The following is a 279,296-nucleotide window of genomic DNA, read 5'->3' as shown; positions in this document are numbered from 1 at the left end:
AACCAGCAGCAGGCTGAAACAAGAGAAGTGATGTGAGCTCACTGAAAGCGTCACAGTTTCTCTTCCAGGCAAGACAAAGGCAAGCCTGAAAAAGGTGACCAAAAGAAGCTTTCACTAGGAAGATATTTTGAAACAAAAAGCATGATAAAAATAAACTTTACGTATTTTTGAAATGCTTTGAAAGAATGAGTGCAGTCTTCGTTTGGTATCCAAGGGGGATTAGTTGCAGGACCCCCGCAGATACCTAAATCCATAGAAAATAAGTCCCTCATATAAAACGGCATAATATTTGCATATAACCTACAGCACATGCGCCAGTATACTTTAAATCATCCCTAGATTACTTGTAATACCTAATACAATGTAAATGCTATGTAAATAGTTGTTATACTGTATTATTTAGGGAATAATGACAAGAAAAAAGGCTGTACATGTTCAGTACAGAGTCAACCGTCGTAGGCCTAACTACATAGTACACGTCAGCAACATGTAACATTTTTTTTTAACTTTTATTTATTTTAAGCGTGTTTTTCCGGGACATATTAGCTCTAAGTCAAGTAGTTGTTTGAATACATTTTTTTAAAAATATTTTTGATCCGGGTTGGTTGAATCCATGGATGCAGAGCCCGTGGATACAGAGGGTCAAATGTACTTACTCAGCAGAGAGTAGAAATGTGAATAAATCATTTTTCAATACTGGGTTACTGGCCCTTTAGAATACTATTTAGTCTAGTAAATATGGATATATTTTGTGCCATTTCCACTAAAGACAAAAGTTTATTTTTGAAAAAAGAAGTGACCCTAAAGTTTCCAGCTGAATATCCTTACTGGGTTGAACAGCCAGGACAAGTGAGCAGGGCTTAGGATCGCTTTCTTTATTCCAATAGTATTAGCACATATTGTGAGTAGTCAGGAAGAAGTAGCACATTCATCTTTGGCATGTCCATCTTACTCCTAAGTGAGATGGGATCCAGAGGCCCATGAAGGCCTCACCTGCACTAAAAGATCTCTTCCTGGGCCGGCCTGGTGGCTCAGGTGGTTGGAGTGCCATGCTCCTAACACCGAGGTCGCTAGTTCAATTCCCACATGGGCCAGTGAGCTGCACCCTCTACGGCTAAGACAGAGCTGCTGTGAGCGGCTGACCGACTGGCGACCAACGACTGGCGACCAACGACTGGCGACCAACTGCCTCAGCCGGGGGAGCTAAAGGCTCATAATACCAGCATGGGCCAGGGAGCTGTGTCCCACACAACTAGACTGAGAAACAATGGCTTGAACTGGAGTTGGGGGGTGGGGGAGGCAGAAGAAAGGGGAAAAAGAAAAAAGGAAAAAACAAGTTCTCTTCCAGTCCTTCAGAATGCCAGTGGCGTGCCAAAATGCCTCCCTTAGGGCTTCTCTCTAATGTTCTTTCTTAGGGCTTCTTCTCTACATGTAAAATCCCCTTCCAAAGTTGGGGGAACAATCTGTGCCAGACTGAACAGAAAGTGTAACCACATGATTAAGAGGAAGTTCATGAATGAGCTTCCCCCTCCCCCATCTCCACCCCACTCAGCATGTTCTTTCAGGTTCCTTAGTGAGTGTCTTCCTTTAGGATTTCCAATGGAATTTCCTAAAGCTCGCAACACAGTTTCACTGCAACATTTGAGAGTTGCTGCTCACATTTGTGAAGCAAGGCTGGCCAACTTCTCCCTCTGTGAGGAGTAGCTATCATGAATAAAGTTGTGGTTGCTAGTCGCAGAGCCATCCTATCAGACCTGCAAGAGGGATTACAGTGTAATGAAGCCACAATAATTACAACTGTCATACTGGTGCCAGAAAAGACAAAGACAAACAGAGATAAAAGTCTAGAAACAAACCCAAGCATGAGAATTTAGTATATGATACATGGCTTTTCAGACTAGTAGGAGAAGCTGTGATGTTGGGACATTAACTAACCACTTGGGAAGAAAACTTTGGATCCCTACCTCAAACCATATGCAAGAATATATTCCTAATAAGTCAATATTTAAACGTTTACCATTAAATTTCAAAATAAAACCATTTAATTACCGGAAAATAAAGTTGAACATATACATATTCATATGTATTTATATGAACAAACACAGAGTGAACTTTTGTAAGCATAACACCAAAAACAAAAGGAGCAAAAGCAAAGATAGAAAAATGAATGCAAAAAGGACCATAAAGTAAATGAAAGACAATACATACAAAGTTAAGAAAAATTACCCAAAATGTAGAGATAAGGCAAAAAAATTACTGCCTGCTCTTTTAATACCATAATAAAACATTGTCTAACAAGCCCACCTAAGGGACTTATATTTCTTAGAAAAATGTAGCTTTGCTTGACTTGCCATTTTCTATTGATTAAGGGCCCAGACTCTGTAAAATTAGATGTTAATTTATAATAGACTGATAAGTTGCAAATGGTTTTTGTATAGAAGGGATGCAAATGATTTCCACCTGGTAGAAAAGATATTCCCAAAGGTTATGCTTTTATTGCCCTATAGAACAATAATAAGTTTTATATTTGATTTAGCAATCTAATTTCAGCATTCTCATTCACTTCAGTCTCTTGAGTTCTACATTGAAGTAGCTTTACTATGCTGCTAGTCCCCTCATTAATGAGTTAAATAAATCACTTACATGTCCTCATTATACATATTTGTATATTTTTATCTTTTTAAAAATTATACTTTGCCCTGAAAAAGTTAAGCATAGACTTACCATGTAATCCAGCAATTCCACACCTAGGTAGTATATACCTAAAGGAATTGAAAACAAGGACTCAAATGGATACTTGTACACAAATGTTCATAGCAGCATTATTCCCAAAAGCCAAAATGGGGAAACAAGCCAAGTGTCAACAGATGAATGTACAAATAAAATGTGATATATACATACAATGCAATATTGCTTAGCCATAAAAAAGGGATAAAATTATGATACATTGTACAATATGAATAAACCTTGAAAACGTTATGCTAAGTGCAATAAGTCAGACACAAAAGGATAACTATTGTATGATTCAACATATATGAGATATCCAGAATAAGCAAATTCATAGAACATAGAATAAAGGTTAACATGAACTGTGGGAAGGGGTGAATCCAGAGTTATTTTTTAATGGGTACAAAGTTTCTCTTTGGGATGCTGAAAAAGTTCTGGACATGGAAAATGGTGTGTTTGGACAACATTGTGAATATACTTAATGCCATTCAATTATACACTTAAAATGGTTAAAATGGTAAATTTTATGTTGTTTATTTTATCACAATAAAAAGTTTATTTGACAACTTGGGAAGAAATATTTTTAATATACGTGGCATCAAAGAGGTAACATTCTTGATATATGCTTAGTTGTCAAAAGTCAATCAGAAAAAAATGGACCAAAGGTTGGAAGACAAAGTTCACTAAAGAATAAATACAGGGCCAGCCCGGTGGCTCCGGTGGTTGGAGCGCCCTGCTCCTAAACCTCAAGGTCGCCTGTTCCATTCCTACATGGGCCAGTGAGCTGCTCCCTCTACAGCTCAGATTGTGAACAACAGCTCTCCCTGGAGCTGGGCTGCGGTGAGCAGCCGGAGGTGGCCGAGGGCTGCCGCGGGCTGCCATGGGCTACCATGTGCTGCCGTGAGCGGCCGGTGACCAGCATGAGTGGCCGGCAGCCATTGTGAGCAGCCAGCAGCCGGTGAGAGCTCCCATGAGCTGCTGTGAGGCCGACGGACGACTGGCAACCGACTGCCTCAGCCAGGGGGAGCGCAAAGCTCATAATACCAGCATCGGCCAGGGAGCTGTGTCCTACACAATTAGACTGAGAAACAACAGCTTGAACCGGAGCGGCGGGGGGAGGCGGAAGAAGGGGGAAAAAAAAGAATAAATACAAATAGCAAACATACCATATTCAACCTCACTTGGAATTTTCTTAAATGCTAGTTAAAACAATAATGAAATTCCATTTTTCATACCTTATTGGGGGGGAAAAGAAAACAAATTGCAATACTTGGTACTAACTAAGGTGTAAGGGACATTATGATCTGGTTCAGTCTTTCTAGAAAGCATTTTAGGAAAAGAGTGCATAGGCTGTGACAGTAATTCTACTTCAAGGAATATATCCTTAAAAAACAATGGGCAAAAATGCTTCCCGTGTGTATACGGGAAAGGGAGTATAGAAGATGGTTTCCGGCTCTGCAGCCCTTCAATCTGGCTTTCAAAACCACCAGTCCCACCAGGCCTTATCTGAGTGACTTTCAGCAAGTGGTTTAATAGTCGATAGGCTTCAGCTTCCTCATCTGAAAATGGGGGAAGTAATAGGACCTACCTCATGGATCAATGTGACCATTAAATCAAACAGTTAATAGAAAATGTACGTAGCCTGATATGCAGCAATAACTCAAGAAATGTTAGAGATGATTATTATTGTTGTTGCTCTAATGGGATATTGCGTGAGATTTTCCCCATTTGTCCCAGAATTGGTGGTTGGAACCCATAGGTGAGAACAAAAAAGTGCTAACTAACCCACACCCTTTGGAAAATTGCCAGTAATTGCAGCCAGCCGACTGCCCCAAGAAAGTAGGGAGAAACAGCCGAGGATTTCCAGCCTCCTCCCCACTCCAGCTGCCCTCTAGTCTCTGTAGAAATGGGAGGAGTGAAAGGAAGATGGTAATTTGCTTTGTGGGGAGTGCAGAATTACTTCATGGTGAGAAGAGATTTCCTCCTCCACATAGGAGACGGGTGGGAGGAATACAAGTGAAAAGGGAGGCTCTGAAAAACTGGAGAGAGATGCGTGCAAGGAGGAGAGACCTGTGTTCTATGTTTTAGTTGGCCATCTGCTGAGGCAGTGTGCTTGCCAATTTCCCCCTTTGACAAAGGAGGAACAGATGTGAACAAAGGAGAAGAGAACTGAAGTGAGCTGGCTAATAAGAAAAGACTGAGAGAGGAAAGCAGTCTGATGGGACATGGGAATATATATTTCCCCTGGATCCACTGTACATTACAATAGGTGGCTGAACTTGGACTCTGTCACCCGACCCCACCCAAGAAGGCTGCTGGCTAGGAGAGGGGACCCTGCAACAAGAGGCAGGAGTTGAGAATAAATGGTCAAGCTGGAGCTGGGATCTCCCTCATTGGGGAATTGTGGAGTAGGAGACCCAGAGGGGTTCTCTGAAGACACCTACACTGGACACCTGTCATACCTGTCACACAGTGGGCATTAACATAGAGACCCATCAGCATAGACTAGAGAAATAAGGACGACCAACAAAGAGAGCATTACAGACATACTCAGGCAAGTATGAAACCTCTTGAGATGAGGTTTTCATTACCTACAGCCAAAAGTATCTTAATATGCTTCTTTCTCTGTAAACCAGATTTCTCTCTCCGTAGACTGGCTGTCCCTCAGCCAAGAATGAACATGCTTCAAGCCCAGCCCTACACAGGGATAAAAACTGAAGACCTTTAGTTCCAATATAAAAATCCTATGTAAGAGACCCTAATGGGTCCAGCAGAGCTGGGAATACAGGGCACTAACACCCAGTTTCTGAGGACTGTCATCATGAGCTAGAAAGACAACCCAAAAGATGTCTCCCGGTGTTGATGTAGTGACAGGAAATGTTATGCCCCAAATGCTAAAGAGTTGAGGAATTCAGATAGGTGTGGGTAGGCTTTGAAATAAACATTATGTATGAGGATACACGGGTGTGGGGGTGGGGGGCGGGCATTTACTATACCTCACTTTCCAGAGAGTTTCACAAAGTGATGTGTAAGGACTTGGAGTTTTGGAAGGAACAGAGGGGTCTTGATCTGAGAGGAAGTAAGGGAAGTCACTGATTGCCAGAGAGAGAGAAAGCGTTGTCATGTCGTCTACAATGTGATCGCCTTCCACTGCGGCCCATAAAGCTTCAAGAAAATCATGGGATGGTTGGTGTGATGAGATTTCCACTGGGCACCTGCAAGAGGGATGCAGCTTCATATCTAGGTATGATCTGGGGCAGGAACAGAGACAGAGACGCCTATGAGGAATTCAACTACTAAAAGTGTAGAATTGTCTTTGAATTACCCCAGACCCTGGTATTGGAGCCAAGTTTACCAAAACCTCTAAGTGCACTGAAGCCCCTAGGCCTTAGGTGATATCTGGATTACAATATTAATGGCAAAAAACAAAAGACAAAAAACAAAAAAGGAAACCACAAAGATTTCACCAAAAGCAGCCTGATTAAATAACATGTGATTAAATTAAATCTCACCAACTACAAGTTGGAATCCTGATCCTTCACAGGATGGGGTTTCTGGACTCTGTTTCCTTATCTGCAGCTGTGCCAGTGAAATGGAAAGGTGAGGAGTTTCAAAATTTTTTTTGTTAATTGATGTATAATTGACATACAATATCCTATTGGTTTCAGGTGTAAGGAGTTTCAAAACTCTTAAGTGTTCCATAGACTCTAAGACCTCCAATCCATATTTGCGTCTTTGGGCGCCAGCTGGTCCAAGGAATCAAATTTCCCTGGAACCTGATTATAATGGGCTCTTCTCACCATATTGTTTCATATACCTGAGGCCTTAAAGCGCTTAGGTGGTGGGAACAGGGATTTCTGTGACCACCAGCCCACGTTAAGCCAAAGATGACCTTGAGGTAGAATGGGAAAGTGGCAAGTACCTTGAAAACAAATTGCAAAAAAAAAGAATGCATAATTTGCAATATTGCTAAAACATCTTAACAGTTGCTGTTTCAATTTTATAGCGTTAAGATTGGAAAGTAGGAAAGGCAATTTTTCTGAGGAAACATGGGATATCATGTGGACTCCTTGGACTGTTTAAAGGTCTAGAAAAGGATGCATGGTAATTTATTACGGTAGTATCATTATTACTGTGCCATGGTTTAATTTTGAGCAAAGGTTTGTGTCTTCTGCTTTAAGGAAAAGTTCTCAAATTTATTTCCATTGGAATTAAATTGTGACAGTTTGCCCACTGTGGAATATTTTCTTTAACTGCCCTGTACCCCTTCTCTTCATCATCTCCATCACTCTGACAATAGAAGTGGGCATAATCCAGGCTGAATTATTCACACTACCTCCGCCCCATTGGACCACAAAGACTGAAACACAGATAAGCAGATGAGCATGTGACCAAGCACCGGAGGCTCTTCTCAGAGATGTGTTTCTTGCAGCTGGTGGAGAAATTTATTTCTCCTTTGTCTTAACAATGTTGAACTTTGCCTAAGCCCTGTGTTCTTGGAAAACTGAGATGGTTAAGAAATTCTCCCCAGCTTTTCACGTTCCAGCTTATTACAAAGAATGACTCTTCATCATGTGACTTAGATAAGACTCACAGATGACCCCTTTGTCTACCTATGGCAAAGCCAGACACAGACTCTCCATATTCCATGCAGTGTCTCATAAATGATTATCTGAACTGTCTGTCCCCCTGAAACTAGCCAGACACAAACATTTCCTGTTCAGCTGACTGACTGAGAACTCCCTGATTACAAAAAACAATTCCAGTTATAAAATCACCCCACCTAGAAGCTGTCTACTTCTCCCTATAATGAAAGTCTCCAGATAAAACTACCTGCTGAGAAACAGTGGTCTTCAGATCGGAGGAGCTCTCCCTGTTGCAATAGTTTAAATAAAACCAACTTGCTTATTTGTTTGGTTTTTGTCTTTGACAGGATGTGGATTGTAAGAGTGTGTTCCTAAGGTTCCGTTGGCCACATTCCCAGCCATAGAGATAAGTCTGAGGGAATGAGGCTACTACTCTGAGGGAAAGCAGAGACTAGAATACTCATCTTGGCAAAAGGCATCACATCCGTGTTTCTGGGCCAAGGTGCCTGGAGCTGTCCTGTTCTGGCATCTACTAGTATCCACACCTTAAATCCCTGTTTTTACAAGAGTTACTTTGATTTTGGTGTCTGTCACTTGCAACCTGAGTAGCCCTGACTAATAAATCCACCACATTTTTTTGTGTGTATTTTTCCTTTCTTATTTATTTATTTATTTATTTATTTATTTATTTATTTATTCTTAAATCCACCATATTTAAAACTCAATTTGCCAAGTGCAGTAAGTATCTTCATGTAAAAATGCTGGGGATTAAAATGCCTTTTCAGAATTTATCAGTGATAAAAAGCCCTTCATAGGGATGTTGACTAGACTTACTGTGGTGATCGTTTTGCAATATATACTGTTAACAAACAAAGTTCAACCAAGTAAATTTGAAGCTCTGATATAGTCTGTGATATTTTAAAATGTGTTATAATTAGTTAATATTCAGTCGTAGATATAAGAAATATCTACATTTCCCAAAAGAGAATCTCAAAAATCTCTGTCTGTAGGTAGTGGGAGGTAATATACATTATTTTTTCTTAATCTCTATTTTCATAATGAGACAGGATAGCTATCATGTTGTTAGGTAAACAGGGAAGTCCCTGGTAGAATAAACAAAGGCAGCCATATCTTGGAACTCCACATTCAGAAATGACTCATTCACTCCAGGGTGACAATGTAATAGCACTCTGGGGATAAATGGGTTATTTCATAAACCCCTTCAGGCTGGACAAACAGAGCAAATCTGACAGACAAAATCCATCAGAAGGAGCCAACTTCCTTCCCCAAGCATGCAGGAAAAAGTATAAAAATAACAGCTTTTTGCCTTAGTTAGCAGGCATCCCAGTTCCGGGTACCCCCTCTTGTAAAAGAGCTGTACTTTTGCTTTAATAAAAATCTTTGCTCCTCTATCTCTCCTACCGAGTCTGCGTTCTCATTCTTCGGGTATGTGAGACCAAGATCTCTGGGCACAAGACACCAGAATCCTCTATCAATAATGAAAGTTTTTCCATAATGAAAATGGATTACTTGTGGGCGGGTGTTTGGCTCAGTGGTTGGAGCTGTAGTGCTTATAACACCAAGGTTTTGCAGTTTGGTTCCCACATGGGCCAGTGAGAAACAACAGCTTGAGCTTGGAGCTGAGCCACAGTGGGCAGCCGGTTGTCTCAGCTGGTTAGAACGCAGTGCTCATAACACCAAGGTAGCCAGTTCGAGTCCCACATGGGCCAGTGAGATGTGACCTCCACAACTAGATTGAAAACAATTACTTGACTTGGAACTGAGCAGGGCTCCTCCACCCTCCCCCACCCTGCCACCCACAACTAGATTGAAAAACAAAAACAACGACTTGACATGGAACTGATGGAGGCTGGAAAAATACACTGTTCCCCAATTAAAAAAAAAAAAAGAAAGAAAGAGAGAGAGAGAAAGAAAGAAAGAAAAGAAAGAAAGAAAGGAAGGAAGGAAAATAGATTACTTGTTTTTAAAAGAAAGAAAAGGTGGGGGTTAGGGAGGGTCAATACTATTAAGGTCAAACTGGAATAGTCATTTTAGTCTCAGGACCCATGTCCGAAGGGAAGGTGCAGTGGAGGGGGTGGACAGACAGAGAAGTTTGATGAATGCAGATTTGTCTGGAAGAAATATTACAGCCTCAGTCCGAATTTCACATGAACTTTAATAAAACAATCATCATATATTTAATTGACTTGGCAATTAAAATGTTTGGATCTAGAGCACAGAAGTTTATCATCCTCACCAGAAAAGGGAGACAGGAAGAGAGCTGAAACGGAGGCTTTCATTTCAGCTGGTTTCCTTTGCATTCACTGTAATGGCATTTCTAAAAGTTTGGCTGCTTGCATGCCTTTGCAAAACGCTGTGTTACCTTTCCCCCTGTACCTAGGTGTGACAAATTTATATGGAAAGATCTTGTAGAATGGTCCTATTATGGGACATAATGTACATCTTTTATTTTCATTTCTCCCCATTCATTCCTTGAGGTATTCTTCTAATATTCCTCATTCTGGTGGGCTGTTAATTGTGGGATCCCAAGTTCCTTGTAGGTGTCATTAGCCCCTAAAAAAAGGTGTCAATTTCCCTGTGTCTAGAGGGATGGGCACACGTCCCTAAGAAGCCAAGCGAACTCTTACCAGGGGACTTTGGTGTTGAGATGAGGCACATGGTTCCAGCAGGGATTCACCCTGATCACTGCTGGCAGCAGTAGCCCAAAGGGGTAGCACACAGGATCTCGGGACTAAGATATGCACTTTTCTGGTTCAAGACCTGAAGGCTGGTGTGCAATTCCTCCTTCAGGACTATGAGCTATCCAATAAAGTCTGTGTTTATTTAGGCCAAGTTGTATTTTCTGTCTCTTGCAATTGAATCCTAAATGATAAAAAGTGGTTCTATATTATCTCAAAATAAACAAAACTGGCTGGAGGGGAGGGAGAGGTGTGTGATGGAAAAAGCTCAGGGATGTGGGTCTTGAATAAAATATTTAACAAAGACATCTGAGAGACTTGTAGTAAGGGCTTCAGTGCACTTAGAGAACTAGGTAAACTTGGCTCCAATATCCAGGGTCTGAGTCTCAGTCCCTTCATTTATAAAAGGGGGATAAACCGTACCTTCAAGAATTCTTTGGGGGCAAAAACCAGAAACCCAACTTGAACCATCTTAATCACAAAAGGGATTTACTGAAGGGAAGCTATGATAACCCAAAGAATCCAAGGAGAAAATATCAGGTCTAGGTAGGTTTTTTTTTTCTTTCTTTCTCTGCCTCTCATCTCTGCTTCACTCAGCAGGTCAACTTCCTTCTCTCCTACTGCAGATAAGTTGGTCACCAGAGAGGAAACCAGCAAATTCTGGATTCACAGCTATGTATGTCACAGCAAAGTATTGCATCAAGGCCCAAGGACTCTGAGGAACCCAAGCAGGTGTGTCTGAAGATAAGAGGATGTGACACAGCTTTTGAGTATGCAGTTTTCAAGCCCTTTTGGAAAGTGGCAATAACCAAGGAAGGCAGCTCTCACCCCATTCCAGGGAGCTTCAGGCACCACTTTCACCCCCACGCCCAGAGATGGGTGTAAGAACCATCTTCTTTTCAGAAAACCAGAGCCTTATACCCACAGGTGCCTAAATGCCCTTCCCCCAGTACCGTCTTTACAAAACAAATTGTCTCCCTGCTCTGAACTTCTCCCTTAATGAGCCAAGTCAGTGAAATTTTCTTATCCTACTGGAAGAAAAATAACTATCTTTTTCTTATATGCAAAGGCATATGAAGGGAGAACCCACATTTGATTTTGCACCAGGATTTAAAAAAAAAAGTGGGTTTTTTTGTTTTGTTTTGGTTTGGGAGGTTTTTGACAATAGCTACCAATCTTCAGAGAAAAGACTGATTCTGAATTCTAAGAAAAATGGGAGGATCATTTCTCTTTCCTCTGCTGGTCCTGGTGGAGCAAGTTTTCATTAAGCTCAGTCTCACAGTGTCTTGTAAAAATACATTTACCAACTTCTGGTGCAGGATCAGCTACATAATGTATAGAGCCAGGTGCAAAATTAAAATTCGGGACTTCCTGTTCAAAAGTTTTTAAGAATTTCAACATGGCAGTAGCAGAGAATCAAGCCAAGTGTGGGACTTTTCTAAGGAGAGGCCCTGTGTGCTGTGTAATTTGCGTGCCCACAAAGCAGGCCCTGCTCTGTGCTCAGCTCTAACCACAGGTGCTCATAAACAGGTCAGGGTCAGGGCAGGAAACAACCATCCTGACGAAAAGCAACCCAGTCCAGAGAGATGCAGCTCTCCCTTCATATATGCCTTTTATATCCATCCTTCCCTGAGTTCTTTGAGACATCATACGTACATAACTGGAAGACACTTTGAAGGAGGTTTTCCTAGAACAAAGGAATAGTCTGATTAAAGACCAATAAAGTGTTCACTCTTGCCAGATAGAAGTTACTTGCTGCTTTCCCAAGGGTTTTTAAGTTTTTTTTCAGCTTCTACCCATTCAGGTCTATAAAACCTAGCATCTGGATTTTAGCCTGTGCCTCTGGACAAAGCTGAGGGTCCGTCAAGCCCATGAGCCTCAGTGGGAAACAGCTACAGTGGTTTGGTCTTGCCATTAATAAACAGAGTTATTATTGTATTGTGTGTGTGACTCCTATGTTGAACTCTCTAGAAGTTTTTGATTAATTCTTGTAGGCTTTCCAGGTGTGCAAACAAATCATCGCAAATAATCTCATTTGCTTCCTCCTTTTGATTTGTTATATTTCATATGTGTCTTGCCTTTTCACCTTTGCTATAATGCAATTACTTTTAAAATTAGCTGACTAATAAATCTTAATGTTGTTGCTCTTTTTTTAAAAAGGCCCTCCTGTCCATTTTTTTTTCTTTCTTTTTTTACGGAGGCTGCAGCTCACAGTGGCCCTCGCGGGGATTGAACTGCCAACCTTTGTGTTATTTGTACCACGCTCTAAACAACTAAGTTAACCAGCCACCCCCAAATCTCAATATTGTTTCGTAGAAAACTTGAAAACTTGAGAATAAAGCTCATCCAGTAAAGTAAATGCCTAGGAGTAACAAAAAAATTGAGGGAAAAAGGACTAATTAGGAGGGACTTGCCTTATCAGATATCAAAATGCCCTATAAAACAATGGAAATTCAAACAATGACAAATACTGGCACAAATAGAAATTTGGAAGAAAATATAATATCCAAGCAAACTAAATTTGTGCATATTTAGTATATGAGAAAGTAGCATTTCAAATCAATAAAAAAGTGATAGATTATTTAGTCAATGGTGCTTCAAATACTAAAAATTAGGGTTAAGAATATAATCATAGTTGTAGTTAAAGAATTACAATGAAATACAAGAAAATATTTTAATAATCTTAGGACATAGAAGGCCATTCTAAACATTAGCCAAATCTAGGAACCCATAAAGAAAAAGATTGTTAAAAATGCCCACATAACAACTTAATGCCTATGTAGAGGGTAAATGATCACAAAATGAAAAGAGAACAAATAGGAAAAATGTTTGTAAAAATAAAACAAAGGGTTTGTACGTAAAATATTAAAAGTTTCTATAAGTCAACATTAAAAAGATAAAATCCAATAGAAAAATAGCAGAGAATTTGCTATTTTTTGTGAATTGTCTTTCATGAAAAGATAATTCATGCAAGATAGGTCTTCAATGATCATACGAAAGGTACTTAACCTCATCAGTAATACATCATATTGGCTTATTAGATAGGCAAAAGTTAAAGTTTGACCGTTCTCAGGTCAGATGAGGAAGCAGTTTTGGGTACAGCCTATTTCTAGGGCCTTATGTAAAATCTATCAAAATTAAAAGTGCACATATCCTTTGACCCAGCAATTCTACTTCTAGGAAGTCATCTTACAGAAACACAGGTGAGTGCTTAAACATCTGTTCATTGCATCTCTGTGGTGAATGATCGAATTGTTCACCAATACAGTACTGGTTGCATAAATTGTGGAATAGCCATGTAGTCCATATAACGTAATATATAAAAAGTATGAATTAAATCTGTATGTGCTTATACAGGAAAAGATGTCCATAAGTACACTGAGGAATGAAAAAAGCAAGCTAAAGAACAGAACAGATAGCAAGAGTCTGTATTTTTTTAAGGTTCCATTTTTCAAATAGAAAGATGTACTCAAAAGTCTATCTCCAAATGCTAAATAATTTTTCACCCCCTTACACTCAACTATTTTTCTTTAGAGTATTTATGCTCTACATTGCCTTTGTTTATTGTCTGCAGAAAGTTCCATGTGTACAAGAACTTTATTCATTCAATGCTTTATCCTCAGTTCCTACATGGTAACAGTTAATTGAAAAAAACGGAGACTCAGAAACATACATATAGTTCAAAAAGTTATGTTTCAAAGACTGTGGATTTAAAGTAATAAAATCTCTATGATCTGACACTAAATGCTAAAAATATACTAAATAATTAATAGCATTTGTATAATCTTTTTCATGTTGACAAAGCATCTTTACTTACATATCATTTGGTCCTTGTAACACCCCTATGAAATACACAAATATATAATTAACATGTATTTTCACTTTTTGGTTTGCTAAATTTAGTCTTTCAAATGATGGTTCCAATCCTATTCAATACATTCCTTTTTATTTTGGCTTCCAGACTAAGTCGTTTTCTGAACACTGCAGTTTTCTTCTTTGTGTGTGCATATACATACATATATAACTATATATACCTATCTACACATAAAAACTATGCGTTTACATATAATTATACATATATATATATATACACACACACACATATATATACACAGTTTCCTTGTGAAGAATGTTCTTTCCTGCCTCTCCACGCAAAATACAGTTGACTTGAACAACGCAGTTGGGAGGCCCGGACCCCGGATCCGTGCACAACTTTTGACTCTACAGTAGGCCCTTCACATCTGCAGATCAAAAACAGTATTTTCCATCTGTGTTTGGGAATCGAGGTTGGAAATGCAAAAACAGTTTTTGATTCATGGCTGGTTGAAACCATGGATGTGAAGCCTGTGGATGCTGGTGGATAAGAAAGGCCAAATGTATTTATTGAAAAAAATCGTATCTGAATGGACCCTCACAGTTCAAGCCCGTGTTGTTCAAGGGTTTGAACAACCGTACAAGTACCCAACCTTCAAAACCCTGTTCAGGCCAGACAACGGGCCTCACTCCCTTTCCCCAAACCAGAGACCCACAAGGCAGACACAGTAGCACACGGCCTGCCCCAAAAACAGTCCCAGAAGCCAGCGAGGCAAGACAAGCTCCGCCCACTCCTGCGTCCGTCACCGTTCGAAGTCCCCGCCCACCCCAGGAGTTTCCCAAAACCCAGCGCGGCAGGCCTTAACCGCACTAAGATGGCGACTCCCATGCATCGGCTCATAGCCCGGAGACAAGCGTAAGTGAGGGTCTCGGTCGGGGGGGCGGGCGGGGCGGGGAGAAGCGCGTCAGCCGGCGGGTGAGCGGGCGCCAAGATGCGGGACCAGTGTCGGATTCTCAGTGGGTACCGGCAGAGGGTGGCCGTTTTTCTCACACGTTGCCTGCTCCCGGGGGGCGCGGGCAGTAAGTTTGGTGCCCATGGGCCAGCGATTTCGTAGAAGAGGGCTGCGTAAGATCCACGGGGCGGGACTAGGGGGGTTCTGAAGAGAGCCTCGAGTTTGGTTTCCCGGAAGGGAACCGCAGGAGTTAGTCGCTAAGTAGTTTGTGTCCCTTTGCCCACCTGCCTGCCCGCTCACCCCACGCTTGGCCGGAGGGAGCCTGGAGCCCTGTCCTGACCCCCTACTCTCGCCGACGTCTGCAGACTCTAGCCTAGCTGGCTTTTCGTGCCCCCTTACGATTGCCTTCCCTAGGAACAGCCTGACTACAACGCCAACTTTTCTCCCGAGCGATAGTCTCACTTTTCTGCCATTCATTCTCGTCAATAAATACTGATTTATTCATTACCTACCACTGTGCCAGATTTTGGTATAAAGATGAAGTATTCAAGACAAACCCTGCTTTCAGGGAGCTTACATTCTAGTAGTGGGAAGAGTTGATAAACTAAACATTGTAAGTAAATACAGTTGGTGATAAGCACTTTGAAGGAAATAGGTGATGGAAAAAGAGAAAGGCCCAAGTTATGTTGGTTGGACTGGAAAGGTATTTCTGAAGAGGGGACGTTTGAAGAGACTGAAAGTGTGAGAAAAGAGCCAGTCATGAGAGGATTTAGGGAAAGAGCATTGAGACAGTGGAATAATTGTTTTGATGCAGGAAAGAATTTAGTTTTTCAGAACTGAAAAATGACCATTGTGGTGAATGAGTGAGAGAGAGAGGCACAAAACTTTTGCCGTGGACAGATAGTACAGGAGTTCTTCCAGATTGCCCCTTTCTTGTAAAGCCTTTTTTCTTCTATCAACCCGCACGCCCAAATGTCTGCCACTTTTCTATTCTCTCGGCATTTCATGCCATCACCATTTATACGTCTGTAATATATCACTCACATTCTGCTAGCATATATGTTTATGTATATATTTATATATATATATATATTTATATTTATATTTATATTTATTTATTTATTTATTTTTAATTCTAAGGGCCCTTTTCATTCTCTTCCCTCCATCAGACTGTCTCTCATGCGAGATGAGAAGAGTTCCTTGAGCATAAGGGTATCGATTGAGGGCATCAGTGTATGTAGTATGCTTAGTGGAGGAAGACGGTTTTGAAGTCAGTTCTGAGATCAAGAATGGAGTGATAATGATACTTAATAGGCAGACCAAATGATGTCACCAGGGTCCACTCTCTAACTCTCAGGTGTTATCTTTTGGGTGTCAGTTCCATAGTTGGATATGTTCATTCCTTTGGTCCCAAGATGGCTGCAGTATCTAGGACCCTTTATATCCTCTCAACTTCAAGTTGGTGGCATCTCATTGGTGTAGATTGGGTTACATGCCCAACTCTAGACCATGTCTTTGGGGTGGTGAAACCGATTGACTTAGATCTCATTCTTTTCCCAATACACTTGAATGGATTTCTATAAACCAATCATGAGTGGGGTGGGTAGGTCAGAGCAGGTAATGAATGCTAGATTAGCAAAACCAACCAATGTCCACTCTAAATATGACGTGAAAGTAGGACTTTTAGCGCCTAAACAATATTGCTATTTATTATTTTAGAAATATCAGTAAGTTAAACAAATGTTCTGTTTCTACATGAGCTACACAGAAGTAAAAGACAAATCTTACCTTTAGGAGCTTTTGCTTTTGTTGCTAAGAAAACATATGGTGTATAATAAAAGCTGTCAGGGTATATAGACCGTAAGTCCCCAGGGAGTCAGAGTAGACGGGCTTTTAGTGGCTACAGGCGTCCAGGAGAGTTTGGGGAATATTTTGGGGGGAAAAGCAGAAAAGGAGCCTTTGCTTTTAGTTTTATAGTTATCAAAGAGGTTTAATTTTATTTGTAAAGAGGAAATCTTCTATAATAACAAATTTTAAACTGTTTTTAAGTTAGTCATGAGAAGTGAGAAAGTACTGTTGTCTTTCTTTTAAAAAGTCTTTGGACTTACAGAGGAAAGGGGGGATGTAAAAGGGAAAAAAAAAGGCTAAATTTGAACTCCCCATGCAGCAGATCTTCAGGGACTTAACTTTAAATCAATTGAAATGAGATTATTTTCACTTTGTAAATTGTAATTACATGTACTCATATGTAAGTAGATTGTAGGATCTTAGCACTGTTGGTCATTTCTTCTACTCAACACTCCCCTACATTCCACTACTCTCTTCAGCATCCAGGCTAGTCATCTAACTTTGGCTTCAAGACCTCCAGTTGGACATATTCACCTCCTGCAGTAGCCTGTTATGTTTTTCAAATCTATCAAAAAGTTTATATTGAACTAAAATGAAAATAAGATTTATGAAGCTAAACCCTGCTCCTTTCTAACTTCCCAGCTTTTGACCAATTCTGTGGTTTCAGTCAGTTAAAAACCCTAAGTGTTTTCCATTTGAATTGCCATCAAGTCAAGCTTCCCCTGTCTTGTACTCATATTTATCTTGATTTTCTGGACTTAAATGTTAGACTGACTTTTACCCTTGTTAAATTTCACCTCATCATCGACACAGAGATCCAGCCTGTCAAGACCTTTTTGGCTCCTGATTCTGTCATCGGTCGTATTAGCTGCCCCTCTCAGCTTTGTGTCATCTGCAGGTTTGATAGATGCACTTCTGGGTCCTCATCCCAATCATTTATGAAAATGTTGAATAAGACCAAGCTGAGGACCAAACCCTGCAGACCATCCCTGGATACCTCTCTGTATAACTGACTTCAACCCATTAAACAGTGCTCTTTGTCCATGATGTTCAGCTGACCTACCTGATTGTTCTGTTTTATTCAGAAGGACATTGTGAGAGACTTTCCAAGATGCCTTATTCATGATGTGATATCTAGCAATGATAGCTTTTTTCTCTGAGTGGATTTAATAAATCCAGCCAGAATTTTGCCTGAAATGGATGGATGTAAAGTTCACTGGTCTAGTTTGTGGAAATCTATCCTTCTCCCCACTTCAAAATTCAAAACAGCATTTGCCTACTTCCTGTCTTTCAGCACCACTCCTGTTTGCCAGAGTTCCCCAGATTACCTGTAACAGTACAGCAGTCTCACCTGGAAAATGTCTGGTATGTCCAGGAACAATCACCTGGGCCATGTGACTTAAAACACATTCAGAATGGATAAGGGCTCTACTACCCACTCCTCAAGGATCTTGGGCTTCAGTTTTACTCTTTGTATTTGCATATAATTGTGTTGAGTTCAGACAGAAGCGAGATAAAAATAGTCCTGCTTGTTCTCCTAGCCCATAACATGATATGGTGGCCTGTTTGCCTAGTACCCCAAATAGTAAACCTATTCCTTTTTTGATTATTTATGCTTTAAATATAACATAAAAAATATTTATGCTATAAATAAAACAATTTTGAATGTTCTCGATATTTTTCACTAGTCACAACTCATTTGGACAGGAGTCTTTCAGATATTTCTCTTATAGGCCTTTACCACTCTTGTGTACTCCGTAGTTATATGTTATTTTAAAAGTATACTTCAACATTTGTTTCATGATTTCACATGCAATCTATGTTCGTTGTTGACAAGTTAGAAAATACAGCTAAGAAAAAAAAAAAACTCTACCCCAAAGATAGTCATTGTTTACATTTTAGCGTATAACCTTTTAGGCCATGTTTAGTATTTTAAATGGCCTTATAGTGTTCTTTATGGATGTACAATAACGTTTTGGCCATTTCCTTTGTTGTTGGATAGTTAGGTTTACTCTTATAAACCACATTGTACTTCCAATAGTAAATATTTATGCAACTGAATTTTAGACATTTTTTTAAGTCAAGTTTATTGAGGTTTAATTTACATAGAGCAAAATTCATCCTTTTTAATATACAATTCTGTGAGTTCCGACAAATTCATATAGTCAAGCAACCATCTCCAAAATCAAGAAATAGAACAATTTCAATATACCAGAAGCCCCCAAGGCCTTTTCCCAATCACAACCTCTCTCCTTTCTAAAGGTAACCACTCACCTAAAATTTATGATGATTACTTCCTTGCTTCTCTATACACTTACCGTCTAACTGGAGTTTAGATTTAATGCATTAGAGTTTAATTTTGTGTGTCTTTGAACTTTATACAGAATCAGACAATTTGAATTCTTTTGAGTCTGGCTTCTTATATCTAAGATCTATCTAAGTTATGTTAAGCTGGTTTGTTTATTTTTATTACTATGTAGTATTCCACTGTATTCTATGCCACAAATTATCCATTCTACTTTGATGTTATTTCCAATTTTGAGGATGTTACAAAGCATGCTACTAAGAATATTCTTACAGTTCTCCCTCTTCCTCTTCCCTGCTTGAACAAGTCAATCCTGAAGCCATTAGGTGGCGTAGAGCAGTGTAGGTATCCATACAGAGAGTTGACCTGGCATTGGAGTATTCATGTGAAGTGGGGCAAGGAGGGCATCCACACAGGGCATGAACTGGCCTGCAGTGTCAGCAGAGTGTAAGGGGCATCCAGTGGGGAGAAGGTCCAGTACAGGGTGTCAGATCCCAAGCAGAGAGGGAAGTGTCCACACGGGGGAAATTCAGCTCGAGTTGTTACCCGAGTAAGGAGAATATGTACGGGCTGGCGTGGGGGGGTGTAATTTGGTACAGGGTGTCAGAGCCTAAAGAGGGAGAGAAATATGTCCACATGAGGGGACCTGGCCTGGCAGTGGGAGGCAGCCCCAGCAGAGTGAGGGACATGTCGTATGGAGGGTGGGGAGGACAGCGAAGAGTATCAGATCCCAAGTGAAGTAAAGAGGACATCTGTAGTGCGGAAGGGGCAGCAGTGGCAGCAATGGACAATTGGTTATATGAAAAGAAATAAGTAAATCTAACGGGAGCCAGATTTCTCACTGAAGAAGGAAGTATGGAGAAGGAAAGAATAGAGTAAACCCTGTGAAGGGTTTGGGTTGGAATTAAACATATTGGTATGAATTCATGGTTTTCAAATATGTAATTAAATATAGATGTAAATGTGTATATTTGATAGATGAATAGGGTGTGTGTGTGTGCGTGCGTGCGTGCGTGTGCGTGTTCGCTATCTCTGTCCAGTACCTGGGAGCAGCAATATCCCAATAACAGTGAGCACACACGTGCCCTCATCTTGACTCTAAGTGTCATTAGCGCTCCTTCCATCAGGCTGGTTTCAGGCTGGGGCAGGGAAAGTATAAGATGAGTTGGGAATTTTTGTTTTTGTACCAGAAAGCAAGGAAATGCTCAAAGAATGAAGGAGCCATATCAAAAGAATACAGAATCCAGCTTGAAAGGATTCCCACTTACCAAATCTAGGACAATCTGAGCATCAAAAGAAATCATGGTAATGAATTACAACTCGTTGAATAAAATAGAAAAATATGAGTTCATACTGATAGATGAATAAAGGAATTAAAAATTTGATGAGTAGGATATTTATGTACTGTCAAGTACCAAGTCACAAAGTACATTTACAGGTATTTTTATTTTTTTTTAATTGGAGAAGATTGAGGAACAGTGTGTTTTTCCAGGACCCATCAGCTCCATGTCAAGTCCTTGTTTTTCAATCTAGTTGTGGGGGACAAAGTACGTTTATTAATTATTATATTAGTCATCAATTGTTGTATAACAAATTATCCTAGAACTTAGTGACTTCCAATAGTAAACATTATCTCAGTTTCTGTGGGTCAGGCGTTCAGGTGTGACGTAGCTGAGTGGTTGTGATTCGGCCTCTCCCACATGGTGGGGGTCAGGATTTTGCCAGGGGTTGCAGTCGTCTGAGGCTTGATCAGGACTGGATGATCTACTTCCAGGATGGCTCATTCACAGCGCTCTCGGCAGGAAGCCTCGGTGCCTCATCACATGGGCCTCCCTAGATGCTGCTTGAGCATCTTCATGACAGGGCAGCCACATAACCTGATCTTCAAAGTCACACTCCGTCACTCTGCTTTATTCTGTTAGAAGCCAAGTCACTAAGTCTGAGCCACATGCAAGGGGAGGGGACTTAGGCTCCACCTCTTGAAGTGAGGAGCATTAGACAATTTGTGGACAGAATTTGAAACCACCAAAATTTTTGAAAGGACAGAAAGTAACTTTACAATGCGAAGTCTAGTGACTCTCCTTAACAAAGTCATCAAAGTGAATACCATCAGTAACAAGACAGTGAAGTCCTGTGTCACCTAACAGGAATGCAATGAGAAGAACACAGCACATTTCTCTTATATTCCTGCCAAAGATGCATGGCCTGAATCTAATCATGTAGAGATATCAAATGTGGTTGCCAGCCTCCAGGATGACCCTCCTCCCCCAATATTCCCTGCCTCTTGGTATTCACACTCTTGTGTAGTCTCCTCCCCATTGTACTAGGATTGGTCTTTGGTACTAACAGAATACAGCAAAAGTGGTATATCATTTCCAAGATTAGGTTATAAAAGACTGACTGCTTTCTTGAGTTGTCTTGGTCACTCACTTTGGGGAAAGCTGTGTTGCGAGCAGCCCTATGGAGAGGCCCACATGGCAAGGAACTGAAGCCTCCTGCTAACAGCCACATGAGTGAGCTTGGAAGCAAATTCTCCAACTCAAATTGAAGCACATTCTACAAAATAACTGGCCTGTAATCTTCAAAAAGTGTCAAGGTTATGAAGGCAAGACACAACTGAGAAACTCTTCCAGACAAAAGGAGACTAAAGAGACATGACAACAAGTGCAATATTAATGCTGAACTGGATTTTGCTATAAAGAACATTATTGGGAAATTCAGTGAAGCTTAAGATTAAGTAGTAGGACTGTATCAACACTAATTTCTTGATTATGATGGTGACATTGTTATGTAGGAGAATGTTAATAGACATACACAGGAATCCGGTTGATGAGGCATCAGGTTGGCAACTTATAAATGTTTCAGGAAAAGTAGTTCTTTGAACTGCACTTGCAATTTTTCTGTAAGGTAATTGTTTCAAATTTTTCAAAAGCTACATAAAGGGAAGCAATATTCCTCTACATGTTATATAATATAGTTGTGCATGGGTATCTATTGCATAAATACCTACAATAGAGTGTGTATCTCTTTAATTATAGTGAATTTTTTTCAAAATGGTCCTACCAATTTGCATTGGTACTAACAATGAGAGTTCCTCTTGCTATGTATATCCTTGCTAACATTTGCTGTTGCCAGTTTTTAATTTCAGTCTTTCTGGTGGGTGTCTAGTTCTATCTTATTGGGGTTTTAACTTTCTTTTCTTTAATTAGTAATGAGTACCTTTTCATGTTTATTAATTTGTATTTTCCATTCCCATTTTTATACTTTCTTTACATTTTCCACTTCATCTTATTTTTCTATTATCCATCATTTTCTTGATTTGTAGGAGTTCTTTGTGTACTCTGGAGAAGAGGCCGTTGGTTATATATAGAGGGTACTAAAAAAATGTATACACATGCTAAGAAAGGAAAAAACTATTAAAATTGTAATCCCCAATATATACCAATAACAAAAGATGAATACAAGTCATGTGTATACATTTTTTTTTGGGGGGGGACTCGTGGTATGTTGCAAATATCTACTTTTTGGCTTCCCTTTTAACTCTCTTCATAATACATTTGGATGAACAGAAATTCTTAATTTTAAATTTTAGTATAATTTACTAGTCTTTTCCTTTATGATTAGTGTTGTGTTTTTGTTTCTTACGAATTCTTAACTCAAATATGTCACTTTTTAAACTACTATCTTTTAAAACCTTTATTGGTCTGTAATGAATGTGTGCATATAGTGGAGAGTCGAGATTAAGTCTTATTTTTTCCGTATGCATAACTAGTGTTTCCTGTACCACTTATACTTTTCCCCACTGTCCTTTCCTCCACTGCTCTCAGTGCCGTGCTTGTCATAAATTAAGTTTTCATATATACATTAGTCTATTTCTGGACATTCTGTTATGTTCCATTGGCTTATTTATACATCTTTGCTACAGTCTCACATTATTAATTATTATAGCTTTATCATAAGTCAGTATCTTTTAATCTAAGTCTTCATTTGTTCTTTTACAAGGATATTTTGGCTATCTTTAGTCTTTTGTATTTCCATATACATTTTAGAATAAATTCCAAAACAAATAAACAAAAACCTGTTGCGATTTTTATTAGCATTTGAATCTGTAGATGAGTTTGGAAGAATAGACATTTTTACAATATTGAGTCTTCCAATCTATGAACATAGTATATCCCTCTATTTGTCACTCATTGTATGTCTAATTCTCTCAGTAATGTTTGTTTTCTGCATAAAAGTCTTGCACGTATTTTCTTCGATTTGTTTATAGATGTGCTTGATATTTTTCAGACTATTATAAAGGTCACCTTTTAAAATTTTGTTTTTAACTGTTTCTGTTATATAGAAACACAATTGATTTTTACGTGTTGACCTAATGCAGAGTTCGGCAAGCTGAATCTCGCCTGCTACCTGTTCTTAATAGGCTTGTAAGCTAAGAATGCTATTTACATATGTATATGTAACGGCCTCAATCTAATCATGTAGAGATATCAAATGTGGTTGCCAGCATCCAAGATGACCCCCAATGGTCCCTGCCTACTGATATTCACACTATTGCGTAATCTCCTCCCAGTTGTGCTAGGATTGGTCTTTGTTACCAATACAGCAAAATTTTGTATTTTGAATACAGCAAAAGTTATGGTATGTCAATTTGATGATAGGGAACACTAACTTTGAACCTCAACTGAGTGAAATGTTATCCTCTAGAAAAGAATTTTATTCTTTTAGTAAACCTCGTTTATGTGAAATATTTTTATTAATAAAAATACTTGTGGAAATTTGTTTTCTCTCTTATTATCTAAGGGCCTACATAGTATCCTCAATTTTGCCTCTTGGTCTGCAAAGCCTAAACTATTTACTGATCCTTTACAGACAAAGTTTGCTGACCCCAATCTAAAACCTTGCTAAACTCACTTAATGAATTTTAATTATTTCAAAAATTTTATCTGTAGATTCTTTTGGATTTGCCATGGACATAATACATCATCAGTGTGGAATGAGAGTTTTATTTCTTCCTTTCCAATTCTTTCATCTGTTTTTCTTTGCTTACTGTATCTTAATCCAATTTCCAGAATTAAGATTTTCCTTCGCCTCCTGGATGACTACCAGCAGGGCTGTACTCTACGTACGGCTGTAGCCCTTCAGAGTCCTAACTCTGGATACAAAGTTTGTCTCCTTGCTTGTTGTAAATCACTATTGACCCTCTTAAGTTAAGCAAACACCAATGCAAGAGTTGACTTAACTACAGAGCTGATTACTGTGAATTTCCATCTTCTTCCATATTTTGGCTTGGTTATTTTTTTACTCCCTTGTTCTCCCGAGCAGGTTGTTTAAAATGTTTTGACTGTCTTTTCTAGTTCTGAGCTAAAGAGTTGGTCTGAGTTACCTAGTCTGCCATTACTGGAATGGAATTAAGGAATGAAGATTTTTTTTTAAAACATTTTTTTATTTTATTTTATTGGGGAATATTGGGGGACAGTGTGTTTCTCCAGAGCCCATCAGCTCCAAGTCCAGTCGCCATTTTTCAATCATTAGTTGCAGGGGGCAGAGCCCACCATCCCGTGTGGGAATTGAACTGGCAACCTTGTTGTTTAGAGCTTATGCTCCAACCAACTGAGCTATCCAGGAGCTCAGCAGCAGCTCAGCTCAGGGTGCCGTGTTCAATCTTAGTTGCAGGGGACAGAGCCCACCATCCCTTGCCGGAGTCGAGGAGTCGAACCGGCAACCTTGTGGTTGAGAGCCCACTGGCCCATGTGGGAATCAAACTGGCAGCCTTCAGTGTTAGGAGCACCGAGCTCCAAACACCTGAGCCACCGGGCCGGCCCGAGGAATGAAGATTTTATCTCGATTCTGTTTAACTTCAAGGTCAATGATCTTTATCCCTCACTATACTATGTTGTGATTATATCTAACAAACAATTTAAAGTGAAAAAATGTTTATTTTTAAAAAATAGACATCATTTTACACTTCAGATTGTGCCTTTCAGGGCAGAAAATGTCAAGTGAATATTTTAAGGTTGTATTCTAATTTTTGCTCTGTAGTGAAGCAAATAAGCAACATGTAAGATGTCAGAAATGCTTGGAATTTGGACACTGGACTTATGAATGCACAGGAAAAAGAAAATACCTACACAGACCTTCAAGAACAGCAGAACTAAAGAAAGCTTTAAAAGAAAAAGAAAACAGATTATTACTACAACAAAGGTAAGTTTACATGTGATATCCAAAGGAATATTTTTATTTATGTTTGTGGAATTTATTAAGGATCCAAATGTTTCATGGTGGTTATACAGATTTAGATTAGAATACTATCTAATGTTTAATGAGTGCTTACTATGTGCTAGGCACTGTACTAAGCTCTTTATGAGTATTATCTTATTTAATCATCATATCTGTACCATAAAGTTAAGTACTATTATTAATCCCCATTTTACATATGGAGAAACAGGCATGGAGAGGTTCAGTAACTTGCTCAGTGTCTAGTAAGTAGAAACGGTAAGTGTTAAACTATCAGCCTCTCTTCAGAATCCATGCTCTTAATGATTTTGCTTTATTGGCTAAACTGCCAATGACATGACAACAGAATACTTTGAGGTAGATTATATGAGCTGATATGAAAAGATATCCAAGAGAAGTATCTAAGATACTTATATTAAGTATACAGACCAGGTAGAGAACACTATATATAGTATGCTATCATTTATGTTTAAAAAAGAAGAAAAGGGAATAATGGAATATTTTAGGAAATGTAAAAGATCAATAATAGTAGTTCCTTTCTAAAAGGAGTATTAGGTAGGAAGAAAATTGGAAAATTGTTCTTTACCCTTTTATGTCCTTTAGATAAAGCTTTTTAAATTCCTGTGAAATAAGTTATGTATATATGTTTTAGAGAAACTGAAATAGGAAGATGCCAGGTCAACTTAGTCCTTTAAATGAGAAACGACATCTTCAGGAAGACTGTGAGCTCCATACTAGTGTCTTAAACAGCTGGACTTTCAAGGCAACAGTCTTCCAGCTTGTAGACACGAAAGCTCTTGGGGTATGCAGGAATAGACAAGTCATCAGTTTCTAGGCCATCAACATTCATATATACTTTTTCCAAAAATAAATCTGTATGAGAACTTGCATCCTGGTTCTTCTTTTTCACTTCCCCTTTCCCAACAACCCTTCTTTAATTTCTCAAAGGCATACCTCTCACCTATCTCTGATCTAACCTTGGTGTATTGTCCTCATCTATAAAAACCCAAAGATTTTTCAAAATACTGGTTATTTGTACTGAGAAAGTGAATGGCCCTAATTATTGGGAGTAAATTCTTTTGTAAAATTTTTTTTCCCAACAAAATTGAAGAAGGACCTAATTGAGTTGTCAATTTAAAAGTATATTTTAATGATACATCATTCTGTTACTTGTAGAATATAACACGGGAGGAATTCAAAGAATTGAGTGACATTGCTATAACAAAACTCTTCCTGTTCCCATCTACTATTTAAGTTAACAAAGTTTGTCAGGATTAAATCGATAAAAATTAAATATGGGAATTGAATTGACGTTGAACCTTGTCACTGTCTAGCAATAAGATCCATGGATATATAAACTAGAAAAAAAACCCACATCATTAAGAGATGTATTTCCAATAAAATTATTTTTATGTATAATAGTTATTAAACTATTACTAAACTATAAACTAAAATATTAAACAATATTTTTACATTGTTTTAATTAATTTTGTAGTAATAATGGCAATGGTAACTCAATTCAGAATTTTTAAACACTTTTAAAGCCTTATGATCACAGGTAATTAAAATACACAATTTCAAGTTATGTCTATACTTTTGCTGCAGAGAAGCGTAAGTGATTGGTAAAATTTTCAGGCATAGAAATAACTATTCAGGATACATTCTATGGGGAAAGCAGAATAAAAGTACAAGTTCAGAGGGAAAAAGGACAATGTAAAAGTACCAACTATTAAAGATAAGCTCGTTCATGTATTTTTTTAAGTGTCAAATCGGTGTCAAATCATTGTGACATTTACTTTCCATTGGATAGAGTTATCAAAATGATGTAACAATTTTCTTTTTAAACTATCAATATATAATATGCCAGAGATTATACCCTTTGCAAATATTAAAACTTAGAATAAAAAATGTATGAGGGGAATACATAGTTTTCAAAATTCTTATATTAGGAATGTAAGCAAAAAATTTTTGAAGAGCTCTGTCCTAAACAGTAAAAGAGTTAGGAATAATTTCATCCCAATATTTACTTTTGTTTTTCTAATTGTGTTAACAAGTACCTGGATCTTAAAAGTACATTGAATACCTGAGTTTTAGATACCCCTCTGTTACATAAAAATTGCTGATTTTTTGTTTAACGATAAAATGATGGAAGTATGTGAATTACAGTGATCATGGATTCTTGTGGTGTGGTTTAATAAATGTACTTCCCCCACTTACTTTACCCCAAAATGACAATTCAGTAAGTAACTCCATTGTGTAAAACTTTACATAAATATATATTTATATTTGAAAAACTCAGGAAATAAGGATAGAGGCATTACCTAGGAAATATAAATAAGTCCAGAATATAGAAATGTTAAACTTGCAGGGCAGTGCTACAGTAATAGAGGTAATTCTGTAATTTAAAAACCTGCATGTTGTTTGGCAGGAATATAACAGCAAGCCGTTTGTATATTTCATTCAAAAATCACCAGACTTTGTTCTTTGTAAATAATGTGAGGGAATACATTCTTGAATTATTAAGTCTCTGGTTTTTAAATAGTAAATAACTGAACATTTGGGGGACATTCAGCAAAAGAAATGGTTGTATTAAATTAAAGTTTGCTTTTCTTTTTATATGAAATGGCCATTTATAATATGACTCTGGAAACTCAAATTGTAAATTACAGCTTTTGTTGTGCGATTATTTGCTTTGTTTTGTTGTTTAGGAAATAGTTGATGTAGTCATGTCAACCTAAGTTCAAAACCAAAAAAGAATCAAATTGGTGCATTCAGTCATCTCAACTACTAACTTACCTGGCTTCTAAGATATGGTTGATAGACACCATAAGGGCTGGTTAAATTGACTGCAGGTACCACATACGGCTCACAATAGGAAACTTTCCACTTGGTTAGAACAAAAAGTGCTGGACTCTGAGTACATATTATAAAAGACAGAGTTTTCTTCAATGTAAAACAGTTTGGGGGATAACAAGGGTTTGTCTGAGCTGTGTATAATCACTCTATTAACAGGAGCCTTTTCCCCCCTTGTGTTTATCAGCATTGGAGAAACTAACATAGAAAGAAAGACCAAGAAAAAAAGGTATGTGTGACTTTAGGAATATTGTATAGATAATATATAATATTAGTTTGAGGGAGGGGAAGAGTGACTTTAAAGTGATAGTTATAAGGTTTGGATCTGAAATCGTGTTTGCAATTTATGATTAAATATCATCCTATTTTCTGATATGTTCTTCTCTTTACCTGTCTGGAATTTACTGCCTTCATTTCTCCTTTTTCTACAAATTTCCAGAGTCCTTATACCTGGAAATAGTAAATTTCTTTTGGCTTGGAATAGAAAATGTTATTAGACTGGTAAGAAATTATTGACCAGCTACGTCAGGTCTAAAGTAGTTAAGATTGTGAAACATTTACCACTCTTTGTGAGGTTCAAATAAACCCAGTTGTTGCACTGCAACTTTATTCTAATATTATTTGCTCTGGAGCATAATATATTAGGTACACGTATCTTGAACTCCATCCAAGAGAGTTAAATTGCTGAAGTAAAAGACCTTGCTAAGTTGGGAAGAGAAGAGGTTAAAATAGTTAAGCAATCCCCAAAGCATCAGATCTGGGGATAACATACTGGCAAATCTTCAGTATATACATATACGTATATCGTGTTCATGTGAAATTAACATTCTATTAAGTGTCCGCTTTCCATGCATATAACTGTTGATTATCTACTAGGTCTAAGAGCGTAACCAGTTCCAGTAGCGATAGCAGTGACAGTTCAGCCAGTGACTCTTCATCAGAGAGTGAAGAAACGTCTACCTCATCCTCCTCAGAGGACAGTGACACTGATGAAAGCTCCTCCAGTTCATCATCTTCTGCCTCTTCCACAAGCTCGTCCTCGTCCTCTGATTCAGACTCAGATTCCAGCTCTTCCAGCAGCAGCAGCACCAGCACAGATAGCAGCTCTGAAGATGAACCACCGAAGAAGAAGAAAAAGAAATAGAATTGCTCCATCCATATTGGACTGATGGACTGAAAACATTAATCTGATTCTCAGAAGGGAATTTAGACTATGTTAAAGCCAAATAGGTTAACTGGCCAAAATTTCTAGAAGTTTATAAATGTTTTACATTGTAAGAGCATAAAAGGTATTAATAATAATGGATTATATATATATATACACTTTTTTATTTTAAGGGTGAATCTTGTTTTTCTTTTTTATCTTTAAAATATATCTCTAAAACTTAAAGCTAAAATCCAGTAAATCTGGTTTTGTGATAAAACTTAAGTTTTCTCCCTGTGAAATGAATGCTATACTTTATTATATGTTAGTGTTATGTATCAGACATGTTTTCAGGATAATGCATCAGAGTATCTGGCAGTGTTTTTTCTAATGCTTTTGGCCATGTATCGTAATGTCAGATTTAATACATTGTTATTATAAGCTTACGCCTTTTCCTACCGTTATAAATGTGCTCTATTTTTATGTCTATGTTCAGAAAGTTATTTTGACTCTGTCCTAAATGAAAAGTTCAAGGAACCTGTTAATATATTTATACCTTTCGGATGGTCCAAGTTTCAAGTTACTATGTTGTATTATTCATTTTCTTCTTAGAGATACATTTTTCTGAGGAAAATCATTCTAAAGGAACTTGAAAAGAAACAAAAATTTTGAAACTACTTGGGAGTCTAATCTTGGTGCCTTTTGATAAATTCAGTGTATCAGAAACGAAAGCAGTCATTTATAACGCTGACAAGTAAAAGTGATACAAATATCTTTGTGTGTTAATATGCTATAAAAGGTATCATTCAAAGTGGAAAAGAAGGTAGGAGAAAAGTGATTTTTATCACCTCTTATTAGAGCGATGTTGCTTACCTTTTACTAAGATGTTTTTATGCTTTCATAAAGATTGCCTTTTACCGTTTTCACAATTGTGGAATGACAGTTTATGTGGTAACTGGTCATATACAACAGTCTACTGCATAAATATGAATGACTTGGATTAATTTGGTGTGTTTACATAGCACGTACACAGTTGAAATCTAGCGTGAAGGTGAAAAAAATACTGCATAATATTTCTTAAAAGTAAAATACCCTGCTGTAGTGAGATTATTTGGTTTAACATCACATTATTCTGTGATGTCTTTTAAACTTTTTGGAAAGAGGTATTATTTGTAGAAAAATCTTGATTTGGGTTAAACATAGGTTTTTAAAATTATGAATGTTATCTTTTTTATATTTTTATGAAAAAGTAGTAGAAAATTACTTTTGAAGAAAATGGGCTTCTATTTAAATGTTGAAATACATGTATGTTGTGAGTTGAAGGAGGCGGTAATTACCTGAAGGTTTACAGAACCATCTCCTTTCAGTGATTGTAAATAAACTCTCAAAACATCCTTTCAAAGGCTCCATGCAGAATGTATCAAATGATAGGAAAATTTAATAAATTACTAATTAAACACGTTTTACGATTTTCGTGGTCTCCATAAGGGCAGTTTTAGTGGTTAAAGAACTTGGAGGAGAAGGAAAATGTGTACGAAGCTTGCATCACTTGCAATTAAATAAAACTCATAGTTTGGGCTCGCAAGCTTAAGCTTCTGTTATCGCTGCTGTTTTCCTTAATACCAGTTTTTATTCCTTTTGAGGGTAAGGGCATTTAAACACATTCTAATTATTTTTACTCTTATAACTGTTAAAACATATGCCTGGAGAAGGACAGATAACAAGGAACTATTTTCTAGTCACACAGTTCATTCAAAAAAGCCAAGTCAATGGCAAAGTAGAGACTAACTTCCAAAGAGTTCTCCCATCCTTCCTAAAAGCAAAACTCTGGAAGTTGACTCTCTGGCACATGTAGTAAGTATTATTTCTCAACCACAATCGTTTTAAAAGACATCACTAGATCATAGGTTCTCATTCCTCAAACGTTTCATTAGTGTGACCATACAATGTAGAAATTTTGTCCTGGAATCAAAATATGGCATTAGGCTACAAGTTAGCACTGGAAAGGGAAGAAAGTGCAGAGAAGGTGTACTTCATATCCACAGTTTTATTTATTCTTTTAACTTTTTATTTTGAACTGATGGTAGATTTACAGAAAAGTTGTAAAAATATTACAATTTTCATATATCCCTCACCTAGTTTTCCCTAATGTTAGCATCTTACAATGATCAGAACCAAGAATTTAATATGATAAAACACTATTCATTAAACCAAAAACCTTTTTAATATTTCACCAGTTTCCCCACAAATGTCTTTTTCCTGTTCCAGAATATTAACCGGAATATGCATTTACTTATTTCTAAGTCTGCTACTGTTTAACAATTCTTCAGTCTTTCTTTCCGGCCTTTATCACTTTTGAAGAGTATTGATCAGTTATTTTGTCTAATAGCCCTCAATTTGGGTTTCTTTTTTTCTCGTGATTGAACTGAGATTATGCTTTTGGGAAGAATATTGCAAAAATGAAATTGTGTCTTCAGTCCATCATATCACAGGATTCCTAATGTTGATATGTCTTGTTTATTGTTGGTGACTTTGACCTTGATCACTTGGTTAAGGTGGCTTCTGTTAGATTTCTCCATTTTAAACTTACCGTCTTTCCCTTTTAGTTAATAGATACCTTGGGAGAGATATGTTGAGACTATGCAAATTGTTTCTCCCCACACTCACCCACTAGTTTTAGTGGATCTTGTCTATGACAATTATTGCTGTGATGTTTTGCCAATGGTGATTTTCGGTTTCCTTCTACATTAATTGGAATTCTGTAAGGAAGAGCTGTCTCATCTCCCCCATTTTTTAATCAATTATTTGTAGTATGGACTCAATGGATGTTTATTTTGTTACGTGGGTTGAAATCCAATAGTAATACCTTTATTTTGTTGCTCAAATGGTTTCACCTTTGGCTATTAGAGTTCCTTCAGGTTGGCTCCTTTGTTCTTTCAATAAATTCTAGTAGTAGCAGTAGTAGTAGTATTTTCTTACTTTCTGGGACCACAAGATGTTCCAGGTTCATCTCCTGGAACCAACCATTTCTCCAAGAGACCTGCCCTGATCTTTAACTGGAGAACAGTGTTTAGAATCTAAGATCTGGGTGCTGCCTGAGTATGTTTTTACACATTTTGAATGATAGTGTTCTAAGGTAGTTAGATATGGTGTGGAGCCTTGCCATGAGGTGGAAGAAGAAAGATGTCATCACCTTCAACATTTCTCAGCTTTCTCTGCTTCTCTTTCGTTGAACTCTTCCTCAGGAGCAATGGTTTCATTAACAGATGGAAGAGGCAAAGTATTTAAAAATTGTTGTTAGTTTCCCTTCCCCCACTCTACAATATATGTAAATTCAGACATAGTACAAATATCCATTTTCTGACACCACGCTATGTTCTTGACATAAAATGTGTGTGTGTGTGTGTGTGTGTGTGTGTGTGTGTATATATATATATATATATATAGTGAGAGAGAGCGCCAGACCTTGGATTATGGTTTCTTAATTGAAAGAAGTTGTCCCAAAGCAATGTTTCAAATTGCATTTTTGTATGCTAAACTGCAGGTTTTTATACCCTAGGAAGATTGTGCCATAAATAGATTTAGATGTATGTGTACGTAGTCAAGATTGAGAAAGGCCTTATGAAAGAGGAAGAGACGAAGGAAAGCCAATATAATACCTGGGCTGCAGACTTTCTCAGATGGAGTTTAGGAAGTTGAGAACCTGGAAATTGTCAATGTTCTCGGAAAAGTCCTTATCATGAGTTCTTGTGTGTGGTAGTCAAGGTAATCAAGGTAATCGGTATCAACCACAAACAGTAGAACTCCTATTTGAAAGTTACTATATACCAATGTATAAGTAACAGTTCAACAATGGTTTCCTTGGTATTAATTTACTATCTAGTTGGGGAGACCAGACAAACACAAAAACATAAAGAACAATGAAAAGAGGACTTTCAGTTAAACTTGGCAAATTGAACCCATGTGTTTATTATCATTCCTCCTGAAATCTAATGGAAATGGCAGAAAGGAAACAAAAAGCATAAACTCATAAGGCACAGAAAAAGGGAGGAGATGAAACAGATGAGAAATGACAGCTCTTTTGGAAGCTGGAAAGTTGATGGAATAGTGGATGCCAACTTAACCAAACAAGACCAAAGTGCAAACCTGCAGTGAGGGAAAGTCAGCAGAAAGCAAAGCCAATTTATGCCACGGAACTCTAGAGAAGCTCCAAACTTAATGGCACCATATACTTGTCAGCTAAGATGCATGGAGGGTTTGAAGGCAGGAAGACTGATGGAAAGTTTATGTAAAAAGCTGCACCAATATGCACCCCTCTCCTGTTCATGCCGTCTTAGTGGGTTGATTTTTAAATTATTATTTATCCCTTTACTGTGACATTTTGTGAGTGAGCAGTAGTGAGCGCCTATGTTCAACCTGCCACAATGAGTATTACGTTAATTTAGAAGCAAATAAGACACAATTGAAATTGCCATATGCTAAGAGCCACTAAAGGTACAGACAATAAATGCTATTAGACCACAATGATAAATTCCCAACAGTAGATCTTACTCTCCCAAGAATTCTGGACAAAATCAAGAATGAAGAACCACGGAGCTGCTGGGGAACTTTTTCACATGGACATTGTGCTGTACACTTGATAAAATGTTTCCCCTCCTTAAGTATTCATGAGGGGACTTTGAAAAGATGATTTCTGTACTAGGCAAATCCATAATCAAGTGTAGGGTCACAAAACATGTCCGCCAATATAGCTAGATATTTGTGCAAGGAAAATCATCCCTAACTTGTTAGCTATCTTGAAGGGAATCAGTGAGTATGTGAACAAAAGAGAAAACATTCATACAAAATTTAACAGCTATTACTATATACCTGTCTGTCCTCTGAGGATTCACAGGTTATTAATAAACAATTATAGATATGTCTTAAGTGCTGCAGACAAGTCCCTAGAGAGCTAAGTCTTAAAAAATTGCTGGGAGAGTGTGGTAAAGCTTTCCAAGGGAGGTGGATTTGGCTGAGACAGTTGAGCACAGCTGGAAGCCTGCTTGTATGGGAGACTGATGGGGGATGAGGCTGCAAAGGTGGGAAGAGCATTGATATATTATCAAGGGTATTATATATCAGGCTAAGGAATTGTATTTTATCTCGAAGATGACAGGAGAGCCTCACATTCCAGAAACGTTTAAAATCTTTTTAGGAGTGTCAAGCCTGGAAGCAAATATACCAACGAAGGGACCTGAACTATAAGAAGAAGCCAAGCCCATGGCCATGAAGAATAAAATCGTTTATGACCCAAATTCTATAATCGCCATTTGTCTAAGATGATATGACTGTTTAACTTTTCTTTTGGTAATACTAATGTAATCCAGGAAAAAATCAAAACAATAGCACCAGATCCTTCAGCAAATATCAAAAAAGAATAGCAGGAAAAGGAGGAAGACACAAATATTAATACAGAAATAATGAAGACATTAATAAAACCCGTGATGTTAATGGTGTTTAAAAATATATATGTGTGGGATTAATACTCAGTTATATAAAGTACATAGCTATTTAATGAATTGATCTGCTTGTAATTAAATGCTCAAGAAAAATTTGTTCACATTTTATTAGATTTATTGGTTTAATATCTTTAGCATTAAGATAAAAGAATGAGTGATGATTGCAACTGTCCAGAAGAGAGATGAGGGTCACTCCTGGGGACATTGGTCGTCAGAGTCTCGGACAGTGACTCATCCCCATCCTCTCTGTAGGGCCTGAGGGAACACACTCCTTATGGGAGAGTCTATGTTGTGTGATTTGGTGGCTCTTGTTTATAATTTATGCAAACCTAACACATTAACAATGAGAGTGGAAAGGAGGTGACAGATCTAAGAGACACTGAGGACATAAAGATGAGAGAACTTAGTGATCAGTTGATTATGGTGGAGAGAGAAGTATACCTCGGAAGGTTTCAAGATCTGTTGTTAGGATGACTGTGTAAATATTGAAATAAAAATACGGATTTATTTCAGTACAATTATAACAATAATGGCAACTACTACCTTGACAAGTATAAACTGACCCTCGCCACAGGAGAAAGGTCAAACTACTTTTATTAACGTAATGGAATACTACTGTGTCTGAAAAATTTCAGATACCACTTGGGAATCGGAAAATGTGTCAACTGAATTTGATAGTGACCAAATTGTTAAAAGGTCTCATATTTAGGTGGCAAGATTATAGGTCACATTTTTTCTTTCCTTACTTTCTGATTTGCTTTTTAAAACTTTATTGAGGTACAGTTGACATACAATAATATGCACATATTTAAAGTGTATAATTTGGTAAGTTTTGACATATGTATATACTCAGGGAAAACACCACAAGCAACATAATCAAACCATTGCCCCCCAAAGCTTCCTTGTGCTCCTTTGTAATCCTTCTCGATCGTTCCTCCCTGTTTACCCTACCCCCTACCAATCCTCAGACAACTACAGTTTCTTTAACTAGAGAATAGTTTGCATTTTAAAAGAAATTTATATAAATAGAATCATATAGTATATACTCTTTTGGGTCTACCTTCTTTCAGCATAATTGTTTTGAGAGTCATTCTTGTTCTTATGTCCATATACAGTTACTTCCTTTTTATTGATGAGCCGTATTCCATTGTGTGGATATACCAGATTTGTTTATCCATTCATGTATTGATGGATATTTAGGTTGTTTCCAGTTTTGGACTATTACAAATAAAGTTGCTATTAACATTCATGTATAAGTCTTTGTATGGTTATATGCTTTCATTTCTCGTGGGGAAAGTCCTAGGGATGATAAACTCTAAAGCAACCAAAAAATAACAAAACAAAGTGTTGTAGGCTAATAACCTAACGAAGGAGATGAATGAAATCCAGAAGAAAAAGAAAGTAAAAGAGGAAAAAGAAGGCCACAAAAATAAAATGAGACAATAGGCAATAAATATCAAGATGATAGTTTTAAACATAACCATGTCAACAATTTCATTACATGTAAAATGGTCTAAACATTCCAACTAAAAGGTAGTGTCTATCAGATTGGATAAAAAAGTAAGACATGCTGCCAAACAGAAATGCACTTTAAATATAAACACACAAATAGATATGCTAACACTAATAAAAAGTAAACTAGAGAGGCTTTATTACTATCAGACAAAGTAGATTTCAGAAGAAAGAATATAACCAGGGCTAAAGAAGTTCATTTTGTATGATAATGTGATTAATTTATCAGGAGGCCAGAATAACCCTAAACATTTATATGCCTGATAACAGATCTTGAAACTATATGAAGCAAAACTGATAGAAATAAAATGAGAAATCTGCAATTATGGACAGAGGTTTCAACACCCATACTCAATAACTGATAAAACAAGTAGACAGAAAATCATTTATGGTATAGAAGACTTGAGCGACACAACCAACCAGTTTGACATAAATAACATTTATGAAACACGCCACCAACAATAGCAGAATGATCATTCTTTTCTAAGTGCATCCAACATTTACTAAGGTATATTGACCCAGATTACTGATCATAAAACAGTCTCAATAAATGTAAAAGGATTCAAATCATACAAGGTATATACAAGGTTTACCTGACCACAGTGGAATTAAATTAGGAACCAATAACAGAAACATCTCTGGAAAATTCCCCAATATATGTGAACTGAATTTTATTCCCTGTCGAATTATTCTGTTTAAATTTTATTCCATTTTAGTTTATAAATTTAAATATTTATAAAAAGTACAAAAACGTATTTTTTAAAAATGGAGTTGTCTTGGGGCCAGCCCGGTGGCTCAGGCGGTTGGAGCTCCATGCTCCTAACCCTGAAGGCTGCCGGTTCGATTCCCACATGGGCCAGTGGGCTCTCAACCACAAGGTTGCCTGTTCAACTCCTCGACTCCCACAAGGGATGTGGGCTGCGCCCCCTGCAACTAGCAACGACAACTGGACCTGGAGCTGAGCTGCGCCCTCCACAACTAAGACTGAAAGGACAACAACTTGAAACTGAACAGCACCCTCCACAACTAAGATTGAAGGGACAACAACTTAACTTGGAAAAAGTCCTGGAAGTATACACTGTTCCTCAATAAAGTCCTGTTCCCCTTCCCCAATAAAATCTTGACAGATAGATAGATAGATAGATAGATAGATAGATAGATAGATAGATAGATAGATAATAAAATAGAGCTGTCTTTGTGGAAAGGTTTTTAACTACAAATTCAATTTCTTTATAAACATATGGGTATTCAAGTCATCTGTTTGTTCTTGAGTGAAACTTGTTAGTTTAGCTTTAAAAGAATTTTTCCATTTCATCTAATTTATTAAACATGTAAAGTTTTACTGTTCTCTTGTGTCTTTTTAATATCTGTGGAACGTGTAGTGATTTTGGCAATGTGGTGATATTGGTCATTTGTATCTTCTCTCTTTTCATCCTGAGTAGTCTGGTTACAGGTTTATACATTTTATTAATCTTCTCATAGAACTACCTTTTGGATTCATTGACTTTCTCTGTTGTTTGTCCATTATTCTATCTCATTGATTTCTGCTCTGATCTTTATTATTTCTTTTCTTCTGCTCATCTTGGGATTTATTTGCTCTTCTTTTCCTAGTTTCTTAAGGTTCAGTCTGAAGTTACTGATTTGAGACATTTCTTTTTTTCTGAGTGCTATAAAATTTTCCTATATACTGCTGTAGAGGCATCCCACAAGTAGTAATATGTTTCATTTTCATCTTTGATTAGTTAAAAATGCTTTCTAATTTTCCTTTTGAGTTCTTCTTGACCTGTGGGTTATATAGAAGTGTATTATTTAGTTTCCATATATTGGGAGATTTTCTAGAGATGTTTCTGTTAGTGATTCCTAACTTAATTCTACTGTGGTCAGGTAAACCTTGTCTATACCTTGTATGACTTGAATCTTTTTGCATTTGTTGAGACTTGTTTTATGATCTGGAATATGGGCTACCTTGGTAAATACACCTTAGTAAATATTCTGAGTACACTTTTTAAAAAATGTGTATTCTGCTATTGTTGGGTGGAGTGTTCTATAAATGTTAATGTACACAGATTATGCATGTGGGTAAGGACTGGAATGAAATTGAACCAATATAAAAAAATAGACTGTAGTTTTCATTAGCAGGTTTTTTTCCTGAGTAAGTTGCTTAAAATCTTTACAAATATGAGAGGAAAATTATGGTTTGGATGGTTATTACAGTTATACCACTAGCTTCCATGATGGTTCTCAAGGATCCTCATTTTTTGTTATTTATACCCTTATGTAGTTCCTTCCCACACTGAATCTAGGCTAATCTATGTGACCAGTGACTGTGTGTGACTTCAGAAGATAGGTCATAAAAGGCATTACAGCTTCTGCCTTGTCTCCTGAAACACGCACTCTGGGGTAAACCAGCCTCCACTGCATGAGGATACTCAAGCAGCCTTGTAGAGGCCTCTATGAGGAGGAACTGAGTCCTCCAACCAACAACCAGCAGCAACCTGCCAGTCTTGTCAGGGAACCCCTGGGAAGCTGATCCTCTATCCCCAGTTAAGTCTTCAAATGACTACAGCCTTTCAAGAGACCCCAAGCAGGAACTGCCTAGCAAAGCCACACCTGAATTCCCGACCCACAGAAATTATGAGAGACAATAAATGATTACTGTTGTTTTAAGCCACTCAGTTTTGAGCAATTTGTTACATGATTATTTAAAAAATACTAATGCTCATGTTTTAAAGTAAACCTTTATTAAAAAGCCACATTCAAGTTTCTGCTCAAATTCATCTCTTTTGTGTTTTTTCCTAGACAACCTAGCTAAAATAGCATCTGCACTTATTCTATCTCTTTGCCTTGCTCTTTCCTCTTTATGTTTACACCTGAAAGGGGTGTGCGTGTGTGTGCGTGTGCGTGTGTGTGTTTCTTCTCCACTTAAATGGAAGCCCCATGAGGACAAGGGCTATTTTGTTCACTACTGCTTCTAAGGTCTAGAATGCTAATAATGCTACTTGATACATGGTAGGTACTCTATGGATAATTATTGAAAGAAAGAAAGAAGGAAGGAAAGAAAGAAGGAAGGAAGGAAGGAAGGAAGGAAGGAAGGAAGGAAGGAAGGAAGGATCCAAGTAAAATTGTTAATATTCACATTAGCCTTAATAGTATATTTGGATTTTATTTCAGGGGGGCATATAAACAGTATGAGTCATATGTGATTTTGTACTACTTCTCTTAATGTTTGCATTAGAATCGTTACAACAAAAACTTTTTAAAAGAAATAATAATGTTCACACCTTATTTCTTTTTCTTTTTCTCTTTTCTTTTCTTTTTTGGTTGTTGTTGTTCATTCATTTTTCTTCAAAAAGGCATTGTGGTAGACAGCCTCTAAAATGGCCCCCAATGACTCCTGACTCCTGGTATTCATGTTCTTGTATGGTCCCCACCTGCATTTAATAGGGCTGACTTGTACAGCCAATAAGGGTATTGCAGAAATGGATGTGACTTCTGAGGGTAGATCACACGATACTGACATTTTTAAATGGAATATCTCATTACAGCTGAATTTCTTCACAAAAATGAAAAGGTTTCAAACAAAGTTTCTGAGTTTGCTATCCAAACAAGGAAACCCATTTACGGATGGCTAGTTCATTGAATCATGTTTGATTGTAGCAGCCAAGGAAACATATCCAGAGAAAATTAACTTGTTTAAGATTATTAACCTTTCTGTAAGTTGAAGACATTTAGAGTAACATCAATAGTCAGTTAAAACATTGGGGCAGCTGGATGACTCAGTTGGTTAGAGCGCGAGCTCTGAACAACAGGGTTGCTGGTTAGATTCCCACATGGGCCAGCGAGCTGCGCCCTCCACAACTAGATTGAAGACAACGAGCTGCCACTAAGCTTCCAGAGGGGAGGCCAGAGGGCTCAGTTGGTTAGAGCCAGAGCTCTCAACAACAAGGTTGCCAATTCAATTCCCACATGGGATGGTGGGCTGCGCCCCCTGCAACTAAAGATTGAAAATGGTGACTGGACTTGGAGCTGAGCTGCACCCTCCACAACTAGATTGAAAGACAACGACTTGGAGCTGATGGGTCCTGGAGAAACACACTGTTCCCCAATAAAAGAAAAAAGAAAAAAAAGAGCAGTCAGTTAAAACAAGGTGATATCAACTGGTTTTCTTGACTCTTTTTTATAATAGCTTCTGGAGATATAATTAACACAATACAATTCACCCATTTTAAGTGTACAATTCAGAGTTGTGCAACATTATCAGAATCAATTTTACAACATTTTTATCATCCCCAAAAGAAACCCTACACCCATTAGCAGTAATTATCCATTTCCTCCGCAACCACCCCTCCTTAGGTAACCACTAATCTCTATCTCTATAGATTGGCCTACTGTGGACATTTCATATAAATGTCCTTTGTGACTCACTTCTTGCACTCAGCATAATGTTTTCAAGGTTCACCTATAGTATAATATGTATTAGTATTTCATTTTTTTAATTGCCAAATAATATTTTATTGTATGGACATACGACAGTGTTTATTCATTTATCAGGTGAATATTTGGTTTCTTTTCCATCTTTTGGCTATTATGAATAATGTTGCTATGAACATTTGTATACAAGTTTTTGTGTTGATCCATGTTTTATTTCTCTTGGAATGGAATTTCTGGATCATATGGTAACATTATGTCTAACCTTTGAGGAACTGACAGTTTTCCAAAGCAGCTGTACCATTTTATAGTCCTACCAGCAATCTATATGTTCCAATTTCTTCCGTCTTACCAACACTTGTAATTATCTGTCATTTTGATTATAGCCATCCTAGTGAGAGTAAAGGGCTATTTCATTGTGGTTTTGATTTACATTTCCTTATGGCCAATGATGTTGAGCATCTTTTCGTGTGCTTATTGGCTATTTGTATATCTTCTTCAGAGAGCTGTCTATTCAGATCTGCTCATTTTTAAAAACCTGGGTATTTGTCTTTTCACTTTCTTGATTGCCCTCAAGAGCACAAAAGTTTTTAATTTGAATGAAACACACTTTATTATTATTTTGTTGTTGTTGTTGCTTGCACTTTTGGTGTCATATCTAATAAACAATTGCCTAATTCAGGTATTGAAGTTTTATGTCTATATTTTTAAAAGAGGTTTATAGATTTAGCTCTTATAATTAGGTCTTTGGTTCATTGTGAGTTAATTTTTGTGCATTGTGTAAAGTAGGGGTCCAACTTCGTTCTTTTGCATATGGATAGCCAGTTGTCCCAGCACCTTTGGTTAAAAAGCTTGTTTTACAATTTAATTGTCTTAGAATCTTTGTTAAAAATCAACTGACCATAAATATAAGGGTTTATTTCTAGACTCTCAATTCTATTCCATTAATCTACACGTCCTTGACTCTTGGATGGATGTTACCATTACTGTTCAGTTGTTTTTTCAAGGAATCAGTGTGGCATTCGAAGTTATTGAAAAATTAGCCTCTGAAAATAGTCTGTGTGGGACAACTACATGTGAGAATATTTTCAAAGAAGTTGAGAAAACACTAATTCATTGTAACCTGAAGTTGAGTCCGGTCCGATGTGTTACATTTGATGGTAGTACCAACATGTGTGGAGCAGGAAAAGCTTAGTTGGACTGATTTACAAAGCTTTTGACAATGTAAGGTGTTTAAAGCCTGTAGAAAATATTTGAATTTATTATATGTTATTGAACCAACAATGTGAACAGTGAACTTCATTGTTCTTCTGAAGTTCCAGGAATTTTTTTTCAGAAATAAATTCTAATATCCTGATTTGCTCTACCACACAGCATGGCTTAGTATGGGTAAAGTATTATTGTAATTGTTTAAGCTTAGGGCTGAGATGGAAATTTTAAAAATTGTGGTAAAATACATATAACATAAATTTTAACACCTTAACCATCTTTAAGCATACAGTTCCGTGGTATTAAGTATGTTCATATTGTGTTGTGCAACCATCACCACCATCACCACCATCTATCTCCAAAACTTGTTTCATCTTGCAAAACTGAAACTCTATACCCATTAAACAATAATTCTCCTTCCTCCTCTCTCCCCAGCCCCTACCAACCACCATTGTACTTTCTGTCTATATGAATTTGACTATCCTTTGTACCTTATTAAGTGGAATCATACAGTATTTGTCTCTTTGTGACTGGCGTATTTCACTTAGCATAATATCCCCAGGTTCATCCATATTGTAACATGTGCCAAAATTTTCTTCCTTTTTAGGGTTGAATAATATTCTGTTGTACGAATATACTACATTTTGGTTATCCATTGATCCACTGATGGACATTTGACTTGCTTCCACCTTTTCCCTATAGTGAATAATGTTAAGTTAGACATTTTTGTGAAGGAGAACTTCCCTCAACTACTGTTGAACACTAAATGGTTTGGAATTTAGCTTTTACTAAAGACTCAATAATGCCTCTTAATGAGTTCAAACTAAAATAACAAGGCAAACTTGTTTACATGTGAAACTTTTACTGCAGTAAAGTCATTTCAGCACCAATAACTTTTTTGAATTATAACATCAAATTGCTTTAAATACTTCCTGTACTGTTAAAAGTTACAAGAAGTAAAATGTCCATTACCACACAAATATGCAGCATATATATTTTCTGAGCTCAAACTATACAGTACCTACAGCATTTTTTGGACTTCACTTCAAATGGAAAGAAAATTTTCATATTTCAAAATCCATTTAACAATATAACCGAGGCTCTCTCACTCAATCTTCAACTGGAGGTGATTAATCTGCAGTGTAATGATATGTCCTAAGACATATATCAAGAGAAGAATCTAATAAAATTCTGTAAATTTCTTCAAAGCAATGAATATTTTTTACTAATATCACATGCCAGTGGATTAGTATCAGTGTTTCCCAGTACCTATCTGTGTGAAAAGATGTTTTCAAAAACATTTCATTACAGATCAACATTAACAGAATATTTGAAATCACCCTTTTTTTTCCCTTCAGGTTATTGATTTGATACTTGTGCTTCTTTCTTTCTTTTTTTTAAAAATTTTATTGGGTAACAGTGTGTTTTTTCCGGGACCCATCAGCTCCAAGGCAAATTGTTGTCCTTCAATCTAGTTGTGGAGAGCACAGCTCAGTTCCAAGTCCAGTTGCAGTTTTCAATCTTAGTTGCAGGGGGCACAGCCCACCATCCCACGTAGGAATCGAACCACAACCTTATTGTTAAGAGCTCGCGCTCTAAACAACTGAGCTAACTGGCTGCCCCTCAAAATCACTTTTGAATTCTAGGTAAATGAAATGTTATCCCCATTCTCCATCAAAAAAAGAAAAATTATTATTCTCATTACTAGACTTGAATTACAAAACTTACTTAATTACTGTATTTTGGATTTCACCACAAATTTATGGAAAAAATATAAAATCTATTGTTATGTACCTACATGAAACCCTTGATTTTGCCACTTGTTCTACAAAGACTAAAATATTTACTATCTGGTCTTTACAGAAAAAAACTTTGCCAACCCTGGAGAGAAAGAAAGAAAAAAGCTGAAGACCAAGTCTTAGGACATCTCAATTCAGAAGTCAGGAAAGGGTAAAGGATCTTCTGCAATAGAAACCAGAAAGCAGCAGCCAAGAACGTGGGAGGGAAACTCGGAGAGCTTGGCATCTCAAAAACCAAGAGAAGAAAGTGTTTCAAACAAGAGAGAATGGTCAACTGCATTAAATGCCGCTAAGATAAAAAGATTCAACTTTTGTATTTGGCAGTGTGGGAAATGTTGGTGATCTCGGTGAGTGATTTCAGTGGCATAGTGATAGCTGACAAGACAGAGAGGAAAAGGTTGAAAAGATTAAATAATGCATCTAAAGTGTTTAATGTCGTGCCTGGCACACAGTATGTACAGTAATTATCATTGAAGCAGATGCTATTGGTGCCCCACTCATATCGCATCACTGCTACCATTTCAGTAAAATCAGTCTGACTTCATCTGTGAAGATGTTCCTGATTTTATTTGCCTGAGAGCTTTAGCTTTCTTTGGCTGCTGGAGTCTGCTTTGCTTACATGCAACAGGCTGGAGCTGCTGGGGAATTAACATCCCCAGGAGCAGCCCTCAATAGTGGGCCCTAGACAGTTATCAACAGGAGTAGTAGTATAAATACTCCAGCTCCCTTGCCTCTCAGATGGGGTAACTCTGAAATACGGCTTTGTGTTCTCCGGTTTTCCTCAGAGCTCCCCAGCAGGATTAAGAATGGCAAAACCTGGCACTTAAGCAAGTGGAAACAACTACTCCCTGAAATATGATTCAAAATCATGACACTCCAAGTAACAGTGAAGATTTGGAGTGATCATGGCCCCAGGTGTTAATGGGCTCCAGCTCCTGCTGAAGAAAGACTATAAGGTAGGATACTGAGAATTGAAACCACCTACATCCACAGAGATTACAGTCAACACGAACATAATTTTATTATTTCATTGTCATCTTCCACATAACTACTATTCCAGGAACATTTTGACCAAGAAGAGAAAAATTGTAAGTACCTTTATTATTCACTTCAGGAATTTCTCAAAATCCCATTTAAATGAACACTGAACTACTCAATTTTTCAAAGGCAACTTTAAATGCTGTGTAGTAAGCAGGATAATGCCCCCCTCCACCCAAGAACTCTATGTACTTACTAATCCCTGGGATCTTTAAATATGCTATGTTACATGGCAAAGGGGAATTAAGGTGGCAGATGGAATTAAGGTTGCTAATTTATTTGACCTTAAAATGGGGAGATGATCCTGAATTATCTAAATTGGCACACAGTGATCACAAGGGTCCTCAAGAAGGAGGGAGGCAGAATAGGTCAGAATGATATGATTTAAGAAGGACTCAACCAGACTTTGCTGACTTTGAAGATGAAGGAAGGGCACAGCCAAGGAACATGGGCAGCCTCTAGAACTGGAAAAGGCAAGTTCTAGAGCCTTCAGAAAGGAATAGCCTTGTCAACACCTCCATCTTTATCATGGAGACCTGGTCAGACTTCTGACTTACGGAATTGTAAAGTGATAAATTTGTGTTTTAAGTCCCTAATGGTGCTAATTTGGTATAGCAGCAATAGAAAACTAAGATATTCTCCAAGACTCTTTAAAACCCTTATCTTGCTGTGTCCACTAACCCTACCCTATTATATCATGATTGTTAACCAATCCTAACCAAGTCCCCTGAATTGAGAAGTTCTCTTAAACCAGGCCTGTAAACCTTTTAAATTTCCCAACTTCCCCCTTGGAAACGCCAATGAGATTGTCAAGGTACTGGTCTGTCTTACCAGTAAAATAAGCGTGGTAGCCATCACACTTTGCAGTTCGGTCTCAGAGGGTGTAAGGCCGACAAACATCAAGCAAGGAATTGCGTTCTCTCCAATCACTGACCCTACAAGATTTGGGTATGTCCTTCATATTTGACTGGATTTACAGTGGTTTCAGCAGTGTGCTACAGTTTTTTAAAATTATATAAGAAAACTGGCAAATTGGTATTTCTTGGATTGGATAATGCTGGAAAAACAACATTGCTACACGATGACAGACTTGGACATGTCCCAACGTTACATCCCACCTCAGAAGAACTAACCCTTGCTGGCATGACCTTTACAACTTTCAATCTGGGTGGACGTGTTCAAGCTCGAAGAGTGTGGAAACCCTACCTTTCTGCTATCAATGGCATTGTATTTTTGGTGGATTGTGCAGACCATGAAAGGTTGTTAGAATCAAAAGAACTTGATTCATTAATGACCGATGAAACCATTGCTAATGTTCCTATACTGATTCTTGGGAATAAGATCGACAGACCTGAAGCCATCAGTGAGGAGAGGTTATGAGAGATGTTTGGTTTATATGGTTACACAACAGGAAAGAGCAGTGTATCTCTGAAAGAACCAAATGCCCTGACCTTAGAAGTTTTCATGTGCAGCGTGCTCAAAAGGCAAGGTTACGGAGAAGGCTTCCGCTGGATGACACAGTACATCGATTAACACCAGCCTGTGTCGGGCCCAGGTCTCGCCACTCAGGCCTACTCAGAGATTTGATTGCTGAACATGCATAACTTGAATTCAATAGACTTTTGTTGGCTAGAAAACAGAGGTTTTTTAGATTATTAATATTATATCAACTTATTTTGAGTGAGAATTGAAAAGTGATTCAAGTAACTTTATCACAATGTTAGCTTTCTAATTCCATATAGTTTTTAGTTTATAATCTGACATTACCCCCAGCACCGTTTATGAAGAGCAGCTTTCCAGCAGCGCATTTGAAGCACTTTTTAACAACATGAAACCACAAATATAAACCATAATTGAAAGCTCATCATGTTAAATTTTTATGTTTATTTTTTTGGAACTAATTTTTAAGTTTTAGGTATGTCCACCTATCTTAAGTGTACCGTTCATAGTTTATTGATGATTGCATGATGCCTTACAGTTTTCAATGTTTTTTCTTATGCAAACGTCATGCAATAAAACAAACCCTCATGTTTGGAAAAAAAGGAATTAAAAAAAAGAAAATTATACTTCTATTGATGCCACTGAATTACAAGCTTTTAGGGCTGATAGAAACGTTTTAATATCACATTTCTTATAATAGTTTTTTACAAAGTTCCTCAAAACCCTTGAATTTTATTAAAAGCAATCTTTAACATGTTTGCTTCACAATTAGTAGAAAGTAAAAAAAAAAAAAGTTCAGAAAGCTCCTTCCATAGAAACAAAACAGTAAGAGGCAGTAGATTATGAAGTGTTTCTCAAATGATGAACCAGAGGTAGTATCTCTGGACAATTACTGTACTGGGTTCTATGAGACCTTTGAAAATCCCGTCTAGTCTATAACTATTATTTTTCCTCTCAAATTATAGCTTGCCCTGACTGGCAGGATGGTAAGAGGGGAAGGAAAGTGTTCAAAACAATATCCTGAAGAAAAGGATTAGTGGCAGAAAATGTTTAGATGACGAAGATAAAAAAGGCTGGCTTGGCCTTCTGAGAGAAGCTGAAGCGAGGTTCTCAGCAGCCTCCTGCCGAAAGTCCCCTCAGACGGCCTTTTCCGCCGGACCAGCCGGGGGCCGATGGCCTCTGGGCTTCAGCGTCAGCACCGGAAGCAGGTCTCAGGGGCTTCTGAGGCGTAGACGGCTTGAGCCCTTCACCTGAGCCCCGGAACCGGTAGATCCGGCTCGGCCCGGCGCCGCCCTCGAACCTCGCTAGCGGCTACGCACAGGAGGGTGCGCGCCGGGATGTGCAGGTCCGGTCCTGCCCGGCCCGCCCTCCTGACGCGGCCGCGGGGCCCGGAGCCTCGGGCCTAGGCCACCCCAGCCGGTGATCGGCCCGCCCGGGATCGTCGGACCTGACAACCGCGCACGTCACCACCCCCGGCGTCACCTCCAGGGACTGCAGCTCCTGCGGCCCGGCACCCCCAGCTTTTCTGACAGGGAGGGGCGCGGCGGCGTCACGTGACGCATCGCCCCCGCCCGGTTCTGGTCACATGGGTGGCGCGGCCGCTGCGTCAGTCACAGTCTTGGCTGCGGGAGTCGTTCCGTCGCCGCCGCCGCCGCCGCCAGCGGACGGGGCGGAGATCCGGGTGCCAGGTCTTCGTCAGCCCGCCCCCACCGCCTCAGTCAGCCGTTCCCGGCTGGGCCAGACCGTCATGGAGCGGGGCGGGACCTCCGCCTGTTCCGTGTGAGGTGCGTCGCCGCCGCCGCCGCCGCCTGCGCTTTTCGAGACCTCCCGCGCCCCCGCCGCTGCCCGGAGGCCCTCGTCCTTGGCAAGCCCGTTCGCCTACCTGCTCCCGCCCCCTCCCGGGCGGGCTCGAATGCGCGTCCCGTGAAGGTGCAGGCCCGGCGCTGCCGCTGCCGCTGCCGCAGCCGGGAGATGGTTCGGGCCTAGCGGAGCCGGGACTGGAGGTGAGAGGCTGACGGGCTGACTGAGGGCCGGGCCGCGGGGGTGGGGGTTGGGGGAGGGGGCGAACGGGGCCCGCCCGTGGGCTCGGTGGGATCCTGCGGGCAGGAGCTGCGCAATGCGCCTTCGCCCCTCATCTTCGCGTTCCACCCCCACATAAATAAATAAATAAGCTAACCCAATCCTAACAAAAATTTCCAGAAATCCATTTTCACCGTTTCTCCTTCCCCCTTTCGTTCCTTAATCTACGTCTTCCCCCAGCGATTCCGTTGACTGTCTTGTTACTTTTTAGTACCCAATTTCAAGTTATTTCCAGTTAAAGAGAAAATAGGCCTAGATTCTGGCTATCATTACCCAACTAGTTCTCGCTTTCCTTCTCGCGATCCTGCGCACGGTTACCCCCCGCCCCCCTGAAAAAAAAAAAAAAAAAAAAAGGAAAAATATTCCGCCTTCCACCAGCGAAGGGGGTTAACTAAAAATGGGAATGTGGGGGCGTAATAGTTGAATCCCCCCGGATAACTTCTGAGTCAGCCTATTAACTGATTATCCTGGTAGCTGCTATTTGGACATTGATGTTTAGGCCTTTCCTCCAGCTGCCTGAGCCCGGGGTTAATCTCGTAATTGACGTCAGTGCTTTGTTCCTTCCACTTTGCTGTTCCTTCCACTCTGAGGATGGATCGTGGAATATAGGAGTTCGAGGAGGATTCTTATTGCCGTTTACTTCACAAACGGTATCATTTATAACAAGTTGAAAGGACAAATCTGAAATGCTTGCGTGTGGAGTTCAAACTAAGACGAAGAGTTTGAATTCAGCTTCTTGTAGTCAGTTGCAATTAAGAATTGTGCGATTTCTTTCCTGCTGCCCATATGATTTTAAACTCAGGCCAGTCCCTTTTCCAGTGACTGGCATTTTTCTTGACGGAATCTAAGCGATAGGTGCCTGTATGAATTGGAGGTTTGTAAATGCGACGTTTAAAATGTGTGTTGTTTTTTAGGGCTCAGATGTTAGAACCTCACAGCTTTGTTTCCATATTGATTCTGCAAAGCTTTGTAAAGTGCTTCTTTTATTTAACTGTCCTTTAACTTATCACAATTGAAATATTTATGAGAACTTTCTTAATTTGGCATTTGATAAAGAGCTTTTCTGACTTGTGAATCTGCCTGGAATCATCTTTGGTCATATGTTCATTAAGGAGGGTTGGCAAGTGGCCACTAGGTTTTTAACAAAGCTGGCTTCTTTAAATTTCCCAGGTTTATTTTGTCTTATCACTGCATTTTTCAGTCTCCAAAACTTACAAAAAATTCTTAAGAAGTTGTTTTTAATTATGTTTTAGAGTTAACTAACCTGGAAGTAATCAAATTTATTTCTATTTTTTTAATACCAGGAGTTTCGTTTAGTTTGTAATGGCTTGCAGGCTGATGACTGTTTTTTTGTTAGCTCTACAGGAACAGTGGCAAATTTTACTTTAAAATTTTGTGTCAAATGGGGACAAGATAGGATGTCTGTGAATGATCCAACCTTTATTGTTTGGTTAAAAAAAAAGGGAGCTTAGCTGTGTTAATTGGAAAGTGGTCTACAATTTTGGGGTCTAAAGGTGATTGTAATGCCTTGGTGAAGCTGTGTAATGAAGAGTTATTAAAGATAGGAATATTTTCATTCAGATTCACTTTATACTTGTCAGATGACGTACATTCTCTGCTCTGGAGTTGATACTTTCTGCTTTGTAACAGGTGATGCTTTACTTTGTATTGCAATTTTCGTATAGGTCTGTTGTAGTGTCTTTAGAATGAGAACTGTATTTATACCTCTCTGTATCCTCCCCAGTATCTTGTACAATTATTAGATTGAATTTGAATGTGATACCCAACCTAAGATTTCACAAGAGGGTAATCTAAAGAGGGTTGTATGAGCAAGTGATCAATATTTGAAGAGGAAAAAGTGGCTATCAGCCACAGAAGATGACAGAAGATGAAGCCTTCTAAAAGTTATGTATCTTAACCTTTTTTGAAGAGTTAAGGTAAATGTCATGGTTTTATGAGGAACAAAGAAAACAGGTATTTCTTCTTTTGTGACCATCTACTGGTTTAGAATGGAGTCCAAAATATATGAGACCTTCTCTTTGTATTACTTTTCATAAAATCAAAGAAGCATTTTTAAGTATTGAACACACACCTGGACAATGAGCCAAAAGTGCAGTGTATATTATAAAAACTGATGACTTAGATTTTATTTTTTATTTTAGCTCTATTCCAGAGGTATTTTAACTATAAAAGCTTTCCTACCTAAAGTTTCCCCAGCTTTTGAACCCCCAATCCTTATTATGTTTTGCCCATTTTTTTCTTTCCTTCTGATAAGTTGGAACGATTATGTTTGATTTCTGGGAGGGTGTATGCCAGTCTCAGTTATTGTGAAATAAGGTGTAGTTAGTCAGTGACTAAGGACTTCTTAAAGCTAACCTGACCTGTTACCTTGCTGCTTTTTCCTTTGATTTAAGAAAAGCACCCCTACTTGTAGTAACTCCCTACACCACCTCTTCTTGGTTATTTGCAGTGATACTTTAGTACGTGGAAGAAGGCAGTCATAAACATTCCAGTTACTAAGTTTTGGCTGATCGTGTGCATTCCTATTTGTCTTGATGTTCATTTTCACTGGCATCATATCCTGAGAATTTTAATGACACTGGCACATAGAAGATGTTAGAACCACTGAATTCATTTCCAAAATATTCTAAGAACATTTTAATATTAGGATGACTTATTCTATTTTTGAAGGAAAAATCTTATTTAAAATCTATCTGCTCCATCAGCTACACTTTATTAAAAATTTGTGACCTGAGGAAAGGCATTTCATGTAACTTTATCGTTCTTGCAGCGCCTAATGAACAATTTTGGTGGCTTTTAGGCAGGTAGACAAAGTTTATTAGTGGGTACTGTTTTAAACTATTATTTTTTTAAAAAAAGATTTTATTGGGGAAGGGGAGCAGGACTTTATTGGGGAACTATGTGTACTTCCAGGACTTCTTGTTGGGGAATAGTAGTGTGTTTTCCCGGGGACTCATTAGCTCCATCCAAGTCAAGTTGTTGTCCTTTCAGTCTTAGTTGTGGAGGGTGCAGCTCAGCTCCAGGTCCAGTTGCTGTTGTTAATTGCAGGGGGCGCAGCCCACCATCCCTTGTGGGAATTGAACTGGCAACCTTGTCATTGAGAGCTTGTGCTCCAACCAACTGAGCCATCTGGCCACCCAGGAGCTGAGCAGCAGCTCATTGACTTCATTCTAGTTGCGGAGGGCGCAACTCGCTGGCCCACGTGGGAATCAAACCGGCAACCCCGTTGCCCAGAGCTTGCGCTCTAACCAACTGAGCCACCCGTCCTCCTAAACTAATTATTTTGATCATCATTTCAAAAGAACTTCATGCATTCTTTTCCCCGAAGTGCGTTCGTGCGTGCGTGTGTGCGTGTGTGTGTGTGGTGGGATTCATAATTGATGTGAATAGATTGTCCTAGAAATCCAGTATGGTTTGGCTGCACAGATATTGTCATGATCCGTCCTGGGACGGGGCTGCTTGGGGCCTGAGTGGTCTCCCATGATTTTGTCAATTTGGAGCTGCCTAGTGGATTATGACTTTTCACTTCGTGTTTTCCTTTTCATGTCATCATTAGGGTAAGGAACAGTTTTATGCAGAGGTGAGTACAGGCCAATACTCTGCATAGATGGTCTTGCCAACTCTTTGCAATTGTTATCATTTCTTCCATCAGGAATGTCACTTTTCCTCTCTTGTTCCCTACCTGTTAAATTTTCGCTTAAGTTTCCTCACCCTACTCCAATTGTGACCTCCTTTGAATCCCTGTATCATTATGTATCTCTCTTAATTATTTGTTAGGCAGCTAAATCTGGGACTGTAGACTGCTGGGTGACATGGAGCACAATGTATCAGGGAAGACACACTGGTAACATTAAGATTGTGTTACACTGTTTCACTATGTATCTCTAAAAAATAAGGATTAAAACAAACCAACCTAAAATTTCACTTAAAAAATTAACACTAATTCCTTAATATCATTACATGGCCAGTCAGTGTTCAAATTTACTTGATTACAGTTTTTGCTTTGTTTCAACAGTTTATTTGAATTAGGATCCAAATATGGTCCATAATATTACATTGGGTATGTGTCTCCACCCTCTCCTCCCCACCCCCCACAGGTTGCTGTCTTACCTTTTTTGTTCTTTGTTCCATGTAATTGGTTTGTTAAAGAAACCAGGTCTTTGCCCTATGAGATTTCTCACAGTCTAGATTGTATCCCTGTGGTTTCATGTAATATGTTCCTCTGTCTGCTGTTTTTCCTGTAAATTAGTAGTTACATCTAGAAGCTTGATTCGGTTCAGAATTGAAATTTTTCTAATGGCAAGAGTACTTCATAGATAATGTGCATCTCAGCTGCACACTCTTAAACCTTCAGCCTGGCTTCTCATCCTACCATGCCAGTGAAATTGCTCTTACCAAGGCCACCTGTGATTTCTATATTGCCAAATTGTATAGCCATTGCTTACTTCAACCTCTTTCAATACTTGATACTGCTAACCATTTTCTCCTTGTATTGTTTTCTTCCTTGACTTTGACGACTCTCTCTTTTCTGCCTTTCTTCCTACTAGCTGTTTCTTTGTAGACTCTTAATTCTTGATACTTCCTTGGTATTGATAGTTCTGGATTTTAGCCTTCGCCTTCTCGCTTCACTCTTCTGGGTGATCTCGTCCATTTGCATTGCTTTAGCTGCCATCTCTAAATGTTTTCTGGGTACCAGAACTCTTTCATCCAACTGAATACCCCTCTTGAGATTTAGAAAGTCCCTACTAGACAGTTTCTTTTAGTTGGGGGAGAGAGGGATTTATTGGGAACATACTGGATATCCGGTGAATTCTAAGAGAAAAACCATAGGAAGACAGGTAGAATGCAAGAACTGCTGGATCCAGGGGCTCCAGACATGGTCAGAAATATCTCTTTTTCTCTCATGATATGCTCTTTGTGTCTTCAGCTAGTTCTCTTTTGCTGCAGACCAATTTTAATACTAATTTTCTGAGTTTGAAATCTTATATTTTCTGCCATCAGAGAGAGACTGATCTGAGTCTCAATCCCAAATCTCAGGAAAGGGACTCATTAGGTTGTATGTCCACCTCTAGACCACAACTTTGGCTGGGGGCTACATTATAATATGCTCTAGCTGCCTCATCCCAGAGAGAAGAGTAAAGGACACTCTAAAACGTAGTTGGTCCATTTCATTCATCCCATGGCTATTCAGTACACACATACAGTCCTGCTTTTTCCCCATATATGTTAAATATTTTTAAAACATAAGCTATGTATACCAGCAAACACCTTCAACCTTTCTGTGGAGACAACCAAAATTCATATCTAGCTACCACATACAGAGGTCATTGTTCTCTGAGTACAAATTTTAAAGGTGATATCCTGTGTTAATCAGGCCTAGGTATGCTTTGTCAACATGTCTGAAAATTGTGGGTTAATTTCTGTATTTAACCATCTCTAATGTAACTGATACACAGTGGTGGTGGGGGGGGAACCTAAAACTCTTAGGAGAGGAAGGTATCATTGTTCCCAAACTTACACCATATCTTGCTGGATAGGTACATTATAAGGTAAATGACAGAACCATCAAATTGTATGGGCCTTCATTTCTTGACTTACATATTTGCTGACGGAGTGAGTTTTTGGTCAGCCAAGTGAAGGTTTCCAGTTCTGTCCACTAGGAAGATTTTCATTGTCTGTTGTCTTAGATTAACAGTGAGAGGACATTAGCACGAGTTGGCGAGCTATAGGTATATGCCCAGTGCAGCTTGCTTTTACATGGCCTGTGAGCTAAGAATGGATTTACATTTTTAAATGGTGGGGGGAAAAAATCAAAAGAATATTTTGTGGCATGTGAAAATTATAGAAAACTCAAATTTCAGTGTCCATTAATAAAGTTTTATTGAAACATAGACAACAGCCATTTGTTTATGTATTATCTGTAGCTGCTTTTGCTGCTATAAACGTAGAGTAGTTGTGACTATAGCGTGCAAAGCCTAAAATATTTTCTACATGGCTTTAAAAAAGGTTTCTTGGCTCCTCTTTTAGTAGATCAAATGGGCCTTAGTGGATACTTGGGTCTGAGGATTGCCTCCGGGTTGAGCAGTTAGTTATAAGGTCTCTATTTACTGTGGTGGTTGTCAGCGGGTTTTGTTTGATTGTAGAATATGTGTGTGAACAAGTGGTGTCTGGGCATTGGCCTAGCTGTAGTTAGGGATTCAGACTTCACAGGTCAAGTATACCCTGAAGGTAGGCTCACACTATAGATTACGTTGTAACATGGTTGCTCTTAACTATAACTACCATGTTTCCCTGAAAATAAGACCTAGCCAGACAATCAGCTCCAATGCGTCTTTTGGAGCAAAAATTAATATAAGACCCAGTCTTATTTTACCATAATATAAGACCGGGTCTTTATAATATAATATGGCATGATATGGTATATATATATACACATATATATGTATATATGTGTGTGTGTGTGTGTGTATATATATATATATATATATATATATATATATAAAAGACCGGATCTTATATAATATATAATATAATACCAGGTCTTATGTTAATGTTTGCTCCAAAAGACACATTAGAGCTGATTGTCCGGCTAGGTCTTATTTTCGGGGAAACACGGTATATGAATGGAGAAGAGAATTTCCAGAAAAATCTGGCGGTGAGGTAAGGCTAGAAGTTGATCAGATAGTCCCTATAAGTGTTCATTATGTATGGGTTAACTATTCTACCACTTCGCAATCCCCTCACTCCAATCCTGCTCTTTTCCTTGCGTTTGAGAATGTACCACTTTCATTGCTTTTCCTAGAAACCTGCAAGTTTTCAGGTTCCTCCGTTTTACTTCTCACATCAGGCTGGCTCCAAGATTCGACTTCCTTAACAGCTTTGAATCCAAACCCTCTCTCTACATTATCTATATTCCTATTACTACATTAACCCAGGCTTTCATTTCTCATTTGGATTATTCCAACAGTTTTCTCATTTGTTTCCTTATTGCCAGTCTAATCTACTCCACCCTGTACCAGAATAATTTTTCCCTTTAAACTGCAAATCTGATTTTACTTCTCTTCTTAAAACTTCTAGTAGTGTTCCATTTTTTGTGTGTTTTTCTAACTGGGACATTAATGAGTTTTACGTAACTTCTGAAGGACTACTTTATAGCTAAATACACCCTTGGGAGTTTGTTGCCGTGTTTAGATTTTGTTTATTATTGTGTTTGTGCCAAACTATAATGTATCATACTAATGATGATACTACTGTGTCTCAGACGGGAAGACATAGTGAGTAAAATTGGACCATCTCATAGTATGTGCTCGTATAGGCAGAACCCAAAAGAACCCTGGCATAGGAGGTGGTATCACACATTTTTCACTGTGAGATGTATCTGGAGGATCCCATCTTTGTAATTACCGTGTTTCCCCGAAAGTAAGACCTAGCCGGACCATCAGCTCTAATGTGTCTTTGAAGCAAAAATTAATATACGACCTGGTCTTATATACCCAGTATATCATATCATATATCATATCGTATCATGTCGTATCATATATCATAACATATCATATATCTTATATCATATCAGACCTGGTCTGGTCTGGTCTTATATTAATTTTTGCTCCAAAAGACACATTAGAGCTGATGGTCCGGCTAGGTCTTATTTTCGGGGAAACACGGTAATTAACAAAAATCAGTTTGCTGAATAGGTGTGATGTTCCCAACTTCAGCCATGGTTATACTAGATATACATTTAATGTAGATTTATAAGGGACTAAACCACAGAATGAACAAGGTTGTCAGAGTTGACAAGTGAGGCCTCTTTATAATCAGTATTTAAGGACTGCTGCCTGGTCTGGTAGTATAAGGTTGTATTTCCCTAAACTAGCAAATAAACACAATTATTAAACCCATTTAGTATAACATTTATAAGCATTTTTTGCATTATTATTATTGAAGGCAAGTTACAAAAGTGGTTTAAAAATAGAGAACCAGACCTGAGACTGCATATTTCCAGGATTGAATACGTCATTGGTCTGGTTTCTGTAAAACAAATAATCTATTACATTAATGTTATTTTTTTAAATATTTGTTTTTCAGTTATAGTTGACATATTTGTTTTAGGTGTTACATTAATGTTATTTTAATTTTTTATATTTAATTTTTAAAGTTTTAGTTTTACAGTTACTTAAGAGCTATAAACATAACAAGTTCATACCTAATTTTATATTTATACTATTTTATTAACATAATAAAAAGTCATGACTCAAGATCTGGGAGATAACCATTTTATTTGAAAAGGTATTCTTATGTCTTTCAGATTTGAGAAACAAACCCACAGGTCTAGTCTGATCCCATGTCTTCTCTCTAGTCTTATCTTTTATTCAGCACCCCCCCACCATAACCCTGTTTTCCAACTACATCTGATTCACCTCTATTCCCCGGGTGTGCTGTGCTCTCTTCTGGTCTGTTGCCCATGTTCTCTCTGCTTAGAACCAACCTTCCTCCCTCCCTCTCCTTCCTTCCCTTCCCTCCTTCCCTCCGGTCACTTTTCTCTGGTCAGGCTAGCTGCAACCAAATGTTGGAGATGAGGGATACTTTTATTTTTTTATATTGTCAGTCCTAGTGCAGTGTCTGGCACAGTGTGTGCACTGGTTAAATGGTTGCTGAATGAGCTAGTGTTAACATTGTACCTTCTATAAAGTTTAGGTCCATACTGAAGAGAGAGATTGTAAAATCAGAGTAGTAAAGCCTCCAAAATTCCTTCTGAATTCTGTTTAAATGTTACAGGTCTGAATTAGAAAATATTTTGAAAGTAAATTTACTCTCATCATTCACAAATTGATCTTTCAAAGTAAATATTCTGTGTCATAATAAATAACTTATTTATAATTTATAAGTTTATATTCCAGTGGTTGAAGAGCAATAGCCTTAAATTGTCTTGACCTTCTTAAAGCAATATTCTTGTTCACATTTTCATAGAACCTTATTAACAGAATTCAGAGTAATTAGGATGGGGCTGATTTACCTTCCCAAGGCTTGAGTACTTTCTTCATTCAGTACATTTGCATTTTTCCTCTAACCTTTTTTGTAGTATTTTAAGGAACTAATACATTTCAAGAATTCCGGGTACCTTATTACCACTTGTCTTCTGCATATGCAAATGAAGATGAAATTGAGAAATAATTTAAGGAGCCTTTGCTGTGTAATGCTTTTTAACTTTTGTTTAATTTGCTAAATGCATTTTTAAGTAATAAAATTGCTTTTATTTTGCCATTTGGACTTGCACTATTTTCTGTTGGCTTCCTCGGGTACTACAAATGAAAGAGTCTTGTAGTGCTCTGTTGAGCAGATCATTTCTCTGGATGTTATAGACTGAAACATTTAGTTTTTACACCTCTCAGTTTGCCAAGTATGAGTCTGAGATTTTACAGTCTAGCGCTTATATTTGGTGAACATTTGACAGTACAGTGTTTAAGTAAAAATAGAAGTTGATCATTTCTGTACATGTGTTTTTCTTTTTTTCTTGCACGTGTTGTTTTTCTTTTAGATAAAATCTTTTAGAAGAATTGCTTTAAAAACTATTCATTTAGTGTCAATATTAATACTTTTATTGGATTGATAATATACTGAATGCAGAAAAAAGACATACTCTAGTTGGTCCGAAGGGTGTGGGTTATTGTTAAAAAAAAAAAAAAAAAAAGACATACTCTCACTGTTAGCAAATGTAACTAAAAGTCTTAGGGAAGAAATGGGAGACTCTCTGTGGATAGAAAAAGATGAGTGACATCACCCAACTGAAACCCAACTTTTAGTGAGTAGTCCCACTGACTGGCTCTTGCAGCAGTAACACTACAGTTGTGCCCTTTATAAAATTCAGGTGTTTTGAGTAGCTGTTATATGCTAGCCATTGTGTTAAGCACTGGATGGGAGAGGGGAAGTTAAGTTAGATCTATAGTTTTTACTTTCCAGAGGCTTACAGTATGGAGGTGAGTAAGGAGGGCAGATAGAAGAATAACAGTAAATAATTCCAATGTAAGGCAAGTGTTAAGCCCCACATGAGATACAATGAAATTCTTTTGGGAGTAAGTTATTTTAGTAGCAGAGGAATCTTGGTGGGCTTCTTGGAGGAGGTGGGATATGTGGTAAACTTTGAAATGGATGTATTTAGAAATGGGGAGAAGGAAGGGACTACTAAGTGGAGGGGCCACTTTGAGTAAAGAACTGGATCTGAATGTATGTAGGTTATTTTCAGGCTCAGATAAATCCTGAAGGCTTTATAGAAGTTAGGTAAGAATTGAACTGGAGACAGTTTTAAATCCTGTTATTGGTGACTTTTAAGCAGAAGAATGTCTTAATTAGATCTGGTTTATAAAGGTATAAAAATAATTATCAATATACGCATTATAGAAGTTTCCAGTAAGATGCCTTTGTGGGTTTTGGATATTTGCATGCTTTTAAAGTAAGAAACTGAGTCAAAGGATTGTTTTCTTTATAAAAGGAACTGTAAAATTTGACTTTTAACCATTCTCTCTGCCCATTTATTCATCTTTGAAGATGAAAATAGACTTCTCAGTTTGATTCATTTGTCCATATGCTTTTAGAGTTTGGTAGCAACAATTTTTGAGGAAAGTTTAAGCCAGTTAAATTTGCTTTATACATTTTTCAAATATTAATGAAAGAAGTATAATTTTATTTGGTTTTGGTTCTGAAATAGCTACATGGCATGTAACAGTGCAGGCCTACAGACGGAGGAACATTTCGTATAATTGAGAGAAACATTGTCTAAAGGGAGGCAGCTGGTTACATGTAGCATGAATACTCATTTATTCTCAGATTCATCCTTGTGAGCAAACTTGTGTATGTAATAAACATTTCCTGCCTTCAATTGAGGTTTTAAATTGTCTAGTATTTTAAAAAGAACAAATCAGTTTATCGGTAATGAGTCTCGCAAATACTGTTTCAAATTAGTTATGGAACAATTGAATATCTGCTTAATTATATAATAAGCATTGCTAGTGATATTGTGTGGCCTCTAAGATACCGGAATAAAGTTTTGCTTTATCAGGAAAAGCTTCATGGAGGAAGTGAATTGAGTGATAGTTAAAGGATAACAGTTATATAGCTTTATAGATAAGTAAAGAAATATGTTTCAGTTCTGGTCTACCTGAAATAATTAAATGCAAATGTTAAGAGTGCTGAATTAAAATTTGTTGCAGGATGATGTCTGATTTTTGTGTAATATGAAGTACTAATTTGAACTTTGAAATATTTGTATTTTGTGATATTAGGTAACGAATATCATCTCTGGGCATTATTTCCTAGTAGATGAGGTTCTCTTTGCCAGCCAGGCTGTGAAGTTCATTAGTTTACTCATTCAAGTGAATGTCCACTTGGTTATGTTATAAGTATGCAGTGCTGAGCAAAACAGACGCATTCCCTGATGATTGTCTAGTGGGAGAGAAAGTATTGATGAACATCACAATAAGTATATACTTAATTGTGGTCAAGTACTCTTGAAGGAAAAGGCAATTGTCTACGTGAATTTTCTGGATAGAGCGTCACAAGTTCAAGACGCCCGAAAAAGGCCCCTGGTGGGAACTGGGCGGGGAGGGTAGTAAGATACAAAATGAATCTGATGATAGAAGCAGGAGTCAGATCAAGTAGAAAGTCAGATCATGGCTCTGTAGGCCATTTTAAGGACCTTAAAGTTTATCCTGGTGTAAGAGGAAAGCTTAGTAAAAATTTTTAAGCAGGGGTTGGATGACATGATCTGGTTTGTGTTGTAAAAACATCACTTTGTCTGCTGTATGAAATGTGGAGGAGAGAGAGAGACTAGGGGACCCAGAGTTCAGTTCCCGAGTTCAGTTAGAAGGCTGTAACATTTGTCCATGTTGGAGATAAAATGATGGCTTCTTTCGAACAGTGGCAGTGGAGAAAGAAGTGAACAGATAAATTCAGAAAATGTTTTGGAGGCTGTGGTTACGGGTTGGAGGTGGACAGAGGTCGAAGGGAGGGCTCAGCCAGAGTAGTTGGTTGGTAGCATGAGGCTCACTAGGGCAGAAGTTGGTGGAGGCAGAACCACGTCAAGAAATCAACTTTGAATGTATTGAGATTGAGATTCCTCGTCAAAGGACATGATCAAACAGGTCCCTACACATGTTCTGTATCTCAGAAGAAAAAGCTGTGATGTGGAGCATACTTGGGGGTTCGGATTATAGGTACATAGGTGCTGTTTTAAGCCATGAGGCTATAGGTAGAGAATATAACCTGAACCAGAATAAGACCCAGGGCTGAGCACAGAGAAGCATCAGCTTCTAAGAAGTCTGGTAAATAGAATGGGAGGAACCAGAGGTGCTGGGAAAACTGGGAGGCCTGGGGTTACAGAAACCAAACGTATATTAAGGAACCGTTTGTGGCTGAATGTGTAGAATGAAGGGTAGGTCAACTAAAATAATAGAATGTCTGTTGGATTTAGCAACATGCAAATCACTAGAGATCTTGGCCGAGGAGTGGAGTGTGACAAGTTGGAAACAGTAGAGTGTTGAACAGTGATTGGGCACATTTTGGAAAGCAGTTTGTCTGTATCTACTAAAATTGAAGATGCTTATAACCTGCAGCCTAGCAATTCCACTGGTAGATGTCTATTCTAGAAAAAAAGTTCACTCATTGGTACAGAGAGATATATGTATAAAAATGATCATGATAATATTGTTTATAATGGCAGAAAAAGGGGAAACTACCTAATTATCCTGCAACTGAAGAGTGGAGTAGTAGGTTGTGTGGATACAACCAGTGAAAATAAATGAACATGGATTAACCTCATAACATAATGCTAAGAATTAAAAAGACACTGAGTCGTTAGAGTATACTGTTTTTAAAAGTTGAAAAATATGCAGAACAACTCAACGTCTTGTTTAGGGATACATACATATGTATATAGTAAAAGTATAAAGAAATTTATGGCAATGATAAGCACCAAAATCAGAATGGTGGCTCCCTCTGGAGGGGAAAGGAGCCCAGGAGGTGTGCGGGAAGGGTGCACAGGAGTCTTCCACTATGTTTGCAGTGCTGTATTTTCTGCGGTGGTTTGTGGGTAACTCTATAGTGTCCACTGTATTGTTCCTTACACCTTTTGGGGTAACTTTATAAAACCAATGGTTGCAAAGAAAGTGGAGGATCACTGAGAGTCCTTTTGAGAAGGTTGACCATGAACAAGAATAGAGAAGAGAGTGGTAGCTGGAGAGAAATAAGGGATCAAGGAAGACTTTTTTCTTTTTATAAAAGAAGAATATGTTTGAGTGCTGATGGAAAAGATTCATTCGAAAGGAAGATGTTGAAGTTGCTGGGGAGAAGCCAGTAATTGATAAAGGTCTAGGGAAAGATAGCAAAATGGGCATAATTGTTCTTTGATATTTTTAACCACTGGAAAGAAGAGAATGGATGCAGATGTGGGGTAGTTTCAAAGTTGATGGTGTTGATGAGAAGATTTCGCTCTGATTTTTTTATCTTTTATTTTTAATCTTTGTGTCCAGTAAAACAAGGTCATTTGTAGAATGGAAGGTAGGAGGGGGAGTCATAGACTCCATGAAATACTTGTGAGGAATAGGAAAAATCGTTCATCGGAGAAAGATTGTAAAGTTTCTGGGAAGCTTTGAGGGTCTAGTTGAGAGTGATTTATGAGACATGATTATGAGAAATTGAGATAATATATAAAGATATGCAAAAAAGCAAAAATGATACGAAATTGTCTTTGCTTCCGTGTTTTTCAGTACATCATTTTAAGCCTGAAGGCGAAAGAAGTCCCATGACTAACTTTGGGGCAAAGGTCCTTCTATGCAAAATACTGATGTTTTGTCACTGTTGGCTTTTGATCAGATGTGCACCTTTGTTTCCCTGCCTTGTAGGAGGTGACCTCTTCAGACTCTCATTGGTAGAGAAATCCGCCAAATGACACCAAGAGGGGTTTCTCCACTCTCGAGGTTTTTTGCTTTAACCTAGTACATTGTGATCAAGTTATAGTTTAATAGCAGTTGTAATAAACTGGATTCTAAAGTAATTGAAATTTAGCTCAAGTCTCATTTTGAGTTTTGGAGTTTAAATCATTTAATAATCTGGTATTTGGAGGGCTCCATTTTTCAGTAGGATAGTTGTTCTAAGACACTACTGAAAAAAGAAATTGTAGCAGGTTCTGAACACCAGTTAAAAGGCAGGTTTAAGGTCACATTTTACTCTTTAAACTGTTTTTATTAAAAATTACAAAATTACATAATTTTGTGTTTTTTAAGGAATTCTGTCCATTTCTTCTAGGTTACCTAACTTGTTGGCATACCATTTTTCATTATCTTCTGTTATAACCCTTATTATTTCTATAAGGTTGGTAATGTCCCCTTTTCATTCCTGATTTTAGTAATTTGAGTTCTCTCTCTCTTTTTTTTTTCCCCTTGGTTATTGCAACTAAAGGTTTGTCAATTTTCTTGGTATTTACAGAGATCTAGCTTTTGGTTTTGTTCATTTTCTCTATTATTTTCTTATTCTCTATTTTGTTTGTTTTTACTCTAATCTTTATTATTTCAGATCTTTCTTCTCGTTTAGTATCAGTGGTTATAGTTATAAATTTCCCTTTAAGCACTGCTTTAACTCCATCTGATGAGGTTTTATGTAGGGTTTTGTTTTCATTATCTCAAAGGATTTCCTAGTTTCCCTTGTGATTTCTTCTTTGACTAGTTGGTTATTTAGGAGCACATTGTTTCATTTCCACAGATTTGTGAATTTCCCAATTTTCCTTCTGTTCTTGACTTTTAATTTCATCACATTGTGATCTGAAAACATACTTGGTATGATTTCAGTACTTTTAAATTTATTTAGACTTGTTTTATGGCCTAATATATAATTATCCTGGAGAATGTTCCATGTGAACTTGAGAAGAATGTATACTATACTTACTGTTAGGTCTATTCATTATTATAGTGTTCAAGTTCAGCGTATCATATCCTGAGAGACTGTAATATTTGTTCCATTCATATCCTTTGTCTTTTGAATAACATTAGATTATTTAAATGATGTGAGACTTCAGTTGTTTCCGATAGGGAAACAGGCGGTTTAAGCAGAAGTTGGAAACCTGAATTATTTAAGGGAATGTACTGGTATGAAGCCCATCAATAAGGTCAGGAAGATAGAGGAAGAGTTGACAAATGATAGTAATCAAGGATCCACTCCTCAAGAAATAAGCAAATGACACTAGAATAATTTTTTTTCCTCTGAGATTGGCAGTACAATTTAAAAGGACTCAGAATGCCTAGGATTAAAAGTGGTATGGTTGAAGGGCAGTCTCATACTCTGTTGGTGGGGCTGTCAATTGACGTCATCTTTGGGAAAGCAGTTTAGTTACGTATATTAGATGGTATGTATAGCACGTATCCTTTGGCTCACCAATTCCACATGTAGAAATTGATCTGAAGCTATAATTGTGTGTGTGTGTGTGTGTGTGTGTGTATTCTCTCTCTCTCTCTCTCTCTCTCTCTCTCACTCACTCACTCTCACTGTAATGTTTGTAATACTAAATTCTGAATACAACCCAATTATCTCTCAGGGGCTTTTTGGTTAAATGAATACTATGCGGTCAATAAAAGAATGAAAATGTGTTCATATGTATTGCTGGGGAAGTAGATTGTTAAATGAAATAAGAATTATATGTGTAGTAATTTCTACATGTATGACTATATGTGACTCCTCACAATGTTTTTTATTTCAGGTGAGTGAAATTATTGGTGACTTTTACTTTCTACTTTATATTAACGATGTTAAGAGTTTTTGAGCAAGGATCAAGTATTACTTTTACAATTCGGAAAACAACTATCAAGGTTTATCTCTTGAAAAGTACATAAGTGGAAGAATACTCTTTATTCATATTTACGGAAACAGTCAAAACATTTACTGAGAGGCAAGAAAGAAGGTTTAGCTAAATAAGGAGACATCCTCCATCTTGTATATGAAAACGTGGATGTTTAGATTTTAGTATACTTCTATAGCACTTGAGAACATTAGTTGGCACATTCCGATGTTAATTTAGTTGTATCTAACTCTTATCAATATAGTCAACACCTAACAATTCTACTTCTGAGTTAACCCTAAAAAAATAGAGATCAGTCATGTCATATACATTGTGTTGTATCTACTTTTCTCACATAACAGTTATAGAAATTCCTCCAAGTTAATTGGCAAAGATCTACCTCACTTATTTTAATAAACCATGGTTTAACCATTTACTTACCCATTTCTCTGTTCTTGGTTAAGTTATTTTCAGTTGCTTTACCACTAAAAACAGTACTGCAGTAAATCTCTTTGTAGCTTATGGCCATGCTTTTATTTTTATGAGATACAGTCCTATAAGTGAGGCTGCTGGGATGAAGGATTTGTCTATTGTTTCACGCTGAGTTTGAAATATGGCTTAACTATTTTAATAACTACGTCATCTTAGAAAAGTACTTAGCTCTTAATTATTGTTATTAAGTAAAACATTCTTTTCTCATTGAATTGGATTTGTTAACTATTAAAATCCCATGTTATTTCTGGGTTAATTTTTGGCCTGTTTGTTTTACTGATCAGTTTGTTCATTTCTGTGCACTATCCTGTTTTGATTAATGGTGATGGCTTTATAGTAAGTTTTAGTATCTAGTATGGCAAATTCTTCTTGTTCTCTCCCCAGTGCTAAGTATATATAATAGGTGCTTGTTGCATATTTATTAAGTTAGTAAGTACACTTAATAAACAATAATTGTTACACAAATTTGGGACATCCATTTGCTTTAGGGAAACTGAAGCTTGGCATGTTGATGGTGTCCCCTCCTAGCCAAGAATGGCGTTACACTTTCTAAAGTGTAATAGCGACACAGGAGGAGTTGAGGTGTGTGTATTGGATGATCAGTGTGGATTTGAGATGGGAGAATAGTTTAAACACTAGAGAAGAGACAGTTAGATAGTAAATTCCAAGGTTGAAAAACGCTGGAAAGCACCCATGGTTCTCGAATATCTAAACCATATCACTCTTTTCCTTCCATCTTTTATTTTGAAAAAATTCACAAGAAAAGTGTAATATACTTCCATATACCCTTTACCTACATGTACCAGTTGTTAACATTTTTACTGTAATTGCTGCTGCTGCTGCTCTTTCTTCTCCTCTTGTCTGTCCCTCTCCCTTCCTTCCTTCTCTCTCTCTCTCTCTCTCTCTCCCCCCCCCCCGCGCGCGCACACACACACACACACACACACCTATACATACTAGATATATGTTTAGATGGGTGCTGAACCTTTTGAGGGTTGCAGACATGATAACATTTCACTTGTGTATGCCCTGAGCATCACGGACATTCTCCCACATAACCAAATAGTTGTCACAGTTCAGAAACTTAACATTGATTGATTATCTGAAATACTGTCAATATTCAAATTTTCCCAATAATGTCCTTCACAACAATTTTTTTCTCCCCAGATCTGGGATCTAGGAAATGAAGGATCATATATTGCATTTAGTTGTCTCCTTCAATGTAGAAGTAATCCCCAGCCTCTTTTTATTGGGGATTGGGGTGGGGTGGAATCTCATGATACTGATGGTTTTGAAAAGTCCAGGCCTATTTTGCAGAATGTTTCTTAACTTACATTTGTCTGCTTACTTGTAATTAGATTCAGGTTAAATGTCTTTAGCAGGAAGACTACCTAGGTGGTGATGTGTCTTTAGTACATCACATGGGAAGGCACGTGATGTCAGTTTGTCCCATGATTGATGATCACTTAAGTAAGCGTAGTGTGTACTATGCTTCTCTATTTTAAAGATTTTTTATTTGTAATTAATAGCCTGTGGGGTGATACTGAATATTCCATTCCCACCAAATTTTTCACCCAATGGTTTTAGCATCCATTGATGATTCTTGCCTCAGCTACTACTTTAGTGGTTGCAAAAAGGCCATTTTTTAATTATTTCATTTTTTTCTACATTTATTAGTGGGCATTCTTCTATAAAGAAGGGCATTTGCTTCCTGCTTTATTTCTCTTTTTATTCTTTGCTGTTATTGCTCTGGATTCGGGGATTCTTTTTTTATTCAATTGGTTATCTTCCAGTCTTAGTTTATTTTGATGCTTATGTTTCTAAATCTGACCAGTGAGAGCGAGAGCCCCTTCAGGCTGGTTCCTGTACCCTTTTGATAGGTCTCCATCTGTTTTGGAGCATTTTCTTGCTGTTACAACAAGATGTTGTAGGCTCACTTTGCATTTTAAATCTCTGCAGCATCCTTGGAATTAGCGATTTCACCAAGAAGTCCTGTTTCGTTTTAGTGGAGAGTGATACTGGAAATAAAAATTTGGGTGTGCAAGATGCTTCTTTCTACTGGGATGTCACTGCTCCTAGATTCTTTCAGACAGAGCGAGCGGCCATGTTAGTTTGTTTGTTATACAAGCATGAATTCATAACTATTTCTAATATCAAATCCCCAAAGGTTTTTTCTTACTCCATTCTATTTGTATCTCTTCTTTCTCATAGTAAGATCCTTAATTCCCCAAAAGTCTCAATATAGCTACTCATTTGCTCAGTCTGATAGCAATGAAATTTCTACACCATCATCACTACCAACAACAAACCTAAGTTGAAGATTTCTTTGCATTTCTTTTTGTCTGTAGACTGTTGTTTATAATTGTTTGTAATTAATGTATCAGCTTAAGTATTTGATGGGTGCTTAAAACAATTTACCTTAAATAATTAAAATTTTTAGCTGAATACCATATACATAACCTTCCTGCTTACTTGATAATTTTCTTTTAAAAATTATTTTATCTAGTCCCACAGATTTTTGTTGTGATGTATCATTTGCTAATTTTAACTGAATCCTGTTTCAGTACAATAGTTGCACGTATCCTCAGGGATATGCTATAAAATAGTTTTGCCTGTACAGCAAAGATATACTTCAAATTGACTCATACTGAAATTTCATGTTAATTTTAGGGGAGCTCAGGTTACTGGAATTATTGCTTTTGGGGAAACTTTGTTTTGTCTTAGGCAGAGATATTGATGTTCAAAAACACAGCAAAAATGGAGCCTATATATTACATGCGAAAATAAGTCAGATTAGAAAAATAATAGAGAATAAGAGCTACAACTGTGATATTAGTTCTCATAAGCAATCAGTTAATTTAGTTCTGAGCTTCTTGGCAGCTTTGTTAAAAGAGGAAATATTCTGTCGGATGACTTTCATTGTTTGAATTGTATAATAGGAGGAGTTTTATTGTGGAAATCGTATGGATGCAATATATGTACAAGTGTTTCTTCTGTGATTATTTTAGTACTATTGAATATGTAAATTAAATCATAGTTTAAAGAAGGCGTTTCTGTGGTTTTCTGATCTTTCAGGAATTGAATTTAGGAAATACAGGAAATTGTTAGTTAACATGTCCTTTAGACTCTGTCAGATACGCAAACTTTGTATGTTACCGCACCATAGCTCAAGAGATCTATTTGAAACTTGACTGTTAGTGATATACAGTTATTACTTGCTTCAAGTGAGCTCTGAATACCGAAATGTAGATCTTTTATAGTTTTTCATTTTTCTAAATTTTTTAAATTTAAAAAAAATTTTTTATTGGGGAACAGTGTGCCCCTCTAGGACCCATCAGCTCCAAGTCAAGTCATTGTTTTCAATCTAGTTGTGGAGGGCGCAGCTCACAAGTCCATGTGGGACTAGAACTGGCGACTCGGGTGCTAAGCACTGCACTCTAACCAACTGAGCCAACCAGCCGCCCGTTATAGTATTTATTAAAGAAAGATTCAAACACTTTCTGTGGTTCTGTGTGGTGCTAAGTACTAGGGAGACCAAAGAAAACACACACTATTTCCATACCTCAAAATAGCTTATATTCTTGTCATTAGAAAATTGTACAAATAAGAAACAACATGAATACACATTTGGAACCCTTAGAAAAAATTTTAAAATATTAAATTGCTTTAATATTTAATATTTGCAAGGTACTAATTGTGCAAATCAGGAAGTTTTATCTTTGAATGTTTACTTGCACTGTTTTAACCACTTATAAAAATCCTCAAGAGTATATTGGTTTTGCTCTCCATTCTAATTTTACAACTATAGGTCCCCCAATATTGATAGACTTTAATTTTCTGATTAGATTCTATTTATGAATCGTAAGTCTAGAAATGCTGCACAAGTGTAACCTGATTTTTCCCTTTGGCCTCCAACAGGAGTTTGTTTGTTTGTCTTTAATCAAAACTGGGACAGATGGTTTACTCTATCTCTAGGGAAATGTATTGCAGAGTCCCTGATAATTCCTTGTCCCAGGGTTCGAAAACCTTTTTCATTACTATCTATTTAACCAAAATCCCTGCTGCTGTAAATAAACTTACTTTCCTTAGTTTGTTCTTAGAGAAAATACAACGTACTGTCATGAGTATAGGAATGACACCCTCATTTTTCCCTCCACCCCCAAAAGACTTTTCTTTTGCAACATAATTTCGACTACTGTTACTAACCCAAGTTAATGTTAGATTCTATTGCTGAAAGCCTCACTTTTGCCATTTATTGAGGTGTTAATTGAAATATTAATGTATTTAGAGCAGAAATGTCGTTTTTTAGGGAATCTAGAACAACAGCAAAGCTGAGGTCAAACTGCCATAAGGATGGACACCAAGGAAGCTGTGTTTGGGACAAAAAGAAATCAAGATAAGGTAGATGCAAAGTAGAGAAAAGCACTGGACCCTGGGGGGCGGGGTGGTAGGTGGGAGTGGGTTGTGTGCCGCTACTGGCAAAGAATAGTTAGCTTTCTGCTGAGGAGCCACCAAAGGCTTATAGCACACACTAAGGATTTGGGTTTAAGTACTACCTTCCCTCTGAATGTATCAGTGTTAGCTGACGTTTAGCTAGCAGAATGCGTTAAAAGTTGGTAAGGTTAAGGTTTTAGTGGGTGGATCCTAATATTCTGGGCTGTTGTTGCCTGTCTGCATAGTTGTGGAAGACAGTGTTGGTATTAGCTGATAAAACCATTGCCAGAACCCAACTTCAGCACTAATGCCTGTTATTACTTGGAAGTCAAAAGGGAATCTCCGATTGAAGGATTAAACTGACAAAATCAGTACAGAGCATTCTTTTTTTCTTTTCTTTTGTGATGTAAAGATTGCATTTCTCTCTATAGCAACATGAACCGTGAAGACCGCAATGTGCTGCGTATGAAAGAACGGGAAAGGCGGAATCAGGAAATTCAGCAGGGCGAAGACCCCTTCCCACCCAGCTCTCCTCTCTTTGCTGAGCCATACAAAGTTGTAAGTTGTCCTTGTTTGAATGTTTTTTCCCCAATACCATGACATTTTTTGCTTTAGAAATGTTTAAACTTGAATTTTTATATGAGAAAAGAGTTATTATGTATACATTTTAACATTTTTCCTTTCTTCTAAGTAGAATGTACTTTGTTGGGCTACTTTCCATTGGTGTATAACATGGATGCAGAAAAGTGTACAAATTGTGTTACAGCTGAAAGAATTTTCACAACATGAATAACCTTGTATAATCAGTACCTAGATCAAGAGTATTACTGTCGTCCTCATCCACACCCCCCAATTACTACCCTATACTTTTGGAAGTGTAGTCTGCATTAGCTTAAACACTCATCTCTGGATTCCTGGCTCTACCACTAACTGGGCAGGCATTTCACCTTTCTGAGCCTTGGATTAAATTAAAATTTTGTGAACCAATCTGTATCATCTGATGTTTCCTAGGTTCTTTGGATATAACATCAAAGATGAATATATTTCATAGTCTTTTGTTTTTCCCTATTTTTTTGCCATTTGCAGTGACTTAATAGTATGTTTGCATAAATATACTTTCAGTATCAATCTGGTTCTGTCTCTGTTATCACATACTAAATTCTCTGATTTTCTTTCTAATGTACTTAATGCGTAATTAACAATCAGATTTAAATTAAAGCTCGTTGTCAGAGATGTTCAAAATGAACCCATTGCTATTTTTTATAACTGCTGTTGTGCTTGGTTTGGGATTACATAAAACACTGGATGGTACCACTTCTCATGCCTCTAACGTAGCTGTAATGGCCACAAATGTCTTCCTAATATTTGATTGAGCTTGGATTTCATTTGAACTGCTTTTACATTTTAAACCTTATATGTGTATAATAGCTATAATACTATATATTGCAGCAGTATTGACAATTGTGGGCATATATTATGAGATTGAGAGTTAGCTTTTTTCTGATGAAATATAAACATAACAAATGTCTCCTGAGTTTTTACCATTATAACATTTGGTGTTTGTAGAAACCATCTATGAGATGTATAAAGGCCATTTATTCAGAGCTTTTAAGGATTTTCCAATTAAAAGCAGTTATACTGACATCATTTGTAGGAGTATAACACGAAACCTGAGATTAGGGATTAGGGATTACGAAAAACAGGAGTCCTGTCCAGAATCCTCTAATCATATTACCATTTATTTTGTAATTACATTGTAATGAATTGGATTTTATTTCTAATCTTGATATTGTCTATAAATTGCTGTAAATCGCTGACCTCTCATTTAGTAGAGATCAGACTAATTTTCAAATAATTTAGTCAGTCAAATAATTTAGTCATGAATCAAGTCATTTTTGATTCATGCCAACCTCAAAGTAAATAGTGGTGGCTCAATCTTTTTTTTTTTTTTTTTTTTTTTTAAAGATTTTATTGGGAAAGGGGAACAGGACTTTATTGGGGAACAGTGTGCACTTCCAGGACTTCTTTTTTCCAAGTCAAGTTGTTGAACTTTCAATCTTAGTTGTGGAGGGTGCTGTTCAGCTTCAAGTTGTTGTCCTTCCAGTCTTAGTTGTGGAGGGCGCAGCTCAGCTCCAGGTCCAGTTGCCGTTTTCTAGTTGCAGGGGGCACAGCCCACCATCCCTTGAGGGAGTCGAACCTGCAACCTTGTGGTTGAGAGGACGCGCTCCAACCAACTGAGCCATCCTCCAACCAACTGAGCCATCCGGGAGGTCAGCGGCAGCTCAGCTCAAGGTGCCGTGTTCAATTTTAGTTGCAGGGGGCGCTGCCCACCATCCCTTGCGGGAGTCGAGGAATTGAACTGGCAGCCTTGTGGTTGAGAGCCCACTGGCCCATGTGGGAATCGAACCGGCAGCCTTCGGCGTTAGGAGCACAGAGCTCTAACTGCCTGAGCCACCGGGCCAGCCCAGTGGTGGCTCAATCTTGATTTCCTTTTCAATGTAATTAGTAAACTTTCTCTCATGTATATGAATATGAAAGAGTCCTAAAGCTTGTAGACATCTTGGACCTTCTTATTATCCAAAAATAATTCTTGAAGCTATTGCCTTCAAATGTTGGAGCATTTATTGGTCAGAATTATTAGCCAGGATTTAAAATTTTTATCAATGGATTTTCCATGCTTAATTTGTTGTTAGGACTTTTGTTAACTTGATGAGTCAAAAATGACAAAAGAATTAAAGTAAAACAGTCAATTGGGTATAACTTGTTTCACTAAATTTTTGTTTGTGCTTCTAACTATAACATTGAATTATAAGGGATATAATGTTTTCCCAGACTGTCAGTGTATGAGTATTGGCTAATCTGCTGGCCTCGAACTTAGTTAAATAAAGGCAGATACTTTTCCTGGTCTTCAAAAGATTTTCACTACTGTTCCATTATATTTACTGGTGAAATTGAGATCTTTTTCCTCCTGGAATATTTTTTTTTTCTTGCAATAAGTCTTTATTTTTCATACAAGGTCCTCCTGGAATCTATATATTTCTCAGTATCCTATAGAATGTTTATATTTTAATGTTTTAGCATGAATAGTTTTTACTTTCAGTTCACTTTTTCACCATATATATTATATATTTGGAGTTTTCTTTGAGGTGTTAACCTTAAGATATGAGATAAGGCTTCCCTCTGGAAAGCCCCTTTCCATTTGAAGTTTGGAAAGTCATGTTAGAAGCATCTTTTATTTCCAGTTATGCTAACTGTAAAATTTATTTTACATTTTTTTGTAGACTAGCAAAGAAGATAAGCTATCAAGTCGTATTCAGAGTATGCTTGGAAACTACGATGAAATGAAGGATTTCATAGGAGACAGATCTATACCAAAGCTTGTTGCAATTCCCAAGCCTACAGTACCACCGACAGCAGATGAAAAATCTAACTCAAATTTCTTTGAACAGAGACATGGGAGCTCTCATCAGAGTAGCAAATGGACACCAGTAGGACCCGCACCCAGCACTTCTCAGTCTCAGAAACGGTCCTCAGGCTTACAGAGTGGACACAGTAGCCAGCGGACCAGTGCAGGTGGCAGTGGTGGTACTAGTAGTAGTGGCCAGCGGCATGACCGTGAGTCATATAGCAGTAGTGGGAGCAGCAGCCGGAAAAAAGGCCAGCATGGATCAGAACACTCCAAATCACGCTCTTCCAGCCCTGGCAAACCCCAGGCTGTTTCTTCATTAAGCTCCAGTCATTCCAGGTCTCATGGGAGTGATCACCATAGCAAGGAACATCAGCGTTCCAAATCACCTCGGGACCCCGATGCAAACTGGGATTCTCCTTCCCGTGTACCTTTCTCAAGTGGGCAGCACTCAAATCAGTCTTTCCCACCTTCACTGATGTCAAAGTCCAGTTCAATGTTACAGAAACCCACTGCCTATGTGCGGCCCATGGACGGACAGGAGTCCATGGAACCAAAGCTGTCCTCTGAGCACTATAGCAGCCAATCCCATGGCAACAGCATGGCTGAACTGAAGCCCAGCAGCAAAGCACATCTCACCAAGCTGAAAATACCTTCCCAACCATTGGATGTAAGTCACACAAGTAGAGCTTTTAACATTGTGACTGTGTGAAGCACTTTACCATGAAATTATTATTGAACTTGAACTCTCTTTGTCTTAATAGTAAAGAATGTAAAAGTTTTAAAAAAGACATGATTGACTCCCATGTGGATCATAGAACTGTTAGCTTTCCCTCTTGGGCAGCAGAGAAAATGTCGCTCACTGTTTTCAAATGTTAAAATGAGTCAGTTATAGAATGAAAGCATTAGTGTTGAATACCTTAGATTTCCTCCTTTTGATTTATGGTATAATACATCTTGTGTTCTTTTTTAAAAAAATTTACAATTTCTATTGTCATAGTGACACTCATGAATGAGACGTGGGCCGTGGTTCGTTGTGGTATATGTTGGGACTTTTTCAGGTCCATGGAGATGGGAATGTGTGGTTTAGATGCTATGATCCCTTTCTCTGATTACACTTAAGGTTTGAGGCAGTTGCTCCAGACTCAGTGGTGGTTTGAAATTTACAGTATTTATGACTGTCTACCAAAACATGATATTCAGGATAACCAAAGAAGTGAGCATTCATTATGAAATAGCTAAATTTTTCTTTTAATACAGTTTTTGCAAGAAAGAGAATTTAAAACTAATGTTAGCAGCTGAAAATCATAACTCAGAACTTAAAACAGCGGGGAAGGGGTCAGGTATAGGTAAAATGCTATTTTGAGAACGTTTAAAAATCTTTCCTGTAGCCTTGAGAAACTCGTTGTTCATGGCATTTGTCATCTAATTATTCCTCTCAAGAGAATAGTAAAATGACAATTTGTTCTTTCTCCAAACAATGTGATCCTTAGAATTAATTAGATTTGAGTTCAAACTCCAGTTCTCTAATTCCTGCTTCAGCCTTAGAATAAAGAACTCCCATGATTTGAGAAAGGTTATGTGAAATATTCATCATGTTCCAGACAAGTAAACATTCAGTAATACTGGTTTTATTCTATTTGTTAGATTATGTGAAATGCTGTATCTCAGTGTGGTATATTTTGTATGTCAATTTTTAATTTTTTTGACAAGATGCTCACCTGAAAAATTACACTTAAAAATTATTTCTATGATTTTTAAAAAACCTTAGAAATAATTTTTTTCAAAAACTATTTTTCAAAAAAGTTTTTGAAAAATGTAAAGTTTTTAAGTCATGTACAGTTTGGTGATTAAAATTTTTCAGTTTTTGGAAAATTTATATTTAGAGAAATTAGTGCAAAGATTCTAGTTAGTGTTCTGATTTGGAATAGTGGGATCATAAGTACTTCTTTAAATTGAACTTCATTTTTAATAATGTGTTAAATCTGTGCAACAAATGATAGAAATCTAGTAATAAATTTCAAATCTAATGTGTGTTTCTTTTCCTCTTAAGGCATCTGCTTCTGGTGATGTGAGCTGTGTGGATGAAATTCTTAAAGTAAGTTGTGTGTGTTTTGTTTGTTTGTTTTTTGAGTAGGTTCAGTCTCTCTTATTTAATTATGATGTCCTGCTACTCTCGTGGCCTCTTCCCCCTCTATTTCACAAAGGACCTGAAGCAGTAGATTGCTCACATGTGTGACTTGATTATGTCTGTCAAAAATAATGAGTCTGTTCTGCTTATATTCATTCTTAGATTCTTAATCACTTGGTTTGTTTACTATTTGTCCTCAAAGAGCTGTTTTTTTTGTTCTATTTTTGTTTTTAAGTAAAACAAATTTCAATCTTAACAGCGTCCCTTGAAAAGAGAAAGAAACCAAATAGAACTGTACTTTCTCAGCTTAATCAGTTAGTAATTTGAAGTGCTAAACAACTCAATAGTTATCAGTCACACCATCACATTGAAAATAGCTTGCTTTGTAATTTATCTGTACATACTGGTCAAATCTTACAATGAAAGACCTCCTTTCAGTACTGCAAAAACATTTTGAGTGTTTAATGGAATATGTCTAAAATTGACATGTGACCAAAAAGTACATTCCTCTATTGGGAAAAGACAAAGAGAAAATCCAGTGAATTAATGAGTGACAACGATTGCTTTTGATTCACTAGAGAAAAACCGTCAGTCACATATTGTACTTTTTGCAGAAGATCCTGAATTTTTGTGTCTATACTTGGATTTCATTATGGATACCTTTGAAAGACTGCTTTCATGGGCTGCTTTCATTTTTATTCTTCCTTCCTATGGTCCACTATAATCTCTTACCTTTACCATTCTGCTCTACCTATTCTCTAAGGTCATTACCTTCCCCTTCATCGGGGGCTTCATTTGAGTTCTCTACTCTTTTCCCCTCTTTTCTTCTGGAAACATCATTCTTCTTTCCTTGACTGTTGTTATGCTCCATTGTTTTTATTTCCCATCCACCTTTCTTGTCTCTCATTCTCTGCCTTTTGGGAACCCTTGTGTCTTAACCTCTTAAATATGGGTGCATTTTCTAGTCTTTACTCTTCTTTCTGCTCTTTCCCTTACTTTTTTTTTTTTTTTTTTTTTGGATCCATGTTTTTGGCTTTTATCTATTAGACAGCTCTGCAGTCTTTCTCTTCTGCCTTGGTATCCTTTGGTTTTGCTTTTTAGCTGGGTCTCCATTTAGATTTCTCCCTGTTTCTTCAGGCTCAACATGTCTAAAGCCATGTTTCTCAGACGTCCTTCTATTAGTAGTACTACCATTCCCCCAGGCTTGTAAGTGTAGAATCCTAATTATCTCTTATTTCTCTCTCATGTCCTGTTTAATCACAAACTACATGTAGACTTTGAAAATTCCTTGAAAATATCCATCCCTTTATTTCCATGTCTGCCACCTTGAGCTTCAATAATCTGCCTTTCTGCCTGCTTAGTCTCCCTGCTCATCTGTCTTCTGCATTGCTACCAAATTCTTGGCTTCAATCCCTTATCTTCATAAATTAATAACCTTCTTAGAAGTTTTCAATGGCTCTCTAAGGCCCATAGAAAGAATAGTGTCCAAATTTGATATTCCAGATCTTCCACAAGCCAGTCCTAACCTTCCCCACTACTGATTGACCGCTTTTGCCAAACTGATTTCCCTAATCCATATACTTTCTTGCTTTTTTACCTTTTTAAGAAAAACTTGCATGGAATGTGTTTCTCTTTCCTCTTCAGTTACATATAGATCCTGATTTTTCTTAGAATCCTAATGAAATCCTTCTTCCCCCTGTATTAGACTATCAGAGACCACAGTGATAAACTTTCCTTTGATTCTCATATAGCATTCATTTTTCAGTCACCATGTATACAAAAAGTCTAAGGGAGCATATATCTTTTCCCCAAATCCTCAACAATGCATGGCATTCTAATATCTGGAAGAAATCTTAGATTTTCTTAGATTTAATTATTTATTTCATGTTATTGACAATTTATTCTACATTTTATATATACAGTGTGGCACATGACCTTGGGTGTAATAGGTGCTCAGTCATTTGGTGATGGAGAGTTAAATAGATTTTTCTATTCAGAGTATTTTCTCATTTGAGGTGTGAAATGCCAACACTGGGAAACCTGGGATGTATGATTTTCTGTTTCCTTTCCCCTTCCCTATGTGCAGTGTGCAAAAAATTTCAGGTCCACATTCCCTTCATGTTTTCTTGATATTTGTAGTTATGCTGTTTCTAGGAACCCATCACAGACTTCAGAAAAAAAATTTAATTAAAAGTAATATATGTTTACTGTGGAGGGAAAAAAGATTTGTTAATTCAAGTCTTACTACTTGAACACCTACTGTGTGTCAAGCACTGGGGGTACAATGTAATTATAATGATAATGTTGCACCCTTTGAGCTGACATTCTAGAGCAGGGTGTAAGAAATAGTCAACTATAGAATATTATTTCGTAAAGTGAAATGCTATTAAAAAGTAAAGCATTGTAAGAGGATAAAGAGCAATTGCAGGGTAGGTGGCTATTTTAGAGGTTCAGGTCGTAGTAAAGTCTGTATCTAGTGCCCTTGTCTGTTGTCTCTTCTGTCATTCAATTGCCCAGAGGCAGCCACTTTAACCATCTTCCACAGAGTTTTTCCTACATAAACATTTACTAGGACGTGGACTATGGTTTGTGTTTGTCACTGAATAATATACTTTGGACATCATTTCATATCAGTAGCTAAATTTCTCATTTTACTCTCTGCTTGGTGTTCCATTGTATGGATGTCTGGTAATTTAATTATTCCTGTGTTGAAATTTTAAGTGTGAGCCCCTTGAACATGTATCTTTCTTTACATAACTGTTTGGGTATAAGGTAAATTCGTAAGTTATACCACTTTTAATTTATTATATTTTCTCAGTATACCTGATGGTTCACTTTAAACTAAATGCCAGAAATAACACTGCCTCCTTATTCTAAGTCTGATACCTCTCTCCACCCTGATCCTCTAAAACACAGATTGTGATCTTATCCAAACTTCCACTTGGACACACTTAACATATGATTAGACAGAAGTTATTGAATGAAATCAGACTTATGGTCTTACCGTGTTTCCCCAAAAATAAGACCTACCCCGAAAATAAGCCCGTTAAGATTGTCAGCCAGACGGATGAATTTAGTATGTTACGACGATGTTCCAGAAGAAGATGATGACTGTATTTGAATAAATGTAGATTGTTGTACATGAAAAAATAAGACATCCCCTGAAAATATGCCCTCATGCGTCTTTTGGAGCAAAAATTAATATAAGACCCAGTCTTATTTTGGGGGAAATACGGTGTAAGACCTGGTCTTATTTTCAGGGAAACACAGTAGTTGTCTGTCTTCCTGCTCATGTACTTTCGATATCTCTCTTCTAATTTTCTCCACCTGACCAAAATGTTCTGTCAGTGAATGGGCCCTGTAGCCAGACTTCCTAGGATTAAATTCTGTGTCCATTACTTACTAAGTATGTGACCTTGAATAAATAATCTCTGTTTCAGTTTCATCCTACATAGAGTTAGGATCATAATGGTACCTACCTCATAATGAGCACTCCATGAGTGAGAGACATGTAGAGCATTTAGCACAGCATCTGGCCCATTGCAGGTACCTAGGAAAGGTTAGCTGCTTTTCTTATTAGCATCCTCCTCTTCCCACTCCCACAGTAAGCTCTTCCTTAGTAGCATTTTACTGTGTGCCTTGTATTTGATTACAGGCTGGTTTCTGTAGCTGTTCACAGGTTTCGTCGTCTTAACACTTAAGCTCCTTGAAGCCAGAGTGTATATTATTTATTTTCCTATTATCTACCCCGTAGTTCCGTGCACACAATTGTGCTTAATTAATATTTACTGATTAAATACGTATACTTTTGGAGGAGCAATCATGAAACCAGCATTTATAATACAAATCTGGTTTTTAGCTGTGTAATTTTTATCCTTGACCTGGTTGAAAACAAACTGTAATAATTACATTTCAGGAGATGACGCATTCATGGCCTCCCCCTCTAACGGCTATTCATACACCATGCAAAACAGAACCTTCCAAATTTCCTTTTCCAACTAAGGTAAGTAAATAAAATGTGTCTTTGATACTGTAAGAAAACTCTTAAATGGCTTGACTAAAATCATATGAATTCAAAATTGTCTTGCCATTCCCATTCTAGTGGGAAACAGACAGTAAAGAAGTAAATAAATAGATAAGTTCAGATAGTGATAAGTGCTATGAAGAAAATAAAACAAGATAGTGGAATCGAGAGTAATTTAGACTGAGATGTATTTGAAAAGCTTTGAAGGCAGTATGGGGAAGAGACTTTTAAGTTTCTTGCAAACTGTTACGGTATTCTAAGCCACAGGTGGTAAGGGCTTCTCAAGCTGTTGTCTGAGAAACTCCTTTATTTCACTAGGACATAGCAACCATATTTATGTCATATGGAAAAAGGTTCCTCAGACAAAAGTTCCATACTCATCTGAAATCAGATTTGGAAATTATTTTACATTAATTTATATTTACGGATATTACACAAGAATATATTCTCTTTGTGGAATTTGACCAGGACCTCTAATGATAGATACCCTTCCCCAGTCCAGCCTCCTCCATACTCTTAGAGCTACTTTCATACATACCTTTGCAAGATTTTCCATAAGCATTTAAATGCATATGTATGTAGTCATTACATATAAGCATTTTCTCCTTTATTTAATTTCTTTACAGATATATTGTTCTGTATTTTTAATCAGTGAGCAATAGGTCTTAGAGAACTTTCCATGTTATTATACATATACGTTATACATAGATTACATATAGATAATATATTACATATAGAGGTATTTCATTTCTTCTAATTGCCTGAGTGTATCTTAGTTTATTTTGCCATTTCCCTTTGGTATTTAAGTTGTTGCCAAGTTTTCATTGCTATAAACATTGTTTTAGTGGATATCTTCGTTCATGCCTTCTTGTGTGCACACAAGTTTCTTTTGGATAAAAAGCAAGAAGTAGAATTGCTGAGCATTTAGATTATATACTTAGTATATAATCTCAAATTCCCTCCATAGTGATTGTACCAGTCAGTACTCCCACTTGTATTTCCTGTTATTCTGCATACTACCATTTGCTAATCACCGATCTTTTGGGTGAAAGATGGCATTCCATTTCCTAGATTGCTAGTGAAATTTATCATCTTTACACATTTATCATCCATTTGATTTCTGTGTGGATGAATTTCCTTTGTCCTTTGGGTTGCATCTTTCACCTATGAGTTTTAGGAGGACTTCTTTGTTTTATGTTGTTTTGTTTGACTTCTGGATTTTAATAATTTCTTCTACATGCTATTAATACATCTCCCAGTTAGAGTCCTTTTAAGTTTTATGGTCTAGGAGATTTTCATTTTGATGAGTAAGTATATTTTTCTTATAGCTTTTGCTTAGTAATGTCTTTAGAAGGCTATTCCTTCCCCAGGATAATAAACTTACCCTCTTATTTTTCTTTTAATGTGATTGAAGTTTTGTTTTCTGTATTTATATTTAGCCCAGTTTATTTTTGTGAATGATGTTAGGTAGAGATGTAACTTTCTGCCCATATATGCACTGTACCACTCCTTTAGTTTTTAAATCAGCTTTATTTACACATAAAAAATACACTTGTATTTAATGTACAGTTTGAATTTTGATAGATATATGCATCTTTGTAACCACCACCCTAATAAAGAATTATAACATTTCATCATCCTCACCACTGGCCCTACACAATTACTGATTTGTTTTATGTCACTATAGATAAGTTTTGCTTTTTCTAGAATTCATATAAATGAAATCCATTCAGTGTTTACTTCTTTTGTATATATGGTTACCTTCTTTTGCTTGGCATATACTTTTGGAATTCTTCCGTGTTCCTTTTTATTTTTGTTCTTTTTATTTTTGAGTTCATTTTTATTTCTGTTGTATTTATCCATTCACCTCTTGAACATTTAAGTTATTTCCAGATTTGGGCTCTTAAGAACAAATTATAAACATTCACTTAACAATCTTTGTGTGGATTTATTGTGTTTTCTCATATGACAAAAAGTAGAATTGTTGGGTCATATGCTGAGTGCATATTAAATTAATACTAAACTGAAAATTATTTTCCAAAGTGACTGTATTGCAGTCCTATTTCTCCCCACTCTCATCCCCCAGAAATGTGTGATAGTTTCATTAGTTCTCCATTCTTGCCTACATTTGGTGTTGTCAGTCAATTTAGTTTTAGCCATTTTTCTGGGTGTGTAGTTACCATGTTTCCCCGAAAATAAGACCTAGCCGGACAATCAATTCTAATGCGTCTTTTGGAGCAAACATTAATATAAGACCTGGTCTTACTTAACTAAAGACCCAGTCTTATTTTACTAAATAGATTATATCACATCACATCATATCACATCACATCACACCAGATCTAATATAATGTAATGATGTAATACCCGGTCTTATAGTAAAATAAGACTGGGTCTTATATTAATTTTTGCTCCAAAAGACGCATTAGAGCTGATTGTCTGGCTAGGTCTTATTTTCGGGGAAACATGGTATCTCATTTTGATTTTAATTTGTATTTCTTTGATGACTAATGATGTTGAATATCTTTATAAGCTTATTGGCTGTTCTTCTGAAGTATCAGTTGAAATCTTTTTTTTTTTTTTTTTGTGGGGAGGTGGAAGTGGTGGGGGTGTTGGTTGTTTGTAGTTTTCTTATAATATCTTTGGTTTTGGTATTAGGATAATATTGGCTTCTTAAAAGGAGCAAGGAAGTGTTCCGCTGATAGCTAGTGATGCTGAGAATCTTTTCATGGGCTTATTAGCCTTTCTGCATCTTATTTGGAGATATATCTATTCAGATAGTTTGCTGATTTTTAAATTGCATTGTCTTTTTATCTTGTCAATGTCAACATAAAAGCTTTCTGGAATTTTGATAGAGATTGGGTTGGATCTATGGATCAATTTGGGGAGAATTCATATCTTAACAGTATTAAGTCTTCTGACCCATGAACAATTATCTTCTCTATTTAAGTATAATTTAATTTCTCTCATTGGTAGTTTTCAATGTCTAGGTCTTGCACATCTTTTGTCAGAGTTGTCTCTTTAAGTATTTCATTTTTTATAGCTATTATAAATGGCATTTTATAAAAAAATTTTAGTATCTGACCTTTCCTTGCTCGTTTATAGAGATACATTTGATTTGCAATTTTTACCTTTTATCTTCCAACCTTGATAAATTTTCTTAATTTTAGTAGCATTTTTACAGATATAATAGAATTTTCTAATTAGACAATCACATCATTTGAATAAAGAGTGTTACAACTCTCATTTAAAACTGGATGCCTCATTTCTTATTTTTGCTTTATTGCACTGGCTAGAAACTCTAATACAGTGTTGAATACAAGTGGTGAAAGTAGGCATTCTTGCCTTATTTCTGATCATAGAAGGGAAAATATTCAGTCTTTTACCATTAAGTATGGTGTTAGCTGTGGAATTTTTGTGGATATCATTTATTAAGTTGAGGAAGTTCCCTTCAATACCTATTTGCCTGAGAGTTCTTATCAGAATGAATTTTAGATTTTAAAACATTTTTTTAAATCTATTGATATAATCATAGGAGTATATTATTGATATTGATATAATCATAAGATTTTCCCCTTTTTGGTCTATAAAATGTGAATTATATTGGTTAAATTTTAAATCAATCTTACATTCCTGGTTAAAACAAACTCCACTGATGTATCATCTGCCTTATATAGTTTTGAATTTGATTTTCAAAAACTTTTTTTTTTTTTTAGAGTTTTAGAATCTATGTTTCTAAATGATACTGGTCTGTAATTTTTTTTCTTTTTGTTATCTTTGCCTGGTTTTGGTATCATAGATGGAGTTGAGAAATAACTCCCTCTGCCTCCATTTTCTGGAATAGTTTGTATAGAATTTATTAAATAAGTACTATTTCTTCGTACTTATTTCTTCCTTAAATGTTTGTTAGAATTCACCAGTGAAGTCCTTTGGGTGCTAAGCTTTCTTTGTAGGACAGTTTTTAGGTAAAAATTAAATTTGTCTAATAGATACACGGCTATTCATGTTATCTATTCCTCCTTGAATGTGCTTTAGTAGTAGTTTACGTCTTTCAAGGAATTTGTCCATTTTATCTACTGATTATTAAAGAGGTCAAATTTATTGGTATACAGTTTTTGGTAATCTCTTATTATGCTTTTTTTTATCTGTTATGATGCCACTTCTCTTATTCTTGTTATTGATAATTTGTTTCTTCTCTCTCTTTTTTCTCTGGCTAGAGGTTTGTAAGTTATATAGATCTTTAAAAAAATGGCTTTGTTTTATCTCCGTTGTTTTTCTTTTTTATTGCATTAATTTCCTTTCTGATCTTTATTACTGTTTTATTCTGCTTTCTTTTGGTTTAATTTTTTCTTACAAAAAAACTCTTAGACGTGGAAGCTAAAGACATTGATTTTGAAGTCTTTTTCACTTTTTAATATAGGCTTTTAGTGCTATAAATTTCCCTCTGTTTTATCTGCAACCCACAAATTTTAGTATGTGTTGTGTTATTTTTATTCAGTTCAAAACTTCCTGATTTTTTTGGGGGGAAGTCCTTCATTGTTCTGTGGGTTATTTTGAAGTGTCATTTCGTTTCCAAATATTTGGAGATATTTTACATATTTCCTGTTAACCAATTTGTGTTTTAATTCCACTGTGGTAAATTTTTCATGTACACTTGAAAAAAAGGTGTATTTTGCCTTTGTTGAATGGAGTGTCCTGTAAATGTCAATTATATCAAGTTGATTTATAATAGTATTCAAGTTTTCTACGTTCTTATTCATTTTAATTCTACTTGTTCTATCAATTATTGAGAGTTAATAGTTAATCTCCAGCTATAATTTTGAATTTGTCCTTGCTTGTTCTTTTCTTTGTACTTTTCAAGCTCTGTTTCTAGGTGCACAAACACTTGGGATTGTTATCAGCTCTAGATGAATTTACCCTTTTAAAAACATTATGAAATGATCCCATTTAATCCTGCTAATATTTTTTGCTACAAAATTTACTTTGTCTCATATTAATTTAACCACTCTAGCCTTCCTGTGATTAGTATAAGTATTGTATACCTTTTTCCATAATTTACTTTTAAGCTCTCTGTGATCTTGTATTTCAAATTCATTTCTTGAAGGTAGCATATAATTTTATCTTGCTTTTTAAAAAAGTCCAGTCTGATACTCTCTGCTCTTTTATTGGGGTATTTAGACCATTTACGTTTAATGTGATTATTAATATAGCTGGATTTAAATTTCCCATTTTGCTTTTTGATATCTACTTGTCACATCCGATCTTTTGCTTTGTTTTGGGTTAATTGAGTATTTTTTATTACATTTCATTTTTGGCTTATTAGTTACAACTGTTGTGTTATTTAATGTTTGCTCCAGAGTTTGTAGAATATATTCTTTTCTATTATATAAGAGCCATTCAACAATATGCCTGCATTTCTCCCTTCCCAACATCTATGCTATTATTTTTGTATACATTTTACTTCCATGAAAATTACAAACCTTACAATATTGTTACTGTTTTTCTCTTAAACAGTCTATCTTTTAAAGAGATTTAAATAATAGGGAAAAAAGCCTTTTGTATTTTCTCATAGTTACCATTTCCTCTGTTCTTCATTCCTTTGTATTTATTCAGATTCCTATCTGTGTCATTTTCCTTCTAGCTGCAGGACTTTCTTTAACATTTCTTTTAGTGCTTGTCTGCTGGTGATGAGTGCTTTTAGCTTTTGTATGTATTTCATCTTTTTTTTTAAAAAGGTATTTTTACTGAATTAGAATTGTAGATTGAAGATGTCGCTCCACTGTCTGGTTTATATTGTTTCTGATATGTGTCATTCTTTGCACATAACGTGTCTTTTTTTTTTTCTCTCTCTCTCCTGGCTGCTTTAAAAAACTTCTTTTTTGTGTGTGTGTCTTTTTCACTGATTTTAAGCTGTTCAGGTATGATGTGTCTTGGTGTGGTTCTCTTCATCTTTCTTATGCTTAGGGTTTTTTTCAAGTTCTTGGAACTTTGGGTTTACAGTTTTTCATCACATTTGGGAAAATTTTGCTACAATTTCCTCAGAATATTCTTTTGTACTCCCTTCTCCCCTCTTCTTCAGGGACTTCAATAACATGTATATCAGGCCTCTTGAAGATGTTCCACAACTCAGTAATGCACTGTTCATGTTTTTCAGTCTTTCATCTTTTGTTATTTCATTTTGGTGAGTTTCTATTGCTATAGCTTCGGGTTCAGTAATCATTTGTTCTGCAGTGTCTAATCTGTTGTTAATCCTATTGAACATAATTTTAATCTCAGAATTACGGTTTTTGTCTATAAATTTGATATGTTTATGTATTTGTTTAGTTACTAAACAGATACTTATAAGTTCTTACTGTGTTCCAGGTATTAGATTTGACAATGTATTCTTTATGAATGACATAAACACTTTTAGTTACAAAGTGGAGGGCAAAAAAATGATTGCAGTAGTCTCAAAAGATATTGGAGACAGTGAACAAACATATAAAAGAACATTTTCTTTTGAGGCGTTGTCTATAAAGAGGAGCAGAGAAATGGGTGATGCCAAGAAGTACCCTTGGTGATGTTGTCGGGACCTTTTTTACAAGATAAAGGATATTTTATCATATATGCCGATCATAATGATTTAATAAAAAGGGAAAAATAAATGATACATGGGAAAGAGAGAAGGTAACTTTGGGAAATCTCCACAAGAAGGGTTGAGATTCAGTGCCAAAGTAGAGGATATTAGCATTAGAATAGAGTACAATTAGGTCATTCTCACAGGAGGGAAACAGAGTGAATGGGTGTAGTTGATGGTAGCTTGGTAGATTTTCCGGTGATAGTTTGGAGCATACTGAAGCTTTTGACTGCCCTTGCACATATTCACTGTATGTTTGGAACAACCCCTGGCAGTGTTTTAGGTGCCGCAGATATAGCACTGAACCATTTAGATGTTGCCCTGTCCTAAGATTGGTATTTAAAGAAGCAATTAGAATAGTGTGTGTCAATACCTAGAATAGTTCCTGGCACATAGTAGCTTTTCAGTAAATGTTTGTGAACTCAATTTGGATATATATACTCAGGTAATTCTGTTTAGGTTTTTTGGCATTTCTGAAACACCTCAGCTGCTTACTCATTATTGGTTCATTTGCTTTTAAAGGCCAGGTTTTACTTTTTTATAGCTCATCTCATTCTCTGAATTTTCAGGGAATACAACTTCATGTGTAATACAGTTTAAAGCTTTATACGTAACTTTAATAGGTCCTTACTTTCCTTAGGTACTTACTTGCACTAACCATATGGACTAGGTCCAGTGAGAGGACAGAGAAGGGACAAAGTTTTGCTACTTCGGGAATTTTGAGATAGTATCCTAGAGAAGATGACACCAACTAGGGTTAGAAAGAGAAGTGTGGGAGTGCCAGACACAGCACAGGGGAAGACGAGCACAACAGAGGACTTCACACCCACCCATCAGTAGAAAGAGCAGTTCGCAGGTGGCCAGTGGTGGGTGAGACGTTGAGTTTATGAACATATTTGGAGAGCTAGTTTAGTGAATCCATATCATTCACTTAAACATTCTCGATCTGTCTCATTTAAAAACAACACAACAACAACAACAACAGATCCTTTTATTCCATGTTGTTCTCCAGTCACTCCTCCTCTTTGCTGTTTTAAACTTAGTAAAGAATTGTTCATATTTACTGTCTATTTTTTGTCCACCTATTCCTCAGTGCAATCTGACCGTGCTCCCACCTTGAATACCTTGCCAAAACCATGTTCATCAAAATCACCAATGGCTCATTTTGGCAATTCCAATTAATGTTTTTCATTTTTTTCTCTTCACTGGGCTTTTCACGAGCATTGAATATTGTTTTAACCTATTTCTTTCTTGTCTCCCACTATACTTTGCTCATTGAGATTTGCTTTGTTTCTCTGGCTGTTCCTTTTTCTCCTCTATCTCTACTTCTACCATTAAAAGTAAGTTTTCCGGGCATTGTTCTGGGTGCTGTAAGAGAATACAGAAAAAGAAATATGTTTTGCCTCAGTGTGCCAAACATTGGGTTGTGGAAATGAAAATACTACAGAAGAAAGAAAAAAGAATTACATATTCCTGATTAATGGGATGTGAAGTTGTAAGCACCAAGCTTAGTCCTAAGTTGTCTTCTCTTTGTAGCCTGTTCCTCTTTATCTACATGTTTCATAAATTTTATCTTAATGAAAGTTTTTATCTGAATTGCAGGTACATATATAACTTGACATTTCTTAGATGTTGAGTTTCAAGTGCCTCTGAGACATCTTGCAGGGAGAACTCATGATTCTCCCTGCTAGTTCCCAACCAAAAAGAAACAAAGAGACAAGCATGGGCGTCTTCTCCTATTCCCTGTCTTAGTGACAGTAGAAAAACCATATAGGAGTGATGTTTGGCACTTCCTTCTGCATTGTGCCCCATAGACTATCACCACGTCCTAGTAGTTTTACCTCCTTTAATGTATTTCAGTTCCATTCATTTTTCTCCATCTTTATTGTTACTATCGTGGTAAATCAGTAGACTCCAAACTGGAAAGCATATACCCTAGTGTTACATGCACTAGAGAATTGATGGTGGTGGCAGGGGGGCAGGGATGTGAAAACTTTATTCTTGTTTTTTAGTTCTAAAAAATCTCTATTTACTTTTCAATCTTAAAAAAAAAAAAAAAGAAAAAGAAACATCAAATAAGTATTGCTTCTCTTGATCTTAATGGCAGATGGCCACATTTTATTTCTGAAATGTGAGGTGTCCCAAGAGAAATTTAGGTCTTCTCAATATGGAAAAGTTGATAGAATTGCTCCTACTCACTTGGTCTTCCTAGCTGTGGCATATTGCGATTTTAAGTGAGCTTGGTTAATATGATTTATAAATTATATTAACTGGTTTTAATTCACCTAATCTTCACTAACGCACAGGTGGCTTAAAAAGATAAACATGCAGTGAAACTACTGAATGAAAGTAACATTAAAATGCATTTTTGAGCAAACAAGGAAATGGCAGAGTTGATATTTTCCTTTTCCTCGTATGAGCTCGTTATCTGCCACAGTACAAAGTAGAAACAAGGGTGCTATAATCAGGGAGGAAAAAGATCTAGATTACCAATAATAGTGTGAATATGCATTTATATTATTAACTTCGTTTTTAGTGTAGAATGAGTTTGTAACTAATGGAATTATGAAAGTATCATGATTCATATTCTTATTTTGAGTTATGTGATAGTCAATTCAGTCCTTAAACGTACATAAAAGTATAGTAAAATTTTACTAAAAACCTCTTTTGAGGTTGCTCCCAGTGTGTTCTATACTTTTGTCCAGAAACTTGGTTTTCTTGCTTCTGTGACAATGACTGAAAGCCAGTACAGAGAGAAAACAGAGAACATACTAAAATGCATTCCTTTATCAGGAAACTAGAGAAACAAGCTTACAGAAAATGTGAAGATTCAGAAAACAAATATTGGAATAAATCATGCAGCATACAAAGTCGGCTGTAATGGATGAAAGTATAGGTGCTTCTGGTAGTCTCAGTGTATGATACTAGATTCTTTTTCAGTTATAAATACTTGAAGAGCTACTTTTTTTTTTAATACTTTTTATTTTATTTTATTTTATTTTATTGGGGAATACAGGAGGACAGTGTATCTCCAGTGCCCATCAACTCCAAGTCAAGTCGTCCTTCAATCTGGTTGTGGAGGGCGCAGCTCAGCTCCAAGTCCAGTCGCCATTTTCAGTCTAGTTGCAGGGTGCGCAGCCCATCATCCCATGCGGGAGTCAAATCGGCAACCCTGTTGTTCAGAGCACGCGCTCTAACCAGCTGAGCCATCTGGCCGCCCACTGGCAGCTCAGGGGCAGCTCAGCTCAAGTTGATGTCTTCAATCTAGTTGTGGAGGGCACAGCTCACTGGCCCATGTAGGAATCAAATCAGCAACCTTGTTAAGAGCTGGCGCTCTAACTGGCTGCCCCTAGGAAAACATTTTTAAAATAATGTCATCATTATGTATTTTTTATTGTTTACAAAAACTATGATGACTTCATATGTGCAAACTTTAGTGTTGGAAACGTAATTTTCTAAATTCAGTGGGTTTCGATCCTATTTGCTAAAAGTATTAAAATGTAATCTTTTAATTTATTTTCCTGAAAAACTGATTTATATCAATGAACACTGGAACTCTACTAGCTAAATTTCAGTAGAAACCTTTGCATAAATAAGGTACAGGGTTGAAATTTGGTATCATGATTTAGTAAATATAGCAATTTTTCCATTCGTGTAGCAATATCTTTGTAATATCCAATGAAACCAAACATCAAAATAAGCCAATTTTAGTTTCAGACCTTTGAGGCACTATTTTTTGTGTGTAAGTAAAGTGTTGCCATTAATAAATATAATTTTAAAATTACTCTAAAATATTATTTATTTCACTTTATCTGACCCCTTTAAAATTTCAATATTGGTTATATGCATATTAGCTAAATAATAATGCATAAAATATACATTGACACTTTTATAAGGATTGTTTTCAGTCCACTTATTAAATGAACCCACGCTGTTCAAACCTGTATTATTTAAGGGTCAACTATACATATTTTGGAGATACAAATGCAAACATTTCTTAGTGATGGGGGATGCATGGTCAAAAAAGCTGGACACCAGTTTGTTGAAGCTGTGGTCATCCCCTGCTTGGACCACTGCAGTCTAGCTTTCTCATAGCTAGTCTCTTGAATAGGAAGGGTGATCTTCACAATATGCAGTTCTCCTTGCATAATTCTTCTGCTTAGTAAACTGCATGCACACACAGATCTTTAATATGGTCTGTAAAATCTGCAAGCTATATGATCTAGCTTCTCCGGTCTTGAGTCCCATTTCTCACCACTTTTCCTTCTGTACTATTTCCTCCCATAGGCTGCCTTTAAGTCCTTTATACTAGCTGTGCTCCTATCCTTTTTGGCCTTTATGTTCTTTCTACGTGGTACACTGATCTTTCCCTTCCTTTCCCAGTTTACTTCCTGTAGTCCCTTCAAATCTCAACCTGAGCAGTACTTATTCAGGGAAGCCTTTGCTCATCTTCCTGGCCAGATTTATATTCCTATTCATACTCACATTCTGTCTCATGCACACACACAGGGACAGACAATTACAAGTTCTTACATAATACTGTATATGTAATCGCCCTTTGTTGTACTTACCACAATTGCCATTTTACCTTTATTTGCATGAGTAGCTGCAAAGATAGTCATTGACATTATTCAGGTGGGCGTTAAGCTCCACAAGGACAAGCCCATTGTTTGTTTTTGCTTATCATTCTATTTTTCCAGTTCTTAGATGCATGAGAGAATGTCATACCAAAGGGTTTGTGTTTCATCCCTAGGAAAAACAAAGAGCCATTGGAGGCTCTATGAAAAATATAAGAGGAATGATGACACATACTAAGACCTGGGCTTTGGAAAGGTTAGCTAGAGGCTGTAGTTGAGTGAAGGAGACACTCTGGAGTCAGGAAGCTCCATTAGATGGCTATTGCAGATGAAAAACGAAGAGGACCTAAAATCTTTGCAGTGTGATGGAGAGGAGATAGTGTCTCATTTAGTATAATAGATGTTTTGGGGACAGGATCCAGTAGCACTTGGCGGCTAGCTGACTATTGTCAGGAGTAAGGGAAAGGAGTCCGAAATTACTTGACAGATTGGGCTGTTAACTCTTAGGCCACTTATCCAGTGAATTAGCAATTCAAGGGAATGGAGGATTCTTTTCATGTTTTACCACAATTCATAGGAGTGACCTCTTGGCCGCTGCTTATTTATAGGTTTTTAAAGTAGCCTTATAGAGATATAATTCACATACCATGCAATTCACCCATTTAAAGTATACAATTAAAGGGTTTTCAATATATTTATAGACATGTGCAACTATCACTATAGTCAGTTTTAATACATTTTAATCACCTCAAAAAGAAATTCCCTGCTCTTTAGCTGTTACCTTCATTTCTTCTGTTCCCCTGACAGCCACTAATCTACTCTCTGTCTTAACAGAGTTCCCTTTTCTGGACATTTCATGTAAATGGAATCATAACAGATGTGGTCTTTAGCACCTGGATTCTTTCATTTAGCATAATGTTTTCAAGGTTCTTCCAAGTTGTGGCCTGTATCAGAACTTCATTACTTTTTATGGCCAAATAATATTTCATTGTATGGATATATAGCACGATTTGTTTATACGTCTGTCAGCTGATGGACATGTGGGTTGTTTCAGGCTTTTGGCTGTTGTGAATAATGCTGCTGTAACATTTGTGTTCAAGTTTTGGTGACATATGTTTTCATTTTACTTGCTCCTATTGGTAACTCTATGTTTAATCATTTGAGAAACTGCCAGAATGTTTTTCAAAGAAGATAGCTACACCATTTTACATTCCCACTAGGCTTCCAATATCTCCATATCCTTAACCACACTTCTTATCTGTCTTTGTGATTTTTGTCATCCTAGTGGGTGTGAAATGTTATCTACTTCAAGATGGGTTTGATTTGTATTCCCCGCATGACAAATTATGTCAAACAACATCTTTTCATGTGCTTATTGGCCATTTGTGTATCTTCCTTGGAGAAATGTATATGCAGATCCTTTGCCCTTTTTTATTGGGTTGTCTTTTTAAGAGCTCATTATATAGTATAGATATCAGTCTCTTAATCAGATATATGATTTGCAAATATTTTCTCCCCATTCTGTGGGTTGTCTTTTCACTTTCTTGATGGTGTCCTTTGAACTGCAAAAGTTCTTAATTTTGACGAAGTCTAATTTATCTGTTTGTTTGTTTCTTTTGTGTCTTGTGCGTTTTGTGTCATATGGAAGAATTCTTTGCCAAGGGCAAAGTCATTAAGATTTGGCACTACGTTTTAGTCTAAGAGTTTTGTAGTTTTAACTCTTACATTTAGGTCTTTGGTTCACTTTGATTAACTTTTTTTTTTTTTGTATCCAACTTCATTCTTTTCCATCTGGCTGTTCAGTTGTCCTAGCACCATTTGTTGCAAAGACTATTCTTTCCTTGTTGGATGGTCTTGGCACCCTTATTGAATATCAGTTGACCATAGATGTAGGTTTACAACATTTTGTAACAGCAAAACTTTATTTTAGCTTTCATACTGTTTGGATTTCTCTTTCACAGATAATTCTGTCATTAAAGGAAGATTATGCTTATTTTTAAGCAGGCATTTAGGGATATTTGTGTAATTTTAGTACTACATAGTGTACCACAGACTTAACCTAGAAAAATGGACAATTTGCACATGTGAACACATCTATTCAATATGATCATGAAAATTGAGTTTTGAAACTTGTTTTTTCACAGTACATTTTGGCTTCCTTTTTACTGGTGCTTCCCGAGAACCAGGCATTGTGCTAGTATAGGGCTTAAGAAGAAGTATATGACAGTCTCTTCAAGTTGCTAATTGTTTGTAAGATATTAGGAGTAGGGAGAGAGGAAGGGAGTAAAATCACATGGAATAATACGATGTAGGGTTTTTAGTCCATAAAAGTGGTATATTTTGAGACTATATAGGTTATATAGCTAATTTCACCCTAGTATACAGTTTTTGGTATTACCTTTTAACTGAAAAAAAATTTTTTTTTTTTTTAACATTTTCTTAAGACCAAGAATCTTTAAATAATTTGCTTTTCCAGGACTCTAAATTAGAATATGGATATCATGGATGCTGCTGAAAAGAAATGAATGGTAGACTATTAGATCACTTGAATTCGCTCAGTGTTTTTTCTTTTATGCATTCTTAGGAATTCAACATAATCTTTCATTGAATTAGCTGGAATTAAGTAATTTAATTTGAAGCATTTTTCACTAATGAACCTTTTTTACGTAATGTTACTATGTAATTTTATATCCCTTTGTCTTAGGAATCTCAACAGTCCAACTTTGGCCCTGGAGAACAAAGTGAGTATTTCTTTTTCTCTTGGTTTTCTAATTAAGCTGTTTATTGAGCATTCATTTTTCATGGTCATGTCATGTATTGCTTTAATGATTCTTTTGCATGTCTTATCCCAATTTTTATTATGTTGTGACTAGTAGTTGGTTGAACTGATCTTGATATGTTCATAGAATGAAGAATTATAGATCATTGGATATCAAAATTAACTATTTTTATTAAGTATTTGAAACAATATTTCAAAGTTCATGAATTCAATTTGGTGGGTACCTCATAAACCCAAGAGCCATTCTGTCTTTCCTTCTCCTTCATGAAGATACTTGGTTCTTGATAGTAAAACTCCAGGTAAGAAGAGGTCATTGTAGCTTCCAGTGGTTCTTCTCTTCCTATTTCTGTATTTATTTATTCTTCCTGGGTCTTTTGGTCTGGGAAGACAGTCTGCTGTCTGCTACACAATCCCCTTTTACCTCCACTTTGGGCCTCTCAGAAGAACTTGAGGGGAAGATAGCCTTAGGGAATTCAAGTATGGTCCCAAGACATGATGGCTGTGCGAATTGATAGTGGTAACGTTAGTAGTAAGGCCAGGAACTGTAGCAAATGCCTGGGCTTCACCATATAACTCTGTAACAAAACAAATGTCCTCTTTGCCAAGAGTAGTAACTTCTTATATAAGGTAGATTCATGCTGGTAATAAACTGTTTTAGGAGATAAAAACGTGGAATTTTTTTATCCTTAGCTTGTTGTCTTTAGTAATCTTAAAGATGAAACTAGAAGAATATCCCTTTTAATGTTAACAAACTACGTATATATCAATTTCTTACTTCTGCCTTAAAGCTGTGGTTATAGGAACAGGGACCTGACATTGTGAATATATAGGAAATAACTGTGGACCAGAAAGTTTACATTTTCTCTTAAAATCTTTTAAGAATGTCTCATCCTGACTTCTACCCCTCCCCTCATACTCTCCCCAAAGATAACTATTGGCAAATGGGATCATAAGCAGCACCCCGCTCTTTATTACCTGTGTTTTTCCCTTATTTATTTTAGAGCTGTTTCTGTATCAGTATAAAGCTCTAGCTTATTCTTTTTAACATGAAAATTGTGTTAATGTTGCATGAAAGTACCATAATTTATTTAACTATTCCCCTCTTGATGGACATTTATTTCCAAATTTTGGTGTTACAAACCATACTGTAAAAACCATCTGTGTGTGTGTGTGTGTGTGTGCGCGCGCGCGCGCGCGTGTGTTCCTCCAGGTGTACCTAAAAGGTAAATTCCTCTTGTTATAATTGCTAAGTCAGTGGATATGTGCATTTAACAGTATTGATAAGATATTACCAGATCACCTTCCAGAATGATTGCATGGGTTTATACTTCTACCAACAGCATATGAGCGTGCCTGTTTCCACCAGTACCTAATATTATTGGACTTTAAAGTGTTAGCAATTTGATGAATGAAGAATTATATCTCATTGCTTTGATTTATATTTCCTTGAGGGTATATCAATAGATATTTTACCATCTAAATAGCCCTACGTCAGTTACTGATTTCTGCATTCTTTTTGTTCTAGAAAGATACAATCCTTCTTCTAAAACTTCAAATGGACATCAGTCTAAATCGTAAGTTTATTGCTTAATAAGTTTAATGTTTGTCATTTTTGCTAAAAATCTACCTGTTGTGTCTGGATATTTAGAACAACACTTAGAAATATGTATTTAATCTTTTAAGGCAGGGTAGGCAAAATTTCATGGAAAGGGCCTGATAGTGAAATTATTTTAGGCTTTAGGGGCCATATGATTCCTGTCCCAACTACTCAGCTCTGCCATTGTACATGAAAGCAGCCATAGACCATAGACTATGGCTGCATTCCAGTAAAATTTTCTTTACAAAATAGGTGGTGGTCTGAATTCAGCTTGTGGGCCATAACTTGTGTACCTCTACTCTGAGATTACAGGTTTTTTCATCTCTCAGAGGTGTGTGTGTTTGTATTTGTGTGTGTGTGTTAATTTTGTTTTTAATAAAGAAGACATAAAAAAAGACATGATTCTTCTTAGAAAGCCTTCCATTTAACCATTAAATATAGAATGTTAAAGCAACAGAGTTTGTACTGTCTTTTAAGTTTTCCAGCTTTTATTTTATGGGTAGAACCTGGAGTATACATCAAAATTTAATAGAATAATAGATGATAATACATTCCAGGTTAAAAAATGAACTCAATTCCTGAGACCACAAGTCATCTTAGTGAATAAAACAAAGTTCTAAAAAATACTGGCCACAGTGCTAGCTCTGTGCCATAACCACAGTCTATACTAATAACTTCAGCCTCTTCAGATGACTATAGGGAGACCAGAATGAGAATGAAAATATACGAATACGAGAAGTTCCCTTCGTTGATGAAGAATTCAAATTATATTCCTATTTACCATATTTATTCATATGCAAAGGACTGATGCAAGCCGACCATATATGTGCATGTCACTTTGGTTGCTGAGGGAACAAAAGCAGGCAGGACCTTGAGCATCCTGGTACAAGCTTTCACATAGTCATGTGTAAACAGGTTCACTGAGCTACCATTATTAAATCATAAGGACTGAGAATTCAGAGTAAGTACAATTGCTTACAGGAAATCAGTCATAGAGATGCACTAAGACCTTGTCCAAACGAAAACGCTTCTTCTGTCCCATTTAATTGGCCCAGCCTTAAAACACTTCTAGTTCTATAATCATCTGGTTACTTTGTTTCTAGGTAATCTTTTATGTGATACTCTGAATTTGTGAAACTCAGATTTAGAAACTCATGTTAAGCTTTGAGGGGAAAGTGTAAGTAGTTATTGGAGTGAAAGAGTTCCTTCCCACTGATTGAAGACTGTCATGAAATTTTAAGAAGAAAAGTAATGAACTACTGGTAATGGGAAATTAAACTTTTCCTAGTTGTAGTTCTCACTAAGCTTTGTGTTAATTTTTCCTCTCCTGTAAAAAGGCAAAGAGTGTTTTGTGGTTCGTTATCAGATTTTAATTTTTATTTTATGGCCTTAAAGAAAATTTAGATATCAGCTTATAGTATTTTTATTTATTTATTTCCATTTTTATCAAGGAAGATTTGGAACCGGGAGTTTATTTTTAACTCCATGGTCACTTCTGTTGTATAGCCAAATTTCTTACCCATTATTGTTATTTCTGTAGAGGGTCTTTCATAGCAAGGCATTTATGAACTAGAACTTTGACTTCATGTTCTAGTTTTCATAGTTACCTAATTGTACAAATCTCTTCATGCAACATTGGGGACAGTGAAAGAGAATTGCTGATCCTTTCATTTTATATTCCTTCTTTTTAGAGTTCTCTCTCTCTAGTGGACTGTTGGATATGAGTATGATAATTTGTTTTAATAATGAATGAGTGTGTGTATATGCAATCAGAGAAAAATTAGAGATAACAGAACTGAGTATAAGAGTTTCTAGAAGGTGGTTTTTGTTTAATTAGAAAAGAAAGATGAATATTTTACTCATGGAAAAGTTAGAGTTTTTGAACTTTTAAATTCCTCATTTCTCAATTTTTACTCTGGATGTGAACCAAACTAGACAGAGTAAGACTTACTGCTTCTTTTCTTTGTTTTTCAAATTGAATCTTTGGCTACCACAGTGATTATTTCTAGAATTCTTAGTAGATATTTAATACTCTGGTATGCCATGATAAACTGTTCCAAAAATAACAATCCTTTCTGCCTTTTCCCTCTAGTATGTTAAAAGATGACTTAAAGCTAAGCAGCAGTGAAGACAGTGATGGGGAACAGGTGTGTCTACTACTACATTTCGCCAGTCTCATCCAGTATTTGTTTTCATTGTTTTTTATATGAATTGTAATGGAATAATACATTTATGAGCCAGTTATTTAAAATAAGTTCCTTCCTGCTTTCCAACACTGGAATGTTGTAGTTTTCCACTCTGTCTTTAAAGCTCCATTTTCTTTTGACTTTTAAAAAATTGGCTTTTCCTTAATACTTATCACGGTTCCGAACATACTCATGAAGCACGAGATTGTTGACAAGAAGAACTATTAACCAAGCTTTTCATCTTATCCTAGCAATTAGTTATTTAGGTTAAAACATTATGTTGTAAGTGTTAAGTAAACACTGATGCATAGATTAGAGGAGCCAGTCTTTCTGTTAAGAATTCAGATATTGTTCACATTAAGCAAATAGAGTGCTATTTATTTATTCATTCATGGATTTCCTTTCATGCTTTAATTTTAGGATTGTGACAAGACAATGCCAAGGAGTACACCAGGAAGGTGGGCATTCTTTTACTTTTTATTTTTTTCTGGAGGGGTGGGGTCAGCCTGATAGCACTGTAGTGGTATAATAATTAACCTTATAAAGTAAATATTATCAATTGTGATGGTTGTACAACTCTGTAAATTAACTAAAAATCATTGAATTGTACACTTAAAATATATGAATTTTATGCTACTTTTTAAAAGGTAAGTACTGAGCAGCATATCTGAAACTTTTTACGGAAATATTTCTTTTATAGTGAATTTCTGGATTAATAAAACTGTATGTAAAGCTTAACAATAGTAAACATTTTAAATAAAGTTGGTTGTCAGAATTGGATATTTTCCTGTTGTCATTGTAAAGAAAAGCAACTTTTCATCATTTATATGTTTTATCTCTTTTAGTACCTCTGAACCTTCACACCACAACAGTGAAGGGGCAGAAAACTCACGGGATGACTCCAGCAGCCACAGTGGGTCTGAAAGCAGCTCTGGATCTGACTCAGAGAGTGAAAGTAGTTCCAGTGACAGTGAGGCAAACGAGCCATCCCAGAGTGCATCTCCTGAGGTGAGAGGGAGGTGGGCGTCTTCCACAGGCCCCATCAGGACCCCTGGCCATGGCCAGTTGAGACCTGATTAAAATACAAAAGGTGAAGGAAAGAAGGTTACATATTCTTACAAAAAGAAATTGAATTGTATACCGTGTTTCCCCGAAAATAAGACCTAGCTGGACCATCAGCTCTAATGCGTCTTTTGGAGCAAAAATTAACATAAGACCTGGTATTTATATTATATTATACCCGGTATTATGTTATGTTATATTATATTATACTACATTATATTAGACACGGTCTTATATTACATTAAAATAAGACCGAGTTTTATATTAATTTTTGCTCCAAAAGAACTCATTACAGCTGATGGTCCGGCTAGGTCTTATTTTCAGGGAAACATGGTATCTGGAGGAAACCTAGATACTTCGGTTTCCTCGCACAAACATTTGGTCTAGATTAGGAACTACTTGAGGTCATATTTCAGGTCATGAAAATAATTGGATTTATTTTGTTGGGGCTTTATTTTTGTGTCTTAACATGGTAATTCATATTATGTAGTGATTGTGGGTAAAAAGAGTATAATTTTACTGTTGGCTGACAAAATGTAACTAAAATATCCCTGTTGGTACCTATGTCATTTGTTTACTTTCTGAAATTAAATGTGGTCTTTTAAATTTTTGCCTTTGAAGATAGAATCTTGATAGAAATATTTACTATTTAAAGGACATGTATTTAAATTCAAGTGATTAGATCTAATTCAAGTGATTAGATCTTCTCATTCAAGTGATTAGATCTAATAGTCATTATCTTCTTATTCAAGTGATTAGAGATTAGATGCAATAGTCAATATCCAGCCCTTTGCTTTGGTTCAGTCAGAACTATGAAAAACAGATGTACTTGTGGCATTAGGCATTGTGTTTTTCCTTTTCCTGAGACTAGACTGTAAAGGAGGGAGCTCCACTATTGAAAAAAAGCATACTTATTTCTCTGTCTTTCAGCCCGAACCACCACCTACAAACAAATGGCAACTTGATAATTGGTTGAATAAAGTGAACCCACATAAAGTGTCACCAGCTTCTTCTGTGGACAGTAACATCCCATCATCTCAAGGCTATAAAAAGGAAGGCCGAGAGCAGGGCACTGGGAATAGCTACACTGATCCAGGTGGAGCTAAAGAAACTAGTTCCACTACTCCTGGACGAGATTCCAAAACCGTCCAAAAGGGATCAGAAAGTGGGCGTGGGAGGCAGAAGTCTCCTGCACAGAGTGACAGCACAACACAGAGGAGAACTGTAGGCAAAAAACAACCCAAAAAGGCTGAGAAGGCAGCCGCTGAAGAGCCCCGCGGAGGCTTGAAGATAGAAAGTGAAACCCCTGTAGACATGACTACCAGCATGCCTTCCAGCAGACACAAAGCAGCCACCAAAGGCTCAAGGAAACCCAACATAAAAAAAGAGTCCAAATCTTCCCCTCGACCTTCAGCAGAGAAAAAGAAATACAAGTCAACAAGTAAATCTTCCCAGAAATCAAGGGAAATCATAGAAACAGATACCTCATCCTCAGATTCGGATGAAAGCGAGAGCCTTCCTCCTTCCTCACAAACTCCTAAGTACCCTGAGAGTAATAGGACTCCCGTTAAGCCCTCCTCAGTGGAGGAAGAAGATAGCTTTTTTCGGCAACGTATGTTCTCTCCTATGGAAGAGAAGGAACTTCTTTCACCCCTTAGTGAGCCTGATGACAGGTATCCACTTATTGTGAAGATTGACCTGAATCTCTTGACTAGAATACCAGGAAAGCCTTACAAAGAAACAGAGCCACCCAAGGGGGAAAAGAAAAATGTGCCAGAAAAGCACACAAGAGAGGCTCAGAAACAAGCCTCAGAAAAAGTTTCCAACAAAGGCAAGAGGAAACATAAGGTTTGTAAAGGGTTTTGTTGAAATGCAGTGGACATCTCAGCCAAAAAATAACTAGCTGAGTCATAGCTATGAGGGAAAATAGAGGGTAAGCCCAAGACCTTGCTGAGGCTACAGACAAAACATTCTCCTGAGGACCCTTGGGTTTCTGCCTGTCTCCTTCAGTAAAACCGGATAGTTTCTAATCAAGTCAGAAATGAGCCAGTGCTTCTGTTCAGAGTGTGTGCTGGCTGGTGTAGAGGTCAGAGTGAAGCAGAGGTTGCAAACCAGCCTTCACAGAAAGCATTCTTCAAATTTGGGGTTGAAATGTCTTTAGTTGGGGTATGTACTCTCCAGGTTGTCACCGTCCCTAACGCTTCTCTCATACCCAGACCAAGTCAGACCTTTTAAATGACTAATTCCAGCTAAACAATAATTGACTCACTAATTTTGACACACCCTTAAGAGTTTCACCAATCCACTGTACATATTTGCTCCTCACTTTTTTCCCTTTTTGAACACCCATATCCGCAAGTTCAGAACTTAAAAACATCTGCTGGCACATAGCCAGCTCTCACCCCTAAATACTTCCAAGATAATTTGGATTTAGAGACCAAGCTTGGTATATATATCTAAGGTCAGCTTTTTTAGGCCCAAGAAATGTGAAAACTCACAGATGTCTATGTTGGAGGATACTAGACATAATGAAAAGAGCTGAATAACTTACATATTTAAATGGAGATTCTTTGAAAAGAACAGCTTGATTTTTTTCAGCTATAGTGAGGTTTTTAGAGGAAAGTAAATTTTAATCTATTTTGAAGGATAGTGTAATTTCCCAATACATATATGTGAATATGATTGTAAAAGACTGAAAGCATGAGCAGGTGAGCAGATAGGTACCAGGATGGCTGTACCAGGTGGTCTCGGAACAGAACCCCACTCCCAGTGGACATTGAGAATTTCACATGGGAGAATAGGAAGAATACAACATTTTTCTAAAATGAAGTGGAAGACAGGTTTTTGCTCTCTCTTTTTCTTAAAACCACAGTCTTTATGTGCAAATGATGATGTATATTTGGACAAACTAGAACAATACCTGTCTCTTTTTTGCCTTTTGTATCTTCAAAAGTTGAATATATTTTAAAATTTGAATTTCTAGAAAACTGAAGCTTACTACTTCAGTGCTATTGATAATGAGTTTCCGTTATTGTACTATAGGGATGCTTTAGTTGACTAGTAAGCTGTTTAGGGCTGCTGGCCCCTATAGCCCACAACCTCAGATTGCTGGACGTGGTTATGGGATTTCATTCATAGAATTGCATGAAATAGAGCTTGTATAGGATAGGCTCTGCTGTTTAGGAAACTAAGGGTTTCTTATGGAATTAAAAAAATGGTCCTTTTGTGCTTAACTTGTGCTTAACAAGTATTACATGTTCTTTGATAAGATTTTCAAATTTTTATACTATACAAAGTCCTTTTTACTCTTGTTTAAAATTTTACAATAATATAATTTGTAATAAAAAGTCTCTTTCCTCTAAAAAAGAGTGCCCCATATCTCCTCTCCTACCTCATATCTCTCTGGCATATATTTCTGCCAAGTTTTTTATATCAATACTTGTAAGTCAAATTTTGATTTTATAAAATGTATACCACCAGGAAACTTGATTTTTGAGATTTGTGGCTTTGGTAAAATTGTTGGGTAGTTCCTAAAGATAAAGCAGGTGGTACCAAGAGGCCAAGAGGAGACCCAGCCAAGGGTAATGAAGGATGTAGATTCCTTTTTCTCATGTTTTCACATGTTCATCTTTAATCATTTTGTGTAGGGGAACAGTCTTTTGTTACGGCAGAATGTTTGCAATCTTGTGCCCTGGTACTTAAAGCAAATATCAAATAGGATAATTTAGATTCACCCAGGAAAGTAGCATTGGCAATTTAGATGGGCCCATAGCTTTTGTTTCAGCTTAAAAAAAAGTTTTTCAAAAATCAGGCTTGGCTATAATCAAAAATATGGACTGTAACAAGGGTTGATGAAGACATGGAGGAATTGGAATTATCATACAATGCTGGTGGGAATGTAAAATGATAAAACAGCTTTGAAGAGTGAATTTTAAAGAGTGAATTTTATGGTATGTGAATCATTTTAATTAAAATTTCATTCCCCCCCAAAACATCATTAGTCTGAAAAGATGCCATCCAAAAGACTAGGAAATTTGTTTCAATATTTGGGCTCTGTTTATCTAAAATAGGAGACTTTTTCTGAGCCTTAAAACCTAATTTACTGAACATTGTTTAAATGAATTTTTTTACTTCATGTTTATCTTCTTTCTGAAGTTTATCAGGGATAAACTTTGGGGGTGACTATTCTGAAAACTGAAATTAGATGAATAAAGTTCAAACCTAGCAGCCGCTTCTTCTGTTTTTCATCCAGAATGAAGATGATAACCGAGCCAATGAGAGCAAGAAACCCAAAACAGAGGACAAGACTTCAGCAGGCCACAAGCCGTCCAGCAACAGAGAGTATGTCCCCAAAACATTACAGGCGTGTTAATATATGTACACATGTCATTTGCTGTTGGAATGCTCTTAGAACATACCTTTTAGTAACTATATGTCACGTACATACTTACACCAAATAGTGTGTGTGAGCTTTTGCTTTTAGTTAATACGGATAGAATGCATTTCAGATCCAGTCACTTCTTCCTCTGCTCTTTTTTTAGTGGAGTAGGGGTGAGTATAGGATAAGAATTAAAATAAGGCTTTAATTCTAGCCACTTTCTGGCTAGATGACAGCTTATTTGTAGCTTGCAAGAGACTAATTGCTGTTATGAGCATTAGTATCTTCATTTACCCTTCATCTTCTGGTTCATTTATTCAGCCAGTACTTAGTGAATACTTAGGGTGTGGCAAACCAAGGTTTAGGCACTGGGTATACAACCATGAGCAGGTGGCGGCTGTGGGAACAAGATGCCTGCCCTCATGAAATTTACAGTTCTGTTTTACAGAAATCATGTGTCCTTAGATTACTTCTAATGGGAAAAACAAATTTGTCTTGAAAGCAGACAGAGAGACATGGAAATATCCATCTCCCCTGTATGACTATGTGGAGAAATGAGGGCATTTGTTTGGTTTGGCAGGTCGTCGAAGCAGAGTGCAGCAAAAGAAAAGGATTTGTTGCCTTCTCCTGCTGGGCCTGTTCCTTCAAAAGATCAAAAAACAGAGCATGGCTCTCGGAAGAGGACTATTAGTCAGTCTTCTTCCTTAAAGTCAAGTAATAACAGCAACAAGGAGAACAGTGGGAGCAGCAAAAACAGTTCCTCCACATCAAAGCAGAAGAAAACTGAAGGGAAGACTTCCAGTAGCTCTAAGGAGGTCAAGGTAAGACATTGGGGGCCTGAGTCTTTTGAAAATCAGTTTCGTTGCCATGTGACTTCTCCAAAGTGACACGGTGCTTTGAAAATTTTGTAAACATTAAATTTATAGGCCTGTGCATTTTACTCTCAAAATCTGATGATCTTGATAATAAACTTAGGCAGTGATCTGAGACCATGAAAGCAGCAAGTCAGCTGGCCACATGTATAGTAATTAAGATAGAAACCCATAATTGGAAAAGTTGGTTATGGAAAAACAGTTGATTATGGTCTAATTATAAATAGCTCCAGTTGCTTGTCTGTGGTTTGAAATTGGCTGTGGATTTTTTAGAATTGGATTTTACAAGCAAGGTACTGTATTTTGCCATGTAGAATGCGCACTTTTTTTGCCCAAATTTGTGAGGGAAAAACAAGGATGCACATTTATTCATGGGTAGTACTAATCCCATACCTATATACATGTTTTTAATTATTTTATTTATGCTTATGAGTTAAGTGCAAAAATAAATAAATGCTAAAATTCCTTTATGTATCAAAGGTTTTGGAGTTGAAAAAAACAAGTACCTAAATAGAAACAAAAATTTGAATTAAAAAATTAAAACAAAAGATATTTTTTCCCTGAAAGGTTGGGCCAAAAACGTGGGTGCACATTATACATGGGAGTGCATTATAACCAGCAAAATATGGTATATTAACATAAAGTGACAGAGGAACCATTTGGCTTTGAATTGTAAAGGAAAAAAAAAATTCTTTAGCTGAGCTAACACTGGAATTATTCCTAAAGCTTTCCTAGAGCTCATAACGTAAGGGAATATTCTTAATGTTTGTGGATGGGGAATTGGATCAAAGAAGTTTTTTCAAGGGTGTACTCTCACCCTCCATTTGTTTATCAGGTAATTTGCATTGCTTTCTAAACTGTTCTGATCAGGAACAAATTCCTTGATAAAATTAAGAAAATGCCTAGATTTTAAAGAATATAATTCACTGGATTATTATTTGTAATTTAAGTAAGCAAATGTTTTGGAGTTGAAAAATTAGACTGTTAAAGGCAGTCATGCTTATTAACTGTGGTAAGTAAATCTTTTAAATTGAGGTAGCTTTAATTGTGAACAGTGTCTCATATTGACATATGCAGAAGGCTTTTTCTCCAGCTCGGCACCCTTCTCTAGTAGTTTAGAGAGTTAGTCCTAGTGTCCTTAAGGGACTTGAGTGTCCCATTGGCTTCCTTCACTATCCCAGTTCTCTACTACCTGCTCTCTCTGTTTCCCATCCTTTAACTGTAGGATTCTGAGGCCTGTATATTTATTTCTTGAAACTTATTATCTTTTTTTTTTTTTTTTAAGGAAAGTACTCATTGAATGAGCTCACCTGCTCATTTGGCTTCTGTTATCTCATAGGCAAGACTCACTGCCTATGTCTCTTCCTTATTGGCTTGTCAGCTTCTTAAGAGCAGGGATTTGTATCTTACTTGCTTTGTGTTTTATCCAGTATTTAATTTACTGGGTAATCAGGAAATATTTGCTGGATCAAATGTAGTTATTTGGTACTGTTGTTATCGACAAATTGTAAAATAGAGGCCCAGACCACTTTGATTTCAAGATCTTTTGGCACTTAACAGTTGTTAAAATTATTGCTATTAGTTTTGGCAGTTTCCTATTTAGACAATTATATATGGATTTATTAAAGAAAAATTTATAATTTAGTTAAAAAATAGGCTTTCTTATATCAACTAAATAAAAATGAGATAATGTGGAAAACCAAAATTACACATAATTTTTTATTTTATTTTGTATTTCTAGATATTTGCTTATATTGTCAAATTTTTGAAAATGGCATAAAGTTCATTGTATTGTCTTACTATGCTTTTAATATCTGTAATATCGCTACTCATGTTCCTCTTTTTTTAATATTAGCTTTGTGTGCTATCTCTTTTCCTTGATCAGTCTCATCAGGAGCTTATCATTTTTACTTGTCTTTTCAAAAAACAGCCTTTGTTTTTTGTTGATTCTCTGTAGTTTGTTTTCTATTTCATTAATTTATACTCTTTATAATTCCCTTTCTTATTCTTTTCGTTTTGCTGTTACATTTACTAACTTTTAAAGATGGATACTTCAAATTTAAGTTTTTTGGTTTCTCCGATAGAAACAGTTAAGATTATGTATTTCCCTCTAAATACTGCTTTAGCGCCGTTGCACAAATTTGGTGTATAATATTTTTATAATGCAGTTTAAAAGGTTTTCTAATTTCCATCGTGATTTCATCTTTGAACAAAGAGCTATTTAAAAGTGTATTCCTCAGTTTCCAAACAGGGAAATTTTCTTGTTACCTTTTGGTTAGTGCTTCTACCTTAATTATATTGGGGCTGGAGAGTGGTCTGCATGGTAACAGTCTTTTAAGATTTTTTTAAAGATGTGCTTTATGAGAGTACAGTATATGGTATATTTTTGTAATGTTCTACATTTACTTTAGAAGAATGTGTACTCTATATATCTTGTGGACAGGGATCTGTATGATGCAATTAGATTAATCGTGTTTTCAAACCTGGATGCTGACTGATTATTTGTCAGTTTGTCCTATTGTTCACTGAGAGAAGTATGTTTCACTCTCATGTTATTTCCACAGATATACAGGAGTTGCCTACATCTTCTTGTAGTTCAGCTATTCTTTAAATTGAGATATTCATAATATATAACATATCCATTTCAGGTGTACAACATAATGACTTGATATATGTATATTTTGTGAAATGATCACCACAGTAAGTCTAGTTAATATCCGTCACCACACATATAGTGATTTTATACATCATACACATAATTTTTATATAAAAAAAGTATTGAAATATCTGGAAATTTTTTTTCTTTGTTTTAAGATACTTCAGTCTTCCTCCACTAAATCTAAACTTAGGCATTGTATATCTAAATGCTGTTCTAGTAATGTTACATTGCAACATAAAATTCAGGCAGCTATTTCATAAACATGCAAACTTTACCATAAAGAGCTTAGTATTTTGTCAAATCTCAGGACTTTTATTTTCATTCCTTGAAGTAAGCTTTTATGAGCGGAACTGAAAAGCCCTTATCATAAAAAAAAATTTAAAAAAATGGCTACATGGTTCCTTTTAAATAGACTTTAAGCACAAGTAGTAAAATGGTATATTTTGGGTTTTGTAATGTTGAAACATTCATGCATTTGTAGGATACATTCTACTTATTTATGATGTTTTATTATGGAAAAATGTATATTCATTTTATTAAAGTTAGGGCTGGATGGGGAAGCAGTTGTGAAGACAGAATCATAGCCCTGGCATGAAAGGGCTATGTTGATAAAAGGCAGAATAAACTTTAAGAAAGTGGCTAGGCTTTTGAAATCTGATAGATCTGGACTTAAAACCCAAATTCCTGAGTGCTACTTAAAAGCTGTTTGAACTTGGGCAAGTTACTAAACCTTATTGAGACTGTTTTTTATTCTATCCTAATAGCAGTACATAGTTCATAGGGTTGTTGAAGGATTAATGATTGTACTAAGTACTTAGTTAACTTTGTGCCTGGTAAGTGGTAAGCACATAGTAAATGTTAGATATTATTATTACTATTTTCATTGACCAGTAATTACCAATAAATTTTGTCTTAAGTAGTACTGGTATTTTGATATTAGGTTTGGTGTCCTCCTTGTGTTTTAACAAGTGCCTAGGTCCATGCCTGGCACATAGTAGACCCCTAATATTAGGATGAATATTTTTGGTTTATAAAATGGATTCATTCTGTGAAAAACGATGTTTACATTCTGAAATTAAAAATTTTTATAACAAGGAAATTACGGAAGTCAGTGAATTTTGTTTTCTTTTTACCAGTGGGTCAGGAAATAACTTTTAGTTTAATTTTTATCTCCTCACAATTTTAACATAGTTTATATATTTTTTTGGTCAGGAAAAGGCTTCAAATAGTTCCTCTAACTGTCCTCCATCTACACCAACTCCTGATGCTTCTAAGCCTCGGAGAACAAAGCTTGTCTTTGACGACAGGTAAGATAAATAAGATTTTTTTATGCATTCAAAAAATCGTTCCAGTCAGCATATAAGAAATTCATCTTAATTTCTACCAGTGACTAGAAGAATTTATACTTGTGTTGTGATCTACAGAATATTCAGAACTTAATTTGAAAGGCGCCCACTTAGTCCTAAGTATTGTTCCTTTAACTTAACTCCATAACTTTCATGGGGGATGTGAATGATTTGCTTCCAGTAGAACCTTACTGCTGCTGCTATCACTGTTTAAAATAGGGGGGCTTTCTTAAATCCTTAAGAGCAATGTTGGATTTTTCCTCCATTTTGATAAATTATTTCTCTTACTTTTATTTACTCTAAATCTTTCAAACAACTTGGGTAAGTTAGTATTTAATACTAGGGAGCTTGATTTCTATTTTCCTAAGTAGAAAATTTGCCGTGAGTTGGCCAAAATGATTTATGCTTTTAACCCAGTATAAACATTTATCAGAAAAAACTGAATCGCATGTTTAGTAAATAGCTCATTTTCTTTACTTGAGGACATGAAAACTGAGGGATGCTGGAGACTAAAATGAATTAGTATTATCTTATGAAAATAGTTACCACTTTATTTACAATAAAAATTTACATTGCAGAAATTATTCAGCAGACCATTATTTACAAGAAGCTAAAAAGCTAAAGCACAATGCAGATGCTTTGGTATGTAAATATTCTCTCACATTTATGTATTTAATCAAATTCACTAAACCTTCATTTGTTGCTTGTTCCCATGGGACATCAGTGCAGCTCACATTCCCTTTTTTCTCCTTTCTTCAGTCTGACCGGTTTGAGAAGGCTGTGTACTATCTTGATGCCGTGGTGTCTTTCATTGAATGTGGGAATGCATTAGAGAAAAATGCTCAGGAATCCAAATCCCCATTTCTTATGTATTCAGAGACGGTGGATCTCATCAAGTAAGTGGGAAAATTTGTCACATTATTGGCAATATTATTCTTTGGTGTATCTTGGAAGGGGTTGGCATAACTATACAGTCATGCACTGATTAACGATGTGCAGTCAGTGACATTCTGTACATACGACAATGCTCCCATTAGATTATAATGGAACTGAAAAATTCCTGTCTCCTAGTGTCGTCAGATCCATGGTAATGTCATAGTCCAATGCCTGACGTGTTTGTAGTGATGCTGCTGTAAACAAACCCACTGCACTGCCCGTCATAGAAAAGTGTAGCATATACGGTTATGTACGGAACATACTACTTGATAATTATAAAAACAACTATGTTACTGGTTTATGTCTTTACTATATTTTTTATTGTTTTTAGACTGTGTTCTTTCTACTTATTAAAAAAAGTTTGCTGTAAAAGAGTATGCCCCGTTACGCTGGCAGTAACCTCATACATCTCCTGTTTACAGTGTCTCTTGAGTGCCTCATTTTCTCTTGTGCTTGATTTAATCTCGTGTTGTTTTATACAGTAACACGCTGTACAGGCTTGTAGGCTAGGAGCAGTAGGCTCTGCCGTGTAGCCTAGCTGTGTGGTAGGCTGTGCCATCTAGGTTTGCGTAAGTGCGCTCTGACGTTTGCACAATGACAAAGTCGCCTAACAATAACTGTCATGACTATATACAGTAAAGCTAAAGAGGATGCTTAGGCCTTTATTGTCCTTGGATAAGGAGAACTAGATACTTAAGTGGGCAATTCTGCCTTTATATAAGTTTGATTCTAATGTTTTGAGGACTAAGGAAGTCATAAGATCAAGGTGAAATACTTTGTATCATTTGTTATTTTAACTCACAGATACACTATGAAGCTAAAGAATTACTTAGCACCAGATGCTACAGCAGCAGATAAAAGACTCACAGTACTTTGGTAAGTGTCGCGTGCTCCAGCCTCTGCCAGATGACAGGCAGTTCCATAATAAATTGTGTTGTTTATGCTCTTCTGAAAGTTACCCATGAATCAACATTCCATAACCATTGAGTAGAAAATAACTCAAAATTCCTACTGAAAGATGTTAATAGTTATCAGTTTCTGATCTGTGGCCCTCTTGACAAAAGCCTTGGTGTAGAGTGGGGCTGATATTAGAACTCTCCATTGTCACTTTTCCAGGCTCTTCTTTTGGTATCATCTCTCTATATCTTTTTTGGGGGAGCAAACGTTTAGCTTTCTCAGAATAAAGAATGTGGCTTCTTTGCTGTATTCCAGGAAGATGTATCAGTTCATTTGTTGTAGGTATTTACCTAGCACTGTGTTTAATAGCTAGGAGCGCAGCTGTGGGTAAAACTGACAAAGTCCTATTTGTCATAGCGTCTAGTGTGACAAGACAGAAATTAATCAGATGATCACACAGTATATGAATTTAGTACTTTGAAAGAAAAGTGTATGTAACGATAAGAGTAGTGCATAGGGAGACCTACTCCTTTGGTGGAGGGAACATGTACAATGGCTGGATAGCGGAAAGAAACTGGAAACTAGAGGAACTAAAAGACCAGTGAGAAGTGAAAGTGACTGGAGAGGTAGGCAGTGATGATCACGCAGGCCCTTTGTAAGCCATGTTAAGGTTTGTCTATGTTTCATCAAAGTTGTAATATTCATAGTCGAGTTTTCTACTTTCTGTTGTTTAATTTTATTTACAATTTGATATAGAGAGTCTGCCCCTAAGCTATTTTTTTTTTTAAATGCATATGTTACAATGACCTGTTGGGTTCTGTGGATGAGGTTTTAATTTTTGAATGTCACCAAATAGGCTAGTCCTAAGTCTCTTCCCCTTTCTTCCCCTCCATGGGTTGTGTACCATGATAAGAACACAGCTTTTGGTTTTGCCTGGCCTTATGCCTGGGTCCGCTCCCAGGAGCCAGTCCTGTGCTCTTACACAAGGCAAAAGTTGTCTGTGCAGATGAGGCCAGAGTATGCTGTCCTGTAAATAAGTTGCCCTTTTCCATCGACTAGCCTACGGTGCGAGTCTTTGCTGTACCTGAGGCTATTCAAACTGAAGAAGGAAAATGCTCTGAAGTACTCCAAGACACTGACGGAGCACCTGAAGGTAAGTGCGCCTGAGGGGAGGCCCCTTTCACAGGAGACAAAATTTGTAGTCTCCTATCCCCACCCCAAAAGTGCCCTCATGTTTTACCTGCCATGGCAAGTGGGGAGCTACTGTTTGGGAACTTTCAAATAAGTTTGAGGTTTCTTGATTAGTTTTTAAATGCACATATATTTGATTGTAGAACCTATGTAACCATATTCAGTAGCTCTTAATAACGTTTCACTAGATGTAGGCTATTTTTATCATGAAACCTAATTTATACATTTACAGTGGTCTTTTGTTTTCACTACCAGCTTTCCTTAGACTTATCTTAGTTTTCTAAAATGTCTGTATTTTTTTCATACAGCAACACATAAATCTCCTTAAAATCCTGCCCTAGGAACCCTTCAGAAGCTTACCATTGCTTCAGGGTCAAGTCCCAGTTTCTTACCCAGACTTGCAAGGCCCTCAAGGTCTCTCTCCTGTTCCTAATCTAAACCTCTGCTTGAAGAAAACTTTACAGGTCACATACATTCTCTTTTCTGCGGCCTTTGCATAGTATGATTCACCTCTCTGTGCCCTCTCCCCAACTCTTTATCGGTCTGAGTGTTACTCATTCTTTGTGTCTTCCTTAATCTTCCAGAACGCCCCAGCTCTCAACTGTAACTTCTTTCTGCACATTTACACACAAACACACACATACGCACGCACGCACACACGCAATTTGTGAGTTTTTTAATTTATAAAGCTTCTTAAGATCAGTTCTGGTCCGATGCTTTTGAATATATTTAGTACTTCATAAGTAATGTTTTTTATTTTTATTAAGTACATTTTATTTTCTCCACAGAATTCTTATAATAATTCTCAAGCACCATCACCTGGCTTGGGAAGGTAGGTCAATTTTATTCTATAAAATATTATTTGTGACAAGTTTGTTTTTATGTAAAAGTGGAAGGGTATGATCCAATTTTCAAAAATGGAAAGATAACAACTTTTAAAATAATTAAAACCATCTGTAATAAAATGTTTTTAAGTTATTGTTTTTTCTTTTTTATAAACTGAAATAGGGATAATTGAACATAATCTTAGAAAGATTAGAGAGGGGACATTTCACCTGCAGAAATCATAGTTTTTTTTATAGCATCTTAACTCTTCTCACAGTTTGATTTCTGTAGCTACTTGCGTTTTTATCACAGTGAGCTTATCTTTACTCAAGTTTTGACACTGCCAGAATTTAATAATAGTGGCATGATTGTGGTTTCTCCTCCATCTCCACATCACTTCCATTCTACCTTCCACCAAAAAAAGGAAAAACACCATGAAACCTTTATTTTGTTGGTAAATGTATCTGCTCAATTATTATGTTTATGTTAATTGATATTTTGTCTTTGCCCATACGTATTTTCTTAACCAAATTTATAGTGCTAAAGTGCAGATAAAAACATTCTAACAAATACCTTTTTTCCCCCTAACTTTTGTTTGATTTTCCTTTTTTTTTTTTTTTTTATGGTCTTGGGCATTTCCACAAATTTCAGTACTGCTAAAATGAACCCTGCCAGCTTTGACATGTGTTTTCTAAGAAATATTAATAATTGACAGAAGCTAGAGGTGATTGCAGTTGATTGAGAAAGTTGTACCTCTTTGTCAGCTCTGAATAACTTGGTTAAACTAGGGAAATACTAGAAATTATGGAATTCAGACTAAGATGTTCCCATCTACCACTACAATTTTTGTGTGGTTAGTTGTTGATTCCACCCAACTTTCCACAAAACAATTAGAAAAGTACCTAAATATATGCCCTAATAGATGGAAAGTATGTTGAGCTGGGAGTGAGACGATCTAACCTTTCAACTATTGACATGTGTATGACTTTCTCAGTTTTTTCCCATCTCTGGTTCTGTTGCCATTCATTAAAACAAAGAGTCTAAATAAGATGATAATGCACAGTGGTCTTTAGTGAGTTAAGTACCTTATTTGGGAGAAATTGTTCTTCTCTGGGAACGCTTATAGTTTAAAAGTATCTTTAAATTGTAAAAGCTTTCGTGTAGGGAGAGCCCAGGCATAGTACATTGATGGCATCATGTTTACCATATCCACATGAATAAGCTCCCTGTTTTTCTGTGTGTAGCAAAGCTGTTGGGATGCCTTCCCCTGTTTCTCCAAAGCTGTCGCCAGGCAATTCAGGAAGTTACTCTTCTGGGGCCAGTAGTGCTTCAGCAAGTGGTTCTTCAGTGACCATTCCACACAGGATCCACCACATGGCAGCCAGCTATGTCCAGGTCACATCCAACTTCCTCTATGCCACAGAAATTTGGGACCAAGCTGAGCAGCTTTCCAAAGAGCAAAAAGGTAGGAAGGTCTCTGGAGAAACTATGAGGGATGGAATTGTTAAAGGGAACTTTTATGATCTAGTTAAGTAAGTGTCTGGTCTACATTTTTAGTTTATTATCTAGTTTAGAGTTAATGATAATCAGTTTGCTAATCTCCATTGCTTAGCAGTCATGTTGAATGTACTGTATTTGGTCAAAAAATACCTTTCACTATACTGGTGACACAAACTAAGCTAAAAATCGTTTCTGTTCTGGCACATTCAGCACAGCCCATACTATGAAAGTAATAAAATACATGTTCTATTCTAGGATGAGTAACAGCAAAATTGGCTATAGGCGTGGGATTGCACAGATATCTCATACACGAGATGTTTAATGTGTAAGAAAGCATGTTCATACTGGATTTTTAGGTATATTGGAAGAAACTTATGTTTCTTATGTGATAAAAGAGAACTACAAAGTGAATAGATTTGTAGTATTCTTTAATATTAGATCATTTGAGGCTTTGCACCTTAAGTTTATTATCTCCCAAATTAAGAACAATGAGAATTATAACATATTTAAACACCTTGGGGAAAGTCACGATATAAACACAGTGTTATTTTAGTAGATGTTATTAGCACATATGTGTGTAGCATCTATTTGGGTAGATCCTTTGTAGAGAAACACTACAGTAGCCAATCAAGCAAGTGTCCTTTTGTCACAGAGTACATTTAAATATTTATAGTATGAAAAGATAATCAGATGAAAATGAAAGAGTTCTATACGTAAAGAGGGGTAATAGTGACAGAAAAGTAGAAGGGAAACCCCAACATTTAACATAAAGTTGTGTTTTTTAAAACCTAATTGTTCTGGGGTGCACGGATGGCTCAGTTAATTAGAGTGAGAGCTCTTAACAAGGTTGCCGGTTCAATTCCTACATGGGATGGTGGGCTGCGCCCCCTGCAACTAAGACTGAAAAAAAATGGCGATTGGACTTGGAGCTGAGTTGTGCCCTCCACAACTAGATTGAAGGACATCGACTTGACTTGGAGTTGATGGGCCCTGGAAAAACACACTGCTCCCAGTATTCCCCTATAAAATCTTGAAAAAAAACAAAACCTAATTGTTCCTAAAATTTTAAATATTGTCAGTACTGCTCAGGAAAGGTTAACAAATCTGAAATTCTGCAGTCACCCCTACTTTACTTTCCATTATTCTCCCTAATGCCAGTTTTCTACCCTCTTTTTTGCTTTTCTTTTTTTACGTTTTGTAATTTTCAAACACTGACTAAAGGAAAGAGAATGATACAACGAACCCGTGTTCCTTTCACTCAGCTACTCAGCGTCAGCTTCAACAACACAACATTTTGCCAATTATGTTACCTCCCCTTACGCTCATTCTTTTCCCCTGGACTGTTTTTAAGCAAATACCAAATATCATGACACTGCACCTGAATGCTTTGGTGTGCGTCTTTAAGTGATGCCGACTTTACAATAACATCACCACCTTGCCTTTACCACAGCCACCAAAATTAACAGTACCTCCTTTATGGCATCTTATGTCTAGTCTACCACCACGTTTCCCTGTTATCTCAAATATGCCATTTTTTAACAGTTGGATTTGTTTTAGGCATGATCAAACAGTCATTGATCAGTCTCTTAAGTATCTCCCCCTCCTCACTTTACAATTGATGTCAGGGAGAAAACAGGCCATAGAATGTATCATATCTTGGATTTGACTGATTACTTTCTCATGGCATCATTTAGCTTGCTTTTCTGTCCCTTTTATTTTCTTCATAGTGATAGTTATATCTTGAGGCTTGATTAGATTCCAGGTTATTATTTTAGATAAGAGTGTTTCATGGTTGATGCTCCAGATTTCCTGTTACATCACAGTGGGAGGCATGTAACGCTTATCCCGTTTTTAGAGATAATCAAGATCTGACCATTGATTCATTTAGGTGATGTCAGCCTGACTCAGTTTGACGTAAGATTCCCTACTGAACTTTAACTTATGCTTTTAGCATCCATTGACGATCATTACCTACATTTATTATCCCATTAGGAAATAGAAAATGCATCAGGAATTTACTGTTCTGATATTTCTTCTGCATAAATTAGCTGAATTCTATAAAGAAGATCCTTTACTCCTCAACTGTTTGATTCTTTCTTGCCTGAATTTAAGTAGGCTGAGATCTTCATCATGAGAATGACCCCTTTTTCTGTGCACAGGTATCAACTCTCTTTACTGTCTGAGTCCTGCATCCCTCTATCTTCTCCCAAAATTGCATTGGGATCAAATGTTAGGAGACTGTTGTCCCCTCCTCTCTACACCTGGCCTCACATACATCAGCCTATTATTTGTTCATACAGGAAAATCCTTTCATTTCCATCCTTGACATTTTTAAACTACTGTCTAAAACATGGGATTTAATTTATCAATGTTGCATGGCATAAGGTTATAGCAGAAAGGTTGGATACAGCCTGTCATACCTGTTGAACTTCACAGGGACTCATAAGAATAAGGAAACATGCAAAGACCATCCTCCTTTTTTGTACCATCTGCTGCTTATACAAAAACAGTACACAAAGAATGTTTTGAATAATAATACATTGTGACACTAGGTCTCCATTTTAATAATGTTTATTGCATACTAACAATGTACAATTTCCGGCAGTGGAATTCGGCTTACATGTAAAACACTTTAATTCCTGACTACATAGTTCATTTAAAATGTTTCATGACTTAGGGAAAAATATAACTGGAGAAGACTGGTTTGTTCTAAGACATGGACAGTTATTTTAGTGTAGGAGGGAGTACTTTTTGACTTCGTATGAATTCCATTTCAGTGTGGACTAAAAATTTTAAAGCAGTGATTCAAAGAGTGTACATCATTTAATGAGTGTTTTTGGTTTTCTAGAATTCTTTGCTGAACTGGATAAAGTAATGGGCCCTCTCATCTTTAACGCAAGCATCATGACAGACCTAGTTCGTTACACCCGGCAGGGACTGCACTGGCTTCGCCAGGATGCCAAGTTGATATCGTGAACTGAACACATTCTCGTTGCCTCTGATTTTCTCCACAACACTGTGTTACATCGCGAAGGAAAACTGCCATAACACGCCACCTAGTCGACACTAAGAACGAGGAATGGTTTTCTCCTCCCTGGTTCATGTTTTATTGTTTTGTATACCCCAAAGCCATTGTGTCAGTTGATCCTTCAATATTCCCAATATGAAAAATTATTTAAATGCTTTTAAATCTGCAGCGTATTGATAAGATGGTTTCAGTGATAATTGAAATTCCAGTTGCAATTCATAACTAATCAGTTGAAATTCTATTTATTTTAATTTTTTAAGTTCCCAGATTGGGGCTAGTTTAAAACAGTTATTTCTGCCTATAAATTTATCCTGTTAAGTATTTAGCATAAAGTAGGCATTTTTATTTATATATTTCGGGAGCTTTGTTACCTAATGTCTTTTTGTGGTAGCTCTTCTAAGAGTAAGAGTTGGTTCATCTAAAATATGGACATGTTCTTTCAACACCTACTACCTGATAATATTTCAAATCTTAACTAGAATTTTATTAATGCAGAAATTATACTTAGTATTAAGGATATTCTTCTACATATGAAAAATCAAATAGGAGAAGATAGCATTCTATGTGGATGTAAAATGAAATGTGTCTGATTTGGTATGCATTATTTCAAGAACTGTGAATGTGTGTTAATAACACTATAACAATCACAAGGTGACTATAACTTGCATTTAATGCATTACAAAAGAGGGCAGGCAGACTTTCTAGGAGAAGCATAGCACGTGAAGGGTATCATAAAAGGACAATCTTGAACTTTATGGACTTTATTAAAACCATGTGTTCTTTTTGGTTGCTGATTATTTGACACTTCATTAAAACAGAGCAAGTTACTATTGAACAAAGATGATCCAACTCCTGAGGGTTGCTGCCTATATCTGTTTGATTAATGATGTTTGAAGGGTGAACTCTCTCTTTAGAATTCTTATTTCAAAAAATTTTTTCCACATTAGATTGTGATGCTCTGATACATGCAGTGACGGATGTAGGAATGGGCTGGAGCTTTGGTGTGTGTGCTTTTGCTTTATAACTTAGAGTTCTAATGCCTGATGTAGAGATGATGAATTTCTCCTTTTAAACCTGTTTTGTAATTACTCCCTTTGTATTATGAAGGCCTTTCATCAGTGATGTATCTTTCTGATGGGATCAGAAAATTCACACTAGAAAAGTACCTAACTTGGTTCAATGTGGGCTTTCTTGGGAAGGGTGGGGAGTAGGGGTAGAGCTTAAGAAGCCAGCTCTGTGAGAGTTGTATATCCAAGTACCTTTCCCTGTGAGGTGCATATAGGAGTCGGAGGTGAGAAATAGTCCCTCTATCCTTTGTTTTTAGTGCCCCCTATCATGTCTGGTGTGCCTTAAATCTTACCTTTAAATGAAGACTCTATGGACTGTTTACAGATGAAGTTTTACTCTAGGACCAGATTGCCCATACTGTTGGTCTTCGGTGCGATGTTAAATTCTTCCCTTTTAAATCTTCCTTTAAGGTCACATAAAGAAGAATCCCTTCAGAAGAGCTAATGCTTTGGTACATGACTTAGTCTAACCAGTTGGGTAATGCTGCTTGAAAACGTCGTTTGTCCTTCTCCCCATTCCAAAAAAATGAATCCGTCCAATCAGAAAAAGGGATTGTCCTGTTATTTATAGATGATTGTAAAGGCTTGAAATGGGAAAGAAGGGATAGAAAGTCTCCAAGCCCAGTGGTGCAGTGAATCCTCGGTGTTGTGTCTCTTTTACACTTATTTCTGAAACTAGTGAACTTTCATTGTCCTGTGGCCTCATATTTCTAGAGCTTCTTAACTGTTTTGTACCTCATGTTGTTTTTGCATATCATTGAAGATTGAAATCTACACATTGTGTTGAATTTAAAGTTTTTCCCTTGGAGAAATTACCTCTGATATCTTTCTAACTTAATTTTCGTGTGTTTTAGGAACAGTTTTACTTATGAGGACAACTTCTCAGTGACCATGGTAGTTATTCAGTAAGAAACTTGCCACTGTTGACCCCGTAGACACATGTCCTGGCCTTCTCTGACTCCTCTGGCTCTGATTCCTTCCCTTGCAGTGATGGCTTTAGAAATGGGGAAGTACCCTCTGAGCTTTTAGACACTCAGCAGCAGCGGCTTCTGGGCACCTCTGAGTTCCCGTGTGATCTGGTGTCCCGTGTGTCCTGAAAGGCAGCAGGAGCGCCTCTGGGCTTACACTGATACTATGTTAAAGCACAGCTTCCTGCGTGTTTTAGGGTGCTGCTCTAAGATACTGTGTCAAGTCCTGGAGAATGAATTTTGCAAGCTTTTCACTGTGGAGGGTTTTGCCCACTAGGTGGTAATGGGCAGTGGATCAATATCCTATCCTAAATAGTTGAATTTTCAATGTAATAGTCCGGAAACACCACTCCCTCTCCTCCGAGGCCTTCTCCTCCAGAGTTCTGTCTGTGTCTTCATCTGCTCCAGCACATACTTTGGACTCCTAGACAGGTGACCATTCCTCTTTCCTCAATAGGTAACTTTGGTGTTCTCTAACCATTTAAAACTGAATTTGACAAGTGGCTAAAAACATAACTTAGTCTGAAACTTGTACTTAATATGTAGTTAATTATAGAAATAGCAACTATTTAAAAACTTACTCTGTTGACTGCTCTGTAAAACCACACTTGTATGCCAGGAGGCAGCAGCCTGCAGCATTGGACTCTTTACAGGTAGCCCACGGACAGATTGCGGTGGATGAACTTGTTATATGGTAGTCTTGCCCAGCCTGGGCTGGGCTGTGGGGAGCGCTTCCTCGGGGTGATTTCAAGCTTCTGCAGTCCAGCCCAGGCCCAGTCTGGCTGGGGAGCATTCGGCCCATTTCTTGCCTCCGTGCCACCTTTCTCCGGGCAAGTAGCCAAGAACTGACCTTCTAAGAATGAGTACTTCAATTAAATTTACAGCTGTAGTTGCTGAAGAGTGGAGAAGGTTGCCCACCCCTAATTGAATTCTCCAATGTAGAAGCATCTAGAGTCATGTGTGCACGTGCCCACACATGCCTGTGCTCTGGGGCGCTCGCACTGAGGCATGGGGCTGCACTTTGAATGACACACTTGTGGCTTTATTAGATTTGCTGTTGTCGTCGTTTTTAATTGTTTCCTTCTTTTCATTAAAGCAAGGTTTAATCAGCTAGATCAGACAGCATCATTTTGTGTTCAGTGGCAGACACTTTGGGAAATTACCTTTAATGAATGAGCTTGCATTGTGAAGCAAGTGCCTACAAAAGGCACCTTACTCTAAATGAAAGTTTGGGCCCTGGCGGCCGCCAGCTCTCTGGAGTTTCAGAGCAGCCTGCCAGTGGCCGCCCCAGTCTGCAACGCCTCTTCGTGTAGAGGAGAGCCCGCCGTGCACTCTTCCGGGTGTGAGGGTATGCAACTTTGGATTTTAAAATTACGTACACATACACACTTTATATATATATGTATGTATGTATGTATGTATGTATGAAAACATGAAATTAGTTTGTCAAAATGTGTGTGTGTAGTATTTTAGCTTAGTGCAACTATTTCCACATTATTTATTAAATTGATCTAAGACACTTTCTTGTTGACACCTTGAATATTAATGTTCAAGGGTGCAATGTGTATTCCTTTTAGATCGTTAAAGCTTAATTACTATGATTTGTAGTAAATTAACTTTTAAAATATATTTGAGCCCTTCTGTAGTATAACAGAACTCTTACAGGGTGGGAAGGATTTTAATTTTCCAGTTGCTTATTGAACAAAATGGCCTCACTCTGTATTTTGAATTATAGGAGTTTGTGTCTGGGTCCCAGGAACATCTACTGGGAATAATTGTTTTAGGGAGATTGTGATGATTTTTCTAAAAAAGCGTAAGAAAATTGGGAAAGCATTTTAGATCCATATAGACTCCTATAACTCATTTTCCCTAATTAAGTGGAACACAGATACCATTTCAATTTCATGTATCAATATGTTGGAGAGGCAGACTTTTTCCCAATAATAAAGAATATTGCAGATTTAAGGTTGCTATACAGTAAGATAAATAGAAGCGGTAAATATGGAATATATAGTGTCAGGAGGCCAAAATGGTCATCTTTGTGAGTATACCTTTCACATACTCACTAAAGGGAAATTGAATTTAGACCCCTCGACCCTAGAACCACTCTGGCAAGTGACAGGAAGTAAGTTATTACTAGTTGGTAAAGTGGATGCTGATTCTATTCCATTGAACTCTATAGTTAATTAGAACTGCCTCCAGAAAGACGGATGGAAAGAATACTTAAGTCTCTTCTTTCGATGGAATTTGGCCACAGAAGACGGCGTCAGGGTTGAGTTTAAACCAAGTCATATAGCTCAGTAAGCATCCTAAAATAGCAGCCTAAGTGATCATCACGTAATGAAGTTGACTTTGGGGAATGTCAGCATTGACCTCCCCTTGCCACCATTGCTCAGCTAAGCATAAATTGCCATTCTTAAAAAGAAACAAAAAAGCTCCCTAAATGAGCATGGAAAAAAAAAACTCCCACCCAGAAATTCTAGTAATACTCAGTTTTGACCTCTTCCAGCTTCTACATGGGGTTTCTTTTCAGCTTTGAACCATTGGAATTTTCTACCTGGTGTGCTCCTCTCTGGAAAACTATTTGGAAACGCTGCCTTTCAAGTCAATGCCATGATTATCCATACTGTTGAGTTTGTTGTTGCTGTTAAGAAGTATCCCCATTTTACAACTTTATGCACACACCTGGCAAATCATTGACATGAGTATTCAACAGTACTGGGGTGGGGTGGGGCGGGGCTCACCAACAGAGCTAGCCCAATTGGCAGTGCCTAAAAAGGTACCACCTTTAGCTGTGGGGTTGGTAAGCACGGTTATGAAATTTCTAGCCTCCATTTTGAATGGTTTTAAGAAATTTTGTATATGGAGGATGGAAATGCTTATATATTTATTTTAAATCCTTTTATTTGAAATTAAAATTATTGGGTGAATAAACAGTTTGCTATTTGGGGAGGGTTTTGGAGGGGGAGGTAATGCCGCTAATTAAAAGCCTTGTTGATTCTACAGAGAGGTACTGTTAGTGTCTGATTGGATGCCTTTGTTTTGTACATGATCCACATCTTTGTTTTACATTTCTTTCATCCAAAATATTTAGGCATCTGACATTTTCAACCAAAATTTCAATTATATACTGTGATTTTTATTTGTTGCAATACGTTAAAATTTCAGAGGTACTTTGGGGCTCAAAAACTAGGATTTCTAAGTCAGTATGTGCATTTCACATAATAAAGCTGTTAATGGTGAGCAAAGTATTATATACTAACTAGATTTTTCCACATCTGTATAGTATATTATATGTATTTTGTGGTATTGAGATTATAGAAAGTTTAGAGTGTCAAACATGCGTTTAATGTGTATTTTTAAACAAATTTATGGCAATTAAAATATTTGGAGACAAGGGTATCACATTTCAATTTGTAAAGATCTTTTTAACTCTACTGTGTCATTAAGATGCTTTGTATAATGCCAAACCATAGCTGGAGAAACTAAGTTTAATAAATATCAAATAGATTTTCTGTATTAAAGTTTATAAACACTGTGCTCTTTACACTTCTTCAACTCTTACTCTGCCCTTTTCATGTAATTGCTGTTTTGTGTTTCAGAGTCCAGTGCTGCTCTTCTTTAAAAGTCTGGTCCCGCTAGTGCAGGTCTCATTTTCTGACGACAGAAATTATGCACCTGCTGGCCCCGGGTCCCTTTGCACAGATCAGAATTCACCTTGCTCCATCAGAAACCTCATACAAATCCTCTTTGCTGTTCTTGGTGGCTTGGGCTTTTATTTTATTAAAGTAGATTTTTCTTCCAGTCCTGCCTTCTGTTCAGTCATAGACGAACTTGGGCACATCATCGAGTAGTGAGTGTCACATGCATATTGCCCATCTTGGCACCTCACTGAACAGCTCTTTACAGGGAGCGAAGGGCTAGGATCACAGCTTAGGAACTTGCCCTGCTGGTCATGTAGCTGTTACTAAACTTACACCTTTAGCCTGCCATTGTGTTATTTCTTGAAGAAATGTTAACTCACACTACTTTTGTTACTACTCACTGTTAACTTTACAGATTGAAAAGTAACACATCATTCATTATTAGGTAATGCTGGTTTTTTCTGTAGTGTACAAAGTGAATCCTTCCCCTCAAAGGCTTGAATTACAGACTGCCAAAATTTCAATTTAAGACATTTAATAGTATACGTAGAAAAATAAACTCTAAATTGACAAGTTTATGCTCATCTAAATATCAGCATTCTAAGAAGAAACGGAGACCAAATTAAAGCATACATCTGTCTTTAAATTTTAAAAACACAAGATTGCTTCACTTAAGTGTCTCCAGCCAAAATGCAGTTACTCAATATTCCATAGAACGGAGCATTGTAGGAGAGTGCTGTCCTCTTTGCCTCGTATGTCCATCACTCCTGGGCCACACTTAGGGAACAGCGTCTTTTTCTAAGGGAAAAGGAAAGGTGGTTTTTAGGACAAAGGTAGCAGTGTCCAGAGCCAGCCTGCTGTTTCCTTCCCCTGGTTGATCTATCCAGTCTCGGGAGGACTGAAGAAAGGAAAGGTACCGCTCATGGTACCTGTGAGGGGCTGTTCCTGGCTCTTAGCTCCTGAGGGATTCTCCCGCATGGAGTTCCCAGACTCAGCCTTCCATCCCAGTTTTACTCCTAAAGTCTGTGTGTGCAGACTGATCTCTCCTGTACCCGGATGCCCAGGCCTCTGGCTCAGCCTTGCTCCCGGGGTTGTGGAGTTACCTGCATAGCCTGGTGATACACTCAGAATCGTCCCGGCAAGAGGCTCCAATGGGCCTGAGGGAAACCCCTCTCCAAAATGGGGTCATTCTCCGCAGCCTTCTCTTTGCCGAACTCAGCTCTGGTATTGGAGAGCCATCTACCTGTAGGGCAAAGACAGATTCACCTCAGGTATGGAAGAGTGGACACCCTGCAGCACTCCTTGGAAGAAGGATGGTTCCCAGGATGCTGTAGGCTGAGCAGAGGAACTATTCCTCAGGGCGGTCTGCCTGTCAGATTCTGCTTATGGCCCCACCACCACCACCACCCTCCCCACACGTCCACGTATATATAGTGTCCTCACCTGGCCCAACAGCAACAGACAGATCACAAGCAGTGCAACGAGTTTGAGCTGCCACATCTTGACACAGGGGTGGGGGCGGGATGTTGGAGCCTGTGAAAGCCAGGGACAGTTCCCACTTCCTTTTATAGACTGAAATCTGCCTCTTTTATGGTTGCCAGGTGAGACGGGGCAAAGTTTATTTTTGCAATCAGGGTCGATTTAATAAGTTAATGTCTACCAGAGGAATGTGCTCAAGGCCTGTCTTTGGGGCACGTTGTATTTACTGATATCTGGACTTTGAGTGATTGTGTTGCTGGCGTGGACCCTTTCACCCATTTTAGCAAAAGTCAGCACTACCCCCGCCCCTTTGAAAGCCACGTGAAGCCATTAAGGGAGGCCAGGCACCTCGCCAGATTTTGATTCTAAAATAGCTCAGTGAGATCACTTTAATCAAAATAGAATTCTAATAATGAGGTCTTCAGAAATAGCGTTGACCCATTTCAGCCTTGTCTAGGAAAGAAGCACTGATCTATTGTGTTACAGGCAATTGGATAAGGCCCTTATCTCCCTGCGGTGGGAGGATGCTTCAGCTAGCATGGTCTACAGTGCCCCAGGTCCCCTATTTGTGTAGGTGGACTGTCATCCTAATTATCTGCTTGAGATCATCTCCCTAGAAGAATGGAGACCTGGCTGTGGAAAGTTCAAACTGTGGCCTACCTGCCCCCTCCCAGGGAAAGGACAATCAGAACAGGTGTAGGACTTAACTTGAACCATGGTTGGATTGAATGAACGAGTATAGGTTGATTCTTCTGTTTTTTAAAAAGGTGAATGAGGAGGTAGCAGGGGCTCCTAAATCAGTGGGAGAGCTTGTGTGGTGGTGACAAAACCTTGAATTACGGGCTTTCCTCCCAGTAGGTGACTGGGGCCTTCTAAAGAGCATATCCTCCTAGCAGCCTCATGGAAGCAGGCCCAGGGCTGAGCTATCTCCAAAGCCCCAAACCCACAGGCTTAGCAATTGCTGCAGGCTTTCTACACCTAGACAGGGCATGTACCTAAATCATGAGTAGTTTTGCGTGCTCATTACATGACATGGGCATTTTCATAAACTTGGGGGAAAGGTGTGAATTCTGAGTAAAGAGATTTACAGGACTTGAGATCTTCCTATGACCTGCATTAGCCAACAAGACAAATGCAACAAGATTCTTTTTCTGCCTGACATCGCCATGAAAACTTTGCTGATACCTCTTCCCAAGGCCCTTCTCATCTTCAGAGGTTAGATATATGCTGAGATCCTGCCTGTTCCGCAAGAAAAAGTGGATGAGATGCAGCACAGCTGAAGGTGCTGAATGGTCACCAGTTGTCTTGCCAAGGGGGAAGAGGGTGGTATGGTGAGCCTGAGGCGGGACCGTGAGAGGTGTGACTCCACAGATCTGTCTGTCCCGGCTCGTCCTCTCAGGACCCTGGAGCCAAGCCTGGAGGGAGACACCACTGATTGCACTTTAGGAACATTGAGAAGCACACCTTCGCCAAAGCCACCTAACCAACCCTGCGAGTTCGAGACGGGTTAGCTGCTCCTTCTCTTTACCCTGAGCTTGGATCCTGAATGACCCCAGGTAGGGGCTGAACTAGGAACTTTTGTGGGATGGGGAAGAGGCTATGTGGTGACCCAGTGAACATTGGGTAAGAACACAAATCCGATTAGATAAGCAAAAGACTGCACAACGTGATGTCCCAGAGTCAGTTGGGTCTGTGGCCTCGGTGCCAGCCTCCCCTTACTCAGCCTGGAGTGATGTCCAAATGTGATTTGGAAACTGCTTACTTCTAAATGGGCACTAATCCTCCATTTCTGCCTTCTTGCGCTCCAAGCAAAATCAAGCTAGCCTTCTGTGTTAACTTATAAAGCCAACACCACAGCCAAGGGAGGGTCCCAGGCCCCTGTGCATAGCGGAAAAAAGGACCATTCATCATCATGGGTGTGACAGCCCAGCAGAAGTCTTTGTGGCTCAAGCCTCTATCTTACATGCCACCTCTCCTCCCAAAAGAAAGGAATCATCAGTTACTGCCTATGGAAGGAACCACTGTTAGGGAGAGCATTTCAACATAGGTCTAAACCAGGGGTGTCAAAACTGCGGCCCACGGGTCAACTGCAGTCCGCAATCCATTGTTAATTGTCCTGCAGCAAATTCCAAAAATATATTTAGTTTACTTAAATAAACCAGGTGAGGCAATACGTACTTCGCCTCGATTGAGTGGCCCGGCTGTTTGTGTATTTTACCGCATATGGCCCTTGGTAAAAAACGTTGAAAAAAGTTTGGACACCCCTGGTCTAAACTAACTCTGCTGTTGTTTTAAGTTAAATATGAAAGAAAAATCAAACTTTTAAAAGCAAAGTGGCATCCAGGCCACATTAAGCTGAGGCTACAGCAGTTGTCCACCGCCATCCCATCCCCTTGAGTCATTGTTGAAGGCCTATTCCTGACATTTAAAAAACTAAAAATGTTTAAAAGTCACGGGCTCTCTGCAATCAAGTATTTTGCTGAATAAACGCAACTAAATGCTCCTTCCTCTAGGGAAAGGCCCAAGCAGGCTTTAACAATTTCAGCCATAATGAGAAGAATGCTTGGCTGGGAGGTGGGAGTGGGGGTCTAGGTAGAGTAACTGAGCACAGGCCAGCCCTTCCCCTTGGGCTTTTGTCTCTTGTTCTGTCAGTGAGATGGGAGGTCCCTGAGGCCTCTGACACTGACATTTGGCAGTTCCAATGATTAATTTACAAGATGAAAAGGAGACTGAAGCACGTTTGATAGTTTATAGCTTGGTACCTCTGAGCACAGCTCCCAGGGATTGTCTGCTTCTGAGGTAAGTGGCTGAGGTGACGGAAGAGGGTGTACACCCCAGCAGATGTCTGAAATACATTCCAGGTGGAGAGATCATTAGGGCTTGACAGTAATTGGAAACTATTTTGCTGTCCCTGAGCAGGAGATACCTAATAAAAAATGAAAGACTTTCCTGAAATGGAAAAACTTTTCCAGGTAAAATTTCAACAAAGGGTCAAAGTATATTCGCTCTTTTGCTGGCTGGAGCTGGCACGGACCTGTGGGCTTGTCCTAGGTAGGGCCACATGTTCGCGGCTGTGTTGGCAGACTGGCCAGAGTTCCATTCTGCAGCGGGGAGATAAAGTCCTTATGGGGGAAGGAGCACTGCTGCAGAAAAGCAGGACCAAACAAGCATCAGCTGTGCCCCAGGTGTCAAAGCCACACCCAGGGCTGGAGGATCCAGATGGATGGGTTACAGGCCTTGAGGCTCATAGCAGTGGTCCCTCTTCTTTCCCTTAAGAGACTTCACCCAAGTTTTCCTTTTCTTTAACGATTTCTACAGATAGAATAGTGAGGAAAATTATCGCAGATTTCTTATCATGTACAGGAGCACTGAGCTAAGATAACTCACGACATTCTACCTCACCTCAGCACCCTGCTACACAGAGCTCTGTGCCCCCACGTTTACGGAGGGAAGCCCTTTGGTGAGAGACAGGCTTAAAGCAGCCTTTAACAATTTTATCCCAGAGCAGCTCAGCTTCTATGAGGGCTTCTCAGGAGGGCACTTCTGGGATGAAAGGGATTCAGACCAATGTGCTCAGTGCTGAGAAAGGGATGTTTGATTTTGAGCTGTTATCTCCAAAGGAGTCAGTCACCCTTTTGAAATGAAGTCAAAAGGGTGGGAAAGGGGGCCATCGCCCGTAGGAAGCTTGGGGCTAAAATCAGAGGGAGAAAGTGAGAGATTAAGGAATGACAGTGGTCCTCCCCTGGTGTGTGGACCTGGTAAAACCATGGAAAGTTAAGGATGGGTGCATTTACACCTTCTTCAGGTCCACAGCTCGCATCAGATTCTCAAAAAAGTCCATGACCCAAATGTTGCAGATCAGAGCAAGCCCTGAGAAAAAATTTGGGAAAAGAGCCAAATAGGAAAATTAGACCATGTTTGGTGAGGTCTCATCGTACAGCTATCCTTCAGACTTGCACCACCCTGCCAGACTATTACATATCACTCATTTCACTGTCACTGCAACCCTATGGCTTTGTATAACACATCTGTTTTGTGGACAAGTTCAAAGCTCAGGAATGTGGGTTTCATGCCTGTGTCACACAGGGAGGAAGCAACAGTTAAAGGGTATGGACCCAATGTCACTCAACCATTCCTCCTTCTCCTGCCTCACAATCAATGCAATTTATCTTACTGAATTTTTGTTTTGATTTTAATTTTGGTTTCTAAAAGTCAAGAACAATCATTAGAATATAAGAACATACAACCTGGGCGAGAAGCTGAGCTACACTGTGAAAGTTGCTGCTCTGGACCGACAGGAACTGTCCTTAGGTTTCTAGAAATGAAGCAGGGAAGCAGAAGCATAAAACTGCCAACACCTACCCCAACCATCTCGTAGTGAAATGAAAAAGGTAACTTTTCTATTAAAAAGATAATTCAAAGGCTCTAGAACGAGTAAACTGTTGGGGGCCAAAGTGGTTAAAAACCAGTTAGCAACCTGGTACAACCAGTGTGCGCCCCCAGCTCTAGAGGCCAAGGCGTCACCTCACTCCCTCCTTTTATAGGTGACTTCCCCTCAGGCTAAGGAAGGCCTGCCTTAGGAGGAAAGGCAGTATAGTATACCTTTAAGAGCATAAACTTTAGTGCTAAACTACACTATTCACGAGTTGTGTAATTTAGGGCAAATTACTTAACCTCTCTGTGCCTGTGTCCTCTTCTGCAAAGTGAGCATAACAATGATATTTCAAAGGTAGCTGTGAGGTTTAAAAGAGCTTATTTGTGTAAAGGGTTAAGAAGAGTACCTGACACAGCATAATTACAATATAGTTAGTAAATTTTATTGTTATGACCATGTTTCCCTGAAAATAAGACCAGGTCTTACATTAATTTTTGCTCCAAAAGACGCATTAGGGCTTATGTTCAGGGGATGTCATCCTGAAAAATCATGCTAGGGCTTATTTTCCAGCTAGGTCTTATTTTCGGGGCAACATGGTACGGGAGCAGGGACAGGAACTAAAACGCCCCACCGTCCATGCCACCCACAACTGGTCAGCTTGCAGAAGTAGTTGCAGTTACTTTCTTGTAGATAACAGAACAAGGGGTGAGGCCTGCTCCTTCACCAAACTCCCAGACTAGCCAAAATTGTTCAGGACTCATCTGGGGAGGGGAGTTCATGAACTTGAATGCTAGCAATCACACCAAGGACCGCTCACAAAAATGCAAACTCACAACAGTGCAGCCCATAAGAAGTTTATTGCATCTTCAAGACACTACAATGTCGACTCCTCTCCCAGAGAAGGGTCTTTCAGAGACAGGGAACCATTCTTCGGATGAGTTGCTCATCTGTCATTTTCATAAATAGCTGGATCCTTCCTCTTGGATTTTTCAAACTCCTGGGTCCCCCATGTGTAAAGAAGATAAAACGCCACAAATGCTTTAAAAATCAAAAGTGAGAGTAAGCAGTCAGCATATATAAAATAAAGGGGTCCCGTCCTTCCTGAATCACAACAGATCCTGCCCTCCTGTCTCTAGCTTTCAAAAAACACTTTTAAACCAGAGGATCAAGAACCACTATTTTACACATGCATTTTATAGGTGACCAAGAGATGGGTCTACCCAGGAAATTCTGTCATTGAACCTGCCCAATCTCTCCCCTGTTGCACATTTTAAAACATTTTAATAACGAGATAAAATTAACATAACAAAATCCACCAGTCAACTACTTTTTTGAAGTGTACACTTCTGTGGTTTTTGGCAAATTCACAATGTTGTGCTACTGCACCTTTAACACTAAGCAAGTTCATCCCTAAGAAAGAAGTGGGTAAAAATGACCTCAGAGGAGTCGCTGGAGTCACCCAATTGGCCTTGGGCCAGTCATTAAGTTCTCTGTGACTCAGTTTCCTCATCTGTAGGATGATATGACTAGTTCGAGGGCCTTCAGGAATTTTCAATGAGAAAACGTGTGTATGGCAAGTTGCAGAGCGCCTGCCCGACAGCAAGAGCTCGATGAGGGGCCCCGCAGTTAGCGCTGGTGATGGGAGTCCAGCCCCGACCCGGCCAGGGCACTCACGCGGCGCCGAGCGAAGGATGGAGGCCTGAATGCGGCGCAGCACGTTGGGGATGCCCTTGGTGAAGTAGTGCGGGAAGGCGCGCTGCTCGAAGGGCGACAAGCTGTAGGTGATGACATGCCGTACCCGTGTCAGGTTCCCAAACGCACGGCCCATGGTGGCGGCGGCACCTGCAGGACCGAGGGTGGACCGGCGCTTGGTTCATTCCCGGGACGCTCCGCCCCCAACCCGACAGGGCCTCCCCGGCGCTCCTCATCCTCCCCAGCCCAGGCGGTGCCCCCACCCTCCTAGGGGGCCACCAGGACCACGCCACCGGACCCTATTCCCGTACCGGGGTCACCTCGCCCTCCACAGTCGCGGGATGCACCGGCCTCCGTCCGCCACTTCCGGTAAGTGTCGGAAGCCGCTCTAGCGGCCGTGACGTCACTTCCGGAACATACCATTTTCCTGCTGTCTCCGGGGAAGGAGCCGTTGGCCCCCGTTCCGGAGAGAAGTGCCCTGGCCGGGTGACTCTATGTGTGGGCGGTGCCTGGGCCGGGGGGCGTGGGTCCCCGCTGAGGACTCGGACTGAGGGGTCCGCCCCCCCGGCCCTCACCCTTCTCCTCGGCTCCCCCGCCTTTCGGTGGAGCCACAGGAAGTAGCTGGGTACAGAGGGGGACAAAGAGGTGACGGGAAAGGGGCCAGCCGACCTCGAGGGCCGCGCTGGCCGGGCTCGTCTGCGAGGCCTCCCGCTGTGGAGAGCGCCCCTGAGGCCCGAGGCGGTGCCGCCCCAGGGCAGCGAAGGCGGTGTTTTACACGGTCTTGCGCAGTAGTTACAGCTGGGTTCGGTTCTTTTCGGACCATCAGTGACCCCAGTACCAAAATCAGGGACTCAGATCTGGGGCTCCCCTGGGCCACCGCCGCCTGAGGATCCACTGGCAGGGTGTAGACTCTCCCAGGATAGAACAAAAACGTTTTCTCAAATTCAGCCACAAGAGTCCCCAAATACTTGTCAAGCAATTGGTAAAGGTCTGTTCGTGTTGGTAAGAGGGAAGGAAGAGGCTACTTCCACGGCAGCCAGCTCCCCCCGACCCTGTCCCCAGATAGCTTGGCCTGGGGTGGGTGTGCGGGGTGGGGGGCCGTCGGCCAGGACGCCCACCGTCCCCCCTGTACTTCCCAGGGAGAGGCAAGTAGCGTTACCTGTGCGGCGCTACCGTGTTTTCTGAAAGAGCTTTCTGCTTAAGGATGCTGTTTTCCTGTGCAGCTAGCTGACTGTTCTACTTGCTGTACTGTCTGTAAATGTTTTGCTCCTGGAATTGCTGGACATATGTAATCTAGCACTAAGGTCTCATTCAACAGTTGGGGTGTGTTTTATAACCCTGCTTCTTAGGCACGGGCCAGGGAGGCTTGGCTCGCAAGCAACTTAAAACTTGCAAACATACCTCAGTTTTATCATCCTAAATCCTGTATCTTGTACCACGAGTGTGGGTTGCCTTTCTTCCCGTTCAGTCTCTCCTTAGGGGTGGCACTGGGTATTGCCTCATTTCAGCTATTCATGGTGCACTTTTTTCTCGTTTTTCTACTATGTAATCTCCAACCAGATCTCAGCTCCAAGGCAAGAACATAAATACTTGTAACAGTTAAGAACCCAAATACCCTAGGAAATTCTACCACCATTTGAATGATTAATAAAGAAATAAGTAAGACTTTCATGTGTTTTCTAGCACTTGGAAACACCTCTAAATCTTTCAACTAAATATGTATAGGTGAATGTGCGGACCAAACAAAGTAAAGACATCAACATGTTATACTTAAAAATAAGTCAAGGTTAAAGGTGATGTCCTCTTTCAAACAATAATATTGTATTCCAAGTACAAGTACATATTCTGTACTAAACTACATGGGAGAACTGGGCAACCTAACAGTTCTATGCTCGCTGGAATTTCAATACCAATTGTGACTTTTCTCTCACTCTCCAAATCAACATGCAGTAAATAATTATTCTAAGCAGCTGAAAGTGGGGCAGGTGGTGATGGATGAAGGGAGAGAAAGAGTAAACTCAATACCATAAATTGTGTGACAGCAGATCTGCATGTCATCAGGAATAATTATTTAGATTTTCCATGCTCCTTGGAACATTTTAAGCACCTAAGGAACATTTTAAGAATCCTAATCTCTCTCTAAAAGAAATTTATTTTTTTTTAAAAAAGGTGGTTTTATTTTAAAATCATTCCTCAATTTCTCTTAGCCTTTCAGCTACATAGTAGCTACTGCATTGGTATAATGACAATTTAAGAGGTTTTAAATAAGTGACAGGAAAAAGGAGAGGAAAGATAAATCCATATCTAATGAGGGCAGATTGGAGAAATAGGGTGTCATCAGCTGATAAAAATTACCTTCAGCTAGGCATCCTTGAGGTCTGATTACAGAAGTGACCCTAGCCTACCCACACACCTAACATTTATTTAAGAGATCAACCTGGGCTCTTCCTGGCTTTTAGGAAGAAGACTGGTGTGTTTGCTCCTTGCTAGTTCTTCCAAGCCATGGGGCTTCCCAGCAAATGCTTTTTTGGGTTTTGTTGCTTTTCCTGGCTATGTTTTCTTGCTAACCTTGGTTCTCAGGCTTCTAGGAGAGAAGCTCAGACTGCAGCTAGTGCTGAGTTGGAATCTGAGGTGGAACCTTGGTCCTTGCTGCAGCCTCTAGATGGGAAAGACAAAGCTGGCCTCTTTCCCCCTCTCTTTAAGGTTCTGTATGATGGGCAAGGTGGGGCCCCCAGGCTGCAGCCAGACTCCAGAGATTTGCACTACATGAAGAGGCTCTATAAGGCATATGCTACCAAGGAGGGGATCCCTAAGTCCAACAGAAGTCACCTCTACAACACCATTCGGCTCTTCACCCCCTATATCCAGCGCAAGCGGGTTCCTGCGGACCAGGTGACAGGTATGTAGGAGCAGATTGGTTAATGGATAGAGGGAAGATGAGAGGCCGGGCTGCATTGCAATTTCAGAAAGAAGCTGGGCCTTGCTCCTTGAATTGCATTTTACTTTGCATGATACTTAGTATCCAAATTCAAGCAAATCTGTTACTTGGTTTAAGTGTTTCTTCTAATGCCCTCATGGGTTAAGATGGGCTAATAAGATAGAATTTTAGAGCTAGAAGAGACTTAATGGCTCTAAAGGATGAGGACAGTGCTGCTGGAGAAGGTTAGTATCTTCTCCAAGGTCATAAACTCAAGACTGGAAATCAGGTATTTTGACTTCCAGCTGCTTATTCTTCCCATTCTACCAATGCTGGCCTGAAAATGTGCCTAAAACATCTTACAGCTATGGGTGTGCTTACACAGGTTGTTTTCTCCTGGTTTGCTCCTTTCTGTGAGAGGAAAGCTTAGGTCCCAAAATGGAACAGTAGGTCCTTACAAGAACAAAGTGTTGGTTAATAGTTTGACTCAGTACATTGGTGACTGTGTGTGAAAGGAGCAATGCATTAAAAAAAAAAATCTTTATTCACTTGTTCACGGTTCTAATCCAACAGGTCAGTTGTGGCTGTTTAAAACCCTTCCTCCTTCCTGGTACCCTGTTTTATTATAGTGGTTTTAGACCCTCCATTTGTTGTCAATCTCAAGTGTTCCAAATTAACTTAGACAATTAAGCTTTCTTTATTGACACCATCCATTAGGGCTTAGAATGTCTTAACAAGCCTAGTGTTTTTATTATAGTTTTCCCTCTAGAGACTCTCCAAGAGAAAAATACTACTTTCCTTAGCTTCCTCTATTTTTGGAGCAAATTATTAAGATTGTGAAACTTAAGGATGTAGTAATTCCCTGTTTTAATTCACTACCAAAGCTGTTCCAACTTTCTGGTGACAAAATATCCACCTGTAGTTCTTGGGAATTCATTATGGTACCAATGATTTGCATTTTCTGTATACCCTCTAGGACACCCCCCCCCACACCCCGCTTTTGTTTTGAGGCTTGAGGAAGTGGGAAAAGAGAAGGGAGAAAGCACATTACGAAAAACTAATTCCTTGATTTGACTTCCTATTATGCTCGATTTGTATTCAAGTGCTACTGGTGGATTGTTTTCTCCCCAGGAACCGCTCCGTCCATGGACCTGCTGTTTAACCTGGATCGTGTTACTGCTGTGGAACACTTACTGAAGTCCGTCTTGCTGTACTCCTTCAACAAGTCCGTTTCTTTTCCCTCCGCTGTCAAATGCATGTACAGCCTGGTGATGAACAAGCCGGAGTCGTCTCGTAAGTCTCGCCCTCCAGCTCCACGCTCCTTTACCTTCAACTCACGGTTTGAATTTAGAAAGAAGTACACGTGGGTTGAGGTTGATGTGACCACTCTCCTTCAGCCTCTAGTGGCTTCTGACAAGAGAAGTATTCACATGTCTGTAAATGTTACCTGCGTGAAAGAGAAAGACCAGCTGCGGCATCCTTCAGCCCCAGACAGTCCATTGAAGCTGCCTCTTCTGGTACCCCCCTCACTGCTTTTATATCTGAACGACACAAGTGCTCAGGCATATCACAGGTGGGATTCCCTCCACTATAAAAGGAGACCTTCACAGGCTCCTGGCCAGGAGAGAGGTCTGTCTGCCCATCCCATGGAGGAAGAGGCTGCTAAGGGAGTAAGGTCTTCCCGTCACCGGAGAGGTCAGCAAGCTGTCAGCTCGGAATTGAAGAAGCCTCTGGTTCCAGCTTCTTTCAATCTGAGTGAATACTTCAAACAGTTTCTTTTTCCCCAAAATGAGTGTGAGCTCCATGACTTTAGACTTAGCTTTAGTCAGCTGAAGTGGGACAACTGGATTGTGGCCCCGCATAGATATAACCCTCGCTACTGTAAAGGGGACTGTCCCAGGGCTGTCGGGCATCGGTACGGCTCTCCAGTTCACACCGTCGTGCAGAATGTCATCTGCGAGAAGCAGCTGGACCCCTCAGTACCACGGCCATCATGCGTGCCCGCCAAATACAGCCCTTTGAGTGTGTTGACCATTGAGCCCGATGGCTCAATCGCTTATAAAGAATATGAAGATATGATAGCCACTAAATGCACCTGTCGTTAACACATGGTCCTCTAAAACCTTGAGTCTCTTTGGCAACGTCAATGCTGTGCACCTCTTTATGCCTTTAGGTGAAAGCTTCATGTGTCAAATCTAAATAGAATGCAGCGTGTCTTGTATAAGGAGGAACCTGTGTACATTAGCACATTCAGTGGCATTTATCAGCGTAAGGAGATAACATCTGCCTTTCTTATTTGCACATGTACAATGAATGTAATTATTTTGGAGAGCTTTAAAATTCTTTCCCTGAGCGATTATTCCCCTCTGTAAGTCTTGTTTTTGATGTTAAAAAAAAACTTAATTAGCTTTTATCTTGGATGGAATTGCAGCTCTAAATAGACAGTTCAGAGTGTTATAGTCTTATTTAATGGAAGAATAAATTTCTAGCAGTGGCATAAGTTTTCTGCGTGTGTTTATTAAATAAAGATTGCTTTTATGTGGTCATTTGGGAGGCAGAGGAAGTGTGCCTAAGAGCTAGTGTTGGCTCAACTTTTGATCTCTTTTTCAGAGTAAAAGAGAGGCTAACTTCTTTACCTAAATCCTGATGAAGGGAGGTTCACTAGAACTACAGAGTATGCAACAAAACCCATATCTGTTGTCTTAGTGTGACTGGTACAGAATATACTAACTCTGCTCATGAGCTAGCTTGTATAAATTGATTGATTCACATCAAACAATATAACATTTGTTCCATTTACTTAAAGGAAATTGCCTTGCAGATTTTTCCCAAGAAAATGGCAATATTCAAGATTTTTAAAATGTGTTTTCTCCTTTGTATATTTAAAATCTCTGACCCTATTGAAGGAAATCAAGGAACATTTTTTTCTTTTGTTGTTTTGTTTGTTTTTGCCAGTTTCCCTCAGCTCCCATCACTCCATCCCCACATATATTTTTTCAGGTGGGGTTAGGACTGTTCCCACTAAACCAACTGGCCGTGACTAGGTCTACAGAGTGAGTCTTGTTTGGATATGAGAGCTTATATGTGGGTTGCCAATAAATCTACCTTGAGAGAGCCCTAGGGGCACAGAGTTAGGACTGATGCAGTGATTTCTGTCTCAGATTTCTAAAACCCTGGTCTACAAACCAAAAGTAACTCCTAGATGCAAGAAGTACTTCCATTCCTATAAGTGATCTTTTCTAGTGTTTAGTGTCTAAAGGAGTCAGCTGGGATTTTGGTATGGATTGTGTTGAATCTGTACATCAGTTTGGGGGGTATTGCCACCTTAACAATAACAAGTCTTCAATCCATGAATATGGTATATTTTCCCCTTTATTTAGAGCTTTCATTTCTTTCAACAATGTTTTATAATTTTTTAGTGTAAGTTTTACACTTTATCAATTGTTAAATTTATTTCTAAGAATTTTATTCCTTTTGATGCTATTATGAATAAAATTGTTAATTTCATTTTTGGATTGTTTCCTGGTGCTATCTTGCATACACATTATAAACCTGCACATACTAACATAAATGCTCTGTTCTGCTCATGACTTTTTCATCTCGAAAACGTTTTCAGAAAAATATGACCGAAACAAAGGGAGGCCCAGTTGCCAAGTAACTTTACCATCTTATTGTGTAACTTGAAGGAGTCATTATTCTTTTGTAAATAAAGCTGCAAGTCTAAGAGATAAATGGTGTTTCAATGGTTTTGTATCAACTTCTGTCAACTTTAGGAGTAAAAAATATCTGGAATGGAAAGGGCTTGAGTAATGGTGGCAACGTGCCATTAAATTTATTTGAAAGTAAGTTTCCCTTAAATATGGCTGTTTTCAAATGGACCACATGAAATGTATATCAGCTTAAAGGACTCCTCATATTACCCTAAACTGACTGACTTTTTTTTCTGAAACAGGAATTTGTTTTGTTCTTTGTTTTTATTTTTCTCATGGCCTAGTTCTGTGGCAGAATGTGGAATGTGGTCTGCAATTTAAAGGTTTCAAAAAGAAAAAGAGGGGGTAGTTCTGATGGAAGTTAGGTATCAATGTCGATAACAAAATTAGGAACAGAAAAATAGTTCATCCTTATAGGCAAGTTCTAAAATTGACTTAAAAACATTTTTGTACAGTGTTTTGATGCTGCAGCTGAGTAACGATAGCTTGAACTATATACTTGGCTTTTTTTTCCTTATTTTTTTTTTAGACTTTATTTGTAAATCTAGTTTCACTCACAAGATAGTGTTAATATTCAGGACTGATATATCTACTAAATTTAAACTTCAAAGATTCTCTTCTACACAATTGAGGAGGATGTACTAGGCTCCCCACTGCCTCCTTCATATAAAACCTGTTTTTCTTGGGTTACTCTTATAAAAGCTGCCACTTTAGAAAATAAATGAGAAAAGGACAACAGTGATTTAAATCTGGAAATTCAAGGATGAGGCCACATCTGCCTTAAATAGATGCATTCAGCTTTGGTATTTAGTCCAGATGAGATACGAGGTCACTTAATGTGATGAGTGCCCTAGTGTGCTAGGGAACAATGGGCCATGTCAGGAGCCGGTTTTACCTTCAGCTCTGAATTTCCTGCTCTTTATCTGTTTAAATCAACTCCTGTGTTACGGTGAATACTTTGTGTTTTACTAATCAGCTTCAAGGGCAGCAGCCACTGGGACTTGGTTTAGAGCTCAGTTTAGACAGCCTGTGGGAAAAATAAAGTTGCTCTTTCATGGGGTAAAGGAGGAAGTATTCATGGCTATATAGGTGATAAAAGAAAAATGCTCAGATGGAAAAACTTGGTCTATATCAAAACTTTAAGTGGTCAGTTTTAATTTGTAACTTTGGAGGGATTGCAATGTATAAAATGACAAACGAAGAGAAGTGAAAACATTTAAAATATTCTTTTACAGGATGTCAGTCCCAAAAACATTCCGTAAGTATATAGATTGACTGAATGGATTGATACAATAAAAAAGGATGCTGTTTTATCCATTAACTGTTGTCTAAATAGAAGGAAAGATAAACACAACCAGGGGATCCACACTTCATCCTTTACCGGAATTGACAAGTCAGGTAGGTTCTCTTCTTGCAGTTAACTTCTTCCTAATGCAATTGTCCTTCCCAAACCACAGATTTACTGGTCAGTTTTTGGAAAGGGCCTTGATTTGTTAATAGGACCAGGACTATTTCAGTATGCATTTGAAGAACAGGATTTTACAGATGGCCTGACAGTATTTCTTTGTCCTACCTTACTACGTAATGCAACTTGTATGAGAGAATTGAGTAATTAGATACATATAGATAAGGGTCAGCTGTACACTTTGGGCATCTTGAATGCTTTGTGAATGGTTTATAGAGTCATTTATAGACCTGTCTTTGGTGCTGGGTTCTTTCCATGATGAAACACTCCGACAGGCAGTGTGCTGAGTTCACATCCTGTGCCTGGATGTCGTTATGACTTTCTCAGAAATAGCTCATCGAATAAATATTTATTGAACACTGACTATGGACCAGGGATGTGTGTGGTTAGAACAGTCTAATGTTCTCAGTTCCAGGAAAGATACATCACCTACCAGAAGTGGAAACTTCTTTTCATTACCCAAGTTCCACCAGTGGACATTCGTCACCACAGAACACTCGGTGGAGGAATACATTTTGGGGTTGTACTGCATAACCAGGCTGTATGAATTCTAAATGATCTTATCTTTAGAATTGTTAAACTTGTTCGAAGATAAATGTGGATTCACACGCAATTGTAAGAAATAATAGATCTCAGGTATCCTTTATCTAGTCCCCTCAATGATAACATCTTGCAAAAGCATACTGTCACAGTAGGATATCGACATTGATGCAACAGATGAGAATTTTTCACATTGAAACCCACCTGGGTCAAGGGAAATGTTGATCCTAACAACAAAGTTTTGATGTCTCCTGATGGAATTAATGGTTCAAAAATTTTTCATCATCTACCACTCACTTCTATCCTTGAAACTTGGGCTCAAAGATGGGGCAAAGATATATGAGGTGTGATCAAACAATACGGTGAATGTTTAAATAAAAAAAATTTATCACAGTAAAAGACACATTGCCATTCATCCCCCTCAAAACACTCCCCCTTGCTTCGAACACACTTATCCGATCATTCTTGCCACTTTCTGGAGCAGTTCTTGAAGTTTTCTTTCATGAGCGTCTTTAGTTGCACTGTCATGGCTGCTTTGATGTCCTGAATAGATTCAAACCGTTTACCTTTCATGGTCATTTTGACTTTGGGGAAGAGCCAGAAATTGCACGATGCCAGATCCAGTGAATAAGGTGGTGAGGCCACATCGTGATGTTTTTATTTGACGGAAATTACCATACCAGAAGCGATGTGTGACATGGAGCCTTTCTGTTGTGATCCAAAAATACACTGAATGCTGCTGCCAAGTCCATCCAATGGAAAGGCAGGGATCTTCAATACAGAAGCTGCATGTTGGACCTTCATAACCATGTGTGACAAGTTTCAACTTGTTTGGTGCAGTCAGTCAGGTGTGAGCTACAGTTGAGAGAAGATGTGTTATAAAGTGTGCCATAAATCATCCTACATCATGATAATGCTCTGTGTCACACATCACTTCTGGTACGGCAATTTTTGTCAAATAAAAACAGTATGGTGTGTCCTCATCCACCTTCTTCACCATGTGACTTCTGACTCTTGCCAAAAGTCAAAATAATTCAGGACATCAAGGCAGCCAGGACAGCACAACTAAACACACTCACGAAAGAGAACTTCCAGAACTGCTTCAGAAAGTAGCAAGAATGATGGGATAAGTGTGTTTGAAGTGACGGGGAGTCTTTTGAGGGAGATTAATGGTGATGTGTCTTTTATTGGAATACATTTTTAAAAATGTAAACATTCACCATATTGTTTGATCGCACCTCGTATGCTTATCTGCTGGTGATCTTAGAGCCCTTCAAACTATAATTTTATTTATTCAATAAATATTGGGCACAAAACTACATGTCAGGCACTCTTCTAGATGCTGATGTAGAGCAGTAAAGAAGAAAGCCATGGCACTTGCTCTCGTGGAGCTCATATTACAGTGGGGAGAGACAAACAACGAAACCACATTCGCAGTCATACACAGGAACCTCTAGGCAGAACAAACTGGGTTATAACAAATTTGTGTTCTGAGAACAGAAAGAGCTGGACTGTGATTGGCAAGTGGGAAGGAGCCGGAAGGAGTGGAATGGCAAGTGGGGTGGGAGGAGATGAGGTTGAAGAAGCAGACAGACCAGATGGTACAAGACATTGTTGGCCAGTGCAAGGGGATTGGGTTTTATGCCAAGATCAATAGGAAGCCATTGGGAATATTGAATCAGGGGCCTAGAATGGTTGAATTCTTTTTTGAAAGATCACTCTAAGTGTTCTATGAGAGTTGTGTGGCACAGACTAGCCTGAAGCAGGGAGACCTTTGGTTTTCAGGGTCTATTGTCGTGGTCCAAGAGAGATGATGCTGGCATGGACTACGGCAATGGACGGGGGGGATGCAGAGACGTAAACTTGGAATTGATTCTTGTGGTTCTTCTCTTTGTTATTTGGCCTATCTCTCTGAGGTTGTAGGATGGCAACCTTCTAGTAACAGAAGAAACTTACGTTCTTACCGTGAAAGGAAGGAATAAAATGTATCCCATTCCTTGGTTTCCTATTTCCAACCATACGAGGTGCTTTTTGATCATAATTTTTCTTTGTTCTGTTTGTTTTCTTCTTGCATTATTTCTCATGAGTTTTGCTTTGTTTCTCTTTGGTTGGTCTTTGCCTTTCATGTTGGAAGCTTCTCTCAAATGTATTTTGTTGTCCATCTATAAGTGGAGGGCTCTAGAAAGCCATTGGAAGCTGTGCCTGACAGGGTGAGACGTGTTGATTAACTGGTGTTTCGGTTTGAGGCTTCTATCAGTTTCTATAAGTTTCCCCACAGAAGCTTATTCAGTCTTCTGGTGGGAGGAAAATGGGGCAAAGACATACACTCGTTGCTGCTGGTCTTAGAGCCTAGCAGTGTGGGGGCTATGAGCTTTCACCTAATCCTTTCTTATCCCCGTTCTTCACCTCTTCCCCCGACCTTCACCACATCTGGACTTCACTTGTCTGGAGTCTTTTTGATTCAACTCTTCCACAGAATCAACCCCCAGTCTCCTGCTGGGTGGGGGGAGGGGGGCACCTAGCTGCTTGGGAAGGGAAAGTATGTATTGGGATCCACTGCGGACTCAGCCAATGGTGACAGTCGCTGCCTTCCACAGTACATGGCATCTTCATTTCCTGAGCTTTCCCAGGACTCTGCGGTATGACTCAGCTAGCTTCTCATTGACCGCCCCTCCCCCATCACATTTAGGTTTGCTTTTTTAATTAGCTCTGCTCACTCTTCCAGCCAATTTCCAGCTTCCAAAACTTCTTTACACTCATCTGCTGTGCTCTGCTCACCGTTTTTTTTGCCCTTTGGGTATATTTGATATTCACTTGTTCTAATGTTGGTGGGAGGGAGTAGAGATAAAGTCAAGTGTTCAGCTCTGCGAGTCAAAAGGAGGTACTTCTATAAGCACCACGTAAAGTCTTTGTTCAAACCTCTGCTTAGAGAAGATGGATAAGAAAAGTCTATAGCAAATTGTAATCCGTTTATGACCCACAAAGAACTTTCTACATGTTCTCTATTTGATGGCTTCCTTTAACTTCTCCCTCTCATCCTTGTACAGTCAGTTTGAGGTAAGAAAAGTAGAAGTATTTCTAAGGCAGGCGAACATCCAATATTTGGACTGCAAACCATATTTAACATTAAAAAGTACCTCATTAGGTAGTATAAACTAACAGGGCCAAACTACTTGCCAATAAGTAATCTGAAGTTTTGTAAAATGGGGATAATAATAGTACCTATAGCATAGGTTTGTTGTGAGGATTCAATGAGTTAATATATGCAAAGAGCTTAAAACAGTGTCTAGCAAATAGAGCCTCACTAATTGTTGCTTCTATTATTACCGTAAGTACGGTGTTCTGAAGCTGTGTGGTCCAATATAGCAGTCACGAGCTAGCTACATGTGGCTACTGAGCATTTAAAATGTAGCTAATCAAAACCGAGATGAGCTGTGAATGCAAAATACACACCAGATCTCAAAGACTTCATATGAAAACAAAGAAATGTAAACTATCTCCTTTACTTAAATTGATTACATGTTGAAGTGATAATATTCTGATATATTGGATCTATTCTGATATATCAGATCTATTAAATATATATATATATTTAATATGTATTAAAATCTATTTTACCTGCTTCTTTTTGCTTTTTTAACGTGGCTATTAGATAATTTACAACTACATACATGGCTTATATTTCCATTGGACAGCACAACAGTCCTCCTCATATGATTTCACTCTAAACTCCACCCTGATATTGCCCCCCACCCCATGGTGGCGCTCATAACACTTCTAAAGTATACACGTTCCATATTTATTACTTAATCTGATACTTTCCTCTTCTCCTATGCAAGAGCTTTCTCCTTTGAATAGTGATTCTCCAATGTACTTTTTTCCCAGTATTGAGCTGCCCAAGCATGGTGAATCACAGTTCTCCCTGGTGCAAACAGTCACAATTTGAGGAGCGAGACACAGATGGGGATATATGTGAAACACCCTGTGATTTCCTGCAGCTGCCTTCGGAGTGCAGTTCTTGGGGGCTGTCTGATCACCAGCCCTGTCCAAGTCAAAGAAACTGATAGGACATAGGACTCTGCCCGCTAGGATGACCCTGGACCTAGTTCTGCCAAAGTTCTTCTTCTTTCACAAGACTATATGCACGAAGCTACTACCATGTACAGACATGTGTGGTGTCAGGATTGGGGAATGCCTTGACTCGATAGGTCCTGAGAGTAATTTAAGTATTCTCATTATGATTTCATCAAGTCAGATCAAAATTAGCTAACAGGTAGCACTAAGCTATATACTTTTGAATGGACTCCTTTTGTATTACTGCTAAAGACTCGTATTGCTAAAATAATTAATAGATTTAAATTCCCCTCAATAGTAATTGTTCAAAAGTCATGTGACCTGCATGCACATGAATAGCAGAACAAGTGGCCATAGATAAACCTGAAATCACATGGCTTGCAAGGTGCTGTTTTGGTCTCTGGACAGATGGTGCTCTGAACAAGTAGTTAAATTAGTGTGAGAATACGTGAGCTTTCCTTCTCCATTTAGAAACACACACTTAAACTGTCAGGGTTGTTTAGAGCCCTTGGACCAGGCCATCTTGCTTTGTATATGAAGATCTTGACCGAGAACGGGCCAATGTCAGCGACAACTGTTAACTGTATGTGTTTATGTGTGTATATCCATACATACACATACAGAGAGAGAAGTCCACACCATAAAATGCACCATTTTAAAGTGTACAATTTAGTGATGTTTAGCGTAACTCACAAGGTTGTTCTAATTCTGGAACAGTTCCATCATCTCAAAAGAAACTTCATACCAGTTACTCACTCCTGATCCTCCTCCTCCCAGCCCCTGACAACCACCAACTTGCTTTCTAGCTCTATGGATTTGCCTATTCTGGACATTTCATATAAATAGAATCATACAATATGGGGTATTTTTGTGTGGTTTCTTCCACTTATCATGTTTTCAAGGTTCATCCATGTTATAGCAGCCTGTATCAGTACTTCATTCTTTTTTTTTTTTTTAAAGATTTTATTGGGGAAGGGGGACAGGACTTTTTTGGGGAACAGTGTGTACTTCCAGGACTTTTTCCAAGTCAAGTTGTTGTTCTTTCAGTCTTAGTTGTGGAGGGCACAGCTCAGCTTTATGTCCAGTTGCCGTTGCTAGTTGCAGGGGGCACAGCCCACCATCCCTTGCGGGACTTGAGGAATTGAACCGGCAACCTTGTGGTTGAGAGGAGGTGCTCCAACCAACTGAGCCATCTGGGAGCTCAGCGGCAGCTCAGCTCAAGGTGCCGTGTTCAATCTTAGTTGCAGGGGGCGGAGCCCACCATCCCTTGAGGGACTTGATGAGTTGAACCGGCAACCTTGTGGTTGAGAGCCCACTGGCCCATGTGGGAATCGAACCAGCAGCCTTTGGAGTTAGGAGCACGGAGCTCCAACTGCCTGAACCACCCGGCAGGCCCCAGTACTTTTTATGACTGAATAATATTCCATAGTATGAAAATGTGACATTTTGTTTATCCATTCATCTGTGGCCATTTGGGTTGTTTCCACTTTTTGGCTATTATGAATAAAGCTGCTATAAGCATTCACATACAAGTTTTGTATGAACATATGTTTTCAGTTCTCTTGGTTATGTATTAGGTTGGTGCAAAAGTGATTGAGATTTTGCAATTATTTTTAACCTTTTAAACCGCAATTACTTTTGCACCAACCTGTTACCTAAGAGTAGAATCACTAGGTCATATGGTTTAATTGTTTAATTGTTTGATGAACTGACAAACTGTTTCCAAAGCAGCTGCACCATTTACATTCCCCTCCAGTGGTGCGTGAAGATTTTGATTTCTCCACATCCTTGCCAACACTTAATGTCTGTCTTTTTAATTACAGACATTCCAGTAGGTATGAAGTGGTAGCTCATTGTGGGTTTGATTTGCATTTGATGTTGAGCATCTTTTCATGTGCTTAATTGGCTATTTTTATATCTTCTTGGGAGAAAAGTCTATTCAAATACTTTGCACATTTAAAAAAAATTGGATCATTTGTCTTTTTATTGTTGATTTGTAAGCTGTTAAGTGTTTTAAGGTGAATCTAATTTAGATAAAGCACTCACTGCTCTAGAAAGACCAGTTTGCAGTTTGACTTTATTTTTAATTCTTTTCAGGTCCTTATAAAGTTTTTGAAAAGAACCCATGTTCACAGACTATCTGTGAACAAGGACCTATTGCCATCACTAATAAGCGTGATCAATCTAATCCTAAGAACCAATGCAGAAAATTTAGAAACCCAAATGAACTCTCTTGGAAATCCTTGCTTCATCCATGGCAGCAGCTCCACAGACCTCTCTTTGCTGTGCCCGAGTGAGTGACCAAAGCAATCGACTCTGAAAAGAAAGTCGCCCCTTCTAGCATGGTAAGTTATATCCTTTTGTTACAACCACCCAAAGGAGAAAGTGAGACCAGAATTGTAGAGACCTGAAGGAAATGACCAGCCCAGGGTCTAATGTTGCTTTAAAGCTTAGCTTGCTTCCCCCAGTGAAGGCTGCTGACGAGTCAGCCACCAGGACTCCAAGGGGTGGCTGATGCCAGGGGAGAGAGGGCTTGCCAGCAAGACCAGGAAGGAAGGATGCTGCTGATTTCCCTTCTGGCTCTTGGCCTCTGGGATATGTGTTCTGTCTCTCACCTTAAGCTTTGGGCCAGTTGGGACATGGACACTTGATAATTGCTTGCTGATTAAATAATTCCTTTTACACAATCACTTCCATAGGAGGGCCACTTGGTGCCTAGAATGCTGTTTGTATAGACTCTCCCTCATACCTTCCCCATCATGTGCGCAGGGGCATGCGTGCTACTCACTGGGTCCAAGAGACCAAGGGTCCAAGAGGCCATCCTTGGGATGTTACTACCACCCGTGAACGCACAGAACGGAGGAATGACACAGCTGTTCCCCTGAGGTCAGGTCTGCAAAGGCACCCATTCAACAAGCTTCAATATTAGTTTTAAGCCTGGGACTGCTAAGCCTGGTCCTTTCCTCCAAGAGCTCACAATCTGTTCAGTGGGGCATACAGACAAGTAAATGACATTTTACAGTGTAGTAGTAGGTAGAACAGGGAACAATGAACTCTGCCTAGGGATATCAAGGAAGGCTTCACTGAGGAGGTGATACTTGGCTCAGGGATTGCATAACTCAGTATCATGATGGATCCTTTACCAGGGGCATTTACTAATGGGAGAGGGGAGAAAAGAGGAAAACTCAGCATATGCCCAACCATCTATGGGGGTGGGGGGCAACTATGGGATGGGAGCCTGTGCTTCTGGGTCTCCAGGCAGACACCAGCCTGTGCTCCTGGGTCTTGGCCTGACATCAGCTTAGTCTTTGGGCCCATGCTGGTGTGAAAAATCAGGTAGAATCAGGTCAACCCTCTTTATGCAAGAATAGGCAAAAGCCACCAGTCTCCAAATTTTCTTGCCTTGGATTTTGTGTTTGTGAAGGGAGATTTTGCTTTTGTTTTTATAGCAAATGTTTATGACTCTGACCAGGAACTCGCCTGCCTTGTGTTTCTCCTGTACTGCTTTATCCTGTTTCCTGAGTCACTAGTTTTGAGACCGTGTGAGACTTGTTAGGGGGTATCCAGCCACATCAAAGGGCAGGGACTGCATTCCCTCAGCCCCAGGCAGCTGTGGGAGAGCTCCCTTGCCCTCTTGCCTGGTAGTTGCTTCTTCCAAGGAAGGAGTAGCTCTGAACACCCAAATCTGGCTAGACTGTCCTCCTGCCTATCACTGGTGTCCCAATAGTAATCGGTGTCTTGGCTCTCCATGTGAAACTTATTCATTTCAAGCAACAGCAACCAGCTGTGCCTGACTCACTCAAAAAAAAGGAAGGTACTGGAAGGAGGGCTGGTGGCTCATGGAACTGACTAGAAGGCAGGACCAGCCTATGAAAATAGGCAGGAACCAAAGGAGGCTGAGCAGCAAGAGCAGGAGACACGTTCGGACCACCATTGTCACACACTTCTGGACTTGACAGTTTCTCACCTGTCCCTGCATCTCTGTGTCATTCCCATGAGCGTCCCAGGCCCTGATAGGGGCATCAAGCCCAGGTCTCAGGCCTGCACTGTGGCTCAGCTGTCTTTCAAAGTGAGAGGAGGGGTCTGACTCCCCGAGACCTACGCAGTTTGGGAGTCCCCCCAAGAAGGAAGGGCTCAGATGTCCACTGCAGTCCTGTTTGGGGGTGTAGTGAGCTAAGTTTAGGAGAGGAGCTACCAAGAGCATGAGCAACACCCATGGGAGACCCCTGGCGTATGAGGCAATCCTTCGAGATAAAATTGGGCCTGGGACTCGGTTAAGATTGCATTCCTCATGGGGGAAGCTGAAGTGAGGAATAGTAATAACTGATGCCACTTACTGATGGCCTACTGTAAGCCTGTGCTGAATAGATGGCATGAAATCTCATTTCGTCTTTATCTGGCGAATATGTAGTAGTTGCATTCCCCTGCTTTCCTGATGAGGAGATGGGGGTTCAGGAAGGCGGGGCTCTCTCCAGGGCCTCCCAGTTCCCAGCACTCACTCTTAGCCTGCCAGGCATTAGATTCACACTCTCTTTCTCCGTATGCTGGTTTCCCTCTACGCAGCATACACTGTTCCACGGGGAGAAATCAGACATTGGCCAATGAGCCTGTGTGAATGCATCTCTGCCCCTTCCAGGCAATTGCTGCTAGTTACTATTTACCCCAGAATTCCTTCAGTGACACGCAATTAATAGACACACCCCCACCTCATCTTGTTATGTGATTTGCTAGAGAAGTCAAAAGTAACTTTCTACTTTTTTTGTTTTAACTTCTCTTGATGCTGTCTCTGAAGTACACAGAGCTGCCAACTAGACTTTGTGTCCGTGTGTGTGGTCACGTTCACCGCTGGTAGGGTCCTAAAAGCACACAGACAATGATGGATGCCAGACACGTACACCCACAAGTTGTAGAACGAAGTGTCCTCCATGTGAGTACCTGACCAGATATGTCAGTTAAAAATAACCAAGATTTTCTAAGTGAATGCTAAGGACATGTGTTCTCCATTTCCAGAGCCAACAGCCAAAGTTCAGCCCACATGCATGTGGTATGCTGTCAGCCAACCCTGCCCAAGTCCCGCACACAGCTTCCGTGTGCAGCCCTGGGCCCAGAGCTCTAGAACTGAATTGTACTCATTAAAAATGCTGACCAGAGACCTGGGAGGTTTAGCTCAAACAGAAGGGTACTTTTAGGAGTGGGGCTTTTTACAGACTGTCTCCCCCTTTGTAAGGGCCTGAACACAGAAGGGTAGTCTGATGATTCCTGCACTTGAGCCAGCTGTTGCCCTCTCTGGGCCATGCTGTTGGAGGTCTACTTCAGAACATGAGTTAATTTCTATGCTTGAGAACCAAAATGAAGCATAGTGGATACTTTTCATGTGGGCCCCAGGAGACTAGCCTAGCAAAGCAGTAAAGCTCACCTGGCGTCATCTGTCCTGATTCCACTGGAGTAGGCAGGAGAGAACCTGTATGCATCTATCTCGTTTATCCTCTCTTGTCCAAAGATGTGTGGGTAACATCTGAATGAGGGCAGACCAGGAGGATGGACTAGTCCCAAGGCCTAGGGCTTGGGGCCCGGCTAGAGGAGAAAAGCTGAGTTATTATTAGCAAATCAAACAGAGGCTGGAGAGTTACCCAGTGTCTGTAGGGAAAAGGTGACATATGTGTACTCAGTAGAAATGTGACAACCCAGCATTCCTTTCCAAGAACTGCTAATCTAAAAGGGAACTTTGGTTCAATCCCTGAGACAACCAGTCCCTACCCAGGCTCACCCAGAGGCCCTGCTTGTCAGAAGCCCCCACAGGAAAGAACATGTTCCCTCCTCCCTGCATTATCTTCTTGAGGCTGCCTTCCCATAAAGCCCTGTCTTTGGACGAGTGTGGTAAATTCAGTGCATAATTTAAAAGCAAACAAACTTGCCCCAAGGGAACATTTACAAATTAAATAGACATTTGTGTATAAGCAATGATTCATGTTTTGTTGTATTTCCAAAAATAGACACAATTTTGTTGAAAGATTTCTTGCCTGTAATGTACTTTAACCAATACATAACCGTCTCTGAATAATTAAGACAGCTAAGCAGCTGCTGTCTAGAAGAAAGATACATGTGCTTCAACCTTGGGTTATAGACTCACTGCTACCACAAACAAAGTCAAAAAACATAAATTTGGGAAAATATTTCCCACACAGGAAAAACATATTAATTGGCTTAATATATAAAGAGATCTTACAAACCAATAAGAAAAAGACTAATAATCCATTAGAAAAATGTGCAGAGGAAATGGACAGATCACAGATGTTAATACAAATGGCTTTAAAGTGTACAAAATGATGTGCAATTTCATTTGTTTAAACAAATGTAACTTAAAACAGTGAGACATAATTTTCACCTTTCAAATTTCAGAGATCAAAAGTTTTATAATGTGCTGTGTTAGTGAGGACATAGGAAAATGGGCATGCTCATATATTGATGGGAATAAATTGTATGACCTATGTGTAACAAATTTGATGGTGTCAACCAAAATGAAAAATGTACATACGCTGCTACAGTTATCTATTACTATATAACAAACTACTTCAAAATTTAGTGTCTTGCATGTTTATAATTATTTTGCTCATGATTTTGAGGGCCAGAACTTTTTTGAGAAAAGGCTAGTTTGGGTGGTTCTTCTCTGATCAATTTGGTGTCAGCTGGTGTGGATGACACTGAAGAATCCACTTTCAATTCATATTTTAGGAATTTATCCTACAAGTAGACTTGAAAATGTGAGCAAATATGTGCCAAGGATATTCATTACAGAATTAGTAATAGCAAAAGACTGGATTAACCTACATGTCCCTCAATAGGGGATTGGGTTAAATAAACCAATTTGTTTATGCCCATGCAATGGATGACTAAACACCTGTTGTAAAGACTGATACAGCTCTATGTGCTGATATTAAATGAGCTTACAAAACTTGAATAGCTTCAAATAACTTAAATAATATATTTTTAAAAACCTTGAATAACTTCAAAAACAAACTCAAGGTGCAGAACACCTTGAAAAGGTACCTATGGAAGGAAATGTTTTTACAAACCCTTTACAACAAACCCCTGGAGACCACATATGACACAGCCCAGGCATATGTCAGCCTGTTGAGGACACACAGGGGTTCCTGATTGGGGTCTTGCACACCTCTCCTCTTGCCCACTCACTTTCTTGTCCTGCTCAGTCTGCAGTACAAATCCTGCTCTCCGACAAAGGCTGCGTGACACCCACATCTTGCAATTCTTTTCACTGGTCATGTGAAAACAGCCTTTGGAACTAGCCATCAAGGGGTTAAATTTTGCCTCTACTGATTATGAGCTACTGGACCTTGACAAGGTATTTAATCTAAGTCTCAGGAATAACAGGGTTAAAAAGGTAAGTAGAGCATTTAGCACAGTGCCTGGCAGCAAAGATGTGGTCTTTGGTATTCAAGCCATTGTCACATCATGTCTTCTAAATCCAACAGAGAGAGAGTGGGCACCAAAGCCAGAAACCAGAGACTTGTGAGGTGGGCAGGTGCTTTGGTGTGGTGTCATCAGCTCAGGTTACAAGGGCCAAACCACCTGCAATGGAGACCCACCACCTTCCCACCCATTATATAGGGCCCGGATGGCAACATGGAGGTCTGTGGCTCTCACCCTGGCTAAGCACTGTCACCTACAGAGCTCTTTAAAAGAACTCTCCCAGGCTTGGGAAAGTACTGAGATACAGGGGAGCACAGGTACCTGTCCTTTTATGCAGTGGAAAAATGTGATAAATATGTGCATGCCTCTATCCTCTCCGTGGCCACTAAAGGAGACTCCAGCTTTGCAGCAGTTTCTTCCCCTTTCCTCTCCCCCCAAGATTCTTTGGGGTTTTGTAATAAAGAGCTATGAAATGCCAATGCCCTCCAGGCAAAGACCACCAAGTTGGGTTTATTGCTTGTTGCAATGCAGGTGAACGCACAGCATGGGGAACCAGGGGCCTCTCGGTAAGAAGGCGTTAGAAAGGAGTTACAGGATTTGGGCTTATGTTAGTGGTTTTGGAGAGAATTAAAGGAGCAGGACTTTTCCTGGTGTTGGATGCTGTGAGGAAGCAAGAACAAGTCTATGAATGGGTATATTAATAAATCTTACCTAGAAAGAGGAAAGACTTTAGCGAAGCTAAACGCTGCAATTGGTGAAGAAACAGCATTTACAATGAAACAGGACAGAAAGATGTTTGCTCATTTTGTGACATGGGCAATGTTCATGTTTGTGTGTGTTCAGATCTGAATACAGAGTGGTCTTGCTGTTGTCTTGATCCAGCCTGGTCACAGAGGGTCTTGGCTGAGGTTCATGTCCTGTGAAATTGTTTAGATGCAACAGGACAACAGCAAATCCTTGGTTATGCGTGTCAGATCAGCTCTTAGTAACACCAAGGTCTAGCTGACAGTACAAGGCCAACTTCCAGACGTCAGGGACTGCTTTTCTCTTCCTCAGAAGAGACCAGGAGTACGTGGGCAGGATTTCTGTTTTCTGGGAGGTAGGCAGGGAGTTTCTGCAGCATTTGCAAGAGAAGTTAAGGGGGCAGGAAGGTGGTGTGGGGTAATAAAAATTTCGGTGGACACTGTGTCCACTTCATGGTTGTCAACACATATGTTTTTTAAATATAAATTAAAAACTTGAGCAATTTTGAATTGCCTTTTTGTTTGCTTTTGGTTGTGTTCCCTCTATTGTGAAATTGCTCTGAGACCAACCACATGGATCCGGGTCTTAAAAGGTCTTTCAAAGCCAAGAGCTTCTGAGCCATTGTCTTAGAGCCCAGAGCTCCAGCTCCAGCTGAAGCTGATGGCTGGCTCAGGATGGTGTTTGAAAAAGAAACAGGGCCAGAAGGGCACCAATCAGAATCCAGGCTCGGGTACCTGCTGCCTCCACCTAGAAGACCCAAGAAGACAGAGTTCCCCAGGCTCCCAGTGCCTCCAGAAATCCATAGCCTTGACCCCTGGCATGAGGTCTGGGTCCCAGTTATTCCCACCAATAAACCTTATCAGCTACGGATGCCCTCCCTGCCCCCCAGGCATGCTGATTCCGTGGAAGTGAGGGCAGCCCACACCAATAGCAGAGAGACCCCAGAGCTGAAGGGGCTCAGCAAAAAGCTCACAGTCCCTTCCACGGATGGAGCGTTTCTCGGCAGAAGCAGTCTTCATAGGACAGAGGTGTGGAAAGTAGGGGACGGAGAGGCTGAGGACACAGCAGGGGGGTGGAGCACAGTGGCAAATGAATGCAGAGCATTCTTTGAAGACAGCGATCCCCAAAGGGGAGGACCTTGATAGCCAGACTCCAGCCTGTGAACCCTATCCAGGCCGTAGGGGATCTGCATATGCCCAGCACCTGAGGGGCACACTGAGAGCAATGTTCCCACTGCTGACCACTCAAGTCAGCAGTACCCGGTTTGGTCCAGGTAGCTGGCAAGGAGGGCCTAGCCGATGCGGGGTAGTGGGAGAAATGGAAAGAAAGGGGGGCAAAAATGGGACAAAAGAGCTCACGGTGGGAGTCTAAGAACTGGAAGAGTTTTGGAAATGGGAGTTCTGGAAAGTTGGTCAAGAGGTCTGTTACTATCCGAACTGCACCGTACTCAGAGGGACAGGGACAGAGGCATGAGCCCCGGGCGAGCTTGTTTTCTCAGCCAAGCTTTAAAGGAAAGGGGTGGCCGTCTTGGGCCTTGGGGCCCTTCCTGGGCATCCCCACCGAGGGGCCTGCCCCCCCGGGCCCGAGCAATATGCGCGCTGAGGAGGCTGGCGGGTGGGCAAGCGCCGTAGTCTCCCTTCCTGTCCCTATCCTCCGGCTTCTCCCGCCCGGAGCAAGAGGTCTGTGCCCGGCGGGGAACGAGTGTCCACTCTCTGGGCCCGGGGCTAGACCGGCGAGCGGACACTACCAAGGGGCGGGCGGCCCCCGGAGCAGCGCCGCCGCTCCGCGCTCCCGCCCCCGGTGGCCGGACGTGGCGCCTCCCCCGCGGCAGCCGGAGCCTGGAGGTGGGGTCCGGAGTCGGAGCCCGGGGATCTGATGTCACCGCGCGGCCGCGGGCGCCCATGAGCGCGTCTCGGGCTGGAGCTCAGGTACGCGGCGAGGCCCGGGGCCAGGAGGCAGGGGCCAAGCAGAGGGATTGCGCGGCAAGGGGGTCCGCGGCCGGTTTCCCGGGAGGAGGAAGGGCGAGCCCCACGGAGAGAAGGGGGCGGGGGCGGGGGTGGCGGCAGGGCCGCGCAGCAGCCGACGCGCTGTTGGGTCCGGAGGTGTGGACTCCGCGCCGAGGCTGGGCTGCGCGAGTCTAGGCGAGCCCCTGCGCGCCCCGGCTCTTTGCAGAAGGTTGGGGAGGACGCAGACCCGCTGAGGGGCCGGAGTTGCCGAGGGAGTGCTCGGGTGGCGCAAACTCGCAGGAAGTCTCACTCCACGACCCCCCACCCCCATCCCGCTCTCACCCTTCGGCCTCGAAGCCGCTGGAGAATCGGGTCCCTCCCGCTCAAAATCACGCTGCCCCTTCCCCTCCCCCAGCTTGCGTTCTGAGTCCTCCCTCCCCGACGGCGAACCCAACAGGAAAAGTCGAGAAATGCGCGGGCCGGCGGCCATCCGCTCTCCCAGCGTCCCCGAGATCCCGCTCACCCGCCGCACCGCGTGACTCTGCCGCCCCCTGCGGTCGCCAGTCCTGCGCCTCTCTCCTCTAGCTCCTGAACTCGCAGAGCTTGAAGCCCAGGTACGTGCGTGGTCCGACAGCACCGAGATCTCCTACCCCAAGTGCCATCAGCATCCCTCATTTCCTGAGTGGCATAGAGCGAGAGTTTCCGGGAGAATGGGATACCGCTGGGGACTGGGAAAGTCTTGGGACTTCCCCAAATGACTGCCCGGCCAGAGCTGGTCTGGGTTTCAAGACACAGCCCAGGTTCCAGAAACTCAATCTGGCAAGGAGATTGCCACGCAGGAGCGCCCCACAGTGAGCCTAGTACTGAGGGAAGACCATCCGGGAGGGGTGGCCTGGACAACCTCTCCACAGAAAGGTCAGAGGTGAGGTGGCTTTGGAGAGAGGTACCACTTCATTCCCAATAGTTTTTGGTGGTGTGAGGTTGTGCGCCTTTCTGGTCCCCTTAACTGCATGTGCTCCCATTGCCTTGGTGTGGTTTTACCCACTGGAAGCTGTCTTCATCTATTCCCCCAACAACCTCTTAACTAAAAACCTGGGTTTGCCTGCTGGCCTGGTCCAACCTCTCTGCTGAAGTCCAGACCCACGTGCTCACTTCCCAGCAGCCAGCCTTGCCACAAACAGTGCAAAGCCCACAGGCCCCAGACTGAAGGAGCACTGGACCACTTGGCTACTCCCCGTTTCAGCTTCCTCCTTCCTGAGCCTGGCACCTCCACCTCCCAGGCCCCAGCTCTGCATGTGGAAGTCATCTTTCTCTCTTTTTCCTCTTTGGCTCTTTCATTCGGGTAACAAGTATATTGCAAACGTGTATACGCATTTGTATTATCCATTCAAGCTGTTTTTATTTAGTGAACTTAGAGTCTTCTGTCAACACAGTAACTCACAAATAAGATCAAATTTTCAAGGCCTTTTTCGGGGAAACAGCTTTGTATTTGAACAGTCACCAGTGCCTAGACGTGCAGCAGGCCAACATGGGCAGGTATGGGTGGCATGAGCCAGGGTGAACAGTGCTCCCAAGTGGGGCCAGAGGATAGAAAGAGAGGGGCTGGTGTCTGGGCAGTTAGGGTAGGTTTCCTAGAGGAGGTGACTTCTGCCCAGGGACAGGGCTACTGTTCAGTGCAGCTTCTTACCTTCCTGAAGTCCAGAGGGTAGAAACACTTGCAAAGAGGTCCCTAAGCTGGAGTGAGACCCAATCTGCAGTGCTGGCCGTAGTGGGCATAAAGATGCCTCTAGGTGGGTGATGTCAAGATGGTCTGGTCCCAGGTCAGCGGAAAGCCCTTCCTGGGAATGTTGCAGGTACTGCCTCTCCCTTTTAGGAAACACCATAGCCTCCCACTAACCTCCCTACCTGCCCTGACCAGCAATCCGTAGCATCTGTTGCCTCAGGGAAGGAGTGAAGGGTGACCCCTTAGTGTCTAGGAGGCTCAAATGAGCCTGCTTTTCAGTTTCTACCCTAGCTGCAGGCCACCCTCCTCTGCACTCCCCACCAAGCAGCTCAGGGAAGGCCACCCTACCCCAAACGCCCCACAGCCCATAGGATGCCCCAGCTTCCCAAGACTCAAAGCTGCTCTCACCTCGGACCCAGGCACTCCCACCCACCCAACTCCTCGCCTCTCGCTCCCTCTCTATGCTGGGGAGGAATAGATGTCTGCCCCGTCCTGCTCTAAGCTGTGCTTCCCTGCTCTTTTGGTTCCTAATAATGCATGAATAGCCTCGTCAGTGCCCATGGGGGCAACTGCCTCACCCAGTCTGTCCCCTTCCCCGGAAAAGATTACTAGGGAGGGGAGAAGGAGGGGCATTAACAAAGAAGCCCGCTTCTTTCGCCCCTATCTACTCCTTGCAAGTCGACTTCTTTCCTTGCCATTCAACAAATATTTCTTTAACGTCAGCTACATGCTATGCACTAAGGGTCCAGAGATGAGTACGTGCAGGGCCTGTCGTCAGGAAGCTCAGGGTGGGAATGGGAAGAGGGTCACAGGCAAGCCAACAATGACAACGCAGGGTGATGAGCGCTGTGATGGGGGCAGCTCAGGACACTGCAGGGATCCCAAAAGGTCAGGAGACCTCTGAGCTGAGCCCTACCAGCAGGCAAGAGTAGCGGGACAAAAGGGGGTGAGCATGTCACTCCTGGACAAAAGGCAGTCTCTGAAGCAGGGACTGTGTTATTCTGGAATCTGCCAGTAATTTGAGGGAAGGTGGGGGTGACTGTTTCCCACAGTAGAGTCTGGGCTGTGTTGGAAGTTTCAGGCATCTAGGGGGTGGGGCAGGGTGGGGAGGACTGGCTTTCAGCAGGGTTTGCTTCTAGGAAATTGACTCTGGCTGCAGTGAGCTTGGAGGCAGGCCCAGATTCCAGGCAGGGCTCTGCCTCTTACCAGCTGTGTGCTCCTGGGCAAATCATTTCCCCCTCAGAACCACGGTGTCCTCATCTATCAAATGCAGATAGCAGTTGGGAGGAGCAAGATAAATATTTATATAAAGCACCTGGAACATACTGGCACAGAGGGAGGGAGTAAGGCTGTGAAGCTGCCCCTGCCACCTGACCTGGGTCTTTCCCCCTCTTTTCTTGGCTCCCTTGTGATCTCAGAACGTTCTTGACCATTGTTTATCAGGGAAAGATCACAAGGAGAAGCTAACAAAACATCAGGAAGTAGCCTGGGTGTGACAGCGTTGGGGAGGGAAGGAGCATGGGTACATTCTCAGCGCTCCAGGAGGTACCAGGATAGTGAGTGTGTGTGTGTGGGGGGGGGGGGGGGGACTGCCAGCCAGGAGAGCCCCAGTGGAGCATGGGCCAGTCGCCAGTTCCTTTCCCTGAGTTGCTCTCTGGAGCTGGTCCTACTGCCCATGACATCCTTGACCTGGGGGGTAATGCCAGCGCTTGCGACTGGGGACAGGGAGATGTGTAAGTACCTGGCTGTCCGTGATGGTGGGGCCAGCAGGCTGTCCTAACCCTTACCCTGAGCTTCTCACCCACCACCCCATCTTTGTTCTTCCAGGCCCCAACAGAGCTAGCCAGCCCAGCGCTCCTCCAGGCAGCCATGGAGGCCCTGGGTCCTGGGGGCGACCGCGCCTCCCCAGCCTCATCCACGCGCAGCCTGGACCTGCGGCGGCTGTCCGCGCGCGCCGACTCGGCCTATAGCTCCTTCTCCACGGCCTCGGGCGGTGCTGAGCCGCGCACGCCGTCGCCGGGGAGCGACCTCCTTCCGTACCTAGACTGGGACTATGTGCGTGTGGTGTGGGGCGGTCCGGCCCCCGCCCCGCCCGCCGCGGCCCTTCGCAGCTCCCCGCAGCCGGGATCGGCGGCCGCCGCACGCAGTGGGCCGCGTCCCCCACAGGTCCAGGGGGCCCCGGGGCCGCTCAGCCGTCAGGCCACCCCGCTGCTGTATGCGCTGGCCGCCGAGGCGGAGGCTGCGGCGCGAGCCACCGAACCGCCCAGCCCACCGGCCTCGCGGGCCGCCTACCGCCAGCGGCTGCAGGGCGCGCAGCGGCGAGTGCTCCGGGAGACGTCCTTCCAGCGCAAGGAGCTCCGCATGAGCCTGCCTGCCCGCCTGCGGCCCGCGGTCCCCGCGCGGCCCCCCGCGGTGCACCCGCGCTCCGCCTCGCTCGGCCACCCGGGCGGGGAAGGGGAGCCAGCGCGCTCCGGGGCCCCCGCGCCGGGAACCGCCGGCCGCGGCCGCCTCGCCAACCAGCAGCAGAAGTGGTGCTTCTCGGAGCCAGGGGAGCTGGATCGCGTGGGTCGGGGCGGTGGGTTGGCCGGCGAATGCTCCGGTCGGGCCTGCTCCAGCTCTGGCCTCCCCAGGCTGGAGCCCAAGGAATTGCAGCATCAGGCGATGTCAGAGTTCGAAGGTCACCAGATCAGATGGCTGCCCCGAGGCACAGAGGACCCAGGACCCTGGTCCTTGAAGCTCAGCACCTACAGGCCTGCTCGCAGGAGTGCTTCAGGAAAAGGCTTGGGTCCCTGGGGAGGTGCAGGAGGGGCCGTGCCCATTGTCCAGGTATGAAAGAGAAGGGCTACAGGCTTGAGGTGGGGGCATCTGGGAGACTGAAAACTGGAGCCACATCTCATCCAACTGTTTGCCTTTCCAGGCTGTTCCCCACGGAGTAGAACCCCCCAGATCGTTTCAGACCAAAAATTCCAGGTGAGAGACATGGATTACTCTTGGGAGGAGGCAGCATTCATCGCTCTTGCCCAAGAACCAAGAGGGCCTCCCACTTACCCTCATTCTGAGCCTTCTGACTCTGTCTTTTACAGACCACATCCCCTAGCACCCGACCCCCCAACACCTTACTGTTTGTCTGGTGCAGCACTAAGAGCTTCCCTCCTGGTCACTGTGGTTAGTTCGGAGTCTCTGCCCCCAGGTTCCTAACTCAGAAGGAAGCCGCAGTGGTATGTCCTACAGATGGCCCCCAGAGCAGTGCCACTGACTGTGACCAGAGGGTCCCAGAGACCTGCATTGTGTCTTCCCGGCTCCCCTCCCTTCCTGATGATGAAGTTTTCCTGGAAGAAGCCATGCTGGTCAGAATGAGATCACCTCCAGACTCCCATGACCCCCTGGGGCTCCCAACCAGGTGAATTCCCTTTTGCTTCCAAGCAGAGTGAGACACCTCTTTGCCACATACAGCTACAAAATTCGGGGGGGGGGGGTCAGGGAACCCTCTCCTAGCTGGAGCCTGGGAGCCCAGGTGATGGGGTAAGGGTGGGGGCAGGTGGCCCTGAGAGACCAACACTGGTCTTTGGCCAGAGCTTTTTCTGACTCAGTGTCTCTTCCACTTCTAGTGTCCATGCCTCTGACCAGCAGTATGGAGCTGGCTTGGGACAAAGGCCTGACCAGCCTACAGTCCCTCCAGAGCAACCCCTCCATGAGTGCCCAGAGACTACAGGGGCAGATGACTACTGGCAGGGGGTAAACGGTTCTGTGGGTGTCTCTAGGCCCACATGCTGTAGACCCACTGGGACTGCAAATGGTGACATCCCAACCATTGACTCCACTGGACTGCTGATGACTGACACCCCCGCAGCTGCAGAGAGTGACGCCCTCAAACCTCTCTCAGTTGATGCCCTGGGACCTCAAAGCAGTGATACCCTAGGGCCTCCTGACAACACTGCCCTGGCTTGGGGCTCTGGCCAGCCTGATTCCAGGCCAGCTTGGCCTAGTCCGCGTCTTGAGGAGCTGGTTCAGGAGCTGGCCAGACTGGATCCCTCTCTGAGTGACACTCTCACCTCCTATCCCAGCCCAGAGCCACCCCTTGACCTGCTGGATGGGCTGATTCCTTTAGCTGAGGTTTGGGCTGCAATGAGGCCAGCCTGTGGGGAGGCTGGAGAGCAGGCAGCTGGTACTTCTGAGCCAGGGTGAGTGAGGGGCACCAGGGACTCAGAATTCTAAGCCCCTGCATTCTGGGGCAGAACAACCCAGGGAGCTCTGGCTTTGTCTCCAGGTCCTGTCTAATTAGCTCTACCCAGCTCCTGCCAACTTCTCAGGAGGAAAGAACGCCTGAAAACCTTACCACCCACCCTGTGCCTGACCAGCCATGTGGCCAGGGTCTCCCTGAGCCAAATAGCAGCATGAAAGCTAAGAAAGTGAGTGTGGTGGGGCTGGTGGAGGCTGGATGGAACATGAACTCAGAGTCTTAGCTAAGTCAGCGGCCCCAGACTTAAATACCCACCTCCCTGCAGGTGGAGCTAGCGGACCTCCTCCAAAAGATGCTGCAGGACCTTCAGGCAGAGCAGGAACAGCTACAGGAGGCAGCCCAGGCCTGGGCCAGGCGCGGGGCTGCGCTGGAGGCTGTGGTAGGCCAGGCCTGTGCACCCCGTGAACTAGAGCGGTTCAGCCGGTTCATGGCCGACCTAGAGCGCGTACTTGGCCTCCTGTTGCTGCTGGGCAGTCGCCTGGCCCGCGTGCGCCGCGCCCTGGCCCGGACGACCGCAGACGGCGACCCTGACGAGCAGGTAAAGGGGTTCAGACTGCGGGAGAGCCGGTCGGTGAGGCGTCCTCACCCCGCTTACGGCGCCCTGTCCCTGCGGCTCCAGGCCTCTCTGCTGCAGCGACTCGGGCTCCTGAAGAGGCAGCAGGAGGACGCCAGGGAGCTGAAGGAACACGTAGCTCGGCGCGAGCGGGCCCTGCGGGAGGTGCTGGTGCGGGCACTTCCCGCCCAGGAGCTGCGCACCTACTGTGCCCTGCTGGCCGGCAAGGCCGCCGTCCTGGCCCAGCAGCGCAGCCTGGACGAGCGGGTCCGGCTCCTTCAGGACCAACTGGACATCATCAGGAGTGACCTTGGTCATCGTCCCCCATCTCCCAGTCCTGCCTGGTCCCCAGGCACCCATCCTCCTAATAAACCGACCTTCCCTCCTTCTCTCATTTAATTACAGGCGGTGAAGTTAGGGAGCATTGCCCCTACTTCTCACCCATGCAACTGGGGGTGACCCTGGTTTACCCGGTGCTTTTCCCTTGGGGTGGGGATGACCCGGGCCGGGCCTTCCCAGGATACTTCTCCCAAGTGTTGTCATGTGGTGTCACCCAAGTCTTGTGTATTATTTGGAAATTAATTTATGGATTTTTAAAACTGCAGTATTCCCTCTTTTTGTGATCGGAGAGGGGCTCAGTCAGGATTGGTTGGAGGGAGAGAAGACCAATCAGAGGAGCACGTCAACTTAGCAAAACAGTCTTTTTTCCTCTCAATAAAAATTGATGCAAGAAGTGTGTGTGTCACCTGAAACATAGTTTAGGGGAGGGATCTTGTTTACAGACTGCAGATGCCAACCCTGCCTGACCACCAGAAGAGGCATTTGCTGAACGAGTCACTAAGGAAGTCTGGAGAACCAGACTTGAAAACAGGAGGGACCAGGAGGGTGCTGGGCCCTCAACTCCACTGCCACCAGTAATCCCTAGCTGTGCTGGGGACTGCATCAGTACAAACGCTGAGGCCTGATTGGCTAAGTCCAGGTCTCCTTTGCTGATTTTACCCAAGTCCCCAATGTCAGTAGTGGAAGTGGGGGACTGCCTCCCTTCAAGACTCAAGAGGTAGGGAAATTCCCCAAATGGACAATGGGTTCAGTACACTTGGACATTTGGGGACATTCATTCCATGGCCCAGAAAGAACTTTCTTCCTCTTCCAATTGTTATCAAAACATTTTATCCCACTCCCCTTTGGAGACCCCAGTAGGTGGTGAGGCACGGGGGACCTGGGCACCTATCAGGTAGGGGCTGAGGACCTGGAAAGGCTTCTCCCCTGTGTGCTGGAGACACCGATCTGGGGGAGGGCTGGGGTTGGGAGTGGGGAGTTAGGTACTGGAGTCGTATGAAACATAGAGCCTGCAGTACCCTCTGCTCTGCACGGGCCCTGTGTACACAGAATCAATGCTAAATTCTCAAGTACATGTGTGAAAATCTGCTTTGGTCTTTGTAGCTGCAAACGCCAGGGACAAGAACAATTGTCCATGCAAACATTCAGTGTATTTTTGGAAGCTGGGCATATTAAAAGGGCTGTGTATGTGTATTTAAAGCCAACTGACCCCAAAGTGAGAAATCTCTGCTTCTGGGCTTGTTTTCTGATGTGTATTGTCACTAAGTGCAACTGGTTGGGAATTTTAAATAGTCGTATTCATAGCAAAAGCATTAGTTATAACAGTCGTGCTATTGAGCACTGAACAATGTGGACATTGTGCCTTTTTATGAAAAACATATGGGGTTCCTGCTGAGCCAGTTACAGGTTCTAACATTATGCTTGGAGCGGGGCCTCCACTCCGAGGTCCTCAGCCTAGTAGGGCAGCTTTGCTTTCATACACATTCTGGATGGAATCTACTTATTTCTGCCTTTTGCCCTGCACAGTTCTCATCACATTCTCCCATTGTGATATTCTTAGAAACACACTTCACGGTGTCCATTAGGCAAGTGGAAATTGTGTATTTCAGACAAAGCATTTCTAGGCATGGGCCGAGGGAGCAGCGTCGGCCAATGGCCCGTTAAACTGCACTTTGGTTTTGTGCTGGGATTTTCCACGGGAAAATATGAGGCTTCTGTGCTTGTCCCTACCAGATCGGGGGAGCCACCAAAGTAGGGCCACACCTCCTGCGCCGGCCCTTACATCTTGCCTCTGTCTCCTTCCTGCCTCAGTTTATCTCTCTTCCACATCATTATTCCTTCAGAGGGCAAGAATAGGTGGTTCGGTATTGGCACCACAAACGAAGACCTTTGGAGGGCCCAGAAGCGGGGTCAATTCCACCCTCTACGATGCTGCCAGCAGAGGGCACTGTTCTCCTTATGAACGGTGCTACTTACACTTGACCACCCCGAACCTCTCCAGCTACCAGGCCTTGGGGTGAGCCACAGGGACTTTCCTGGCCCTGCTGGACCTGAAGACTGTCTGGGTCTTTTTTTTTTTTTTTTTGCCGGAAAGCAATCCTATCCAGACAGCCCTGGGAAGACTGGCTCGCTTTCCTTTGTTGTTGGTTAATGAGAAGTGGAGGAGGGAAGCGGGGGCCGTTGATCTCGAGTATCAGTAGCAAAACAAGCCTTAAGTTCCCCAGGGTGGATCAGAGACTTTCATGGGTTTCTGTTGGGATTTCTGCCCCCCACCTCCTGAAACAGCCTGCGCCTCCGCCTGTTCGACCCGCCCCCCAGCCCCGCTGCGCGCGGCGGTGCCCACTGGCTCTGCGGACCGCGGGCTGCTGCTGGGGTTGTTGCTGGGCAACGGACAGGCCCACGGCGGCCTCCCCCGCTCGCTTCATCTCGCTCCCGCTGCTGCTCCTAATATGGATGTAATTAGTGTACTTTTCACCTTCAGACAGCAAATTGAAAACGGAATAGGGAAGCAATGTTCCGCATGCCCCAAACCCGCGCGCCATCTGCCTTGGACAGCCTGCTCCGCACAGCACGTACCTCCGCGAGCGGCTGGCGACCACCTCGGAGACGCTCACAGCGACAAATCGCTAGCTGTTCATTCACATGTAAATCAGAAGTTTAAGAGGGAATTTAGGTCAACAGTGGTTGACGACCGCAGAGCGGAGAGGTGAAAGGGGAGTCTAGGGGGTGGAGACGGCAATTGCTATACAGCACTCCTCCCTTGCAAAGACCCTGTGGTTTTAGTGTCACAGCCGACCTGCACGTCAAGTTGAGGTACCTGTTTTGAAATTCCCATCAGCATCGACTTCCTACGAGGAGGACTTTTTCTTTTTTCTGCTTTTCCTCTGAAGGATAGGTCTGCACCTCCCTACCCTTCCCTCTTCCTTCTTTCCACTTCCCTGCAGTCACACCTGAGGCCACCTCTGCTTCAGGGTTCAAGTCCAGAGGTGTGGCAATGCCTGAAGGGTGAGGCCAGGACAGAGGTTCGAGGCCAAAAACTACCTGGGAAGCAATAGAGTCTATGTATGCAAACATTTAACAAAGTCAAGTAATTTCTTCTAGGAAAAGGCCAAACAAAAATGGGGGAGAATTCCTGTCCTGGGTGGGCCTAGCTTTGTAACTGTCTGGTGAGGGGTGAATGACCATTGTTTAGGTCTAGCAGGTCAGAGTAGGGATTCTTGAAGAAAGTGAATTAAGAAAGACATTGTTATATCTATTTGAACTAAAGTGATATTACATACAGAATATGGAATAATTTTCCTTTTGTGGGAATATGTTTTCCCTAGCAGAGTCGATTGTTATTTATGTATACAATTATTAACATGGTAAAAGAATGTGATCTTTCTTGTAAAGCAAAGCCGCAAATCAGAGCTATTTGGTTTTGGAATGCAGCCAGATACGCCTACGGGACCAACTTGGCACCTCTGCTAATATTTCAGGTTGGTACTGTGGTCCCTAAAGTGCTCTACCTTCTCATCCCCTATGCTCCTCTCCCCACAGCCTGTAGGACAGGTCCTGTCAGTCGTGTCCCATAGAAAAGGGAGATGGTGCTTGGAGAATTGGGTGACTTGTCTAAGGTCACTAAATGAGCAAAGGGCTGAGATTGAGACCACCTTGCTTTTCTGCAACAGGACATTGTAATGGGAAGAGCACAGGATGCCATCCAGACTCTGATACTTAGTAGCTGAGAGGCCTGAACAACTTACAACTCCTCCAGGCTCAGTTTAAAAATCAAGATATTAACAGTATATACCTTACAAGTTTATGCTTTATACCTGTGAAGTGTTTAGAATCGTGCCTGGCACTTAATAAACACAGCTCATGTATGCATTACCCACACCCTGGTCTCCATTAGGTGAGATATGTTCAAGAACTACCTCCAACCTCCTCTGAAGGAAATGTAAAACTTTATCTAAAAGCTTGCTCTGCCTATGACTCACACGAATCTACGCCAACAATTAACTTCTCCCCCATTAAAAGGAGTGATTCTCTTCCCTGTGACAATTCTAACCAGCTAAATTGCCTTAACTTATAAACAATTATTTTTTGCGTCAGTTGTTGGAAATACCCTTCCACAGGTGTACCTCCTGCTAGGTGATATATGGCTCTTGAAAACTTCCCATATGCACATCAAACCATAATTTCCTACTAACTTACCTTATAGTTTCAGAAAGTCTTGGCCTGCAAGAAAAACAACAACAATGGTTTCTAACACCTGAGTTTTAGGCTTATTGATCCTAAACTCTTGCTAAATGTCTTATCTCACTTGGAAGGCATACACACACCCTTTTGAAACACCAAGATTCTCTTCTGGCAGTTCAAATAACCCTCCTCTAAGTATGCAATAAACATTAGTTACTGTTATTACTTCCTTGCTGGTTTAGATTTTGATCTTTCTCAAGGTAGGTCATACCTGTTTATGACCTTTGTTACCGTGTCTCAGTCAAGCCTCTCTTTTACCATGGGAAATCTCTAATATTTTATTCGTCTTCTAGATCTTCAGCTACTCAGATTGCTATAATTATTGCCTCCCACAATTTTTCTGCAGAGGCAGAAGATTTAATTTGCATTTAAAAATAATTTATGCAGCTTAACTAGAGTTCCAGGCAAGGAAGGTGGGAAAGGTCAGCTCAGGGCTTAATTGTCTATAGTTTTTGGCTACCTTATCTGTGTCTGGTTGACTCCTGAGTTTGGTTGACTCTTTCAATAATAGAATGCTTGAAAGTGGCAGAAGAAGGATGAGGAGAAAAGAAGAAGTTAAGTAGATAAAAAGAGAAGAAAAGAAAAACACAGTAGCAAGAGCTGTAGAGGGTTTCATGGAAGGACATCCTCATGTAACCAGGAACAAAATGGGAGACTTTATTTCATTGCTTGAATCAAAACATTCCATTAAGGACTGCCTTAAATAATTTCAGAGGCTTCACTGATACCTATATGGGAAGGGAGCCCATATGTTATTTGATATAACTAATGACATGCAAACACAATTTGCAAAAGCAGAGCATTACCACCATATGATATAGAAAAGGTTGTTTGAGCAAATAGATTCCACATCTTTAAAACAGAAAAAGAGTCACTGTAATTACACTGTGTTGAACCTGGGAAATCTTGGCAATACCTACAAACCTTCTCAATTACAGATAGGAGCAAAGGTCTAGAGACGTTAAGTCACCCCTCTAAAGTCAATGAGCAAAGAGATTCTGCATTTGCTGTTTTGGAATAAGTTGTTTGCTTTCCAATAGTTTTTAAAAATGGATATCAGTACTTTCTGTTTGTACAGAACTTCCATATAAAATAGTTGGTCCTTAATTATATTCATTACAATTTAACCAATTATTTTTCTGGTGTAATGTTATGACATTTTTTTGGAATGGCGGCCCAACTTTGCATATTCACCTACTGCACTGAAAGGCTCAGCCAGATTTGAAAACCACAAATTCAGAAACATGGCACAACAATGCAATTCACAAATAAATCACATTTTAAAAAGTTAAATATTCACGCCAAATCAAAATGGCCACCCACCAGTGCCAGAGACACATGTTTACATTTCACCAAAAAGACAACCACGAATTAAAAGTATTTGCCCAAATGTCTCTTCTCTTATTGTTATATCATCTTTACTCCCAAGACGCACTTGTTTCCTAATATCTAGCATTCACAGTACAACTGAAATTACATTCACAACGGTTATATTCTGCCTTCAAGACTCTAGAATCTTGATTGCCTAAAATGAGGTAGATAGACATTTAAGGGTTTTGTTGGTTGGGATTAACTTCCTTTAGATCTTGATCATATTATTTTTTAAAAATAGAATTCCAAAATATTTAGCAAAAGATTGAAAATGTCTGAACATTTTCCCTAAAAATTGAAAAATATAATTTCAAAAGGTTATTATGAACATTGTTTTACCTCATTTCAATTTAAAAACAGGATAAAAGCATCAAATTATAAAACCACCACTGGTATCTTAAAGCTGACAACCACCCAACATCACACAATTAAAGAGATCCTTGCAACTAGTTCTGGCTTGGGAGTGTATAGACGCAGAGGCACTGGGTTAATTCATTCAGGGACCAGACCAGCTGCCGCCCCTTAACCTTTGATCCTAAATTTCAAGTTTTCTCCAAAGTTCAAGCCTGACTTCTGGAGTTCTTCATAGAAGGCTCTCAGTGAGATCTTGATTCCCATCTCTGGAGACAAGTCAAGCTTCAAAGAGAAGCTGAAGGCCTAGGCCCACCTGGTAAAACAGGCCGCAATGGACAAAGTTGGAAATTGGATGGAGCTGAAGGTGTTGGGCCGCTATCTTGGGTAGGCTTAGACTGTGAGGGGCAGGCCCGGTAGCCTCAACCAAGCCATAGCCTCAGGGACTGTCAGTTTGTAAGGGCAGACTGAGCATTAGACCAGCGAAAGGCCCCAAAGTGGATCGATGAGAGATTTCTGAAAAGGCTGGCAGGCCACTTCGAATCTTCGTCTTTTTACGAGGAACAATGGGCGACGCACCCAAGAACCTGCTGAAGGAGCCTGACTTCTTGAAGCCTCGTGCCAGGTCATGGGGCAGCAGGTCGTCGGCCGGAACACCCAGGAACGCGCTGGTGGTGGAACTGAGGATGGTGGCGGCAACCTGCACTGGGCTCCGGGCCGCGTGACTGCCAATACCACCACCAATCGCATCCAGTTCCGTAGAGCTTTGCAGGCGGGGGTCGCCCAGTACACGGCGCATTGCATACGAGGCGCCGGGCGACAGGTACTGGTAGGCGCGCCGCCCACTGTGGTCGCGCACGTGTACATGTGCACCCAGGCCTACCAGCAGCACGGCGACATCCTCGCGGCGGTGCAGAGCGGCCAGGTGCAGTGGCGTATAGCCGCCATGTGAGCGCGCGTTCACGTCGACTGGCGCGCCCCCACGCCGCGCGACTTCCACCAGCTGCACCACCATCTCGCGGTCGCCGCTCTTGGCGGCCCAATGCAGGGCCGTGAAACCAGACATGAAGTCGCACTTGGCCGCCAGGCCGCAGTCGCGCAGCAGCAGCCCGTGCAGCTGGTGGGTCCAGCGGCCACAGGCCGCCCGCACTAGCCACTCGTGCTCGGCCGGCTCCAGGGGCACCGGGGACGGCGGCGGCGCGGGGGGCACCTCCTCGGTGTCGGGGGTCAGCAGGCGCGGGCCGGCGCGCGACAGGCGCCTCAGGTGCGGGGAGGGGCCCAGGCTGAGGCCCAAGGCAGACTCCTCTACCGAGATCAGCCGCGGCAGCAGCGGGGAGACCCGCGGGCTCGGCTCCTCTGACAGCTGCCGGCGCAGGCCCTGCTCCTCGGCCCGGATCCGAAACGCCGGGGGGCCAGGGACGCAGCGCACCGGCAGCATGCAGGGCTTCTGCGGAGGCGCGCGCCTAGGGGGTGGTGGCGGCCCTGTCGTCGCCCCAGGCCCGGATTCCGGGTTTGGCGGCCCTGCGCCGGTCAAGGTGGCCTTCGACGGCGCCCCAGGTGGGGCCACGTCTGCAGAGGGGCCCTCGGTGGGCTGGGCTAGCTCAAAGGCTGGAAGCCTGGAATCGGAGGCGCCCCCTGACTTCTGGGCCGCGCCTATCAACGGCTCCCCAGTCGGCTGAGTGGGCTCAGAGGCCGGAGCCCCGGGGGTGTTCTGTGGCTCTGACGGCGGGGCCGGGTCCTCAGGTGCTTCCACTGCCCACTGCACCGAGGCCAAGGACGGAGCCCCCGAAGCAGCGTTTTCCCCGTGTGAGACTGAAGTGATCTTCGATGGTGAGGATGGTGCCTCAGGGGTGCTGGGGACGCAGGAGGGTAGGGGCTCTGCTCCTTCTTGGGGCCGCGGCTTCTTCCTCAGCACCACGAACTTGACGCCGTCGAGCTCCTTCACCACCGCCACGCTGTTGACGAACTGCTTGAAGCGGTCCCTGCGGGCGGCGCGGCCGCGCGGGTCGCCCGCCTCCAGCAGCGGCTGGAAGCGGCTCACCAGCTCCGACTTGCGCACCTTTCCGCCGTGCTCCTGCAGGAAGCCCAGCACCGCCGCCTGGGTCGCCGCAGCGGCGGCCGCAGCGAGCGCCATGGTCCGTCCCTGCCCGGAGGGGAGCCGGCCGCCCCCTCCCACCCGCCCTCGGTTCCCAGCTGCCGGGGCAGGTGGACGTCGCGGCGCCCGCTGGGACCCACCGGGGCGGAGGTTCCGGGAATCACGTCAGCCTCGGCCAGGCTCACCTGGTAGTTTTCACCGAGGTCGGACGGGCGTATCCCTGAAGCTGGACTTCGGTCGCGCCCGCGCCGCAGGGCCGGGGTGTTTCCCGGAGGAAAGCGCTGGGGGCCGCGGCGCGCGCCCACCGCCGCCGCGCTGCCCGGCCCCCTTTTTTCGGGGTAGGATTCTGTCTTTATATTCTGTCCAATGGGCGCTGGGCTCCATCCCCCGCGTTCGGTGCTCGCCTTACAGGTGACAGCTGCCACCAGGGCCGTTGGGGGGCGGAAATTCACCACCACCACCCCCAACCAGGGAATTAAAGGCGCAGTGCTGCGCTTCAGCTCGGCTCCGGTTGCTAGGTGGATGTGTTCCCCGGGTATGCCGTGGCCGACCCGCGATTTTTATTCCTTTAAGAAATATTTCACCGCCACAAAAATACTGGGCGATTACTTAAAAGCAATTTTCTTTTTTTTAAAGACCATCAATACCTCTCCAACAGTCGATTGCCTTTCATACTGGCTTCATGACATTCGCAGCAAAGACAATTAATTCGCTGTGCGTGGCAATGTATGTTACCCGAGGTTTAGGAGAGACTTTTAAAAAGCAATTTTCTCATGATAAAATAATACATTTTAACTTCGGATTTTGGGAATAAAACCACAGGGAAACAAAGAAGAAAAAATATCACTTGAAATCACCATTAACGTTTTGAAATATTTTTCTTCTACGCCCTCCATACACATGTGTATACATGTTTATGCTTTAACATAAGAACGCGAAATGGGAATCATGCTATGTTTTAAAAACTTAATTTAATTCACAAATATTTGTTGAGCACCTAGTTTGTGCCAGTACCTTTTTAGGTCGTGACACATCAGTTCGTAAGACAGACAAAAACCTCTGACCTAGTGGAGTTCACAATGGTGGATGGGTGGGCAGAAGTAATATGGTGAATCTGAAAATGATATAATATGCTAGATAAATACTATGGAAACCATAAAGGAGAGTAAAACAGAGGAGGGGCAGGTTGCCATTTTCAACCTGGTGCTCAGGGTAGGTAGGATTCATTGTGAATGTCACAAGTAAGGACTTAAAGTGATCAGGGAGTTATGTAGTTAGGTGGGAGAATAAAGGACTGCCAGGGCAAGGTGGGATCAATTTCTTAATTTACAAACACAATGCTACAAATATATGACCACAGGCCCCACGTCGTAAGTAGTGCTGTAGTCAGAGAGAGCAAGACTCTGGAGTCAAAATTCCACACTTGAATCCTAGCTCTACCTTGGGCTAATTGCTTGACCTCTCTCTGTGCCTCAGTTTTCCTATCTGTAAATTGTGTGTGTGTGGGGGTGATATTAATAGTACTTACCTCTTCAGGCTCTTGTGAAGATTAAGTGAGAACATAAGCATAAAACACATAGAACAATGCCTGTCCCACAGTAAACATTCACATTATTTTTAGTTGTACGGATACTACTGTTATTATTACTCATTGAAAAGAGAAAGAGAACAGTAAAATGTGAAAGTTCCTCTTTTTCCCAATTTCATTCACCAGAAGCCAGATCTGTCTTCAGCCCTGTTTCCAGAATGCATATGCTATAATCTTTTTTCCGTCACTTTATATTATATTGTGAGCCTTCACTTTATATTATATTGTGAGCCTTTCCTCCAGTGACGATAACTATTCTTTAAAAATATATGATTTTAATGATAGCATCACATAAATGTAGTATCACACTTTGTTTTCTTATAGTTAATAGTCTATAATGTTTCTAGTTTTTAATTCTTATAAATGGTGCTTCTTATATATAAAACTTTGTGTACATTTAAAAATTAATTCCTCAGGATAGAATCCTACAAGTAGAATTACTGGGTCAAAGGGAATTAATTATTTGTAAGACTCTTGAAATTTATTGCAAAGTTGTTTTCCAGAAAAGTTACAGCCCCATGAAAGTACTTTGTTTTTCGTCACTTGCATTGAATAGTGTCATTTGTCGATTTGAAAGGCAAGAAAAATTGTATCTCTAATCTCCATTTATTTTATTACTAATGAAGTTAAGCATTTTTCATTTTATTTATTGTCTATTTGGATTTGTTCTTTTGTGAATTGCCTTTTCCCCCTTTATTAATTTTTTTTGTTGACATGTAGTTATTATCCCTTTATTACATATATTGTAAATATTTTCCCAGTTCGTCATTTGTCTTTTTTTTTAAGGAGGGTGCAGATCACAGTGGCCCATGCAGGGATCGAACTGGCAACCTTGGTGTTTTTAGCACTACTCTCTACCAACTGAGCTAACCGGTCACCCCATTTGTCTTTTAATTTTGTTTTCTGGTGACACTTTTCATTTTTAGGCAACTAGTTTTTGTCAATATTGTATCCTTTTAGCTGAAGAATGTAAGTGCAAGATGAGAAGGTACATCTCCCATTTAAATGAGAACTTTTAGGATCAATTTACCCTATAGTGCTAAGCAATCTACATTAGAATGGTGGGAAGTCCCTGAAAGTCCTTGTGGTTTTAACATACAATGAAAGCTGTAATCACAAGGAGCACTTGGTTCCCGAATCACTGCCAGACTGTTCTTATTGGACTGACTTTGACTGTACACTAGATGCTGCTGCAGAAATCACCAAGACGTGAAATAGACATCTTGATAAATGCAAACTGCCTTAATGTTTCTGTTAGACGACCTAGTAGTATGGAATTGTTATTAGTGCAGCCATTTGCTGGATATTGCAAAACAAATATTCCAGTACAAATGAAATTTAAAGAAGTATTTCCATTGTTTTTCCAAAGAAGTTAACCCCTCTCCTAACGATATTCAGGAAATATGATTTTTATTCAGTTGAAATGTATTAAAACACCTTCCACTACAAAACAAAACAAAACTTTAATCAGCTATCATTTCTGTCTAATTATTACCCCTTCTTTAAGCCCAGCTCAGTTCCTACCCCTGTACAGTGTTCTGCACCTGCCTCAGGTGTGTCATCCTCTTTACTTCTGTAACTTATTTCAGCAAACATCTATTGATTATCTTTGGGTGAACGACAGTGAGCCAGGTACCCTGGAAAGAAGACACCTGTCTTTGGAGAGCTTACCATTTAGTGAAGGAAGGAAAAACACAATTATGTTATACGTCCAGATGAAATGAATGCTCCCTGCACTTACCAGCAGGTCGATTCTAAGAGAGGACCGTGGGGAAGCCTTCCAGGGACAGGCTGTGAAAACAGGATAGGCAAGGAAGTTGAACTGTGAAGGCTTGAATTCAGGGTAAACGGTGTCTAGTGTGTTTTTGGCTTAGTAGGGTATGTGTTAGAGATACAGAAGATGATGATGGAAAAGTAATCTGGGGTCATGGATGATGAACCTTAAATGCTAGCTTGGACTTTTTTCTGTTTGCTGTATGATGCCATTGAAAGCTTTTTTTCTTCTTTTTAAAAAGTAGCTTTAATTATTTTCTAATTATTAAATTAATAATGATGTTTTCCCAGTTCTCAATAGTTTTTAAACTATGAAAGAATGGATCACATGTTAGAGAACCACTCTTAATGTTTTTGGTTTCTTCTGTGAGGAGCTTTCTATGTATACATAGATATATATACACAGCCATGCATACCTTTCTATACAGACAGAATGAGACCACACATTGTTTCATAAGCCATGCTTTACTTCCTGCTGTAACCAGTGCTGGTGTGGTGAGTGGATGGAGGAGGGGGTTCGGGGAGATGGCAAGGGTCATCAAGTCAGGGCAGTCGGGGCATTAAGACAGGGATGGATGCCAAAGACGGTTCAGAAACAGAACTTGCATTTTATTACCTGTTTTAATTTTTAAAGTCACATTTCCTTCGTTGCGATTTTCATTTCAATAGCCACTTTTTATATTTGATTTTCTTAGCTTTTTCAGGACAAATTGCTGGGTTCCTTGGAAAAATCTGTGATCTCATGGGCAGTGGAGCCTCAATCAAGTTGCCATTTTGTTACTGCCCGCTCACTCCAAGGGAAGCTGGAGAAGATTTCCCTGTTCAAGATCATTATTGATTTATGTGGTTTCAACTCATTCTGACTGAGATCACTAATTATAGACAAGGGATTAAATACTGATTGAAAAGGAATTGCTGGTACAAGCAAAGTTCATTGACAGTGTGTAACAGGCTCCAGGCTCTGAGCTATATACAAAGATACGTGCCCAAGGTCAGCCCAAAGCTGAGCCCAAACTCAAACCCCAGGCTGTTGCCACAGCTAGTGCTCATTTACCATGTGAAATTAGATCACCAGTTACTTAAAATTGATGTTCTGATGTTTAATACATAAAGGAAATAATAGACAAAGGGAAAAACTCCTCAAATCAAAATGTAGCTTAAACCTTTATACTTGTGCAGCTGAACATACTCAGCTTTAGTATTTTAAGTGATTAGGTTATAGTTTGAGCAAAATTAGGGTGACAATGCCAATGACATTCAGTTCCCCAGGCTGTTTTTAAATTTTGGTGCCCTGCTACCAGTGAGGCCATTGAATCAATTCTTCCAGTGACCAGCAGTTTGCCTGGAAACATTAGGAAAAGAAAATATAAAAGGTATACTTATAGCAAGGGTAAAGTCTATGATGTGTCTTGAACATGGGAGAAAGCAGCTGGAAGGCCATTTGTTCCTAGCTCAGTATCTTAAATTTGGAGGTGGGCAGGGTAGAAGGCACTTTGTATTTTTTTTAAAGCCCCATTATTAAATAAATATGAAAGTAAAATCCCTCCATAATCTGTATTCTCTTACAAGTCTGTTATGTTGCATTATGTTGCATCGCTTGTTCCATTCCACACTACCCTGTGAACCCCACAGAGGGCCATAGTGGATGATTTATGTTGGTGATTGTCTTGTCCCTGTCAGGGCAGTGTGAATAGACTTCTTTCATTAGTCTTAGTTCTCCATAATCGGTCTCCTCTGCCCCCTGTTGTGTTCACCAATGCATTGTCATCAGGAAAGAAGAGTGTCTGGGGTCCCAGTAGACGGAACCGGCGGGGATGGACTGCCCAAAGTGGCTGTAAAGGGACTTTGCCCACATATTAAGTTTTGCAGTCATGACTTCCGGAACGAATTATGTTTTGTTCCTGCTTACCAGGGGAAAAAGAAGGGGAAAAGTCATGCCTGTGACTTTTTAAGCCCAGTTCTTTCCGAGGTCAAAGGCACTTTATTTCTAAATCTTAGCAACATTTGTCAGATCCCGTGCCTCTGTTGTAAACTGAGTTTTTGTATCGGTGATTGACTTTGCAGGCCACTTATCTGCTTCCCCAGACTTGCTGGTTGCTAGGCAGGGAACCATTAGGCCTGGTCCACGGAGACTAGGAGAGCTGTGTCCTGGCTAGGAGCGAATCAGGAGAAGACGTTGCCCTGTGCTACCTACCATCGGTCATCCCGTACTTGCCTGTTTTATTCTTATAGATAAGTTTTGACTTAAAAGATTCTCCTCTGCACCCCAGGAGGGACATGTTGGGGCTTTATTCTCCTTTCACATGGGTCGGTGTCTAAATTAGGAGAGCTCAGTTTGAGAGGCGTGCAAAGTGCTATTTTAACTGGTTCCTTCATTGTAAACTGGAGTCCTTGCTTGGGTCAAGGTGGCTGAATCAGCAACCCAAAGGCCAGACTTCCATTCCGTTATGGAATACCCATTCAGATGGGCTTGGAGATGACTGCACCAAATGTCTGGAAATATGAGATCCACCAGTAGCATCTGGCTTTAAAATAGATAGGTAGAAATAGCGCCACTCTTCCCTAAACTCTTGCTGTGCTAGTCTACCATGTTTAACTTGCCTTCCCGTTAGCAACATGGGTAAAGGTAGAAAGAATCCTTAGACATCAACTTCTCCAGTTTCCTATTCAATAGTTCTAAGAGCTCATTGACAGAGAGCTCAGAGTAAAATCATTTGAAGTACGTTTTACTAAAAGACTGAAAATTTATGTGTTGATTGAGACCCTCCCTTCTAGAGGGAACGTGTTGGGGGAGGAGTCAAACTGAGGTCTGTGTGGTTGGGGGAATGGCATGAGGTGGGCAGTGAGGTGGGTGTGGTGAGTTCTGGGTTAGTTCCGGGTCATCAGAAGGTCTGCTTGCTTGTTGCTTTGAGACCATCAGCTAAGTAAATATTGAATAGTTTTATTAACGGCCCTCAGAGTAATAATATGTGACATTGAACAATGAGCAAGAAACAGGAAGATGAACTGCCTCTGAGGCTATGGGGTCTGGGGAAGAAGTCCTTAACAGTGCTGGTTTAACGTATCTGACTAAGCACCAGTGAAACACTAACCGGACGAAATGAAAACAAGGATGATATAAGTCTCCGTTCAGCTACCTATCCCCAAGGTGGCTCAAGCTCCCAGGAGCAAGAGGCTGTGTCCTCATTAGTTGAGACATAGTTATAAATGTTCAATAAATATTGATAATGATGAAATAGCAACAATTGCTCACATAATAGTGACTTTCATTGTTTTGATTTTTCATTTTCAGAATGGGGCCACGGGGGGTAACCATCACTGGCGGTTCCTATCCTCTATATTATAAAACAATTCCAGATAGAATGGCTGGAGCCAGAGCAAGGAGCAAAAATACAGAGGTGCTTGGGGCCCTTGGCAGGAGGAAAGGCTCTGCTTCCCCACTAGTCTCTAAAACACAAACTACTGAGGGCTTCTGTCTTAGTGGGAAGAGGCTGGAAGCAGCTGCTTGGCTCTGTATGTGCGGCGCCATGTTCCTTCCTCTCTTCTTCCCTCTGCAGTCTTTCTCTTCTTTGACAATGATGATAGAATTTCCTGGGCAAAATAATCCTTTCTTTTTGAACTGGAAAATTTTGTCAAAATGTCACGATGTTCTAATGTCCTCTGAGCTCAACATAACTGGGCCTTAGAAACTTTCCAGGGAAGAGACAATAAGACCACAGTCTGCACAGAGCTTTCTGTGTGGCTGTGACAGTGAAGACAAAAACAAGCATGCTAATGTTGTTGCTCAGGGTCGGGCTTTTTTGCTGCTGCTGCTGCTTTGTGGTAGTTTTTCACTATCCAGTCTACGTTTTTAAGGAACATTGTTTATGTCTCCATTCAGAGAAATTGTTTATGTCTCAAAATGAGCAAATCCTGTGTCATTTTCCATCCAGAAGGTGTAGTGGTTTGAACGGTGTGCCCCCCCCGCCCGAAAAGATATGTCATGTCCCAGAACTTGTGAATGTGACTGTATTTGACAAAAGGATCTTTGCAGATGTAATTAAATTAAGGGTCTCAAGATGAACACAGCTTCGGCGCTAAATCCAATGACAAGTGTTCTTAGAAGAGACAGAAGGGGATAAGACACGGAAAAGGAGAAGGCTGTGTAAAGATGGAGTCATAGCTTGGAGTGATGCCACCGAGGAAACCGTGGAACACCTGGAGCCACCAGAAGCTGGATGACGCAGGAAGGATCCTCCCCTAGAGTCTTTGGAGGGAGTGCGGTCTGCTGACACCTTGATCTTTGGCCTTCTGGCCTCCAGAACTGTGAGAGAACACATTTCTGTTGTTTTAAGCCACCCAGTTTGTGGTAACTGGTTAAGACAGCTACAGGAAACTAATACAGAGGATTTGAAGGAACTGAGGGATTTAGCCAAATCTTGCTGGACAAGCAGATTCCATCCTCAGGTCCCTAGGACTCAGATGACCCAGGGCTGTGAAAAGATCTGGTCCAGGCAGGTCTCGACTAAAATCCATGGCACGGCTCCATGGTGGAGAACCCTGACATGTAGACCAAAATTTGGGAGCAAAAATCCCCTGACCACATAAACGAGGCAGGCTCCTCATTCTAGGAGGTATTTTATGTGATGAGATAGCAGGCCAGCAGAGCATTTTTACTCTGCTTGGGAGGGGTGTTTCTTGTTAGTTCAATCGCTGAAATGCTAGCCCCTGACTCCTCCTCTACCCAGGACGGACTTTCACTTTCACAGAACTCCACCACCGCCCTACGCTGCCTACATCCCTCTGGAGTCCACAGCAGGGCCTGCTGGGTAGTCATCACCAAGCTGAGAAAGTTGACAGACAAGATGAAACACCTTCGTACTTCTAGTATAAAGAACAACAGGTGACGCTTCCTATCCTCTATGTTATAAAACAATCACCTGGTGAGGAAGACAGACATATCAACAAAGGACTATGGGAGGATTTACTCAGGGCTGGGCAGAGATATGTTGGTGTGCTGTAGGCAGAGGAGGGAGCACGTCTCCTCGGGAGAATCTGGAAACTTTCTGAGAAGACAACCTATCTGAGCTAAGTAATGACCAGGAACTCTGCAGACTGAAGAGGGAGAGGAAAGCCTTCTTGGCAGAAGCATCAGCGTGAGCAAAGACATGTAATATGCTTGTGAGACAACAAGAAGCTCGGGCATAAGAGAACAGGGGTGAGGATTGGGAGGTGAGTGAGTACAGAAACAGGTTGGAGAGGGTGGCTGGTGCCAGGCTATTAAGGGCCTCGCGCATCCTCGATGACTCAAACTGAACGTGTCCAAACTGAACTGGTTATCTTCTTCCCGAACCCTCTTCTTCCTCCCCCAAGGTTTTCCAGCTCATGAAAGGGGTCATCACCCACCCACCCACCCAGGCATGGGTGTGATTCTTTCTCACCTTCTTTAGTACCTCTTGAATCCATCTAGCTCTCTCCATTCCTGTGCCAAGCCATTGTCTGTCATCTCCAGCGTGGATATCTGCAGTGGTCCACCCATCCCACACTGCCCCCTTGCACCCAATCTCCGTGCTCTCAGCGTGTCTTGCCTCTACTCCATTCTTAACTGCAGCCAGAGTGATCCATTTAGAACACAGATCTAATTATATCACTTGTCTGTTTGTGTAAAACTCTATTTTAAATGACTCACAGGACCCTCTATGATACAGTTTCTGATAAAAAAAATATAAGCCCAGAGGAGCTTATAATGGAAAGCAGTAGTGCCCTGACATAGCGTTCCTCATCCCCAGGCTTTCTCCCTATAGAATGGCTATTGGCCAGTTCTGGGTGTTGGTACTTCTGGTGATTGCCTCCATATCCCCAAATATTATGCTTATACTGAAGCTTCTTGATTTATCAATCTTGAATATCCTAGGACAATAAATGAGGGTTTTGTTGATCCCTGTTACCTTTTGTCTCTCTTCTCTATCCCCCAACTGTTCCCAGTTCCTCCTCTGCAGCTTCTACATAGCTATCTGGTGGCCGTGTGGTTGATGAGTGCAGACAGCCATGTCAGGAAGACCGGTTAGGAAGTTACTGCTAGAGTCCACAGGAAATGAAAAAGCTCTGGACTAGGGCAGTTGCAGGAAGGTGGAGAAGAGAGTCCAGTTAAGGAGATGTTTCTGAGGACACAATCAGAATTTGGTGACTCTTAATACAGAGATGAGAGGAAGTAAGTATTCAAAGATGATTCTACAGTTTCTGTCTTGTGAGAAGGGGAAACCAGTGTTGCTGTTTGTCGAGATAGGAAGATTGAAGAAAAGGAACAAGTTGAGTTTGGACAAGTTAAGTTTTCTTTTTGTTTGTTTTTTTGTGTCTTTTTTTTTTTTTTTTTTTTTTGACAAGTTTTTAAGTTAAGGGGTGGGTCACCCGGGAGGTAGCTACAAATGAGGATCTGGAGCTCAAGAAAAACATCTGAGCTGGAGCTCTGGGAGTCATGAACTTCTAAGTGGTGGATGACATGAGGGTGTGGGTGAGCCCATCTAGAGAGAAGGCATAGAAGAGCAGGAAGGAGCAGGTAGAACCCTGAAGGGGCAGGTGGAGGAATAACTCACGAAGGAGAAGAGGAAGGAATGGACTGAGAAATAAGGCCGTAGGGAAATGGCTAAATGGTGATACGGCCATCCCCTTGAAACATGAATGAAGAAGAGCCATATGCACTGACAAGGAGCAAAGTGCATGCATGGTATTTGCTTAATGAACCCAGCAACTTTATTCATTCAATCAGTATTTATTGAGGACCTACTATGTGTCCAGGCACTGGAGATTCATTAGTGAGCAAAACAGCCCCAAATCCCTGTCCTCGTGGGGCTCACAATATAGTGGGGAACTCAAGTGACAAGTAAAGAAAATGAAATGCAGTCTGTGAGAAGGTGGCAAGTGCTAAAGAGAAAACAAAGCCGGGAAGAGAGATAGGAAATGTAGAGAGAGTTGCCATTACACATAGGGTGGCCAGGTGACTTTTGAGAAAAGACTCAAAGAGTGAGGAAGCTAGCCACGTGGATATCTGGGGGAGGACATACCAGGTGGGAGAGGAATGGGCTGGGGGTGCTCAAGGGTAGGCAAGGAGTTCAGAGTGGCCAGAGCAGACAGAGCCAGAGAAGAGGTCAGAGGGCTTAAATTATGAAGAGCCCAGCAGGCTGTGGTGAGGAGGAGGCTTTTACTCTGTGGGAGGTGGGAGCCATTGCAGGCATGTGAACCTGATAAAGACAGGATCTGACTTGTGCTTCAGTAGAATCACTGATTGAGCAAGAGAACTGACATCGAAAGTTCGTGCTTTGAAGGCCCAAGGCAATGATAGATAAAGCGTAGAAGGAGAAAATGCAAAAGTCAGAGGTGCACTCGCACAAGATAAATATCTCTGTGGCCCAGAAGCAGAACATAAATCCCAAGACTCAAGCCACAGGCCTGATGGGTCCACAGTGGACATATGCAGGAGTTTGGCTCTTGTGAAGTGCCAAGGGCTAAAAATACTCCTCACAAGGTGGTGGGTGGGGGTGGGGGCTAGAGCCAGACCTACTGTGGGAAATCAAGTCCTGGGATGGAGCCTGTAGGATGAGATGTATTTTTTTCATTTTTAAAAAAATCCATACTCTGTGCATGAATTCTACTTTTGTTTGTGACTGGACAAATATTTGGAAATATGTGTCCACTCATGGAATGGGCTGGGAGGCTGGGGCAGGGGTCTCCCACTCTCCTTTTTACATACTTCTGAGGTACGTGGCTCTTTCTCTCAATGACTATATATAATATTACAGAGAAAGTAACAGGAGCCTAGTGCAGTGAGGACAGAGTAGGATCAGAATGGAAAAGAAGCCACCGGGTTGAGCCATTAAGAGGTCATTGGTGGCGTCAACAAAACAGTTTCCTTGGAGTTGTGGAGCGAAGACAGATTGACAGACACAAGACAAACGAGTGACTTAAAAAGCAGTCTGCTCCTTCCAGAGGCTGGGCAGGAAAGGGAAGGGGAGCGAGAAGCAGGGGGCATGAGGGGAAAGGGGGTCAAGACAGGCTTTTTTAGATGGAGGAGACTCAAGGGTGTTGGTCAGTTAAGAGGGTAGGAGAAGGAGGGAGGGAGAGATTTAAGACGTGAGGAAAGGAATGACCGGGGAAGGGTTGGGGCACTACTTTCTTGGAGCCCAGAGGGATGGTGGTCCAGGTGGCACTGCTGGACACAGGTGTTGGGCTGGGGGAGTGGTGGACGGTGGGGTTGGTGGTGAGGGTTTTAGAAGCTGCTTCAGTGACAGTGGCCTGTTTGTCCCCCATCTGGACTGCCCGTACTTTTCTAACGCTGCATTACACTGTGAGGGCCGGCACCACGCCTGCCCTCCCCAAGGCTCTAGCACACAGTAGAACTTTAGTTCATGTTGGTTGACTGAATGAGTGGATTTCCTTTGTGAAGAAGAGGTGTCGGCATCAGCTGAGAGTGAAGGGGATAGAGTGGGGGAGAGTGACTAATATTTGGAGCAGCTGCCCTAGGGATGGAACAGGATGGTGATGAGGAAAAAGTGCAGGACTTCCAGCGATTCCGGGAGGTCTGCTGAGCAAGGAACCACCAGGAGGTAGTGCTGTCAGGCAGCAGGGCTTGTGATCCCTTTTCCCCTCTGCTGCAAGCCAGGCAGTGCAGGAGCATGCCGAGAAAGCAGATGGGCTTTTTGTAATGTGAGCTGACCTGCTGTCATTCTCTCAGTGGAGGCCTGGAAGAGTTCATGGAGCTCCCCAAGGCCCTGGCTTCATTCCTAGAGAGTGTTCTTGCCTTGGGTGGGCCTGTCCTTTGTGTTTGTAGCTGCTGTGACCAGAGTAAATTAGTATGGAAGCGTCAGCCCAAATGTCATCATCCCCAGGGAAACCTTCTTCTGGCCTCTCCCTCCTCTGGATCCCGGGCAGGGGGTGCTGTGAGTGCCACTAGGAAGCCTGGGCTGGGGGTACAGTAGCTGCCAGGACAGAGCACACCCTGAGGACGAGAGCCCGCCTGAGCCATCAGCTGTCCACCAGCAGGCCTTCGGGAGGATGGCTGAGCCAAGGCGAGCAGGAACGATGGTGTTAGCCAGGACACAGGGTGCCGCAGGCCTGTGGAAAACCAAAGTACACGCCATACTGGGCAGGCTAGATGAGTTAGATGATATAAGGGGGAGCGGGTGGAGGCTGGCAGCGAGAGGCGGGAACAGGTTGGCTCAGGATTTGGGCTTAATGGCACTGGGGCGTGTGCCCTTTCATTTGACTCCCAACAGATTTTGTTTTGCTGAGGGCAGATTCTTAAAGGGGTGGGTGACCAAGTGCAGCTGTAAGTGATAATAATTCATAATTTTTATGTTTTCCCGTTGAACTCTGACAGGCAGACAGTAAACCATGCCTTATTATCCTCAGGCCCACGGCAGTCAGTGCTCTGCAAACCTTTGTGGCGTAAATGAATAAATGACCTCAGTGTTTAGTCAGTTCAGGAACTTGTATAATCATAATAGCCTGGGCATCGAGACCCTGAGAAGTGAGCTAATCCTTCCCCTCCCCTCCAAGAGGGACTTCACAGATGAGGACACATTCTAAAGGCCCTGTATCCACAAGTTGTCAGAAAAATGGACTCTTTTTATGTCAAATGAACTCAGTGTAGCTGACCTGGAGTCCGAACACCAGACTAAGGGAACTGGTGTGACTTCAGGCATCAACTCATCTCCCTGCCATTCTCCCCCTCTTTCTAACAAGACTCCAATGTTGTTCAGCTAGCAATGCGCCCAGCCCTAGGGAATGAATCATTGTCTGTCGTGTGGGAAATTATCTTGATATTTCCAAGTACTCCATCGGGCAAGCTGTCCGGAAGTCATGAACAGAAGGATTCACTGACCAATTTAAGATGGTCGAATCACCCAGCTTAAGGATTTAATTTAAAGATGCAGTGAGGGGCCGGCCCGGTGGCTCAGGCGGTTGGAGCTCCATGCTCCTGGCTCCAGGGGCTGCCGGTTCGATTCCTACATGGGCCAGTGGGCTCTCAACCACAAGGTTGCCAGTTCGATTCCTCGAGTCCCGCAAGGGATGGTGGGCAGCGCCCCCTGCAACTAAGATTGAACACGGCACCTTGAGCTGAGCTGCCGCTGAGCTCCTGGATGGCTCAGTTGGTTGGAGCGCATCCTCTCAGCCACAGGGTTGCTGGTTCGACTCCTGCAGGGGATGGTGGGCTGTGCCCCCTGTAGTGGCAGCAACTGGACCTGGAGCTGAGCTACGCCCTCCACAACTAAGACTGAAAGGACAACAACTTGAATCTGGGCCGCGCCCTCCACAACTAAGATTGAAAGGACAAAACAACTTGACTTGGGAAAAAAAAGCCCTGGAAGTATACACTGTTCCCCAATAAAGTCCTGTTAAAAAAAAAAAAATAGTACTAAAAAAAAAAGCTGCAGTGAGAAACAAGGGGAAAGAACTGGGTTTGGTGAACCCATTAGGGTAACTTGGGAGGAGCACACTGGCTGAATCCTGTGTTCCACAGTGGTCGCATTCTCTCTCCCTCTCTCCCTCCCTTCCTCTACCCCATCATCCTGACAGTGTGGTTATGAGAACCAGAGATGAGACTGAACAAAGGGGCTCAGCAAACAGGAAGTGCCTGGAACCAACACACACTCTATGAAAGAAACATGGGGCAAGTACCCCTGGCTACAGCCATAGCACAAGGATGACCCTGTGGGAAGAGCTAGGGAAGAGCACAGGAGAGGCCAGAAAGGGATCATAATGGGGTCACCAAGGGGGCTGATTTGGGGATGACAGCTGCCAATCTGGAATTAGCATGATCCTTAACTTAACACTTGGTTTTTCCATCGCTTTCTATCTACCAGTAATACTTTATCTTCTTGTATCCTTTTTTATCTATGTTCAACATCCATATGTTTCCTTTATTCTATGTCTAGCACATCTTGCAAGTTACCAATTTACTATCTATACTTAACACATCTTAGGAATTTTGCCCGGTTTTTGTTTTTCTTGCCTTCTATGGTAGATTTAAATATTCTCAATAATACCGCCAACACACATTATATTAGTACGAGCCAACCTTTGGCGATCCTGAAACTTCTGTGGGGTCATGTGACTCATTTCTGGTCAGCAAGACCCCAGGGGGAGTTTTTAGGGGTCATTTAGGAAAGATTTTCTTCCTTGACAAAAGACAAGAAAGAAGTCCCTTGTCCTATATCTTCCCTTTCTACGTTTCCAGCACTGAACTAATGGTTGGCACATAATAGACACTCAGCAAACGGTTGGTTGAATAAGTGAGTGGATGGTGCTGGTGCCAGCCTTAGTAGTATCTGGGACTCTGAAATCATGCTTTGTCTTCTGCTTAAGCTTCATTTGTAAGTCCAGAGTTGGGAGGATGAAAGCCACATGGTGAAAACAAATCTTGCGATGATGGTTTAATAATAGCTACACTACTAACAGCAGCTAACGTTTATTGAAAGTTCACTCTGTGTCAGAAATGGTTCCGAGCATTTTACTTTTAATCTTCACAACAGCCATAGAAGATGGAAGTGATTATTATCCTCATTTTGCACATGAGAAAACTGAGGCACAGACTATAAGGAAACTTACTTGAGGTCCCTCAGCGGGCAAGTGGTATCCCTGGAATTTGAATCTGAACAACTTGAATTCAGCGTGCACACACTTAGACAGAGTGCCATCAGTTAGTTTCCTGCTGGAACAACTTACCGCATACTTTGTAGCTTTAAACGACACAAATGTGTCATCTCACAGTTCTGGACACCAGCAGTCCAACACAGCACTAATGTGAAGGCGTGCTGGGCTATGGGCCTTGTGCGAGCTGTGGGGTAGAACACCCCCTTGCCTTTGCCACTTCGAGAAGCTGTCTGAATCCCTTGCCGTGTACCTGCATCACTCTGATCTCTGCATCCATTGTCACATCTTCTCTCACACTCCTGACTCCCTCTTATGAGGTCTTATGTGATTACTTTGGGCCCATCTGATACTACAGGATAATTTCTCCACCTCAAGATCCTTAACTTGGGCGGAGGGGTGGCTCAGTTGGATAGAGCACGAGCTGTGGGCAATGGGGGCTGCTGGTTTGATTCCCACATGGGCCAGTGAGATGCACCCTCCGCAACTAGAATGAAGTTAATGAGCTGCCACTGAGCTCCCGGATGGCTCAGTTGGTTGGAGCGCATGCTCTCAACCACAAGGTTGCCAGTTCAACTCCCACAGGGGATGGTGGGCTGTGCCCCTGCAACTAACAACGGCGACAGGACCTGGAGCTGAGTTGTGCCCTCCACAACTAAGATTAAAGGACAACAACTTGACTTGGATGGAGCTGATGAGTCCTGAAAAAAAACACGCTACTGTTCTCTAACAAAAAGTCCTGGAAATATACACTGTTCCCCAATAAAATCTTAAAAAAAAAAAAAAAAAAAAAGATCCTTAACTTAATCACATCTGCAAAATCCCCTTAGTTGTGTGAGGAAACCATTCACAGATTCCGGGGATTGGGGCCATGACATCTTGGAGGTCATTATTCTGACTACCACACCGTCCTGCCCATGTAGGCCCAATATCCTGTATGACCCAGGTCCTGGACCAGCAGGGCCCAAGTCCTACAGTAGAAGTTCTGTCACACACCAAGGAACGGAGGAGTGGCGCCTCCAACCTTTGCCTGCTTTTCTAAAAACTTCTGGCTTGTTCTCCCCTCCCCCAAGTGCAACCACCACCACCACCAAATAGGGAAGAAATACCTAGTAAACCAGTAGTATGGACCAAACATATGAGTTATGGGACGTTGGCTCTTATTCCTCAGTTCATCTAGATTGGGTTCTGTACATTGATCAGGTCCTTAGTTCTATTTTCATTCCTCAGTCAGCTGGCCCCATCCTTGTGTGTGTTTTCTTTATTGCTAATTTACTTTTATTTCTACTTTTAATTTAAGTTAGAGTAATTTTTCTCAGCTCCCTTGAATTTCTCCTTCCAATCTCTCTGGCCCACCCCTTGGTTCCAGGTAAAACTCTACCTCTCTGCTAGCTCTACTCAAACTCAATGATTTCCCTGGATTTCTTCCAGCAGCGGTCTGTTCCAGACCTGTTTTGTCTGTCTGAATACATTTCCCCCAGAGATGTTGCTTTCAGACTTATTTTTAGCTGCAGAAGAACCCTTTGTGGAAACGAAAGCCCAATATATAAAGCAGATGGGATGGAGCTGTCTGGGGAGGAGTGGAGCCCCACCAGCTGAGCTCCTTCTCTGCCCCATTCTTCCCATGGCCCCAGTTTGAAAACTATTGCTCTGCAGTCCCCTCTCACTATAAGTCTGGCCCTGTCGATTTGCTTCTCCTTAGTTAACTGTCTCCTTTCCTGTTGACTTCCTTTAGCACCTTGGCTAACATGAAACATTCTCTCTCCACTTCCCTCTTGCTCTTTGAAGGTCACATTTCCCCCAAAAAGCAAACCATTTTAAGTTCTTTATCTCTGTCTAGGGTGTCACCACGTGGGGCTTTTTTTTTACCTGCTTATATCCCACCTGTTCATGGCTGCGGGGATGGAAGCCATGCTGAAATGGGCTGGCCAGCCAGCTGCATGTCACCTGGCCTCTCCACTTTATATAGATTGTCAATCTCTGATTACTGGATAGTTGGCCTATATTTTCCAGAGAGTTCTTTTTGCTCACAACTACTTTGGAGGAGCAGAAATGCTTCTATCTCAGGGAGCACCAGGTTTTAATGTACCTGTTTCGGGGGTGTGGGCAGGGGCAAATTACATGGGGTGCCTTATAAAGTTGATATCAACCCCTGTCCTCGGGCCCTCCAGGTCAGGTTTAGAATGGGGGTTCTTGCCCCGCAGGCAGCTCTGGACCATGGGGGTTGCTTCAAGAGTCCCTGTAGACTCAGGCACCGAGACCTGTGGGTGTCTCTGTTACCCATTTACACTGAAGGCAACATGGACCTCCTAAAACACATGAAGCTTAAATTTTCAGGCCTCTCACTTTGCATGGGTCCCTTCTAAGTCCTGCTCTCTTCTGATTCTAAATAAATAATGACTTCCATACCTAATCTTGTGTATTCTTTTCTCAAAGAAGGGCTTCCACATTCTATAAGCTCAGGCCCTAGAAAACCTGGATGTGTCCCTGAGAACTTTGGTCTCAGGGCTCTCCCAAGGGACCCAGGGACCCAGGAATCTCTTCTGTGAAAAAAGGCAGAGATTCTCATTTCCAGGGCTTTCCAAAGCATTCCTCGTGCTTTGTGTACAGGGCGTCGATGCCACATGCTCTGGCGGAAGGTAGGGAGGACTGTTCTGACACGCTTCCTGTCCCACCTGCAGCAGGTAGTTTCCACTGTGGGACTCTGAGGCAGGGGACAGCCAGAGACCCATGAGGCCAGAGAATGACTGCTTTCTGCCAGTGGTTCCCCCTGTGCCACAGTTCCTGCATCCAGCCTTGGTGCAGACTCTGCCCAGTCTTCCTGGAAGAAGGAGGCAGAAAATGGTTCCTTCTCTCTGGACAGCTTTTTCCATCAGGCCAGGACTCGTGGTCTAGGCCTCAACCTGACAGTACTGCCATTTGACTGTAATTCCTAAATCTCGCTGTTAAGAGTCATGTTCACAAAATGGGAGAGATGGCCCGCCTGGCTGGGGCATCCTGGGACTTGTGAACTCCATACCTGGGACCCAATAGCCTCCTCGGATCTGCTCTTGCCTTGTATTATTTCACAGGCATTAATATAAGTCAGACCTGAAAGCCAGAGATAGCAAATGCTGCTTTCAAAATGTGTAGGGGCACTTCAGGATATTCAGGATACAGATAGCAGATGACAGCTTCCCCACAGAGGTTCTTTCTCAGTGCCTAACAAAATAAAGTAGATAAGATCCCATGGGAAACTTACTATCAGCAACCAGTACAATAAATTTCAAGTTTGGCTTCCAAGGAAAGATACAGAAGGTTTTGGAGTGGCGAGGAGTGGCACAGCACATCTCTGCTCCCTACCCTGTCCTCACTACCAGAAATTGACAAAATCCTCAACATTCTTCCTGGTAACTCCTGAATCTGAAAGGAAACAGATGTGAGTCGTGCCCTTATATTCTTCCTCTTCTGAATGAGCCGGATTGAAAAATGCGTGGGGAGACATAGGGGAAGCAGGGAACGTGATCCACTGAGCTGACTCAGCTGATGGAAATAAAGGCTCCAGGACAACACTCAACTTGAGAAATTGATCTAAAGCCTGGGTTATCCCCCTTCCTTGGAAAAGCTGCATAGGACTCTCCTCTCCAGCCCCAATCAGGTGACATGAGCCTTGTGTAAGACATTCATTAGAACCTCAGGGCAGGAGCATGCACAGGTCTTCCAGCCACAACTGTACTCTGCCTCTGCTGAGCTCTCCTCTTTCCCTTCTCCCCTCCAGCCTGCCAAAGAGGACTCGGAATCCAAGCACCCAGCCACTTTGCTCAGAGGGAAAAACAGACTGGTCTCAAACAATGGGGAGATGCTAAGTAAGTCACCCTCTCCTGCCATCATGTTACAGCAGCATGAAGAAGGCCTGGACAGAGCCACCAAACCAAGATAATAACACATGGATGCAAACACATGGCAGCAAATTATTAATGATAAGTAGAGGGACAACACTGGGCAAAAGACAAGGGCTTCTCCCCTTTCTCCCAAAGGAAATTCCTTACAACTGCTTCACATATAAAATGACTTAATGAGAACATGAATTTAATAAATTGGAGGCTCAAAGATGGGACGATAAAACAAGGGAACTGATGGAAAGGAAACACATTGAGAACAAAAATATTATTATAGAAGAAATAAATAAAGTAGAACTAATAAGAAAGAGAACTGACCCCACTGAAACTCAAATTACTGAACTGGGGTATCTAAACAAGGTAAAGAGATTCAGGAAGTCAGAATTAATAGAAATGGAATATAGATGAAGATGAGCCAATACAAAGATTGATAGACCTGAAAAAAGAAACCAAAAATAGAGACAAAAGGGAATGTCTAATGCAGAAAAAACAAGATTAAAACTGCAGATTGAAAGACACATTATGTTCCAGAAAAGCTTAATTCAGAATGTTTAATACTAAGATATGTCTTAGTTGTCATCGAACTAAGAAAAAAAATAGTGACTTCTTTACGAATACAAGCAGGAAAAGAAAGTCACCTATAAGGGGGAAATTCAGGCTGGTCTTAGAGTTCTTCCTAGAAGAAAAAGGAGCAAAACCTGCTACATTCTATGGCAAAGAAGGTGAGACCCAAGAATATTATACCCAGTCAAGATGAGGTTCTAGTGTAATGGCTACAGAGAGACATTCTTACACATTCAAAACGCTTCTTGAAAAAACAGTTTAACAATGAAATTCAGTCTATTAAGAGATGATGAATTGAAATAAAGAACTTACGAATAGAGAAGTCTTGAAAACAGGAACAGTGAGTATTGAATTCATTTAAATCTAGACTGTATACCAAGTGTTAATCAAAAAATTTAGGTTGTAATACAGAATAAAAAACACTTATTTGAGCAAAAAGAATTGTAACCCTGTGTGGACACAGATTCAGGTAGCAACCCAAACTGCTCTGGGAACAGAACAAAGAAGGGCAGGGTTTATAAAAGCAAAAACCACAAAATGGAATTCTTTCATGCAAATGAGTCTTGCTGGCTAGGTGAACAGGGATTGGTTAGTTCTAATATGCAAACAAGGGAGGCAAAAAATACAAGAAGGAGGTCAAGTCCGTATGTGTCCATGCAGCAGGCGCCATCCCAGGATGTTTGTGACTCAGCCTTGAGCTGAATTTAGCAATGGTTTTAGCAACTGAGGCACAAGCTATGCGTAGGCCCGTAGGCCGAATAGGCCCCACCACCCTAACAGCTTCCTGCCTCGACTTTAAGTGACTCTCTTAGCAATGCTTATTCCATTTATTTTCGTTATCACAAGTACCTATGTAATTATGTTTTTACAGAACATAATATGATTATCATAAACCTCGATAATGTAACAATAATAATATAAGTAACAAAAGTCAGGAGGCAGGGTCAACGGAGATGGAAAGATGGAAAGAATCATGACAGCTGATACACACACATAATTGAAATGTGTACTTTAAAAAAAAATGACTTGAACCTCTTAAGGTTTTTCACAATTTTTTGTTTAACCTCAGAGGTGTTTTTTTCAGGAAGTAATATCTCCTGTGGTCAAGAAACATTTGAAGTACAACTCTTCCTTCAGTTTCACTTCAACTTCTTTTAAATTCAAGTAAAATTAAATGTAATACTTTTTATTAAAATACCATGTGTATTACAGTCCAATTCTTATAAAATATCTCTATGATCTTTCCTCTGATCTTGTAAATATGCATAGAAAACTTTCTGGAATGATGGAATGGAATGGTCATTTCTATAGCTGATTCTGAAAAGTGGTATATAGCTGATTATTTTCTTGCTTGTCATTTTTTAATAGTTTAATTTTCCAATTTAAACAAAGAAAAGTGTTAAAATATTAGAAAAAGTTTTTTTCAGGCATCTCATTGGAACAGGATACATAGTCCAGAAACAGACTTGGCAGAGATTGCTGCTATTTTCCCATGTCTACTCTCCTAACATTTTATGGAATGTTTAGCTGTACACATGATGGTCAGAATAAAGACCGCATTTCCCAGCTCTGGCCAATAGGATGTAGCAGACATGCCATGTGGCAACTTCTGGAACCATTTGAGACTGTTTGTTTATTTTTTCTTTATCACCTTCATTCCCTCCTGCTGCCTGGGATGCTAAAGTCACCATATGGGACCATGGGGTCAAGACCTTTCAAAGCAAAACAACATAGAAGGTGTGTGGAGAATATCACGTCACCCAGACTGCCTATCTGGATAACATGAGAATGACTTTTATCTTGTTGAAGCAACTGAACATAATCTTAATTGATCCACAGACTGACACACACACAGAAATTTACTCTGTGATACTCTTTGTATTGTACATTGTTGGGTAAGATGAAACAATCGGTTTGGCACACACATAAACAAATCACTGACGGACATAAATGTGACAAAAATTTTAAAACATTTTGTAAAAAATACAAAGAGAATATCTTTATGAATTTGAGATAGGGAAAGCTTTTTTAAAAGCGGTTTTTTGGTGAAAACCATGAAGGAAATAACAGGTAAACCTCACAACAGCAACATTTTAAACTTTTGTATGACAAAAGAAACTACAAACAAAAGTAAAAGATAAGCAACAGGGAGGTCTACCATGCTCAAGTGCAGTGCGGTGCTGGGTGTGTATGTGGGGTGGGGGCAGAGGGGTGGTCAGCTAACTCTGAGGAGAGCTGCATAGTCCTTTTACCTCTCAGACAGCGACAGCGCACATTCGCTTATCAAAAGCTCTGAGGACTTCTAGAGAAACCTTTTCCCACATGGGACCCAGCATTCCATACATATAGTTATTTAACTGTGGGACCACTCTCTCTGTGTGTGTATCACATCTGTGAACTTCTCCTGAGAGGTACTTGGAAACACTGCCATAAGAAATAACACTTTGCCTCATGTGAGAAATGATTGTTGCATTCACCTTTGTGTCGCCACAGGTCCCCACAGGTAACTCTCACTCCTTCAATAGTTCTGACCAGCAGTAGCACTGGAGAAGGAGACGAGGAAGAAGAAAGGAAATAAAAGGAAGTTTGAGGTTTGGGGAGTAGGTGAAAATTCTCCTAGTAGAGTGAACATATCCCAAGAGAAGCAAGTCAGCTATAATCTGGGCTTTTCCTTCTCTCAGCCACCAGCTGGGGCTGCAAGAAGTAGATATTTTGAAATATACCGAACTGGGGGCGGAGGAGACCATTCTAAAGATTGTTTAGGGCAGAACCTAGGGCAGAAAATGGCAGGTAGAACAGATTTCTTGCTAGTTGTAGGAAAAGAAAAGGAAACAGCAGCTATGGCCTAGGATGAGCAATTCAACATCTCTCTCCCTCTCCTCTCTCTCTTCCCCCCACCCCCTGCTTTTGTAGTCTAAAGAGGGAGATTTTATTAAACATTTTATTTCAAGTATAGTTTAAAGCCCTTTACTTATTTCATCTCATTTCATCCTGTGACACAGGTACTATAACTACTCTCATTTTGGGGAGGAGGAAATCGAGGCAGAGTTAAGTAAACTGCCTAAGGTTAAAAAGCCAGCAAGGGATGGAGGCTGGATGGATACCAACCTAGGTGGTTTGCCATAGGTCCAGCTTCCTCACCCACTGCTCTGAGCATTTCTTGTAGATAACTACAATGCAACATGTGAAACATCATGATAGAGAGGAACAGAGTGAAAACACTGAGTCAGAAAGGTCCAGCGTGATGTCAGTTTACCTTCGTGACAAGCTGCGGGTTTGCCTGGGAGGGGAAGGAGGGGAAAGCCAATTCAGGGTAAGATATGACTGAAAGCCAGTGGAAGGCCAGGGAAGAGGGTCCTCTTAAAGCCAGGAGCCAAGTTCAGATATGGTCTTGGGCACAAGTCTCTGAGTAGGAGGGACAGAGCCGTTGTTTCTCAGGAAGATATTGGGGGGCTTGTGGGTGGGAGGGGGGACGGTGTGGAGGGTGGGTCAAGGGCGGATGAGGCCAGCGGAGAAACAAGAGGCAAACTTTGCCGTATTCCTAAAGACAATGCCAGAGGAAGGCAGAGGGAAGGGAAAGAAAAGGAGGATTTCAGTGAATTGGGAGCTGGGTTTTGCATGATAGTCAGTGAAAAGGACCAGAGCCCCCTGATAACTTCGGCTTAAGCAGAAGGGTTAGTTTTCTGAGTTGTATGCACATTCTGGGTAGTGAGATCAGCAGAGAGAATGTGCCTGCATTAGGAGCAGTGGCCCTCTTTGCACAACGCCCAGACTCCATCAAGACGTTGCCCCAAGCCCTTGGGGCAGGTGGGGTGATGGTCCCTTGCAGTCTGATGCCTTGATTGTCCAGCTCGGCTTTTCTCTTGCACAAATCCCGGCCCTGAACTGCGCATCCTGCGCATTCGTTGCGCAAGGAGCCGAAGGCTGGTCCCTTGCGCAGGAAGGCCGCCTGGCCGGATGCGCGGGTTCCGCCCCGGTCCCTCCTTAGCACCGACCAGAGCATCAGGTGGGGCCCAGGACACCGGCATACGAGGCTGAGGCGGCCTCTCCTGGACCCGACGGGCCGCAGGCCGCCGCCCATCGACATTCTGGCGGGTGTTTCCAGTGCATTTGCAGGCTCCGACGTGGTGGAGGCAGCTTGGTGGCGGAGACCCCTGGGGCACACTCAGTACCCCACTCTCCTACCCCACGGAACGGGCTTCCTAGCGCGCGGGCCCTGACACTCCCACCCGGACTCGGCCCTGGCCTCCCGGGGACACGCGGCAGGCCGGCAGGCACCGGCCCCCGGTCCCCCAGGCACTGCCCTCCCGGGCCCCCCAACTCGCAGACTACAAGTCCCAGCAGCCTCAGCAGCTGGCACCTCCCGCCTCGCCGCGAAGACCCCCGGCCGTCCCAGCGGCGGGGCTCCGGCTGCGCTCGTGGCCGGGCCGGGCGGGGAGGCCGGTCCCGCGGGCGGGGGCGGGGGCGGCTCCGCGGCTTCTCCCGCCGCCGCCGCCAAGGGGAGTTTCCAGGAAGTGGCCATATTGGATCCATTCAGCCGCAGCCGCCCGGGCGGAGCGCGTCCCGCAGCCGGCTTGTCCCCGTCGCGGCCCCGGGTGCTCGCCCCGGCCCGCCCGCCCGGTGCGGAGCTCGCCATGGCGGCCACGGACCTGGAACGCTTCTCGGTGAGGGCCCTGCTGGGCCGCGGCGCGCGCAGGAGGCGCGGGGCGCGGGGAGGGAGGGGGCCGCCCTGCAGCTGGCCGGGGGCGCGAGCCGGGCTGTCAGCGCCGCGCGGCCGGGCCTCGACGCCGGGCCGGCTCGGGGACACCGGGTCGGGCTCTTCGCAGCGCTCGCCGGGGTCCCGGGGCGTCGGGCGTGGGAGCTTTGCCGGGTGGCTGGCGGGGTTGCCCCCCGGGGCGCAGGAGAGGCAGGCCCCCTTCGCGGGAAGGAGCAAATAAATACCCGCCTGGCTCGGGCCAGGTGCGAGGACAGACTGGGGTCCCGGTGGGCGGGAGGGGAGGATCCGACATAATTGGAACCCCCACGTCTCCGGGTATTGCTTTCTGCACTGCTGGGGAGATTCCTGGCCGCGCAGGTGCTGTTGGATGGACACCACCGGTGAGGCTGAAGCTCTAGGGTTCCGGGGGAGTCCCCCGAATGAGTTCAGGGCAGTGGCAGACTGGGCCCTAAGACCCTGGGCCTGCTTTTCCTTCCCCCTCCAGTCCCCACCGCCCACCCAAGCAGCGGGATCCTGGGTGCAATTCCAAGTAGGTCCGGCCTCAGTGGTCGGGTTGGATCTTAGGCAACCATTCCCAAGGAACAGGAGCGATTCCAGATTCAGCCCAGTGGGTGTCTGTCTGGGCCCCAGTTAGGGTATGCCTTCTGCAGGGCCGAGGGCTCGGTGGTCACTGCAGGGGTCTCTGGGCCTGATCCGGCCGATGGCCAACTTCCTAAGGGTTTTTCTAATTTACCCGGGGGAGAGGGGCCTTTTGGGAGTTGTGTATACTTGTCCTCTGGTGTCTAAGGCTGGATCTGGGTGTGTCTGGGAGGCTGGGCTGTGACAGTGAAGGAAGCTGTGTCCTCCTGCCAGCATGTGAGGCCCTGGTCGGCAGGGAAGGGGGAGGGACAGCCCGGGGCTGTTGGGGGGGAGGGGGGAAAGCTGGATATGTGACCGATAAGGAATTGGTGTGGGGCTAAATAAGGGAGCCAGGGCTTATGTAATTAATGCTATAAATACAGTCATCTGAATTTATGTATGTAAATGTTCCCTTTAATCTGAAAATACATTTGTTGGTCTATTTTGGAAATATGCATAACTAAAGCAGGAGCTCTTGGTTTCATAATTTCTAGCCTGACGTGTTTTGTTTTCATTGGGGAGGGGGCTGTGTGTCAGTTAAGTAAGTTTAGATACAGGAGGAGCAGATTCAGAAGTTGGAGGAATCAGAGATTCACCTCACCCCTGCACTGTAAACCAGAATTTATGTACCCCAGTATGGCAGCGCCAGGATCCTAACAGACCTGCCGATTAGCTGGAGGCCAAGAGACCTGTGAGTGTGTGTGTCTGTGTGCATTTTTCCTGCCCAGCTGACCAGAAAGTTATGTCTGGGGCTTGTCTGTGGTGAGAGGTTGCTCTAACCGTTGGTCTTGCAGGTGGGAGCGGTATGTAGAGCACCCAGATTCAGACCGCCTGACATGAATCCTAGCTGGCCATGTGATTTTGGACAAGTTATTTAACCCCTCGGTGTTGTCGTCTGTAGTGCCCATGTGGGTGTGAAGACTGGCCTGTGTGAGAAGGCAGAGGAGAATGTGTTTGTTCCATTATGCGGCACCCTCCCATCACGGACTGTCCAGAGCTTGTCCTCAGAGACCAAGCTGAGAGGCCCAGCTGCGCTGCCAGGAGGTGGACTGGAAAGGCCCTTCCCCTCAGATTCCCATGCTTGCTCTTTGACCATTTCTGGGAGGATTTTAGGTGTTATCCTCATGGTGAGCTGAGACACAAAGAGGGGACGGACTCAGGTACGGGTGTACAGCCCGAGCTCAGGGGCCTGGATTACTGTGCTAGGTTAAGCTGGATGGATGGATGTGCTCCACACCCTCTAGGCTCTGGGCTGTCAGACTCCTTGGAGGACTTGGACAGAGTTGAATTTGGGTGGAGACTTTGGGTGGGGTTTGGCCTGAATTTAGGAGTCTGGACTCCCTTCTCCTCCCCTGGCTCGTCATCCTGGGAAAATAATTTCTTCCTTTATCTTGCTATAAAATGGACACTACCACACTGATATTCTTCAAAGGGTTCATGGAAGGTTAATTGTAGTCTATGGCATGTTCAGAGATATGCTTAGGTGTCTGGCCAGCCCCAGGCTTGACTTTGGTGTTAAGCCGTGGCCATGAGGCTCTGATCTAATTGAGCTGTGGCAGGTCTACACTGCCTTTCAGGCTGGTTCAGGGGTCGGACCAGCCCTGGAGGGCTGGGAACTGTCCCAACCTGGAGCTCAGATGAACATACAGAGTTGTACTTTGAGGTCGGTGTGTGCAGGGTTCCTGTTCCACATAGTGTGATGTAAACACCACAGGCTCAGCAGCCTTTACATCTTGGCTGGGCTCTGCTCACCCCTAGACCAGCCATGGGATTAGGGTTGACATCTCCTCGGTGAGCCCCCTGGGGAGTTTTCTGTTACCTCTTGACCTCTTTGGGCAGCCAGACTCCTGTCTGTCTACTCTTGCTGCCCCTCTTCCTTACTGGGTCCCAGACTCACGGGCTTACCTTCTGTTGCCCCGAGGACCATCTCCTGTGTTTCTCCGGTCAGGGTCTCATGGGGCAGGGTTCAGACTCCGTGGGCAGGGTTCAGACTCCGTGGTCAGGGAGGCTTCTGGGCCAGGGGAAAGTGACGATATGAGGGGGAGACAGAAGAAGTGTGCAGTGTGGCAGCATGGCAACCTCACGCCTGGCATTCCTCCCAGCCAGTCACTCCCCCCACCCATCTCTGCTTTATCCCCAGCACCATCTGTCACTTCCGTTGTCACCCCTGTAATCTTGACACTTCCCCAAGAAGCAGGCTATACAGGGAGTGCCTGTTCCCTCCCTGAAGCTGGAGATGGTGGGAAGGGATGGTAAGAGGCAGCCCTCTGGCCCACATGGGGCTCTGTCACAGAGTAGCATCTCCCTGTCCTGTAAAAATGGCCAGGAATCTCCTTGCTGAGCTGTCCCAAAGGAGAAATGAGAGCTGAGCAAGAGATGTCTGTGCAGCTCTCAGTGCCTGGTAGTGTTGAGGGTTCAAAGTGAGCCCCATGTTCCCCTGGGAGATGGGTCTGCCCTGCCCTCCTTCTCTCGTGGGCATTGTACCATGTTGTGGGTACTCACCTTAGGAAGGTCTGCCTGGGATCTCGATGGGTCTGAGTAGGGAGACTGGTAGGAGACATTGGTGATCCAAGGGAGCACACGATAAGGGACTAACCAGGGTAGGAACAGTGATCACGCGGTCACTGGATGCGAGAATGGATGGAGGCCGGGACCCAGGGCCTGACTCTTGTCAAAAGCTTTGGGTGGCAGGGAGGGCGCTGGATGCTTTCTGTCCATCACCTTGTTGATGCCCGCAGCCCATGGTTGGGTGAGGTTCACACTCTGGTTATTGGCAAGTTGGGGCCTGAGACCCAACCCCAGCGCTCGAGTACCACTTGAAATGGCAGAGAGGGTGGAGCCCTCTGAGTTTTGAGCCCTAAGTTGGGCTCTATGGAGGTGCATATTTGGGCCAGTAACTACTACGAATTTCCCTGTGGCTTGGGTCCAGGTCCCGGACTAAGCAGCTGCAGAATGACAGAGCAAAGGGCCTGAGGGCCGGCTGATCTCTGTGTCCCTTGCAGCCTCTTTAGCCTTCCTGCCTCTACGCTGCCAGTTAGGGTCTCGGGATCCCCAGGCATGGCCCCCAAGACACAAGCTTTGCCAGACAACCAGATGTGCAGCTGTGCAGGCAGGAGGGAGACACATCTGCCTGGGAAAAGGATACCTCCCAAGGTCAGCATGCCCTCATGATAGAGCTGGGGTGTTTTCTGCTAGAGCCATCTGCCTCCTCAGGGTTCATGTGAGGAACCATGGCTGGGAGGGGTGGTGGAAGATGGCAAGGGGCATTTTGGCTGTGACATCAGTTGTCCTAGGTAGTCTTGGGGCAAATTAGATATTCTCCTCCTCAGGTCACATGGCTTCCAGGTGGGTCTCAGCCCCTACCGTAGAGGCCACATCATTGGAACAGACCCAGGGGAGGAGGGAATAAGGGCCTATTTCAGATTGCAGGTGTGGGTTACTCTCTGAGGGGCCTCCTGGGCTTGAGGCACCTGGGGCCTAGGGGTCAGTAGGGGCTGTGGGCATGGATCCAAGTCCACTCATCAGGTCTGGCTGAGGTGCCTGGGTGTGAGTCTGATACTCTGGCAGGTACTGGGGCGAATGGGGCAAACAACAGAGAAGTATAGCAGTGCTGCCCTGAGCCGCCATTGGCCCAAATTGGTGCCCGTGCATTCCTCTGCCCCTTCCCAGCACCAGCATCTATCCTGGGGTTGGAGGGGTCAGGGTCACCTTTGCTGCCCACATTCCCCTTTCCAAGGGTAGGGTCTCATTCACTGTGGAACACAGGCTGACTCCTTCCAGGGATGTCCAGACCACTTACGACTTTCCCTGCTGGGGTGGGGGTGGGGACTGCCACTGGAGTCCCAGAGCTAGGTGGGAAAGTGTGGACGCCTGGAGTTCCAGTACCTTCCGAGGCCCAGAGCGCCTCCCCCATCTGCTCCCTGGTGGGATGGACCACTCCCTTTAGGCTGCACAGCAAAGCCCAAGAATGTGTCTGTGACCTTGGCCTGGGGCTGAGTGGGGGGGCCCAGAGACCAGTAACCAAGCCCTTGGTTTCTTGGAAACCTGATTTTGACATGAGTGAGCAGCAAGCCATCCCACATTAGTAAGTGCAGCCCTGGTTGTCTGTGTGCAGAAAGGGCAGCGCCCCTTAATGAGAGTGGAAAGCAGAGAGGATGGAGTATTGGGGTCAGGGCTTCAGATGGCTTCAGGCTCTGGGGGTCGTTTTGCTTCCAAAGTTTGGCTTCGGTTCCCAGGATGGGGAGGGGATGACTGGTCTTGTGAGGTGACTGGTGGCCCCCTCCTGGGGCCCAGCTGCCATCTTGCCATCGTTATCTCATCTGCCACCGTGTTGTGGTCATGAAGGTCGATCCTTCTCGTGCCTTCTCCCCAGGTCTCTGTTGCTGTCTTAGAGAGACACTTTGCTTCCCAGGTGTCCTCTTGATTCGGCACAGGTAGATCCTGCCTCTGTTCTTTCCTCCTGGCCCCAGGTAGCAGCATCCCCCCACCAGCTCCCATATGCATCCCTTTGGTTATTTCCCGTAACCTTTGACCTGGGCTTAGAGGCTTACTGTGGAATCCTGGGCCCAGAGCCTAAGCCTTTCCTGGGAAAATTCCTGGGATTCCTATCAGACTCAAGGACAGTTGCACTATGACCACGGGTTCTGGCCAGAGGCCTCTGCTCTGGTTATTTAAGGCCCAGGCTGCTTAGAGTAGCTAGAGTGGGGGTGGGGTGGTTAGTGCCAGAAGCATGGGTGGAGAAGGCTCCCAGTGAGGCAATGACTCCTGGGTCCACTGCACAACTTTATAGCCCACACCTACCCCCAGGGCTGGAGCTCCCCTGTGGAGTGGGCTTCCTGTATGCCTGGCAGGGTGCTCAGGCCAGTGGGGGCCAGGCATGTGAACCTGGGGTGTGGGGATGGGGAGAAAAGTGCTGGGAGTCCAAGGCACCAGAGAACTCTGAGGAAAGCCTGGGTAGGGGGCTGTTCTTTGTCCAGAATTCAGGCATCAAATGCACTTGTGGTGGGGTCTCACCTCTGCTCCCACCCCAATAACCAACCTAGTTTGGGAGGTTTGATCTCAAGGGTCTCTATTCACCTACAGCTTCCTTGGCTCTGTCGGTTCAGACATTCAGCAGATTTCTAATTCCTTCTGCATAAAAGCCCGTTTTTGTGTGGGCACGCCGTGAGACACGGTTTCTCCCCAAATCCTACCTCTCTTCTTGGTAAAAAGGGCCGCTTCTCTTGGCTGGTGACTAGGCTGCTCCACAAGGCTCAGACAGAGCATTTCCTGGTCAGGAAAAGGACGTCCTCGTTAGTTATCCACTGGGCTGCATAACAAAATGCCATTCTCCACTTTGTTCTGGATGGCCGGGCATGGAGGAATGCAGCTGGCCTGAGCAGTTATTATTTTGGTTGTTGTCTTTGATGTGCCAAAGAAATGATGACATAGAAGCCTGGAGCCCAGCTCAGGAGCCAAAAGCTTGTTAGTGATTAGGGGGGGATAATGGCCCTGTGGCGGTTCCCACTGTGTGTGGAGAGCTCAGAGCTGCCAACTCTGTCCTGGAGCTCTGAGGACAGTAAGCGCCCCCAAGCCAGTGCCCCGGGGGCTGGCTATGTGAAAGGGCCAGAAACAGCTGGATCTGCCTCTTCCTGGGGTCCCGACTCAAGTTGTCCAGCCCTAAGGCTCCTCCCGGCAGAGCGGCTCCTGTGGGTCTCCGTGCCCCAAGGATGGGAGCGGGTATACAGTTCTTCTGGGGCACTCTCCTGCCAGCCCTGCGAGGTGGTAGACGGTCGGGTCATGGGCCGGGTCCAACCCCCAGACGTGTTTGTTGGGTCCTCATGGTAGTTTCAGTCTGTATTAGTCTCCAACCTTTAAAAATTAAGGGGTTTCTTCAAAATCTAGCTGTCTAGATTCTCTTGAAAAATTGGAAGATTTGGCAATACAAGGTCTGTATTCCCACAGTTGGCAGGAGTCGCAGAACCATGGCCATTGTGGACTCAGCACAGGCTCTGCAGTTCCCCACTGCTCCCATTCTCCCCAGGGACCCCACACTCAGTGGCTCTTTCATCTAGCAGGGAGCGGAGGGATGTGGCTGGAAGCATTTGTGTTGCAGTCTTACCGTCTCTGTTCAGATCCTGGCTTCACCCTCCCGAGCAGTGTGGTCTCGGGCAAATTGCTTAGTCTCTTGGGCCTCATTTGTACGGTGGAGATAACGTTCCAGCCTACCTCGTGGGGCTGATGGGTGGACTAAGATTAAACTCGAGTTGTGCACAGTGAAGTGCTTAGTAACTGTGAGCCCTGCTTGTTGTGACTATACTGTTCCCCTTCACCCATCCTCATTACCTGCCTGGCCTCTGCGGTTTTTTGAATTTAGACTGAGTGAGATTGAGCTCCCGAGGCCCAGGATCCGGTTTCCTCATCTTTCCATTGGCAGCCGTCCCAGTGTCTGGCACAGCAGATGTGCCCAGGGAGCACGTGTTGAGTGGCTGAATGAATGAGTGGGGAGCCTTGTAAGAGTAGCAGAGGCAGAATAGCAGAGTGGTTTGGGCAAGGGCTTTGCTGCTCTCGAGTCCCTGCTCGGCCCTCATTAGTTCTCCAGGTGGTGGGCACCTGTTTTCTTACCTGTGCAATGGGGACAATAGTGGTGTCTGCCACACAGGGTGGGGAAGGGACAGCGGAGAAGACTGTCGGTCACTGGGCTCAGACGGCACAGGTGGTCCTCAGCGAGGTGATGGTGTCGTCATTTGACATCTGCTCCTTTGGTTGTAAGCACTGAGGCATTTTCCTTTCCATGCTTTTCCCTTCCCTGTCCTTTTCCTCCCTGATTTCTCCCGGTTTTTCTGCATTCAAAGAGTTTCACTTTGGAGACTAGAGCAGTCAAGATGCTTTCCGTGGCAAGAAATACTAGATAGCCCCGCTCAACTAGCTTAAGCAGGAAAGGGGAGCTATGGCCAGGGGTCAAGGGAAAGGCCCAGAACTAGGGCAGACACTGGCTCTCTCTCCTCTGTGCTTTTCTTGTCTCTGCCATCCTCTGGCCTTCAGCCTTAGGCTAGCTCCCCTAATGGTCACAAGATGGTCACGAAGGCTCATCCTGGGTCATGTGCTTGTATCGGAACCAATTGTGGGATCGTGCCCAGGACTATTAGGACCCACCCCCAGAGCTGAGCTGTGGTCTTACCTGCCAAATTGCAGGGCTGGTAGCCAGGTCGCCAGTGGGAGACAGGAAGGTTCTTTCTGTGTTGTGGTAGCTGATAGGTGTCAGTGATCCTTTGGAGGCTGCGGGCTCCTCCTCGACGGGGACCCCACGCAGGTCAGCAGCAACACCAGGGGTGGGTAACTGGGAGCAGATGTTGTCGATGCCACATGTAGGATCAGGGAGGTTGGCATGAGTGACTCAGGAGAGCGGGGAGGTCAGCTCGGTCTTCTGAGACCAGGGAACAACACTGTCCCCGTGAGGGCCAGTGGCCATTCTTCTGTGTGTGTACGTGGATGTGTGCACGCATACGTGTATGGAGGTGATGGGCACTCCCAGGGTCCCTGAGCCTCCTGAGCAGGCATTGACCCGGCGCTATGGCCCCTGGAGTGACAGTGCAGCCTGGGCAGAAACCTGGGGATAAAGATCTCCCTGTGCTCCACCTACGTCCCCAGAGAGCCACGCTGTGTGAGCGAAGGCAGGCAGGGAGAGGTGGCTCATGTGAGACCCCCCTGCTTTTAGCTTCTGGAGCCTGGTACTGTAAGAAAGTGGGGGGACCTGGGAGCAGGATGGCCCTGAGTCTGCACAGGTCTTCTGCAGCAGAGCGCGCCTGTGGTCCAGACGCAGCTGACGGGGTGGCTTTTGGCGGCAGACTACAGGATGTTGGATTGTATCCTGATTGTGTCACCCTTGGAAGAGGCGGATGAATAAACATATTGCCTTCTCTGCAAGCACAGCACGCCTTCAATTTTGGAGATTTTCAGTCTCGCCTGAAAAGCAAAAAGCTCTAGACTAGCTGTTCTGTCCTCCATTTGATCCTCAGGCTGCCATGAGCAGGTGGAGAGACACTAAATAGTGAAGCTCTGTGTAAGGTGGGCAGATGGCCCTGACGCGGTAGCAGTTAAGGATGGGGTTTGGTAGTTTGTAAATGGCAGTGTTGTCGAGCACGGTGGACATGGTGGTGGGAGGGTGGGAAGAACGGGAAACCTGACCTCCCCCCCTGCAGCCAACTTCGAGGAGCTTGTGGAAGAGATAGAGAACCAGGATACATTAAAAAAGGACAACCAATAGTACAAGGAAGTGGGGTCACTGCCAAGGGAGGGGTCTGGAATGTAAATACTTTGGGCCAGGTCAAAGCAGGTACCAGGAAAAAGGGAGAGTGAGCGCTGGAGCCCAGGGAAGGGGCTGAGTTTGAAAAGTGAATTCAGACGTAACCAGCGGGGTGGGAATTGAGCGTGTAAGGAAGGCCTCAGACCATGAAGGTCCCAGAATGCCACGCTAGGGGCTTCGCACCCGACTCAGCACATCCTATGAGCCATTTACTGTTTGATGTGGGCACCAGTGAGAGGAAGCTGCCTTTGGGACCTCTTTGTTATGTTTGCAGCCCTGGGGGTACCTGGGCTTGACTGGGGAGGTTGTGACATGATCTCTTGAGTACGGGATAGGGAGAAAGGGCCAGCTACAAGAACAGAGGCTCAACTGAGAGGGTCGTTGGAGAGAGCAGGTTTAGGGGTAACCCTTATTTGTTTGAGGGACAGTACAACTGCCCAGAGGGGCCACATGGGGTCCTGGCTGCCAACACACACCCTTGGGAGTCAGTGATGCAGGGCACAGTGATTGAGCTGGGGGTGGCGTTGGGTGGGGTGGGCATAGTTAATGGAGAAGAGAAGATTGAGTATGAATGCTGGGGGCTCTGGTTGGAACAAAAGAATGGTTAGGGGGGTTCAGGCTGAGGCAAGAGGCTGTGGCTGCAGAGAGGTCACAGAGCGCTTCGAGCTGTGGAGACCCCTCTGGGAAGGGCAGGGAGCCAGCGCCCTCGTGTCCGCTCCTGAGCCCCTCTACCACTGTGCCTGTACCCACACTGGCATAAGGGCTGCCACTGTCCTAATCAGTAGCTCCTGGGGCTGGCTTCATTGGGCCTGTTTCCTCCCCTCTGGCACTGTGGGCAGGAAGGCAGGATGAGACTCAGACCCACTGCCCTTTCCCGTCTTTGCTCTTTCTAGCTGGCGGTCAGGGCGAGGGGGCTGGGAATGGAGGAGGCGTGTTTCTGCCCAACATGGAGCTGCCCGGGGCCTGTCCTCAAGTGGGGCCAAACCCAGGAAGGCTGAGCCTGGGAACTGTCCCTCAGAGGACATCATTTTACCCCCGTTCCCAGGCAGGCCACATAAATTGGAGTCTGACCGTGACCCTCTGCTTTGGGTGCTGCTGGATTCTTTTTATAAAGCTGTGGGCCAGCTCCAGTGACCCCAGCTCACTTGGGTCCAGCTGCCTGCTTCTCTGCCAAGGCCAGGTCTCCACATTCTCATCCAGAATCCTCCGTCTAAAGAACCAGGGTTGGGATGGGGTTGAGAGGGTGACATGAACCAATGCCTGGGGATCCCCAGGGAAGCCCACTGAGGCAGGAGGGAGGAGGCCTCAGAGTCATGATGCCTCAGAGACTGTCCCTGAGCCCCAGTGCTGGGTCCACGTGAGCTCTGGCTTCTTTAGCAGGGCCCCTGTGTGCATTCCACACGGGGTGCGTGAGGAGCAGGGGGGCACCTGGAGGACTGTGAGCCCGGCCTGATGGGGGAGGTTCCTCGACCGAGCTCAAGTGAGGGGCCAGACCTGACTCTGCTTGAATCCTGCTTCAAAAGGAGGGTCTATGAGGTCTGTGTGTTTGGGGGGACCGGGGGGGGAGGGCAGAAACATACATATTCTCTAGCCTTGGCCTCTTGAAATCTTACTTAAGATCCAGGGACCATCTGGGGGCTCCTGGGCTGGAGGATAGGGGAGCCCTCGGGAGTAACAGCCAGGAGATGCCCCCGGCCCTGGCACCCCTCGCCAGCCCAGATGGAGTAGACCACAGGTGACAGGGCCTGTTCCCAGATGGATTCAGGGGCCTTGAGGCCCATTGGGCTCCCTCTGTGGAGACTTGGCCTGGAATTGAAACTCTGGTGTCCTCATGTTGTGTCCTGAGATGTGCCGAGAATTCAGATGGTGGGGGGGAGGTGTTGACTCAGGTATGGCCTCCCCCCAGGTTAGCCCCTCTTCCCAGTGGACTCACCGCCTCGCTCTGTTTCTCTCTCAGCAGAATGCAGAGCCAGAGCCCCGGAGCCTCTCCCTGGGCGGCCACGTGGGCTTCGACAGCCTCCCTGACCAGCTGGTCAGCAAGTCGGTCACTCAGGGCTTCAGCTTCAATATCCTTTGTGTGGGTGAGTGTCACGGCCTGGCCGGGGACAGTCTCAGACAGAGGAAGGACGAGGGCCTTCTGGGAGGTGGGGTGCTGGCCACCTGTCGAGCTGCAAGGGGACCTCCCAGGCACAGTGACACCTTGGGAGGTCAGGATTAAGGTTTGGGTGGTGTCTTTGCCAGGGTGGAGGACAGAGGTGGAGCGCGGGCCTGCCTCCGAGCTGCTGTGAAGAATAAACAGCAACGTGAAAGTGCTTTTTAAACTGACACTGTTTACCACAGAGGTTTAGGTGATTTGTTGATTTAAAACACATTGACTGTTGTTCCTACTACGTGTCTAGGACACTGTGGCAATCACAGTGTCATGTAGTAAGAGCTTCCGCACCCATCTGAACAAATACAGCCGCAAACAGGGGGCTCTGAGAGCTGCCGTGTGCTTCAGGGCGTGGGCTCCCGAGGCACAGAGAATTTGGCCAGACTTTGCACAGATACCCTCGCCTTAGTATGTGCTAGACTGTGGGTCGCCCTCAAGAAGCAGCCTAGCCTAAACCCCGAGTTAAAGCTGTATAGAGCTGGGGCCACCCAGGGCAGCTGGGCCAAGCTACTATGGGGTGCTGGCCCTGCTGGCTCCATGACCACCCTGGGCCCGGGAGGGATGGCATGCAGAGCAGGAGATTAGGTCCCGTGGAGACCAGCAGAGGCCAGTGTCCAGTGGTGTCTCACAGCTGCCTCTTGCCCCCTCACTGAGGAAACATCTTGCATATCCTGCATAGCCACGCTTCATGTCCAAGGCAACCCTTTGTCTCTTTCTTCCACATGTTATTTCTGAGGTCACTGAGAAGGCATGGCTCCTAGGGATAGGGACAGTGAGGGATGAATTGGGAGGCATGTCCCTCTCTCTTCTGTGGAGGCTGAGTATGCCTCAGCCCCATCCAACCCAGCCAACAGCCAGGGACAGCCCCAGTTCCAGCCTCTGATATCCCCTCCTCTCTGTTCCCTGGTCCCCAGGAGAGACTGGCATTGGCAAGTCCACATTGATGAACACGCTCTTCAACACGACCTTCGAGACCGAGGAAGCCAGTCACCACGAGGAGTGTGTGCGCCTGCGGCCCCAGACCTATGACCTCCAAGAGAGCAACGTGCAGCTCAAGCTGACCATCGTGGACGCTGTGGGCTTCGGGGACCAGATCAATAAGGATGAGAGGCAAGAGGCGGGAAAGGCGGCCCCTCCCAGTCTCATCCCCACCCCACCCCACCCGTTGACCTTGGTTTGAACCCTCTGCCTAGCACTCTTCACTCTGAACCGTCCCCATACAAATAACCAAGCCCCACACCCCATGGGGGCCTGCGGAGTCCTGAGGTGCAGCCACCTGGCCCCAGGCAGGCACCGCAGCCTGCTTGTTCCTCCGGGAGCCGAGCCAGGCTGCCCGGCTCCTAGGTGACGGAGCTGTCTGTAGTTACAGGCCCATAGTCGACTACATTGATGCGCAGTTTGAAAGCTATCTGCAGGAGGAGCTGAAGATTCGCCGCTCGCTCTTCGACTACCATGACACTAGGGTCCACGTGTGCCTCTACTTCATCACGCCCACTGGGCACTCCCTCAAGTCCCTGGACCTGGTGACCATGAAGAAACTGGACAGCAAGGTGTGCCCCTCAGCTGGTTCCGTGGGCTCCACAGTCCTCCGCTGGGGTGGGGTGTGTTGGCTGCAGTGTGACTGTCCACTACGGTCCCCAGGGGCTCCGCTGGGTGGGGGCTTGCAGAAAACCCCCTTGGCGTGGTCTTCTCTGTATTCTCTTTGTCCCTGCTGCTCCAGTGGGGCTCCACTGCTCTGGGCTTTTTCTCCAGAGTTCTGTCCCCTGGATCTGGCCCTGAACCCCTTTCTTCCAACTGAAATCTTATTCTCACTTTGCTGGCTCCAGGCCCTCTGACCCTCTCCCCAGTGTCCCAGTTCTCTGCTCATTTTCTCTCTTTCAATTCATAGTTCCTCTGCTCCCTTCACTTTCCCTGTCTTTCCTGCCATGGATTTCCCTTGGGTCCTCCCACACCCACTAGGGAGAGGACAGTTAAAGCCCAGAATTGGGAACGCGAATGAGGCGTAGGGATTGAGAGGGCAGCTTCTTGGGGATGACAGGAAGTGTGTGTGGCCCACAGTCACCTGTCAGCTCTCATATGACTACCCTTCCCATCCCAGGAGTTAATTTTCATTGTGAAAAATGGGGTAACTTTAGCCTGGGAGATTTTGAGGTCTTCCTGCAGCTACTGCTGATGGGTCATCTTACCTGCTTATGTGGGAGCTCAGCCCCCTGCTGCCGCTTATGTTGGCCCCGGATTGCTTAAAACCTTCAGAGTACTCTCAAAGCTGGGTAGGCCCATGGGACTAATTTTGGGGCTGGATGGTGGTTTGGGGGAACCGGGGCTGTAAGACACCCTAAAGCCAATTGTTAACAGCCCATCCTCATAATGGCCCTAGATGGCTGGGTTCAGGCCGGGACACCCCATGGGAGCAGCTCCATCTCACTGGTTTCTTGCCCCTCTGCCCAGGGATGTGGCCTGGGCAGGGCTGTCCACAGTCAGGGAGCCACTAACCTGCTGCCCCCTCTCCTCTGATCCTGGCAGGTGAACATTATTCCCATCATTGCCAAGGCTGACACCATCTCCAAGAGTGAGCTCCACAAGTTCAAGATCAAGATCATGGGCGAACTGGTCAGCAATGGGGTCCAGATCTACCAGTTCCCCACTGATGATGAGGCTGTTGCAGAGATTAACGCAGTCATGAATGTGAGCATGGGACAAGCGCCTTGGGGTCCTGGGGCCAATTGGCATGGAGCCAGCACGGATCTCTGACACAGCCCCGGGAGACTCTTGTTCCCTAGGATTCCAGCCTTAGTTTCTCCAGAAAAGATGGGTGGGCATCTGGGAGCCAGCCAGTCCTATGTCCTGTGGACAAGGAATGGGAGGAATAGGGTACTGGGCTGGTACTGGGGCTTCCCCAGGTTTGCATTTCGTAAAGTATGGAGTCAGGGCAGGGATCTGAAACGTGTAGAAGGGAGCAGGCGGGATGCCAGGGCTGGGAACTTGGAGGAGAGCCAGGCCCACAGGTTCTTTGAGGGAACTTCCAATGGCCCCTGGGGAGCACAAGGGCTGAAAGAACACAGAGTGTGAGGAAGGAGGTTTGTGGGTTTAGCCCACTCCCTGTTTGGAGGTCCCAGGACACTTCTCCAAAAGAGAGCTGGGAAGTGAGCATCTGACCTGGCCTTGTTCAGCCCTGCGCTCACGCCTCCTTGGTCCCCTTTCCAGGCACACCTGCCCTTTGCCGTGGTGGGCAGCACCGAGGAGGTGAAGGTGGGGAACAAGCTGGTGCGAGCACGGCAGTACCCGTGGGGAGTGGTGCAGGGTGAGTGCGCTGGGGAGGGCACACCCCCAGCAGGCAGCCCGAGCTTAGCCCCCTGTCCTGCCTTGCTGCCTGTGACCCCTGCCCTGTCCTCCCTCTGACCTCTGACCTTTTGTGGCTTGTCCTGCCTCTGGAGTCTGCTGCTAACCCTCTGACCGCTGTCCTGTGCCCTGTCCTCCCGGGCCCCTCTGTGTGCCTGCCTGACACCCCTTCCCCCCCCCCCCCCCCGGGTGCCCTGTGCTTGCAGTGGAGAATGAGAATCACTGCGATTTCGTAAAACTCCGGGAGATGCTGATCCGAGTGAACATGGAGGACCTCCGCGAGCAGACCCACAGTCGGCACTATGAGCTCTACCGGCGCTGCAAGTTGGAGGAGATGGGCTTCCAGGACAGCGACGGGGACAGCCAGCCCTTCAGGTGACGGCCTGCGCGTGGAACAGGCCGAGTTGGCATCTGCGTCGGGGGTCTTGTGAGCCAGGGAGCGAGGCTTTCAGGGCCCCGACAGCCTCTTGCCCCCAGTACCCATGTGATTCCTCTTCTCTGCCTACCCCTCGCCCCCACCCCCACCCCACCATAATCCCAGCCTGGGCCTCTGTTCTCTGGGTCTCTACAGCCTGCAGGAGACCTACGAGGCCAAGAGGAAGGAGTTCCTGAGTGAGCTGCAGAGGAAGGAGGAAGAGATGAGGCAGATGTTTGTCAACAAAGTGAAGGAGACAGAACTGGAGCTGAAGGAGAAGGAAAGGGAGGTGAGCGTGAGCTATGGGAGTTGGGGGGGCTGTGGCGCGGCCAGGCCTGGCTGGGTGGCGGGAGGGCCTGGTACCTCCCCGGCCCACACAGAAGCCCGGTGCCGCCTTCTGCTCCCAGCTCCACGAGAAGTTTGAGCACCTCAAGCGGGTCCACCAGGAGGAAAAGCGGAAGGTGGAGGAGAAGCGCCGGGAGCTGGAGGAGGAGACCAACGCCTTCAACCGTAGGAAGGCCGCGGTGGAGGCCCTGCAGTCTCAGGCCTTGCACGCCACCTTGCAGCAGCCTCTGAGGAAGGACAAGGACAAGAAGAAGTAGGTGGTGGGCTCCCCGCCCTGCGTTGGCTCTGCTCTCTCCTGGGCACTCTGTCCCTCTCTCGGCTCCTGCAGGTGGACTTTTATTCTCGCTCCCCCTCACTTGTCTACCATTTCTCTCATCTTCACTGGCCCTGTCACCTCATTCTTGCTCACCTTTCTTTTTCTTTCACTAGTGATCTTGAGATTTCAAGATATCAAATCTTCATACATTCTCTCTCTTGCGCAAGTGACACCCCTCTCTCCCTCCTTTTCTCTCTCCCTCCCTTTCTCTCTGTATGTCTCTGTCACTCTCATTCTTCTGCAGCTTCCTCACAGCTGTGGTGGTGAAGGCTGGATCACACAGGCAGGGAGTGGAGCCCGAGGGGTGTAGGGGGTCTCAGGGAAGGTCCTTCAGGCCAGACGAGGGACAGGGTCTGGGAAGGTCAGCATTTTCTGACAGGTTCCAAGGTTCCTGTGGTTTCTGCTTGGACAGCTGTGGTGCATTCCCCCGCTACCCCCACCCCGTCCCAGTCCCTGAAGCAGTGGATGTGGGACCGCTGTTGACTGGCAGGTGGTGACTGAGAACAACTGAACCCAGCCAGCACTCACCCCCGGGACCCTATAATCACCACCTGGCTAAAGGAAGGACAACAGCTCCTGGTTGGGGCTCTGTGAGTCCTGCTAGGGAGAGGGGCTGCTCCTCAGGTAGAGGTTGGAGTTGATCAGAGGAGAGAGAATGGTGGGGGATGGCAAGGAGGCTTTTCTCAGCCTCCAGGAGTCAGTCAACATTTTGGCCAGGTGGGGGCAACGCTGAGTCACTTCTCCCTGGCCGGTTTTTCATAGCCTGGTTCCACGCTCCCAGCCAGATGCTCTGGCTCCTGGTGCTCTCCTTCTCCTATCCCATCTCCTTCAGTGTCCCCATCACATCACATCGCTCTGTGGGGATCTCATCCATCCCTGCGTCTCCCAGCCCCTTGCCTGTGTCAGGTACTTTCCTTCCTTGCCAGCCTAGGAACTGAGCAAGTCTACCCATCTTGGCCCTCATTCTTAGGCTCCATAAAATCCTATTTTCTCCTGGAATATTTGGTAATGTGTGTGCCAGGCCCTTCCTTTCTTGGTGGCAGTGGAGACCCGTGGTTAGGGCCATGCAGTGCATAACTAGCTGTGGCCCTGGGATGCTGCTTCTGGCATCAGCACTCCCCTTGCTCCCCAGTATTGCATTCCCTAACACACACATACACCCATGCACATGCAGACATGGGCATGTACACTGTCTTACTCTCTCTCCTGCCCCGTCACACACGCAGACTCAGGCACATGTCACCAATACACAGTCTCCAGACACATGCACACACATCTAAGGAAAAAAAAACTTAAAGAGCTTCTCCCTGGAGGAGGCCAGGGGGACAAAGCCAGACATGTAGGAACTGGATGCCAGTTCTCATTCCTAAGGCCTGTCCGCTGCTTTGGGACAGACCCTCCTTTCTATAATCTTTCCCATCCGGCTGACTGGTGGCCCCATCCCAACTGCTGGCACTGCTGGACTCTAGCCCACACTCCCCTCAGCCATATGAATGTCCCCTCTGCTTTGCATTTGCTTCCCGCCCTTGTCCCACGTCTTACTTTTAGCTTGGTGAGATCCAATTCTGTAAATATGAACCTGTGTGTATTTCAAGCTAGCAGCTCAGAAATCTGTTTCTTCCTGGAAGAGGGAACCAGGTCTATCCCAGGTGCTGGTACCCAAAGTGACTTTGTCCTGCCCCTGCCAGCTTGGCCTAGGCCATTTCGTTAAAGAAAAGGCAGGCAGAGTACCCTAGGAATGAAGCTATGGAGAAACTCCTCAGAAACAAAAACAAGGACCTGTGGCCAGGTTGAGGTCTGAGGGCAAGTGGGTGGGGTGCAGGCTGGCTGCAAGAGCACCAGCACAGCTCTCAGGGTGGGGGCTCATTGCTTGTGTCAGATCTTTTCTGTTTGCTGAATATGCCAGAAAGTTTCAGTCAGTTTAGTCTCTAGGAGACAGACTTCTCCTCCCAGGTTGGCCAGGAGTGGAATAGGTGGGATGGCTGGGAACACCCCTTCCTACTACCCTGGTCAGGGAATGGGGTGAGTTGCAAGTGCATTTTGGGGTGAGGGGCATATTCTATGACCATTTAGTTGAATGACTTTGATTGGTTGTATTCTTCAAATTTTAATCCATTTTTGCAAAATTACTTCCCAATCAGATCTTGACCCGCAGCCTGGGACGCCACAAACTGAAGCGAATTCTCTGCTTTGCTTGTGACAAATGCCAAACTGAATCCCCTTTCCCAGTGTTCATCTTGCTGTCTTTTGCTTCTGTTTGATTTGGTCGTCTGCGTATCTTTTAATGTGTCTGTTTTTGTTTTGTTTGTTTTATTTTTATTTTTCAGTTAACGCACGCACAGACTTACATGTCAAGAGCGGACTTTAGACTTTCATGTGTTAAGTTGCTTGAGTTACACCTTGTGACCCTTCTCCCATAACATGGTGTGAGGACCGACTGGGAGCCGGTACAGACTCCAGTGTTTACAGCCTTGCTCTGTCACCCGTCCCCTCCCCCAGGCTGCCCTGGGCCTGGTGGGCCACCCCTCTCTATGCAAACACGTCAAAGCCATGAATGCTGGAATCCAAAACTGACGAGGTTTATTTTTTTCAGAGCCAGTGGCTGGTCTTCCATTTACAGTGTCACTATTCCTTGATGGAGCAGTTATGTGCCGCTCTAGCGAAGGCCCCCCGCCGGCGATGATCGGCCTAAGTGTTCAGCGTCAAGATGGCGGCGCCCTAGGGGTGACCGCGTGGTCTGGTATCCGTGCTGCAAAATTTGCGTGATCCCCCTTCGTTTTAATTTTTCTAACCTAGAGCTTCATTTCAATAATAACTTTTTAAAACACTTCTAAATTTTTATTTTGGCACGAGCGTAAAGACGAATAATATCCTCTCTCCCATTATTTTCATAAGTAACACAGATTCCCCGATTTTTAAAAACTAAAAATATCTCTAAGCCTTTCTTATGTATAAAGTATCCCTATAATATATAGGGAGAGGTGGGTAATAAACATCCTGTCATGACAGTGTTTGCAATTTCTTTACTGATGAAAGTGGAGCATGAAAAAGACCACGCCCAGTGTTTTCACTGTGAATGTAAATGGAACAGCAGCCCAAAACCATTGTCTGTGTGCCCCAGAGGTGCTACTTGTAAACAGGGACCAACACCAAGTGTGTGTGTTAAGTATTTGACTCCAACTAAGACCCCCAAACCAATCCCGCATTTGCCAAGTGCACAGAGTGCTCAGCGGGAAAGAGGTTTTTATCTCAAGATCCTTGTTTCCTTTTTCCTGGCTGAGACCCAGGGCAAAAGATGAAGGTGTCTGGTGTGTATGGACAATTTAAGAAAAAACTACCAGCAAAGGAGCTTTTCCCCTTCAGCTGCATTCTTTAGTGGGGAAACATTTTTTAAAACAGCGTTGATTCTTCTATGTTACTGTTGGTTTGCAAGCCATTGAGGGGATCGGGGTTGAAAATATGGCCTGATAATATGGGAGACAAAAATGAATAGCTGAAAGGAAGGATTTCCTCTAATGTTGATGAAGCACTGTGCTGGGCACAGGCTCCCAGTAAAGCCGTACCCTGGAGGAGCGCATTCTATAACTGCACTCCGTGGCTGGAGGCCTTTGGAAGCTGCGCTGATTGACTTTGGATTGGTAATTTGTTCTTCATGTCCTCCATCTCCCCTGCCATCGCCTGTTTTATTGATTTGCAGGACCAAGTCCTGACTTCCTCCTGCCCTTCTGAGACGGTGTTCAGTGCAGAGTGGGGTAGCTGGGTGAGCTGCATGTGTCCCCCAAGGCACGGCCAGAAAAAGGCAGCCTTTGCATGTAAGGGGCTCTGCTCGCCAGGAACAGAGCAGGTTTTATTGATGCTCAAAGTGACAGTTCTCCCAGTGTTAACGCCATGACCATGGGTAGATCCAGATTTTGAGGGGTAGAAACTTGAACTATTTGAAAAGCCTTCATCAAGGAAAAGAACATGAATACTCGATTAGGTACGAGGCCTTGGAAGCGGCCTTGAGGATTAAGCTTCCTCAGTTTCCCAGTCAACCCACTTCTGGTTGTGACTGATGACTGGGCCTTGAGTGTGGGTATCCACCCCGGTAAATCAGCACATGTAAGGCAGATGGGGACTGCGAGTGGATTGTCGTTAAGGTAATTAGATGTGAAGTGTATAAAGTTGGGCAGAAGCATGATCTTAAGACAGCCTCTGTCAGCTAATGTGTTTCAGAGGACGAGGCCCCATGACCCAGTGGGTTAACTGGTTATGTAAGAAATGAGGACTGCTGGTTCAGTGCCAATCTGGGGTCTCAAGTGGGCAGATTCTGCCACCCACCCACCGTAGCCTGCAGGCTGCCCGCAGGGCATCCTGGATGGAAGGCCGGAACTGTGCTTGGTTACCTGCCTGCGGGACATCTCTGAGGGGAACTGTCATTGTTGCATTTTCTGGGGTCTGAGCTGCCTCCACAGGTCCCATCAGCTTTAGTGAACCTCACTGTGCTTCTCTTCCCATGTTGTTTGTTTGGAATTTTGTCATCTTTAGCTGAGACCAAATTAATCCTTGGTGCACAAAGTGAGCTTAAAACTTGCTGTTTAGCAAGCTACCCCTCGGAATGTGACCCCTGCCTGCACCCTGCTTGCAGGGTCTGATTTACCCCTCTTCTTTCTCAGCAGCATCTGTTGGCATTATCAGGGCTGGCAGTGGGAGCATGCTGGCATTTACTATCATGTCTTTCATGAACCAAGTTGGTATTGGGTGGAATCGCCATATAATTTATTGTCCAAACTGAGACTTTTGAAAGTGAAAGGAGATGCTATTGCTTATTCCAGCTCAACAGGCATAAGCCAGAACTGACTCAGGCAAAATGGGAGGTATGGTCACCCCAGTTATGGGTAACCAGAGCCTGGGTGGCTTATAATGGTGCAGACTGACTGCCTATATGTTTGTATGTTTATGTGTGGGTTCCCTGTTAAGTGGGGCTCCTTTACTGAATAAGAGGCCCCTAAGGGAAGCCTGGCTTGCTAGTCTGTTACGTTAATATGCTTTTCTAAAACTGCTTTACTTGTTAATTCATTTACTCCTTCATTCATTGACTGTTTTTGTTCCTTTCCACTCACTTTGTACTTTTTTTTTTTCCCATTAAATTTTGCATTTATTTTGAGTTTTTGTGGTGTCTTTTTTGGGCAGTAGCTTTTCGGATTTAACACGTTTCCTAGCCTATTAATATGCTACAACAATGATAAAATATAGCTTATCTTTTCTGTGGACTTTGAAGGGTGTATCAGCTTCTGATAGGACTTATGTTTTAATAGTGAATCCTGCTGTGGGCATTTATGAAAGGGTCTCGAATGAGTGTAGGATGGAGGAAATAGTCATAGGCGAAAGAAGATACAGCCTGTGGTCCAGTGAATCTTTATTGGGCGACTGGGTGCAAGACATGAGAGAAGGCAAACACTGCCCTTGAGTTTACAGCCTTGTGGACAAGACTTGACATGGGACTATTAGAGTTTTTATTGTGCTAGGCATTGCTCTAAAGTACATTACATGCATTAATCCCTCTAATCCTCATAATAATTCTATGATTAGTACCATTTTACCCCATTTTATAGCTAAGGCACAGAGAGGTTAAGTAGTTACCCAAGGTCACACCGCTAGTAACTGGAGGAACTAGGATTTGAATATTGGTAACCTGTACCCTTAATTCCTTAGTTATAGATGCTCTTTGGCAACCAGATGGGATGACGGAAGAACAGTGGCAGTGCAGCCAGTAATAAAGTGTGCAGTCTGACTGTGAGTTGGTGGACCTGAGATGGTTTTATAGAGGTGGGATGCCCTGACAGGTAGGCAGATATTTGGTTGAGGAGGGGCAGACTGGTGGTTGTAGGAAGTGATGACAAGCTCACAGATCCATTTATTAAGGAGCTTCCTCTGGCTCCTCTGGCACCAGGCTAAACTCTGAAGACTAAAATGGGGAACTGGGGACTAAAGCCGGGGAGCCAACAGCCCAGCAGGGAGACTGGTGTGCAGACATCCAAAATGAAGGCGCAGCTCAACTGTGCCCTGGGGAGGCAAAGTCTCCACCAAGCTTTGAAGGACAGTCTCCAGGAAGCCAGGAGGAGAAGGGCCTTGTTGGTGGAGGGAACAGCACTGTACAACTCGGCTCCCATTTAGGGGAAGTAATATTTGGACATGTTTAAGAAAGGTGCATGATGCTCACCTGCCCTGCCCTTAGCCCATCTGGGCCTCCTCCCATGTCTGTTTTCTGCTGCCACAGTCCTGCACAATCCCTGCCCTTCTGTAGGTAGGGACGAAGGAATATGAACTGTGTCCATACTTCTCCCACCACAGTGATCCCTGAGGTGGGATATGAGCTCCTAATCTCAGAAAGAAAAAAAAATTAGTAGGATGGGGCTATGTTGTTCAAACGCAAGCTTGAACAACATAAAAACTTTAATTCACAAGTGGTACTTCGGCAATACAGAAGTGTGTGTCCCCAAAGAAAAAGAATATTATTTACAGAAAGAGTGACAAGGCTGGCCTTTATCCCATTATGGAGGCTCACAGGTCTACCTTCTCTTTTCTCCAAGAAACAAAGTTGGATTCGCTCTGGGGACCCAGCTTACATCCAGAGCTAGTTGGTTAAGAGGTCCCGATAGGTCCCAGCAGTTCCCTCAGGGTGAGCCTCCACCCCACTCACTATAGTGCCTGCTCCCAGTGGAAGGAAGGAGGCAGAGGGCAGTCAGAACCAGTGAGAGCTATGACCATGAACTACAGGCTGCCCCTCAGCAGCTCCATCCGTGCTGGACTAGAGGACAGTTATTATAGGATCCAGGAAATGGTATTCCAACTGTATCTGACTTGAGCAATTCTAAAGGCATTGTACCCAATACATGTAAAATAAGATTCAGACAGGGTTGCAAGGAATTCAAGTTTATTTTTGCAAAAGCTCCAACAGGCAAATTTATTTCAAGGAAAGGAAGAGATTGGTACCAACTCCAGGGCAGACACTATTATAGTACATCTGGGCCTTGACCACTTTGCACCTAGCAGCAGATCATACTCCCCATGGCTTAGCACATTTACAAAAGACTGTTCACAGTGGAAAGACTTCACAAATCACCTCTAAATGTGTGGCTCAGTCATTCACTTCCCCAACACTACTTAACACAGCTCCAGCTGGCACCTGCCAGCTGGACTCCACTGCTTAAAGAACGGCTCTGTAGTTTCACAGCTCCAGAGGGGCAGCTGGCTTTCTCCCTCCCGACATGCTAACAACCTCCTCGTCCTGGCAGCACAGTGGCTGGCGCAGGCTCGGTCTTCGGAACCTGCTCATCTTAACAAGACGCTCTCAGAGCCGCGCCTCCCCATTGTGGGTCACACCTCGTAATATTCTTCAGCATAAAAATTCCTCTAGTTGCATGAGAGCAAGAGAGGGAAAATATTCTTAAAATTTGGTCAAGTTACTGCACATTAAACAAAGTGTACTTCATAATGTAGTCCTTGTTACAGAATACATAAGTCATGGCCAAATCAAGGTAAAGGCATCTGGAGAGACTGTCCTGTTTTTGCAGTGGCAGGCAGGGTGGAGGGGACGGCAGCACCGCGCAAGTGCTTGGTACAAGCCTAGGAAGCTGGAGGGCCTCGGCCAGCTCTGCTGAGTGAGCAGCGAGCACTGGTTACTCAGAACCAGCCGGCCCTTCAGCCTGAGCAAGGCCCGCCTCTGGCCTCCTAACTCCAGCTCGGTTGGGGGCTGATATCAGCCCTTGATGGAGAAGGAAGGAAAACCAAGCTGCAGTAAGAGCATTCGTTCTCCCTGGTTCAGACCCAGGGGCAAGAAGGAAGCAGGTCGTGATCAGACTACCCTTACCTCATTATCCCAACCTCCCTTTTCCCCCTTAGTTTCTTCTAAGGACCCAGAACGTTTTCTCTGTTCTTCCAGGGCCTTCTTCCTTTCTTGTTACAGGACCCATAAAGCTTAGTATTTAGAGGAGGCCAAGCTAGGAGAGGTTGCCATTATGTTCTGAAGGACACGGGTGGGGCACAGGCTGGCACGTGGGAGAAGGTTGTCTGTGCAGGAGGAGGACTACAAACTTCCCAGCTGCTGCTTTACCAGTGCCCTGCAGCGGACCAGCTGCTCAATACTGACCTGTAATTAAAACAGAGCGGTCATCCTTGAAGCAGAACCATTTTACAATATAAGGAACGAGCACTTGAGTGCCAAAATGTTAGCATGGGGCAATTTCAGGAAGGTCCAACCACACAGCTTACGCACATTAACCCCACCATCTCAAGGACATCCATTTCCCACCTCAGTAAAACTGTCATGAGTCTAACTACACATTCCATCTTTCCCTGTCTGTCCTGAGGGATTCTGAGCTCCCGGTCCCTGGTACCGTACTCATATAGAGGGTGACGGGTCTGACATTTACACTCTCCAATATTAAGCTCAGGGTTGCTTCTTCCTGAGCTGTACACGTCCCCCATCCTCTCGGCTACAAGGACTGCCCCTGAGATAAAGCTTCTCTCACTGTCAGAGAAACCCACCCTAACTGGTCCCGTGAAGGGCACGTGTGTCCCATACTCAAGTCCAGAGGGCATGCCAAGTGTGGAAAGCCTAGCCCTTAGGTAGACTTTTCACAGTCGTCATGGCCAGAACATCTTCTGGAGTCCACAAGGGCCAAGAAGGGCCATGGGTACCCTTTTGGGGATGGAGTGTGGCAGGCAGCTAAAGGAACAAAGCTGAGAGCTTGGTCTCAGCTTGGCAAAGTTGAGCAAAGTTGGGCAAAGTTGATGTCTACCTGTGCTTTCTTTAGCAGATCAGATATAGGAGCACACCAGTCGGGCATGAGCCTCTCCAACTCTAAGGTGATGATGACCAAGGCCAGTGTGGAGCCCTTGAACTGCAGCAGTTGGTGGCCCGCCATACAGTGCTGCAGCTGCCTGGTCAGGGATGCGACGTGGAGGGAAGGATTCCTCTGAGGCAGCAGCTCCATCATGTGGGGCCAGCCCACGACCACCAGGGCATGGAACTGGAGATTGTGGTTTTTAATGTTAGAACAGAAAACCCCATACTTTTCATATATCAATGACCAAAAGTGCAAACAATTTGAATTTCCATCAGGGAACATCAAATGTTGCCCAGCCCTTTTCATTCCCATTCATGGCCCCTCCAGGGGCTTGAGGCTTAATGCCCATTCTGTGGTCAAGCTGAGCCTCAACTTTGGAGAGAAGACAGTCTGCTTTGTAACATGGCCATAAGGAGCCCAAAGTACCTAGATGACAATGTTTCAATTTTGAAAAATAGAAGCATACTCTTCAAGATTAAGGTAGCAGAAAAGTTACTGTATCCGCTTGACAAGAGAAGAAACTCTGCAAGTTGGCAACAGTGGCCAGTTTTCATACTGAAACAAACAGCCCTTAATGATATAATCTTCATGCTTCATAACAGACCAAAACCCCATGACATTTCCACATTGCATAATTTTGCCTTACTAACAGAATCATATCCTTAAGGATGACCATCATTCCCTAACTAAAACAAATACAGGCTAATATATTTTTTAAGTGCCAGATCAATATGGTCTAAAGCCTCAATAAGGATTGTGTGTAGGTGAATAAAGACAGCTCAGTGAATGTGTGTAAAGTGCAGCAAAAGGAGACAGCTTTTTATGTACAGTATTCATAGAATGGAAAGTTAAATATTTTTGCAGTGTGTATTTAAGAGAAACTCACCATAATAGTGCCGCCTAAAAATCTTTGTAAAGTTAATTTAATGTCCTTTAGAAGTGGGAGTCTGGTGGAACTGTGTTGAATTTAAGATACATTTTTCACTGTTGCGTGTGTCGTGAGCCTTGTGGGTCACCTTACCGTGGTGCATGTGCAAGGACGTGTGCACGCCTGTGCTTGGCCATCCTATGTTGTGAGCAGCTGTTCCAAAGGCACACATGAGTCTAGGGTAGACTCTGAAAACTCCTCGGACTTACTATGGTCAAGAAGTCCAGCGGCGTCCCAATATAGAGGTCCCAGTGCAGTTTGTCCAAAATAGCCAGCTCCATCCTCAGCAACTCATTCGAGGTATAGCCAGAGCCATAGTGCTTTATGAAGTCTTTTATGCGTGGAATTAACTGTAAAAAGAAAATAAAGAGGCCAAAGCCCTATATCATGTCATGGTAGCTTTTGTTTTCTTATCCATGGGGGCTGGGTATCCATGACCCTAGTTGAGTTGTCTTGTAGTGACGAGCCACAGAAAATGCTTCTGAAAGAAAAACCAAACCAACTCTAGGCTATCTGTCAAGTGCCCAGGTGGTTGTGACAATGTGTAGTGAATGTCACATGTTCACCCTCTACAAACAGGTTTTGATCACCAGCTGTACTCCAGTTCATACCCAAAGGTGCTTCGGAGACTGGGGCTGTGCCATCTCCCCCGTTCAGCTGCAGGAACTCAGCCAAAGCTTTCCAGGGGCTGTGGGCTCTACCCATTCCTGTTACCGAGCCCTGCCATGATTACTTGTAGAGAGAAAAGTAGGCCTTTGTGCTTCCTGGTCTGCACCAGACAGGCTCAGTTTTGGCAACACCATAGCTGCAAACACATTCCCTTCAACCTCGATTTAAGACAGTTCAGTTTTGGAAAAACTATGACTTTTTCTCAGAGGGACTAATAAGGCTTATCTCTCAGTAAACATTCAAGTACCAAGTGCATTAAAGAATTGGTCCTACTTTTTTAGATAATGTATTACTATAACCTCCAGAAATACTTCTTTAAAAGGTGATTTACTTGGTTTTTAGTTGGGGGCGGGGGCATACATTCTAATAAACAAGGGTTAAAAGCATTTTTACTGAAGGTTTGGAACTGGACAGTAGTGACATTTTCTGCCCCAGCAGACCCTGAGATCAGCTAAGGGAGACCCTGTGGAAATGGTAGTGATTCCACTATCCCCAAAGGGGGATGGATAGAGGGAGGGTGGAAAAGAGGGAGGAGAAAGGCCTGGGAAGGGTGTTGGGAGATGATCGTCTCCTGAACAGAAGACACAGTGAAAATTAGACATTCAAACAAGGCTGAAGCACTTGTGGGGGCTTATCCTTCACCCAGACCCCCTCAGAGAAAGGTTCCAGAGTCCCTGAGGACCAGTTTTGTTGAGATAGCCAAGTCCTATCATCTCAAGCAGTTTTCTTAGGTGTAGTTTCCAGAATGTACATTAGGCCATATTGTTTGGGAGGCCTTTTTCCTTAGCTCAACAGCAGATGCCTCTGCTTAGTGGGAGGTGGCATCTGGCATCAACCCATGAGGCAAGATCTATCTGCCAGGAGGTCAGGCCTCTGGGTTTGCTGGGCCAGAATTCAGCAGTTTGAATTCTCCATTTGCACGGCCCGAGGCCGACAAGCCTCAGGAAGGGATAGCAGAGATCCTGGGAAGTTAATGAGTTTTCTAAAATACCCACCATCCCCAACTGCACAGGAACCTTGAGTGCTCCAGTTACACCCCTGTACCTCAAAAGCAGCCCAGAGGGGATTTCCAGGGGTGCATACCTCCTCTTCTTCATTCACCTTCGCAGCAAGTCTCAAGGAAGTAATTGTGACACAATGGAGTAAACTTTCTTTTACCTGCAGTATGGAACAGTTGAGCAGAATATGACTGCCAGAAACAAACTAAAGCATCTGTGCTTTTTTTATTTAAGAAATTAAGTTTTCCCTTAAAAAAAGACTGATTGTATTCCTCCACAAATAAGTTAGTGCCATTTTTAGATTTGGCCAGTTCAAAGCGCTCCTGATATCAGAACCACAGGTGACTAGTCAGTAGTCCTTTGTTAGAACTGACCAGAGGGGTGAAATGTGACACCTTGTCAGGGAACACTTAGTCCCATCCGGGCTCAGGTTGTGGGACAGGTCCAGACAAGCACACCCTACCTCACCTGACCACACAGGAAGTCCTTTCCTAACTAGGTCCTCTCAGCCTCCCCAAGTCTACCCCTGACCACACAACACTGAGCCACAGGCACGGTGGTGGGCTGTGGAGACGGTCCAATTCCAATTCTACCACTTCTAGCAAGTTACTTAGGTTTGAGCACCTGAGATGTTTCATCTACTCGAGCAGCCACGGGGAGCAGAGGTCAGTCTCCTCTCCCACCATCTGTCACCGGCTTGCAGAGGCCTCCCTACCTTTACTGAAACCAGGAGGCGGTGGAAGATAGTGAGAGCCAGGTTGAAAGTGCTCTGAGAGAAGTGAAAAATGTTCTCCAGCCACAGGAGCTGCAACACGACTTCCCGGAAAGTGTCAACGAACTGCACCTGCTGAAAAGAGGAAGTAGGGAGCGCAGGGAAAATGGTTGGTGGCCGCTCTTGGTCCATCAGTGGCAGAAGCCGCCTGCCTAAGGTGACCAGAGGGGCTGTGAGCAGCCCCTTCACCTTAAATCGCTGGGACCAAGCGCCTCCTGTCGCCCAGCGGCTCAGCAATGTAGCCCCCTCCCCGCGCGCGTTTTCCGTCCAAAGCAGAGTTCCTCGACCCACACAGACCCTCTTCCCAAGCACCTACTCGAAAGGCACCCCCTCAGTGAAAGAACCAGCGAGTCCCGCCTCGTGCCGGGGACGCACCTGGGGAAGGGCCCGGCCTCCAAGGTGCGGCTCACCTGAGCGCGGGTGCAGGTGGGGCCCGGCCGCGACCCGTGCGCACGTGAGGAGGGGGATGCAGGTGCTCCCGGGAGGGCTCCGCCGCGGGGACCGGTACCTGGGGGCGGCCGCCCCGCCACAGGCGCGCCTCGCGGCTCAGGGCCAGTTTCAGGTGGGCGGCCATCCGGCGCTCGTCCAGGAGGCCCTCCAAGTCACACGGCACCAGCCGGCGCTCCGGCCCGAGGGACGGCGGCGGCGGGGCGGGAGTGGCGTCGGCGGCGGGGCCTGCGGCTCGTGGGGTCCGCGCTGCCAGCCGCGGGGATCTTCTCGCGGACGGCTCGGGCAGCCGGGCGGCTCCGGGCTGGCACGCCTCCGGGAACCTTCTCTGGGTGGCCGGGGGGAGAGAGACGTTCCACGGAGGCGGTGGGAGAAGGAGACTCAGGGCCATCTCCTCCGTACGCGCGGCAGGACGCCCGCCCAGACGCGGGTCGGCTCTTACCTCATCCGAGGCCGCCGGCCGCGGCGGGAACTGCGCGCCCGAGGCCATGGCGGGCGCCGGATCCCAGGTCTGGAGCGCGGCTGGGCCCGGCTTTTTATAACCCTGCGCCCGGGCCTCGCGGCTGGTCCGCCCCGGGGCGGGGCGGGCGGCCTCGGCGGGCCCACCCCAGCCTTCCCCGGAGCTACCCTCGGCTCCCGCCCGCCCCACCTTGACACATGCTCCTGGGGGACGCAGCAGGACAGAGCGCGCAGGTGGGTGAGGGACCCCTCTACCTTTCTCCCACCCAGCGCCCGCCAACTGAGCGCCTCTTTCCCGACCGAAGCCCGCGCCGCATGCTCAGAGTCCCCAGCCCTAGATGGGGCAGCTGGTGACTACGCCAGCCGTGGAGGACACTCGGCCACAGACCCTGCTACTTTCCTCAATCAGGCAAGCTGGGGATGGAACTCCTGACTTGCAGTGTGATCTCGTGCATGTGACTTGACCTCCCAGAGTCTCGGGTACCTCTTCTCTAAAAAAGGCGATATCTTCCTCACAAAGTTCATTCATGCATATATTTTTCCATTCAGCAGTTATTTCTTGAAGGCCTGCAATGTCTTAGGCGCTGGGACATAACAGTGAATAAAATACGGAACTTACATTCTAGTCGGGAAAGACAGACAATAAACATGAGTAGAATACGTGCAAATCCCACAATTCCACTTCGAAGTAGATGCCTAACAGAAATGCACATGTGTGCACCAAAAGATACTAAAGTTCAGAGCAGCACTACTGGTAATAGCTCGAAACTGAATACAACCCAAATGTCCATCAATAGTTGAATGAGACAAATTGTGTTATATTCACACAATGATAATAGCTATACAATGAAATATTATTCATCCATAAAAAGTAAAGAATTATTGATATACGAGGTCGGACAATTAAGTTCACAAACTCATCCTAGAAAATGTTAACATTGCTGAATATCACTATGGTCACCTTCGAAGTACTCCCCTTGGGAAGCTGTGCACCCATGCCAGTGCCTCGTCCACCCTTCAAAGCAATTTTGGAACTCTTTTTCTGGAATGGCCATCAGAGCTGTTGTCGTATTACCCTTGATGTCCTGAATGTCACCAAAATGTCTTCCTTTCAATATTTTCTTTATCTTCGGGAAAAGAAAGAAGTCATTGGGGGGTCCAGATCAGGTAAATAGAGAGCGAGGGTGTTCCAATACAGTTATTTGTTTGCTGGCTAAAAACTCCTGGTGCATTGTCGTGATGCAAGAGTCATGAATTGTGGGTGAAAAGTTCACATCATCTAACTTTTTCACACCGCCTTTTCAGCACTTCCAAATAGTAAATTTGGTTAACTGTCCAGTTGGTACAAATTCATAATGAATAATCCCTCTGATATCAAAAAAGGTTAGCAACATTGTTGCAACAAGTTCATGAACTTAATTGTCTGACCGCTTATGCTACAATAGGGATGAAGTGTGAAAACATTCAAAGTGATAGAGTTTATTTATAAAAGGCCTATATCGTATAGAATTCCCTTATATGAAATGTCCAGAATAGGCAAATCTATATATAAAGAAAGCAGATTGGTGGTTGCCTAAGGCTGGGAGGTTGGCAAGGGGACCGGGGCAAGAGGGACAGTCACAGCTATGATTTTGAGTTTCTTTTTTTCTTTTTTTTTAAAATTGGTTTTTTTTTTTTTTTTGGAGTTGAGTTGAGTGAGTTCTTTTTTTTATTATTGGGGAAGTGGAACAGGACTTTATTGGGGAACAGTGTGTACATCCAGGACTTTTTTCCAAGTCAAGTTGTTGTCCTTTCAGTCTTAGTTGTGGAGGGCGCACCTCAGCTCCAGGTCCAGTTGCCATTGCTAGTTGCAGGGGGCGCAACCCACCATCCCTTGCGGGAATCGAACCGGCAACCTTGTGGTTGAGAGGACGCGCTCCAAACAAATGAGCGGGAGCTCAGCGGCAGCTCAGCTCAAGGTGCCATGTTCAATTTTAGTTGCAGGGGGCGCTGCCCACCATCCCTTTCGGGAGTCAAGGCATTGAACCGGCAACCTTGTGGTTGAGAGCCTACTGGCCCATGTGGGAATCAAACCGGAAGCCTTTGGAGTTAGGAGCATGGAGCTCTAACCACCTGAGCCACCAGGCCGTCCCCGATTTTGAGTTTCTTTTGTGGGTGATGAAAATGTTTAAAATTGATTGTGGTTATGGTTGCACAACTCTGTATATATAGTAAAAACCATGGAGTTGTAAAATGTATATTGGTGAATTGTATATGTGATTATATCTCAATAAAGTTGGGTATATGGATATGTATAATCTGTATGATGTATATCATATATCAGATAGTGATAAGTACTATGGAGAAATATAAAGTAGGAAGGGGAGATAAGAAGACGGGTTGAAGGTTGGAATTTTAAATAGATCATGGTTGGACTCACTGAGAAGGTGATGTGTAGAACAAAGACTTTCTGAAAGAGGTGAGGGAATAAAGCAGATATCTAGGTGGAGAGTTTTCCAAGGCCTGGGTATGGATCTTGGCTTTGTCACTGCCTATATGTATGACTTTGGACAAGTTATTTAATGGCTTTGTGCCTCAGTTTCTTTATCTGTTAAATAGTCCTATTTTCTATAGGTCGATTTAAGAAATGTCTAAAAATCTAGAGAATTTGTATGTGTTTATTCGAGCCAAACTGATGACAATTGCTGGGAAGCAAAATCTCAACAGATTAAGAAGATGCTCTGGAGAATAGTAGTTTTGCAGCTTATTTTATATATTTAGAATAAAAGGAGGAGATGTAAGGAGGGTTACATGGAGTCCATTGGTAATAGATTATGGGGTGGGAGAAAGCAAAGCAGGGAAATCTCTGAGATTGGATAAAAAGTAAAACAGAGAGACACATACTTCTTTTATATGGAGTAGATGATAGCTAATAATGAACATTTACAGCACATAGAGATGGTATTTGGGGAACACGTTAACAATGAAGGGTTCTGTGGTCTCGTGCTCTGGTGTGGTCAGTTATGCTTTAAGGGGTCCAGAAAAAGGGATTATTCTGACATTGCAAGTGTATGTTATCTTAGATGCAAAAAGACAATAGACAGGCTCACTTAAGGTAAAGATTGACCTTTGTCAAGAAAGCTACAGACCCAGGGTATGACGACCTGCCATGACTCACTTTTAGTTAGGAATTTCTATGTTCAGATGATCCTATGTGGTTAATTTCAGTCTCTGAGTTTGTAAGGCCCTCCTCTGAGCTTGTCAGGTTTAGTATGTGGTCACTTTCTCAACCACACTATGAAAATGACTAATAGTACTTATTTCAAAAAGTTATGTGAAGAGGCGGCCAGTTAGCTCAGTTGTTTAGAGCGTGTGCTTTTTTTGTTTTTCCCCCTCTTCTTCGGCCTTCCCCCACCCCACTCTGGTTCAAGCTAGTTGTTTCGCAGTCTAGTTGTGTAGGACACAGCTCCCTGGCCCATGCTTGTATTATGAGCCTTGAGCTCTCCCTGGCTGAGGCAGTCAGTTGCTAGTCGTCGGTGGGCAGCCCATGGTAGCTCTCGCCAGCTGCAGGCCGCTCATGCTGGCCCCAGCCATTGCTGGAAGCACACCCACATGGCAGCCCATGCCCACTTCTGGCTGCTCACCGCAGCCCAGCTCTAGGGGGAGCTGTTGTTCACAATCTTAGCTGTAGAGGGCGCAGCTCACTGGCCTATGTGGGAATGGAACCAGCGACCTTGGAGACCTAGCCGGCCCTGAGCAGTGCTGTTAATAACAAGGTTGCTTCTTCCATTCCCACATGGGATGGTGGGCTGCGTCCCCCGCAACTAGATTGAAGGACAACTACTTGACTTGGAGCTGATGGGTCCTGGAAAAAGAAGTTACCAAAACAAAACAAAAAAAATTATGTGAATTAAATTAATTTTTAAAGAGTAAAGTACTTAGTTAGAACAGTACACTGGCACTAAGTAAAATGCTTTATAGTTATTTTTATTAATTGTTACCCCAAGCACAAAAGCCCTTGCATGCTAGATAGAAGCATGTCAATTGAATCAAGGAGACTAGATGAGGCAAGAGGGAAGATGGTAGGAAATGGGGAGAGGGCTTGTGACTTTTATTCTATGAGATGGAAAATCATTTGGAAGATTTTAAACAGAGAAAAGACACTGTCTGATTCATGTTTTAACACCGTCACTCTGGCTCCTGTGTTGAAAACACGGAAGACTAAGAGGGGAGAAGGATGCACACAGGGAAAGCAGTTCTGGGCCACTTCAGGTGAGAGATGATGGTAGTGGTAAGAAGTGGTCAGGTTCTGGGTGTACTTTGAAGATAGAATCACAAGCTCTATTGAAAGGTTAGATATTGAGTATGAGAGAAACAGACCGTGGTATTGAACAGAGAAATTGTCAGAATTCAGGTTACATTTAGTGTGATGAATGAAGTCTGAGAGGGAGCCTTTTTTTTAATATTTGTTGGTGGCAAGGGGGTAGGAGTAGGTGGAGGGGGTGGGACTCAACCTTTCAATTTTGTACATGATAAACTTGAAATGCCTATTACACATCCAAGCCAAGTGGTGTTCAGGAGAGAGGTTCGGATAAGAAAGACAAAAGATCATTCGTTATTTCACAAATATTTATTGCAAACCTATCCAGGTCCTATTCTAGGCCTTATTATATAGGTTCTGAAGATACTCTGTGAGGATACCCATGTAGCTCCTCACGACCTCACCTTCTAGTGGTGAGACAGGTCATAAACAAGTCAGCAATCAAGTGCAGTAATGTATGTAAAGTCTTTAGCTCTCCAGATGAGGCACAATGTGCAATTGCTATTGTTTTTAATACTCGGAGTATTGCAAGCACTGAAAAATGGGGCTTGCGATCTAGGACGCGTCTTCCTCCCAACCAGGGGCAGCCAGGTCTGCCGGCCCAGATGCGGGCCTCTTTTAGCGCAGCGGAATGACAGCATTGCGCACGCGCGGCCTCAGCCTGGCGTCCTAGGAGACAGACTCGGAAAGTCTCCGCGCAGGCGTAATTCAAGAGGCAGAAGAAACCGGAGGCCCGGGAAGGGGCGGGGCGAGGTTGGAGTGCGCCTGCGCACAGCGCGCTCTCGCTCTGAGGAACCGCAGTCTCGAGAGCGCCAAGGCGGTGTTTCGGTAATTCCTGGCCAACCTTTCCCGCGAACCCCGCGTCATTGGACTGCACACTGGGAGCGGCCGACCGCCGGGCACAGGAGAGAGCCACGATGCCGGTGAGGAGAGTCGCTCAGCTGCTGTGACTCCTCATCTCGGCACCCTGCTCCGGGGGCGCGGCCGTTGCCATGGAGGCGCGGAGCAGGCGGGCGGCCGGGGTGGGGCGGGGCAGGGCCAGGCCCTGCGACGGGTGAGGTTGGGGATCCTGGCGGATAGGCCTGGGGCCCACAGGGGTCCAGACGGCCCTGGGAGGGGCCTGGGATAGGCCCTGCTGTCTTCGTCGCTGCTGCATCCCGCAGGGCCTGCGTTGCATGACACAGAGGCGCTGTGCCAGAGGATGCGCTCTCGCTCCCAGCCCTGCGGGCTGGGTTGGGCGTCTGGGAGTGGCCGCAGAGGGTCGGCTTTGGATGTTCCGCACCCCGTAGGTCCTCCACGCAGGGGAGCCAAGCTCCGGAAGGCAGCAAAGAGAGGGCTGGCCTCTACTCCAGGCCCCTGCCTCGAGCTGTCATTTCTCTTGTGGCACTTTAGCTTACAGTGCAAGAATGTAACCCGTAGGTGTCTTTGTGTGTGAGGGAATGGGTGGTGGTATGTTTGTCTTACAGGATTTCAGATTGTTATCGTGCACCTAGCAAGGGGGCGTCGTAAGTCCAGTATAGGGTCATGGGCAACACTTGAGCCATGGCCAGTTATTTGCTGGTTATGAGGCCTCGGATAATTATTTAATCCTTCCGGGACTTTAGTTCCTACATAATTAAACTTTTCTCATGGGGCTTTTATCAGGATGAAATAAGATACTGCTCAGGAGAACTGAAGGACACTGCTTGACATTTAGCATTAAATGCTCCATATTTGTTCTTTGTCGTTGCTTTCAAGTTATTTATCAATGTGTTCAACAAATACTGGACACCAATCACGAGTTAGGCACTGGAGATAGAAGATTGGGCAAAACCAGCCTGGTTCTTCAATTTGTGAAGAGAGAAGCGTACCTTCTTGGACAGGGGTGAAAACCATACATGTTTATAGAGACAAGACACTTAACATTAATGAAGTGATTGGGTGGCATACGATATATGGAAGTAGATATTCTGATGAATTGTAATGTATTACCATGTAGGGCTGCTGGCCTACGGATGTCACATCATCTGTTGTTTTTTTAAGAGAATCTAGAAATTATTATTTTTGTGAAGTTTTTCAATTTTAGCAAATAATTCAAAAGATTTTTAAATACTACGAACCAAACAAAAGACATTTGTGGGCTGAATTCAGCCCCTTGACTACCTGGTGTAGACAAAGAAAAAGACAGACATTAATCAAATAATGAGTAATCTAAGTGGAATTGTGACCAGATGTAGAAGACGCTTGATAAGAGTGCTCTCAGGGCCCATACAGGCATACCTCATTGTATTGCGCTTCGTTTTTATTGCTCTTCACAGGTGTTTCTTTTTTTTTAACAAATGGAAGGCAAGACCTTCTATCAGCAAAAAGATTACAACTCTCTCTATTGCAGTACTCGCTTTATTGCTGTTGTCTGTAACGGAACCCGCAATATCTCTGAGGTATGCCTGTAGAAGGATTTGACCTACTCAGGGAAGTCTGCCCAGATGAGGTGATAGGTTGAGACCTACAGAATAAATGAAGAGGAAGACTGGGGAATGTTCTAGGCAGGTGGAACAGCACATAAAAACTGAAGGAGCATGGTGACAAGAAAAGGCCTAAAAGAAAGCCAGTGTGGCTGTGGCTAAGAAAACCAAGCGGGATAAGTTGTGAAATGAGACTGGAGTAGACATGGGCCAGAGCCAGATCTTACAGGTTATCGTAAGGATTTTGATTTTTATCCTAAGATCTGTGGGAAAACATTGAAGAGTTTTAAGTAGGCGAGTGACATGATTAGATTTATGTTGAAGCTGACTGCCATGTAGAGAACAAACATCTAATTAGATGCAGGAATGTGGTTAGGAGTCTTTCATAATTCAAGGTGAGATAATGGTGACCTAGGAGCAGGGTGATGAAAGTAGAGAGAAGTATATTGATATAATCTATTCCTTGTCAATGACAGTGGCTTGTAGTTGTTTCTCTAATGCTTAGAAGAGTATCTGAAACAGTGGGAATTGAACAAGTATCTGTTCAACTAAACTGTTGGACTTCTTCACTTCAATAATAGGATTGCACTTTAACATAGATTCTTAATCATAAACTTTCAGAAATTGAAACTTTACATACACAAATATTCATAAGGTTAGAGCCATACTAAAACATTTTTCTCTGTCTGCTATTGGACTTCCTTTTCTGTCTTTCATTTATTGTTGCCTTCTATAAAGAAGATAGACTATATATAGATATATGATAAAAAATGTTTTATTAATTCATTACAGAAAATAAACCTAAAAGTCTCAGAGGAACACAGGACCTACTATTATATTCTTGATTAAAGTTGTTAACCATGTTAACATTTGTTTTCCTACCGATGGGAAACAGGAAGTCAGGGAGTTCTATGCAGGATGACAGTCTGTGATATACTGGTTCATTTTCTGCTTGACTAGCGTTTACTGTAAATGTAAATTAGATTTTCTCTCCCTTCATTTGTATTATAAAAGAAACATTTCCTTTTTATATTTCCTAACAAGCTTTTTCCATATATCTATAAGATCTTTAATTGCATTTAACAAGTATTTATGGAATGCTTTAATATGTGCAAGGCACTGAGATGGTAAAGTAGCCTTTTTCAAATTTTAAATTTTGTCTGTTGAAGGTATAAGTAAATGTTCTTTTCATTATTTGTAAATATTTTCTCCACCAGATCAATAAATCAGAGAAGCCGGAAAGCTGTGATAATGTGAAGGTGGTTGTTAGGTGTCGGCCCCTCAATGAGAGAGAGAAATCAATGTGCTACAAACAGGCTGTCAGTGTGGATGAGATGAGGGGAACTATCACTGTACATAAGACTGATTCTTCCAATGAACCTCCGAAGACATTTACTTTTGATACTGTTTTTGGACCAGAGAGTAAACAACTTGATGTTTATAACTTAACTGCAAGACCTATTATTGATTCTGTTCTTGAAGGCTACAATGGTGAGTACTTTATATAGTTCACTTTTTTTTTATAGTTCACTTTTTTAAACAACTTTATTGAGGTATTAGTACCCCATAAATTCATCCATCATAATTGCACAGTTTGATGAATTGTAAATACATACAGAGGGTGCCAAAAAGATGTATACACATTTTAAGAAAGGAAAAAGCTGTATAAAAATTGTAATACTCAGTATATACTGATAACAAAAGATAAACACAAGTCATGTGTATACATTTTTTTGGCACCCCTGGCACAGTTGTGAAACCATCATCACAATCCAATTTTATCACCCTCAGAAAGTTCCCTTCTGTCCATTTGCACCTTCAGGCAACCATTGACCTGCTTTCAGTCTATAGTTTTGCCTTCCTTCGAAATTTCAAGTAAATCAAATCATGTACTATTTTGTCTTTTTTAACTGTTTTCTTTTATTCAGCATAATGTTTTTGAGGCTCATCCACGTTGTTGCATGTTTCAGTAGTTTGTTCCTTTTTATTGCTAAGTTGTATTTCATTGTGTACCACCTTTTGTGATCTTTGATGGAAATCTGAATTGTTCTAGTTTTTTGTCTATCATAAATAATGTTGCTATGAGCATTCTTTTATAAGTCTTTGTGCAGGTACATTTTTAAGTTTCTCTTGGGTAGGTACCTAGGAGTGGAATTACTGGGTCATATGGTTAATATATATTTATCTTTTGAGGAAATGGCCAAAAACTTTTCCAAAGTGGTGACTACTTTTTCTCCCACGAACAAGGTTATGAGGGTTCCAGTGTCTTCACATTCTTTTTTTGGGGGGGAATATTGGGGAACAGTGTGTTTTTCCAGGATGTCAAGTCATTTTTCAATCTAGTTGTGGGGGGCGCAGCTCAGCTCCAAGTCAAGTCGTTGTTTTCAAACTAGTTGTGGAGGGCGCAGCTCACTGGCCCATGTGGGACTCGAACCGGCAACCTTGGTGTTAATGAGCACCACGCTCCAACCACTGAGCAAACCAGCCACCCACCAGAGGCTCAGCTCCAAGCTCAATTCATTGTTTTCAATCTAGTTGTGGGGGGTGCAGTTCACTAGCCCATATGGGAATCTAACTGGCAACCTTGCTAAGAGCTGGCGTTCTGTCCAACTGAGCCATCCTCCCGCCCCTTCACATTCTTGCCAACGTTTAGATTACCAGTCTTTTTAATTATAGCCATTCTGGAGGCTCTGTGGTGGTATCTCCTTGTCTTGTATTTTCCCCAATGACTAACAATGTTGAACATCTATTGTGCAATTGACCCTTGAACAATGCAAGGGTGAGGAGCGCTGACCTCCTGCGCAGTCGAAAATCATATAACTACTATTTATTAGCCATTTATTAGCCGTTTTAGATTGGTAAAATATCTCTTAAAATATTTTGCCTGTTTTTAAATTTGGTTTTCTGTCTTATTATTGAGTTGGGCTCTTTATATATTCTGGATTCAAATCCTTCATCAGATATGTGATTTGAAAATATTTTCTCCAGTCTATGGCTTCTCTTTTCATTTTCTAATGTTTTTTTAAGAGAAAAAGTTTCAAATTTTGATTTAAGTCCAGTTTATCAGTTTTTTTTATCATTATGCTTTTGGTGACATAGCTAAGGAATTTTTGCCAAACCCAAGACTACAAAGATTTTCTAAGCTTTTATCTAGAAGTTGTAAACATTTTAGGTCTTATATTTAGATCTGATCCGTTTTGAGTTATTTTTTATATGTGGTATGAGATAAGGGCCTACGTTCTTTCTTTTTTTTTTCCTTCTTGTCTATGGATATCCTGTTGTTCCTGCACCATTTATTGAGAAGACTGTCCTTTCCCTATTGAATAAATTGGCACTTTTGTTATAAATCAACTGATCACAAATGTGTGGGTTATGTCTGGATTGTCTATTCTATTCTATGTCTGTCCTGTTTTGATTACTGTAGCATTAAATACATTTTGAAATTACATAGTATATATCTTCTATTTGTTATTCTTCAAAATTGTTTTGGCTTTTCTAGGTCCTTTGCATTTTACACATAAATTTTAGGATTTCACCTTGTCAATTTCCACACACACACACAAAAACCCTATTGGGATTATATTATTATTCTGACAACACAGAATCTTCCAATCTTCCAATTGGAAATGTGTTAGTTTCCAAATATTTTGAGATTTTCCAGAAATTTTTGTTACTGATTTCTAATTTAATTCAATTTTAGTGAGAGCACATACTGTGTATGATTTGGGTCTTTTATTTTATTGAGACTTGTATGGCCCTGAATGTGGTTTATTATTATTAAAAATGTGCATATACTTGAAAAGGATGTGTATTTTGCTGTTGTTGGATGGAGTGTTCTATAAATGTCCATTAGGTCAATTTGTTTGATAGTATTCTTCAAATCTTCTATGTACTTAATTATTTTCTACTTGGTCTGTCAGTTATTAAGAGAGGGGTATTGAATTCTCGGACTGTATTTTTATATTTGACTATTCCTTTCAGTTGTATCAGTTTTGGCTTTATGTATTTTGAAATCACGTGAGTAGATACATAAACACTTAGGACTTTTATGTCTTCTTGATGAATTAACCACTTTTTCGTTATGAAATTACCCTTTTTATCCCTGGTGATATTATTTACTGTGAAACCTACTTTGATACTTTGATATTAATATAGACATTCTAGCTTTTTTTTTTTTTTTTGCTTAAATAACAGATATTTATTCTCTTGTGAGACTAGAGGCTGGAAACTAGTCTGAGATCGAGATGTAGGCAGGCTTGGTTCCTGCTGGGGGTTGTGAGGGCGAATCTGTTTCATGCCTCTGTCCTTGCTTCTGGTGGTTTGCTGGCAGTCTTTGGTGTCTCTTGGCTTGAAGACACATCATCCTTATCTCTATCTTCATCTTTGCATAGTGTTCTCCTTGTGTCTAGTTTTCTTTTGATTAGTGTTAACATGGTGTGTCTTGTTCCATTCTCTTACTTTTAACCTGTTTGTGTTTTTATATTGAAAGTGCATTTCTAGTAGGTAGTTGTGCTGGAGGTCACTAAGCTCACCCAAGGTTCGATGATTGCTAGGAGGATTCACGGGACTAAGCATATAGTTGTACTTAGGGCTGTGGTTTATTATACCCAAAAAAAGATACCAAAAAAGGGAGAAAAAAAAACCAGTAAAGGGAAAAGGTGCATGGGGTGAAGTCTGGAGGAAACCAGATATGAGCTAAGAGTCCACTAGTGGGCACACGGCATGCACTTGATTCTTCTAGCGCTGAGTGTGACAACACGTGTGAAAGGTCAGGGAAGCTCTTAGAGACTCAGTGCCTGAGGTTTTTATTGGTGGCTGCTCATGTAGGCACCCTGGGCCTAACACATGCCAAGATCCCAGACTCTCAGAAGAAGGAAAGCATATGTTGAGCATAAACCACCATGTTTATACAAACAGTTTGGGCACAGTGAGCCACTTATCAGTTAGAGATTGGTGGGAACCCTCCCTAAATCCAAATTCCCAGGTGCCAACCAAAGGCCAGCCTTGACAGGTCTGCTGTGTTAGCTCTTTTTTGCATAGCAGCATATATAGTGGGTCATGTTTTTTTAATCCATTATTGCTATCTCTGCTTCTTCATTGGGGGTATTGCGATCATTTACATTTAAAGTGATTATATGGTTAGGTGTAAATCTGTCATTTTGCTATTTATTTTTTCTTTGTTCCATTCTTTATTCTCCTTTTCCTCTTTTTATACCTTCTTTTGGATTAATCGAGTATATTTATTATTCCATTCTATTTTCTCTTGGCTTATTGCAATACATCTTTGTTTTATTTTAGTGGTTGCTTTAAGGTTTATAGTATAATTTTTTAATATTTCACAGTTTACCTTTAAGTGATATAACTTTAAGTATAATATAAACATTTTATACTATACTTCCATTTCTCTCCTCCCAAGCTTTGTGCTATTGTGCTATACATTTTACTTCTACATGTTATAAACGCTAAACTACATTGTTATTATTTTTGTTTAATCTGTTAGTTATCTTTTAAAGAGATTTAAATACTAAGAAAAATATCTTATATACTTATTTACCTGTGTAGTTAACCATTTTTAGTATTCTTTATTCCTTTATGTAGATCCATATTTCCATCTAGTATCATTTTCCTTCTGCATTACAAAACTTCCTTTAACATACTTTAGAGTGTGAGTCTGGTGGTAATGAATTCTTCCAGGTTTTGTAATCTAAAAAAGTATTCATTTTGCCTTTGTTTTTGAAAGATATTTTCACTGGCTATAGGATTCTAGATTCATAGTTTCTTCTTTTAATACTTTAAAGATATTGCTGTAGTCTTCTCATTTTGTATTTTTTTTTCTGATCAGAAATCTGCTTTCATTGTTATCTTGGTTCTTCTACATGTAACATGTTTTTCTTTTTCTAGTTGCTTTTAAGGTTTTATTCTTTTTCACTGGTTTTGAGCAATTTGATTATGATGTGCCTAGTGTATTTTCTTCACGTTTCCGTGCAGTATTACTGCTCATTAAGCTTCTTGGATCTATGGGTTTATAGTTTTAATCAAATTAGGAAAAATTTCAGCCATTATTTCTTCAAATATTTTTTCTGTCCCCAGTCTCCACTTTTGGGGGACTGCAAAGATGTGTGTATTAAAATGGCTGCTTGAAATTGTCCCATAGCTCATTGATTTTTTTTTTCTGTTTTTTCTCTGTTTTATTTTTTGTTTCTGTTGGTATGTTTTCTTTGTAACCTTTTATTTTGCATTGTCTAATCTATTGACCCTGTCTATTATATTTTTCACCTGACACATTGAAGTTTTCATCTCTAGAAGTTTGATTTGAGTCTTTGTTATATCTTCCATCCAAGCTCTTCCAAAACTCCATCAAAAGTTTCCACTGAATGTTTAACATAGAATACAGTTTTTATAACTGTTTTAATGTCCTGTCTTCTAATTCTAATATTTGTGTCAGTTCTGAGTTGATATTGATTGATTGATTTCTTCGTTATTAGTCATATGTTTTTGCTTTTTTGCAAGCTTGACAATTTTTTGTTGGATGCCGGACAATGTGAATTTTACCTTAGATCTTGGATATTTTTTTATTCTTGTAAATATTAATGACTTTGTTCTGTGTTGCAGTTACTTGAAAACAGTTTGATTCTTTCAGATTGTTCTTTGAAGATTTTTTAGTTAGGACTAGAGCAGTGCTCATTCTAAGGTTATTATTCTCCACTACTGAGGCAAGACCCGTTTATATACTGTACCTTAGTCCTGTGAATTACAACGTTTTCCAGTCTGGTTGGTGGCAACAGGTTCTGTTCCTGGCCTGTGTGAATGCCGGGACTCTTTCTTCCAGCCCTGCCAGATGATGCCCACCCCACACCTACCCCCCATTTAGATAGTTTCCTGAGACTCTTGTGCTGACTTGTCCTCAGCCCGATACTTGAGGAGGACCCTCTGCAGATCTCTGGAGCTCGTTCTGTGCAGCTTTTTCCTCCCTGGTACTGTCTCGTCTCCTCCAGATGTTTAGCTGTGTTGGTTTCTGGACTCAGCTCCTTCTCAACCTGCGGAGTCTTCCATCTGCTGCTTAGATGGAGAATCTGCTCTCTGACCCATGACTTGGCTTCTCTGTCAAGACAGGAAGCCGGGCAGTCATAGCGCCCGCCTCACCTGTTTCCCATCTTTCAGAAACCATTGTGTTTTGTTGTCTGATGTCCATTGTCTTGAAAACTGCTGTTTCAGATATTTTGTCTGCTTTTTAGATTCAGCCAGGAGGGTAAATCTGGTTGTTGTTACTTAACCTTTGTTGGAAGCAGAAATATCACTAGTTTAATTTTGAATGAACAGAATTATGTATTTTAAAACATTTGTACAGAGTAATATGTGAATGTCAAGGGACTTTTCAACTATTTTCCAGTGTACTATGCTGACTGAAAATTGTTGATGGTAACAAATAGAAAAACATTTTGAAAAGGGACTAAAATTAGGAATGCTATAAGAATGTAATGCAGTTTACTCTGCATTATTCGAGTGCGGTTAAGCTATAACTTTTGGATTGTCCATGGCAGATACATAATTCTTCTACCATTTAAATTTTTTTTTTTTTTTTTGAGATTAAGACTTCCTTTTTTAAGGGCAGTTTTAGGTTCACAACAAAATTGAATAGAGTGCAGAGAGTTCCCATATATCCCTTTTCCCCAGGCGTGCACAGCGTCCCCACTCTGGACGTGCCACACCGCAATGGGACACTGGTACAGTCCATGAGCCTACACTGACCCAGCGGCGTCACCCATCCATGGTCACTCCTGGTGGTGCACTCTGTCTCCATAGTTCCACTGTTTCCAGAACGTCACACAGTATGCAGTATTTTCGGATTGGCTTATTTCTCTTAGTGATACGCACTTAAATGTTCTTAATGCCTCTTGATAGCGCGTATCTTTTTAACACTGAATAATAGTCCATTGTCTGGATGTACCACAGTTTACTTTTCTTACTGAAGGACGTCTTGGTTGCTTCCAGACTTTGGCAATTGTGAATAAAGCTGCTGTAAACATCCGTGTGCAGGTTTTTTGTGTGGATCTTCTACCATTTTTAATATATAGTTAGGAAATGAGGAGGGAATAAAAAAAACTCAGGTCATTTTTAGTTTTTCAAAAGTAAAGTTTTAAAAGAAGTTCATAGTGAAGGAAATCATAGCATTAGGTTTGTTAAGTTTGACATTTAAAAGCTAGAAATTTGGAATCTCATCTTTGAAAATGAGTTTTTCTTTTATTCTAGGGGATTCCTGGCCCTTCTTTCTCAGCTCTAAAATTATAGGTTAATATCCTTTTTAAATTAGTCATCTTCGTATATTTAATGCATTCATAGGAATTGCATTAACAATTAATTTTGAGTTTGAAAATTTTTTTGGCCTTTACATACTGATTAAAAATATGGGCTCTGGAGCCAAATGTATTGTGTTCAGATCTTGTTTCTACCACTTACTATGACATTGAGTAAGCAACTCAACCTCTCTAAGCTTTTGTTTCCTCAGCTAACCTATGGGAATATACATAGTGCCTAGCTTTTAGGACTGGAATGAAAATTAAATAAGAATGCATGTGGAGTGCGTGGTTTAGCAAATGGTCGGTCAGTGGTAGCTGTTGTGTCTACAATGCAGCCTGTGAATTCATATTTTCAGCTCTTTTGAATGCAATCACTTATTCTGTGTTCTTAATGGAAGAGTTTGAAATATTTAGTTAGAAATATTAAGACTTTTTTATTCCCATGTGCAAAAGATGGCTTCTGTTGTGATTATTTTCACGTAAAGTCTGAAGTTGATGACATTAGAGGTTAGCTGAACAAGTGGTAGTAGTTGAGAAACCTTTTTCATTTACGCTGTCACTTCTGAGGCTATCTTCTCATACTGCACTGCCTCCTGAGGAAATGTCACCCACTCCCTTGGCTTCAGTTGACAAATGAATCTCATCCATCTACCTGCCTGCTTGACACATCCATTTGGGTGCGTCTTAGGCACTTCAAGCTCAGTATGCCCCAAACTGAATTCACGATCGTCCCTTTCAAATCATTATTTCTTCGAGTGGTGTTCACCATCTCAATACATGAGATGCCGTACATCCCCTTGTGTAAGCCCGAAATTTGAAAATCAGCCTCAACTTTTCTTTTCCCTGGTCCTCTTCTGCCTAGTTATTTCCTAGGTCCTGTTGGTTCTAGCTGCTAAATGTCTCTGAAATCTTTCCATCTTTCTCATTCTCTTTTGTTGTCAGCCTCATCTCTGACCTGGTGAAGCTCTCCAGCCCTTCGTTTCTTCACAGCTCTCCTGCTATCTTCCAATTCTTTGTGTACTACAGCCATAGTGACCGCGATGGTAATCCTCTGACTGAAAAATCATTCTGTGGCTTCACTTTGCTCTTAGGATAAGCTCTAAAAGCCTTCACTTGGTCTTCATGGCCCTATGTGATTAGGTCCCTGCCAGTTTCTTCAGCTCTGTCTGCATCCACCTTCCTTTTCTGTTTCTTCCATTCTGGTCTCATTCCATTTCCTCAAAATCTCCATTCTCTTTGTTGCCTCTTGCTGTCCACTCTGTTCCTGTCGAATTCTTACTCATATTTCAGATTGTTTCTTCATCCTTACGTTTTCTGAAAAGCCTCCCCTGGGCTCTCCTTTCCACCTCCATCAGTTCTCCTGCCTGTCTAGATGAGGTCCCTTACTCCCATCTAGCTCTGTGTTTCTCTTTCCCACACTCATCCTGATTAAGATTGCACATACATAAGATTAGGGATTGTGTTTGTCCTGTTTGTCACTGTGTCCCTGGTGCCGGTCACAATGCCAGACTCAGGTGTGTGGTAAATATTTGTTGAACGAATGAATTTAACTACTTAGAAAGTTTAAATTGCGTCTGTTTAAATTGCATCTGTTTTTACCTGTAATGATTGTTGTCATCTTTTTTGTTATTTTTTTTGTTTTTTTTTGTTTTCTTAATTCCCCCTATTCCTTACTTTAAAAAAAAAGAAAAAGAAATAATGCACTTACTTTAGAATTAAAAAAGAAAATAACTACTGTTATTTAGAGTACTTGTACTCTACCAGGCATGGCGTTGGTTTGCGTAAAGTAAATTGTTTCATTTGGTTCTTACTGTTAATGTAGGGTAGTTATTCTTATCCACATTTTACCGCTGAGGAGACAATCTTTGGGTAGATACTTGTTGAATGTCAAGTGGCTAAAAAGTGGCAGATATGTAGATTCACACTGAGGTTTCTGATCTAGAACTTGTATTCTTTTGCTATAAGTATACCACTTCTCCAATTTAATGTTCACATTAAGTTAATATACCCATTACAAGAAATGTTTTAAAATGATCTTCAATGTAAGATTTTATGTTTAGGGTTTGGGATACTTTTTATTAATAATTAGGAATACCTCATTAACTCTGGTGCTTTAACAGTGCTTAGCTCATGTGGCAGAGTACATGTTGTAACTGTTGATAATGAAGGTGAAATTTGTACTAGAATCAATTTTAAATTCAGGGAAGAAATTGCATCACAGTGTCAAAAGAATTAATTTTAAGAGCTATTGTTCTGTATCATTAGACTAAAAAGTCATTGATTTTCTTAATCATTTTCAGGGACTATTTTTGCATATGGACAAACTGGAACAGGCAAAACATTTACCATGGAAGGTGTTCGAGCTGTTCCTGAACTTAGAGGAATCATTCCAAATTCATTTGCTCACATATTTGGTCATATTGCAAAAGCAGAAGGTGACACAAGGTAAAAGATAATTATTTCATTTTCTAATATGGAGAAGTTAAGAAAGGCATATAGGTACAAATTTCATAAACACATTTAAAAACTGTTCTTATAAATATTTCACTGTTTTTTATGTTTTTAAAAATGATGTTTTCTTTATAGATTTTTGGTTCGAGTGTCCTATTTGGAAATATATAATGAAGAAGTTCGTGACCTTTTGGGCAAGGATCAGACACAGAGGTTAGAGGTAAGGGTAATTAGAATTGGAATACTTTCAAAGCAATAGAATGCTTGCTAAATTAAAGTCCGTTTTGTACAAAAGGTACTTTTAATATTTATTTTTTGACCAGGTAATATGATCCCGTAGTTCAAAATAAAAATATTATAAAAATTTGTGCATGGAAAAGTCTTGTGCCTACCCGATCTGCCTCATTTCTTCCCAACCTAAGATAATCACTTTCAGTATTCTTTCAGTGTTTCTTTATGTGAATATAAACATACACAATTTTATTTTTACTCCAAATTTACATACTGTATATACAGAGGATGCTAAAAAAATGTATACACATGTTAAGAAAGGAAAAACTATTAAAATTGTAATACTCAATATATACCAATAACAAAAGATGAATACAAGTCACGTTTGACTTCTGCAATTACAAGAGGTGCTCAAAGTGGTTACTGTCAGCGTCCAGACACTTCTGATTATGGCAAACTACTGCTTGACCAACGTTGACCAAAGTGTCCACTTGTACACATTTTTTTGGCAGCCCTGATATTGATCTGCATGTGGGTTCACATGCAGTTGTAAGAATAATACAGAGAGAGTACCCTTTTCGCAGAGTACGTTTTACACAGTTTCCAAGTGGTAACATTTTGTAAAGTTACTGTACTGGTATCACAACCATGATACTGATATTGATATAATCTACAGATCTCGTTCAGAGGACCCCAGTTTTTCTTGTACTCTTTTGTGTTCTGTACTATTTTATCATGTGTAGATTGGTATATCCGCTGCCATGTCAAGTACTAAGCAGTTCCATCACAAACATGCCTTATGTTGCCCTTTCATAACCGCATCCAATTCTCCCTCTGTCCCCATCCATAACCCCTGACAACCCCTAATTTGCTTTCCAATTCTAAAATTATGTCATTTCAGAAATGTTATATAAATGTAACCATACAATGTATAACCTTTTGGGGTTCATTTTGTGTCACTTGACATACCTCCCTGGAGATTCATCCAAGTTGTTGCACGTCTTGATAGTTCATTCCTCTTTGTTGCTGAGTGGATTGCATAGTATATGTGTGTGTCATAGTTTGTGTAACCATTCACCTGCTGAAGGACACCTAGTCTAGGCTGTTTACAGTTTTTGCCTATTATGAGTAAAGCAGCTATGAACACTCACACACGGAATTTTTATGCAAATGTGAGATTTCATTCTCTGGTATGAATACCCAAGAGTACTCCAAAATTCAAGTTAGAAAATTTTAAACTGTCAAAAATATAGGTATTAAGACTAATTATGAACATAGTCACGAATGCTAGTGTTTTCGATCTTTCTTTTACCTGAAGAAACTTTCTGATTAAGAAATTCTAGCTTGTACACTTTTGGGTAATAGATTGGCACCAAAGATTACTTTTGCCATGCATTTTAGAAAAGGGAAATGTGAGAGTCTATGCATAAATGTCACCTAATCACTGTGATAAATTTGTGAATTGGTACATTATGCTGTTAACTGGCGAGTATAGCTGATTCACATTCATTTTTTTAATTGAGGTATAATTCACATAACATAATATTCACCCTTTTAAAGTATACAGTTTAGTCGTTCTTAGTATAGTCATAGTTATGCAACCATTACTACTATCTAATTCTAGAACATTTTCATTACTCCAAAAAGAAACCCCATTACCCTTTAACTGTCCCCCCCACCCCGTATTCTCCCCAGTCCTAGGCAATGCCTAATCGACTTTTTGTCTCTATAGATTTGCCTGTTTTGGATATGTCTTATAAAGGAATAGTATAGTATGTGGTCCTTTGTGACTAGCTTCTTTCACTTAACATAATCTTTCATGGTTCATCCATGTTATAGCAGGTATCAGTACTACGTTTCTTTCTTTCTTTTTTTTTTTTTTTTAAAGATTTTTATTGGGGAAGGGGAACAGGACTTTATTGGGGAACAGTGTGTACTTCCAGGACTTTTTTCCAAGTCAAGTTGTTGTCCCTTCAGTGTTAGTTGTGGAGGGCGCCGTTCAGCTTCAAGTTGTTCTTTCAATCTTAGTTGTGGAGGGCGCAGCTCAGCTCCAGGTCCAGTTGCTGTTGCTAGTTGCAGGGGGCGCAACCCACCATGCCTTGTGGGAATCGAACCAGCAACCTTGTGATTGAGAGGACGCGCTCCAACCAACTGAGCCATCTGGGAGCTCAGCCACAGCTCAGCTCAAGGTGCCATGTTCAATTTTAGTTGCAGGAGGCGCTGCCCACCATCCATTGCGGAACTCGAGGAATTGAACTGGCAACTTTGTGGTTGAGAGCCCACTGGCCCATGTGGGAATCGAACCAGCAGCCTTTGGAGTTAGGAGCATGGAGCTCTAACTGCCTGAGCCACCAGGCCGGCCCAGTACTACGTTTCTTTTCATTACTGAATAATAATGCATTGCACAGATATACCATATTTTACTGATTCCTTCATCAGTTGAACATTTGGGTGGTTTCTGTTTTTTGTCTATGATGAATAATGCTCTTATGAATGTTTTTGTATGAGGTTTTGTGTGAACATATGTTTTCAGTTCTCATGGTTATATACCTATGGGAGCAATTGCTGGATCATGTGGTAACTTTATTTTTAGCCATTTGAGGGACTGCCAGACTTTTTCACAGTGGCTGCACAATTTTACATTCCCACCATCAGTGTATGAGGGTTCCAGTTTCTCCACATTCTCACCAACATTTGTTATTGTCTGTCTTCTATTATTGCCGTTGTAGTTGGTGTAAGGTGGTATCTCATCGTGGGCTTGATTTCCATTTCCCTGATGGCTATTGATGCTGCGCATCTTTCCCATGCTTACTGGCCACTTGTTTACCTTCTTTGGAGAAATGTTTGTTCAGATCCTTTGACCATTTTTAATTGGGTTATTTGTTTTTGTTTTTGAGTTGTAGTAGTTCTTTATATGTTCTAGATACAAGTCCCTTATCGAATGTATGATTTGCAAAAATTTTCTCTCATCTATGGGTTGTCTTTTTACTTTCTTTTGGTATCTTTTGTAGCACAAAAATTTAAAATGTTGATCATGTCTAATTTCTTTGGTGTTATACCTAAGAAACCAGTGCTTCATCCAAGGTCACGAAGATTTATGCCTTTATTTTCTTCTAAGAGTTCTGTAGTCTTAGCTCCAATATTTAGGTTGTTGATCCATTTTGAGTTAATATTTGTATTTGTAACTGGTGTGAGGTAGAGGACCAACTTTATTCCTTTGCATGTGGATATCCAGTTGTCTCAGCACCATTTATTGAAAAGACTAGTTTCCCACATTGCGTTGCTTTTTTCTCTAAACAGTGAATTGTGGCAATCTTTCTGTATCATTACAGGGAAAGCTTCTTCTTTTTCTTTTTTCTTCTGTCCTTTTATAAAGCTGCATAATATCCTTTGTATGGACACAGTTAAAATTTATTAAGCCGGCCCTCTGGTTGTTTCTGATCTTTTGGTGTCACAAATAATTCTGTAGTAAGTAGCCTTCTACAAATCTCATTTCATGTGCAGCCATATCTGAGGACACATTTTTTAAAAAATTTTGTAAAGATTTTATTGGGGAAGGGGAACAGTGTGTATTTCCAGGACTTCATTGGGGAACAGTGTGTTTTTCCCAGGACCATCAGCTCCAAGTCAAGTTGTTGTCCTTCAGTCTAGTTCTGGAGGGCACAGCTCCCCTCCAAGTCCAGTCGCCATTTTCAATCTTAGTTGCAGGGGGCGCAGCCCCCTCCCCCCCATCCCATGTGGGAATCGAACCGACAACCTTGTTGTTAAGAGCATGCGCTCCAACCAACTAAGCCATTTGGCCGCCCCTCGGCAGCTCAGCGGCAGCTCAGCTCAAAGTGCCATGTTCAGTCTTAGTTGTGGGGGACACAGCTCACCGGCCCATGTGGGAATTGAATTGGCAACCCTGTTGCTTGGAGCTCGAGCTTTAACCAACTGAGCCATCCGGCCGCCCCTGAGGGTACGTTCTTGAAGCAGGTCTGTTGAGTCAGGTTTTAAATGATTTGTAAATATTGCCAAATATTTTAATATTTTAGGAAATGAGACAAAGAAATGATCAGTCTTTAAAACATTAATATTGGAATTTTGATTGGAATTGCATTGTCAGTAAAATAGAGAATAATGTATGAGGTATGATCAAGCAATACAGTGAATGTTTAAATAAAATAATTTATTATTGTAAAAGACACATTGCCATAATCCCCCTCAAAGTACTCCCCCTCGCTTTGAATATACTTATCCCATCATTCTTGCCATTCTCTTAAACAGTTCTGGAAGTCCTCTTTTGTGAGTGTCTTTAGTTGTGCTGTTGTGGCTTCCTTGATGTCCCGAATCATTTTGACTCTAGGGAAGAGCCAGAAGTCGTACGGTGTGAGATCTGGGGAATAAGGTGGATAAAGATACACCATAATGTTTTTATTTGCCAAAAGTTGCCATACCAGAAGCAATATGTGATACGGAGCGTTGTCATGATGGAGGACACTTTAAAACACACCTTCTCTCCACCGTAGCTCACACTTGACCGATCGCATCGAACAAGTTGAAACTTGTCACACACTGTGACTAAGGTTTAATGTACTGCTTCCCGTATTGAAGATCCCTGCCTTTCTGTTGGATGGCACTCGGCAGCAGCATTCACTGTATATTCTTGGATCACAACGGAAAGGCTCTGTGTCACACATCGCTTCTGGTACGGCAATTTCTGTCAAATGAAAACATCACCGTGTGTCCTCCTTCACCTTATTCACCGGATCTGGCACCATGTGACTTCTGGCTCTTCCCCAAAGTCAAAGTGACCATGAAAGGTAAATGTTTTGAATCGATTCAGCCTGTTGAGGCAGCCACAACAGCGCAACTAAAGATACTCACAAAAGAGCACTTCCAGAACTGCTTCAGAAAGAGGCAAGGACAATGGGATAAGTGTGTTCAAAGCAAGGGGAGAGTATTTTGAGGGGGATTGATGGCAATGTGTCTTTTACTGTAATAATTTTTTTTTCAATTTAAATACCGTAGTTTCTGATCACACTGGGTTTGTAGAATCACAGTAGCCACAACTCTAGAATGGTGTGGAATATACATAGCGTGGCAGCAGCTGCTATTACGAAGCTCTTACCATGTGGTAGCAGGCATTCAGTGCAGTAAATTGTGGTAGTAGTACATACTTTATTTCATTTACTCTCCCTAGCAGTTCAGTTTTTTTGATGTGAAAACTGAAACCTAGAGGGTTTCCTGACTTGCTCAAGGTCATGTAGCGGGTGAACGGTGGTATCATCTGGGATTAACAGGTGGTTTCTGAGGTTCTACCATTTTAGCTTTAATTCTGGCTCTGATCTCTTGAGCAAGTTACTTCACCTCTATTAGCCTTAGTTCTGCAACATGAAAGTGGAAATAATAATAGTATTTACTTTGTAGGGTTATTGCCAACATAAACAAATTATACAAAGTGTTTAAATCAATGCTTGACACATGATAAAGTATTCAATAAATGTTTTTCTTTTTACGTTTGTATAAACTGAGCTTTTGGAACAATATATTACAGGCTTAATGATTATATGTGTTTGTTGATCCTTAATGAAAGCTTATTCTATAATGATAATGTGTACATAGCAAATGTGAGGTAACTTTCTTTTTTGCTCGTTGTCATCTTTACTTTTGATGGATACTTTGTTAGTTTTGTGCTTTTTCCTTTTAAAAGTATATTGTTTTAGTGCACAAATTATTAGAATAATCATTTAGGGAGCATCTCCATTTTTGTATCAGTAATTATAGATCAGACTTATTCTCAGGAGCAGTCTTTTCAATGGTTCTCAACTGTATTAGACCCAATTTTTTAATAACATAATTTGTAATGCCCCTTTGACTATCCTGAAATAAAGTTCATTGATGATAAAATATACCTACACATATAACTTTAAAAATATCAATATGCTGCCCAATTGTAAGATAAAAAGGAGAATAAAAGTACTTAAAAATACAATGCTAGTATTTCAACACATAAAATGCTTAGATGTGACCACATTTGATGACAGAATGAAGTAATCAGAGACATAAGCATCATGATTGCAACAGCTACAAATGCAAATTGTTACAAGGATGTTGTATTGCTGACCTAAACACCCTGGTTGGTGTTACTGTCAGTGATATACATGGTCTTTTAAATCCTTGACTAGCTCTTCGTAGAGTTCTGAGCAAAATAAAGTAGTTCTTTTCTCAGTTTTCCTGCATTCCTATATCATTATTATCCTCATGGAAAAGCACTTTCTCTTTATCTGTAAAATAGAGTTAGGGTCTAGACTCAGGTAATTATAGTTTTTCACCCGTGTGAATATTTGATAGGATATTATTTCATGGGTCAGTTCTTCATTGATTGACACCGTCCCACCCATTATAAGAGGCTTAGTATCCCTGGCCCCTGCCTATGAATATTAATAGTATCCTCAAGTGAAGCAGAAACTCCCCCACAGATTTCTAAAACATTCTGAGCGGGGGAGTGACTGCCGCCATTGAGATTCATTGTTTTAGTGTTATCCACTGTATTTGTTATAGAAATTTAATTTCTGGTTTTATGAGAAAAGTTCTTTGATGGCATTACCACCCAATTTTTTAAAAGACTTTCATAAATTTGGAATGATATTTGATTTCTTCATTTTTCATATCTAATCAGTTTATCTATACTTAATTGAATTTTGGATTAAGATCATATTGTGATTGAAAACAACCTTAGATTTTGCAAACTGATGTTGTTTTGAAGATTGTTTCTAGTCTGCAATAAGATGAGCACAGAAGGTGAGAATAAATGCTTAAAAACTTTCATAGCAATCGGATGTTGCCATGCTATCCAAGTTCATGAGTTTTGTATTTTTCAGAAATATCAGTTTGCTACAGTAGAAATATACAAATCGTTCTTTACCATACATTTTCTTTACCATACATTTTACCATACATTTCCATGCATACAAGTGTCGAAAGAGATCAGTAATTTTCATCAAACCAAACCTTATGTGGAAGCACAATGTGTAAAATATTAATACATGAAAGTGAAGCTCTCTTTAGAACTTGTCTGGGCCTGAAGACCCCAGACTCCCACAGTGGCCCCTCAGTGCCACCACGAGCCCTCTACAGCTTTCAAAACACAGTTTGAAACCCACTGGTTTATAGAGACCAACATACCTTTACTACTAATGACACTGGGGCTTCATTTATATCCCATTAAAGAAAAGGGGTAATTTTTCCTCGTGTATATCTTATGAATTGTTATAAAAGAGACCAAAAAACCTCCAAATCTCCAACTAGAGCTAAAATCTGCACCTGGAATTTGGAGTGTCTGCACTCGTGACTTTTGTCTTTGGGATTGTTTTTTAAACTGTTGTTGTCTTTATCTATGAGATCTTACTACCTGTGGGATGGCTCTCCCCACTGAGAGCCACAGACCTCTGCCTCAGTTTCACTTTATTGTGCTGACTGGTGGAGGTGACCTCTAGGGCCTTCCAAAGTGAATTATGTATTTCTAACACTCTGTATTTTATATAGGCCTATCCTAAATAAAGCCTTCAAATTTGGTAAAACTTCTCATAAGGTTACTCACGGAAAGGTAGTATTTTTACCCGGATGCTATATACCTGAGTATTATACTCAGATGTTTGATATCCTCTCGTGACTTCAAATTGCGGTGAAGACCGACAACAGCTGAGTCTTACCTCTGCCTATCTCTGTAGCCAGACACCCTACTTGTTTTCCCCCTGCTTCTTACTCTTCCCAGCTACTGTGGCTTTGTTTGTTTATTTTTCTAAGTGCCTAGTGTTTTCCCATTTCAGGATCTTTGCATGTACTCTTTTCCTACCACTCCAACCCAGATTGGCTACCTCCTGTTTCTTCAAATCTTAGCTTAAATGTCATCTTGGGAAAATCCGTTCTCTGCTACACTGGCTGAAGTATCCCTATAATGTATTCTCATACTGTCCTGTATTTTTTTACTTTATGGCATTATAACAAATTAAAATAATTTTTGTTTGTAATTATTTGTATGTTCCCCCTGTAAATTTTTACCTCCACAAGTGTAGAGACTCTGTGTACTTGTTCAGCGCTGTGTATCCACTACCAAGCAGTGTCACATCGATGTTCAATAAATAACACAGTTATTTATACGTTATTTATATACAGAAGATGTTTAATAAATAACATAGTAGATGTTCAATAAATAGCTGTGGAAGAATTATGGATATATGTGTAAACTTTTGTGATCTTTCTTTTTTTTCAGGTTAAAGAAAGACCTGATGTGGGAGTTTATATCAAAGATTTATCAGCTTACGTGGTAAATAATGCCGATGATATGGATAGAATTATGACACTAGGCCATAAAAATCGTAAGTGTAGTGCATAATTGTGATTAAACATATATGTGTTGAGTAGGCTTATTTAGAAGCAAAACTGGTGTAGCCCTTTGTCCCATAAAGACTAAATTTTTTTTAGGTTTCTTGAAAACCCTTCCTCTTTGATAATTTACTAGGTAGAGAACATGTATGATGAATGAAAGATATCACAGATTGCTTTCCGTGCTGACCAAAATTTTGTTTCTTAGTAATAGTGCTTGATCTTTGAAACTCTTATATAGCTGTCTCTTGTTAGCTATACTATTTGGTAACATTTGTTGAACACTTACTATGTGGTGAGTGCTTGTGCCGAGTGCTTCATAATAATGATGTCTTTTAATCCTCAGAGTGGTCTATAACCCTATTAAATTCCTATTTTATGATTGAGGAAACAAGTCTTATATAACTTGTCCGCCATTATATACCATTTAATATGTGGCAGAGTAAATATTTTAACCTAGGTCATGAGCCAGCGTAACCTAACCAGGCATTATATTGCTTCCCTTTTGTTGACAAGAGAAGCAAAACAAAAATGAAATAAAATGGTATTCTTTTTATAATTGTTTCAAGTTTTTTTTTAAAGAGTAAAGAACTTCAGCAATATTTAATACACAGAGATGCCCCAGGCCTAGTATTGATGATATTACTAACAGCAGTTAGAGATTAGGGGTGAAAGATAAGAACATAGCAAGTAAACATTTTTTAAGGAAGTTTTTATGACTAGACTATAAATCACGCAAACTCAAGGAAATTAAACAGTTTTTAAAAGTCAGTTGTATTCTTATAAGCCAAGTAGAAGAAAGAAAAAGACCAAATTTTAACAGGAAAATGAGAAAAAATATGTATGAATGTATTATTCCCAGGAGAACTATACATAACAGTAAGCACTGAAAGGATGTTCAACTTCAGAAATACGTATTCAGGATAGTGCACATTAAAACAACAGTGGGAGAGACTTTACCCATCGGTTTGGGTGAAAGGATATTCACGTTGGTGAGGCTCTGAAGAAATGGGCACTGATGATGGGAATGTAAAGTGGTACAGACTTTTTTGAAGGGCAGTGTAACAGTATCTGTTGAAAGTTTTAAAATGCATTCCTTTAGATGCAGTGTTTTGAATTCTAGAAAAATATTATTTTTAAGTATAAACAAAAAAAATGCCTATTGAAACATTATTTGTAGTAGTAAAAAATTTCATACAACCTAAATAACTAAAAACAAAATATTGGTTATATAAATTATGGTACAGAAATACTAGGGACTATATGAAGCTCTGAAATAAACAATGAATTAAGTCTACATGTAGAGACCCGAAAGATTTTCAACATATATCGGTAAATGAATAGAAAGCAAATTATAGAACAGTATATACTGTATCATTTCATTTATATATGTGTAAAAAAGCCAAAATATTAAACCATGTTTTTGGGCATTGTGTGTTTGTGTGTATGTGTATGTGAAATACAAAAAGAAAGGACATTTAATAGTGGTTACCTTTAGGGAAGGGGAAGTAAGACTGGGGAAAAGGGATGTAGGGAGCTTTTACTTTTTTTTTTTTTAATGTATTAAAAAAAATTTTATACCAGGAATACATTTATGTATTGCTTATTTAATTAAAAACATTTTTTAGCATAAGATCCCATTCACAGTAGTGACCAAAACCTCCCATTAACTACCTACCTGAGAATTAATTTAACTTGGTTTGTGACATTTGTTCAAGGAAAACTAAAAAATCCGAATGAGAAAAATAAAACGAAACGAAGGTAAAGGGATTTGAAAACTGAAGATAGCAGAGAGGAAAATACTCTTAATTAATAAACAGATTGAGTCCAAGAATTAAACATTTAGTACAAATATCCAAGTAGAAAAGTTCCAGCATAAAAATACAAACTTTATCATATTGAAATATAGTAAAATAGCTATCAAGAGGAAAATAGCAAGAGAGGGGAAATGTGACAATAAAAACTGCTGTTCTAAATAGATGAAAAATTGATACAAATATAAAATTAGTACCCATTTTGTACAGGTGATCATAGTATAGAAATAGCTAATTTTCCACTTAAGAAAATAAGTCAGCCATCTCATGAATAAATACATAGGCTTTCTAGCAACTAAAATACACATTTAAACTAGTCAAGTATATTTACATTGTGGGCATCATTGTAAATTGGTCAGTATTTATGTAGACAAGGGTTTTTCAGCCTTTAAACCATAATCCTTTTTTAAAAAAGTATTTTTTTGGATAGGCAATCCATACACATGATATAAAATTCAAAAGACACAAAGTATACTTGAAAAAGCAAGTCTTTTTCCTGCCCTTGTGTCTCACCTGGTTCTCAACCCTGGAGGCAATCTGTTAGTTTCTAAAATGCCCTTTCTGATACAGTCTGTACTCATGCATGGTTGTTTTAGAGAGAATGCTTGTCCCCTTTCGAGGCAGATAATAGTATACTTTATTCACTTAATGATATTATCTTAGCAATAATTCCACATTAACACATACTAGTCATATATAAGTATTTTAAAATAATTATACAGTATTTCATTGGATGGATCTATGTAACTTACCCAATCTTTTTTTGATGGACTTTGGGTTATTTTCAATCTTGCTATATGAGCAATACTGTAATAAGTTTTCTTATATATACATGAATTTATACACATGCAGGTATATGTATAGGATGAATTTTTTCATACCCTTTTGGAAAACATAAAATTTAATTTTTTTCTTATTCCAAAATAAATATTTGACAAAAATTAAAGCTACGGATGTTTTATTTCCATTATGTGATATGTCAGTAGGTTAGAGCATTGAGTCTGCTTGATTGCTGTAAGCTGTTCTCTTCTAGGGATTGTAAAGTTCAGTGTAGGTCAGTTTTAATAGCAGGTCTGTTGCATTTCTTTGTTTTTATTACCAAAAATACAGAAAAATCACAATCATGAATAGTATGCTTTACTTATATTACAAAAGCAATGAGTATTAAATTATTTAATATGATTTTTTTTTCAAATTACATGTTCTCGCTTCCTCCAAATTGAAAAACACTGCTAGTGTGATTTGATAATCACGTAGGTATAAAATGATTCCTACCTTTGACCTAGTAATTCCATTTAGGAAATACATCCCATGGAAACAATCCCAAAGAGAAAGAAAGGTGTCTGCTCAAAGATGCTCATATTAGTGTTCCTTATGAGGACCCAAGATGGGAAACAATCCCAGATACCTCTCAGTGAGGGAATAGTAAAATCAAGGCTTAATAGTTTTTTGGAAATTTTTCATAAATTCATAATTTGATTTTAAAGAAAATAGAGAAATATCATATGATGTTAAAATCCTTGCATTTTCTTTCAATAATTTTTCATTTCATCAGGCTTTACGTTTCTTTGTTAGTGCAATTTACGTTCTTTTTATCTGACTTATAGTATAGCCATATGCTAATAAAGAATACCTTGTAATGTTTACATTGTACAATCAAAGCTCTTGTGGACAAGTTCTGCATGAATATATAGCAGGAAGATAATTTTGGCTTGGTTAAAATTAATGTAATGCTTTTAAAGTATTCTGGAATTTAAGGAAAAAAACCCACATATGCCTATTGTAAAAAACAAAACAGACCTTTTTCTGTTTCCACAACATAGAGGGTGCCAAAAAAAATGTATACACATTTTAAAAAAGGAAAACTGTATTAAAATTGTAATACTCAATATATACTGATAACAAAAGATGAATACAAGTCACTTTTGATTTCTGCAATTACAAGAGGTGCTCAAAGTGGTTACCATCAGCGTCCAGACACTTCTGATTACAGCAAACTACTGCTTGACCAATGTTGACCAAAGTGTCCACTTGTATACATTTTTTTTAGCACCGACAGTATATTCATGTAAAATATTTATATACGTAAATACTTAGTATATTTTGAATGGATGCTTTTGTTTTATAGAAATGGGATTTTACTATATATTCTTCTCTAAACTTTAATTTTCAGCCAGATGTTATGGGTATTTTTCCATGTCATACAGATCTACCTTATTTTTTTTTAGATTTTATTGGGGCAGGGGAACAGGACTTTATTGGGGAACAATGGTCAAATTGTTGTCCTTTCAATCTTAGTTGTGGAGGGTTCTGTTCAGCTTCAAGTTGTTCTTTCAGTCTTAGTTGTGGAGGGCGCAGCTCAGCTCCAGGTCCAGTTGCCGTTGCTAGTTGCAGGGGGCACAGCCCACCATCCCTTGCGGGAGTCGAACCGGCAACCTTGTGGTTGAGAGGACGCGCTCCAACCAACAACTGAGCCATCCGGGAGGCAGCTCAGCTCAAGGTGCCGTGTTCAATCTTAGTTGCAGGGGGCGGAGCCCACCATCCCCCGCGGGACTCGAGGAATTGAACTGGCAACCTTGTGGTTGAGAGCCCACTGGCCCATGTGGGAATCGAACCGGCAGCCCTCGGAGTTAGGAGCACGGAGCTCTAACCGCCTGAGCCACCAGGCCGGCCCTACCTTATTTTTTTTTAAAGGACTGTTTCGTAACCCATGGTATGACTAGTCTTATAATTGATTAACCATGATCCAGTCGGTTGTTTCTGATCTCTTGTTTTTGCGAACAATGCTGCACTAAATTAAATATCCTTCATCATCTGATGCATATATGCAAGTATTTCTGTGGTTTAGATTTCCAGATCATAATACTTTTTAGAGAGCTGAAACAGCAATAATTTTTCAAATTATTTAACATCTATTTTTTATGTAAATTACTTATTTTATTTTAGGCGGTAATATTGGGATTAAAATTAAGTACTTTGTCCTAAAATACTTGTTCTCTTTAACATGGGAAACATTTTAAATTCTTTTGTTATCAACATAAATTGTCAAGAGAAATTTCTAATAATGGCTAAACACACGTGTGCTTTTTTGGTTTAACCATGCTCTCTGGCTTTTGGCTGTGATGAAATTAAGTATTTTAAACAATTCTGGATATTTAATCATTTTTAAAGGTACTCCCTGTTATTATACTTTTTAAAAATTTCCTTCCTTTATTCAAGGTTCTGTTGGCGCAACTAATATGAACGAACATAGTTCCCGTTCGCACGCCATCTTTACAATTACTATAGAATGCAGTGAGAAGGGTGTTGATGGTAACATGCACGTCCGGATGGGGAAGCTCCATCTTGTAGATCTTGCTGTAAGTAACAGGATACTACTATGGAGTAACTCTTGTGTTTTTTATTTTATTTTATAAATGACTAAAAATTCAAGTGAAAAGGTTGATTTACATATGGTTTTTAAGTTGTTAACTTGTTTATGTGTTTAATTTATGGAATATTTCAAACCTATACAAAAGTAGATAGAATAGTGTAATGATCGCCCATGTAACCATCATCCAACTTCAACAGTTATCGGTTCATGGCCAGTCCTACCCTCATCTCCTTCCCTTCCTGTGTTATTTTGAAGTGAATTCTAGATATTATGTCCAATATTTTACTGTTAAATTACTTTTTTGTCAGCTTTGGAAAGAATATTCCGTATTTTAAATTCCAATTTATCTCTTGCTTTATTGCCAGGGTTCAGAAAGACAAGCAAAAACTGGAGCTACTGGACAGCGCCTGAAGGAAGCTACAAAAATCAACCTTTCGCTTTCTACCCTTGGCAATGTGATTTCTGCCTTGGTTGATGGAAAAAGCACTCATGTGCCTTATCGTAACTCTAAATTGACTCGTCTTCTTCAGGACTCCTTAGGAGGAAATTCAAAAACCATGATGGTAAGACGTAATTGATGGTATAGCTATCATCAGGCAAATTTAAGATTCCTGTTTATCCCAATAATTGATATGCATAACATTTTAAAAACTATGGATTATTTTGTTTTGTTTGATTTGTGGTTATTCTTATTCTAGTACACCATGTGTACTAACCCATGTGGTGGTGTTTGGAAACCCACGTGGTTATGCTCTCTTTTTCAAGAAGGCCAGAGTGGAAGTTTGCTTCAAAAATTCTTCTTGATATCTTGGTAATGGTAGTATTAATTTCAACTGTATCAGGTGTTAAAATGTTTTGCTTTGTATTCCTTACTCAACAGTGTGCAAATATTGGGCCAGCAGATTACAATTATGATGAAACTATCAGTACATTACGGTATGCTAACCGTGCTAAGAACATTAAAAATAAAGCCAGAATTAATGAAGATCCAAAGGATGCTTTACTTCGTCAATTTCAGAAAGAAATAGAAGAATTGAAAAAAAAGCTTGAAGAAGGTAACGTTTTTCAAAGTATTGATTTTAATGTTGGCTAAAAATATGTTGCTTAATCACTAAGTGTTCTAATAAAAACCACCTATTAAAAATTCCTCCAGCCTCTAACACTGATATTTAAAGGAATATTGCTACGTGGTAACTTGATACTTACATACTTGAGCATTTTCATATTAAGCTCAAGTAAAATTACACGTTTGTGTATGCAGTTTTAAAAATTCATTTAATTTAAACATCATCTTAAGCCCCATGACCTTGTGTAGAATTTGTATGACCACATATTAAATAATGAAGTTTTATTTGTCTTTGTGTAAAGAGTGTGTTCTACCATATATGTATTTTGGTAACTGTGACCAGAGTTCTCTCTGTGATAGATATCAGTCACTATTGTTTGATGTAAAGAAAACCATCACAGTCACGGGTTCACCAAGTTTAAGTCAAAATTCATTGTATGGCCTTGAAAATATGCGTTCATACTTCAATTTGAACATGAGATTCTCTTTTGGAAGTTCTTTTCTAACAAGATAATGTTAGAAGGTTAGAAAGTTTGAAGACGTTGTTCATGAGAGTGAAAAACTTACCAACCATCATTAAGTACCCAGTGACCCCCTGTACCTTGTGCTAAGAACTGATTGGCACAGGGTTCCTTTGCATGCCAGGTAAACAGCAGGCTTTGGTACTACTGGCTCTTTTCAGTCTGTGGGGGAACTTGTTAGATCAGATGTGAAATCCAGAGATACCAACATCATAAACTTTTGGAGAAAGCAATAAAGTAAGGTTACTGAGGAGAAGCAGTAATAATTGAGCTGTCTCTTAGATAATGAAATTTGGTGTTTTAAATGTGACCACTAGGTGGTATTTATAGTCAGTATGTTTTAAAGATTTAAAATTCCTTAGATTTATTAATGTTGAATTTTTACCTTTATCTTGCTGACTTAAATTTTTTTACATTTTTTGTGATAAAATACACATAACATAAAATTGACCATGTTAACTATTTTTAAGTGTACAGTTCTGTGACAGTAAGTATGTTCACATTGGTGTGCAACCATCGCCATCATCCATCACCAGAATTTTTTCATCTTCCCCAAATGAAACTCTGTGCCCACTGAACACTGACTCCCCATCCCCCATTCTCCCAAGGCCCTGGTAACCACTATTCTACCTTCTCTGTCAATGAATTTGGCTATTCTAGGTACCTCGTATAAGTAAAATCATATAATATGTGTCCGTTTATGTCTCTCTTATTTCACTTAGCACTTGAGGTTCATCTGTATTTCAGCATGTGTCAGAATTTCCTCCCTCTTAAAAGGCTGAATAATATTCTGTTATGTGTATATACCATATTTTGTTTATCTATTCATCCATCAATGAACACTTGGCTTGCTTCTCCCTTTTGACTGTTGTGAATAGTGCTGCTGTGAACACGGGGGTACAAATACCTGTCTGAGTCCTTGCTTTCAATTCTTTTGGGTATATACCCAGAAGTGGAATTGCTGGATCAGATGGTAATACTGATTTTATTTTTAACACATTTTATTTATGCTCTCATGGCATTTGTTTTGTAATCCAGTTAACAGAATTTTATAATCTGGTTAATGGAGTTGATCATATAAACATAAAAAAATAGGCAAAAACAATAAAAGAATATTTTTTTAATTTTTTTATTTTGAAATAATTTTAGACTTACAGAAAACTTGCAAAGATAGTAAGGAGAGTTCCTATGCATTCGCATCACCCAGCTTCCCCCAATGTTAAAATCTTATATAATCATAATACAATTATTGAAACCAAGAAATTAGCATTAATAGAAATTTGTTCACTGATCTACAGATCTTATTTAAATTTTGATAGTTTTCTCACTAATGACCTTTTCCTCTCGTCCAGGATTCAGTCTAGGATCACATACTGCATTTAGTTGTCATGTCTTTTTAGTCTCCTTCATTCTCCAGTTCCTCAGTGGGGTTTTTTTTGGTCTTTCATGATCCTGGCACTTTTGAAGAGTACTGGTCATATATTTGTAGAATGTTCCTCAATTAGGATTTGTCTGTAGTTCTGTCATAATTATTCTGCAAGGTTTCTCCACTATAAATTTACTAGTTTATTTTTTCCTTTATAATTAATACCGTGTTTCCCCAAAAATAAGACCTAGCAGGACCATCAACTCTAATGTGTCTTTTGGAGCAAAAATTAATATAAGACCCCATCTTATTTTACTATAATAAAATAAGTAAAATAAGATGGGGTCTTATATGATATAATATAATATATAACACGCGGTATAATATATAATATAATACCAGGTCTTATATAAGACTGGGTCTTATATTAATTTTTGCTCCAAAAGATGCATTAGAGCTGATGGTCTGGCTAGGTATTATTTTTGGGGAAACAAGCTATGTATCTTGTGGGGAGATATTTTGAGACTATACAAAGGTCTTGTGTCTCATCATACTTTCTCCCACTAATTTTGGCATTCATCAAGGGTTCTTGCCTACAACAGTAATTCTGTGGCATTTGCTGAATGGTGACTTTCTCTTCCCATCATTCTTCCTGATGTTTAGTGTTTGGCATTCTGTTGTGTGGAAGAGCAATCCCTTCTCCCATACTTATTAATTCAGTTTTGTTTTGTTTTTTTGTGTTTTTTTTTAAGATTTTATTGGGGAAGGGGAACAGGACTTTATTGGGGAACAGTGTGTACTTCCAGGACTTTTTTTTTTTTCCAAGTCAAGTTGTTTTCCTTTCAATCCTAGTTGTGGAGGGTGCCATTCAGCTTCAAGTTGTCCGTTCAGTCTTAGTTGTAGAGGGCGCAGCTCAGCTCCAGGTCCAGTTGCTGTTGTTAGTTGCAGGGGGCGCAGCCCACCATCCCTTGCGGGAGTTGAACCGGCTACCTTGTGGTTGAGAGGACGCGCTCCAAACAACTGAGCCATCTGGGAGCTCAGCGGCAGCTCAGCTCAAGGTGCTGTGTTCAATCTTAGTTGCAGGGGGCGCTGCCCACCATCCCTTGCGGGACTCGAGGAATCGAACTGGCAACCTTGTGGTTGAGAGCCCGCTCTCCAACCACCTGAGCCATCCAGGAGGCAGCTCAGCTCAAGGTGCCATGTTCAATCTTAGTTGCAGGGGGTGGAGCCCACCATCCCTTGTGGGACTCAAGGAATTGAACTGGCAACCTTGTGGTTGAGAGCCCACTGGCCCATGTGGAAATTGAACCAGCAGCCTTCGGAGTTAGGAGCACAGAGCTCTAACCACCTGAGCCACTGGGCCGGCCCAATTCAGTTATTTTTATGTCATTATGGACTCATGGATGTTTATTTTAGTCTGTGGGTTATAATACAGTAATATCATTATTTCGTTTATTGCTCAAGTTGTTCCAGCTCGGGCCATTAGGAGCTCGTTCGTTGTTGTTCCTGTGTTGTTTCAGCATGCCCCCGTATGTTTTTATTTATTTATTTGTTTTTGAGCACTTTCTTAATTTTCTGGTACCAAGATGTTTTAGGCTCATTTTGTATTTTTTCTACCCTGGCCTTAAAATCATCTATTTCTCCCTGATTCCTTTCATTGGAGAATGGTATTTAGAAACCAAGGTTTGGGCAATAGATGTGCTCACTGCTACTGAGGTGTTTAAACATTTTTAATGAATTCCTTTTTCCAAAATTTAAGTTCACAGAATCTTTGTACAAATAAGCCCTTCTTCTTTTGAATTATTTCTTATGGTATAGTCCTTTTTACTGTATTAGATGAGTTTTATTGCTCTTAAAAAATATGCAGGTTCAATGAATTATTTAAAATCTTAAACAGAAAACTGAGGAGAAAATGCTCCCCAAAAGTGATCACATGTTTAAGAGACTGAAATCTTTAACTCTTAGAGTAAGTTACTCTAACATGTAATTTACACACACACACACACACACACACACACACACACACACTGTACTTAAACTGTTATTTGACATTTTAAATGGATCAGAATTTAATTTCTCTTTAGGAACTTTAAAAATAAAACCTCTGTGTACGTTGTATCATGTCTGTTTCTGAGATTAGCGTATCTAATATACTGTCTAGGAATATTAATATAAAATTTGCTTAGGGCAACAAAAACTTAATGAAGAAAGTTGATATAGGCATTTCCTGAATAGCCAGTGACCTGGTACAGATTAATAATCATTGTATTAAATTTCTGTTCAAGGGGAAGAAATATCAGGCTCTGATATCAGTGGGTCAGAGGAGGATGACGACGAAGAGGGTGAAGTTGGAGAAGATGGAGAGAAAAGGAAAAAAAGGAGGGGTAAGTTCTGTTTCAGTTCTAGAAATTAACCGGAATTGCTATCTACTGATGGTTTAACATTCCCAAGGCTGTTGAGTACATGCCTATTATTTTGCCATATTTAGTATCGGTAGCAATTGGAACAGAGGAAGTATGCCATGTACCTGGTTAACTGCATTAGTTTTTCCTCCTATATTGATCTATGTATAGTTGAATTAGAATACCATATGTTCTCGGTTTTTTAGAATTTAGAATTGTAAAAATCTGTTCTAGTGGATGTACCATTTAAAATTTTCATGTAGGGTTTTAATTTTATGTGGGGACTTTCATCTGTGTTAGGAACATAACTTTAGGAAATCAGGATAATGTGAAGTTTTTCTAAAGCAGGATTAGGCTTTAGAAGTCACTGAATTTTTAAATAATAAATTTATATAAGGATTCTATTTTTTAATTTAATTTTTTCTTTATGAAATGTGCTTTCATTCTCACCCTGTTATGGAGCATTTGTAGCCAAGTGTGGATTAAGATTGTGTTTGTTGTGAGAAAGGTATAGATAACATGCAAAAGAGAGAGACATATTATAATCACCTACATTTCAAATCTTTTTACCCTAAATGTATATTTATTTCAGAATTCTCTTCCATTAGTGTGGATCATTGTTTCCAAGCTGGTACATATTTTGCTTCTCTTATTAAAATGATCTTGCTGAAAATAAACCCATCACTGCTTGATCAGGAGTCCCAAATTTAAAAACTATGAAGATTTTATAACTTCAAAAGACAGGAAAAGCATGATTTAGAGCAAGAGTTGGCAAAATATAGTCTGCTGGCCAAATTCAGCCTACCACCTGTTTTTGTAAATAAAATTTTATTACACAGCCGTGCTCATTTGTTTATGTATGGTCTATGGTTGGCTGTTTTCACATGAGACTGTATGGCCCGCAAAACCTAAGCACTTATTAGAAAAATGGTTTTGTGTTTATACCTATTTTTTCACAAAGGAAAACTATTCAAAGCTAAAACAGATAATAGATTTGTTAAAAATAAAATTTTGAATAGAAAAAAATGCCACTGTGTCATATGTTCAAACATTTAATAGAAAAATACCTCCCTTTCAGGCTTAGAAATTTTTAAATGTTCAGTGAGCTCTTCAAAGTTTTGCCATGAAACTTTGAAACATACATAATTATATCTGATAATTTGATGTTTTAGAGGGAAACGAGTGAAATTAGAGACACACCAACCTGTCTATAATGAAGGACAGTTTATCATTTCTGTGATTTTAATTGTGCAAGAGCTTAAATTTTAAAACTCAGTTCCTTTAACTTATCAACCTAAATAATTTAAATAAACAGACATGTCACCAAATGGTTTACTGATTTTTCATTCTTGTCATTCCAAGCCTCTGAATTACTATGTTTTAGGTGAATAGTGGCGTTTGCCCACTATTTTTGTACACGCTTAAAGGAATACAGTTTCTAATTCCCCTGCATGGCTTTCTTTATTAGAGAATATTGGCTAGACTACCAAGACTGGTTTTAAGGGAAAGTAAGTTTTGGTTCTTTAATACAAAGCTTGATTGTCCTTTAAAATTCTCTCTGGAATTGAATTTTTCTCTGTGTATGTGTCCTTTCCTTGTTTCCTTTTTCTGTGGTTCCCGTTGGGCTCATGTCTTTGTCTTCCAGGCAGTAGCAGCAGCAGTAGCTCAGACTCCACATGTTCTGTCATAGAGAAACCTCTGGATAAGTTCTTGCCTAGTGAGTGGCAGCTCTTAAATCCTCTTAACAGAGCTTTGGCTTTTCCATAACCCATGGGCTTCATTTGAGAAATGTTGCATCGCTCCCTGTCATTACTTACAGAATACGTGTTGGACTTCTCAGGAGAACAGAGCATGTGGTGATTTCCACCCCCCTTCATCGCTTCCAGTTATCCATAATTGTTAAAACATACGCTTAAGCTTATGTTTGAGACAATGGAAGAGAGATTCATGCTTTTGCAATCGAGATAATGTAAAGAGAGCTAGTAAGCTGTATAAAAGAATAATTTTTATCATTCTTTTTCATATTTCATGACAGATTTCTAATCCTATTCAGTATAAGGGATGTGTAATAACAGATCCTGAATTTCTAAAAGTCCAAATTACATTCGGAAGTACACCAGTGCCCATTATAACGTTATCTTACAGTTGTAAATGTTTTATGCTTTGGTGTATTCTTAGGGTAGCTTAAGATTGAAAGCTCCCAAATAAATAAGTAAAGTTTGAAGCAAGGAAAGATAAATTGAATAGTATTTCATATCAAATAGCCATTTATCTCTATTTCAAAATTACCTGATTGATTTTAAGAGATTTTCTAGTGTATGATTAGCAAATTCAGATCCACAAAATACTGTTTATGCAGGATCTATCAACTTATTTCAAACCTCTAGTGTTTTTCTTAAACTTTAATTAATTAAATTGAAAAGTGTTATTAATTGTATCTATATTTTATTTTCAGAAGGAAAGAGAAGTGATGCTTTCTTGTAATAGCTTGCAGCTTACTGCCTTTTAAAGCATTATCGACATACTTACCTTTCAAAACTAATAGCGAAAACATGTGGTTATTGTTCTTATGCTTTTAGCTTTCTAGAGGAAGAATTCCAAGAATATTAAGAATTGTTTTCTCTATTGACAATTCTTAAATCTTACCAAAACAATTAATTTCAGAGGATAACATAAAATACATGAAATTGCTTTAGAAACCATATAGAGGTATTATTTTGTATTTAAACTACAAAATACAAGAAAATATCTGAGTGGGAGGCATTTTAATTTAATTTTCTGTTTTAAAACTTACCTTAATCCTTAAAGACTAGTTATATGAAAGTATGTTACGAAATGAGTTGTGCTTTCTTCAATTTAAGCAGTTTTAGTTACTATTTGTGTACCTAGCACGTAACATTAAGTTTCTTGTTGTGATGTGTGTTAGTGAAGTAGAGATAAGGTGGTCCCAGCATGTGGTTGCTGTGTGTAACGTGTATGTACTTTCCCCTTTAAAAATATGAATGGCCTTATTTAAGATGTCTTTTGCTTGAATCATCAATTGATCATTTACTTCTATAGCAACATTATTATAATTATCCTTAATGATCTACTAATAGATTGAATGCAAGTTTATTATACAGGTGTACTTCACTTTGTGCACAAGAGTTTTTTTCTGAAAAAATATTGCATATAAATCAAGTTGGAAAATCAAATGTATTGGGAGAGCTTGCTGCCTTTAAAACTTCTTCATTAAATAAATCCTTTTGTTAATCATATAATCACTACAAACTACTCTAATCTAATTTGGGATTGAGGGTTTGGGGTTGGATTTTCTTAAAGAGAGGCACACCTGTAACAGATCCTTATATTGGAAGAACATTGAATTGGGAAATTTTGAAAATGGGCAACGTGACTTTTGCTACTTTTAATTTATTAATTGTTTTGAAATTGGTGTAATTATCTGTTTTGCTCTTTTAGAATACTTCCCAGGTCTTAGCAGGTTCCCAATTCTATGTCCACTGTTATTATACCCACTTGGTGCTGAACTGTTTGTTATATTGCAGGAGTTTGGGAGTCAGTATAAGCCCTATAGGTTGAATTGTAACCTTAGACTAAATTAATCTTATTATCTGCTTAAATTACATTGTATTTAATATGCTTTACTGTTTACATAAAACTGCTCAGTTTCAGTTTTGATAATGATTTATTTCTATACTTAAACTATAAATGAATGCTAATATACATTTTTCTTTGTTTTACATAAGAAATAATGTTTTTCTTTTTTTCCTCCTCATCTCTGTGCATATGCTTCCTGTCTACGATTTGCTTACTACTTCTTATTGAAAGATCAAGCAGGTTGGTGTGATTGATTTGCACTCCACGTGGTACAATTATTTAAACTTAAAAGAATTTTATCACTTAACATTTTTAAAATTTAATATTTTTTACAAGGTAAGTATCCATATTTTGTATTTAAAAAATACAGCTTTAGTGTGTTTTTTTTTAAAAAAAACTTCCTTTTTTCCTAAATTTTTAAAAATTTTATTTTGATTTTTATTGAGGAAGATATTAGGAACATTCTTGTTTCCAAATTATGTTTTTAAGGGAACAATTCAGAAGTATTAGGTGGGTAGTGACAAGCACACAGGATGTGCTAGACCTAATTAACAAAACAGATAAAAATAAATATATCACCAGAACCAGATGGCATTGTCTTTTTTCCTAAATTTCTAAAGACTCATTAAGCCAAATTTTGGAAATACAAATATAAATGATTTAAGCATTTTCCCTCCTTTTTTAAAAATAGAGGAATCAAATGCCTGGTTCCTTATGCCCATGGGTGCTTATGAAATTAACTCAGTTAACACTTTTCTGAGATTCTTCCCTTTAAGTTCACCTTGCCAAAGTTCATTTTCATAGTTTTGGGTAGAGCACATGGCATAGGGCAGTTTCAAATATTACTACTCCTGTTTGGCTTAATTACTCTATGACATTAACTTTTTTTTTTTTATCTGAAATTTGTGCTGAATTTTATCATGCAGTATTAGAAGAAGAAGCATTTTTGTTTGGTTGGTTGGTTTGGTTAAGATTTTTCTTAAAATCAATGTAAAAGTGACTTTTAGTGATGTCACGTTTTTAAGTGCCTGGTTGGGAGAATTGGTACATATTTACATTTAGATTAAAATATTATTTGGGGAGAAATGTAATGATTTATCAGAGTAATTCTGGTAATAATAGTGTTACTGAAATATTAGACTTTTGAAACTGAACCTAGCTATATATGCATGGTCATCTTTATGAAAGTGTTACCAGAACACAATAGGATCTTTGTTGCTAAAGCATCAGTTTGGAAATATTACTTGAATGGTTTTGAATAACTAATGCAATTTAGGCATAGCAGTAATTTATCAGTAAGCATATGCTTTTGTATTTCTACATATAAAATCTTTTTATTTTACTGCCTCTTAATGGGTTTGGAAACTGTTTTTAATAGTTAACAAAACAGTTAGAATCCTAGAAGCCTAAAAAAATTAATGTACATGTGTTCATCACATCATTTCTTGTATATCATTAGTATCTATGTCTTCATAATATATAGGTTTTGTTGGGTTTTTTTTGTCTTAACATATTTGCCATGTTTTTTTAAAATATTTTATAATTCTGAAGTGGAAAGGAAGTCACAATTTATTATGCATGTACTTACTTTGTACCTGAACTTATACTTTCCTCCTCAAATTTCTAAGAAATAGTATTACTGATGGGAAATTCTTTCTAGGAATTCATTGGGAATAGGGATTAAATTATTTTTCTAAATTATTTTTTAACAGTGTATGTAATTCAGAACATTCAATACAGGTGACTGTGCCAAAAAAGCCCACTGAATCAGGTCTACATCCTGACTTTTGGAATGCAATGAATCACACCACACCAAAGCATGAATTTGGATCAGTGCTTTTATTTACTATTTTATTTAACTTATTTGTCTTGTGGCTTAAGTTTGCTTTGGACTTAATGTTTCTGTAGACTCAAATGGTAATATATTTGAAACCCTTGGGGGTTTTTTATATAATTTTATCCTATGATAAATTAAAGCCTATGAATGATTCTTTGTCTCATGGTTCCTGAAAGAATATATTCAGATATATATCTCCATCATCGTTATTTTTCAGTTCTCTTTCCTCGCTAGCAGAAGAGGTTAGTTAGCTTTTGGGTGGAGACATTAACAATTTATAAAGTCTTCTGGTTTACACATTTCTGTGGTCCTTTGGGAAGGAAGTTAAGAATGACAGAAAGCTTTCAGAAGAGCCTCAGATCAATTCTACGAAAAGTTTGTTTGTTTTTTCTGAAGGAAAAGTATGCTTCAAAGAAATTGTATTACCAGAAATGAATTATCTTTGATTCAGTTTCATAACCAGTTTAATATGCTAGTTTTATTTTCTTTTTGATTTTTCATTTTAACTTCATGATTTTGAAATTCATTCAGTAAGCTTTTAATTCAATACTATTGTAACAAATTTAACACTTTGTACTATTATTTGTATGTAAAACACTCTACTAGACATTATAATCAAAACAATCAATTGGAAACTGTATTTCCAGCTTTATTATTTTGTAGTATTTCTATTTATATTTGACACATCACGTTCTTTCTCACTTAGGGAGATTTAGGATCCTGTGTTTGACATATGAGTTATTTTAGTTATTCATTTAAGGTATGATATATCATGACAGCTCAGCAACTATGAAATGCCTGGTTAATTACTATATAACTGTTATATAATCAGTATGGAATTTTTTTTCGTTTAAAAATATACTATTAAATAAAATCAAGAACTTTTATTGAACAAAAACTTTAAAAAAATTTAAATTAAAATTTATTGGGGTGACAATGGTTAACAAAACTACATAAGTTTCAGGTGTAGAATTCTATAATACATCATCTATGTATTGCATTGTGCGTTCACCACCCAGAGTCAGTTCTCCTTCCATCACCGTATAGTTGACCCCTTGTACCCTTTTCTACCATCCCCCCTCTCCCTTTACCCTCAGGTAACCACAAAAATGTTATAAACACTAAAGATATATATTAAAAACTACTTGCTGTAAGTTCTACCTGATATTTTTATGTGTTCATTTTATACCTATGTGTGACTTTTGCTTATTTATTGTAATAAGTTTTGGGGAGGTGTTTTTAGAGCCACTTAATTTTGTACCTGGTTATCAGACAAAAGTAACTAAAAAATCATATTGCTTTTTTGACCATATATGTTATTTGGGGACACACAGATCTTTGCTTTATTTATTTGGCTTTCTTGTTAATCTCTCTTTTTTCCCCTGCTCATCTGTTTTGCTTCTCTTTCACTTATTTTTGTTCTTAGTTATTGTGGCACAATTGGCAGCAGTTTGAATTTAGCAATTAGTTAAAAAGTTCTTCTAGGAACATAAAACATATTATTGATTTGAATTCCTTAAAATGTTGATATTTGATTTTATGTTATTGAGGAATGCATCTTTTATAAAAATGAAGATACTTTGTTCAAGTCTGAAGCATTAACTCTAAAGTGATTGTTACAATTAAATGACTCAAATAGGTAAAAAGAAAGTTTCCCCTGATAAGATGGTTGAAATGCAAGCAAAAATTGATGAGGAGAGAAAAGCACTTGAAACAAAGCTCGATATGGAAGAAGAAGAAAGAAACAAGGCTAGAGCTGAATTGGAGAAACGGGAAAAAGATCTTCTTAAGGCCCAGTGAGTACTACTGAATTGAGACGGATTTGTGATTTAAATTCTTGCTATTTTTCATAGGATGTATAAGCAAGAAAATTGAATAGTAATTAAAAACTTGATTTTTGTCTCCAGAGTAGCTGTTTTTGGATAGAAGGTTTTATTGACTATATTGTATTTCTAAAAGTTACACCTGTTTTGCTTATTTCCTCTCTATGTGGGAGGAAAAAATACCAGTGAATTTGAATTAATTATAGATTAAATCATGAATTAATACTACCCAATGGTATAATTTGATAGAGATGTTACATAATTATATTCCTGTTTTGAAAATTTGCATCCAAATTCTTGTTAAATTTTGGGAAACGGTATTGATAGATTAGTAGATAATCGATGATGTAGAGTGTTCTCATTTTAATCAACAGACAAGAGCATCAGTCTTTGCTAGAGAAATTATCTGCACTGGAGAAGAAAGTGATTGTTGGGGGTGTTGATTTGTTGGCGAAAGCTGAGGAACAAGAGAAACTGCTTGAAGAATCTAATATGGAACTGGAAGAAAGGAGGAAGAGAGCCGAGCAACTTCGCAGAGAACTTGAGGAAAAAGAGGTAATGTGATTTTTTGGTTTTGGTTGACACTTTGCCTAAGGTATTTAATTTTTCTACTGAAAAGCTAAATACCTGTGCTCTTAATAAATTGTTAAAGCAGATCTGTGGGTTGCTTTGAAGATAATAATTGCTAAACATTTATATTATTTGTTAAATAATTAAATTTGTGATTTAATGAAGAAAATTATTTTGAAGTTTATCAATTTTTGTCATAGCAAGAACGCTTGGATATTGAAGAAAAATATACCAGTTTGCAAGAAGAAGCACAGGGAAAGACCAAGAAATTAAAGAAAGTTTGGACTATGCTGATGGCTGCAAAGTCAGAGGTTGGTCTCTTAGAAATTCCCTACTAATGTCGTTCTGAACTTTTAAAAAAAAGAATTCCTTGGATTAAGGATGGTTAAGAATCCTAAAGGAATCATAATCTGTGCTTACAATTTTAAAGGAATAAAATTTTCTCCTTATATGAAATTTTTAATTTTAGCTATTAAGCTAACGTGTTTAGTGGAACAGACGGTGATAGTGTTGTTCTGTCCACTGTTTTTGTGAAAGAACTGGATAAGCACTTCCAGGGCCTCTTAGGCCAGTGCCCTATGTCAGACGGAACTGTTTTGTATTTAAAATCTTGTTTGTCCTTAGTATTTTCACTGATTTTCTCGTAGATGGCTGATCTCCAACAGGAACACCAGAGGGAAATTGAAGGCCTGCTGGAGAACATTCGACAACTTAGCAGGGAGCTTCGACTCCAGATGCTCATTATCGATAACTTTATACCTCAGGATTATCAGGTAAGAGGGACGTTGTTCTACCTAGATATTAGGTCGCTTGGCTGGGGTTAAGGAGTAAGGAAAGACGATTTGTCACTTAATTGGTGCTAAATATTTACACTTCAGTTGTTGATGATAAAATTTTCTTGAACTAATGTTACCACATTTCACTTCAGCTGTTATCTTAATGCATAATTCTCTGTTTCTGTACCTAAGTATCTAAATAAGAATTTCTCAGCCCTTTGGAGGAATCCAGATTCATGTATAGCAGATCATTTCGTTCAGTGTCATTTTGTTACAACATTGATCAGAAAAACAGTTGCTTCCCAGCTGGGACCACTGTCTGTGTGGAGTTTGCATGTCTCCCCATGTCTGCGTGGGTTTTTTCCAAGTCCTCCTGTTTCCTCCCACACCTCAAAGATGTGCACATGAGGTGAATTGGTGTGTCTAAATTGTCCCAGACTGAGTGACTTGGTGTGTGTGACGTGCCCTCTGAGGGAAGGATGCCCTGTCCAGGGTGGGTTCCCTCCTTTTACCCTGAACTTCTAAGACAGGCTCCAGCCACCTGCAAATATATTTCCCTGAACTAGGGTGAGCAGTTTGAAAAATAATTATCTTACTTATTTTTATCAATCTTTCTTAAATATATGTATACCTCACATTTATTTCAATGTTTAATATGAGGGTTTGGGGTCTTTATTTAGAAATTTGGTGAATTCTTTTGTGACCAGAAATGTTCCGTAGAAACTTAACTCTTATTTATATCAATTAGCTGGTTTCTTTATACGCCATTTTGCTTAAAGTTTCATTTTCCAAGAACCTATTGACGATGTTAAGTGAAGACTTACTGTAATTACAATCAGAATCAAGGTATAGGCCCTGTTTATTCATTCAGTGTCCTTCATCCTATAAATAGAATAAGCAGATCTCCTGTGCTAACTTTTTCTTTCTGCTTATGGATGCTAAGTCTGTTTGTGGTGTGTGATAAAATATACGTAACATGAAACTGATCATTCTAACTTTTTTATTTTATTTTATTTTATTTTTTTCTTGGGGAACTGTGTTTCTCCAGGGCCCATTAGCTCCAAGTTGTCCTTCAATCTAGTTGTGGAGGGCGCAGCTCAGCTCCAAGTCCAGTCGCCGTTTTCAGTCTTAGTTGCAGGAGGTGCAGCCCATCTTCCCATGTGGGAATTGAACCGGCAACCTTGTTGTTAAAAGCTTGCGCCATCCGGCCGCCCCTCCAGAAGCTCAGCGGCAGCTTGGTGCCTTCAGTCTAGTTGTGGAGGGCGCAGCTCACTGGTCCATGTGGGAATTGAACCAGCAACCCTGTTGTTCAGAGCTCACGCTCTAACCAACTGAGCCATTTGGCCACCCCAATTTTAACTATTTTTAAGAGTACAAGTTGGTGACATTAAGTATATTCACAATGTTGTACAATCATCACCATTATCTATCTCCAGATGGATGCTAAATCTCAATAATAGTATAATTTAGAAATCTCAGCCTCTATTTTTCTTTACTCAGAATTTTCCTCTTTCCAGTACATTTTAGTAAACTTAAAATATTGATTTTTTTAAAAATTTAGTTTGAATCTGTAGCTTTAAGAAATTTGTCTGAAAAGAAGCCTCAGTGTACCTTTCCTTCGGACGTCAGGTGCACAGAATTAATCTCTGGTTCTTGGTACACTCTCCTTGTTGGTCCTTGGATGGCCTGCTTTCATTTAGTTAATTATTTTGTAGTAAACACATCACCCCAAACAAAAGCTATGCCCATGGCAGTAACCTACTTCCAGTCAAATAGTTCCCTCTCCCTTCTTCCATCCGTTTGCCTCTTTCCAACTCAGGGTATCCATCTTCCTGAGTCCCATGGTCTCCATTTCCTTGCTTGTTATTTTTATATGGCTTAATTGCATCTACATATATATATATATATTTTTTTCATATATCTCTTAAAAGCAGGTATTTTTAAATGTATAAAAAGTGTATCATGTAGTATATAATGTTTTGAGACAACTTTTTCTCCCTAATATGTTAAGATTTTAGTTTCTTGAATATTTTTCAGTATTTTAAATGTTATTAAATATTAAAATTAGACTATCTTTGACTCTTTTAAAAGGAAATGATTGAAAACTATGTCCATTGGAATGAAGACATAGGAGAATGGCAGCTGGTGAGTATTACCTTCATCCTTTCATGAAATACTTGTGGAGTACTTCCTGTAGACTATAAATTTTGCTGGCTTTCCTGGGGAGAAAGGTGGTCCAGAGGACGAATCAGTTGAGAATCCGGTAGGGTGGATAAGAGGTTTCTCTGATTAGCTATATGATAACACACAGACTATTCAGTGGGAATTGTGTAGGTCAGGACTGCATAGGACTGAACGACCTCTGGGTCCCTTTCTGTTCCAGCATTTAGATCATGTTTAATACGTGTAACATCAGCATGTCTCATAGTAATTTGCTTATTCACAGTGTCAATTGCTAATTAAGACAATTGTCCTCTGTTTTTTTCCCTTTTTTGAGAAATGTGTTGCCTACACAGGAAATAACATGAGGAAGCAGACTCCAGTTCCTGATAAAAAAGAGAAAGATGTAAGAGTGCTTTTTTTTGTTTTGTTTTTTATTACAGTTGTTTCTTCATAGGAATGTGGGTCACTGTGTTATCAACATGATATCTGTTAATCAGCTGTGCGGAAAAGTCGGCCAGTCTCTAGGATGGGGTGATTACTAAGACAGTTCTGCTCCTTCAGTCCGGAGCAGGCTTATTTCTGCACAGGAGTGGCATGGAATCACTGTCAGTCACCCTTCACCGCCTTCTGCGTCATGGGCATATGCTCAGAGATTAGAATCTCCTTTTCAATGCTAGTCCTTTTTAGAGCTGTGAGAAATACAGCTTTAGGGAAAACAGCAGCAGTTTTTCTTTACTATTAAGGACTTTGTAGTGTGGCAGGTCTTATTCACCAACCCTTGGTGAATATTGCGATAAATGACATTAGAAGAAGGTATCTTTAGACATTTATTTGGTCTGGTCTTCTGTGGCTTTTTTCAAGGAGTTTATTTAGTATTTTAAATCTTTCCCCAAATCTGATGTAAATTCCTCCTCTGAGTATCTGGTATGTGTTTCCTTTTCTTAGCCCTTTGAAGTGGACCTTTCCCACGTGTATCTTGCCTATACTGAGGAGAGCCTGCGGCAGTCCTTGATGAAATTGGAGAGGCCACGGACCTCAAAGGGAAAAGCAAGGCCAAAGACAGGGAGAAGGTAAGGACTGTCTTTGCATACCGTGAAATAAGGCAATGAGATACAGTTAAAGAAAATTTAGTTAATGTGGTAAATGTTTTGGCTGATATATTTAAATATACATCAAAGTTCTTAGGTAGTTATGATTTGAGTAAATACAATCTTGCTAAAGAATCAGTTTCTTTAGCCCTCCTAAGTAATAGAATTTATTATTAATGTATTTTGTTCTTTCCAAATGTGTCAGTCACCTACTATCTTAATTCCTTAATTCTTACACTGATTCTTCTAGAAGATGCTAATTAATTTGCCTGGTTAGAGTCCCAAGTTATTGTACTCAGCTGATTCATTTTTCTATCATAAAAATTGTCCCAAGAACCTTGATTTCCTCAGTTGTTGGTTAAAGAAAGCTTCCCTGACCATCTTTTCCTCTCTTTTGGGTACTGGTTTTGACTGTTGAGTCATCTGTATGTGTCATAACACGAGCCCAGGGAAACCAGAATGTGAGTGCTTTGGGCTGGGTTTATTTCTTCTCTCCCTACCCTGCATCAAGTACTGTTCAACTTGCTTAACTGGATGTAAGACTTTGGGGCTCCTGAAATGAGAGGAAATAAGCTTATTTTTCCCTGCTTTGAGGACATAGATTTTTGAGTAGGGGGAAGTTGTATTTTTGTGTGGCATAATCTCATAGACAACCTAACAGTAATAAATTTGGGATAGTTGAACTTGGGGGGAAGAATCAATAGCATATTAAAAGTATACAAATTTTTACAATCTTTAGTATTTAGGTGTCAAGAGGTTAAAAACTTTTCATATTCCAGCAGAAGCCATGCATGTAATATTAATGAATGGAGCATAGCAGTTCAAAAAACACACAAATCCCTCTACTTGTTTCACTTTTCCACATTTAATAGGGATGTGTTCCTCTTAACTCTGAAGTTAGTAAGAAAAATAACAATGCAAGTGTGATGATAAATACTAAGAGAGTTGGCCTCATTGTAGGCAAAAAATAGGCTGTGGTGGGGACTGGGGCAAACTGGAGAGTGGTGGGCCTAACGTGAGTGGCTGCTGCCCTGCTCTTGCTTAGTTTTGGGACTAGAGAGCCCCTGATTTCTGAATCCTATTGTTTCAAAGGAGAAGCCAGATATTGAATTATTTGCATGAGATCTCTCAGTCTTTAGTCACTTTTGTAAAACTATGTGGACCTAAAACAAACAGAGAAATAATTTAATATAGTGTTGGATATAGTTTTCAGAATGCTCATTTTAAAATATATACCTTTTTGATTTAACCAAAAAAAAAAAAAAGAAAAGAAAAAGCATGTGAGCCAAAAACATTAGATGAGCCAAACCCAGCGTCTCTGTACACCAGAATTAGCCTGCTGTATTGTGAAAATGATAGATGACCATGAACATAGATAAATACACACAATCAATGGTTTATTGATATTACATTACATGATAATTCAGTGTAGTGTTCCTCATGAGACATGCACAGTTCAATGTGCTAAGCAAAATTGCAGTAAACATGGTACATTTATGTGGTGATTTCCATCAGCCCCTACACGTGCATCTGTGCGGTGTTGCCTCAGATGATGTGTGTCTCTGATTTTTATGGAATACACCTGTGCCTGTAGCATGCCGCAGAGCGGTAGTCAGGGGGGTTTGGTGTGGCAAGCATGCAGCCCACTTGGCCTGGCCACGTAGTCTAGTCCAGTTTTGGAAATTATCATCCACTTAGGCCCGCACCACTCTGGGTGGGTGGGGGGCGGCCTGCCATGCTCTCGCACCTGCTCTAGCTGACCTTCCCCTGGCCTGAGACAGTGCGCATGAGCTGATCTCGTAATGATCAGACTTGTCAGGCCGTGGCCTATTTCTAGACGTTGTGGTCGCCCAGTGTTTTCTACTACATAAAGGAAAGTGTTTGCATTTCAGTCTTTGAGGAAAGCGTTCATGTTTTCTTTTTTTCTTCTCCAAACAGAAAGCGTTCTGCAAAGCCTGAAACGGTAATTGACTCTTTACTTCAGTGAATGTTACAGACTGAAAATCTCAATAAAAATTAGTGATATTCTCATGCCTGGACAAAATCTTTAATTAAAACACTGAAGACTTTTGTGTAATTTCAAATAATGGACGCTGTAAATCATGGAGTGAGACTGGAATAATTTGTCTAATAACTGTTAGTCTATATATATTAAGTTAACATAGCATATTAAAATTGCACAACTGGTAGTTTAGATTGTTGTATTACTCTTCAGTTTATACTATGCAGGGAAGTTGGGGGAGCAGCTCATACTATAGAGTCGCAGTTTAAATGTATACATAAGCCTGCTAGTAATTTACTCAACTACTGTTTGTTTAGATAACCAGATATTCAAAATAGAAAGAAATGTATATCCTATTTTGCAGACAGACAGTAGCAGCTCTAATTGTCCGATGTTGGGCTGTTATATACGCATGTATGGGCCACAAAACGAAGAAATGATTCAATCATAACCCCGCCCAGCCTGTTTAAATATGTTCTAATTTTTATACTATCAGTCATTGCATTTTAAGTATTAGATGACTGATCTTACTGATCTGTAGAAAATTTATAATTTGGCAGTCATACTTTAGAAGGGTACATGTTTAACAAACAAACTTGAAAATGTGTTTAATCTGCATCTCTCTTGACCTTTTTTGCCACTTTGAGTTCAAGTCAAATATACTTTTTTGTTCTGGTTTCATGTTCTCCTGAAACATTGAATTTGTACCTAAACATAAAGGAGTCACAGTGGCAGAAAATTGAGAAGCTAAACAGTGGTCACTAATCTTTACCCATATGTGTATATTTTTAAAATTGACTTTGAAGTGTGTTAGTGGATGCTTTCCTTTGAGTTCTAAATTTTGATGGAAATTGCTTTGTGTCTCCCAATTGAGAAAGGTCTCTATTTTCCAAAAGATACAGCCAAAGTAAGACAAATATCTTTTAATCCTTTGCCTTTAAAACACTTGTTTTTCTTCATATTTTATTTAAAAAATATTCTTCCCTGAATTTCTTCCATTGACAAACCCAGTTAGACCATATTCCTCTAAAAATAAAAAATATTTTTATTTTATAGTAAAATAAGTTGTAATAGGATTGTATTTTCTTTTGTTGGCTGCTTACAAAATTTGTATATTTTTGAACATTATGCTACAGCTACACCACTTACTGTATCTTTTATGAATTTTAAAATTATGTAATCAGCCCTGAAACATTGGTTGCAAGTTTTGAGACTTCATAAATTAGTATTTATGAAATTAACATTGTTTTAAGGAGTTTGGTTAAATATTGGTTTATAATTACAAAGCTGTGTATAGAGTGGGGGGTGAATGAAGGTGGTGTACTTGTGCAGTGGTCGTAAAAATGTGTCCATAAACTTAAAGTACATTCTGAAGGGGTGTGCTAAATGTCCTGTGTATGGTGCGTATTTTCTAGGTAATAAGAATTGCATTTCACTGGCAGCATTTTCTTTGTAATGTGTAAGATAGTTAGAAGTTTATAACTTTACTCTGTGGGGCATTGTTTACGTACTGTGAAGACTTGAGGTGAATTTATGTTTGTAAAAGCTTTGTGTCAGCAAAATATCTCAGCAATTACAGATGCATATTAACTCTGTTAGTAATTACTCTAGAGAAATCTTAATTTTACCAGTAGAAAGAAAAGATGAATACTTCTTTTTATAAGTCCATATTTCTAGTCTTTAACCATGCAGTTAATAAGAAAGGAATAACTTTTACATTAAGCTCTAAAACAATATAGAAAATTTAAGCCAGTATGTTAGATTTTTTCTATTCCACTCCACTGCAGTAACAAAAAACAACCTGTGGAAAAAAATCAAAGCATTGAGAAATTGAAAAAAAAACAACAGGCTGCTTTAGCACGGTTTTTTGTGTTTTTTTTTAAACATTTACGTTAGAACTGTTTATATCAGATGGACAATGAATATTCATCTTGTGAAATACCAAAATTAGATATTTGAGGCAGGCCTGATAATCCAGGTGAAAATATGGACACTGACTTCAGAGCTATTCATTTAGCTCCAGTCAGAGCCGTTTCTGCACATTTATTGTGTTTTTGTGCACAAATGAAATATTTTGTAACTTCAATATTTATTTTATGAAAGGATATAGATGAACAAACTTGCTCATTATATGAAATAGGAAGATTTATAATGAGTGTCACATATAAATAGGGTTGTTTTGTTTTTTAAAATAAGTTTTGAATGGGTATTTTTCTCTTTAATTTAAAGTAGTAATATTTATTTATTAAAAGGACCTTAGTAGAATGTTGGTTGTGGTATGTTCTTTAATAAACCCTGTAATTATATATACTAATAATTAGGATGTTAAAATGTAGTATTCCCCATTTTTGTTTAGTTTCTCATAAAGTGTAAGTTTAATCGGGGTGGGGGGAGGGTCTGTCTCTATGTGTTTATCGCGCAAGTAGAATCCGTTGACAAGCTGTGTCATCTACTTTTCTAGGAAAAGGGGACCTATTTTTGCAGCAAGAAATTTAAGGTTACTTTGGGGGTGGTGCCACTTTATCTGTAACATGTTTTTTAAGTTATGATTATGGTTTTGGGGTTGTGTTTTTTGTGTTTCTTTTTAGTCTGTTAAAGATACCTTTCTCCTTAACTAAGGAAGGTCCCTCTCTTCCCTACAGGGCTGTGAATTAAGGAATGGGTAGGGTTTACACTTAATGCCAGTGTCTGCCCCATTTCTTAATGTATACATTTGTCTTCCTTTTTAGTTATTCTTTGTTCTAAAAATGCTAGAAAATATAGACCTTCCTAGTGCCTTTGAACTTACACTGTAGTCTAATTTAGATCATTAACAACTTCAGCAGCATTACTACAATACTGGATGCTGGCCAAAATTACAAATTGTACAATGAGTTTGTTGCATTAATTTCAAAAGTCACACTTCCATTGTATTTTATGTATAAATTGTATTTGTTCAAGTTGTACATATTGGTATTGTATATATACGTGCAGCATGGTTAAGTAAGAAATAAAAGTGTTTGCCTAATGTTTGTAGTAGTGATCTGACTCTTTAAATAATTATTTTGGTGTTTACATCCATCCTGATACAAATAGATGGGTTCTTCATGCCTGGCCATCTCAGTTTCATGTGATTACGAGAGGCCTGTGTAATTTCACACCCAGAAACTCAGTGGTGTGAGTCTTTAAACAGAAACCATCATGAAACAGTAACCAGGGAGAGTTGTTTTTAAATGTGCTTCCTCTCATCGATAAAATTTATTTTCACCAAAAATATTTTTTATCCAGGTTTTGTTATCCTTTCCATTAGGTTTGAGAACAGAAACTTGTACTGTGTATGCACAGCGTATCTCACTAAAAGGTAGAAGGAGACATTTCTGAGTGGTAGCGATAGGATCTCTTTCAAAACATTTCAATGAGCTTATGGTATCTCTAAACCAATAGCATTGCTTGGGTTAGTGTTAATCGTGGATTCTTTTGACAAACATTTACCAGGCGCCGTGCTAGGAGGCCTTCACAGAGGACACTGAGAGGGTTTGATTTGTAGGCAAGTTTCAAAGGACTTAAATGTGCTTTTCACATGGGAGACTCTAATGGCCACTTTAGGGCTCGCTCTCTTCCTTTCCCCACCTGCTAGCTTATGTTATAAACTGCATGTGTGTGGGATGTGAAGATAAAATGACAGGCCTGCCATGGCAGAAACAAGATAGTAACCGCTGCCTTCTTCGCACCCTCTACCCCTTTTCCCCAGCTGAGTTGGAGCTGTGATACTCACTTTCATCAGGCAACGCGCATTGTCCATTCTCCTGAAGACCCTCCAGAAATCTCTTTTAAAACCAAGTACGAACAAAATCAAAACCAAACAAATCCCCAAGTGTCAGTCTGAGGGACCATGGTTCGCCTGTGCCTAGGTGAACAGTAAGCACATCTCTGAAGCCGCAGCTCTGAGCGAGCTGGAGGAGCCTTCCAAACCATTTGTCATGACATTATCTGAATGTCTCATTCTTAAGCTGTTGCATTTGCAAAGCAAATCAGATATTCAGTCCTCCTTCGGAAGTTGAACAAATGTGTGGGAAAATGATTATGAAGAGGCTACTTCAAAAAAGACCTGTTTCCTCTGAGCGTTTATCTTAGGCTTCCTGTGACCCAACCTTCAAGCTGCTTTTATCAACGTTATCAGAACATCACTTTGTCTTACTCAAACAGGCTCAGGGCTCTGACTGAAGAATATGACAGATCAGACGCCCTTCCACACCTGCTCCCCTCCCCCATCCCTGTTTAGAGGGCTGGGGAAATTTTAGTTTTTAATCAAAGGCTTTATTTCTCCAGTTGTACTGGGACTTTACAACCGAATACAATATTTCTCAGAGTTGATACCAATCTTAGCAAGAGGATATTGCCTAACCCAGCCCCAAAGTTCCCGAGTCATTACAGAAATACTCCGTTGACCTTGATTTCTACTCCATCATGAGTTCTGCTGCTCAGTCATCAGGTGTCTTCTGGATTTACTGTGTACCTATCCTGTGCTGAGCAGAAGGCCCTTGCAAAGCTCACAGCCCCCCCCAAAGGGACAGGTGTCTGCGTAAATGGGGAAGGACAGTGCAGCAGTAGTGAGGAGTGCGAATGGCGAACTGCCAGGCGGCCCCGTCTTTCCTAGCAGCTAACAGTGCCTGGCACATGTCTACCTGACCAAGCGGTCAGAAGCGCCGTAGTAGGGGAAGTGTTGTCTGGGCTGTTAAAGCAGTCTAACACGTGGATGAAGGCACTTCAGGCAGGAGGGACGTGATCTAGATGCTGTGTGCATTGATGGTATGTTTGGAAGTAGGGCAAAGGGGTGGGGATAGCTAAGCCTGAAACGGAAAGAGAGGCCAGGATTCTATTGTGAGTTTTCTGTAAGCAGTGGGAAGCCGCGGAAGGATTTTAGGTGGGTCACTCACATGGTGTTTTAGAGAAACACTGCTGGAAAGCCCGAAGCATTAGGTAGGAGGGCGCTGGGAGAGCAGATGTGCACACCTGTGTGAGGCAGAGCAGCTGGCCCTCGTCTGTCCTCAGCCGGCTCTCTCATGACCGGTGCCTCTACTGACGGGACACACGGCTCTCTGCTTCTCTCTACTCCCATTGCCTAGCAGGTAGCCAGGTGTGCAGTCGGCACACAAAACATCAAAACATGCTTGTGTTTGGTTTAACACTATCGGAAACAAGACAGGAACAGATCGCTTGGAGACTGAAAGCTGAACTAGGAAGAAGCTGACGGGAAGGATAGATTAGAAGAGAAACATGCTTTTTTTAAATTAAATTTATGGGGGTGACATTGGTTAGTAATAATGATATAGGTTTCAAGTGTACAGTTCTGTAATACATCATCTATATATCGCATTGTGTGCTCACCACCCGTCAGTTCTTCCATCACCATATATTTGACCCCCTTTACCCTTATCTCCCACTCCTCTCCCCCCTTTCCCTCTGGTAACCACCAAACTGTTGTCTGTGTCTGAGTTTTTGTTTGTTGCTTTCAGTTTTATAGCCCATATATGAGTGAAATCATATGGTTCTCAACTTTTTGTTTGACTTATTTAACTTAGCATGATATTCTCAAGATCCAGCCATGTTGTCGCAAATGGCCGTGTTTCAGAGAGCCGAAGAGAGAGTGTCTGAGAGCACAGGGCACAGACCAGCTCAGGAAATGTGAGGCCTGGCCACTAACTTGGAGGTGTAATGCTCTACCTGAGAATGGAACTTGGACTTGCGCCCACAAGTTGAACCAAGGCATCAGCCCTGCGACGAGCGGCAGTCCCTGCCCTGGCCTCTGTGGGAGCTGGGAGGAGCTGAGAGCTAACCTTGCTTGTGCGCTGGCAGACCCGTGTGCCTTGCTCCCGGGAAAGCTGTGCGCTGTGCTCTGCCCTAAAACCCTCCTTTCTCAGATGACTTGGGCACCCTGAAAGACTGGCAGAGATGACATGTGCAGGACAGTGGGAATAAAGACAGCAGGGCTCCTGGTAGGGACACACCAGTAGCAGCAGGAGAGCCCCAGATGTATTTTGATCAGAGGCCAGTATTTCTAACTGTGGCCTAAGGATGTTTCAATAGAAAACAGTCAGCCGTAGATTTAAGCAAAATGTTTTTTCTTCATGCGTTTACTGAATAAATATTTATTACCTGCTAATGCCACTTAAAGATACAATGTATTCATAGGTAACAGGCAGAGGTAGCTGACAGCAGGCAGGGAGGGGTTCAGCCTCTGCTGTCGATGTCACCCATTCCATGCACAGGTGAGACGCATGGCATGTCCCACGAAGCAGGTATGGGCTGTGGCTGAGTTTCCTCAGTGAATGTGTGCAAATGACAGGCATCTCAACTTTCACTCAATCCTCAAGTTTCTTCCCTCATTCTTTGTATGTGTGTCTTCGATTCATGTCCTCTCACTCCGTTGGTAAACGTAAGGGCTTACTGTTGGGTGTTTCTACCCAGAGCCCTGTCTGGCAGTAATTAGAAATGTTAGTTGCGTCTTAACCATTGAAACTCACCTTATGACAGGCCTGCCTGGAGCCCGCACATGTCCATCCTTTCTGTGGCCCATGCTAAATATTCTTCCAACAGCCGTTCTTTTACCATCCTGGCCTCATACACAGACTCTAACCCACAACTCATATCCTGTGGTGGGCTACAGCTCACATTAGCCATTGAATGCAAATGAGCCTCAATCAAAGAAGAAAGGAAACTAGAATTTTCAGTGTGGCCTTAGAAGGCTCCATGACTCTCTTCGGTACTTGTTGTCCTTGGCAAGCTGGTATTTCATGTGGGCAGGGTGAAACTGGCTGTGGTCAGGGCGAGACTTGAAGCTTTTGATTTTTTTTCCCCTTATTTTGAAAGGGTTAAAAAGATGTTACATGTTTTGGTATAATTTTAGTACTAGTATTAATTTTTGCCGCATGTGTAAGCGAGGATGAAAAGAATGCGCATTCACTGTTACTAGATCCATATTCTTGCAGCGCACGTCTTTAAAAGGCAAGTTTCAATGACTAGACACTCGGGTTTTTTTCCCCTTTAATTTTTTTAAATAACAGCTTTATTGAGATATAACTAATATGCTATAACATTCATCCTTTTACAGGGTACAAGTCAGTGGATTTTAGTCTATTCACAGACTCATGCAACCATCACCACTATCTAATATAAGAACATTTCCATCACCCAAAAGAAGCCCTGTACCCATTAGCATCACTCCCATACCTGCGTCCGCCCAGCCCCTGGCAACCAGTATTCTGCTTCTTGCCTCAATGGATTTGCCTCATCTGGACATTTCATGTAAATGCAATCATAAATACCACATGTGGCCTTTTTGTGTCTGACTTCTTCCACTTAGCATAATGTTTCCAGGGTTCAGCCGTATTGTAGCCTGTGTGTCAGTACTTCATTTCTTTTTATTGCCAAATAATATTTTGTGGTATGGACATACTACGTTGTGTTTATCCATTCGGCAGTTGATTGACACTTGGGTTGTTTCTATTTTTTTGCTATTAATGAATAATGCTTCTGTGAACATTTGTGTAGAGGTTTTTGTGTGGACGTAACACTTTCAGTTCTCTTTCAGTTCTCTCCTCTACCTAGGAGTGGAATTGCCAGGTTGTCTAATAACTCTGTTTAGCCTTTTGAGGAACTGCCACACTGTTTTCCAAAGTGGCTGTACCATTTTCTTTTCTTTTCTTTTTTTTTTTTTAATAGGGAATAGCTGGACAAAGTGACTTGGATTCAATTGCATCAAACTGAGAGAAAAAAATAAAATAAAGTTTCAGATCAAATATATGGTGATGGAAGGAGAACTGACTCTGGGTGATGAACACACAATGGGATTTATAGATGATGTAATACAGAATTGTACACCTGAAATCTATGTAATTTTACTAACAATTGTCACCCCAATAAATTTAATAAAATAAAATTTAAAAAAAATAAAAAAATAAAGTTTCAGCAAATCAGCAGTTTAACACTAGGGACATATAGGAAATCTAATGTTATTGGGAGGTGTGACCTAGGCAGCTGTTTTGTTCCATTAAGGGATATAGAATCACCCAGAGCAATTTTTCAAGAATCCAGAAATATAAACTTTATGTAAATATTATGTAAATATTCTGGTATTAAATATTGGTTTAAAAACAGTACAGCATCTCCTCTCACCAAAGTCTACAGGCCAAACAGACCACCAGTTTATAACCTCTGCTTTGCAGTATTCTCTAACACCAGTGGTATTCTAAAAGTAACCAAACTGGGATTACAATATTCAGTAGCTACTTTTTCCTCACCCTAATACAAAGCCTTAGAAATTAAGTAATTACACTTGATGCGGCAAGCAGCATTTCACTACTCATGTAAATTTGATTCAACGATACTGAGAGCCATTTTTTACCTCATTTCTACTAGTCAAAGCTCCAGAATAAATTAGTAATATTTCCTATGTTCTATCTTACGTGCTATTACGTTCCATTTCAAATACCATACTTCTAGTCGTGTAAACACGACTAATATTGGTCAGCAGCACATTTATCAAGGCAAAGATTTGTTTTAGGGTATAGGTCTGGAGGTGAAAAACGAAGCTCTTGAACTTTAATCTGTCATCACTATTTGGTTTCCCTCATGATTATCATTCATGGAGAAAAACCAATTTACTTCTTCAAAGTAAAGACTGAAAGTAAATCTTTACTCTCCCTTTAAACTATAAAATCTGAGAATTTAAGACGAAGAAACAAGCTAAATTATACATATTTTGGTCAAAAAACTAAGAGCTATTACCCAAATAAAAAAGTATGCACATGCTCATTATCACATTTTGTATTTCAGAGAGGAGGCATTAAGGATTCATGCCATAAGTTTATTTACAAACATTTCTAGTATGTTGAGTTCAACAGTTTGATCCATTTTTCAAAGTGACTGCACCTCTTAAAATGCTCCTCTTCATGTCTGTTTCATGGATTAAGTAAAACATCCTTATTTTTTAAGCAGCTGGTGTCTTACTATAAAGAAAGGTGCGGCAAATCCAGATCTAAAGTACAGAGTCATCATAACTAGCAACCGCCACTTGTTTTCCACTGAAAATGGCAAATTCTTCCCTGGGCCCTCCTCATAGTGGCTTCTATGGACCACAGAGGTTGTGAACCTCCAGATGCTCTGTCCCAACATAGCGCTGTTGGAGGCCTGCAAAAGGCGCAGAGACCGAAAGCGGAGGAAATGGCGGTTCCTCCTTTTCTCACAACCTAGTTCCTCTGAGTCAGCTGTACCATTTTCCAATCAACCCCAGCAATGTCTGAGGGTTCCAGTTTTTCCATATCTTTGCCAACATTTGTGACTGTGTGTCTTTTTAGTTTTAGGGTTTTTTTTAATTTTTAAAAATATTTTATCTTTGTGTGCATGGTCACATAGAGACTTAAAATGAAAGGCCAACAGTCTCCTGCCTTGCTTCCACCCATCCCTATTCCAAATCCTGTTCCCAACAAACCACCGTCCCTTTTTTGTTTTTCGTTTTTCTGGTGTCTACCACTGTAATTCCAAAGACCTCTTTATTTACTCACTATTGGATTTTTTCACCTTTTATTTTGAAAACTTTCAAACATGTATAAAAGCCAAGTAGTACAATCACCCCCCATGTACCCATCCCCAGCTGCAATAATCAACTCATGACCACTCTTGTCAACTATTTTTTTATTTATCAACTTCAGATATTGTATGTTGATTTCCGTAATAAAAAGTGAGGGTTTACCTCAATCTATCCCTTCCAAGTGTTTTATAGTAAATTGTTTTTAGATCTTCTATTTCTTCTGCAATTTTGAATAAATACTTAAATCTCTTGTTCATCAACCTTAGGCATCATTGCTTACCTGACCCCCTCACCCAGTGAGTTGGGGCTATTAGTGTTCTACCTCTCTTCCCTTTCCTTCTGCTTTTACCTCTCAACTGTTTTCAGCTATACCTTTTATGTTGTCAGGTGGGTAGTGTTTACAGTCTGTTCTGTAATCACAATTATGTCTTCTGTGCTTTGTTGGTTGGTTCTAAGACTTGAGAATCAAGAGAATTTACATTATTAGCACTTTAAATATTCACAGCAGAGCCATGTAGTGTGTTAGAATTACATTTCCCCCCCTATAGATTCAGTACAACAACCCTTGTGCCGATGGGAGAAGAATGTTCTAAACATCCAGTTAATACCTTTTCAAT

At 41.2% G+C, this 279,296-nt stretch overlaps 10 protein-coding genes, 2 long non-coding RNA genes and 2 pseudogenes across 40 annotated transcripts; 7 read left to right on the top strand and 7 right to left on the bottom strand.

Annotated features, from left to right (window-relative positions):
- Window positions 1-14,641: 14,641 nt before the first annotated feature.
- ZCCHC10 (zinc finger CCHC-type containing 10) lies at window positions 14,642-30,627 on the top strand. Its single transcript, XM_019756141.2, has 4 exons — window positions 14,642-14,741; window positions 24,974-25,135; window positions 28,209-28,250; window positions 28,898-30,627. The coding sequence occupies exons 1-4, from the start codon at window positions 14,701-14,703 to the stop codon at window positions 29,163-29,165; spliced, it is 513 nt and encodes a 170-aa protein (XP_019611700.1). The 5' UTR covers window positions 14,642-14,700; the 3' UTR covers window positions 29,166-30,627.
- A 14,828-nt stretch (window positions 30,628-45,455) lies between these two features.
- On the top strand, window positions 45,456-46,297 carry LOC109460541 (small COPII coat GTPase SAR1B; annotated as a pseudogene).
- A 1,368-nt stretch (window positions 46,298-47,665) lies between these two features.
- On the top strand, window positions 47,666-115,791 carry AFF4 (ALF transcription elongation factor 4). Of its 6 annotated transcripts, none has more exons than XM_019756073.2 (22): window positions 47,698-48,092; window positions 68,808-68,899; window positions 69,364-69,490; window positions 72,214-73,008; window positions 74,392-74,436; window positions 78,386-78,472; window positions 92,391-92,427; window positions 93,991-94,039; window positions 96,155-96,209; window positions 96,669-96,706; window positions 97,094-97,256; window positions 98,241-99,158; window positions 101,563-101,651; window positions 102,269-102,509; window positions 106,432-106,526; window positions 107,144-107,207; window positions 107,325-107,461; window positions 108,306-108,377; window positions 109,458-109,551; window positions 110,378-110,421; window positions 111,659-111,879; window positions 114,763-115,030. In XM_019756073.2, exons 3-22 carry the CDS (start codon window positions 69,368-69,370, stop codon window positions 114,888-114,890), a joined length of 3,495 nt encoding a protein of 1,164 aa, XP_019611632.1. In that variant the 5' UTR covers window positions 47,698-48,092; window positions 68,808-68,899; window positions 69,364-69,367; the 3' UTR covers window positions 114,891-115,030. The 6 variants fall into 6 exon arrangements, with proteins under 6 accessions (XP_019611631.1, XP_019611633.1, XP_019611632.1 ...); XM_074313505.1 differs by having other exon boundaries at window positions 47,758-47,873; XM_019756072.2 differs by lacking the exon at window positions 68,808-68,899 and having other exon boundaries at window positions 47,666-48,092; window positions 114,763-115,791.
- Window positions 115,792-121,243: 5,452 nt separating this feature from the next.
- LEAP2 (liver enriched antimicrobial peptide 2) lies at window positions 121,244-122,206 on the bottom strand. The gene is made up of 3 exons (XM_019756076.2): window positions 122,065-122,206; window positions 121,725-121,864; window positions 121,244-121,419 (listed from the first exon to the last, which is right to left on the bottom strand). The coding sequence occupies exons 1-3, from the start codon at window positions 122,119-122,121 to the stop codon at window positions 121,383-121,385; spliced, it is 234 nt and encodes a 77-aa protein (XP_019611635.1). The 5' UTR covers window positions 122,122-122,206; the 3' UTR covers window positions 121,244-121,382.
- Window positions 122,207-127,313: 5,107 nt separating this feature from the next.
- UQCRQ (ubiquinol-cytochrome c reductase complex III subunit VII) lies at window positions 127,314-128,635 on the bottom strand. The gene is made up of 3 exons (XM_019756105.2): window positions 128,479-128,635; window positions 128,150-128,317; window positions 127,314-127,513 (listed from the first exon to the last, which is right to left on the bottom strand). Exons 1-3 carry the CDS (start codon window positions 128,588-128,590, stop codon window positions 127,419-127,421), a joined length of 375 nt encoding a protein of 124 aa, XP_019611664.2. The 5' UTR covers window positions 128,591-128,635; the 3' UTR covers window positions 127,314-127,418.
- GDF9 (growth differentiation factor 9) lies at window positions 128,623-134,636 on the top strand. Of its 5 annotated transcripts, none has more exons than XM_019756101.2 (3): window positions 128,623-129,155; window positions 130,871-131,066; window positions 132,216-134,636. In XM_019756101.2, the coding sequence occupies exons 2-3, from the start codon at window positions 130,934-130,936 to the stop codon at window positions 133,187-133,189; spliced, it is 1,107 nt and encodes a 368-aa protein (XP_019611660.2). In that variant the 5' UTR covers window positions 128,623-129,155; window positions 130,871-130,933; the 3' UTR covers window positions 133,190-134,636. The 5 variants fall into 5 exon arrangements, with proteins under 5 accessions (XP_019611660.2, XP_074169604.1, XP_019611661.2 ...); XM_074313503.1 differs by having other exon boundaries at window positions 128,635-129,149; XM_019756102.2 differs by having other exon boundaries at window positions 128,635-129,169.
- On the bottom strand, window positions 132,393-151,384 carry LOC141567266 (uncharacterized). The gene is made up of 3 exons (XR_012489782.1): window positions 151,334-151,384; window positions 146,290-146,447; window positions 132,393-132,531 (listed from the first exon to the last, which is right to left on the bottom strand). It is a non-coding gene; the product is annotated as an uncharacterized LOC141567266 (long non-coding RNA).
- SHROOM1 (shroom family member 1) lies at window positions 149,681-158,240 on the top strand. Of its 3 annotated transcripts, none has more exons than XM_074313501.1 (9): window positions 149,681-150,973; window positions 151,449-151,605; window positions 154,542-155,540; window positions 155,632-155,684; window positions 155,905-156,114; window positions 156,323-156,895; window positions 156,982-157,123; window positions 157,220-157,492; window positions 157,574-158,240. In XM_074313501.1, exons 3-9 carry the CDS (start codon window positions 154,584-154,586, stop codon window positions 157,904-157,906), a joined length of 2,541 nt encoding a protein of 846 aa, XP_074169602.1. In that variant the 5' UTR covers window positions 149,681-150,973; window positions 151,449-151,605; window positions 154,542-154,583; the 3' UTR covers window positions 157,907-158,240. The 3 variants fall into 3 exon arrangements, with proteins under 3 accessions (XP_074169602.1, XP_074169601.1, XP_074169603.1); XM_074313500.1 differs by having other exon boundaries at window positions 151,407-151,605; XM_074313502.1 differs by lacking the exons at window positions 149,681-150,973; window positions 151,449-151,605 and adding an exon at window positions 154,310-154,447.
- Window positions 158,241-162,721: 4,481 nt separating this feature from the next.
- SOWAHA (sosondowah ankyrin repeat domain family member A) lies at window positions 162,722-166,084 on the bottom strand. The gene has a single exon (XM_019756142.2). It carries the CDS (start codon window positions 165,942-165,944, stop codon window positions 164,250-164,252), a length of 1,695 nt encoding a protein of 564 aa, XP_019611701.1. The 5' UTR covers window positions 165,945-166,084; the 3' UTR covers window positions 162,722-164,249.
- Window positions 166,085-189,741: 23,657 nt separating this feature from the next.
- Window positions 189,742-215,661, top strand: SEPTIN8 (septin 8). Of its 11 annotated transcripts, none has more exons than XM_074313493.1 (11): window positions 189,774-189,997; window positions 200,333-200,488; window positions 200,913-201,033; window positions 202,019-202,214; window positions 202,474-202,654; window positions 203,628-203,789; window positions 204,309-204,405; window positions 204,650-204,818; window positions 205,015-205,147; window positions 205,266-205,456; window positions 214,318-215,661. In XM_074313493.1, exons 2-11 carry the CDS (start codon window positions 200,405-200,407, stop codon window positions 214,481-214,483), a joined length of 1,500 nt encoding a protein of 499 aa, XP_074169594.1. In that variant the 5' UTR covers window positions 189,774-189,997; window positions 200,333-200,404; the 3' UTR covers window positions 214,484-215,661. The 11 variants fall into 11 exon arrangements, with proteins under 11 accessions (XP_074169595.1, XP_074169596.1, XP_074169594.1 ...); XM_074313490.1 differs by lacking the exon at window positions 214,318-215,661 and adding an exon at window positions 205,764-207,113 and having other exon boundaries at window positions 202,468-202,654; XM_074313494.1 differs by lacking the exon at window positions 200,333-200,488 and having other exon boundaries at window positions 189,742-189,997; window positions 202,468-202,654.
- On the bottom strand, window positions 190,014-197,904 carry LOC141567265 (uncharacterized). Of its 2 annotated transcripts, none has more exons than XR_012489781.1 (3): window positions 197,828-197,904; window positions 192,574-192,679; window positions 190,014-190,410 (listed from the first exon to the last, which is right to left on the bottom strand). It is a non-coding gene; the product is annotated as an uncharacterized LOC141567265 (long non-coding RNA). The 2 variants fall into 2 exon arrangements; XR_012489780.1 differs by lacking the exon at window positions 197,828-197,904 and adding an exon at window positions 195,861-196,360.
- CCNI2 (cyclin I family member 2) lies at window positions 215,455-218,654 on the bottom strand. Of its 3 annotated transcripts, none has more exons than XM_074313498.1 (4): window positions 218,226-218,654; window positions 217,661-217,792; window positions 217,031-217,105; window positions 215,455-215,628 (listed from the first exon to the last, which is right to left on the bottom strand). In XM_074313498.1, the coding sequence occupies exons 1-4, from the start codon at window positions 218,652-218,654 to the stop codon at window positions 215,455-215,457; spliced, it is 810 nt and encodes a 269-aa protein (XP_074169599.1). The 3 variants fall into 3 exon arrangements, 2 of the variants coding, with proteins under 2 accessions (XP_074169599.1, XP_074169600.1); XR_012489779.1 differs by having other exon boundaries at window positions 215,566-215,628; window positions 217,661-217,789; window positions 218,128-218,654; XM_074313499.1 differs by lacking the exons at window positions 215,455-215,628; window positions 217,031-217,105 and having other exon boundaries at window positions 217,658-217,792; window positions 218,128-218,654.
- Window positions 218,655-218,725: 71 nt separating this feature from the next.
- Window positions 218,726-272,121, top strand: KIF3A (kinesin family member 3A). Of its 5 annotated transcripts, none has more exons than XM_019756044.2 (19): window positions 218,726-218,857; window positions 226,585-226,858; window positions 235,965-236,109; window positions 236,251-236,335; window positions 244,601-244,706; window positions 249,747-249,886; window positions 250,266-250,463; window positions 250,781-250,955; window positions 255,139-255,237; window positions 256,901-256,972; window positions 259,084-259,092; window positions 262,329-262,485; window positions 262,887-263,067; window positions 263,283-263,393; window positions 263,730-263,855; window positions 265,950-266,003; window positions 266,356-266,424; window positions 266,967-267,091; window positions 269,048-272,121. In XM_019756044.2, exons 1-19 carry the CDS (start codon window positions 218,822-218,824, stop codon window positions 269,094-269,096), a joined length of 2,211 nt encoding a protein of 736 aa, XP_019611603.1. In that variant the 5' UTR covers window positions 218,726-218,821; the 3' UTR covers window positions 269,097-272,121. The 5 variants fall into 5 exon arrangements, with proteins under 5 accessions (XP_019611603.1, XP_019611604.1, XP_019611607.1 ...); XM_019756046.2 differs by lacking the exon at window positions 218,726-218,857 and adding an exon at window positions 223,679-223,846; XM_019756045.2 differs by lacking the exon at window positions 259,084-259,092.
- Window positions 272,122-277,900: 5,779 nt separating this feature from the next.
- On the bottom strand, window positions 277,901-278,348 carry LOC109460540 (cytochrome c oxidase subunit 7C, mitochondrial; annotated as a pseudogene).
- Window positions 278,349-279,296: the final 948 nt, after the last annotated feature.

This window comes from Rhinolophus sinicus, linkage group LG10, assembly GCF_036562045.2.
Source record: "Rhinolophus sinicus isolate RSC01 linkage group LG10, ASM3656204v1, whole genome shotgun sequence".
NCBI classification, from domain to species: domain Eukaryota; kingdom Metazoa; phylum Chordata; class Mammalia; order Chiroptera; family Rhinolophidae; genus Rhinolophus; species Rhinolophus sinicus.
Note: the sequence above shows the minus strand (reverse complement) of the source record. Positions and strands in the feature narration are given on the sequence as shown.

Bases quoted from the DNA above. Each gene is read 5' to 3' on its own strand.
- SOWAHA (XM_019756142.2), bottom strand. From the start codon at position 165,944: ATGGCGCTCGCTGCGGCCGCCGCTGCGGCGACCCAGGCGGCGGTGCTG.
- SHROOM1 (XM_074313501.1), top strand. From the start codon at position 154,584: ATGGAGGCCCTGGGTCCTGGGGGCGACCGCGCCTCCCCAGCCTCATCC. The intron at 155,541-155,631 runs GTATGAAAGAGA...TTGCCTTTCCAG, and splicing joins GGGCCGTGCCCATTGTCCAG to GCTGTTCCCCACGGAGTAGA. The intron at 157,124-157,219 runs GTGAGTGTGGTG...ACCTCCCTGCAG, and splicing joins GCAGCATGAAAGCTAAGAAA to GTGGAGCTAGCGGACCTCCT.
- CCNI2 (XM_074313498.1), bottom strand. From the start codon at position 218,654: ATGGCCTCGGGCGCGCAGTTCCCGCCGCGGCCGGCGGCCTCGGATGAG. The intron at 217,793-218,225 runs GTACCGGTCCCC...TCCTCTTTTCAG, and splicing joins GGCGGGGCGGCCGCCCCCAG to CAGGTGCAGTTCGTTGACAC. The intron at 217,106-217,660 runs GTAGGGAGGCCT...TCCATACTGCAG, and splicing joins GCCTCCTGGTTTCAGTAAAG to GTAAAAGAAAGTTTACTCCA.
- SEPTIN8 (XM_074313490.1), top strand. From the start codon at position 200,405: ATGGGGGAGGTTCCTCGACCGAGCTCAAGTGAGGGGCCAGACCTGACT. The intron at 202,215-202,467 runs GCAAGAGGCGGG...AGCTGTCTGTAG, and splicing joins CAGATCAATAAGGATGAGAG to TTACAGGCCCATAGTCGACT. The intron at 205,457-205,763 runs GTAGGTGGTGGG...ATTCTTCTGCAG, and splicing joins AAGGACAAGGACAAGAAGAA to CTTCCTCACAGCTGTGGTGG.
- UQCRQ (XM_019756105.2), bottom strand. From the start codon at position 128,590: ATGGTATGTTCCGGAAGTGACGTCACGGCCGCTAGAGCGGCTTCCGAC. The intron at 128,318-128,478 runs GTACGGGAATAG...TCGGTCCTGCAG, and splicing joins TGGAGGGCGAGGTGACCCCG to GTGCCGCCGCCACCATGGGC. The intron at 127,514-128,149 runs GTGAGTGCCCTG...TGATTTTTAAAG, and splicing joins CATCCTTCGCTCGGCGCCGC to CATTTGTGGCGTTTTATCTT.
- ZCCHC10 (XM_019756141.2), top strand. From the start codon at position 14,701: ATGGCGACTCCCATGCATCGGCTCATAGCCCGGAGACAAGC. The intron at 14,742-24,973 runs GTAAGTGAGGGT...TTTGCTCTGTAG, and splicing joins CTCATAGCCCGGAGACAAGC to TGAAGCAAATAAGCAACATG. The intron at 28,251-28,897 runs GTATGTGTGACT...ATTATCTACTAG, and splicing joins AGAAAGACCAAGAAAAAAAG to GTCTAAGAGCGTAACCAGTT.
- GDF9 (XM_019756100.2), top strand. From the start codon at position 130,670: ATGGGGCTTCCCAGCAAATGCTTTTTTGGGTTTTGTTGCTTTTCCTGG. The intron at 131,067-132,215 runs GTATGTAGGAGC...TTTTCTCCCCAG, and splicing joins TCCTGCGGACCAGGTGACAG to GAACCGCTCCGTCCATGGAC.
- LEAP2 (XM_019756076.2), bottom strand. From the start codon at position 122,121: ATGTGGCAGCTCAAACTCGTTGCACTGCTTGTGATCTGTCTGTTGCTG. The intron at 121,865-122,064 runs GTGAGGACACTA...TTTGCCCTACAG, and splicing joins GTCTGTTGCTGTTGGGCCAG to GTAGATGGCTCTCCAATACC. The intron at 121,420-121,724 runs GTAACTCCACAA...CTTTTCCCTTAG, and splicing joins TGTATCACCAGGCTATGCAG to AAAAAGACGCTGTTCCCTAA.
- KIF3A (XM_019756044.2), top strand. From the start codon at position 218,822: ATGCTCCTGGGGGACGCAGCAGGACAGAGCGCGCAG. The intron at 263,394-263,729 runs GTTGGTCTCTTA...ATTTTCTCGTAG, and splicing joins TGATGGCTGCAAAGTCAGAG to ATGGCTGATCTCCAACAGGA. The intron at 266,425-266,966 runs GTAAGAGTGCTT...TCCTTTTCTTAG, and splicing joins CTGATAAAAAAGAGAAAGAT to CCCTTTGAAGTGGACCTTTC.
- AFF4 (XM_019756072.2), top strand. From the start codon at position 69,368: ATGAACCGTGAAGACCGCAATGTGCTGCGTATGAAAGAACGGGAAAGG. The intron at 102,510-106,431 runs GTAAGACATTGG...TTTTTTGGTCAG, and splicing joins GTAGCTCTAAGGAGGTCAAG to GAAAAGGCTTCAAATAGTTC. The intron at 106,527-107,143 runs GTAAGATAAATA...TTTACATTGCAG, and splicing joins AAGCTTGTCTTTGACGACAG to AAATTATTCAGCAGACCATT.